General features: G+C 42.2%; 14 protein-coding genes across 25 annotated transcripts; 5 read left to right on the top strand and 9 right to left on the bottom strand.

Moving 5' to 3' along the window:
- Nucleotides 1-111,156: 111,156 nt before the first annotated feature.
- Nucleotides 111,157-125,730, bottom strand: LOC148066780 (uncharacterized). The gene is made up of 11 exons (XM_087807178.1): nt 125,678-125,730; nt 125,113-125,205; nt 124,522-124,660; nt 123,961-124,171; nt 123,698-123,763; nt 123,493-123,558; nt 112,602-114,546; nt 112,343-112,417; nt 111,764-111,835; nt 111,605-111,679; nt 111,157-111,513 (listed from the first exon to the last, which is right to left on the bottom strand). Coding segments are annotated over exons 1-11 (2,976 nt in total). The 5' UTR covers nt 125,679-125,730; the 3' UTR covers nt 111,157-111,280.
- Nucleotides 125,731-126,132: 402 nt separating this feature from the next.
- mrpl22 (mitochondrial ribosomal protein L22) lies at nt 126,133-131,449 on the bottom strand. The gene is made up of 7 exons (XM_087807359.1): nt 131,398-131,449; nt 131,264-131,306; nt 130,227-130,365; nt 130,103-130,168; nt 126,747-126,824; nt 126,618-126,687; nt 126,133-126,386 (listed from the first exon to the last, which is right to left on the bottom strand). Exons 1-7 carry the CDS (start codon nt 131,420-131,422, stop codon nt 126,178-126,180), a joined length of 630 nt encoding a protein of 209 aa, XP_087663485.1. The 5' UTR covers nt 131,423-131,449; the 3' UTR covers nt 126,133-126,177.
- Nucleotides 131,450-131,765: 316 nt separating this feature from the next.
- On the top strand, nt 131,766-138,848 carry gemin5 (gem (nuclear organelle) associated protein 5). The gene is made up of 26 exons (XM_087807642.1): nt 131,766-131,966; nt 132,172-132,326; nt 132,386-132,567; nt 132,733-132,884; nt 132,947-133,036; nt 133,104-133,236; nt 133,302-133,464; nt 133,527-133,739; nt 134,222-134,307; nt 134,384-134,466; nt 134,527-134,654; nt 134,727-134,800; nt 134,959-135,131; nt 135,186-135,325; nt 135,434-135,605; nt 135,685-135,864; nt 135,924-136,049; nt 136,137-136,232; nt 136,291-136,428; nt 136,501-136,768; nt 136,828-137,038; nt 137,263-137,514; nt 137,668-137,830; nt 137,892-138,282; nt 138,446-138,533; nt 138,623-138,848. Exons 1-26 carry the CDS (start codon nt 131,825-131,827, stop codon nt 138,809-138,811), a joined length of 4,188 nt encoding a protein of 1,395 aa, XP_087663768.1. The 5' UTR covers nt 131,766-131,824; the 3' UTR covers nt 138,812-138,848.
- Nucleotides 138,849-139,010: 162 nt separating this feature from the next.
- Nucleotides 139,011-143,051, bottom strand: cnot8 (CCR4-NOT transcription complex, subunit 8). The gene is made up of 7 exons (XM_087807968.1): nt 142,979-143,051; nt 142,218-142,409; nt 141,959-142,152; nt 140,647-140,808; nt 140,331-140,475; nt 140,162-140,272; nt 139,011-139,521 (listed from the first exon to the last, which is right to left on the bottom strand). The coding sequence occupies exons 2-7, from the start codon at nt 142,332-142,334 to the stop codon at nt 139,393-139,395; spliced, it is 858 nt and encodes a 285-aa protein (XP_087664094.1). The 5' UTR covers nt 142,335-142,409; nt 142,979-143,051; the 3' UTR covers nt 139,011-139,392.
- A 2,492-nt stretch (nt 143,052-145,543) lies between these two features.
- fam114a2 (family with sequence similarity 114 member A2) lies at nt 145,544-151,994 on the bottom strand. Of its 4 annotated transcripts, none has more exons than XM_087807822.1 (15): nt 149,873-151,994; nt 149,405-149,472; nt 149,130-149,341; nt 148,494-148,593; nt 148,274-148,381; nt 148,108-148,211; nt 147,884-148,018; nt 147,664-147,822; nt 147,481-147,604; nt 147,335-147,420; nt 146,991-147,065; nt 146,717-146,841; nt 146,584-146,656; nt 146,175-146,228; nt 145,544-146,104 (listed from the first exon to the last, which is right to left on the bottom strand). In XM_087807822.1, exons 3-15 carry the CDS (start codon nt 149,319-149,321, stop codon nt 146,006-146,008), a joined length of 1,434 nt encoding a protein of 477 aa, XP_087663948.1. In that variant the 5' UTR covers nt 149,322-149,341; nt 149,405-149,472; nt 149,873-151,994; the 3' UTR covers nt 145,544-146,005. The 4 variants fall into 4 exon arrangements, with proteins under 4 accessions (XP_087663948.1, XP_087663947.1, XP_087663946.1 ...); XM_087807821.1 differs by having other exon boundaries at nt 149,130-149,338; XM_087807820.1 differs by lacking the exon at nt 149,405-149,472 and having other exon boundaries at nt 149,130-149,338; nt 149,873-151,919.
- Nucleotides 151,995-153,606: 1,612 nt separating this feature from the next.
- On the top strand, nt 153,607-161,829 carry LOC148066775 (14-3-3 protein epsilon-like). The gene is made up of 6 exons (XM_087806712.1): nt 153,607-153,802; nt 158,188-158,381; nt 159,395-159,501; nt 159,581-159,787; nt 159,853-159,989; nt 161,044-161,829. Exons 1-6 carry the CDS (start codon nt 153,730-153,732, stop codon nt 161,079-161,081), a joined length of 756 nt encoding a protein of 251 aa, XP_087662838.1. The 5' UTR covers nt 153,607-153,729; the 3' UTR covers nt 161,082-161,829.
- Nucleotides 161,830-165,159: 3,330 nt separating this feature from the next.
- On the bottom strand, nt 165,160-203,384 carry gria4b (glutamate receptor, ionotropic, AMPA 4b). Of its 4 annotated transcripts, none has more exons than XM_087808206.1 (16): nt 203,013-203,382; nt 201,317-201,475; nt 183,177-183,416; nt 179,453-179,637; nt 179,192-179,245; nt 178,949-179,107; nt 177,819-177,986; nt 177,634-177,738; nt 176,781-176,891; nt 175,805-176,011; nt 174,042-174,415; nt 172,434-172,632; nt 171,002-171,249; nt 167,905-168,019; nt 166,835-166,972; nt 165,160-166,113 (listed from the first exon to the last, which is right to left on the bottom strand). In XM_087808206.1, exons 1-16 carry the CDS (start codon nt 203,101-203,103, stop codon nt 165,949-165,951), a joined length of 2,718 nt encoding a protein of 905 aa, XP_087664332.1. In that variant the 5' UTR covers nt 203,104-203,382; the 3' UTR covers nt 165,160-165,948. The 4 variants fall into 4 exon arrangements, with proteins under 4 accessions (XP_087664332.1, XP_087664329.1, XP_087664330.1 ...); XM_087808203.1 differs by lacking the exon at nt 167,905-168,019 and adding an exon at nt 168,472-168,586 and having other exon boundaries at nt 178,940-179,107; nt 203,013-203,380; XM_087808204.1 differs by lacking the exon at nt 167,905-168,019 and adding an exon at nt 168,472-168,586 and having other exon boundaries at nt 203,013-203,379.
- A 14,384-nt stretch (nt 203,385-217,768) lies between these two features.
- elmod1 (ELMO/CED-12 domain containing 1) lies at nt 217,769-225,198 on the bottom strand. Of its 2 annotated transcripts, none has more exons than XM_087807896.1 (11): nt 225,175-225,198; nt 224,860-224,912; nt 223,817-223,962; nt 223,707-223,735; nt 223,542-223,639; nt 223,339-223,468; nt 219,961-220,094; nt 219,823-219,891; nt 219,509-219,559; nt 219,216-219,349; nt 217,769-219,056 (listed from the first exon to the last, which is right to left on the bottom strand). In XM_087807896.1, the coding sequence occupies exons 2-11, from the start codon at nt 224,874-224,876 to the stop codon at nt 218,881-218,883; spliced, it is 984 nt and encodes a 327-aa protein (XP_087664022.1). In that variant the 5' UTR covers nt 224,877-224,912; nt 225,175-225,198; the 3' UTR covers nt 217,769-218,880. The 2 variants fall into 2 exon arrangements, with proteins under 2 accessions (XP_087664022.1, XP_087664021.1); XM_087807895.1 differs by lacking the exon at nt 225,175-225,198 and adding an exon at nt 225,030-225,146.
- An 859-nt stretch (nt 225,199-226,057) lies between these two features.
- On the bottom strand, nt 226,058-229,995 carry LOC148066772 (queuine/queuosine transporter SLC35F2-like). Of its 2 annotated transcripts, none has more exons than XM_087807287.1 (9): nt 229,862-229,995; nt 228,152-228,254; nt 227,909-228,081; nt 227,710-227,837; nt 227,487-227,646; nt 227,228-227,384; nt 227,110-227,162; nt 226,868-227,022; nt 226,058-226,668 (listed from the first exon to the last, which is right to left on the bottom strand). In XM_087807287.1, the coding sequence occupies exons 2-9, from the start codon at nt 228,241-228,243 to the stop codon at nt 226,471-226,473; spliced, it is 1,116 nt and encodes a 371-aa protein (XP_087663413.1). In that variant the 5' UTR covers nt 228,244-228,254; nt 229,862-229,995; the 3' UTR covers nt 226,058-226,470. The 2 variants fall into 2 exon arrangements, with proteins under 2 accessions (XP_087663413.1, XP_087663412.1); XM_087807286.1 differs by lacking the exon at nt 229,862-229,995 and adding an exon at nt 229,406-229,828.
- Nucleotides 229,996-230,465: 470 nt separating this feature from the next.
- cul5b (cullin 5b) lies at nt 230,466-237,688 on the top strand. Of its 2 annotated transcripts, none has more exons than XM_087807454.1 (19): nt 230,466-230,519; nt 232,132-232,241; nt 232,308-232,407; nt 232,749-232,925; nt 232,987-233,128; nt 233,195-233,340; nt 233,847-233,927; nt 233,989-234,082; nt 234,385-234,515; nt 234,575-234,682; nt 234,743-234,807; nt 234,865-234,997; nt 235,074-235,205; nt 235,271-235,394; nt 235,458-235,633; nt 236,404-236,565; nt 236,631-236,749; nt 236,827-236,950; nt 237,029-237,688. In XM_087807454.1, the coding sequence occupies exons 1-19, from the start codon at nt 230,496-230,498 to the stop codon at nt 237,221-237,223; spliced, it is 2,343 nt and encodes a 780-aa protein (XP_087663580.1). In that variant the 5' UTR covers nt 230,466-230,495; the 3' UTR covers nt 237,224-237,688. The 2 variants fall into 2 exon arrangements, with proteins under 2 accessions (XP_087663580.1, XP_087663579.1); XM_087807453.1 differs by having other exon boundaries at nt 233,989-234,127.
- A 1,252-nt stretch (nt 237,689-238,940) lies between these two features.
- capn5b (calpain 5b) lies at nt 238,941-250,303 on the top strand. The gene is made up of 13 exons (XM_087808173.1): nt 238,941-239,053; nt 240,600-240,765; nt 242,038-242,169; nt 245,491-245,699; nt 245,859-246,051; nt 246,190-246,383; nt 247,390-247,467; nt 247,684-247,879; nt 247,947-248,069; nt 248,130-248,326; nt 248,385-248,506; nt 248,611-248,747; nt 249,381-250,303. The coding sequence occupies exons 2-13, from the start codon at nt 240,601-240,603 to the stop codon at nt 249,561-249,563; spliced, it is 1,929 nt and encodes a 642-aa protein (XP_087664299.1). The 5' UTR covers nt 238,941-239,053; nt 240,600; the 3' UTR covers nt 249,564-250,303.
- ompb (olfactory marker protein b) lies at nt 244,275-245,193 on the bottom strand. Its single transcript, XM_087808174.1, has one exon. It carries the CDS (start codon nt 244,746-244,748, stop codon nt 244,275-244,277), a length of 474 nt encoding a protein of 157 aa, XP_087664300.1. The 5' UTR covers nt 244,749-245,193.
- A 4,433-nt stretch (nt 250,304-254,736) lies between the features above and the next one.
- myo7ab (myosin VIIAb) lies at nt 254,737-271,264 on the top strand. 2 transcript variants are annotated; one of them, XM_087808171.1, is made up of 48 exons: nt 254,737-254,806; nt 254,883-254,996; nt 255,077-255,229; nt 255,395-255,579; nt 255,637-255,758; nt 255,832-255,974; nt 256,062-256,175; nt 256,240-256,393; nt 256,454-256,530; nt 256,656-256,775; nt 256,971-257,113; nt 259,291-259,501; nt 259,560-259,695; nt 260,062-260,168; nt 262,186-262,227; nt 262,455-262,592; nt 262,675-262,833; nt 262,893-262,985; nt 263,059-263,153; nt 263,215-263,299; nt 263,365-263,583; nt 264,189-264,506; nt 264,569-264,772; nt 264,911-265,087; nt 265,157-265,246; nt 265,302-265,426; nt 265,503-265,629; nt 265,829-265,948; nt 266,012-266,185; nt 266,249-266,476; nt 266,558-266,728; nt 266,797-266,914; nt 267,124-267,250; nt 267,443-267,612; nt 267,684-267,874; nt 268,002-268,126; nt 268,189-268,346; nt 268,553-268,706; nt 268,933-269,088; nt 269,147-269,252; nt 269,307-269,420; nt 269,588-269,675; nt 269,735-269,841; nt 269,897-270,082; nt 270,141-270,257; nt 270,319-270,402; nt 270,498-270,617; nt 270,987-271,264. In XM_087808171.1, exons 1-48 carry the CDS (start codon nt 254,789-254,791, stop codon nt 271,077-271,079), a joined length of 6,576 nt encoding a protein of 2,191 aa, XP_087664297.1. In that variant the 5' UTR covers nt 254,737-254,788; the 3' UTR covers nt 271,080-271,264. The 2 variants fall into 2 exon arrangements, with proteins under 2 accessions (XP_087664297.1, XP_087664298.1); XM_087808172.1 differs by lacking the exon at nt 262,186-262,227.
- A 6,393-nt stretch (nt 271,265-277,657) lies between these two features.
- LOC148066767 (neuronal migration protein doublecortin-like) lies at nt 277,658-286,839 on the bottom strand. Of its 2 annotated transcripts, XR_015713341.1 has the most exons (8): nt 286,730-286,839; nt 285,616-286,029; nt 282,803-283,143; nt 279,920-280,022; nt 279,535-279,621; nt 279,040-279,131; nt 277,919-278,974; nt 277,658-277,843 (listed from the first exon to the last, which is right to left on the bottom strand). XR_015713341.1 is itself a non-coding variant. In XM_087807976.1 (7 exons), exons 2-7 carry the CDS (start codon nt 285,974-285,976, stop codon nt 278,918-278,920), a joined length of 1,041 nt encoding a protein of 346 aa, XP_087664102.1. In that variant the 5' UTR covers nt 285,977-286,029; nt 286,730-286,839; the 3' UTR covers nt 277,658-278,917. The 2 variants fall into 2 exon arrangements, 1 of the variants encoding a protein (XP_087664102.1); XM_087807976.1 differs by having other exon boundaries at nt 277,658-278,974.
- Nucleotides 286,840-287,071: the final 232 nt, after the last annotated feature.

Below are 287,071 nucleotides of genomic sequence, written 5' to 3'. Positions count from 1 at the left end.
ATTCTAGATTATGTAGTGCATTTTGAGGCAGTGTGTGCCTCAAGGTAGAAGTGTACAAGAAACCCATGCATAAGGAAAAGAAACAGATATACATGTTCTATTCATCCAGGAAACTAAACAACTGCATCGCAAGCGTATGACACAAAAGAATCCCATTTTCAAGTCAGCACCTGGGCATCCACCTCTATTTCCACCTCTTTTAAGGACACAGTGCACTCTTTTTGAGGACCGCAATGTACAAGTGCTGACTGGAGGGGAAGGGTTGGTTGAAAGGGGAGGTATAAGCCATATTCACCAGGCTGTAGAGGTCTCTTTACAGATGTCCTCAGAAATAACTTCTCAGTCACCTACTATGCAATTATGAGTCTCTTCACAAACTCTCCAAAAATCAATGTGATCTTTACTGATGTCCTGCTGGTCACCTTGCATCATTTCACCCGGCTCAGATGATTCAGAGATCTGCTCTTAGTTTCAACTGTGTGTGTGTGTGTGTGCATGTGTGCGTGTGTGTGTCTGCGGTAACATCTGCTCTTCTCTTCTTCTGCAGAAGCTGCAGGAGACGTTTGATGGAGCAACAAAGTCTCACAGAAATGGATAAACAGCTTTTGTTCTGAAACAAACACAGCAGACACCGCCTCCTCTTCATCATCATCATCATCATCATTCGTCTGTTGTTGTTGTTTTTGTTGGCAATAACTCATTAGACAAATAGAGAGAAAAAAACAAGCTATTGCAGCGTGCATGCGTCTGTGTTTGTGTGTTTGTGAGAGTGTCATACTGAATTCATTTCCATATAAAGAGCTTGGAATTATTTGATGATAAAGATTTCTGTGCCTCTGTTTGTTTTACCAGACGAACTAATAAAGAAACTGATTTTTGTTTTGATTGAGATTTTTGTTTGCACACTTGAACTGGACACTAATATTGAGCTGGAGCAGTTCTGTTTGTGTTTCTCAATATCCTAGTTCACAAATCAAATACATAATTGCTACCTTATTTATTTTAGTGAAAAGAAAACAAGCAGTAAAACAATAAACACATTTGCGAATAAGAAAATGAAGAAATATACATTGAACATGAAGAAGAAAAAAATATTGAACATTAAGAAAAAAATGAAGAAATTTACATTGAATATGAAGGAGAAAAACATATTGAGCATGAAGAAGAAAATGAAGAAATAAACAATGAATGAGAAGAAGAAAATGAAGAAATGTACAATGAATATCAAGAAGAAAATGAAGAAATATACATTTAACATGAAAAAGAAAATGAAGAAATATACATTGAACATGAAGAAAAAAATAAAGAAGTACACATGGAACGAGAAGAAGAAAATGAAGAAATATACATCGAACATGAAGAAGAAAATGAAGAAATTCACATTGAACATGAAAAAGAAAATGAAGAAATATACATGAAACATGAAGAAGAAAATGAAGAAATACAGGTTGAACATGAAGAAGAAAATGAAGAAATATACATTGAACATGAAGAAGAAAAACATATTGAACATGATTAAGAAAATAAAGAAATACACAATGAACAAGACTAATAAAAGGAAGAAATATACATTGAACATGAAGAAGAAAATGAAGAAATATACTAGGAACATGAGGAAGAAAATGAAGAAATACACATTGAACATGAAGAAGAAAAGGAAGAAATATACATTAAACATGAAGAAGAAAATGAAGAAATATACATTGAACATGAAGAACAAAATGAAGAAATATACATCGAACATGAAGAAGAAAATGAAGAAATATACATCGAACATGAAGAAGAAAATGAAGAAATATACATTGAACATGAAGAGGAAAATGAAGAAATATACATTGAACATGAAGAAGAAAATAAAGAAATACACATAGAACATGAAGAAGAAAACATTATGGAACATGAAGAAGAAAATGAAGCAATTCACATTGAACATGAAGAAGAAAATGAAAAAATATACATTGAACATGAAGAAGAAAATGAAGAAATATACATTGAACATGAAGAAGAAAATGACGAAGTAAAAAAAGAGCATGAAGAAGAAAAAAATATTGAACATGAAGAAGAAAATGAAGAAATATACATTGAAGATGAAGAAGAAAAAATATTGAACACTAAGAAGAAAATGAAGAAATATACGTTGAATATGAAGAAGAAAATGAAGAAATATACATTGAACATGAAAAAGAAAAGGATGAAATATACATTGAACATGAAGAAGAAAATGAAGAAATTCACATTGAACACGAAGAAGAAAATGAAGAGATATACATTGAACATGAAGAAGAAAATGAAGAAATATACATTGAACATGAAGAAATATACATTGAACATGAAGAAAGATAATGAAACAATTCACATTGAACACGAAGAAGAAAATGAAGAAATATAAATTGAACATGAAGAAGAAAATGAAGAAATATACATTGAACATGAAGAACAAAATTAAGAAATATACATTGAACATGAAGAAGAAAATGAAGAAGTATACATTGAACATGAAGGAAGAAAATGAAGAAATTCACATTGAACACGAAGAAGAAAATGAAGAAATATAAATTGAACATGAAAAAGAAAATGAAGAAATATACATTGAACATGAAGAAGAAAATGAAGAAATTCACATTGAACACGAAGAACAAAATGAAGAAATATACAATGAACATGAGGAAGAAAATGAAGAAATATACATTGAACATGAAGAAGAATAAAATATTGAACATGAAGAAGAAAATGAAGACCCAATCAACAAGAAGAATAAAAAGAAGAAATATACATTGAACACCAAAAAGAAAATAAAGAAATATACATTGAACATGAAGAAGAAAATGAAGAAATATACATTGAACACGAAGAAAAAAAAAATTAAATATTAAGAAGAAATACACAATGACCAAGAAGAATACAATGAAGAAATATACATTGAAGATGAAGAAGAAAATGAAGAAATATACATTGAAGATGAAGAAGAAAATGAAGAAATATACATTGAACATGGAGAAGAAAATGAAGAAATATACATTGAACATGAAGAAGAAAATGAAGAAGAACAAACATCAACATGAAGAAGAACGTGTCTCACAGACTAAAACACTTGTCCGTTGCTCGACAGATGCAGCAGAAGAAGAAATAATTTAAAGAGAATTATCCTGAAGATGTATCTGAAGATTGCCATCTCCTGGAATGCGACACACAAGGACCTTCACTTATGCTTCTGTGTGAAGAGCTGCAGGCGTCAACAGGATCACTTCTGTCCAGATGTCCATGGAAGTCACGAGGGTCTGAGATGCTCTTAAGGGAGGCTTCAGAAGAACTGCTGAGAATACAGTGAAGGGAACTGTGGTCAGAGACTGTTATGACTCGACCTCTCTATTGTTCTTTTCTTCAGAGCAGAATGCCCCCTAGTGGACGACACAGATTCTACATATCATGGCTCCTGCAGCACTGACTGAAGCAAAAGTGGTTAAAAAATTATATCTTCGTCAACAATGATATTATATATCATGCAGAAAATGGTACATTTATAATCATTTAGAAATTATTAACTTGTTTGCAAGAAGTAACCATACAATGAAAATCAATAGTGATAAATAATCTTCCTTCAGGCTCCAGGTGATATTCATGGCAGGAGACGACCTTCGCAGCTGCTCAACAACAACTTCTGCTGCTCCTGGAGTTCCCTCTCTGGCTCAACTTTAGTCGTCGAGGTTCTGATTGCTGGTTCTGATTAGAAGCGTAATGGGTTCACAGGCCATTATGTCCAATCATCCTGACAGACTTCAATTAGTCGACTCTCTGTTAAGCTACTTCCTTGTGAAGTCGCACAACAAACTTGACTCCCACAAAATCAGTTTGACACAACTTATGTGCTGCGAGTTCAAATCGAATGCACAAATGTTCACGCATGTTCCTGTGTGTGCGTGTGCGTGTGTATGTTTGTGTGTTTGTTTTTCCAAACATGACCAGACAGAGTACCCTATGGTTGACACAGCTGAGCAGGTGAAGAAGGGTCAGACTTGTAGTTTTGTGTTCCTCCGACAGAGGAACCATGTGGAAGGACTTGAACATGTCAGTGGACTCGGTTGTCATCAGGTGACGAAAGTCACTCACACTGACTTCAGACTGGTTTCTCCAGTTTGCATCATCACTTGGTTCAATCTGATTGTTGTTAAGTCCTGCAGCAGTTTTCACATTCTCTACCTCGCTCTGAATTAAAACTGCTCTCTCTGGTACCGACGCAGGTTTGATGGCACGCTGCCACCTCAGGCTTTCAATGTAATAAATCAATCAATCAGAATCTTTGAACATTTGATGATTTTCTTTCATGTTCATTTTGTATTTCATTTCTTCTTCAATCATCATTCATTCCAAAATGCATTTCTGCTTTTATCTTTTATTATTCCACTTTCAATTACTTCCATCTGGACTTTGATTTAATTTAAATATGTTTACAATTTTAATTTCTGTTGACATTAAAATCAAGTTCATGTTGTCTGCACGTGTTCCAGCAAGAGTCCAATTTGACCACATTATGTGACAGATGTCAAGACAGCTCGTCACACCAACTGGAGCAGAAGACACAAACAGAACGATGTCAGTCTTCTTGTGTGGGTTGGTTGACACACTTCGAGTCAACTCAAAGTTTAATAATCATTTATGACGACCCTTGTGTGACCCTGAAATACACCTGAGTGACGTAAGTGACTTGAAAGATTTCCGTGATATTGGTAACTTGATGTCTTTAGATATTTGAATGAGCTAAAGTACTTCTGTAAATTGTGTATATTGAGTGACTTGCGTGACTTGAATGATTTGATCCAGCTCAGTGACTTGAGTGGATTAGCACAGACACTGATGTAGAAGCTGAGTCACGTTAAGATTTGTGATTCTTCACTGTCAAGTCTTCAGGTCAGCAACAACTCACACTGATCCATCCTGTTGACCACTGCTGGAGAACCTTCATCACCTGATCACTGATGATGATGATGGTGATGATGGTGAAGATAGAGACACACAAGAGAGCTACATGAACACAAAATGAAATATGAGCACTACACAAGACTTGAAAACACACGTTGAATACAAAGATGAACACACACTTTAAACAATGTAAAACATACTTGATGAGAAATATTCAAAAGGAGAGAAACAAAGACAGCAAGACTCACACAAATGAAGTTCAATCAAAAAGACTGTCCTCACTCTCACAAAGTCTTCCTCATCATACACTCTTGTTCATCATCATATCAAGGGTGTATTACTCTTCCTTCTCATCCATCACATAATCATCACACGGCTCCTCTTGGAAACCAATCATCACATAGCTGTCAAGTTTAAATCTGTCTCCTCTCCCCTCGGTTCGTCTTACAAGCAAAAATATTCAAAAACGATTCATTCTACTGTAAATGTCTTTTCAAGCCTCATTCATAGGGTCTGGGAGCTAAAATAATATTTAAAACTGTATTCATAATATTAAATCGTTTCTGTAATCCGTGCATCATTTTTGTCATGATGTAATCCTATATATACAGACAGACTCACACAGATGTACACAAAGAAACACACGGTAATTGTGTGAAAATGAGAAAAATTTAAACAATTGAATTACAGACACTTTAAACCACAGTTACACATATACACACAAACGTACTGGCACACATACACACGCATTCTTTTGCTCACTCATGCACCCAGACTCACCCACTCTTACAGATACACACACACACACACACACACACACTCATAACCAACCAGCAGCCCACAAGGCTCTAAATCCGGGTGACTTGCTGGTAACTATGGCAACGATACTTCCTCTGGTCGACTCATCCATTCTGTTTCATTAATTCAATTTCAATTCAATTTTATTTAAAGTGTCATATCATAACAAAGTTATCTCAAGACACTATACAGTTGAAATAAGACTACAGTTGATTAAGGAAAAATAGATCCCAGCAATTCAACAGCAATTCATTAAGCTTTCTGTATATCGCATATGTCAAACCCATGGCCCTGAGGCCAAGACTGGCTTGACGAGTCAATTGCTTTAGAATCCTTGACTAGTTGTTAAAAAGAAACACACAACCATTCGGGTTGAGTGTTCCTCTTGGGTGGGTTGAGTGTCCAGGCGTCAGTGGGTGTTTCGGCCCTTCTATCCCAAGACTAACCTGACCTGGGTTTGTGCGTGTTGTATGTCGCCAATGTGTGGTCATTTGGTAGCATAAGTTGTGTCTCTCTGGTTTACCCACAGCCAGTCTCTGTTCTGCTGCATTGGCAACTACTTTGACTGCCTTCCATTGGGATGGTCCTCCGATCCCTTCCGCCCTCAAGCTTTGACCAGCCGTGTCAACTGGGACTTGGAAGAAGTTGAAGGCTCACGAGGATCTGACTCGAAAGCATACATCAAACACTTTAACAAAGAGCCTACACAGAAGGACGCCCGACGAGCAAGAGGAGGGTTTTATCTTAAAGAAGGTCCAGCAGGTGGAGACGGGCTCAGTGACATCAACGATTCCACACGAATGGAGAGGGATTTTCTCGTTGATCAAATTAATTTTGTCAATGAAAAATCTCTATGCATTGTTGTCACAGAAGACAGGCGTGATTTGAGTAGCAAGAGACACAAGAGAATTTATCGTGTCAAACAACACTGGGTTTATTCTTATTTACTGGCACAAGTACCTGAATGTAATCAGATCTGGCAGTTTCCATCATCTCATTGAATGAGGACATCAGATTCCTGAGCTGAAGTCTGTGCAAGTTTAGTGGACTTCCAGAGAAGTTCAGTCTTTTCACAAAGTCTCTTCAGACCCAGGTGATCTTCATTTTTCCAAGGGCACCTTTTTTTTTAATTGTCAAGTTCGATTTAACAGGTGCCACTTGATCCATTATTTCAACACAATGAGTAGTGAAACAGTGAATCAAATTGCCCACGTTAAGGCAATCATTGAAGAAAAGAGGGTCAAACATAGCAGAAAAGCTGTCTGCAGTATTGGCTGAGATTACAACTTTCAAAGGCTTCAGGGATGAAGTCCAGGTTAAACAAAACAAGAGAATGAATTTTAAGCAGACCATTAGATGTTTTATAGACTTTTCTGATGTTTCACCTCAACAAACTCTGCTTCACTCTGTGCTTAGTTTTGTTTGCTTGTGCGACAACGACCGTGTTGTTGGTGCCGACACTGGACTCACCTCAGCTGACGGATCCTCAAGCCAGAGTGTGGAGACGGACCTGTCAGCTCGAAGACACTCTATCGTGTAGACGACGATCTGCTTCGAGTCAGAGGTCAGCAGGTGATCAGCAAGCAGAGAGAAGACTGACGTGAGATGTTCAGGGACCAGTCGATTTCAGAGCTCATCAGCAGCCATGCTTGTGGTTTATTACACAATATTGTGGTTGATGTCAAAGAGAAGGCATTTATTATTGGCAGTTGGGTCTGTGTGTGTGTTAATGAGAGTGTGCGACAGTGTGTTTATTAATTTCTGTTTATTTGTGATGTGTATGTGTGCAATGAAGAGTGTGTGTCGGTGCGTGTATTAATGAGAGGGTTTCAGTGTGTCTGTGTGTAATGTTGGCAGTGATCAGCTGGTCGTCTGTGAAGACAACTATGGAATTAGTCATTTTCATCAGGTGTCTCTCTGACATCTGGTTGTCAGGTCGGATTAAAAAAATCTACACCAGCTGAGTTGACACACTCGTCTGCAGGTGACAACATGGAGGTGGAAAAGAGGGAGGTTGTCACATCCACCCGTCCGTCTCACTTATCAGACTCATCAAACTGATCCACCAACACAGCTGAGATACTGAATTGAGTCCAGAAGTCCAGAGAGATAATGACGAGAGTCAATTAAGACGAGCAGATCTGCAGGTGTTCAGTCCCATGACCACTCAAACACATTTGCATAGCAGGAGAGGAAGAGCAAACACCCACCACACACACTTCAGCACCCCCCCCACACACACACACACTTTAGCAAACACAGACATTGAGCAAACACACACACTCTTTTGATCTGACAGACACACTTTAGCAAACACACACACTCTGATCGAAGGCACACATCTAGTAATCACACACTCAATCGAACACACACATTTAGCAAACACACACACACACACACACACTTGATTGAACACTCAAAAACACAGTTTCAAGTTAACACTTCGGTGTACATGAACACGCACACACACACACACATACTGTATATATTCACACAAACTTAAACAAACACACTCTTTCGATTGACCACACACAGCTTACAGAGCTTACACCTGAGTGAACAAGAGCATGCAAGAACACACACACACACACACACACACACACACACACACACACACACACACACACACACACACACACACACACACACACACACACACACACACACACACACACACACACACACACACACACACAAACCACCAACACACACACATACTCTATATATACAAATATAGGAGTCAACACACACAAACACAATTGAAAAAAAGGACACACATTTTTTAAGCACACACAATTGAAGACATATAACAACAAAAAAACAAAATCACTGACGTGAAGACATTTTTTTTGATGCCAACAAGAAAAGAAGATGAAGAAAGATGGAGTTGTTTAAACAAAAGTGAACTTCTCACACACAAGCGCAGTCGTGTGTGTTTTGTTGCGTCGACTCAACGGTTCCTCTCGGTGTCAGAGCGGTGAGATAACGAGACGTCATTCTTCTCTCAGGCCTGGACTGCTTCGGGAGGTTCTTCTCTATCCTCGTCTCTTTCTGCTGCTGTTATCAGTTGAGTTCTCCCCCTCATTCATCCTGAACACAGAGAGCAAAACAAAAGCAGGAGCGATCAATATGGAGGACGGATGGTTTGTAGAAGCGAGGAAGAGGAGGAGAGGGAAGAGTTGTTTACAAGACTTCATAAATCTAGAAGACTACAGAAGACACAGAGGAGGAACAAACAGAATCTTAGTGAACGTGTTGTTTCCTGGTGTCGAGGTTTCTCATGTGACACCGCAAAGTCTGTGTACTTTTAGTTAACATTTGCTTCCAGTTTTTGTCTCTTGTTCTGACAATGCTGAGTCAGAATAACATTTATATCTTCATCAAAGATGCTCTTGCTCACCGTGTGCACAATGTAATCAGAAGAAATCATCAGACATCAAACACACCTGATGAGTCGCCGTGAGTGCATGAAGGGCCGGCCACCTGTGAGTCGTTTGAGTCTTTGAGACAATGAAAATGTCAACTGTGCTGAATCCTGACTTCTTCCCCGCCCTTGCACGCCTCACCCCTCTCTCCCATCTCACCCCTTAACAAAACCTTATCTGCATCAGGAGATTTGCGGCCTCCGGGCTGTAGGACGGCATCACACACCTGCTGCCGCAGGAAACCAAGATAAAAGCTCAGAAATGCGTCCATGGCCTTTTATCTGGGCGACAGTCGGAGGTAAACGAGTCGGTGGCGCCGCGGCGCTCGGCTGTGGGACCTCGATAGCAAACCCAAATAAATATTCAGAGGCTCGGGAGCGACCGTGCGTGACTCCCCAGCCAGATAAGAGCGCCTGGACCTGGCCGCTCTGTCTCTTTTTGAGCCGAGTCGGTTCTGGAGTGGGACTGAGACAAACAATGACGTTCCAAAAGACTGAGCACCACAAGACGGTCTGTGAGAGTCGGACCTCAGTTTGTTTTCAAACATGGTGTGTGTGTCCTTAAGGTCCTTAGTGGTTGTGTATGAGTGTGTGTATCGTTACTCTATTTGTTTCTTCCTTGGGCTTCTTTTTTATGTTTCAAGCATCAGTTTTTTACGCATTATGACAGAGGTAAGAGCTGTTACTTCATTCATGTCCCGGCTAGCCAGGGTGCCGCAAAATGCTGATAAGAGAATCACTTTCCACAAAGTTGAATTTAGAAACGACTTGCACAGTAGTCACATCTATCATGTTGACAGGGAATCAGAGCGACACTGATGAAGACCCCTGTGAGGTGAAACCCATGAGTCGCCTTAAACCACTCAAGTGTGACTCATTATTACTCTGCAAAACGGCTCATCTGATAACAGCGGGGACATCATCAGACGCGAAGACGAGGACAAACTTATCAAACTCGTGCAGATAAAGAGGCGAGGAGCGACATCACCTGGAACGTAACACACACCTGGGAGAGTGATTCTTCTGGCAGTAACGAGGTGAGATAAGATGACAGATGAGACAGATTTGACGCTCCCCGAGGAAATCTGTCGCCGCAGCGAGCGGCTGTTGAATGAATATGAAAATACGGAGTGACACAGCGCCACCGTTGCTTGAGGAGGAAACATTCCAGTGTCTGTGCTTCCATCTGGGACTCTTTGGTGGGGGGGGGGCGGTCACTTTGACCACCAACACGAGATGACATCTCAGGCACCATCTTACTGGCCTCGACTTAAGTCCTGCTCTTTTGAATTCGGAAAGACAATGTCTTTGTAATCGCCCTTTGATAACGTTAGCTTTTAGACTCATTTGAAGAATCAAGACTCTTTGAATCTATGATTCATCAACTGCTTCAGTTGATCTGTTTCAAAAAAAGAAGTCGAGAGCAGGATTCTATTTTCAAAAAAATTGTTACTCGTTATTATGCGATTGTGTGTATTATGTTTGTTTGTGTAAGCATGTGTGTATTTGTATTTGAGGCGACGGAGAGGAAGAAAGCAAAGTACAAACAGCTTGTTCAGGACTGCCGGGACAAGGGGTGGACAACATGGTTGGTGACAGTGGAAGTGGGTTGTTCGAGGATTACCAGCCCAATCAGCATGAAATATTCTGACTGGAGTGAGAGGCCACTTGAGGAAATTTTGACTATATCATTTGACTTGGCCAAGCACTGCTGACCTGCCAACTGAAGAGTGTTATTGTTAAGGGCCAAAACACTAAGAAGGTTGGGGACCACCTGATGACTCCTACCCGAGGTCAAGGCGGCATCTATGTAAATGGATTGATAAAAGCATCACTGAACTCCCTCGGAAACCAGTGACCTTCAGGAATGTCTGGATGGCAACCGAGGAAGGTCGGTGATGCTGGAAAGACAGCTGACCTCCAGGAAAGACTGGAAGGGCAACAGGGGCTAGCAACCCCTGTTGTAGCACTTGCAAGATGGATCCAAGCAAGCTACAGACACAACAAAAGAGCAATACCCCCAGTCTTTCCCAAGAGAGGGGAAGAGAGACTCACTAGGATAGATTCAACGGCTAGTACAATGACACAGACACAGAGAAGGCTTAAACAAACCACTATGACCAGCCTTGAGGAAGCAACCAAAATTGGCTCGGACAAAAAGGAAGGAATAACGGAGCTGATGGCCAGCCATCTCGAACAGCTTATCAAAGCAAGAAGGGCTGAGAGATTAAGGCAGAGGCTGAGAAAACAGGAAGCTGCAAAAGCCAAGTTTAAAATACCCTTCCCCTACCGCTTCACCAAAGCACTTTTCGAGCACCATCTGGGATTCTAACAAACTCCAAGGAGGAGATGGAGGAGTTTGTAGAAGAGAAATTTAGTGACCCGTCAAGAAACATCGCCTTAGCAGAAGATCATGGGCTCTGCCCCATCAATCCACCAACAACATCCCTGAGCATAGATTAAGGTAAGGTAAAGTAAAACTTTATTGATCCCTCAGGAGGTCTCCTTTGGGAAATTGTTTAACCATCAACCATTATGCAGAGAGGTTTAAGAGGTTGCTAAGCATGCTTGATCATCTTCTGTTTCAGGTCCCAGCGGTATACCCTACAAAGTATACAAGAAATGCCCCAGGCTCCTCCGAAGGTTAAGAAAGCTTATGCGGGTATCCTCGCAGATCAGCCAGTCTGAACCATTTCCCTGCTCAGTGTGGAGGGAAAATCTTCTTTTCCACGCCTGCCAGAAGATTTAGCACCTACATGACCCACAATAGATACATTAACACCTCTATCCAGAAGGGTGCGATTGAGGGGTTCTCTTGGTGCTTGGAGCACACAGGGGTCATCAGCCAACTTATCCAAGAGGCAAAGGAGAAGAAAGGCAACCTAACGGTAGCCTGGCTCGACTTTGCTAGTGCATACGGGTCTATTGCCCGTAACTTGATCATAGTGGCTATGGACCATGACAGCATCCCACTTCACATCCGGGGTATGATCGCAGACATCAATCTACGATTCCAGTCGGCCATGTTCACAACAAAGTGGCAACCAGTCTATAAGGGAATAGTAACCTGTGCCATGCTGTGTCTCAAATTGCATACTTCTTTTAGTATACTAGAAGTTAGTATGCATCAGGATAGTGTACATACTAACTAGTGCACAAATTCTCAACAGATAGTATGTCTCAAATCAAACACTGACGCTACACACTAACAGGAAAGGACGCGACAGCTTCTTCTTCTACTTCTATTTAACGATGTTGCAACCAGCTGGTTGAACGCTATCGCCGACACCTGCTGGCAGCACGTTTTGCTAGTTTGGAAAAAGAAAAAAAGAAAAAAAGATGAGAATCTAAATATTCGCGAGATATTTAAGCTGGTATCAGCACCGAAGACGTGTCATCCTCCTGCTGCTGAAAATGCACCTGTAAGTATATGAATATATATATGCATATATATGACGTAACTTCTGTTTAAAACGTCACTAAGATGGCAGCTGTTTAGGGTAGATAGTGTCTATCGAACCATACTCAGTTTTGTGGGCGTTTTGTTTCACCAATATGGTGTGCATGGCGCACTAAATTTCGCATACTAAGAATTGAGAAACGCACTAAAAATACTAACTTTGAGTACGCTAGTATGCGATTTGAGACACAGCACCGGTGTTCCATATCTCCCATCTTGTTCGCCATGGGAATGAACATGATCATAGCCGCAACAAATATAAAGTCAAGAGGACCGAGAACTGCAGAAGGGAGTCAACAGCCAGTAATTAGGGCATTCATGGATGACTGTATAGTCATAACACCAACCCATGTGCAGACAATATGGGTCCTGGCAGAGCTGGATCAAATGGTCACAGGGGGCGAAAATGATTTTCAAGCCCAAGAAATCACGATGTCTTGTCATTTAAAAGGGCAAAACAACTGAGAGGTTCAAGCTGCTTGTTCAAGGAGAGGTGATCCCGAAAATCCAGGGGGAACCCTATTAAGTGTCTTGGGAATTGGTATGCTGATTCCCTGAGATACAAAAGCAGCATTTCTAGCACCGAAAAACAAGTTGAAGAATGGTTAAATAGGATTGACAAGTCTGGCCTGCCTGGAAAATACAAGTGCTGGATCTACCAACATGGCCTACTCCAAAGATTTACGTGGCGTCTCACTATCTACGAAGTGCTGTTAACATCAGTTGAAGGGATGGAGAGAAATTTCATCAAGCACCTCAGAAGTTGGTTAGGATTACCCCCAAGCTTTACATCAGTGGGGCTCTATGTAAGGTCGGGCCAACTTCAGCTCCCACTGTCCTCAGTGGTTGAGGAGTTTAAAGTTGCCAAGTGTCAACATTCCCTCACATAGGGACTCCTAAGACCAACTCACCAGGGAAGCAGGAATTAGAACAAGATCGGGCAAGAAGTGGGCCGCCAGCATGGCAGTTAACTAGGCAGAATTTTCTCTGAGGACTAAAGACATCATCGGAAACCCTTGCACTGGAAGGCAGGGTTTAGGGTGTTCCTACTTCCAGCAGTGGAAGTCCACTCCGAGGGAAACGAGTAATTTGATCCAGGAAAAAGTACGAAGACTTGAGTAATAAGGAAGGAGAGCTAAATCCATCAAGACGGAACTAAACGTGCCTGGACAAGGTGGAACCTTCCCAAAAGGAGAATCAGGTGGAGTGAGATGTGGCGGCTGGAGCCGTTCCGTATCTCCTTTATGCTACCAGCAGTGTATGACACGCTACCGACCCCAGCCATTTTGCACGGTTGGGAAATGAGGGAGGAGTCAATGTGCAGGCTGTGTGGCGGTAAAGGAACAATGGCACACATCCTATCAGGGTGTAAAACAGCATTGACCCAGGGTAGGTATAGATGGCGCCATGATAAGGTTTTGGCACAGCTCGCAGATATCCTAGAGCAAGAGAGGAGAAAGAAACGTCCAGCCAAAACAAAGCCAATGTTGAGCACCATCAACATCGTAAGAGAGGGCCAGAGACCAGTCGTCCAGGGCCAAGCATGGCAGAATCTCCTGCAGTCAGCCGACTTGGGGAGGAAACAAACCGCTTGTTCAGGACTGCCGTGACAAGAAGTGGGCAACATGGTTGATGACAGTGGAAGTGGGTTGTCCAGGACTCCCAGCATGGAATTGCAGGAAACACGTAAATTAAAACAGGTTTCTAGACGACTAGAGAAGAAATGGCGTTCATCAAAACATAATGAATTCTACCAGGACTGGCAGGATAAGTTAAAAATATACAAGGCATCTCTTCGGAAAGCCAGAGCCAGCTACTACTCATCACTTATAGAAGCAAATAAGAATAACCCCAAGTTCTTATTCAGTACTGTAGCCAGGCTGACACGGAGCCATCAGTCCATTGAGCAGTCCATCCCTTCTCATCTTAGTAGCAGTGACTTTATGAACTTTTTTAATGAAAAAATTGCAACTATTAGAGGAAAGATTCAAGACCTCCTAGATTCTTCTAATACAACCAGTGCAGCCTAACCGGTCACAGACACTATGACTGATACATACTTTGACTCCTTTCTACCAGTGAGTCCTCGACAGCTGTCCCAGGTTGTTTCCTCCTCAAAGTCCACAACATGTCTTCCCGATCCTATTCCCACATGGCTACTTAAAGAACTGTTCCCCTTACTTGGCACTTTCATACTTGACATTATTAACTTGTCATTAACATCCGGCTATGTGCCTCAGATTTTTAAAGTTGCAGTAATTAAACCTCTGCTTAAAAAACCCACTCTCGATCCAGAGGTCCTCACTAACTATAGGCCTATCTCTAATCTAGTATTCATTTCAAAACTTCTGGAGAAAGTGGTAACGAGTCAGCTCTGTGATTATCTCCAGGGCAATGATCAATTTGAGGTGTTTCAGTCTGGTTGTAGGGAGCACCACAGCACAGAGACCGCCCTGGTAAAAGTAAGTAACGACCTACTGATGGCCTCTGATCAGGGCCATGTTTCAGTTCTTGTTCTTCTAGATCTCAGTGCTGCATTTGACACTGTCGACCACCAAATCCTTCTACAGAGGCTAGAAAACCATTTAGGCATTCGTGGAACTGCTCTTAACTGGTTTAAATCTTACCTGTCGGATAGAACGCACTATGTACATGTCAACCACCTCTCATCGACACACACTAAGGTCAGCTATGGTGTCCCACAAGGTTCTGTTCTTGGTCCAATACTATTCACAATCGATATGCTCCCACTAGGGGACTTGATTAGAAGACACTCTATAAACTTTCACTGTTATGCTGATAACACCCAACTTTACTTGTCCATGAAGCCAGATGAAAGAAATCAGCTAACACAATTACAGTCCTGTATCACAGATATCAAGTCATGGATGACCAAAAACTTCCTCCTACTGAACTCGGAAAAGACTGAGGTTTTACTAGTTGGTCCGCAACATCTCAGACAATCATTAACTAATGATATAGCTTTACAAAATGGACTTGCTCCTGCTACTAGCACCACTGTAAAGAATCTGGGTGTATGCTTTGACAAGGACTTATCATTTAACTCACACATAAAACAAATCTCACGGATTGCTTACTTCCACCTTCGTAACATTTCAAAAATTAGGCACTTCCTTCCTTTAGATGCTGCTGAGAAGCTCATCCATGCTTTTGTTACCTCCAGGCTGGACTATTGTAACTCTCTTCTGTCAGGCTGTTCTAAAAAGTCTCTTAGAACTCTTCAGCTCATTCAGAACTCTGCAGCTCGTGTCCTGACTAAGACTAAGAGGCGCGAACACATTTCCCCTGTACTGTCTTCCCTACATTGGCTTTCTGTAGAATTTAGAATACAATTTAAAATCCTTCTCCTAACCTATAAAGCCTTACATGGTCTAGCACCAACATACATTAAAGATTTAATCCAAACTTACCAACCCTCAAGGACCTTACGATCCTTAAACTCTGATCTATTAGTTATACCACAAATCTCTAAATGTAGATTCGGAGCCAGGGCCTTCAGTTTTCAAGCCCCTCTGCTGTGGAACAAACTACCGGCTTCAGTCCGGAGGGCAGACACCCTCTCTATGTTTAAAAATAATCTTAAAACCTTACTTTTCGATAAAGCCTATAATTAACAAGATTGACTGTTTATCTCTAGCTGTCATAACTAACAAAACTGTTTATCTTATCTGCTATAGGCTGAGAATGCTGTAGGAGTTTTAGTTTTAGACACCGAGCTCTGTATATCCTTCTTTTCTCGCCGGGGCCGTTCTGGCTTGGCCGATTCGGGTGTGAGGGGCCCGGCGGGTGGGGCCTGTGGGGCCTTGGGCCTGGTGGTGGTGACCGCTGGTGCCGCGATGGCCCCGTGTGCCGGCGGGGGGGTGGCCCGTTTCCGGGGGGTCTTTGGTGGTGTGTGGGGGCTGGTGCTGGCGGGGGTGGTTGGGGCGGTGGATGGGGGGTTGCGTTGGGGGCGGTGCTGGGGCTGGGGGGTTGCTGGTCCGGCTGACGGGGTTGGCGGGTGAACCGTTAGGGGTGGGGCTGGGGCTGGCCGGTGTTCTGGATGGCCTTCCGGCCCCGATGGCTTCGCCTGGTCTGTGGTGGGGGGCCTGTCTTGGGGTGGGTGTCTGCTGCAGCGGTGGCTGTGGTCCTCTACCCGCCCTGTGTGGCATGTGCTGTGGTCGGGGAGTTTGTCGCCCTTGACCCTGGGGGTTCGTGGCCGGGTTGGTCAGTCTTTTGGGGGCTTCCCGGGTGGGGGGGGCCACACTGGGCGGGGCCACGTTGGGGGGACGGCGGAGGCATTGGGCGGACCCATGTTACCGTAGAGACCATGTACCGCCCATGCAAGTGATGCTGTCCCCCGGGGTGCTGCATGGTGGGTGGGGGTGGGGGCTGGGGGTCAGTACGTGTGATGGGCGGGGCCTCTGCACCTTAGAGACCGTGGACCGCCCATGAAATACTGCTGGCCCCCCAAACTTCCCTCATGACATGGGGGAGGTGGGCTGTGGCTGTTGGGGATGGTCTACAGTTCAAAGATTGGGGGCCGTTCCCGGACGGCTGCAGCCCCATTACCCCCGCCCTGCCCGCACAACCGTGGCCCCCCTGTGACCCGGGGGACTCTCACCGGGGGACCTGAGCCGGTGCCTGGCCATTGCTCCCCCGGGCTCATGCGGTGGCACTGGACCCGGCTACTGGCCGTGTCCGCAGGGTATTGGGGGGGGCTCCGCCGCCGCTGCTGTGGTGGATCCCTATCTCCTTGACTCGGTCCCCTGCTATGGACTTGGTGGCAGCCTGACGGTCTGGGGGTCTTCCGTGGCCCGGCCTGGCCCCGGGGCTCTATCCCCTGACTGGTTCTTCTGGCTGTCCCTCTGCCTCCGTGCCTGCGCCTGGTGCCTCCCCCTCTCTGCTTCCTCGGTCGTCCTCGCCTGTGCTTGCCCTCTCGCGCCCCCGGTGGTGGTCCGCCTTCTCGCTGGTGTTTGGGGTCGGCTCTGGTGGTTATCTCGCCTGCCGGGTCCTGGTCTCCCGCGGGTTCCTGCCGCGGCTTGGGCCCCTGTGTCTGGATCCTGCTGTGCTAGGTATGTGCCCTCTGGCCTGGCTATTTCAACCCCCCCCCCCCCCTCCCCTCTATATATCTTCACCCGTCACCGGAGTCTGTATACCTGTGTATTGTATACATTTGTCCCAAACCCACACTCTCCTCTTTTCTCTCACTATATCCTCCCTCACTCCTCTCCTTATCCATCTGTCTACCCCCCCATCCTTCCTCCCAGCCGGTCAAAGCGGCAGGCCGTCAACAATGAGTCTGGTTCCGCTCGAGGTTTCTGCCTTCTAAAAGGAAGTTTTGCTCACTGTACAGCTCACTGTACAGTGTTTTGTTTCTTGCTCTTTGTTGAATTGCTGGTATCTATTTTTCCTTAATCAACTGTAGTCTTATTTCAACTGTATAGTGTCTTGAGAGAACTTTGTTATGATAAGACACTTTAAATAAAATTGAATTGAATTGAATTGAATCTGCTGACAAAGATTGTACTGAGAGGCCACCTGAGGAAAACAGCCATTCGTAGGTTGGGACAAGCGGCGGAGAGAGCCTCCTGTTGGCTCTGGCATAAAAGAGAGGACACTAGCTGGAAGCCTGGAGGAGGTGGGCAGTGACTTGGCCAAGCACTGCTGACCCGACAACTGAAGAGTGTTGTGGTTAAGGGTCCAAACACTCTAAGAAGGTTGGGGACCACCTGATGACTCCTACCCCAGGTCAAGGCGGCATCCATGTAAATGGATTGATAAAAGCATCACTGATGTATTATATAACCGCCTGTGTTTCTATGTGTGTGTATGTTTGCCATTGTGTGTGATTTTTGTTTATGTACATAAGTTTGTTTGTGTATATGGGTATGCATGTGTCTTCAGATTTTTGTGTAAGCTTGTGTTGGCATATGCATGTGTGTGTTAGCGTGTGGGTGTGCATACGTGTTTGCACGTGTGTGCATGCATGGGTTAGTGTGCACGTGTGTTCTTTTAACCATGGGTTGGCATGTGTCTTTATTTATGTGTGTATTTGTTTGTTTGATAATGTGTTTGATATATGTGATGTTCAAGCTTGCGTTGGCATCTGAGTATAAGAGTGTGTCCACATGTGTGTGTTTGTATGTGTGTATAAGCCTGTGTTGGTGTATTACTTGTATGTCGGTGTGCACATGTGTGTTTTTCTGGAGTAAACATGCTCTATGCTTGGATGTCTGCGTCAGAGGAAACTAAAGATATCTATGGACTCACGGATGAATCACTTCCCCTGACGAGCTGTCGTGGTTCTGGTACTGATGAGGCCTCTGGGACGAACAGAAGAGAGGAGATGATTTACAGAGACGTGAAGAGCAGCGAAGTCTCACTCCAGCAACAATCCTGAGACTGATGGAGCTTCCATTAACAAGTCTGTCAGAGGAGCTTCCACTACAACTAACCCTGTCAGATGATGTTTGTATGGTCGTTACTTCAGGTGGTAATTTGGACAACAACGAAATAGCACAGACATTTTCAACGTTGTCTGATTTGACTTTACGTGATTTAATTAGTCATTCACACAGCAATTTCCCCACTCTGCCCCCTGCTGGTGACCTTTGTAACCACGACTCTTATTAAACCTCCATTAATTCCTGTGGTGCCATGACACAAACAAACAAACACGTTTGTCTCAGACTGATGTTCAAGCAGCAGCCATCGTTGTGAGGGTCTCCCAGCAGGCCGCCGCCACTCTCAGCTTGCTGCTATCACGTCTCACTTTCGCGGCGTGTTGCTGCCGACGGGCTGGTAAAAGGTCGACTGCTCGGCAGGATCACAGTGAGCTCCACTGATCTCTTCATCATCACACAGATAACGAAAAACAAGCCCTGACCTACATGCTGGCCTCTGACCTCATGGGCTTGCGTGTTTCATGTTTGAAGACGTTGACAGTGGACAAAAAAACATGACATCTGAGCTAAACCTCATGGGGAAAATACCAGATGGAGTTGAACAAAGCACTTTATTTTTTTCATCATAATATTAATAATAACATAATACATTTTTTTTAATTACTAAAGCACAATTTTGAAAAGAGGGGCCAATTTTGCAAAACTCTACGCACAATTAGCAGAACCACTCAGATCATTTGCAAAATGAAACCATCTTGTTAAAATTATACTTTATAAAAATTATATTTTATTACCATATGAAAACACACATGTCTCATGTGACTTATTCTGTCTAAACCAGTTACACATTACTGCACCTAACCTACAAGCAATTCTACTGCTAACTTATTTGAGTAATACAAGTGAAGTACACAGAGAAAGTGCAAATATAAACAAAAAAAAAAACCCTGATTACAAAACAAGACAAACGCTGGGATGAAAATATAATTTATTTGTCCAAATCATTCAATGTCAACAAAATATGCCCATGCTACAGCAGTACTGTGCATAACACACACAAAAATAAAATAAAATAAAGATACTATAAAAAAAAAGGAAAATCCAGGAGGGAATATATTCGGATTATGTCTTTGTGAGCTAGATCAGGCCAGAGAATTTCTATGGCTTCCATTTGGTCACAGGCCTCCACCATGGCCTTAAAACGTTGATTATAGCCCTGTGGCCAATGATGAGTCTTCCTCTCCTTCTTGCTTTACTGAGGTTGAACCCTGCCTCGTCTATGTAGATGAATTCATGCGATAAACAAGATTGTGTAGTTTAGCATGGATCTAATACACAGTACATTTTGCTTGCAGTGTGTAACATCACAGTGCTTAAGTAAACAATACATACCTCCACGTACTCACGCCGCAGCTGTTTGTTCTTCTACGATTTCTGCTCAAAAGGCACTCAATACAGTTGTTAAATCTGATCTTGATGTCTTTTCAGGATGCGTGCCAGTGTTGAGAGGGGGACCTGATAAACATTATTGAAATTGCCATTGCCGCCAATGATGTTGACTTGAATTTCTCTGAGAGTTATTGCATTATTGGCAAAAACAATTTTTATGATTGCTCTTTCTTGTTCTTGTATAAAAATAGGCCCCCTCCCTCCTTGTCACTCTGACCCCTGAATCTGTATATGTAGAAAGAAATACACAGGAACTAGTATCAACAGCGCTGATATGCTACATACTAAGCAGTTGATTACTTTTGTATAAAGATTTGCTTTTACGTGTTTTTTGATCGAAATGCCATGATCACAGATGCCAATGTAAATCTGCTAATTGGATGAACTCTCAGTCTCCCTCAGTGTCAGTCCATGATCAACTAATGATGCCCGAATTTCATTTGATGAATTTGGTCCACTCCTTCTTATGGCATGTATTCCTGCTTCCAGTCTTCATCTTCCTCTGCCTCGTCCCCGTCCTTGTCCTCTACCTCCACCTCCTTCTCCTTCTCTTTGAATTCATCCTCTCATTCTTACTCTTCCTAGCCTTGCTTGTTCCATTGTGGTAGAAGACATGTGATCTGAGTGTTGTGTTTAACTAGATCATGAGCATGGTCATTTGAAAGTCAGTGCTTTGGAATTTGCAAGGAAGTGACAAAATGATATGCAACTAAGGCAGTGCTTCTCAATTATTTGCTGTTAGGCCCCCACTAAGAAGAAGTAAAAATTTCCCCCAAATATACAAATATACGCTGCCACCGGAAATAATATCATTTGTCAATAAAATTGCACCTCTGCATAACATTATATTCTTATTAACATTAAAGAAGACTAAATAAAGAAATATGGATCAATTTAACAAATAATTACTTTATTAACACAGTAGAAAAAACTTAAAGAGCATAAATTTAGTGCAAACATTTTCTGAGCATTGGATACTGAAAGAAAACTTATCAATAAATAATAATTAAATGAAATTGACCAGCAACATTAACTCAGGAGCACAATATATAAAACTATTTGAACCAGCAATATATAAAACACTATGATACTGAATACTTATACATTGTAATTGATCAGCAACATCAACTCAGGAGCATAAAATATTAAACTCTTAAAAACCGAAAATGAATAAGACAATGTGTGCTGATTTGTTTCTTTTATCAAAATGAGGAAGTGAGGAAGCTTAATGGCTACAATGAGCACGTTTTGCAGAGCACAGCTTTTCGAAGCGGGGTGTGAAGCATGACACTGCAACGCTCAGCTCGTGCACAATGTTTAGCTGGGACCTGTACTTGGTCTTCAGTGTAGCAACAGTCTTTGTCCGCTACTCTTTTCCTCCCCGTTAGATACTTATCCATGCTATTCACTGCACTTCCACGGTTCGTTTACTCCACACTCTCCTGCTCTGCTCTGTGCTACGGGCTCTTCTTCGGTGCAAAAAGACCCACTCCCTGCGTACACTGACAACGAGAGCGCCACTGCCACCTACCTTAGTGGATGCGCAATTACACTTTATTCTTATACGACACGTAAAAAAAAAAGCATGTTCCCCAGGGTCACTCGCGCCCCCCCTGGCATCGCTCCGCGCCGCCCCCCTATTTGAGAAACACTGAACTAAGGTAAGGTAAGGTAAGGTAAAACTTTATTGATCCCTCAGGAGGTCTCCTTCGGGAAATTGTTTAATTGTTTAATTGTTTTAGTTTAATTGTTATTAAACTGTGTCTAATAAAGTATGCAAGCGTGTTTAGTGTTTTGCAATTGATTGTGTGCAGTGCTCTTAATGCAGATGTTTACAGCTTACAGTTTACAGCTTTTTTGTTATGGTTAACCAGTTATGGAAATGTATTATGAATCTGGCAAAAAAAATACCATCCCCCAGAGACCTCCTGTCAAAGAGAAATCAGTGGTAATGGGGTGAGGGCCAGCAACAAGCGTTGGGAAAGAGATGCTAAAGTCAACACCAGTCTGGACTCGATATGATCTTAACAAATAGGGAAGGGGAAGAGTAGAGAACGGTAGACTTCCTTTCAAGCTCCATGGCTGATACTGAGCAAAGATGTGCACAGGTAAAAAGGGAGGCTCTAGAGATCACCTTGAGATGTTGGCTTTTTAGAGCTGGGATACATTTCTCCCTAGAAATCTTTGCTCATTTCCAACTCAGGCTCATGAGCTACAGCTATTAAATCTTCCACAGTCCTGGTAAAAAAGGCTAACTGCAGACCAAAATAAAGGGTGTCAAAGCATAGACAGATATGGAGGAGATCAACGTCTACATGACATGGATAACATGTGACCATTTTTGCAAAAAACATGGCATCCCAGAGTTGTTTTTAAGTGATAGTTGTTTCTTTAGTCTTTAGTTTAACAAGTTTGAAACAACATATGGGTTTAAGTATGTTTCAAGCAGCCCCTTGTTTCCCCAAAGTTATGATGAGGCAAAGTGGCAGGTCTAGACTGTCAAGAAGATACTTGTAGGGAACTGATCAATATTAGAGAACAAGACCCTTGGAGACGCTCTGGTCGAGGAGGTGGAGTCGCAGCCATCATCAACTCATGTCTGTCAACCTTTACTAGACCACAATGTGATTTCAACTCTTTTGAAAGTATTATACTTAGCGTATCTAATACAACCTTGAGATCAGGTCAGTCACTTCTCTTTGTTGGAGTCTATCGTCCCCCTGGACCTTATTCTGAATTCTTGTCTGAGTTCCCTGAGTTCTTGACCAGCCTGGTGCTTAAATCAGATAAAGTGATTATTGTTGGTGACTTTAACATCCATGTTGATATGGTCCATGATAGCTTAGCTAACAGGTTTAACTCTATCCTGGAGTCATTTGGTTTCTCTCAGTATGTACATGAACCGACTCACTGCTTTAAGCACACATTAGACCTTGTCCTAGCATACGGACTTGAAATTAAAAATGTTATTGTCTCTCCTCAGAATTCAGTTCTTTTCGACCATTAATTAATAACCTTTGACTTCATTTTAAATGAGCCACGTCTACAGAGCAGGAGCACTCTCAAAAGATGTCTGTCTGAAGTGTCGTTACCAAGTTTATGGAAATAATTCCCTCTGTGCTCAGTAAAACGCCTAGCCTCAGTGTGTCAAGAAACTCTACCCATAGTCACCCAGACATTGATAACTTTGTGGGCAGTTTTACAGACTCGTTGCACAATACGCTTGACTTAATCGCACCACTAACTAAAAAGACTGTTAACAGAATTAGTCTTGCTCCCTGGTATACTCAGGAAACACGTAAATTAAAACAGGTTTCTAGACGACTAGAGAAGAAATGGCGTTCATCAAAACATAATGAATTCTACCAGGACTGGCAGGATAAGTTAAAAATATACAAGGCATCTCTTCGGAAAGCCAGAGCCAGCTACTACTCATCACTTATAGAAGCAAATAAGAATAACCCCAAGTTATTATTCAGTACTGTTGCCAGGCTGACACGGAGCCATCAGTCCATTGAGCAGTCCATCCCTTCTCATCTTAGTAGCAATGACTTTATGAACTTTTTTAATGAAAAAATTGTAACTATTAGAGGAAAGATTCAAGATCTCCTAGATTCGTCTAATACAACCAGTGCAGCCTCACCGGTCACAGACACTATGACTGATACATACTTTGACTCCTTTCTACCAGTGAGTCCTCGACAGCTGTCCCAGGTTGTTTCCTCCTCAAAGTCCACAACATGTCTTCTCAATCCTATTCCCACATGGCTTCTTAAAGAACTGTTCCCCTTACTTAGCACTTTCATATTTGACATTATTAACTTGTCAATAACATCCGGCTATGTGCCTCAGATTTTTAAAGTTGCAGTAATTAAACCTCTGCTTAAAAAACCCACTCTCGATCCAGAGGTCCTCACTAACTACAGGCCTATCTCTAATCTAGTATTCATTTCAAAACTTCTGGAGAAAGTGGTAACGAGTCAGCTCTGTGATTATCTCCAGGACAATGATCAATTTGAGGTGTTTCAGTCTGGTTTTAGGGAACACCACAGCACAGAGACCGCCCTGGTAAAAGTAAGTAACGACCTACTGATGGCCTCTGATCAGGGCCATGTTTCAGTTCTTGTTCTTCAGAAACTCAGTGCTGCATTTGACACTGTCGACCACCAAATCCTTCTACAGAGGCTAGAAAACCATTTAGGCATTCGTGGAACTGCTCTTAACTGGTTTAAATCTTTCCTGTCGGATAGAACGCACTATGTACATGTCAACCACCTCTCATCGACACACACTAAGGTCAGCTATGGTGTCCCACAAGGTTCTGTTCTTGGTCCAATACTATTCACAATCTCTATGCTCCCACTAGGGGACTTGATTAGAAGACACTCTATACATTTTCACTGTTATGCTGATGACACCCAACTTTACTTGTCCATGAAGCCAGATGAAAGAAATCAGCTAACACAATTACAGTCCTGTATCACAGATATCAAGTCATGGATGACCAAAAACTTCCTCCTACTGAACTCGGAAAAGACTGAGGTTTTACTAGTTGGTCCGCAACATCTCAGACAATCATTAACTAATGATCTAGCTTTACAAAATGGACTTGCTCCTGCTACTAGCACCACTGTAAAGAATCTGGGTGTATGCTTTGACGAGGACTTATCATTTAACTCACACATAAAACAAATCTCACGGACTGCTTACTTCCACCTTCGTAACATTTCAAAAATTAGGCACTTCCTTCCTTTAGATGCTGCTGAGAAGCTCATCCATGCTTTTGTTACCTCCAGGCTGGACTATTGTAACTCTCTTCTGTCAGGCTGTTCTAAAAAGTCTCTCAGAACTCTTCAGCTCATTCAGAACTCTGCAGCTCGTGTCCTGACTAAGACTAAGAGGCGCGAACACATTTCCCCTGTACTGTCTTCCCTACATTGGCTTCCTGTAGAATTTAGAATGCAATTTAAAATCCTTCTCCTAACCTATAAAGCCTTACATGGTCTAGCACCAACATACATTAAAGATTTAATCCAAACTTACCAACCCTCAAGGACCTTACGATCCCTAAACTCTGATCTACTAGTTATACCACAAATCCTATAATTAACTTGACTGTTTATCTCTAGCTGTCATAACTAACAAAACTGTTTATCTTAGCTGCTATAGGCTGAGAATGCTGGAGGAGTTTATAGTTTTAGTTTTAGACACCAAGCTCTGTATATCCTTCTTTTCTCGCCGGGGCCGTTCTGGCTTGGCCGATTCGGGTGTGAGGGCCCCGGCGGGTGGGGCCTGTGGGTGCCTTGGGCCTGGTGGTGGTGACCGCTGGTGCCGCGATGGCCCCGTGTGCCGGCGGGGGGGTGGCCCGCTTCCGGGGGGTCTTTGGTGGTGTGTGGGGGCTGGTGCTGGCGGGGGTGGTTGGGGTGGTGGATGGGGGGTTGCGCTGGGGGCGGTGCTGGGGCTGGGGGGTTGCTGGTCCCGCTGATGGGGTTGGCGGGTGAACCGTTAGGGGTGGGGCTGGGGCTGGCCGGGTGTTCTTGATGACCTTCCGGCCCCGATGGCTTCGCCTGGTCTGTGGTGGGGGGCCTGTCTTGGGGTGCGTGTCTGCTGCAGTGGTGGCTGTGGTCCTCTACCCGCCCTGTGTGGCATGTGCTGTGGTCGGGGAGTTTGTCGCCCTTGGTCCTGGGGGTTCGTGGCCGGGTTGGTCGGTCTTTCGGTGGCTTCCCGGGTGGGGGGGGCCACACTGGGCGGGGCCACATTGGGGGGACGGCGGAGGCATTGGGCGGACCCATGTTACCGTAGAGACCATGTACCGCCCATGCAAGTGCTGCTGTCCCCCTGGGTGCTGCATGGTGGGTGGGGGCGGAGGCTGGGGGTCAGTACGTGTGATGGGCGGGGCCTCTGCACCTTAGAGACCGTGGACCGCCCATGGAATACTGCTGGCCCCCCAAACTTCCCTCATGACATGGGGGAGGTGGGCTGCGGCTGTTGGGGACGGTCTACAGTTCAAAGATTGGGGGCCGTTCCCGGACGGCTGCAGCCCCATTGCCCCCGCCCTGCCCGCACAGCCGTGGCCCCCCTGTGACCCGGGGGACCTGGGCCGGTGCCTGGCCATTGCTCCCCCGGGCTCATGCGGTGGCACTCGACCCGGCTACTGGCCGTGTCCGCAGGGTATTGGGGGGGGCTCCGCCGCTGCTGTGGTGGATCCCTATCTCCTTGACTCGGTCCCCTGCTATGGACTTGGTGGCAGCCTGACGGTCTGGGGATCTTCCGTGGCCCGGCCTGGCCCCGGGGCTCTATCCCCTGACTGGTTCTTCTGGCTGCCCCTCTGCCCCGGTGCCTGCGCCTGGTGCCTCCCCCTCTCTGCTTACTTGGTCGTCCTCGCCTGTGCTTGCCCTTTCGCGCCCCCGGTGGTGGTCCGCCTTCTCGCTGGTGTTTGGGGTCGGCTCTGGTGGTTCTCGCCTGCCGGGTCCTGGTCTCCTGCGGGTTCCTGCCGCGGCTTGGGCCCCTGTGTCAGAGCTGCTGCTGATCCAGGGATCCACCTCCAGAGCTGCTGCTGATCCAGGATCTTCACCACGTCATCAGATCCCGAGTTCTCTCCAGCACCCCCATGGACCCTCCTACACTCTCCTCTTTTCTCTCAATATATCCTCCCTCACTCCTCTCCTTATCTATCTGTCTACCCCCCCATCCTTCCTCCCAGCCGGTCAAAGCGGCAGGCCGTCAACAATGAGTCTGGTTCCGCTCGAGGTTTCTGCCTTCTAAAAGGAAGTTTTTCCTCGCCATTGCTCACTGTACAGCTCACTGTACAGTGTTTTGTTTCTTGCTCTTTGTTGAATTGCTGGGATCTATTTTTCCTTAATCAACTGTAGTCTTATTTCAACTGTATAGTGTCTTGAGATAACTTTGTTATGATAAGACACTTTAAATAAAATTTAATTTAATTGAATTGAATTGAGAAGGGGTACAGTCTACTACAAGTTATGGGACGCGGGTTTGGCACTAATGTGCCAGAGCTCCCCTCAAAAGAGAAAGTAAAGATACAAAAGAATATAATTTAATCAGAAGACAATGAGTAAAAGATCTGAGAAAATTGACTCCAGGAGTCGTTGACTGCGGATGCAAAATCTCAATTACATTTTTTGACATTAAATTGAACATCAAGCGTCTATTTGGTCTGGAGGCTTTCAGGAGGTATCAGGAGAAACATACAAACTATTCCTTTGCCAGATCCAACTGAGCCCCAGAGGCTGAACAGCTTAGTCAATTGTTTGCTAGAAATCAAACAATGGCTGAGTGAAAACACTTTACAGCTAAATGTGGAAAAAACTGAAACACTGGTGATTGCTCCTGATGATAAGATTCCAGGGTTGAGTCAGTACTTGGGTGACTTAGGTCAGTCTGTCAAACTGAGCCTGAGAAACCTGGGTGTTGTATTTGATAAAGACATGCCTCTTGTTCGACATTGCAGAAAACTAACAAGAAACTGTTTCTTTCAACTGAGAAAAATCTCTAAACTTAGGAAAATGTTGTCGGAACATGATCTGGAGCTTGTAATCCATGCGTTTGTTTCTTCTCGTCTGGACTATTGTAACAGTTTGTTTTCATGTCTTAGCAAGAAGGAGCTGTCTTGCCTGCAGTTGATTCAGAACTCTGCAGCGAGAATCCTGACCCGCTCAAGTAGAAGAACTCACATCTCTCCGGTCCTTAAAACTCTTCACTGGCTTCCAGTTTCTTTCAGGATCAACTTTAAAATTCTGGTTCTTACTTTCAGAGCTATTCATGGTCAGGCTCCTCCTTACATCACTGATCTGATCCAGCCTTACACCCCAGCTCGGGCTCTGAGGTCTGTGGATCAGAATCTACTTATGGTTCCATGCACACGGCTCAGGACCAGAGGAGAGAAATCTTTTCAGGCTGTTGCTCCTAAGCTTTGGAACGATCTTCCTCTCTCTTTGCGCTTGATGGAGTCTACTGACTCCTTTAAGAAACATCTTAAGACATTTCTATTTGTTCAGGCTTTTCCTTGAATTTATTGAACTCCTGTGTTGTTCTCAGTATTATCTTGATCTTTAAAGTATGTACTTTTTTGAGTATTGTTTTGATTGTTTAAGCGCTTTGTGACCCTGGTCTCGAAAAGCGCTATATAAATAAATATTACTTACTTACTTACAGCTGGTCGCCTGTTTGTTTCGAATCACCCAAAGGGAAACCAAAACTCTGCTCATGTATGTATGCTCGCCCTTTAGAACAAGATTACTGAAAATATCAGACTTTTGGTGTAATAATGGTTATATATGTTTCGTTCCATATCACTTTTATGCAATTTGAGTAATTTAAAATAAACATTTCTTAAAAGAAAGTTGTGGTGTCAAAAGGCTTTTTTTCTGAGGCATAGTGGGACAGGGAGTGGCTAGCTAGCATGGGTTCATCATTAGCATGGTTATTGGAGCGTTACTAAGTTGATAAAGGAAACTGTTTTCGCAAATTGTTTAAATGATCGCAATGGGACAACAGAGAGCAAACCTGACAATAATGTGACAGAGAAAATATGACATAGAAAGAAAATGACAGATACAGTTTCTTTCGTGATGAGTGAAGGAAAAAATGATCACAAAGATCATTAACCTTTAGGAGGAGGATCAATGTCCTGTTGTTCATTTGTGCTAATTAGCCTCACTAACTTTAACACTCTCACACACATTCACACACTACACACACACTGACATTCAAACTCACACTCATACGTTCTCAATCTCACACACAGGAAATTAAACATCATGCCTAATGACAGCAGGAAGGAGATATTTGTGTGGAGATCTTCAGGAGGTGATGGAGCTTCAAGTTCTCATTAACTATGTCATGGATCAACAGGTAGTTCAGCTGCTGACGAAAACTCATCCAGGTTGGCGCATTAAGTTATCAGTGCTGTTTATTACGTTGTTGTAGGTTGACTCAGATCTGTGTGTATTTGTTGTGTCACACTAAGTGGTTTGCTCAGATGGTTTTCTCTCTCCTTCATGTTGTCAACTAAAAGAGTGCAGTTTTGTATTTCTGTAATCCGCCACTAATCCCATAATTATCCAAATGTTGCTTCAAACATGGAGGAAGAATTCACCGAGCAACTCTGCAGGAGGTTTTTGGCTAACAGTCATCGGGTCTCAGCAGCTGCTTTGAATCTTCTGCACAGACATCAGAGCTGCATTTTGTCTGCACGGACGTCACATGAGCGTTTCTGGCAAATATGTTCAGTCACAAGTTTACAACTGAAATATTTAGTTTCACTGCAAAAAAGTACTAGAGGAGGAGTCCAGAGGAAAGCAAAGACAAGTGAAACTCGAGATTCTGAATCTGAAACTAGACTATGTATATGTAACCGTTCCTTAACACAGGCCCGGGGAGGAGCGGTGGACTTCAACTCCCACTAGTGGCCGATGTTAAATGAGATGGATCGGTTTCCAACATCGCCACCTTAGGACTTGCACCTAAAGATTTAATTCCACTACCCTGCGCGTAGAAACCTCCGGCAAATGAAAACAGGCCCACAAAAACAAGTACCAGTAAAATAATATAATTTATTATCAAGACAATACAGTGAATTATTTACAACCGTAGTAGGCTAGGAATAATCATAACTGAAAACGACATAACAAACTAAGGCTTGCACACAAATGAATTAAAGTCAAAGCACACAGTTATTATTATAATTATAATACAGAAAAAAAAGGGAAAACAAAAACACATTAGTAATCTTAACAAAACCACACGTTGACGCGACAGAAATAACGATTATAGGCACAACTTCAATCGAGAACAAAATCGCTGCTGTGGAAAACTGTGATAAAAAAAAAGTGTTAAACATGACCAAAAGAACCACAGGAAATATTAACACAATATTAACACAAGATATAAGTCGCACAACTGTAGCTCACACCTACAAAAGTTGAATAACCAAAACAAAACTACCTAAACAACTTTGTGACGAACAGAATAACGAAGATATAAATTAAGCTGTGAGGTGAACCAAACTAAACATAAAGAGGCAAGGTAAATAAAGAGAAAATTTAAATAAAGAGGCAAGGCAGGGCATCTTTTATGCACATCCCTGAAAAAAAAGAACCAAATCGTGAAGAAAAGAGAAAAAAAAATAAACAACTAATTTAGGTCGCGGAACCTGATTTTATTAGTCAGCGTAAATTACGTCCCGAATACCAGGGAACAGGACCGCGTACTGATCATACCCCATGCATATGTCCCAGAACGCCACGCCACATCTTTGTTTGAAAAGTGAGTTGCTTAATGTTACAGCCGGTAATCATGCAGCCGTCTCCCAGAGGCAAGTGTCTTTAACTGGTAAGGGCCTTCTATGACTGAGACTGGGCTGTTCTGACAAAGAAAGCTGAGCTAAGTAATATAAAGACATATGGAAGCCATTGTACTGTAGCTTAGTTGAGCTTCAACCAAGCAATTCTGTTAAGAATACCCGACATATTGTCACCACTGTTGGTACAGTAAGTAAAGCTTATTTGTAAAGCACTATTCTAGACGAGGGTCACAAAGCGCTTTAACAATCAAAAACAATACACAGTTAAAATATATACTTTAAAAGATCAAGACACATAAGACAAACACAAACAGGAGTACCAGAAAACCAGGGAGAAGCCTGCAAAAATAAGCATGTCTTAAGATGTTTCTTGAAGGAGTCAGTAGACTTCATCAAGTGCAGAGAGAGAGGAAGATCGTTCCAAAGCTTAGGAGCAACAGCCTGGAAGGATTTCTCTCCTCTGGCCCAGAAGCGTGTGCGCGGAACCATCAGTAGATTGACTCAAGGAATGAATAGTTCTGAAAGTAATAACCAGAATTTTATAATGGATCCTGAAAGAAACTGGCAGCCAGTTAAGAGTTTTAAGGATCAGAGAAATGTGAGTTCCTCTACTAGAGCGAGTCAGCAATTCTTGCTGCAGAGTTTAGTATTAACTGCAAGCAAAACAGCTCCTTCTTGTTTAGACACGAAATAAACGGTTACAATAGTCTAAACGAGAAGACACAAACGGATGGATTACAAGCTCCAGATCATGTTGTGACAACATTTTCCTAAGTTTAGAGATTTTTCTCAGTTGAAGGAAACAGTTTCTGGTCAGTTTTCTGCAGTGTTAAACTAGAGACATGTCTTTGTCAAATAGAACACCCAGGTTTCTCAGGCTCACTTTGACAGACTGACCTAAGTCACCCAAGTACTGACTCAAACCTGGAACTTTATCATCAGGAGCAATAACCAGAGTTTCAGTTTTGTCAACATTTAGTGCAAAGTGTTTTCACACAGTCTTGTGAGGTCATCACAGTGACACGATGGTCGCAGTCTTGTGAGGTCATCACAGTGACACAATCATAACAGTCTTGTGAGGTCATCACAGTGGCATGAAGGTCACAGTCTTGTGAGGTCATCACAGTGACACAATCATAACAGTCTTGTGAGGTCATCACAGTGGCATGAAAGTCACAGTATTGTGAGGTCATCACAGTGACATGATCATCACAATATTGTGAGGTCATCACAGTGACACAATCGTCACAGTCTTGTGAGGTTATCACAGTAACATGATAGTCACAGTCTTATTATTAAAGAGCGGCACAATTGTCACCGTCTTGTGGGTCATCAGAGAGTTACATGACCACACTCTTAAATTCAAATACAGTGGTAGTGAGGCATCATTCCTTCTCTCTGGCTGATCGCCGGCTCCAAAGTGCTTTTCTTCATTACTTCAACTAATTTGGATCCACAACGGGCCGGTACCATCAACGTGCCGTGTCATTTAATTATGCTGCTATGAAATGAGAGTTTTCCTGCTTTAATGTTTCCTGGAATTGGTATGAGAGAAGAAGCTCATCACTTGGATCCTCTTGGATAATGGGCCTCATCAGCACCACAGCGCTAATGGCCGTGAGAAGTCATCAGGAGGAGGAGGAAGATCTGGGGAGCAAACCAGAGGAAGAAGTGAGGATATGAGATGTGCATGGCGATTAATACGTGAATGTTGAGGAGCTGTTGCTTGAATCTCTTGGTTGTGAGGAAAACGAACCAAGAACCTTCACAAACATACACATGCACTCACACACACACACACACACAAGGTCTACTCAAACACATGTACAAAGACACACACTCACAGATACATACCCGCATACACACATGTACAATTTACACTCTCACGCACACATACATTAACACATACAATAGCACAAGAAAACAATGTGTGTGTGTGTGCATTTTTGTGGTTGGAGGGGAAACACTTAGCCCTCAACACATCACATGATTGTTTGTTCCCACAAATAATTGAGTCTTTAGCCTTTATTATCTTCATCGTCCTTAGTGCTGAGTCAGGCCATTTAACATGTATTCCTCTTTTTTCCTACTTTCACTTTTAGATTTCTAATAGTTGATTTTCTCTTTAGAAGGAAGCTAAGGTCCTCAAAGTCTGAGACCCCTTTTAATTTTCAAAGTAGAAGATTAATTTTTTTCCAGAGGAGATCAGGTATCTCATGGTTTAATTTGAGAGTGAGGGAAGAATGGAGATGAAAACTCTCAGTGGCTTTCTACCCTCACTGTGGTCAGCAGCAATATCTCTGCACTACAACTGGAGAACCTTTCAAATACAACATATTTGATCAGGATCAACTGTTGAGATGAAACTTGTAGCTGCGGGTGTCACATTGACCTTTGCTGCTTTAGATCGAAACTCATATGGATCTATGTCTCCTGCGGTGAACTCCACAGGACCTCCGGGGGAGAAGGACTGCGAGGTGATGCTGCAGCAGACGTGGAGGTCGACTGGGCTGCCACATCGAGTTGTTCAGCGAGGAAGAGATTCAGGAAAGATGAGCAGCAACACATCAGTCTCACCTCGCCAGAGTGGAAACGACACCTCTGTCATTTATCAAACAGACATCAGCAGGAAGTCTGATTCAGCAGCCAGTCTAGGAGCTTTTGTAGGATTTGAAACAGTCAATGAACTTTCAGGGGAGGTTGAAGAAACTTTGCTTTATGTTCTGAAATGAAACATGTTTTTTTGCTCTGTGGTGATATTAAGTGAAAAGTCAGTTAATAGTTAAAAGTCACTTAGAGCATTTTTTTCCCACACTCTTCCGACGTCTCTCTGCTTCACACTCTACTGTATCCTTTTACTGACTGACTGACTGTGACACTCTTGTATATTTTACTCTTGAAAGTTAGTTGACTAGACTGTCACACCTTTAACTGTCAGACTCTTTCATCAAATTCTATGTTGCACTTTCCTCCGGGCTCCTCAACATCTCCTGTGAGTGTCGGTTTAAATCTTTGTGCTTCCCTCTCTGGTCTCTCGCGTCTTTTTTTCTTCACTGTTGCCCAATGCACCTCTGAACATGTAAACTTCAAGTTCTCACGTTCAACTGTTAAGACTGTCATGTTGTTGAGCATTTAACTTGATGTTTGTAGCTTTCAAGTTGCGTTTAAAGACACTTACCGAGGGAGTAGAATTTTAATTTGAAGGACAGGAGCTGCGACACTTGAGTGGTTGTTCACCGGCGGTAAACGTTGCCTTGACTCTCTTTAACTTGGTTCACACGCAGCGACGCCACATGATGTATCTATGTGTTTTGCTGGAACAATATGAGGTCAGTGAGGGGTTAAGTGGGCGCCTGTGTGCGCACGGACACTGTTTTAAAGGCAACGTGTGATGAATGAGGTCCAGGCAGCTCAGAGGACACAAGCGACATCACAGTTATCACTGGAAACAAACAAATCAAAAAGCTGGTGTTTGAGTGTGTGTTTGTGCGTGTGTGTGTGTATGTGTGTGGGTGCCTGTGTGTGTGTGGGTGAATGTGTGTGAAAGTTATCCTTAAAGTCATCGCAGCTGCAGCTTCCATGAGTAAGCTGTGAATGAGGAACTGAACTGCATGGGTTCATACGCATATGTCCTGCAGCAAAGTGGTCAGTCAGTGCACAAACATGGATGATGACATCACCACATATAATGATGACAAACCCAATGTTTGAGATGAAGTTCAGTAATTCAGAGCCAATTGAGAATCCTGAATCATGGGCTAGTGTTTCTGTTAAACGTTTCTTGTCTGTGGTTGATACACTCTACCAGGTGTAAGATATGTGTGTTGTGATTCCAGGGAAAATGACCCACGGTTGACAGAGTTACTCAATTAAACACAACTTGTGCGAGCCTCGTTCGTTTTTTAAATCTGTTGGGGGTCTTAAGTCGGTGGAAAGTCAAAATGGAGACTTAGAGAGATTAATATAGTCAGCATGATGATTTTAAAAGTGGCCTTATAAAATCTTAAGTCTTAAAATCATCAAGTCAAAGTAATCTATGTTCTACAAAAATCTAAAACTTATTTTTTGTATAAATATGAGGAGAATTCTCTATATGTATAATGTATGTTAAAGTATGTTCATATTAGCCATTATTTCTATACTACAACACAATTCACGCTGTCATTACTTGAGTTTAAGATGAAGACTTGCACTGAATGAAGCATTTAGGTCATTTGGTTTGATGCATACAGAAACTAATCATCATTCTATTAGTTGAATCCAGCTATCTTTGAAACACCAAATCAGCTGTTTCAAAAGACACCTGGCTGATTCAATCTTTTAGCACACCCACTCAATGGGTGGACCTTATGACTAAGACATTGGTTTTTTGGTTAAAGAATAAAACACTAAAGTTAATTTGAGGTGAATTAATGATAATTAAAGCCTCATCTATCTCTGGACAGAGAATCACTTTTATTGGTCTGAGTCCCTCAAAAAAGCCAGAGGTCATCGGACTGACTGCCCAATTTATCAATGAATTGACGGATGGATGATGGGCTGTTAAGTCTATTTTTAATGTCATGAGATCTAACCACTCTATCTTTGCGATTGACTGAAAGCTCACAGTTGACATAAGCACTCCTTGCTTTTACGTGAGAAAGTGTGATTGGTTTATCTACCGCTTATTGCAGCTAAAACGTTCAGTTTTGTCAACTTTCTACTACAAAGGTTCTGTGAAACTTCACTTGAAATACCCCCCCTCCCCCAACATAGTGTAATGCTAGAGTTAACAGAAACCTCTACCTTGGTCATCAGTCATGTTTGCTGTAAACTATCAGTCAAAGTGAAGAACCTGTTCCTTCGGTGATGGAGTCATCACATTTTGTCTCTCTATTATCCCATTATGAGTAATTATTGTTGCTAATTAGGTCAGGAGGAGGCCGCGGCGCTGAGCCGGAGGGAAGTGTCGCCCTGGGCAGCCCTGTGGGAAAACTCATCTTGTTAGTGGCATAAAATTGTCACAATGAAAAAGGTAGCTGATCAACAAGCTGCTGCACTCTGTTGCCTTTCTGACGGTCAGTTGATGAGCAGACATGTCACATGAACACATAAAGCCTAAGATGAAACAGGACACATCAGTCTAACAAGAAGAAAAACTATTTCTGAGCTGACCACAGAACCCATAGGGTCCGGTTTAGACTGATCAATGAGACAGTATGTTGGGTAAAAGAAAGAGAGAGGGTGAGAGGATGAGAATTGGAGAACGACAATGACAGTATCAGTAAGGGTTACAGGAAGAGTGAGTATGAAAGAGGAAGAGAATGGGTGGCTGAGGAAAAGCAAGTCAGGACAATTATCCATCTGCAACTTCTGAAGCTGCATGATTGTTGGTGCTACAGATAAACTCCTCTCACTGTGTTTGTCAGCTCCATCCTACAAAGAGGAACATGGGGGGGGCATTGTCATCTTAATAATTCATGGTTGTCGATGTGACTAGCTCCTTCTGCAGTCACCCTTCTAAGTGCTCTGCGTCTGCCACAACAAAAATGAAGTGATCCACATCCATCGAGATGCATTTTACCGGAAACAAAAAGGTTGAAACTTGGAATTCCATTGACTTCGTTGCAGCACAATGGTTTATCATTCATCCTCCAGTGCACAAGTTCTAGCTGTTGAGTGACCTCCAGTTCATCAGCTTGACAGATAGACGAATCATATGCAGGATTTGAAATTCAACAGCTGATCGCCTCCTCGTTGCCATGGACCAAGCTTGGGACCAAAATAAATCTGAGGGGGAAATGCAAACTGCATCGTCAATCCACTGCTGCATGTTTATCTGGCGTATTCCAAATCTGTTTGAACACTCTTGGAAACAGTTCTTTCTTTCGACCTTCCAATGTTTCAGCAAGGGTTCTGACAATTCAACCGAACTTGGTACAGCCCTCTCTCTCACAGGAATATGGGTGGTGGCCGACTGTAGTGATGGTTAAACAGGAGAGGTTCTACATAAATCCGAAGACATGCCTTTCTGTTTGAAGGAGCTGGAGTTGACAGTTTTATCAAAGGTGTCTAACTCTTCTTGTTGGCAAAAATGTATTCAATTCTTCACTCTAGTTGTGTCAGTGCGTATACATCGGCGCTTTGCCTTGTGAAGATGTGATTGTTCCCTCATGATTCAAACATAGAATGAATGAGGCGGTTTATTACATGTCTGTAGCTGCATATGGACTGGTGTGACTTTTTATGTTTAAATTTGTATCGAGTGTGATTTAATGTCGTGTGCCGTGTTTAATTTAATATTAAGCCTTTATTTAACTGTGCCCTTGGTGTGAGTCTGGGGAGATTCTTTTCACAATATTGCATTGTTTTTCCATTTTCCACCCTGCAATACCTGAGGCTCATGTTGACCAGGTTGTTCAGGACCAGAACTCTAGCACTGTATGACAACTGAGGCAATCCGTTTGAAACAACTAAGCACTGACCTTCTTCTGAACTCCCTTACAGTTTTCCCTTTTAAACCATTTCTGGTCCCACACTGTTGCACAAATGTGCTTAAAGAAATTAATAAACAATAAACATATTATTGCTCTCGTATTTGCTCAGCTGAAGTAGATCTGAGTTAAGATCGTAACTACTGACTTACTTTAAAAAAACATACTTTAAATCTCAATGGTGTCTGTGCCGATGCGCTTGCTACACAGGCAGCAGATCTACCTCTGTCCTGATGTCACCACATGCTAGTCTGTAGCTGAGGCTGACAAGTCTGGCTGCTGTGTGAACCCTTTGTCTGACCCTTACCCACATGAACTGTTTATGTTATTGATTCCTCAAACTGTGAGTCTATCCTTGAGAACAAGCAGATGATATTCTTCAGCTTCAAAGACTTAACAGGAGGAGGTTCAGCATCAAGTCGATGGAGAGGTTGGCCTGTGCAAAGATGATTAAGTCAATTTAGCAAAATAATCAGATTAACTCTGTAAATTATTATTGTCTGTAGCTGCTTTCTCACAAGACCTAAAAGTGCTGAGTTAGCACCTTTAACGGCAGAATCATCGCTCTGCTAATGAGCAGATCATTAAGTCTAGCCCAGATCACTAGAACCCTGTCGGTGACTTTTATCTGTTGAATCTTCATGTGAGCTAGTCACATGGTTCAGTTGGGACAAATCTCACAACAAATCTGTATGTGGTGACTCGTACACAAAGAGTCAGTTGAGCCACTCGTTCCTCTTTGCCAGCTATCTAATACTGTCAGTCTGGTTCGTCATTTGGCACAAGGTAAAGGCAGGACAGCATTGTTGTTCGATTGTTTACAATGATTCAGTGACAGAAGTGTAAAATAAAATGAGTTATTGTTCATGTGAGGCTGAGCATCAACCTCATGACTATTCTTTGCATGGGTCAAACCCAAGTTGACTGTTAAGGGTATTGTGACTGGAGTTGTCTTCTCTGCCTGCTGGACCTGCCATGTCTCACTCAAAGAAACACTTATCATGGCTGTCTGGCCCAGATGTTACAGTGTGACTCAAGTATGATTTTAGTAATTGTAGTAGTGAATGGAGTCATTTTAGTGTGGTTGAAGTAATCGTAGTTGGACTCTAGTGCTGACCTGGGCAAAGTGCAGGCATTTTAAGGATTCTTTCGTCTTTCTTGCTTGACGGCCCATTCACAGAATTTAACGTGGCCCTTGAAGAATTTTAATTGCCCACCCCTGCTCTAGTGCGATTGTAGTGGTTGTAGTTGGACTGTAGGCTGATTGTAGTGATCGTTGTGTGACTGATGTTTTGTTGAAGTAATTGTAATGTGACTGAAGTGTTATTGTAGTAGTTGTAGTGTGAATGTAGTTTTGTTGAAGTGATTGTAGTGTGACTGAAGTATTATTGTAGTAATTGTAGTGTGAATGTAGTTTTGTTTAAGTAATTGCAGTGTGACTGAAGTATTATTGTAGTAATTGTAGTGTGAATGTAGTTTTGTTTAAGTAATTGTAGTGTGACTGAAGTATTGTTGGAGTAATTTTAGTGTAAATGTAGTTTTGTTGAAGTCATTTTAGTGTAACTGAAGTGTGGTTGTAGTATCTGTAGTGTGACTGATGTTTTGTTGTAGTATTTGTAGTGTAACTGAACTGTTATTGTAGTAGTTGTAGTATAACCGAAGTGTAATTGTAGTATCTGTAGTGTGACTGATGTTTTGTTGAAGTAATTGTAGTGTAACTGAACTGTTATTGTAGTAGTTGTAGTGTGACTGAAGTGTTATTGTAGTAATTGTAGTGTGAATGTAGTTTTGTTGAAGTAAATGTAGTGTAACCGAAATGTGATTGTAGTAATAATAGTGTGGTTGAAGAAATTGTTGTGCGACTGATGTTTGATTGTTGTTATCAAAGTGTGGCTGTAGTTGGTCTCCAGCTGGGCCTCCAGCACATTAGTGTGTTACAGAAGTTGCTGTTGTGTTTTGAAGTACAAAAGTGCTGATATCAACAGCTGCGTGCCAGTGTTAGTGGCAAAACTGCTGCTAAATCAAATCCTGCACTCGAACATCTGGATCAGGATCAATATTCCTCACAGCAGCAGTGAGGACACTTGCAGAAGGAACAGCGCTCCAAATAAAGACAACAGATATCCGTCAAACAGCCAAACATAAACTTGCTGAATCTAAAGTTTCCAGGCAGCCACAGTGGGAAATTTCTCCATGAGATGACAGATGGGAGCTCGCCAAGCATACCCGTGTGGCTTTGGTTAATTGTGGCGGTGTGCAAAATATTGCACACATTCCACTCTTCAGCACGAGAGCCGCTGCTCTGTGCGAGCGAGGAAACGCTGAAAGATGCATATGGTCCGATCACAGGGGAGTTGTTCTCTCTCTGGCTGCAATGATGTATGCAGCTACAGAAACACACAACACTAAATATGAGCAGACTAAGGCTGTTCTGGAAATAGTTCAATTAGACTCCAGCAGAGAGTCTCGTCTGAATGTCCCACACAGACACAACTTTACTGAGTTCTATATGTCAAATCACCCATTCCTACATCAGGACTATCAATTGTTGCAGGGTCAACTCTTGGATTGTCATCTGTTGTAGTACCAACTGCTGCAATGTTGCAGTGACGACTGTTTTACTGTTGGACCTTTTAAATGTTGTACAGTCGACGGTTGGACTGGGGGATGACAAAAGAAATGCCACACAGAAAAATGAAGGGGAGATGTGAGGGCAGTGGACAGGAGAGATGAATGGTAAGAGGTGCAGGAATAAGGGAGAAGAGGATGGACCGATGATTGTCATGGGACACGTTGTATCTGTCAGATCCATCATTTCAGTTATGTTGTGACTAAACTGCTGCTGAAGACACACAAATGGCGAGTTCCAGAAGAGACATGCCTGCTGGGAGAACAAGCTGTCACTTATGTCTGCTGTGGGGGGACAAGCAGAAAATGTCAATATGTTTTATTTCCTGATGGATTTTATTTAACGGTACTTTCAGTGCAAAGCTCCTCTGCATATATTTATATTTAATAGACAGAATAGTGGTTTTCAGTTGTCAAGGCATGGGTAGTAAGTAAGACTAGACAGACATAGATGTTGTAATGCACAAATTAAGAATAATTTTATGGAAGATTTTGTCCATGAGTGTGAGTATCTTCAGCTCTTTTGAAGTCTAACCTTGGATTGACTATTGTTGCTCTGAAACAAGCCCAGCTTCTTCTGCCAAGTTTGTTGGAGCTACACTCGAGTGAGAAGCGTTGCTCAGAAATAAATCAGTAGTCCAAAGATACAAAAACATTTTTTTAGTTTGAGAAACACAGACCGAGTGGACCTCTGGTTCTAAGCAGTATCACTGAACTGCTTGATACTGCCTGTTTATTTTCCCATTCTATCTCCTTTGTCCTTATTAAATTAGCCAGAGAGCTGAGGTAATTGTCTTTCCTGTAATGAGGACATACACAGACACACATTAACACTTCTCTCTTGTTTACCTCGTCCATCATCGGGATTCAAATGAGCAGGAACTCTTCAGCTGTGACTGGACCTTCAGCAGCTGTCTTGAAACACAACACTCAAAACAACCTGACGATGACCCCAAGAGTGACCCTCAGATGGCTGAGCTCCTCTGGGAAGTCTGGACCTTGACATGGTTCTGGTCAGCACTTTTTAAGCGGGTCAGAGCCTAGACATGCTTCTTTTGTTCCTGAGGAGTGTTTTCAGTGTTTGATGACCTACATTAAAACCAGGTAATGATTCATCTGTCCTGTGATGTGCTGCTGCTGCTGTGGAAGCACAGCAGTTTCTCAAGTTCTCTGTCAAAGTGATTTACTTGTGAATGTATTCACCGGTTGATATCAAACCCCTCTTCTACTCCTCCTCTCCTTGTCTTCCTCCTTGTCTTCCTCCTGTCACTGGCAGGAAGCAGGTCACCATCTGCGATGGCTCGCCGGCCAACTCGAACATCTCATCAATTAATCACAGCTAATTAACAGACCTCGTCTCTCGGCCAGCTCCAGCAAGTCAACACACATTCACTCGTCGACGGAGCCACGATAATGATGTGATCAACATGATGGAACAGCAAGAGTGATCACTCCACTTCCTCATCATTGTCTGTTTTATTGTTAGCATCAAGCTAATGTCAAGAACTTTGTTGTCTCCACTGATAATGTCCCAACTTACCACGCCAAAGTTTAACAGAATGCAAAGATGGACGAGTCTTGCTGAAGACTTGTGACTTAGTGAGCGAAGACTCCAGAACACAAGACTAAGAGGAGCTGTCCAGACCTGGTCAAATAAAAAATATAATTAATCTTAAATGTGTAAAATTAAACTGACAATGAATAATCAATATAAAGATTTTTTTTACGTCTTTTTTTATGTTTGGTTCATGTTTGTTAGTTTTTTTTAAGAATTGTTTCATCTTCCATGTTTTATTTTGGTGATGTGCTTCTAGTCTTTGTGAGTTCACTCTGTTTGCCTTGTTTGTGTCTTCCTTTAATGTCTTATCGTTGCACCTGCTCATCATATACCCTTCTCAGCCTCTTGTGTTGTTGCAGTGAGTCTTTCATGTCACAACGTTTCGTTCGTTCGTTCGTTCGTTCGTTCGTTCGTTCGTTCGTTCGTTCGTTCGTTCGTTCGTTCCTTCCTTCCTTCCTTCCTTCCTTCCTTCCTTCCTTCCTTCCTTCCTCCATCCATTCCTTTCTTTCTTCTTTTCGTTGATATATCAAGTTCTTTGTTGAACTGCCTTTACTATTTTTGTTTGTTTCGGCTTCCACGTTCCGTGATGGTCTTTTTGTTTTTGCAGAAGACTAAATATTGTGTTGCAGAACTGCAGGAGTATTAAAGATCCTGACAGCAGTGTACAGAAAGGAGCGGTAAAATCCCTGCAGCCATCAGTGCCTTCAGGGTGTCCTGGAGGGGGTGGGACAGGTTCATCATCACGGATGACAGCTTGGCAACCTGTCTCACACCTCCTCTACTGAGTCCAGCCCAGGAGAGAGCTTATCCTCCTCACAGTCTGTCCAGCCTCTTCCTGTCTCTGGCTGCAATGCTCTTTGACTGGCAGACTATTGCATAGAAAAAGGCTGATTCAACCACAGTCATAGAATAGTCTGCTTTGCCCCATCTTAAAGGAAGCATTAATAATGTCAGTCTAGCCTGTCATATAGGTGAAAACCCAGGTACTTTAAGATGTCAGCCACTCAATGTCCGTACCCTGGATGTTCACCGTTGGAGGTGAAGCCCACAACTTTGTTTTACCTGCATTGCTCTGCTCGGTGGTTTGTTGACACCAACCCAAAAAGTCCTTCTTCAGCTCCGTCAACTCACAATAGCAGAGTCATAAGAGAAATTCTGCAAGTACTAAGAGGTGCGTCTATGTAGCAGAGCAGAGTGTGCGACACACAGTCCTGCGTCCTCACCAACTGACTTCTGTTAATGTAGTTTAAGATCCATGTTATTAGATGTCCGTCTACACTGGCACGTCCCAGCTTGTCTCAGAGTGGGCTGGATGAGGTTGAAAACACTGGAGAAATCAAAAAACATGATCTTCACTTTGCTCCTAGTCTTCTCCAGGTGAAAGACGGATGAGTGGAAGATGATGTCCTCGCCAGCCAGGTAGGTGAACTGTAGCAGGATCACGAAGATCTCAGCAGTCCGCACAGAATCTCCCTCAGATGGGAGGTCAGCACCCCCGGTCTGTAAATGTTCAGTTCCCTCAGACGGGTTTTTTTCCGCCACTAAAACCAGGCCCAGCCTTGAGCTCAGGTTAAACATGTGCTGGACAATTCCATACATCTTGTCCCTTCAGAACCTTTTCACTGATGAGTGCTGGACGGTGGTTGTTCAGTGGGAGGGTCTCGGGGCATTGAGTCACTGTCTCGCGAGCATTTAACTGCTCACACCCGTTGAATAAAGTGTGTTCAAGTTGTTCGCCCACCCTACTCAGCCTCCAGTCTGGGTCTGGGTTTTCAGGCCCTTCTAGACCCATCTGGTGTTGTTCTGCTGCAGCTGACTCATCTTTTCCCTGTAGATTCTCTTCCTCTCTCTGATCTTACTCCTCAGTTTTCTCTGAACCTCCTCCAGCTCCTCCTAGTCTCCGACATAAAAAACCCCCCCCTACTTTTCTCCTTTATGCTTTTATGTAATTAGTTATCCAGGATTTGATGTGTGTTTCAATTGATTTCACGGACCGGAATGGACGTAAGTTTGGATGTTTTTATCACATTTTTGAAATGACATTTACTCTAAAGGGAAACTAATGTGTTGATTTAAGTGTCTCTTAAATAGATTTTGGCCCTTCATTGTACTCATCAGTATGTGTCTGTTTGCACAAAACACCCGTTCTTTTTTTTTTAACTTAAATTTGTATACATTTTCAAAATCAAACAACAACACACACAAAGTAAGAGAAAATGCAAACAACAACAACAACAACAAAATCAACATGAATAGAAGTAAGAATAATAAGAAAAAACAAAAGAAAGAATGGGTTGGATTAGTCTTTCCTGCAAAAATATATTCGACACAGTCAAAAATAGTCATTTAGCCTTCTTTTTCACACAAATGTAAATACCTAAAGTAAATACTCCCCACTTCTTATAGAACTTTTCTTCCTCCGTTGTTATCCTGTGGGTAAGTAATTCCATCTTTTTAAGTTGTTGGTAATGGTTTTTTTTCATTCTCTTTTAATATAGCATTGGGACAAAACTCACAAAGATACATACTATTAAAGGTACATTGAAAATTGTTGCCAAGCATTCAAACAGTTTCTGAGTGTACCTCCTCCGAGAATACAGCCAGAAAACATGGGAATGGTCGACATCGCCCCTTGTGCTTCCTTTTATTTTAAATGAGCACATTTTTTTCTCGATAGTAGTCTCGTATCTCTAAATATCTAAAATAATTATCTTTCTTTAAGATTTTTTTTATTAAAGCTTGAAAATCCATGATTGTACCATTCTTTATCATCATTATGTGATACCATCCTGATCCACTGTCTAAATCTAAAATCAAGGTGGTTTGTGGTGAATTGTTTGTCATAAGCTATCCATTTAAACAGGAAGAGTCTTTTCTCAAGTTTACATTTCTTCATGTTTTTAAAACATAATTCTAAAGTGAATTTGGTTATTGTATCCATCTCATTCGATAGTTTTGTTGCTTCTCTACTATTAAACCTTGGATTTCTCTTCCTTTTACATATCCCTCTAAATTTTTCCACTTAGATTCGAAATTTCTATCGCACCAAAATACCATGGGTCTAAGTTGTGCAGCATAATAATAATTTTGGTAGAGTAGTTTGAAAGAGCCATGCTTCCTTGGTCTTTAGGCAGCTGAAGTGTTTCATATTTGTTCCCTGCTTTTTTACGGCTCCATATGAATTTAGAGATAAGTGCATCCCATTTTCTAAATTGCATCTCTAGATTGGTATTGCTTGGAAGGGACAGAGGAGCCTAGGAAGTATATACATTTGGATTGTCTCTAATCTTGCACAGAAATCTAATATATTGACTTTCCATCATTGCGTTTCTCTCCATTCCTCTGTGTGTGTATAGTTGGTGTATATTATTTGTGCAGTCCTTTAGTCAAAGTGACACCAAGGTTTTTATTTTTTATGTTTTCCAGTTGAGATTAAATGTATGACTAATATTTTAAGAGGGTCTATAGTTAGATGCCAATATTTGTGTTTTTGTTAGGTTCAGTATATACCCTGAGTGAGAACAAATGTCTTTAGGAGGTTCAATACTTTTTCAATGTAAATATTAATCACACTTGGGCTTCTGCTTAGAGCTCCATTAATGAAGGCGTGGAAATCTAAATATCCACCCGTTACATCTTTTTAAAAGACACTGGGTTTAAAGCTTGTGGAATAAAAAGTAGCAGTGAAATCTTGGTACTTAGTTAACAATTAAGAGTCTGGCTGGAAACATAAAAGAAACATTTGCTGTGGTCAAATGCTCGGATATATGCAGTCTCTTTGAGGCGATGATACCATAAGCACTGACCTTTCCTTGCACCTGACGCACTGGCATTTACACTGACAGGTGTGATTGTGTTAGGACGCCGGAGACAATCGATGTCACACACAGGAGCAGGTTTCAGTCACACAACTCTCACATCAGGCCCGGCTGGAGCGGAGCGTCTGATGGATGGTGTGGAAGCTCGTCAGGGATAGATGCAGATCATAAAGTAAATGTCGCAGATAAGGTTGTGGCATTGATCCGCGAAGGCATTATCATATTTGATTGATTCTTTGACGTCAGCAGATCTCTAGAGAGTCACAAGCTTCCGAGCATGTCGAAAGAATTCTAGTCTTTCTGCTGCAGGAGGTTAGATCCAGCAGGAGTCACGACACTCTTGACAACACAATCAGTTCACAGACAAAATGATCCTCACTCTGTGTCTCGATGCAACGATACATACATTCATGTGTTGAGGAGTCAGACTTGCTCAACAGATCCAAAGATCAAGGGGACTGGGTTTTCATTGCTGCAAAACTTTTATGTTAGCATTGTCAACATGATTCAATTTTTTAATAACATTGACATTTTTTTTTTACATCCACATATTTTTTAGGGAAATGTATGTCTTCTTGACAGCCTCCTTTTTCAATTGTTTTGTCCACTTTGTCCATTTTTTTCATCCATGTTTTCTATTGATTTTGACATACAAAACTCAACTCCCCCCATCTGCACCCAGTTGATTTTGTACAAATGGTATGTTATTTCAGTGGCAGCTGGTAAAAAATATTCTAGGTGGGGCTCTTTTCTATATGTATCATGTACAAATCAACACTTTAATCCTATCACTTTAACCTAATGATAGATAATAATGTTAATTATGCTCCTTGTTCAGATACAAATGAAAATATATTTTAATTAAATTTTAAAATACATCACACAGAATAAACCAAATTATTAAAAAATAAAGGAAAGCTTTTAACAACCTCAGAGATACTTTCCAACAAATTATCACAAACACACAAATACACCGCAAAGAAAAAATAACAATTAAAAAAATAAGTCGAGAGCAGGAAACAGACCGGCCAAAAAATGTGTATTGCACTACCAATTGAGCTAACCGACTTGACTTGTGAGTGCGAATGTTTACAATGTTTGACGACAATCAGGGTCCCTTTCCCAGAGCCCCTAAATCATAGTCAGAGATGGTGCTTCTCTTTTCTTTAAAAAAAAGCCCAATTTGAGTTTTTTCACAAGATCGTGTTCCGTATTTTCCGGACTATAAGTCTCAGTTTTTTTCATAGTTTGGCCAGGGGTGCGATTTATCCTCTGCAACGACTTATGTGTGAAATTATTAACACATTATTACCGGTATATCATTTCACAGGTTATTTTCACACTAAACCGCAAGAGGACGCTCTACGCCTGTGTTGATAATTTCGACGTAGAAGAGGAGCGCCGTATCTTCTACCTCCGGAGTTAGCGGAGTTGTTTAGTGACACAGAGGATGAAGATTTCATTGGATTTTAGTTATTTGGAGTTACACAGATGGTTTGGTAAACTTCTTAGCATGTTATTTATGCTATAGTCATCTGAATAAATCTTAATATGTTATGTTAACTGACCAGGAACGTCCTCAGTTGTGTCATGCAACGTAAGCATTCTATTTTGATTTTAAATTGCCTTTCAAGATGACATGTCTGTTCTTGGAGTTGGATTTTATCAAATCAATTTCCCCCAGAAATGTGACTTATAGTCCAGTGTGACTTATATATGTTTTTCCTTCTTTATTATGCATTTTATGGCTGGTGCGACTTGTACTCCGGAGCGACTTATAGTCCGGAAAATACGGTATATGGGGCTTAAAAGTCAGGGAGACATGAAGCAAAATGCCAAGATATTTGTATGTGAACCACTTTAAGAGTGGACACTCAGGGGGTGGTTTGAGAATCCTTCTTGTTGTTTGAAAACAACATTAGTTTTGATTTATCAGCGTTAGGGACCAGTTTTAAATGCAGGGGTTCTTCACATATGAACACTACAAGAAGAGGCGAGAGCAGTTGATCGGTCTGGACTTTCAGCAGAACCAAGTAAACTGGTCATCATTTTAAGCGTGTTGTGAATGGAAAATTATACAATCAAAGGAACTATCTCTGCCTCTAGAGAAACCTTGAAGAGAGTTGGGATGGACCTCCTTGAGTAGAATAGGAAAACCCTCTTGGTAGTATTTAATGACTAATCTAGATTCTTTTTGAGATTTTGTTCATGACATCTGAACATGACTTAACTGCTTATTGAAATTATAGCACGATGAGGAACTGAGTGATAAGAGACCAATGTTTAACCGTGATGGATTTAAGAAGCTAAAAAAGGTTTTTCTGTTAATTTTATTCCAACTAATTGTCTTTTGTTACTTATTATTAATGAATGCAATCAGGTGATGGGCATACGGAGCAGCAGAGTTTGCATCTGACGGATGTTTGACGTTGTGGAGCAGATATTCTCTGCTGCCTCATGTGTTGAGGGCATTGAGCAGAAATAACTTTCTCTCCTGGAGCACTCTGCCGCTCCAGGCTGACGAGATGCACCGTACCTGGAGACAGGGTGGGGAGGTACGGGACAAACCCGGCTTCTTCTACTTTCTCACTTGAAAATGTTGTTGTTGTCACTTTCTTAATTATTCATTCTTCAACCCTTAGGTTCATTTTGTGTATTTGTTTAATTGCGTGGTGGAGTTGTTGACAATTCTACAGGTTTATTTTCGATTACATTTAATCCCTTTATTAATGTCCAGCTCAACATTTAAGTCATTTTGTTCATGGGGATTTTTTAACAGAAATAAAGATGTTGAGTGTGACTGACTGATCTGTAGAGCTGCAGAGCTACATTTTTGGGGTCGATTCATATTTATATTAATTTACTTTTTGACTGTTGAAATATTAGCTTTGCTTTCTATTTAGTCCATTTATTTTTCTGTTCTCGTTCTATTTACATTATTATGACATCTTTACCTCCATGCAGGAGGTATTTACGAACTCTGAAACAAATTTACAAAATCAGGGTTTTTAAAACTGTTTTAATAGTTTTTTTGTTTTTGTTTTGTGAGTCTCTAAATTGGTTTCAGAGATTGTTCATTAGTTCCAATTTTTTAAAATGTATTTAAAAAAACTTTGTTTGTAAATGTATATGAACAATTTGTGAATTAAATTTGATATTTTGTATTCTGTTTCAAGAGTTTGTTCATTTGTTTTTTTTACTTCCCAGCCACACTCATTTTTCCAGGCACATGTTCACACTGAAGACCATCGTCAGGTCGACTTATGATTCTTAAGTCTGAAGAAACATGGATGAAAATAAAAATGAGAGGAAATGAAGAGGGGGGAGGAGAGGAAATGAGAACAGATAAGAGATGAAACAACACAACCTTATGTGACGCACAATAACGACACTATCAAAGGGAGGAGGAACCATAAAAAAAGAACCAGCATCGGACAAAACAAATATGTTGATCTGGCATCAACTGAAATAAGCAACGTGTAAAATAATCAATTACATTTAAAGATTAAAAAAGTGTTAAAATACTCCTCATCATCACAACTTCTTATGTTGACGACTCCTCATTATCACAACTTCTTACGTTGATGACTCCTCATCATCACGACTTCTTATGTTGACGACTCCTCATCATCAAGACTTCTTATGTTGACGACTCCTTAACATCACAACTTCTTATGTTGACGACTCCTCATTATCAAGACTTCTATTGTTGACGACTCCTCATCATCACAACTTCTTATGTTGATGACTCCTCATCATCACAACTTCTTATGTTGATGACTCCTCATCATCACGACTTCTTATGTTGACGACTCCTCATCATCACGACTTCTATTGTTGACGACTCCTCATCATCACAACTTCTTATGTTGCTGACTCCTCATCATCACAACTTCTTATGTTGATGACTCCTTATCATCACGACTTCTATTGTTGACGACTCCTCATCATCACGACTTCTTATGTTGACGACTCCTCATCATCACGACTTCTATTGTTGACGACTCCTCATCATCACAACTTCTTATGTTGCTGACTCCTCATCATCACAACTTCTTATGTTGACGACTCCTCATCATCACGACTTCTATTGTTGACGACTCCTCATCATCACAACTTCTTATGTTGCTGACTCCTCATCATCACAACTTCTTATGTTGATGACTCCTCATCATCACAACTTCTTATGTTGACGACTCCTCATCATCACGACTTCTATTGTTGACGATTCCTTATCATCACGACTTCTTATGTTGACGATTCCTTATCATCACGACTTCTTATGTTACCGACTCCTCATCATCACGACTTCTTATGTTGACGACTCCTTAACATCACGACTTCTTATGTTGACGACTCCTTAACATCACAACTTCTTATGTTGATGACTCCTTAACATCACAACTTCTTATGTTGACGACTCCTCATCATCACGACTTCTATTGTTGACGACTCCTTATCATCACGACTTCTTATGTTGACGATTCCTCATCATCACGACTTCTATTGTTGACGACTCCTTATCATCACGAATTCTTATGTTGACGACTCCTTATCATCACGACTTCTTATGTTGACGACTCCTTATCATCACGACTTCTTATGTTGACGATTCCTTATCATCACGACTTCTTATGTTGATGACTCCTCATCATCACGACTTCTTATGTTACCGACTCCTCATCATCACGACTTCTTATGTTGACGACTCCTTAACATCACGACTTCTTATGTTGACGACTCCTTATCATCACGACTTCTTATGTTGACGATTCCTTATCATCACGACTTCTTATGTTGATGACTCCTCATCATCACGACTTCTTATGTTACCGACTCCTCATCATCACAACTTCTTATGTTGACGACTCCTTATCATCACGACTTTTTATGTTGACGACTCCTTATCGTCACGACTTCTTATGTTGACGATTCCTTATCATCACGACTTCTTATGTTGATGACTCCTCATCATCACGACTTCTTATGTTGACGACTCCTTATCATCACGACTTCTTATGTTGACGATTCCTTATCATTACGACTTCTCATGTTGCTGACTCCTCATCGTCACGACTTCTTATGTTGACGACTCCTCATCATCACGACTTCTAATGTTAACGACTCCTTAACATCACGACTTCTTATGTTGACGACTCCTCATCATCACGACTTCTATTGTTGACGACTCCTTATCATCACAACTTCTTATGTTGATGACTCCTTATCATCACGACTTCTCATGTTGATGACTCCTCATCGTCACGACTTCTTATGTTGATGACTCCTTATCATCACGACTTCTTATGTTGAAGACTCCTCATCATCACGACTTCTTATGTTGACGACTCCTTATCATCACGACTTCTCATGTTGATGACTCCTCATCGTCACGACTTCTTATGTTGACGACTCCTTATCATCACGACTTCTCATGTTGATGACTCCTCATCGTCACGACTTCTTATGTTGATGACTCCTCATCATCACGACTTCTTATGTTGACGACTCCTTATCATCACGACTTCTCATGTTGATGACTCCTCATCGTCACGACTTCTTATGTTGACGACTCCTTATCATCACGACTTCTTATGTTGACAACTCCTCATCGTCACGACTTCTTATGTTGACGATTCCTAATCATCACGACTTCTTATGTTGACGATTCCTTATCATCACGACTTCTCATGTTGCTGACTCCTCATCGTCACAACTTCTTATGTTGACGACTCCTCATCATCACGACTTCTAATGTTGACGATTCCTTATCATCACGACTTCTAATGTTGACGATTCCTTATCATCACGACTTCTTATGTTGACGATTCCTTATCATCACGACTTCTAATGTTGACGACTCCTTATCATCACGACTTCTTATGTTGACGACTCCTCATCATCACGACTTCTAATGTTGACGACTCCTTATCATCACGACTTCTTATGTTGATGACTCCTCATCATCACAACTTCTTATGTTGACGACTCCTTAACATCACAACTTCTTATGTTGACGACTCCTTAACATCACGACTTCTCATGTTGATGACTCCTCATCATCACGACTTCTAATGTTGACGACTCCTTAACATCACGACTTCTCATGTTGATGACTCCTCATCATCACGACTTCTAATGTTGACGACTCCTTAACATCACGACTTCTCATGTTGACGACTCCTCATCATCACGACTTCTAATGTTGACGACTCCTTATCATCACGACTTCTTATGTTGACAATTCCTTATCATCACGACTTCTTATGTTGACGATTCCTTATCATCACGACTTCTTATGTTGATGACTCCTCATCATCACAAATTCTTATGTTGACGACTCCTTAACATCACGACTTCTCATGTTGATGACTCCTCATCATCACGACTTCTTATGTTGACGACTCCTCATCATCACGACTTCTTATGTTGACGACTCCTTAACATCACGACTTCTTATGTTGACGATTCCTTATCATCACGACTTCTTATGTTGATGACTCCTCATCGTCACAACTTCTTATGTTGATGACTCCTCATCATCATGACTTCTTATGTTGACGACTCCTCATCATCACAACTTCTTGTGTTGATGACTCCTCATCATCACGACTTCTTAAGTTGATGAATCCTCATCGTCACGACTTCTTATGTTGAAGACTCCTCATCATCACAACTTCTAATGTTGACGACTCCTTAACATCACGACTTCTTATGTTGACGACTCCTCATCATCACAACTTCTAATGTTGACGACTCCTTAACATCACGACTTCTTATGTTGACGACTCCTCATCATCACAACTTCTAATGTTGACGACTCCTTAACATCACGACTTCTTATGTTGACGACTCCTCATCATCACGACTTCTTATGTTGACGACTCCTTAACATCACGACTTCTTATGTTGACGACTCCTCATCATCACGACTTCTTATGTTGACGACTCCTTAACATCACGACTTCTTATGTTGACGACTCCTCATCATCACGACTTCTTATGTTGACGACTCCTTAACATCACGACTTCTTATGTTGACGACTCCTTATCATCACAACTTCTAATGTTGACGACTCCTTAACATCACGACTTCTTATGTTGACGACTCCTCATCATCACAACTTCTAATGTTGACGACTCCTTAACATCATGACTTCTTATGTTGACGACTCCTCATCATCACAACTTCTAATGTTGACGACTCCTTAACATCACGACTTCTTATGTTGACGACTCCTCATCATCACAACTTCTATTGTTGACGACTCCTTATCATCACGACTTCTTATGTTGACGACTCCTTATCATCACGACTTCTCATGTTGATGACTCCTCATCATCACGACTACTTATGTTGACGACTCCTCATCGTCACGACTTCTTATGTTACCGACTCCTCATCATCACGACTTCTTATGTTGACGACTCCTTAACATCACGACTTCTTATGTTGACGATTCCTTATCATCACGACTTCTCATGTTGATGACTCCTCATCATCACAACTTCTTATGTTGATGACTCCTCATCATCATGACTTCTTATGTTGACGACTCCTCATCATCACAACTTCTTATGTTGATGACTCCTCATCATCACGACTTCTTAAGTTGATGAATCCTCATCGTCACGACTTCTAATGTTGACGACTCCTTAACATCACGACTTCTCATGTTGATGACTCCTCATCATCACGACTTCTAATGTTGACGACTCCTTAACATCACGACTTCTCATGTTGACGACTCCTCATCATCACAACTTCTTATGTTGACGACTCCTTAACATCACGACTTCTTATGTTGACGACTCCTTAACATCACGACTTATTATGTTGACGACTCCTCATCATCACGACTTCTAATGTTGACGACTCCTTAACATCACGACTTCTCATGTTGATGACTCCTCATCATCACGACTTCTAATGTTGACGACTCCTTAACATCACGACTTCTCATGTTGACGACTCCTCATCATCACGACTTCTAATGTTGACGACTCCTTATCATCACGACTTCTTATGTTGACAATTCCTTATCATCACGACTTCTTATGTTGACGATTCCTTATCATCACGACTTCTTATGTTGATGACTCCTCATCATCACAAATTCTTATGTTGACGACTCCTTAACATCACGACTTCTCATGTTGATGACTCCTCATCATCACGACTTCTTATGTTGACGACTCCTCATCATCACGACTTCTTATGTTGACGACTCCTTAACATCACGACTTCTTATGTTGACGATTCCTTATCATCACGACTTCTTATGTTGATGACTCCTCATCGTCACAACTTCTTATGTTGATGACTCCTCATCATCATGACTTCTTATGTTGACGACTCCTCATCATCACAACTTCTTGTGTTGATGACTCCTCATCATCACGACTTCTTAAGTTGATGAATCCTCATCGTCACGACTTCTTATGTTGAAGACTCCTCATCATCACAACTTCTAATGTTGACGACTCCTTAACATCACGACTTCTTATGTTGACGACTCCTCATCATCACAACTTCTAATGTTGACGACTCCTTAACATCACGACTTCTTATGTTGACGACTCCTCATCATCACAACTTCTAATGTTGACGACTCCTTAACATCACGACTTCTTATGTTGACGACTCCTCATCATCACGACTTCTTATGTTGACGACTCCTTAACATCACGACTTCTTATGTTGACGACTCCTCATCATCACGACTTCTTATGTTGACGACTCCTTAACATCACGACTTCTTATGTTGACGACTCCTCATCATCACGACTTCTTATGTTGACGACTCCTTAACATCACGACTTCTTATGTTGACGACTCCTTATCATCACAACTTCTAATGTTGACGACTCCTTAACATCACGACTTCTTATGTTGACGACTCCTCATCATCACAACTTCTAATGTTGACGACTCCTTAACATCATGACTTCTTATGTTGACGACTCCTCATCATCACAACTTCTAATGTTGACGACTCCTTAACATCACGACTTCTTATGTTGACGACTCCTCATCATCACAACTTCTATTGTTGACGACTCCTTATCATCACGACTTCTTATGTTGACGACTCCTTATCATCACGACTTCTCATGTTGATGACTCCTCATCATCACGACTACTTATGTTGACGACTCCTCATCGTCACGACTTCTTATGTTACCGACTCCTCATCATCACGACTTCTTATGTTGACGACTCCTTAACATCACGACTTCTTATGTTGACGATTCCTTATCATCACGACTTCTCATGTTGATGACTCCTCATCATCACAACTTCTTATGTTGATGACTCCTCATCATCATGACTTCTTATGTTGACGACTCCTCATCATCACAACTTCTTATGTTGATGACTCCTCATCATCACGACTTCTTAAGTTGATGAATCCTCATCGTCACGACTTCTTATGTTGAAGACTCCTTATCATCACGACTTCTTATGTTGACGACTCCTTAACATCACGACTTATTATGTTGACGACTCCTCATCATCACAACTTCTTATGTTGACGACTCCTCATCATCACAACTTCTTATGTTGACGACTCCTTAACATCACGACTTCTTATGTTGACGACTCCTTAACATCACGACTTATTATGTTGACGACTCCTCATCATCACAACTTCTAATGTTGACGACTCCTTAACATCACGACTTCTAATGTTGACGACTCCTCATCATCACAACTTCTAATGTTGACGACTCCTTAACATCACGACTTCTTATGTTGACGACTCCTCATCATCACGACTTCTTATGTTGACGACTCCTCATCATCACAACTTCTAATGTTGACGACTCCTTATCATCACGACTTCTCATGTTGATGACTCCTCATCATCACGACTACTTATGTTGACGACTCCTCATCATCACAACTTCTAATGTTGACGACTCCTTAACATCACGACTTCTAATGTTGACGACTCCTCATCATCACAACTTCTAATGTTGACGACTCCTTAACATCACGACTTCTTATGTTGACGACTCCTCATCATCACGACTTCTTATGTTGACGACTCCTCATCATCACAACTTCTAATGTTGACGACTCCTTATCATCACGACTTCTCATGTTGATGACTCCTCATCATCACGACTACTTATGTTGACGACTCCTCATCGTCACGACTTCTTATGTTGAAGACTCCTCATCATCATGACTTCTTATGTTGACGATTCATATCATCACCACTTCTTATGTTGACGACTCCTCATCATCACGACTTCTAATGTTGACGATTCCTTATCATCACGACTTCTTACGTTGACGACTCCTTATCATCACAACTTCTTATGTTGACGATTCCTAATCATCACGACTTCTTATGTTGATGACTCCTTATCATCACGACTTCTTATGTTGACGATTCCTTATCATCACGACTTCTAATGTTGATGACTCCTTATCATCACGACTTCTTATGTTGACGATACCTTATCATCACGACTTCTTATGTTGACGTTTCCTTATCATCACGAATTCTTATGTTGATGACTCCTCATCATCACGACTTCTTATGTTGACGACTCCTCATCATCAAGACTTCTAATGTTGACGACTCCTTATCATCACGACTTCTAATGTTGATGACTCCTTATCATCACGAATTCTTATGTTGACGACTCCTTAACATCACGACTTCTTATGTTGACGATTCCTTATCATCACGACTTCTTATGTTGATGACTCCTCATCGTCACGACTTCTTACGTTGAAGACTCCTCATCATCACAACTTCTAATGTTGACGACTCCTTAACATCACGACTTCTTATGTTGACGACTCCTCATCATCACAACTTCTAATGTTGACGACTCCTTAACATCACGACTTCTTATGTTGACGACTCCTCATCATCACGACTTCTTATGTTGACGACTCATCATCATCACAACTTCTTATGTTGACGACTCCTTAACATCACGACTTCTTATGTTGACGACTCCTCATCATCACAACTTCTAATGTTGACGACTCCTTAACATCACGACTTCTTATGTTGACGACTCCTCATCATCACAACTTCTAATGTTGACGACTCCTTAACATCACGACTTCTTATGTTGACGACTCCTCATCATCACGACTTCTTATGTTGACGACTCATCATCATCACAACTTCTTATGTTGACGACTCCTTAACATCACGACTTCTTATGTTGACGACTCCTCATCATCACAACTTCTAATGTTGACGACTCCTTAACATCACGACTTCTTATGTTGACGACTCCTCATCATCACAACTTCTAATGTTGACGACTCCTCATCATCACGACTTCTATTGTTGACGACTCCTTATCATCACGACTTCTTATGTTGACGACTCCTCATCATCACGACTACTTATGTTGACGACTCTTCATCGTCACGACTTCTTATGTTACCGACTCCTCATCATCACGACTTCTTATGTTGACGACTCCTTAACATCACGACTTCTTATGTTGACGATTCCTTATCATCACGACTTCTTATGTTGATGACTCCTCATCATCACAACTTCTAATGTTGACGTCTCCTCATCATCACAACTTCTTATGTTGATGACTCCTCATCATCACGACTTCTTAAGTTGATGAATCCTCATCGTCACGACTTCTTATGTTGAAGACTCCTCATCATCACAACTTCTTATGTTGACGACTCCTTAACATCACGACTTCTTATGTTGACGACTCCTTAACATCACGACTTATTATGTTGACGACTCCTCATCATCACAACTTCTAATGTTGACGACTCCTTAACATCACGACTTCTTATGTTGACGACTCCTCATCATCACAACTTCTAATGTTGACGACTCCTTAACATCACGACTTCTTATGTTGACGACTCCTCATCATCACGACTTCTTATGTTGACGACTCCTCATCATCACGACTTCTTATGTTGACGACTCCTCATCATCACGACTTCTTATGTTGACGACTCCTCATCATCACGACTTCTTATGTTGACGACTCCTCATCATCACAACTTCTAATGTTGACGACTCCTTATCATCACGACTTCTCATGTTGATGACTCCTCATCATCACGACTTCTTAAGTTGATGAATCCTCATCATCACAACTTCTTATGTTGACGACTCCTTAACATCACGACTTCTTATGTTGACGACTCCTTAACATCACGACTTATTATGTTGACGACTCCTCATCATCACAACTTCTAATGTTGACGACTCCTTAACATCACGACTTCTTATGTTGACGACTCCTCATCATCACGACTTCTTATGTTGACGACTCCTCATCATCACAACTTCTAATGTTGATGACTCCTCATCATCACGACTACTTATGTTGACGACTCCTCATCGTCACGACTTCTTATGTTGACGATTCCTTATCATCACCACTTCTTATGTTGACGACTCCTCATCATCACGACTTCTAATGTTGACGATTCCTTATCATCACGACTTCTTATGTTGACGACTCCTTATCATCACAACTTCTTATGTTGACGATTCCTAATCATCACGACTTCTTATGTTGATGACTCCTTATCATCACGACTTCTTATGTTGACGATTCCTTATCATCACGACTTCTAATGTTGACGACTCCTTATCATCACGACTTCTAATGTTGATGACTCCTTATCATCACGACTTCTTATGTTGACGACTCCTCATCGTCACGACTTCTCATGTTGATGACTCCTCATCATCACGACTACTTATGTTGACGACTCCTCATCATCACGACTACTTATGTTGACGACTCCTCATCGTCACGACTTCTTATGTTGACGATTCCTTATCATCACCACTTCTTATGTTGACGACTCCTCATCATCACGACTTCTAATGTTGACGATTCCTTATCATCACGACTTCTTATGTTGACGACTCCTTATCATCACAACTTCTTATGTTGACGATTCCTAATCATCACGACTTCTTATGTTGATGACTCCTTATCATCACGACTTCTTATGTTGACGATTCCTTATCATCACGACTTCTAATGTTGACGACTCCTTATCATCACGACTTCTAATGTTGATGACTCCTTATCATCACGACTTCTTATGTTGACGATACCTTATCATCACGACTTCTTATGTTGACGTTTCCTTATCATCACGAATTCTTATGTTGATGACTCCTCATCATCACGACTTCTTATGTTGACGACTCCTCATCATCAAGACTTCTAATGTTGACGACTCCTTATCATCACGACTTCTAATGTTGATGACTCCTTATCATCACGAATTCTTATGTTGACGACTCCTTAACATCACGACTTCTTATGTTGACGATTCCTTATCATCACGACTTCTTATGTTGATGACTCCTCATCGTCACGACTTCTTATGTTGATGACTCCTCATCATCACGACTTCTTATGTTGACGACTCCTTATCATCACGACTTCTTATGTTGACGACTCATTATCATCACGACTTCTTATGTTGATGACTCCTCATCATCACGACTTCTATTGTTGACGACTCCTTATCATCACGACTTCTTATGTTGACGACTCATTATCATCACGACTTCTTATGTTGATGACTCCTCATCATCACGACTTCTATTGTTGACGACTCCTTATCATCACGACTTCTTATGTTGACGACTCATTATCATCACGACTTCTTATGTTGATGACTCCTCATCATCACGACTTCTTATGTTGATGACTCCTCATCATCACGACTTCTATTGTTGACGACTCCTTATCATCACGACTTCTTATGTTGACGACTCCTCATCATCACGACTTCTAATGTTGACGACTCATTATCATCACGACTTCTTATGTTGATGACTCCTCATCGTCACGACTTCTTATGTTGACGACTCCTTATCATCACGACTTCTTATGTTGACGACTCCTCATCATCACGACTTCTTATGTTGATGACTCCTCATCGTCACGACTTCTTATGTTGATGACTCCTTATCATCACGACTTCTTATGTTGACGATTCCTTGTCATTACGACTTCTCATGTTGCTGACTCCTCATCATCACGACTTCTTATGTTGATGACTCCTCATCATCACGACTTCTTATTTTGATGACTCCTTATCATCACGACTTCTTATGTTGACGATTCCTTATCATTACGACTTCTCATGTTGCTGACTCCTCATCGTCACGACTTCTTATGTTGATGACTCCTCATCATCACAACTTCTAATGTTGACGACTCCTCATCATCACGACTTCTTATGTTGATGACTCCTTAACATCACAACTTCTAATGTTGACGACTCCTTAACATCACAACTTCTTATGTTGATGACTCCTCATCATCACAACTTCTTATGTTGACGACTCCTTATCATCACAACTTCTTATGTTGACGACTCCTCATCATCACGACTTCTATTGTTGATGACTCCTTATCATCACGACTTCTTATGTTGACGACTCCTCATCATCACGACTTCTTATGTTACCGACTCCTCATCATCACGACTTCTTATGTTACCGACTCCTCATCATCACGACTTCTTAAGTTGATGAATCCTCATCGTCACGACTTCTTATGTTGACGACTCCTTAAAATCACGACTTCTTATGTTGACGATTCCTTATCATCACGACTTCTTATGTTGATGACTCCTCATCGTCACGACTTCTTATGTTGACGACTCCTTAAAATCACGACTTCTTATGTTGACGATTCCTCATCATCACGACTTCTTAAGTTGATGAATCCTCATCGTCACGACTTCTTATGTTGATGACTCCTCATCATCACGACTTCTTAAGTTGATGAATCCTCATCGTCACGACTTCTTATGTTGACGAATCCTCATCGTCACGACTTCTTATGTTGACGACTCCTCATCATCACGACTTCTATTGTTGACGACTCCTTATCATCACGACTTCTTATGTTGATGACTCCTCATCGTCACGACTTCTTATGTTGATGACTCCTCATCATCACGACTTCTTATGTTGATGACTCCTCATCATCACGACTTCTTATGTTGACGACTCCTCATCGTCACGACTTCTTATGTTGATGACTCCTCATCATCACGACTTCTTATGTTGACGACTCCTCATCATCACGACTTCTTATGTTGATGACTCCTTATCATCACGACTTCTTATGTTGATGACTCCTCATCATCACGACTTCTTATGTTGACGACTCCTCATCGTCACGACTTCTTATGTTGATGACTCCTCATCATCACGACTTCTTATGTTGACGACTCCTCATCATCACGACTTCTTATGTTGATGACTCCTCATCATCACAACTTCTAATGTTGACGACTCCTTAAAATCACGACTTCTTATGTTGACGACTCCTCATCATCACAACTTCTAATGTTGACGACTCCTTATCATCACGACTTCTTATGTTGATGACTCCTCATCGTCACAATTTCTTATGTTGATGACTCCTCATCATCACGACTTCTTAAGTTAATGAATCCTCATCGTCACGACTTCTTATGTTGAACACTCCTCATCATCACGACTTCTAATGTTGACGACTCCTTAACATCACGACTTCTTATGTTGACGACTCCTCATCATCACGACTTCTATTGTTGACGACTCCTTATCATCACGACTTCTTATGTTGACGACTCCTTATCATCACGACTTCTTATGTTGATGACTCCTCATCATCACGACTTCTTATGTTGACGACTCCTCATCGTCACAACTTCTTATGTTGATGACTCCTCATCATCATGACTTCTTATGTTGATGACTCCTTATCATCACGACTTCTTATGTTGACGACTATCGTCACGACTTCTTATGTTGATGACTCCTCATCATCACGACTTCTTATGTTGACGACTCCTCATCATCACGACTTCTTATGTTGATGACGCCTCATCATCACAACTTCTTATGTTGATGACTCCTCATCATCACGACTTCTTATGTTGACGATTCCTCATCATCACGACTTCTTATGTTGATGACTCCTCATCATCAAGACTTCTTATGTTGACGACTCCTCATCATCACGACTTCTTATGTTGATGACGCCTCATCATCACGACTTCTTATGTTGATGACTCCTTATCATCACGACTTCTTATGTTGACGACTATCGTCACAACTTCTTATGTTGATGACTCCTCATCATCACGACTTCTTATGTTGATGACGCCTCATCATCACAACTTCTTATGTTGACGACTCCTTAACATCACGACTTCTTATGTTGATGACTCCTCATCATCACAACTTCTTATGTTGACGACTCCTCATCGTCACGACTTCTTATGTTGATGACTCCTCATCATCACGACTTCTTATGTTGATGACTCCTCATCATCACAACTTCTAATGTTGACGACTCCTTAAAATCACTACTTCTTATGTTGACGATTCCTTATCATCACGACTTCTTATGTTGACGACTCCTCATCGTCACGACTTCTTATGTTGAACACTCCTCATCATCACGACTTCTTATGTTGACGACTCCTTAACATCACGACTTCTTATGTTGACGACTCCTCATCATCACGACTTCTATTGTTGACGACTCCTTATCATCACGACTTCTTATGTTGACGACTCCTTATCATCACGACTTCTTATGTTGATGACTCCTTATCATCACGACTTCTTATGTTGACGACTCCTTATCATCACGACTTCTTATGTTGACGACTCCTCATCGTCACGACTTCTTATGTTGATGACTCCTCATCATCACGACTTCTATTGTTGACGACTCCTTATCATCACGACTTCTTATGTTGACGACTCCTTATCATCACGACTTCTTATGTTGACGACTCCTCATCATCACGACTTCTATTGTTGACGACTCCTTATCATCACGACTTCTTATGTTGACGACTCCTTATCATCACGACTTCTTATGTTGACGACTCCTCATCGTCACGACTTCTTATGTTGATGACTCCTCATCATCAAGACTTCTTATGTTGATGACTCCTTATCATCACGACTTCTTATGTTGACGACTATCGTCACGACTTCTTATGTTGATGACTCCTCATCATCACGACTTCTTATGTTGATGACTCCTCATCATCACGACTTCTTATGTTGATGACGCCTCATCATCACAACTTCTTATGTTGATGACTCCTCATCATCACAACTTCTTATGTTGACGACTCCTCATCATCACGACTTCTTATGTTGATGACGCCTCATCATCACGACTTCTTATGTTGATGACTCCTTATCATCACGACTTCTTATGTTGACGACTATCGTCACGACTTCTTATGTTGATGACTCCTCATCATCACGACTTCTTATGTTGACGACTCCTCATCATCACGACTTCTTATGTTGATGACTCCTTATCATCACGACTTCTTATGTTGACGACTATCGTCACGACTTCTTATGTTGATGACTCCTCATCATCACGACTTCTTATGTTGACGACTCCTCATCATCACGACTTCTTATGTTGACGACTCCTCATCGTCACGACTTCTTATGTTGATGACTCCTCATCATCACGACTTCTTATGTTGATGACTCCTCATCATCACAACTTCTAATGTTCACGACTCCTTAAAATCACGACTTCTTATGTTGACGATTCCTTATCATCACGACTTCTTATGTTGACGGCTCCTTAACATCACGACTTCTTATGTTGACGACTCCTCATCATCACGACTTCTTATGTTGATGACTCCTCATCATCACGACTTTTTAAGTTGATGAATCCTCATCGTCACGACTTCTTATGTTGAACACTCCTCATCATCACGACTTCTAATGTTGACGACTCCTTAACATCACGACTTCTTATGTTGACGACTCCTCATCATCACGACTTCTATTGTTGACGACTCCTTATCATCACGACTTCTTATGTTGACGACTCCTTATCATCACGACTTCTTATGATGATGACTCCTCACCATCACGACTTCTTATGTTGACGACTCCTCATCGTCACGACTTCTTATGTTGATGACTCCTCATCATCAAGACTTCTTATGTTGATGACTCCTTATCATCACGACTTCTTTTGTTGACGACTATCGTCACGACTTCTTATGTTGATGACTCCTCATCATCACGACTTCTTATGTTGACGACTCCTCATCATCACGACTTCTTATGTTGATGACGCCTCATCATCACAACTTCTTATGTTGATGACTCCTCATCATCACAACTTCTTATGTTGACGACTCCTTATCATCACGACTTCTTATGATGATGACTCCTCATCATCACGACTTCTTATGTTGACGACTCCTCATCATCACGACTTCTTATGTTGATGACTCCTCATCATCACGACTTCTTATGTTGACGACTCCTCATCATCACGACTTCTTATGTTGATGACGCCTCATCATCACGACTTCTTATGTTGATGACTCCTTATCATCACGACTTCTTATGTTGACGACTATCGTCACGACTTCTTATGTTGACGACTATCGTCACGACTTCTTATGTTGATGACTCCTCATCATCACGACTTCTTATGTTGACGACTCCTCATCATCACGACTTCTTATGTTGATGACGCCTCATCATCACAACTTCTTATGTTGACTGCTCCTCATCATTACGACTTCTTATGTTGACGACTCCTCATCATCACGACTTCTTATGTTGATGACGCCTCATGGTCACAACTTCTTATGTTGACGACTCCTCATCATCACGACTTCTTATGTTGACGACTCCTCATCATCAAGACTTCTTATGTTGATGACTTCTCATATAAACACCTTCCAACGTTCTTGCTGTGATGAGACCCGGATGCAAAAGATCTAGTTTTAGGACTGACTGATGGAGTAGTTCTTGAATTGTGAAAGAAGTCAGTGTTGATCTGTTGCCAGACGATCTGAAAGAATTGATATTGTAGACAGGGACATCACATGTGTATGGAAATCAACACCATCCGCCCTTCACTGCTTGGTACTCTGCTGAAACTGTCAGAGAGAATTCACAGGAAGTGAATTGAAGGAAGTACAGATCAGAGGGACAGACCAGCTGCAGGACGTCACTGAATTGAGTCGACCAACAAGAAAGTTCATCTTATGATTGACATAAAAACCTAAATGGATCTGGTTTATGTTCCTCAACATGGAGATTTTCTTCATAGTTCTGTTCTCTTACGGCGATCACCGTCTTCCGTCATATCTATCCATCTCTTCTCCTCACAGAGCTCATGTCTCTCTGATACGAGGAGCCGATGAGGCCTCATATTTCTTTTCCTGCCTCATTTCCTCTCCTCCGCCGAGACGCTTCTTTAAACGACATGAGCAGATGTGGGGGAGACAGAGGAGAGTGAAGAGGGACGGACTTGGGGGGTCCCCCGGGCCTGTGGGGGAGAATGAGAAGAGCCGATGTTGGCGTTAAAAGGGGTATGTTGCACAGATAGCAATCCTGTTGAAGCCAGAGAAGAGTTTGAACGGAAGCTGACAATTTTCCACATGAATTATTTTGGCTCATTGCTGTGTCGAGGGAAATGTGTCACTGATGCAGTGTGTGTTTCTGTGTGTAAGCGTTTGCGTGTCTGTGTATGTTTGTGTGTGCGCGCATGTGTGTAAGTGATGTGATTAACCTTAGCTGTGGTTTCACCAACCTCAAGCTTTTCCAGAGAGAGGACTGATGGTAAGTTGACACACACATTCAATTCAATTCAATTTTCTTTAATTTTATTTAAAGTGTCTTATCATAACAAAGTTATCTCAAGACACTATACAGTTGAAATAAGACTACAGTTGATTAAGGAAAAATAGATCCCAGCAATTCAACAAAGAGCAAGAAACAAAACACTGTACAGTGAGCTGTACAGTGAGCAATGGCGAGGAAAAACTTCCTTTTAGAAGGCAGAAACCTCGAGCGGAACCAGACTCATTGTTGACGGCCTGCCGCTTTGACCGGCTGGGAGGAAGGATGGGGGGGTAGACAGATGGATAAGGAGAGGAGTGAGGGAGGATATAGTGAGAGAAAAGAGGAGAGTGTAGGAGAGTCCATGGGGGTGCTGGAGAGAACTCGGGATCTGATGACGTGGTGAAGATCCTGGATCAGCAGCAGCTCTGGAGGTGGATCCCTGGGGCTCCGGGAGAGAAATAAAAAGGTGTGGGTTTGGGACAAATGTATACAATACACAGGTATACAGACTCCGGTGACGGGTGAAGATATATAGAGGGGAGAGGGGGGGGGGGGGGGTTGAAATAGCCAGGCCAGAGGGCACATACCTAGCACAGCAGGATCCAGACACGGGGGCCCAAGCCGCGGCAGGAACCCGCGGGAGACCAGGACCCTGCAGGCGAGATAACCACCAGAGCCGACCCCAAACACCAGCGAGAAGGCGGACCACCACCGCGAGAGGGCAAGCACAGGCGAGGATGACCGAGGAAGCAGAGAGGGGGAGGCACCAGGCGCAGGCACCGGGGCAGAGGGGCTGCAGCCGTCCGGGAACGGCCCCCAATCTTCGAACTGTAGACCGTCCCCAACAGCCACAGCCCACCTCCCCCATGTCATGAGGGAAGTTTGGGGGGCCAGCAGTATTTCATGGGCGGTCCACGGTCTCTAAGGTGCAGAGGCCCCCCCCATCACACGTACTGACCCCCAGCCCCCGCCCCCACCCACCATGCAGCACCCAGGGGGACAGCATCACTTGCATGGGCGGTACATGGTCTCTACGGTAACATGGGTCCGCCCAATGCCTCCGCCGTCCCCCCAACGTGGCCCCGCCCAGTGTGGCCCCCCCCCACCCGGGAAGCCCCCGAAAGACCGACCAACCCGGCCACGAACCCCCAGGACCAAGGGTGACAAACTCCCCGACCACAGCACATGCCACACAGGGCGGGTAGAGGACCACAGCCACCGCTGCAGCAGACACGCACCCCAAGACAGGCCCCCACAGCCCCCCACCACAGACCAGGTGAAGCCATCGGGGCCGGATGGCCATCCAGAACACCCGGCCAGCCCCAGCCCCACCCCTAACGGTTCACCCGCCAACCCCGTCAGCCGGACCAGCAACCCCCCAGCCCCAGCACCGCCCCCAACGCAACCCCCCATCCACCGCCCCAACCACCCCCGCCAGCACCAGCCCCCACACACCACCAAAGACCCCCCGGAAACGGGCCACCCCCCCGCCGGCACACGGGGCCATCGCGGAACCAGCGGTCACCACCACCAGGCCCAAGGCCCAACAGGCCCCACCCGCCGGGCCCCTCACACCCGAATTGGCCAAGCCAGAACGGCCCCGGCGAGAAAAGAAGGATATACAGAGCTCGGTGTCTAAAACTCCTCCAGCATTCTCAGCCTATAGCAGCTAAGATAAACAGTTTTGTTAGTTATGACAGCTAAAGATAAACAGTCAAGTTAGTTATAGGCTTTATCGAAAAGTAAGGTTTTAAGATTGTTTTTAAACATAGAGAGGGTGTCTGCCCTCCGGACTGAAGGATTTTAAATTGTATTCTAAATTCTACAGGAAGCCAATGTAGGGAAGACAGTACAGGGGAAATGTGTTCGCGCCTCTTAGTCTTAGTCAAGCAAGACGAGCTGCAGAGTTCTGAATGAGCTGAAGAGTTCTGAGAGATTTTTTAGAACATCCTGAGAGAAGAGAGTTACAATAGTCCAGCCTGGAGGTTACAAAAGCATGGATGAGCTTCTCAGCAGCATCTAAAGGAAGGAAGTGCCTAATTTTTGAAATGTTACGAAGGTGGAAGTAAGCAGTCCGTGAGATTTGTTTTATGTGTGAGTTAAATGATAAGTCCTCGTCAAAGCATACACCCAGATTCTTTACAGTGGTGCTAGTAGCAGGAGCAAATCCATTTTGTAAAGCTAGATCATTAGTTAATGATTGTCTGAGATGTTGCGGACCAACTAGTAAAACCTCAGTCTTTTCCGAGTTCAGTAGGAGGAAGTTTTTGGTCATCCATGACTTGATATCTGTAATACAGGACTGTAATTGTGTTAGCTGATTTCTTTCATTTGGCTTCATGGACAAGTAAAGTTGGGTGTCATCAGCATAACAGTGAAAGTTTATAGAGTGTCTTCTAATCAAGTCCCCTAGTGGGAGCATATAGATTGTGAATAGTATTGGACCAAGAACAGAACCTTGTGGGACACCATAGCTGACCTTAGTGTGTGTCGATGAGAGGTGGTTGACATGTACATAGTGCGTTCTATCCGACAGGTAAGATTTAAACCAGTTAAGAGCAGTTCCACGAATGCCTATATGGTTTTCTAGCCTCTGTAGAAGGATTTGGTGGTCGACAGTGTCAAATGCAGCACTGAGATCTAGAAGAACAAGAACTGAAACATGGCCCTGATCAGAGGCCATCAGTAGGTCGTTACTTACTTTTACCAGGGCGGTCTCTGTGCTGTGGTGTTCCCTAAAACCAGACTGAAACACCTCAAATTGATCATTGTCCTGGAGATAATCACAGAGCTGACTCATTACCACTTTCTCCAGAAGTTTTGAAATGAATACTAGATTAGAGATAGGCCTATAGTTAGTGAGGACCTCTGGATCGAGAGTGGGTTTTTTAAGCAGAGGTTTAATTACTGCAACTTTAAAAATCTGAGGCACATAGCCTGATGTTATTGACAAGTTAATAATGTCAAGTATGAAAGTGCTAAGTAAGGGGAACAGTTCTTTAAGTAGCCATGTGGGAATAGGATCGAGAAGACATGTTGTGGACTTTGAGGAGGAAACAACCTGGGACAGCTGTCGACGACTCACTGGTAGAAAGGAGTCAAAATATGTATCAGTCATAGTGTCTGTGACCGGTGAGGCTGCACTGGTTGTATTAGAAGAATCTAGGAGGTCTTGAATCTTTCCTCTAATAGTTACAATTTTTTCATTAAAAAAGTTCATGAAGTCACTGCTACTAAGATGAGAAGGGATGGACTGCTCAATGGACTGATGGCTCAGTGTCAGCCTGGCTACAGTACTGAATAAGAACTTGGGGTTATTCTTATTTGCTTCTATAAGTGATGAGTAGTAGCTGGCTCTGGCTTTCCGAAGAGATGCCTTGTATATTTTTAACTTATCCTGCCAGTCCTGTTAGAATTCATTATGTTTTGATGAACGCCATTTCTTCTCAAGTCGTCTTGTGTGATTGACACATGGTCAATCACACAATTTAACACACGCATACTCATGCACACACATACACACACAATACACAAACTTATACACACACTCATTCAATCAATCACAAAAAGACACAGATACAGACAAAACAAACCTAGGCATACACTCACACACAAACACAGGCACAAAACACTAAAAATAAACACACAAACACATATAAACTAACAAACAGTTACACATAAACACAAAGGATCAGTCATAGACAAAAGCATAAGCTCCTTGGCAGAGGTAACTCCAGAGTAGTTGTAGTAGACAGATACAAAGACCCTGAAATGTTGTTTCACTCTCCTCCTAACACGCCAACTCCTTCCCCTCAGCCAAGACACAAATAGTGCTGGTTTATGGTGAAAGTAAAAATAGTGGTTGCGGTGGAAAACGCAGAGTAATGAGAATGGAAACATCGGAGAGAAATGTGAGAGAAGCAGCAGAGAACTCGAGAGAAACACATGAAACAGCAGGAAACTTTGGAGAAACTTGTGACCAACAAAACCGTGTTCAATGTTTTCGTTGAAGGCTGGAGTTATCAGTTGATTGTCAGCACCAACATATTTTGTTTGATCATCTACATTTCCATCAGTCTTCCTAGCAACTAGCAACTCCTTCACCATCAACATCACCATCTGGTCTGACCTTCATGAACTCCTTCATCTTCATCTTTAGCTGTCATGTCATCCCAGAATTAACTCTTGGATCAGCTCTCTGGTGTTTTTCTAAACCAGCAGCCCAGATCATGTGTAAATGCAGTTGAAGCAGCCGAGCAAATGAAATCTGAAATTTTAAAGATGAAGAGAGGAAATGATTCTCCAGACCGAAATACCCGAGAGTCTAGGAGACTCAATCATCAGCATCTTACAACACACAGACACACACTCACAAACACTCACACACACATACACCTACCTACACATATATCCACTTTAAAATACACACAAACTCACTCTCTTAAACAATCTTACACACAGAGAAATACACACATTCATAAACACTCTAACTCTAACACATACACACACAGTCTCACACACAGAGAGAGACGCTCACACTCACAAAGACTTACGTTCACACACATGAACACAACAGTAGAGACTCAAACACACACTCACTAACATAAATAAAATGTATCATCATAACCTGACCTGCAGGTGGTCATTATTGTGGTGTAGCTCTGTATGAGTCGGTGACGTGCAGACAGTCTCACGATCTCTCACACCAAAACTCAAATTTATGCTGCGCACACACGGAGTTGGCGGCGCGAAGCCTCGGGGGAAATATATGCAGTAAAGTTTCTGTGCAGAAGTAATTTAAACTTTGTGTGTATTAAATGATTGTATCTCCATTTGCGATGTTGAATAATGCAAAATACCTGTGATTAGTCTCAAGCGTACAACGGAAACTTAATTAAGATGCGAGCAGGTCGGAGAGATAACAAGAGCGTGAGAGGATGAAAGAGACTGGTCGACACTGACAGGTGAAGAGCTCCTGCAGAGCCCCTCATCAACACTTCTAGGCCAGGTCGCAGACCAGGTTACAGACCAGGTCCTAGTATTGGTCCTAGTGCAGGTCCTAGTCAAGAGCATAGTTCACATCCTAGTCCAGGTCCTACACCAGCTCTAAGACAAGGTCCAAGTCCCAGTCCTGATCCAGGTCCTATTCCAGGTTCTAGTCCAGATCGTAGACCAGGTCCTAGTTCACGTCGTCGATCCGGTCCTGGACCATGTCCTAGACCAGGCCCCAGACCAGTTCCTGGACCATGTTCCACACCAGCTCCTAGTCAAGGTCCAAATCCTGGTCCTAGTGCAGGTCTTATTCCAGGTTCTAGTACAGGTTGTAGACCAGGTCCTAGTTCAGATCCCAAATCAGGTCGTAGACCAGATCCTAGTTCAGGTCATAGATCAGGTCCTAGACCAGGGGTCGGCAACCTTTACCACTCAAAGAGCCATTTGGACCCATTTCACAGGGAAACGCAAAAACCTTTTTTGAACCTGGTTGTTCATTGGGCTCTGAGTGTCTCTGTGTTTTGAGCTTCTGCAACAGTTCCATAGAATGAGTGTGTGATGGAGAGAGGACCATTCCACAGTCAGTCAATCTCTTCACCGTTCTGATATGTGAGCCAATATCTTTAATGTGAGTCACTTTGCCCAGGATCGGACACCAGTTTTCACTGAGTCATCAGCTGTAAAATGATATTTAGGAGCAACATGGAGACTGGTACAGCCTCCCATAGTTGACATCTTGTCGTCATCAAGGTGTTCTGATCTTGGAAGGTGTTTCCAGTTGTGGGCAGCAGGGGCTCCTCTTGACTCGTGTTCTCTGTCTGATCTGATTAATAATACAGCAAGTCAACCAGTTGAGCGAGTCATTAGTCCAACAGCATCGTGAGCAGCAGCTGTTGCTACAAGCAGCAGATTATTTATCGCCTCCTCTTTTACGTCCGACAGCAGGCGGCTGCTGCTTGCATGAGGTTTAATTGAAAGTCAGACCAAACCTCCAGTGAGACTCCTTCGGAAGATGCTCCCTCATTGTCCAGTTAAGCAGATGTGATGATGAGTCAGTGGTGCTGGTCCTACTGTCTTTGTCGTCACTGTCTTGATGGTGTGTTGCCGTCAGGTTTCTGTGGGTCATCGCTTCAAAAAAATACACCTGAACATAAAAAATATCATTAAATATCACTAGTAAAGAATCACAATGCTGTTTCTGTATCAATAGTTGTATTTTATTTCAATGCTTTTTATTGCTTTTGCTTTCAATCTTATTTTCATCATGGTTTATATTTTAATAAATTATGTATACAATAAATTAATTCGATTTTTGTATTTAAAATTGACATGTAAATATAGTACATATAGTATAGAATGTTTTTTGTGTGTTGTAATTACATTACAGTCTTAACATCCTCCACTGATAAAATACAAATTAAATGAAAGCTGCGGATCGATATCCTGCCGATGACTGAGGATGAGAGGATATAGTCAAACAAACAAAATCATGTCTGTGAATTCTGCAACACCAGAGTCAAGTACTTGGACAATATATATAAACAAATATATCCTATGCTATTACAATACATTGCAATGTATTGTGATACCTATCGCCAGATTCTTGCCAATACACACCCCTACCTGAGCACAATCACAGTAAAGAGACATCACGTCCAGCAACAGGTCCAGTATCAGGACTGGTGTCAGGTCCTGCAACAGGTCCAGTATCAGGACTAGTGTCAGGTCCTGCAACAGGTCCAGTATAAGGACTGGTGTCAGGTCCAGCAGCAGGTCCAGGGTCAGGACTGGTGTCAGGTCCAGCAATAGGTCCAGGGTCAGGACTGGTGTTAGGTCCTTCAGGAGGTCCAGGGTCAGGACTGGTGTAAGGACCTTTAGGAGGTCCAGGGTCAGGACTGGTGTCAGGTCCAGCAATAGGTCCAGCGTCAGGACTGGTGTCAGGACCTTTAGGAGGTCCAGGGTCAGGACTGGTGTCAGGTCCAGCAATAGGTCCAGGGTCAGGACTGCCGTCAGGACCAGCAATACAGCAATAGGTCCAGGGTAAGGACTGGTGTCAGGTCAGGTCACTTTAAGTCTACGTGTGACCGTTCAGTTTTCTGATCAGCAGCAGCAGCACAGACTATGGGTGAGTCCTGACGGAGCCGTTTGCTCCAATTAGAAGTGAAGAATGTGCGAACAGAGGAATCAGACGAATGGGTCGGCGCCGTGGCTATTACCAGCTTTAAAACCACAGAAAGAATCTTTAAATCAATTGTGGCGAGACAGAGAGTCGATGAGACGAGAGGGAAGGTGTGGACCTGCGGGAGCGTGAAACATTTTCTCTTTCATCCCTTCTTGTTTGCTCAAGTCCAGTCACAGGGTCACAGGAGGTTTGGCTCTGATGAAAGTGAGCTCTGTCTGCTGTTGTTCTTTTGACCTGGCCATTCACTGGATCAGGGGTGTCTCAGACTGTCATGTCTTGTTGTTTATAGTCTGTGGTGTTTGTTTGCTGAGATGAGACTAACAACTGATGATCACTGACACAGGAACTAATGAACACTGAGATGTCAGACCTCATCACTGACTTGTTGCCGGTGTCCACGGTAGCAACATTAATATCTAGCTTGTTATGCAGCTGAAGTCAGGTTTAATAAACCTTGACGTGAAAGGCAGCGATCGTGTTTCTGCTACAATAAAGAGAGGAAAGGAATCTGAATAGATTGTTTTTAATGACTCACGTGTATCACAGAATATTCACTCTCTCAGCAGACATTAGAGGAAGCACCACGGAACCACTCGATACCTACCATCACACAAACTGCTCTAACCAGGGACCTTTTAACAGGAAGAAAGAGTAGAGCTACATTTGTGTTTATTGTCTTCAGCATCATGATTTCGGTAAGTTTTCCTGTTTAACTGGAGTCAGGAGTAATTCCTCAGGTGTCTTGATGTTTAACACATGAAGCGTGAGTCTTGAAGTTTTAGTCCTTACATTTGAGTCTTGGTGTTTGACTCATCAGGTTTGAGTGTACATGTTTGAGTCCTTGGTTTCACTTTTATTTTGTGACTAATGCAATTTGAGTCTTCATGTTTCAGGCCTCAGGTAAGAGTCTTGAAGTCCTCACTTGATGTGTGACTCATCCAATTTGAGTCTTCATGTTTGAGTCCTCAGGTTTGAGTCTTTATTTTTGACTCATCCAGCTTGAGTCTTTAGGTGTGAGTCACAGCCTGATCAGAGTAACCTGCAGTAATGACGCCAGAGTCAAACGTTTCAGTGTGAGTCAGAGATGGTTGATGAGTCTCTCAGTGAGCCGGCATGTTGAGATGTTTGTTTTAATCCAGCTTCTAATTCCAAGTTGCAGTCATCACTCGAACTGCAAACTCTCTGTGCTTATGGTGGTGCTGGCGTGTCAGCCCGCCCTGTTCACTACTCATCCTCAGACACAATTAGCCATGACCTACTTCAAGGGAGGCGGGAAACTTGTCTGAAATTGTGGGCGTCCCGGCGAGCGACTCAGCGAAGTAACTTCCTCTTCTGCCTGTCAAGCTGCAGGAAAAGTTAACGATCCGTGTTTGCGAGTGTTATTCGTGGGTTTAATGAATAATTAGCAAGTGTTGGAGGCGAGGAAATGAGGGAGGCGCTGCGGTCGTGTTGGAGTAACGACCGATCAAAGGAAAATGTGAGCTGTTTGTGTGATTCTTCGTGTACAAACACCGTAATGAACTAACAAAGTGACTGACTTGAAAACGACAACATCATCAAGTGAGCGGACTATGTGACTGAAAACAACTGTCTAGGAAAAACCGAGATGAATGAAGCTATGAAGGATTTTCTACCGACAGGATTCATTACAATAGATAAAAATCAACATACGAACAAAAAATATTTTTTTTATATATATTGATAAGCGACTCGTTTGACAAATGGAAATATGACCATTAGTTGTTGGCAGAACAGAAACAGATCGCTTCTTCAAATCAGCTGTTTTTCTTTAAAAATATGATTTCATCCCTTCTTTGTTAGGACCATTAATCTGTTAACACATGGAAACGACTGTCTTCAATCCTTCCCGATCTTGGGTGCGCCCTGTGACCACCACCTCTTTGTCCCTGGAGTTAAGAGTTTGTGTGTGTGTGTATGTGTATGTGTATGTGTGTGTGTGTGTGTGTGTGTGTGTGTGTGTGTGTGTGTGTGTGTGTGTGTGTGTGTGTGTGTGTGAGTGTTTCTGTGTGATAAAGAAAATAAAGTCAAAGTTTCACACAAACAGGAAACGGAGTGGAACCTCTGGCTGGGAGGTGGATTAGAGGCAAATGAATCAATCACAAGTTAATTCGTGGCTGGGCTCACACACACACACACACACACACACATGCGCGCCTGATGCTACAGCTGGATAACCCTGCAGTCGATTGATTCATGAGGTGAATGTCAAGTTCAGAACAAGGACACCTGAGAGTAGTGAGAGCAACAACAACAACACACACACAGTCTCTCTCTCACACACATATACACACACACACACACACACACCCCCCCCCACACACACACACACACACACACACACACACACACACACACACACACACACACACACACACACACAGAGAAAGAGAATGAGAAAAAGGTGAAATGACAAGGATACAAAGCATAGTGTGACATACAAAACGACACTCTGGACTCTTGGTTCTTCTCAGAATCCGCAGACGAGTGAGAAGGAAAGAAAGTCAGGTCAGAAACTTTCCAGCAGTCAAACAGAATATTTGGTGGCAGACATTTGTCATGCTGGGCCCGGCGCTGCTCCTGGAGGGTCGGTTCTGACTGTGCGATTCTGAAGAGCTTCGGGCCGACAACTGTTAATGAAGCATGTCCACTGTGAGAGGGCTAAAGGTCAGAGCGCCTCCTGCTGAAAGGAGCTGCACATTCCGGTGTTTCATGTCCACACGGATCCGTCAGGTCCTCCTGGATGCAGCAGAACCGGGTCTCTGGGTTCAATACCCCGATCTGACTGGCATTCTGATGTTACGATGTGAGCTGGAGAGAAAACTTAGCTGCTGAATACCAGATAAGTCTAGTCACTCAGGAGGAATCCAGCTAATGGTCAGTCGTGTTTATCACCACAAGCGTGCTAATGGCTATGAAATCATCAAGATGAGAAAACCCTTCTCACCTGAACTCTGTCTCGCACCTATAGCCGTCACATAATGTGTTGACATCCAGCTAACCACTAGATGTCGCTGAATTTAAAGTGAACTTCATTAAACATGACTTTCGTGTCTGAGAAAGTTGCAGCATGAAAAAATGATGATTAGGGAAATCCATCTGCCAAACCTCTGTTTGCTTCCTTAACAAACACCCAGATAATAATCAAGAACGTTCCAGCAGCTTCTCCGGGAGTCTCGGCGGATGTCGTCACGACTCGGAGTCTCCGCTGAGGTGGAAGTAGAAGACAGAAAAGAGCCAGGCGTGGAGAGGAGTATTGGACGCGACTGCTGCCATGTTGTATCAAATGAGGCAAATTCTCTTAACGAGTGATATTAGATTAAAGTGCTTCCTGCGTCTGAGTGATTCTGACAGTCTGAAATTAAAGTCAGCATGAGTGTTTAAACTCCAGTCCAGAGGGATGTTGGTTGAGAGCAGTGAGAGATGACTTCACTCCCGAAGATGAGTCCTGTCTGGACCTGCAGACTCAAGTCGAGCGTTGAGCCGGTCTTGTCTTGAGTTTGACTCGCATTCTGTTCGACAAATGATTCAGTGAGACTTTGGGCCACCAGAAGGCAGGACAACGATACAGTGACTCCAGACGGTGAGTTACACGAGAATGGACTGGTTTAAGAATCTGTAGAGTGGTGGCCGTGTTTTATTTGAATCAGAGAGTCAGGAGCTGTAGGACATAAGCTACTAGTGACTCATTGGTTAATGGCTCAAACAGACCAGAGTCTGATGTATGGATAACTGAAGGATCTGATTCAGGTGTTCAGGACCAGGAGAAGCCTCTGACGGAGACTCAGGATCCAGAAGAGACCAGTTCTTGTGACTCCAGCAGTCAAAGATGAAATCATTCTGATTACCGATTGTGGCCTCTTTTGTGTTTTGCTTAGGTGACAGGAAGTGACACCACTGTTTAGTGTGACGACCTTCTTCATGTTCGTCTTCTCGTCGTGCTCATGAGTCGTTTATGTGTGGCTCCTGTCGACCTTCCTAGGTTCTGAACAGTGAGAAGTATCATCAGAGATCACAACAACTTCTGCTGTCTTTGGACTCGTTGGACCGTCAGCTATGTGACTCATGGGTTGATGCACAGAGCAGTTCGATAAGTGAGTCACACTCATCTTGTGAAGTCACTTAAACTTATGATGAAGAACATCTGAGACTTTAAAAGTCTAAATTATGCTGTAATTTGTCCAGAGCTTTTAACCAGCAGAGACGCAGGTTTTCTATCTGGCTCTTTGAGGACCTTAATAGCTGCTCTCTACATTCAAAGAGGCACTGAAGCACTTTGACTTCAAAAGAAACTCAGCAGCTGATGACTGATAAAATGATGAGGTGTAAAAACAGTATTGAGAACGTCTGACACTCTTCTGTGTGTCCTGTTCAGTGTTTGTTTGTTAATGAATGTGTCTGAACATCAGGGTTTTTTTTCAGAACTTCCAGTCCGACTTAAACTTTTCATTACCTTTCAAATAAAACATGCATCTGTTTCAGTTTCTTTCTTAGCTTCATGTTGTTGCTTTTTCTTTGTTTTTTATAATTTAAAAAGCATATTCTTCAGTTTTGACCTCTGGAGACTGTGGTTTCTGACCCTAAGCATCAGTGTGACACCAAAACAACTCACTTCTATACTCACTACTGACTTTGACGCCCTTTTTCCCTGACGGTACTTCAGGAGTCACGCACAACTTTGGGGGCATTCAGGTTTAATGTTGAGACAATGATCCAAGGACACACAGTGACTCAGTGAAACGGCGACATCTTGTTGTCAAATTAAGTGAATTAAAAGTTTACAGCTGCTCTCGGTCTCTTAAGTTGATTAATTCTACAGTTTTTTAACGAGAACTCGTCACTTCTCCTCCGGCGTTCTCGCACTCCTCATCAGGAAGTCCTGATGCAGCTGAACGGCGACAAACACTTGACACAGAAACGCAGATGCAGCAGCAGAAATCGCATTAGTCACTTTTTTTTAAGAGCTAGGTGAAAGCTAGCATTACGAGCTAAAGCTGATTCCCCCCCCCCAAACCCCTTGGCAGCAAGTGAGGAGGACCTTCTAAATCTGTTCCGCTTTGTTACGTGAAGAGATTGGACAAAGGATAAATGTCCTGTCCTTAAGCAAGGCAGAGTGAAGACAAACTTCAGCTGCTGACGGAGTATGTTCATTATTGATGAAGACTGTTCATTATTGATGAAGACTGTTCATTATTGACGAAGCTGACAAATATTCCAGTACTGGGAGCTGTCCTTAGAGGCAGACCAGGCTGGACACAGTCTTCTTGTAACCTCTCTGGTTGTCCTTGAGTGGCAAGATCTGCTGACCAGCTTCATTTGTCCTCCTCCATCTCAAAAACAAACTTTTGGTGCAAAATTCCAAACCAATTACAGAGGAAGCTAATGAAGAGCACCTGCAGCGGCCCAGTGATCGGCGCAGAGCAGCAATCACAAGAATCAGAGAACACTGCGGAGCAATTACTCAGCCGGCGAGGGAGGACGGGTGATAGTTATCGTTAAATTAGAGGAGCGCGATGACCTGCGGCAAAGAGGCTTGAATCCGATAACAGACCAGAAGACTCAGGTCCACCCGGTCACAGTTCGAAGTTGGTCTAAAATGAGGGCAGCAGATCATCTGGACCTTCATCGTCACAACCATCCTTGAATCTGGCTCTGCTCGTCCTGCCTGCAGATGCATCTGATGAGGTCACAGGTCACTGGTAAGTTCTCGTAAGTCAGTCTTACATTCAAACATTACATCTGAGTCACTAGGCCTCCTCCTCAGTGTCTACGAGGCTGAAGAGTTAAGCTCCTAAGAAGAAGTTCATGCAGAGGTCTCATCGTCCTCCTCCTCTTCATCACTGATCTCCTCAACAGAGCAACCCTAAGTCCTGCTTGCAGAATCTCCTCCACTAGTGTCTGTCCAGGTTTAAGAACTTGAAGAACATTCATTAATTTATTTTCTGCTGCTTATACACTTATAGGGGTTATGGGGGGGAATTTTGTGGCTATCTCAGCTCTTTCGGGCGAGAGGCGGTGAACACCCTGGACAGGAGACCAGTCAGGGCACACAAAGATATACAACCAACCCAAGTGCCACAGTCTTGTGAGTCTATTTGAGTCAGAATAATTCTGACTCAGCTCCTGTGACTCAGCAGTTTCTATGAGCGGATGTTGTGTGTCACAAAACAAAAGGTTAGCAGAAGAGACTCGAGTTTGTTTCCTCCAGACTCGTCATCACAGATTCGCTGGTCTGCTTGCATGACTCGACATGCATACAAGAGTCCCCGCGAGTCCCAGTGAGACAGAAACAAGACTCGTTTTCAAGTCTAACCATTAAAAAATAATAATTGATGGAGATTCCGAGTGAAAGCACTTGAGAGACTTGACTCACAATTTACAAATCAATATTTAATTAACTCGACAGGAGAACATCATTCCCGGTTAATGAGGGACAGACACGCATTCACGCACACACACCCTCTCTCTCCCTCACACACACCCTGTCTCTCTCTCACACACACTCTCTATCCCTCTCACACCACACATACACTCCTTTACACGCACAAACACCCCCTCTCTCTTTTATACACATCACACACACTCTCTATCTCTCTCCTACACACACACACTCTGTCACATACTCTCTCTCTCACGCACACTCCTTTACACGCACATACACACACACACACACACATACACACACACCCCCACACACACACACACACACACACACACACACACACACACACACACACACACACACTTGTGGTGTCACAGATATCTGTATAACGGATGGTGTGCGTGTGTGTGCGCGTGTGTACGCGTGTGACAGATTAGACTGTCAGAATAATCCGCACAGGTTCAGGATTAAATTGTCACTGGAGGTTGTTTGATGAACTTTTATTCTGCAGCCGAAATGAAACATCAGAACTCGGAGGGAATTTCAATTTCACTGTAACTGTAGTTGATATTTCTGCTGCAGCATACAGACACATTCTCTCCCACACACATGCACACTAACACACATTCACACGTGCTCACGCCTTCGCTTAGGTGTGCCGACATAAACTCTATTAACTGCAGCTAAGTATAAGACAACAGCGCCATCCAGTGGATTGAGATCATTATTGAGCTAAAGTAATCATTAAACTTCATTTATGATAATACACGGTAAAGAACCAAGTCACTAAAGAAGTGTGTATCACAGTAAGTACTTTGTTGAATACAACAGTGAGTAGTAGAGTTAACTGGACTACCACAGTACAAATTTCATAAGGAATACTTAGTAACGACAAAGGACTTACAAAACTTTTCAAACGTAAATGTATTAATGCACAACACCACTAGTTGTATAATGAGTGCTTCTTTTTCAAGTCCTGCATAAAAAGGGGCAAAGGTTGGTGAGGTTCCTGTTGGTCGGACGTCATAGAACAGGAACCAACGTAGTAGCTGATAGTAGCACTTCTGGACACATGGAGCCCTTTGAATAGCTTGCAGTTGCAAAAAAATGGTGACCTCTGTCATAAGAGGTAAGAAGATGTTTGTGACCAAAAACTAAAGATCCTGACTATTCAGAAAGGTACCCCAACTTCTCCAACTCTGGCTGACCTTGTGGCATTCTGGCAATGAGGAAACAGATCCTGTCTTTTCAGAGCACGAAACAAACGATTCATGTACCGGCGTCTCTGGGGCAAAGCTGCAACTCAACCGGAGGCCAGGCTGCCGTGTTAGCGCCGAGTCATTTCATTTGGGAGCTAACACATTATGTGGCTGTCGCTTCTTGCTCACAGCAGCTCCGAGAAACATGTAGGCGGAAACGTTAAGAGGAAATGAGTCCAGCCCTGAAGCAGCCGCACACCACTGCATCCTATTTGTTTCCTATCCCTGCTCCCGAGGGCCGAGACACCGAGGCCATGTCTGGAGACTTTACAACAACAGCTCATGAATTAAGGAATCAGCAGATGCTAACATTCGACTACAGGCGACAGTGCATCCATTAATCATGTGGTTTGTAAAAGAAAGTTTCATCAGCAGACCAGGAACACAGAAGACCCTGGTGACGAGTGGAGATGAGTTGGGGTCATCCATGTGTAGGTTTGCTTTAGATTTTGTGTTGATTGTCACATTCGTTTTCAGTCAACTCAAGCTTCAACTTTCTACTTGAGCACCCTTGGTTAATTTCACAACTGCAATCAGAGATTCTTGAACTGGACAAAACCTTAGAATACCCTTTGTGTCCAGTTCGTAATCTTAAATGTATACAAATGTGCAGTTCTTAGAACGAACAAAATGTTCCAATTTCATTGCCATTTTTACCAGGACAATTTCTCCATGTACGTTCCACATAGATGTATTACTGAACGTGTTTATTCTAAATTGTGCTTCTTTGACAAATTGTTTTGTAAAATTACACACTTGACACTAAAAATGTATTTTTCCCAAAATAAAAAAATAATCTTTTTCATATATTTTTAATTTATTTACATTACACCTTATTCAGTTACAAAGACAATATATGAACCTTTGAACCAGACGTTTTTTTTAAATTGAAAGTGTTATTTCTCCTACAACCTGTATAAGCAAATTCAATTGTCGTATTTCACTTGGTTGATGATAAGTCAATGGACATAAATGATTGACAGTTTTTTCAACTTTAACTTTATCTAGGCTAGGATCAATTCAACTTCTAGTTGTGTTTGGTTGATGTTTGTTGAGGGACTTCGGCCCAAAGTCAACACCACCAGGTTCTCTGAGCACCAGTACTTACCAACTTGAGTGGTGTGTCTGTATGTACAATTCTTGAGAGATACGATGGCTGTACTAATCTCTGCCTTATTTTGAGTGAATCTGGTGCAGGTGTGTGGTTGAGTATTTAATTGAAATGTTCTTACCAGCGTTCAATTGTGTTCTTCCCCCCCTTTGTCTTGTACTGGTTTGTTCATTTTCCACTTATGAGAGTCTTGAAATTCTGTAAAGGGTTTCATGTCGTGCTTTGACACGGCTTTGTCTGCCTCCATGGCCACGTCTGATATTAATTTCCTTTATCTCTCATGCAGCTCCTCCAGTTTCACAGTATTAGACTTCTGCTTGCTGGTTCTGCGGTTATCTACGTTTATTTTATGTTGTGTCTTTCCTCCACGTTTCTTCAAGTGTCCTTCATCCTCATCCTGTTTTAATTTCCTTACCTTCCTCTTCTTCATCTGAATTGTAGGGTTTATCATCTCGGGATCCCACTTTGTCCTTTACATCCCTAATGAGGATAGTGATGTCGCTCTTCTTATGCTCACGCTATGCCATGGTGTCTTTGAGCTGTTCGTAGAATAGTTTCTGATCTGTGTCTCCTGCATCATTGGTGGGGGCATAAGCCTGTATTGTCATTGTGTCATGACATTGGGATGTGAATCTCGCCATGATGATTCCAATCCAAGATTGGTTGCTATTCCTTTAGACTCCTTGCTCTTGACCTTGACATGATGATTCCTGCTCTTCTCACACGTGTGGGGAATTCCTCTGGGGTGGCCGGAATATATGAAGGTTTCTAAACTCAAAGTTTCACTTTACTTACAATCTCAATCTTCAATCTCCTAATTTTTGCCGCTACTTGGTAAATCTCTCCAGCTTGATCGTCAAACGTACATGTTGCAATTTTAAAACATTTTGGGGACAAAAGCTTCGGTTGATCAGACATCATAGTCTGTCCTGGAAAGCCGGGTTCAGTTTGTAACAGGAAAAAGTGTGACGATCGCAGGCAAAAAATGGGACTACCAAGTATTGTTTTAATTAGAAACTGCAGTTAGACACCAACAATTTTTGGCTCAATCTCATGAACAGGTTAAGCCTCATCTTCAACTAAAGAAAGATTTAATTTCTACTTACACTGACGTTGTTTTTTGTAAGCAGTAATTCTTCTGTACACATAAAATTTCACAATACGCCACTCACGATTTTCCCGGCTCAGCTCATAAACAGTTTTCACATTCCTATTTACCAGGAACAATGCATGATGTAATAAACCTTTGGAGATGTATCTCCACTGCCTCCACCTCAGCTTGCTGCCAAGGCATTTTCTTTTACTTTCATCCATTTTAATATAGAATAATACATAAACAAAACACATTTTAAATTTAACATGAGTACAAACAAACTCTGTTTAACTTAAAGCAAAACTGCGACAGGTTTTTAAACGGATAGACCCTGTAATGTGTTGGTCCTGGAGGATCATGTTTGGAGAAACAACATATTTGCTTCTTACCTCGGTTAATTTCTCATATCAAAAATGGTTTAACCCTTTAAGTAATAAGTATATTGATTTCCAACGTATCCTTCTGACAGATTATTGTTAATTTAATCTATAAGAATAGTGCTATTAGGTTTTCTGAAGAAACACACTTAGAAATAGGATTAATCAATGCGGTCAAGACTAAACTGAGTTTGGAGATGGACTCCATCCCTCTGACAAGCTTGACGATAATATTTTTGGAGCAAGGACATCCAGACCCTCACCCTACAACATGTCAAATGCTTGTTAACAAAGAGGACACCTTTGTCAAGGTCCAATCAGCCAGCTCAAACCCTAGCTGAGTATAAGGTATGTGATGTCGATATTCCACTTGTATATCCTTATGCAAACAACATAAAATATGTATTTCGATCATAAAAAGTGTTCTCAGTCTCTATTAGGCTGAAGGTGTTATTTGAAAAGCAGGTTCAGCTCTGCATATTACATTTAAGGCTCAGTCCTGGTCCTCTGTTATCATGAGTTCCATAAGTTTCCTCGATATAGTGTTGTTTACAAGAGTGTAATCTGTCGAAAGGGTTAGCTCTGATGTTAACTGCTAGCATTTATCAGAAGACAGAATATAGCTGGTTTATTTCCTTAGCTATGTTAATGGACTATCTGTTTGCACAAGTGTTACATCTTCTATCACAGCTGTCTCTCTCCAGCAGCTGCAGAGACTTCATGGTCCTCCAGACCGGCAAAGACCTTCTGAGACGCGACCCACAAATCAAACATGATCCCTGGCAGTTATTTTTAAAAGACTGCTTTGTTGCTCTGTAGTCGGTCTCCATAGTCAGCTGTAAATAAAATAAAAGTGTAAACAGACATTTTGGTGCTCACTCTTTGATCGCTGTTTGTATAATCCTGATTGTAAACAAGTGCACGATGCAAACAAGCTTTGACAGAAGAAAAGATGCACCCTTGTCTTATTTATGTTTTGATGGAAGTTACCTTCTGTCAATAAAGCAATATCCACTCAACTTCATCTTCTTCCTAAAAATCTTCATCCTGCTCCTCCTCTTTTTCTGCACCATTCTGCTCGATAATTTTGCACCATTCTGTAATAATTTTGCACCATTCTGGACCTCAAGAAAATCCATGGACTTCTTAACAAGATCATTGTCATTTTTCATCAAACCTCGTGCCTTCAAAAGTTGGTTCACTTTAACAAATTTCCAAGTCTGATAGCCAGTGACGGGACTGCAAAGGTTTTATTTTTCCGGTCGTATCCACAAGTACTCTTAACAGCTTGCATGGTCTGCAGGTACTCTGTTGGCTTAATAACATCTTCCATCTTTCTAAAAACCTGGGACTTTTCGGGCATGGCGCACCAGCCTCCCGATATCTCTCATTACTTGTCTGACAAATCCTTTGGTATTGGCGGTGATGCCACCCTTTTTTTAAAAGGTGCTGTCCAAGTTAAATAAGAGCTCTTTCCATGTGCCTTTCCATCTTACTTAAAGACCTGTTACAAACAACAAACAAAAGTGTCTCTTGTCATATACCCTTTTTCCCTCCCTCTTCTTCTCATGAACAATTCCGTCTTCAGTTTTGTTTGAACTCGAGTAAGGTCGTTCATCAACGTAACTTTCTGTTTCAGGTGGAGGGCTAAGTTTGTCTGGTCGTAAGGCATCCAAGGTAAACTCACAAGATTCAAAATCTTCCTGTGTCGAATAGTCGCAATGAGAAGCATCTAACATCCAACTCATCCAAAAAAGGTGATTTTGATCCTTTTACCAATGCATCACTGGAGCTCTTTGTCTCACTCCAACTGTCGTTGTCAGAACTAACATTTGGATCGTATTCCTCTTCACTGCTAGATGAAGAATCATACAAATCACTGGCATAGTTAAGTAGTACATCTTGTATCTGCAAAAAAAGAAAACAAGAGTTTGCAGCCTATCTATTGGTGATAACCAGACGTGTGCCAAAAGAGCAATTTGTTTTTCGGAATAATAATTTCGTGCATGATATACATGTTTTTTTTGTCGGGTTCTTTTTTAAATGAAAAGTCTCCTAATTATTGTTTTTTTTTATTTGAACTTTCTTTCAAAAGTCATGTCTAAAATGTATTGTACACTTTTTAGGCAAAAAAGCATTTGATATTCAGCATAGGTACGTCAAAGTGTTTCTGAGGCTTCACATTTTCATTACGGTGCATCCATACAACATAGGGTGATAAAATAGATTACCAAATTGCAGAACTAAATCTGATGCAGCCATCTTTTTAATGTAACTGCACATTGTCCTTTTAAATAAATAAACTAAACTAAATATCGAAAGTAAGCCCACTACCTTTATCTGTTGGTTTATGATTTTACATATATATATTTGGTTTGTCTTTATTTTAATAATTTATTTTATTTGTTCATTGACACATTGACATCTGTATAAGCAGCATGTGTGTGGACAACATTTTTGAGCAGGCAGAAGTCAAGGCATTTTCATTCAATTTAGATTCTCAGTCAAATTGTTGGGTTAATCTATCATTAAATCATTAAATCATGATCATTAAATATTGATTGTCATTGGTTGAATGGAAATTTGGAATGGAAATGGTAATGTATGTTTTTCTATAGTTAAAAGTAGATATTTATTCTTCAAATAGTGATAACATACAACGCATGCTAACAGGTTTGTTTTCATGTAAAGTCTGTCATTGTACTACACTGCACAAGTCTGATGTTGCTTACAGTGGTTGAAGCTCAGGGAAAGGGTGTGTTTGCTTAGTCACATAATAAATAACATTGGACAAGAGTCTAACCTTGGAGGTCAAGTTTGGCCCCCAGCTATCCTTCGACAACCATGTCACCCACAACTGCAAAACCTCCTTCTTCCACCTATGTAACATCTCAAAACACCGCCCCTTCCTCTCCATTCCAGCTGCAGAGAAGCTTGTCCATGCCTTTGTCTCCTCCAGGTTGGATTTCCTGTAACACACTCCTTGTTGGGATCCCTGGCAGGAGCCTTCAAAAGCTCTGGTGTGTTCAGAAAAGCTGTCAGAGTCCTGATGAGGGTGCGGAAGTATGATCATGCCACTCCCTTCACTGGCTCCCCATCTCCGCCTGTATTGAATATAAGGTCCTCCTGCACACCCACCATTGTCTGTACGGTGATGCCCCCACTTACCTCACTGACCTCCTAACACCTCAGCCAGGACCCGGTCACGGCTCAAGACAATGGGGGACAGAGCTTTCCAAGCCGCTGCTCCTCATCTGTGGAATGCCCTTCCTGACCAGCTAAGGGCTCCACAGACAGAGGATGCTTTTGAAAAAGTTCTCAAAACCCACCTTTTTAGAAAGGTTTCTAGCTCATTTTAATGTCTAGCCTTGTACTGCTGTGTTTTTTAATTTCTTGATCTTGTTCTATTGTGTAGAACTTTGAGATTTGGGTGCAAATATAAAGTGCAATATATTGTTTTTTTGGATTGCATAAACACTAAAATCAAAAGGAGATAATCCCTAATATGTTTCCTGCTGGATTTTCTTTTCTTTGTTGTTAGATCCCCCAGTCCCCAAATTTGAAAGAATTAGCCATATGAAATGTGTGTATTTTCATATGGTAACAAAATATCATCATTTTTATAAATAGAGAAAAAGATTTGGTTCCAAATTGTTGAAACTAACCTGTTGTAGTCTTGTGGTGCTTTACATCGAGATAATAATTCATTGGTTCATTCCCAGTTTCCTTCCACATTTAAAAACATGCTGGTGAAATCATAAATGATTATTTTGTGCTTTTGTGAATTAATTATTTTATTCTAAAAATTCTTTATGAATTACTTTTACACTTGACTTGTAGTGCCAACATGGACATGCACCAGTTATGGCGTTGGGTATTTGGACACTCTTAATAATAATAATTCAGTTTATTTCAATCGCTTTAGAAAAGAGGGGCAGGTTTTTCAAAACTCAATGCTAATTTATAAAAATGATATTTTGTTACCATATGAAAATACACACAAAAGCTTTTCTGAACACACCGGAGCTTTTGAAAGCTCCGGCCAGGGATCCCAACAAGGAGTGTGTTACAGGAAATCCAACATGGAGGAGACAAAGGCATGGACAAGCTTCTCTGCAGCTAGAATGGAGAGGAAGGGGCGGTGTTTTGAGATGTTACATAGGTGGAAGAAGGAGGTTTTGCAGTTGTCAGAAGTCGGAGGAGGAGTCCGGCGGTTGGCTCTCCGGACTCGCTCCTTGACCTCCCAAACCAGAGACCCCACGACAAGCCCCTGCTTCAGAATCGGGGCAGGGACAGATTCAGAGTCAGTGGGGTCAAACATGCGCGAAAGGGCGTCCGCTTTACAGTTCTTGCTCCCAGGTCTGTAAGTTACCATGAAGTTGAATCTGGCGAAGAATAACGACCACCGGGACTGGCGTGGATTCAGCCGGCATACAGTTCTCAGATATTCCAAGTTGCGGTGGTCGGTCCAAACCACGAACGGGTTCTCCGCCCCCTCCAGCCAGTGGCGCCACTCCTCCAGAGCCCCCTTGATGGCGAGGAGCTCTCGATCCCCCACATCATTGTTCCGTTCCGCGGTAGTGAGCTTGCGGGAAAAGAAGGCACAGGGGTCAGTCTTGCCATCTGCAGCGCATCTCTGTGACAGGACCGCGCCCAGCCCAGTGCTGGAAGCGTCGACCCTGACCGGTAACTGGAGACGGGATTCAGGTTGCTGGAGGACGGGGGCAGAGGTAAAGCGGCGCTTGAGCTTGGACCACCTGAAGGGCTGTGACTCAGAAGTGAGAAAGTGTAAGGGAAAGTAGACAGTACTGAAATTACGGATGAAACGCCTGTAAAAATTGGCAAACCCGAGAAACCGTTGCAGAGCCTTGCGTGTATCGGGGGCCGGCCAGTCGGAGACCGCCTCTACCTTGGCGGGATCCATAGATATTCTACCAGGGCTAATGATATAACCGAGGAATGAGACGGTCTGGACCTGAAACTCGCACTTCTTTGCTTTGACGGTTGATGCACGAGAAGACGGCTAAGGACGGAGCGTACATGCTGGCGGTGGGACCGTTCGTCCTTCGACAAAATCAGGATATCGTCTAAATAAACTAAAACAAACTGGTTAAGGAACTCCCGTAATACGTCGTTCACCAAGGCTTGAAAAACCGCAGGGGCATTGGTTAAGCCGAACGGCATGACTAAATACTTGTAATGACCAGAAGGAGTATTAAAAGCAGTTCTCCATTCGTCGCCCTGTCGAATGCGAACGAGATGATAGGCGTTGCGCAAGTCTAATTTCATGAACACAGTGGCCCCTTTAAGAGTCTCGAACGCAGATGACATAAGCAGGAGGGGATAGCGGTTCTTAATAGTGGTGTTATTAAGCGAGCGGTAATCAATACATGGTCTGAGGGACCCGTCCTTCACGCCTACAAAGAAAAAGCCCGCGCCAGCCGGGGAAGAAGAGGGACGAATGATGCCTCTCGCCAATGACTCCTTAATATAAATGTTCATGGCCTCAGTCTTAGGGAGAGAGAGGGAGTACAATGGCCCTCGTTGCGGCTCAGCACCGGGTAAGAGTTCAATCGCGCAATCATAGGACCGATGAGGAGGTAGACTTACGGCAAAAGTTGTAGAAAAAACCTCCCTCAGGTCATGGTACTCACGCGGAACGCAGGAGAGATCGGCGACGAGGTTAGACGTGCTGGAAGGAGAGGCGAGCCTACGGGCAGAACACAGAGAAAGAGAGGTGAAACACTGCTGGTCACAACCCAACCCCCACCCGACCACCGAGAGAGGAGACCACTGGATCCGTGGCTGGTGTTGCTGGAGCCAGGGGAGACCCAAGATGAGGGGGTGCGGTGAGCAGTCCAGGACGAGGAGCTGGATCTCCTCGACGTGGCCATCAGCGAAAGAGCGGTAGGGTGCGCTGCTCTACCGTCTCAGGACGTGACTGTCCAGAGCTTGGACCGGGATGGGGCATGGCAGCCGCTGGAGAGGAATGTCGTGTCGACTCACCAGCGCCGCTGAGACAAAGTTGCTGTCCGCTCCTGAATCGATGAACGCGGGTACGGACCAGGTGTGCCTGTACCGGCTCAGAGTCACAGAAATGGCAGCTCCTGGCACGGTGTCCCTCGATGTCCTCAGACTGCACGTGGCAGACGGCGGTGCGGTGCATGGGCGGAGTGGAACCGCTGGATGGCAGAAGGGGTGCCCGACCCCGGGACTCCTCGGCACGTTGACAAATCTCGATGCGGGTGACCAGCTCGATCATCTTGTCCAGGGTCCCTGGCAGCGACAGTGGGATAAGGTGAACCCGGATCCAGGGAGCGAGGGCCTTGATGAAGACCTCAGCGAGCGTGGAGTCGGGCCAGTTGCTCTCCGCTGCCATGATGCGGAACTGGATGGCGAAGTCCAACACATGCGGTGCCCCTTGGCGCAGGCGGAGGAGAGATCGAGCTGACTCTCGACCCAGAGGGCCGCGCTGAAAAATGCGCTCCAGGGCCGTGGTGAACTCCACTAAACGAGTAGGTTTCAAAATAAAAACAGGAAACACCAAGAAGGACACACAAGACATAACACACTCCTCAGTGTTGAGAGCAAGATATTCTTCAGTATCGTTGCCAAACGTATGACGGAGTTCCTCCTGAGAAACAAATACATTGATACCTCTGTGTCCCAAAGGTTCCAGGATGAGTCGAGCATACAGGAGTTGTCACTCAGCTGATCCAGGAGGCACGTGAAGGAAAAGGAAACCTGGCAGTCCTTTGGCTGGATCTAGCGAAAGGCCTATGGGTCTATCCCACACAAACTGGTGGAAACCTCAATACAACGACACCATGTTCCAGGCAAGACCAAGGACCTCCTACTGGACTACTACAGCTGTTTCAGCTTGAGAGTCACCTCTGGAACAGTAACGTCGACATTTCATCGGCTTGAGAAGGGCATTATCACCGGATGCACTATTTCGGTGATATTGTTTGCCTTGGCCATGAATATGGTGGTGAAGAGTGCAGAGGCCCACTCACCAACTCTGTCACGCGGCAGCCCCCCATCAGAGCATTTATGGATGACCTGACAGCGACTACAACATCAGCTGTAGATGGATCCTGCAAGGACTAGAGCGTCTTATTAGCTGGGCACGGATGGACTTCAAGCCAGCCAAGTACAGGTCACTGGTGGTGAAGAGGTGGAAGGTAACAGACAAGTTTCCCTTTACGATAGGAGGTGTCCGGCTCCCGTGAGAGAGAAGCCAGTAAAGAGCCTGGGCAAGATCTACGACTGCACCTTAAAGGACACCGCAGCACTCCGATCAACAACAGAGTAGTTGGGAACCTGGCTCACAGGGGTGGATAAGTCGGGGCTTCCAGGCAAGTTTATAGCCTGGATCTACCAGCACGGCATCGAGTGCTTCCAGAGGAAAGTCAGCCGTTTCCTCGGGAAGTGGTTGGGCCTACCACGAAGCCTCAGCACCATCGCCCTGTACGGGAAAAACAACAAACTAAAACTGCCCTTCAGTAGTCTGACGGAGGTTAAATGGTAAGTATATTTTACTTGAAACTGGTGAGTGAATTATACTTAATATTTCAGCAGTACAATTTACATACTTTGAGTGAGTGCAAACAGTTACGATTTTTTTTTTAAGTAAATCTTATGAGTTTTTATGGGTTGATGCCAAATAAGTGGGCGGGCCTAACGTCTCTCTGAAGCAGTAATTGGTTAGACAAGTGAAACAAACTAAAGCGATCCATGTCGATCTCGAAAATTATCGCTCCTGCAGCAATTAGTCTATAGCATCCACGCTTGCACGAAGAGTGGAAGAATCTTTTCTGAAATCTTAGCAAACCAACTTCACAAGTTGCCAGTGTACATGTGCATGATACGGATTCAAAAACCAGGAGCCTCATGAAAAAATTCCGACATAATCTTCCAGTATTTTATCATTTATCAATTCTTCCCCAAATTTGTGGAGCAGAAGTTATTATTTCCTCTTTTTAAACCTGTGGGAATAACCGGTATGGATCAAAATTAATGCCAGAGAAACAATACATCCCCACTAGAATTTAAGGCACACTATAAACATCACACAACGTGATATAATGCGAGTTCTTATGTTTTATTAGATGAACTTAACAACATATACAAAAAAAAACCAACTATGTATATGGAATACAATGCACAATAGACACATAACGGTAACAAAATATCTTATCAAATTTCGATTCGCATAGTCTGTTTTGGAACAGGTTTTACGTTGGATGCCTTTCCCAAAACAACCCTCTGCATTTATCCGGGCTTGGGACCGGCTTAAGAAGACACTGTCTTGTGACCTCTTAAGGCTGCATTAGACCTGGAGAAAGATGGATGGAGAACAAGTTAGGGAGGATACAGTGAGGCAGAAGAGTCCATGAAGGGTGCTGGAGAGAAATTTGATCCGTTGACATGGTCAAGATCCTGGATCCAGCAGCAGCTCTGTAGTCCTGGAAGAGATAAAAAACAACATGTGTGCCTGAAGGCCCCCCACTCAACTTCTCTGGAGCCTGAAGCCTCACCCCATTTTACGCTGAGCCAAAGGGCAATCGCACCGACTCTGTGGTCCAATAGACTCAGAATACTGAAGTGACCGCGTCTCATTTTTTGTACACTTGGTACTAGTTGCTCGCCATCTTTCTCCAGCCTAAGGGTCCAACCTGTTTGCCTGAAGGTCAGCCATGGCCTGGAAGCCCCCTCGACTGACCTTCGCTGGAGCCTCACTCCATTTTACACAGAGCCAAAGGAGTCCAGTATCTAATTTTTTTGTACACTTGGCACTAGTCGCTCGCCATCTTTCTCCAGCCTCAGGGTCCAACCTGTTTGCCAGAAGGTCAGCCATGGCCTGGAAGCCCCCTTGACTGACCTTCGCTGGAGCCTCACTCCATTTTACACTGAGCCAAAGGAGTCCAGTATCTCATTTTTTGTACACTTGGCACTAGTCGCTCGCCATCTTTCTCCAGCCTCAGGGTCCAACCTGTTTGCCTGAAGGTCAGCCATGGCCTGGAAGCCCCCTCGACTGACCTTCACTGGAGCCTCACTCCATTTTACACTGAGCCAAAGGAGTCCAGAGACGGCCGATCACACCGACTCTGTGGTCCAATAGACTCAGAATACTGAAGTGACCGCATCTCATTTTTTGTACACTTGGTACTAGTCGCTCGCCATCTTTCTCCAGCCTCAGGGTCCAACCTGTATTACGATTCTTTTTTTAATATGAAACACTGTCATCAGGAAACATGTTTATTAGGCTTTTACCATTATATTGTTTTGAGTATACATTTCGAGAATGTATCTTTTATAAAGCCTTTATATATTTCATTCATTCATTCAGTCATTCTTGCTAGTTTGGAATTTAAATGTTTTTATTCAGGTATCAAACTTTTTTGTAACTCAAAATATAATTTATATAATTTTGATTGCCATAAAAAATCATAGACGCTCTAAAATCAAGATGTGTAAATTGTTTGTTTGTGCAGTTTTATTTTCTTTTTTGCATCATTAACCTTTATTTATTTTTTCAAGAGAGACCTGTTTATACATATTGCATACAAGGTGTCAGTGGTTAACTTGGTTTATGACAAAACAACTTTCATGAGGAAACAATTCAATTTCATAACAAAACAAGTACAAACCCACTTTATTTACAAATTCCCCAACAGTTGAACACAAAGACAACTCACCGACTCACAAGCATCTAAAATACATTCAGCACAATCTCTCGGATTGTTTGATGGTGTTTCCATCTGGTTTACCTCTTTATGCTGGAATTTAAAATACTTTTCATTATTATTTTATATATATTCTTTCATTTAAAGAAAACTACAACAAATCAAACCCCTCATCCAAAAGGGTTCAAATAAACGTATACTTATATACTGGCGGTCGGATGTCACAAGTGATGAGCAGGTCAGGACCGCCAGCGGAGCTTGAGAATGTACTGGACGCGGTGAGTGATGCGGTGCCGATGAGCGCGCGACCTGTTCTGAACTCACATCAGCTACGGTTAAATTCTCCAGCACATTCCTCCAGATCTCAGGTTTTGTCAGCTCCGGTGACACTAAGAAGTGCTCGGGGAGCTGGGAAGACTTCCGGGGGGGAAAGGGAACACGCACGACAGGCATCTGAGGTTTCTCACGCGCACTTGCGCGTTTCTCCTACAGAGCCGGATTTTATGTATGAGAGTGGGGGTTCTTGTGAATCCAGCTCGAGTACATGCTCTGTTGATTCAAGAGATGGAGAAGCGTCTTGTGTGATGCCCTTTTCGTCTACGGCCCGATCTGGGACGTTCTCGGGGGCGGGCCGGAGGACAACCCAAAGTTCGTCAGGGCTGCGGTTCTGACAGAACATTATTCGGCTTGGAGTCGCCTGGTTTTACTTCATTCCAGATCTCAGAGGGAAGTAATCAGGCGGGGCTATGCGCTCCAATTTGCCTGTCAACCCCCGCGTTTTTCAGGGATTCTCTGGACACGCGTGGCAGAGCAGGAAAAATACGCCTCCCGGACGTGCGTATCCAGCCCATTCTCCGACTAACAACACAGTTGCTGGAAGCTAGGCGTCATGTGACGACAGCAGGCACTGTTATGTCCCTCCTGGGGCTCATAGCAGCAGAAAACATGGTAGTTCAGCTGCGCTTGCTGCATATGAGGGAGCTTCAGAGATGGTTGGTCGTTCAAGCTAGACCTCAAGCGGGAACATGGTTGAAAGTGCTCCTTCCCGCTTGGGTTTTGCAGGACATCCAGTTTTTGGGACTCTCTAGCCAACCTCAGACAAAGAGTTCCACTGGGTTGCGTCCTTTACACTCAGGTGTTTACGGACGCTTCTCTGACAGGTTGAGGAGGCACCTCGGGTCAGGCCTACGCCAGCGGGGTAGACCAGTGTACAGTCACATAAACTGGCTAGAGCTAAAGGCAGAAGAAGATTGGCTGTGGGCAGACCGTCACTTGCTTTCTCTCAGAGCTCAGCATGTACCGGGCGAGATGAACGCAGTAGCGGACAGACTGTCGGGTGGGGGCCGTCCACGACGAATGTGGTCTGTCCGAGGCAGTGGAGAGCCGAGATATGGTCTTGGTTCGTTCACCCGGTGGCAGACCTCTTCGCCAGCAAGGAGAACTTCAGATGTCCTCTCTGGTTCTCCCTCAGGGCGTCGGATTGCCCCCACTAGGCTCGGACGCTTTAGCCAATTTGAGTTGGCCGCTCGGACTACTGTTCGCCTTCCCTCCTCGGCGACTCCTTCTCCCCTTAGTTCGGAGGACGAGGCGGGAGGCGCTGAGGTTAATACTGGTAGTGCCAGACTCCCTGGTGCGCATGGCGGTCAGGGATCCATGGGCCATCCCTTGGGCCCCCGCTGCCCTGGACCGGCCTCTCAATTGTGGCTCCTGCACGGGACGAGCTGAGCGGGACTTTATGCCTCGAAGTGGGGGATTTTCTCCCGCTGGTGTGCCGACAGGTCCTTGGACCCCAGCTCCTGTTTGGTCTCTGCTGTCCTGTCTTTCCTGCAACTTTTGCTGGATAGAGGATGGACTTTGGTGACACTGAGAGTGTTCGCATCAGCCATAGCAACGAGGCATGTCGAGTTGAGGGTGCTTCGGCTCGCGCCCACCCTCTGGTGGCGCGTTTTTCTTACAGGGTGCATGCAGACTCTCTCACAGGCCCGACCTTCGAGCCTCTTGACCAAGTCCCACTGGATATCTTGTCTTCAAGGTATCGCTCCTTCTGACACTAACAACCACGAAGAGAGCGAGTGAGCTTGTGCTCTCTCCACTAGCCCTGAGTGTCTTTCTTGGCGTCGAGGAGTCTTCAGTGTCTTGTTGCGAGTGGCTGTGTTTAGGCGCTCTGATGCCCTATTCATCTGCCGCAGTAGATGCCGTAGGGGTGAGGCGATCTCCTCCCAGAGGTTTCTCATTGGGTGAGATCGGCCATTATCCGGGCCTACCAAGCAGCGGGTGAATCTGCTCCTAGCGGACTGAGGGCACATTCCAGTCGTGGTGTGGCAGCCTCAGTGGTTTTTTCTTGCTTCTTGGGCGTCCACGTCAACCTTTGCTAACGCCTATCTCCTCGACGTGACGGCGGGATCAGTAGCTCATACGGTTTTGAGCGCTGCTGTGCCCCCCTCGAGGCCCATGGCTCCAGTAGACTTGGATCCTGGGCTAGCGGGGCCCTAGCGATGCTGGTTCAGGAGCGGCGTCCAGCTGGGGGTACATTTATCCCATCAGGCTTCGCCTTGGGTTTAAACCAATAGCGAAGCCGTTAGAGGGCGGAGCACCAATATGAAGTAGAACCCCTGAGTTATCTATCATAACCTCAGGTTCTACGAATTGGTGCGAAGCCCTTTAACCTCGTCGCCCAGCGGCCGCCCTTCTCGCTGAGTTTTCAGTTGGAGGAAGTGCGGCGGGTGTTTCCCGCCTTTATAGGAAGTGAACTGCCCCCTGCTGGGTGGCGAGTTCATTAAGCTTTCTCAGAGACGAGGCGGTGCCTCGGGGTAAACCAATAGCGAAGCCGTTAGAGGGCTTCGCACCAATTCGTAGAACCTGAGGTAATGATAGATAACTCAGGGGTTTTACTTATTATGGTGTGTTAATAAAAAACATTCAGTGTGTACAAGAACACAGTCACATTTGTTTCTATGTCTGCATACAGTAATTGTACTCCAAATTGTTGTCGATTTAAAAATACAGAATATTCCAACTAATTTATTTAGAATAATCGATGTAGTTATACTAAATGGTCACTAGATGATAGTAATGTGTATAATAAAAATGAACTGAATGAATTAACTACGAGCGTTGATAAAACTATTTTGTACATCATCAAATGCAAAGTGACCATGGCTGGGGACCCGTCATTGAGGCCTTAGTTTTCCTTTTTTGGTTAGCCAATGGGACCTTGCCGTGTGGTGGGAAGAGCCTTTGGCATGCACCGAGCCACAGTCCACCGTGCCATACGTAAAACGAGCACGAAGGTCCTCACCCTCCTCTCCAAGGTCGTCTGTCACCCATCAGAAGAGGAACTGCCACTGGTTTTGCCCGTTTGGCTGGGACAGCAGTCTTCCACAACGTTGTTGTCAATGTTGTTGTTGGCCAACATTGATGGCTGCCACATCCGGGTGAAGGCACCCACCTAGGACACAGACTGCTACCTAATGAGAAAATTGTTTTATTCTATTCAGTTTGAAGCTGTGTGTGACCACACAGCTAGATTTATAAACATTTTTGTGGGGTTCCCAGGGTCTGCCCATGATGCGCGGGTGCTGAAGCACAGCCTTCTTTATTATGAACAGAGGTCCCCCCCACCAGGGTACTGCATCATTGGAGACGGTGGCTACCCCTGCCTGCGCCAGCCCATCGCCCTGTTGACGCCATACCGCCAGCCTCTCCACAACCATCTTCAGGCCCTCTACAACGCCCACCTGGCAAAAGCCAGATGTGTTGTGGAGAGAGCCTTTGGCATACTTAAAACAAGGTGGAGGTCCATCTTCATGAAGGCCTTGGAGGTGGAAGTCCGTTATGTCCCGTAGGTGGTCGCCTGCTGCATCATATTGCACAACATCTGCCTCAGCAACGGCGATGAGCTTGAGCCAGAGGATGCTGATGTGGAGGGAGCAGCTGGCGACCACCACCCAGAACCAGCAGCCCCATGGGCCATCTGTGGAGCAGATGACAGGCACAGGATGGCAATGTTGTGTGTTGCGCCTGAGCACGACTACATCTAATAATAAATAATCATGTACATAGCAGTCACGACTCCTTATTATAAAATATTATTATTATTATTATTATTATTATTACATTATAAAATGTGTCACAAATATGTTCTTACACTAGCTTAAATGAACATTTATTTTTTTCTACAAAAAAATACACAAAATAAAAATAAATTATTTTTTTAAAGATGATGACAGAATGTCAAGGAGAAGCTCCTCCCTGGCAGCAGTCTCCTCGTCTCTCCACTCATCCCTCACCCTCACTGCCATCAATATCCTCTCTTCTCTCTCCTTCATCTCCCTCATCATTCGCTCCTCTCTCTCCACGCTCTCCCTGTACCTCCTCTCCTCTTTCTCCGAATCATCTTTTCTCCTCTTCTCTTCTCTCTCCGTATGTTCTCTTGTATTGGTTTGCTGGAGCTCCAAAAATTGTCCATCCTTTTTTCGGAACTCATTCAGCGCATCCACAACATCCACCCGCCGCCTTTTCTGGGTAGATGCTGTGGATGCGCTTTGCTGTGGGGTCTGCACGTAGGGGGGTTAAACCAAAACCGCGTCCTGGGAGGATGAGGCGATGTGGCGATGCGGTGTTATTGAAGGCTTGGCCACAGTCGCCTTGTCCATCAAGGTGTACCACTTCCAGGATGCGACAGTGACTTTTTCGTCCAAAATACACATAAACAAACGTTACTGACGTTTCTATACAACAACACTAGTGCAAAAATATGTAAAGAAAAACTTACATCGGTATAAAGTCGAAAAATTGACCGAGGGAGCGTCGCTCTCAGCGTTTTCTCTTGCCGCCTCCATTTGACTAGAAGTGACGTAACTTCCGTTCACAACGTTAACGTTATTAATATGGCGGCCGTTTAGGGTGGTTAGTGTCCATCGAACCATACTCAGTTTTGTGGGCGTGTTAGTTCGCCAATTTAGTGTGCATGGCGCACTAAATTTCTCATACTAAGAATTGAGATGCACTTACGCACTAAAAATATTAACTTTGAGTACGCTATTATGCGATTTGAGACACAGCATCTGACATATAGAATAGACAACTGTCACCGCCCTAAAACCTTCTCCGTGCCGATTACCTTCCACATCCGGGTTGTCGTGACGCCATTTCCTTCAAGCGTTCGCACATCGTTTTATCAGAACTTTTGTTTTATGTTATGAGTATTTCATTTGGAATGCAAAGAAAGCCAACTAATATATAATAACGTTTTTAACTTGTTTTAGTTAACTCGACTGTTTTTAATGCATCATTTTAACCTTAAAAAAGAAATTAAAAAATATATATTTGTTCGTACTTAAATGAACGAGTTAGGAGAGAATATCCAGTAATTAGGCATGGATTATATTACGATTATTTTTTTAATATGAAACACTGTCATCAGGAAACATGTTTATTAGGCTTTTACCCTTATTTTGTTTTAGTATACATTTCGAGAATGTATCTTTTATTAAGCCTTTATATATTTAATGTCATTCTTGCTAGTTTGGATCTAAAAAATCAGTTCGTTTAAAATTGCAAAATAAGTTTTTAAGTCCCAATGTCTCAATGTGTTATTTTTCTCATTAGGGGTGTTTAGAAGAAGAGAAAATAGAATCGCGTGAACCGGAAATAGTCTCAAAACACCGGTTGACAACCTCGAAACTCTTGCTGTGTCTAAAATCGCATTCTAGCGTACTCAAAGTTAGTATTTTTAGTGCGTTAGTGCGTCTCAATTCTTAGTATACAAAATTTAGTGCGCCATGCACACTAAATTGGCGTACTAACACGCCCACAAAACTGAGCATGGAGCAAAACTCCAACATTAACAAAAAAAAAAAAAAGTTTCTTTTTTTTTTTCCTCTTCAAATCTCCAACATTAAACTTTTTTTTTTTTCTTTTTTTTTACCTCTTCAAAACTTAAACATTAAAATATGAATATTAAATGCATATTAGTCACTCTTCTGTTAAGCATCAACACTGGGCATCAAAGCCTCTCACCCTCGTCTTCTTCATTAAAAATTGGAGGATCCAATGTTGGAAAACATATACAGTTGTTTTTTTTTACAGAATAGAATAGAATATAATAGAAAATGTTTATTCATCCCCAGAGGGGAAACACACTTTTACAACAGCAGCACAATTGAAAGTGCAAGGGAAAAAAAAAGAAATAGTAAAAGAGATAATAAAATAAAATAAAACGATCTTTGAAATATACAAATTATTCACAATATTAGAAAATTAACACTATTAACAAAATAAAATAGAATAAAATAAAAATAAAAATAAAAATAAAAATAAAAATAAAATAAAATAAAAACACACGAGAAGAAAAACACACTACGGATTAGCATCAGGATATTTAAAGTAGAGATTTAAATATCCTGACACCAGTTGGGATGAAGGACCTTCTATAACGCTCCGTCCTACACTGGGGGTGCCTGAGCCTGCCACTGAAGGAGCTGGCCAGCTCCTCCACGGTCAGGTGCAGTGGGTGAAGAGTGTTGTCCAGCCTGTTCAGTCTCTTCCTGTCCCGGTCCGAGCTGCCTGCTCCCCAGCAGACCACAGCGTAGTGGATAGCAGAGGCTACCACGGAGTCATAGAAGGTCCTTAATAGTGGTCTGCACACTCCGAAGGACCTCAGTCTCCCCAGGAGGTGGAGGCGACTTCGGCCCTTCTTATACACGGCGTTGATATGTTTGGACCAGTTCAGTTTATTGTTGAGGTGAACACCCAGGTATTTGAAGCTGTCCACCAGCTCAATGTCCGAGCCCTGGATGCTCACCGGTTGATGTGGTGGGGACTTTTTCTGAAGTCAATCACCATCTCCCTTGTCTTACCGGTGTTTAAGCAAAGGTAGTTGCTCTCGCACCAGTCAACAAAGTCCTTGATGACTAACCTGTACTCCAGCTCGCCCCCCCCAGACACGCAGCCCACAATGGCCGAGTCGTCAGAAAACTTCTGGAGGTGACAGCTGCTGGAGTCATAGGTGAAGTCCGCCGTGTAGAGGGAAAAAAGGAAAGGTGACAGCACTGTCCCTTGGGGCACCCCGGTGCTGCAGATGGTCACCTCAGACCTGCAGTCCTGCAGCCTCACATACTGCGGCCTGTTGGTGAGGTAGTCCATCCTCCATGCTGCCAGCTGTGTCCCAACTCCTGCGTCCTCCTTCTTCTTCCTTAGCAGCGCCGGCTGGATGGTGTTGAAAGCACTTGAGAAGTCAAAAAACATGACTCTCACAGTGCTACCGGCGGCTTCCAGATGAGTCAGTGCCCGGTTCTGCAGGTAGATGACAGCGTCATCTTTGGCCTGTAGGCGAACTGCAGCGGATCCAACGCAGAGCTCACCGTCGTGCGTAGATGGCGGAGTGCCAGCCTCTCCAAGGTCTTCATCAGATGGGAGGTCAGGGCGACTGGTCTGAAGTGGCTTGGCTCCTTCGTTTGCACCGCCTTGGGAACCGGAACCACACAGGAGGTCTTCCACTGGACGGGGACCTTCTCCAGTTTGAAGCTCAGGTTGAAGATGTGTGTGACCAGCTCACAGAGTTGATCAGCAGAGTCCCTGAGCAGTCTGGGGCTGAGTCCATCTGGTCCAGCAGCTTTCCTGATCTTCAGTCGCCTTAATTCTCTCCTCACCTGTTCAGATGTAACGGAGAGAGGTGGCTGTGGGGGGTTGGGCAGCTGAGGCAGTAGGGCATGTTGGGGGGGAGAGAGGTGGCTTGGAGGTGAGAACAGTTGGGGGAGGGGGCTGAAGCAGAGGAAAAGCAGCTTTGTGAAGAGTGGGGGGCAGAGGTGGAGGGGGGAGGGGGGCCCTGATCAAACCGGTTGAAATACTGGTTAAGATCAGTGGCCCATCTTTGGTCTCCCCCTGCTGTGGCTCTGGCTCCACTCTGGCCATAACCTGAGATGTTCTTCAGGCCTTTCCACACATCCCTTGTGTTGCCCTGCGCCAGTTGCTCCTCCAGTTTCCTCTTGTACTCCTCCTTGGCCATCCTGATCACCTTCTTGAGCTCTCGCTGGACCTCTTTAAGCTCCTCTCTGCTCCCTGAAGCAAACACCCTCTTCTTCTTGTTCAGCAGAACTTGAAGTTGAGTGGTCACCCATGGCTTGGTGTTGGCAAAGCACCACACCTTGCGGGTCGGCGCGACGTTGCCCTCACAGAACTTGATGTAATCCGTGGAATGGTCATTGAAGGTGTCGATGTCATCACCATGAGAGAACATGCTCCAGTCTGTAGACTCAAAGCAGTCTCTCAGCCTCTCCTTGGCTTCATCATTCCACATCTTAACAGTTATTTTCTGTGCAGGCTGCCTCCTCACAATGGGAGTGTATTCAGGTCGCAGACGTATCAGGTTGTGATCAGAGCGGCCAAGGGGGGTAGGGGGGTGGAGGTGTAGGCACCTTTTGCATTTGCATACAAAAGGTCCAGAGTCTTGTCCTCCCGGGTGTGGCACTTCACGTATTGTGTGAAGGTGGGAAAAATGGAGGAAAATGAGGCATGGTTAAAATCCCAGTTTATGATTAGGAGAGAGTTCGGGTGTTTGAGCTGCAGGTCAGACACTGAGGCGCTCAGCCTCTCGCTCGCTGCGGCTGCGTCCGCAGAGGGAGGAATGTAAACAGTGAACACAATCACATGTGAGAACTCCCTCGGGATGTAATACGGCGGATGCCCACCGCAACAAACTCTATGTCCTTAGTGCACACTTTTTCTTTAATGGAGACATGCGCGGGATCGCTCCATCTCTCATTAATAAACACAGTCACTCCTCCTCCTCTGCTCTTTCCGTCCATGTCCCGGTCTGCACGCACCATCTTGAACCCCTCCAGGGAAACAATAGAGTCCGGGGTCTTCTCCGTCAGCCAGGTCTCCGTGAAACATAGAAGGCTGCTCTCACGGAAATCTAAGTGGTTTTATTTATTATGGTGGGTTAATAAAAACATTCAGTGTCTACAAGAACACAGTCACATTTATTTCTATGTCTGCATACAGTAATTGTACTCCAAATTGTTGTAGATTTAAAAATACAGAATATTCCAACTAATTTATTTAGAATAATCGATGTAGTTATACTAAATGGTCACTAGATGGGAGTAATGTGTATAATAAAAATGAACTTAAATGAAAATGAATTAACTACGAGCGTTGATAAAACTATTTTGTACATCATCAAATGCTACTTTGAATACTAGTGAAGCTAATTATTGGATCAATTATTTCCAGTTATTTCTAAACAAATACTTGTTTGTATAACACAGTTAGATCAATGTTTGGACAGAGAATAATTGAATCTAAATATAAACTTTGACTACGAACACTACGAAATATTTGTTCGTACTTAAATGAACGAGTTAGGAGAAAATATCCAGTAATTAGGCGTGGATTATATTACGATTATTTTTTTAATATGAAACACTGTCATCAGGAAACATGTTTATTAGGCTTTTACCCTTATTTTGTTTTGAGTATACATTTCGAGAATGTATCTTTTATTAAGCCTTTATATATTTACTGTCATTCTTGCTAGTTTGGAATTTAAATGTTTTTATTCAGGTATCAAACTTTTTTGTAACTCAAAATCTTTAATATAATTTTGATTGCCATAAAAATCATAGATGCTCTAAATTCAAGATGTGTAAATTGTTTGTTTGTGCAGTTTTATTTTCTTTTTTGCATCATTAACCTTTATTTATTTTTTCAAGAGAGACCTGTTTATACATATTGCATACAAGGTGTCAGTTGTTAACTTGGTTTATGACAAAACAACTTTCATGAGGAAACAATTCAATTTCATAACAAAACAAGTACAAACCCACTTTATTTACAAATACAACAGTTGAACACAAAGACAACTCACCGACTCACAAGCTTCTAAAATACATTCAGCACAATCTCTCGGATCTATCCGATCAAGACACTCTCATAAACATTTGCATATCCTCCTTGTTGTCAAAGACAAACATGAAAGGATCCCTGGCCACCAAGTTGTTGTCTTCAACTTCCTCGTTCAACAGACCGTCACAGTGTCTTCCTGCTCTCATTACGCCACGGCACCAAGGAATCCTCACCGACCTGCGGAAAACACCTGGATTATCATCAATTTCTGAGTGATCCTACAGCACAGTAAACACAATCTAATTATCACCCAAAATTAATATATCATAAAATAATAACGTCAGACGTTAATTTTTTTTTTTCCTTTTCAAAACTCCACCACAATTTTTTTTGTACCTCTTCAAAACTCCAACATTAAAGACATTTGTTTGTTATTTGTATCCCCTTCAAAACTCCAACATCATTTTTTTTTTTTTTTTAACTCTTCAAAACTCCAAAAGTAAAAGTTTTTTTGTTTGTTTTTTCCTCCTCAAATCTCCAACATTAGATTTTTTTTTCTTTTTTTTTTCCTCTTCAAAACTTCAACGTCATTTTTTTTTTTACCTCTTCAAAACTCCTGCATTACATTTTCTTTCTTTTTTTAACCTCTTCAAAATGTCAACATTAAAGGTTGTTTTTTTTTACCTCTTCAAAACTACAATATTTTATTTCTTTTTTTTCCTCTGCAAAACTCCAACAAATTTGTTTTTCTTTTTTTTACCTCTTCAAAACTCCAAAATTATTATTATTATTAATTTTTTTTTTTCCTCTTCGAAACTTCAACATAGATATATTTTTTTACCTCTTCAAAACTCCTGCATTACATTTTTTTCTTTTTTTAACCTCTTCAAAATGTCAACGTTAAAAGATTTCTTTTTTGTTTACCTCTTCAAAACTACAACATTAAAACATTTTTTTTCTTTTTGTTTTTTCCTCTTCAAAATGTCAACATTAAAGGTTTTTTTTCCTCTTCAAAACTTCAACATAATTTTTTTTTTTACCTCTTCAAAACTCCTGCATTACATTTTTTTCTTTTTTGAACCTCTTCAAAATGTCAACATTAAAGGTTTTTGTTTTTTTTACCTCTTCAAAACTAAAATATTAAAACATTTTTTTTTATTTTTGTTTTTTCCTCTGCAAAACTCCAACAATTTTTTTTTTATTTTTTTTTTTTACCTCTTCAAAACTCCAACGTTAAAAAATCATTTTTTTATGATTTTTTTACCTCTTCAAAACTCCAACATTAAAATAATTTTTTGTGTGTTTTTTTACTCTTCAAAACTCCAACATTAAAACTTTTTTTTTTACCTCTTCAAAACTCCAACATTAAAAGTTTTTTTTGTTTGTTTTTTCCTCTTCAAAACTCCAACATTAAAAGTTTTTTTTGTTTGTTTTTTCCTCTTCAAAACTCCAACATTCAATTATTTTTTTTTACCTCTTCAAAACTCCAACATTAAAACATACATATATATATATATATATATATATATATATATATATATATATATATTTACCTCTTCAAAACTCCAACATAATTTCTTTTTTTTTACCTCTTCAAAACTCCTGCATTACATTTTTTTCTTTTTTTAACCTCTTCAAAATGTCAACATTAAAGGTTTTTGTTTTTTTTACCTCTTCAAAACTACAATATTAAAACATTTTTTTATTTTTGTTTTTTCCTCTGCAAAACTCCAACAAATTCTTTTTTTCTTTTTTTTTTTACCTCTTCAAAACTCCAACATTAAAAAAACTTTTTTTTATTATTTTTTTACCTCTTCAAAACTCCAACATAATTATTTTTTTCTTTTTTTTTACCTCTTCAAAACTCCAACATTAAAATTACTTTTTGTGTGTTTTTTTACTCTTCAAAACTCCAACATTAAAAGATATATATATATTTTTTACCTCTTCAAAACTCCAACATTAAAACTTTTTTTTTACCTCTTCAAAACTCCAACATTAAAAGGTTTTTTTGTTTGTTTTTTCCTCTTCAAAACTCCAACATTCAATTATTTTTTTTTACCTCTTCAAAACTCCAACATTAAAACATACATATATATATATATATATATATATATATATATATATATATATATATATATATATATATATATATATTTTACCTCTTCAAAACTCCAACATAATTTCTTTTTTTTTACCTCTTCAAAACCCCAAAATTATTATTATTATTAATTATTTTTTTTACCTCTTCGAAACTTCAACATTTATAGATATTTTAGTTTTTTTTTTTTCCTCTTCAAAACTCCAACTTTAAAAGTTTTTTTGTTTGTTTTTCCTCTTCAAAACTCCACCACAATTTTTTTTTTTACCTCTTCAAAACTCCAACATTAAAAGATATATTTTTTTTTACCTCTTCAAAACTTCAACATTTAAAGATATTTTATTTTTATTTTTTTTACCTCTTCAAAACTCCAACATCAAAAGTTTTTTTTTTCTTTTTTTTCCTCTTCAAAACTCCAACATAATTTCTTTTTTTTTACCTCTTCAAAACCCCAAAATTATTATTATTATTAATTATTTTTTTTACCTCTTCGAAACTTCAACATTTAAAGATATTTTAGTTTTTTTTTTTTTCCTCTTCAAAACTCCAACTTTAAAAGTTTTTTTGTTTGTTTTTCCTCTTCAAAACTCCACCACAATTTTTTTTTTTACCTCTTCAAAACTCCAACATTAAAAGATATATTTTTTTTACCTCTTCAAAACTTCAACATTTAAAGATATTTTATTTTTATTTTTTTTACCTCTTCAAAACTCCAACATCAAAAGTTTTTTTTTCTTTTTTTTCCTCTTCAAAACTCCAACATAATTTTTTTTCTTTTTTTTTACCTCTTCAAGACAACAAAATTATTATTATTAATTTATTTTTTTTACCTCTTCGAAACTTCAACATTTAAAGATATTTTAATTTTTTTTTTTTTACCTCTTCAAAACTCCAACATTAAAAGTTTTTTTGGTTTGTTTTTCCTCTTCAAAACTCCAACATAATTTTTTTTTGTTTTTTTTGTTGTACCTCTTCAAAACTCCAACATTAATACATTTTTTTTTTTTTAACCTACAAAACTACAACATTAAACGTTTTTTTTGTTTGTTTTTACCTCTTCAAAACTTCAACATTAAAAGATTTTTTTTTTTTTTTTTTTTTAACCTATTCAAAACTCCAACATCAATACATTTTTTTTTAAAAAAATTTCTACCACTTCAAAACTCCAACGTTAAAAGATTTTTTTTTTTTAACCTACAAAACTACAACATTAAAAGTTTTTTTTGTTTGTTTTTTCCTCTTTAAATCTCCAACATTAGATTTTTTTTTTTTTTTACCTCTTCAAAACTTTAACATATATATATTTTTTTTTCCTGTTCAAAACTCCAACAAAATTTTTTTTTCTTTTTTTTTTACCTCTTCAAAACTCCTGCATTACATTTTTTTCTTTTTTTAACCTCTTCAAAATGTCAACGTTAAAAGATTTATTTTTTTTACCTCTTCAAAACTACAACATTAAAACATTTTTTTTCTTTTTGTTTTTTCCTCTTCAAAACTCCAACATAATTTTTTTTTCTTTTTTTTTTACCTCTTCAAAACTCCAACGTTAAAAGTTTTGTTTGTTTGTTTTTTCCTTTTCAAAACTCCAACATAATTTATTTGTTTACCTCTTCAAAACTCCAACATTAAAACATTTTTTTAAATGTTGTTTACCTCTTCAAAATGTCAACATTAAAAGATTTTTTTGATTTCGTTACCTCTTCAAAACTCCAACATTAATTTTTATTTATTTGTTTACCTCTTAAAACTCCAACATTAAAAGTGTTTGTTTTTTCCTGTTCAAAACTCCAACATAATTTATTTTTCCTTTTTTTTTACCTCTTCAAAATCCAAAATTTAAAAAAAGATTTTTCTTTTTTTTTCACCTCATCAAAACTCCTACATAATTTCTTTTTCTTTTTTTTTTTACCTCTTCAAAATCCAAAATTAAAAAAAAGATTTTTCTTTTTTTTTCACCTTTTCAAAACTCCAACATTAAAAAAATATATTTCTTTCTGTTTTTTTTCCTCTTCAAAACTCCAACATTACATTTTTTTTTTACCTCTTCAAAACTCCTGCATTACATTTTTTTCTTTGTTTAACCTCTTCAAAATGTCAACATTAAAATATATATTTTTTTTTTACCTCTTCAAAACTCCAACATTAAAAGATTTTTTTTTTTTTTTTACCTCTTCAAAACTTTAACATTAAAAGTTTTTTTTTTTTTTTTTTAATTTTTTACCTCTTCAAAATTCCAACATCAATTTTTTTTTTCCTCTTCAAAACTCCAACGTTAAAATAATTTTTTTTTACCTCTTCAAAACTCCAACGTTAAAAGTTTTGTTTGTTGGTTTTATCCTCTTCAAGACTCCAATATAATTTTTTTTCTTTTTTTTTTACCTCTTCAAAACTAAAACATTAGAAGATATTTTTATTTTTTATTTTTTTACCTGTTAAAAACTCCAAAATTAATATATATATATTTTTTACCTCTTCAAAACTCCAACATTAAAATATATATTTTTTTCTCTTTTTTTTTGTACAATCTTTTGTTTGTTATTTCCTCTTCAAAACTCCAACATACATTTTTTTTAATTATTATTATTTACCTCTTCAAAACTCAGACGTTCATTTTTTTTTTTTTACCTCTTCAAAACTACAACATTAAAAGTTTTTCTTGTTTGTTTTTTCCTCTTTGCGCTTGATGGATCTACTGACTCCTTTAAGAAACATGTTAAGATGTTTTTTATTTGTTCAGGCTTTTACTTGATTTTCTGGAACTCCTGTTGTGTTATCAGTTTTATCTTGATTTTTAAAATATATACTTTATTGAATATTGTTTTGATTGTTTAAGCGCTTTGTGACCCTGGTCTAGAAAAGCGCTATACAAATAAAAATTACTTACTTACTTATTTACTCTTCAAAACTCCAACATTAATATATATATATATTTTTTTTAACTCTTCAAAACTCAGACATTAAAATATTATTATTATTTTTTTTTTTTACCTCTTCAAAACTCCAACATTAAAATATATATATTTTTTTTTTTTACCTCTTCAAAACTTTAACATTAAAAGATATTTTGTTTTTTTTTATTTTTCACCTCTTCAAAATTCCAACATCAATTTTTTCTTTTTTTTTCTTTTTCCTCTTCAAAATGTCAACATTAAGAGATTTTTTTTTTTTACCTCTTCAAAACTCCAACGTTAAAAGTTGTTTGTTTTTTCCTTTTCAAAACTCCAACATAAATTTTTTTTTACCTCTTCAAAACTCCAACATTAAAACATTTTTTATTTTTTTGTTTTTTCCTCTGCAAAACTGCAACATTAAAAGTTTTGTTTTTCTTTTTTTACCTCTTCAAAATTCCAACATCAATTTTTTTTTTTTGTTTTTCCTCTTCAAAATGTCAACATTAAGATTTTTTTTTTTTTTACCTCTTCAAAACTCCAACGTTAAAAGTTGTTTGTTTTTTCCTTTTCAAAACTCCAACATAAATTTTTTTTTACCTCTTCAAAACTCCAACATTAAAACATTTTTTATTTTTTTGTTTTTTCCTCTGCAAAACTGCAACATTAAAAGTTTTGTTTTTCTTTTTTTACCTCTTCAAAATTCCAACATCAATTTTTTTTTTTTGTTTTTCCTCTTCAAAATGTCAACATTAAGATTTTTTTTTTTTTTACCTCTTCAAAACTACAACATTAAAACATTGTTTTCTTTTTGTTTTTTCCTCTTCAAAACTCCAACAATAAAAAATGTATATATATATTTTTTTACCTATTCAAAACTCCAACATGAAAACATATATATTAATTTTTTTTACCTCTTCTAAACTTCAACATTAAACATTTTTTTTTACCTCTTCAAAACTCCAACATGAAAACATATATATTATTTTTTTTTACCTCTTCTAAACTTCAACATTAAACTTTTTTTTTTACCTCTTCAAAACTCCAACATGAAAACATATATATTAATTTTTTTTACCTCTTCTAAACTTCAACATTAAAATGTTTTTTTTTTACCTCTTCCAAACTCCAACATTAAAAGTTTTTTGTGTTTGTTTTTACCTCTTCAAAACTCCAACATGAAAACATATATATTAATTTTTTTTACCTCTTCTAAACTTCAACATTAAACATTTTTTTTTACCTCTTCAAAACTCCAACATGAAAACATATATATTATTTTTTTTTACCTCTTCTAAACTTCAACGTTAAACTTTTTTTTTTACCTCTTCAAAACTCCAACATGAAAACATATATATTAATTTTTTTTACCTCTTCTAAACTTCAACATTAAAATGTTTTTTTTTTACCTCTTCCAAACTCCAACATTAAAAGTTTTTTGTGTTTGTTTTTACCTCTTCAAAACTCCAACATTAAAATATATATATATATATATATATATATATATATATATATATATTTACCTCTTCAAAACTTTAACATTAAAAGATATATTGGTTTTTTTTATTTTTTACCTCTTCAAAATTCCAACATCAATTTTTTTTGTTTTTGTTTTTCCTCTTCAAAACTCCAACGTTAAAAGTTTTGTTTGTTGGTTTTTTCCTCTTCAAGACTCCAATATAATTTTTTTTCTTTTTTTTTTTACCTCTTCAAAACTACAATATTAAAAGATATTTTTTTTTTTTTTTTTTTACCTGTTACCTCCAAAATTATTATATATTTTTTTTACCGCTTCAAAACTCCAACATTAAAATATATCTTTTTTTTTGTACATCTTCAAAACTCTAATTTTAAGTTTTTTTTGTTTGTTATTTCCTCTTCAAAACTCCAACATACATTTTTTATTATTATTATTTTTTACCTCTTCTAAACTACAACATTAAAAGTTTTTCTTGTTTGTTTTTCCTCTTTAAAACTCCACCACAATTTTTTTTTTTTTACCTCTTCAAAACTTCAACAATAAAAGATATATTTTTTTTACCTCTTCAAAACTCCCAAGATAATTGTTTTTTTCTTGTTTTGTTCTTTTACCTCTTCGAAACTTCAACATTTAAAGATATTTTAATTTTTTTTTTTTTTTTTACCTCTTCAAAACTCCAACATTAAAAGTTTTTTTGTTTGTTTTTCCTCTTCAAAACTCCACCACATTTTTTTTTTTTTTACCTCTTCAAAACTTCAACAATAAAAGATATATTTTTTTTACCTCTTCAAAACTCCAACATCAAAAGTTTTTTTCTTTGTTTTTTCCTCTTTAAAACTCCACCACAATTATTTCTTTTTACCTCTTCAAGACATCAACATTACATTTTTTTTTTTTACCTCTTCAAGACATCAACATTACATTTTTTTTTTACCTCTTCAAAACTTCAACATTAAAAAAAATTGTTATTTTTTTCCTCTTCAAAACTCCAACATCATTTATTTATTTTATTTTTTTTTACCTCTTCAAAACTCCAACGTTAAAAGTTTTGTTTGTTTGTTTTTTCCTTTTCAAAACTCCAACATAATTTTTTTTTTACCTCTTCAAAACTCCAACATTAAAACATTTTTTTTAATTTTTGTTTGCATAAAAATATATATTTTTTACATCTTCAAAACTCCTGCATTATTTTTTTATTTATTTTGTTTACCTCTTCAAAATTTCAACATTAAAAGATTTTTTTGTTTTTTTTACCTCTTCAAAACTCCAACATTAAAAAAATATATTTCTTTCTTTTTTTTTCCTCTTCAAAACTCCAACATTACATTTTTTTTTTACCTCTTCAAAACTCCAACATTAAAATATATATATATTTTTTTTTTACCTCTTCAAAACTTTAACATTAAAAGATATTTTGTTTTTTTTTATTTTTTACCTCTTCAAAATTCCAACATCAATTTTTCGTTTTTGTTTTTCCTCTTCAAAACTCCAACGTTAAAATATATATATATATATATATATATATATATATATATTTACCTCTTCAAAACTTTAACATTAAAAGATATATTGTTTTTTTTTATTTTTTACCTCTTCAAAATTCCAACATCAATTTTTTTTTGTTTGTTTGTTTTTCCTCTTCAAAACTCCAACGTTAAAAGTTTTGTTTGTTGGTTTTTTCCTCTTCAAGACTCCAATATAATTTTTTTTCTTTTTTTTTTTACCTCTTCAAAACTACAATATTAAAAGATATTTTTTTATTCTTTTTTTTTACCTGTTAACTCCAAAATTATTATATATTTTTTTTACCGCTTCAAAACTCCAACATTAAAATATATCTTTTTTTTTGTACATCTTCAAAACTCTAATTTTAAGTTTTTTTTGTATGTTATTTCCTCTTCAAAACTCCAACATACTTTTTTTTAAATTATTATTATTTACCTCTTCAAAACTCAGACGTTAATTTTTTTTTTTTACCTCTTCAAAACTCCAACATTAAAATATTTCTTTTTTTCTTTTTTTTTTGTACATCTTCAAAACTCTAATTTTAAGTTTTTTTTGTTTGTTATTTCCTCTTCAAAACTCCAACATACATTTTTTTTTATTATTATTTTTTACCTCTTCTAAACTACAACATTAAAAGTTTTTCTTGTTTGTTTTTTCCTCTTTGCGCTTGATGGATCTACTGACTCCTTTAAGAAACATGTTAAGACGTTTTTATTTGTTCAGGCTTTTACTTGATTTTCTGGAACTCCTGTTGTGTTATCAGTTTTATCTTGATTTTTAAAATATACTGTATACTTTATTGAATATTGTTTTGATTGTTTAAGCGCTTTGTGACCCTGGTCTAGAAAAGCGCTATACAAATAAAAATTACTTACTTACTTACTTACTCTTCAAAACTCCAACATTAATATATATATATTTTTTTTACCTCTTCAAAACTACAACGTTAAAATATAAATATTTTTATGTCTTCAAAACTCGGAAGTTAATTTTTAATTTTTTTTACCTCTTCAAAACTTCAACATTAAAAGATATATATATATATATATATATATTTTTTTTTTTTACCTCCTCAAAACTAAAACATTAAAAAAATATTTGTTTGTTTTTTCCTCTTCAAAACTCCAACATTTTTTTTTTTTACCTCTTCAAAACTAAAACATTAAAAAAAATATTTGTTTGTTTTTTCCTCTTCAAAACTCCAACATAAACATTTTTAAATATATATATATATATATATATATATATATATATATATATATATATATATATACTGTATATACCTTAGAAAATAAAGCAATGCAACTCAAATCAATTTCTGGTTGAATTTTTACTTGGCAGAAAATATAACAGATATCACATGTTACAGGATTTACTACAGAAGTCCTAATCCTTTTAATCCATTGATTTTAATGAATGGGAGGATTTTCTTTTCTACAATCACAAGAATATTTACAAACTGCAACAAGTCACATTTTGTTATTACGCTTGAAGGACAGACCCTTATTGCGAACAAAGTCTCGAATATTTTGGCATGTTCTCTCATCCAAAGCTGGATGTTCTGATTTTTTACAGGCATCACATTCACTTTTGGTTGCTCGATTGCCTTTTTCAATGTGACTTTTAAAGTGTCGCATCACAGCACTGATCTCACGAAGGGTCCATGGGCGTCTGACCAATATACGTCGACTTTTGACTGGCTCTAAAAGATATTGAGTTGCATAAATTCACATTTAAATTGATATTTTGGAGGATTACACTGGGTAAATTGTTCCAGATGAAAATAAACGCACCAGGCATTGACACCGTTGAATCAACCACAGATGAGTCCACAGTACATTTGCCCTCTGATGCTTGCCTGTTGGATGCTGCAATGAAAGAATTAAACATTTGATAAGTAAGTTAGCTGATAATCATATGACTAGCAGCTTCCTTTTGCAAGATGATTGTACCGTTTTCTCCAGAGAATACGGCAACTGAGGATATCATTTCAACAGAGTTACAAATTCCATTCGTTGCAACATCTGAAACATATAAAAAAATAGCCAAAATCAGAAAAGCAACTAAAGTGCATCAAGTCCTAAGGAGATGGAAACTTCCGGGATCGATGACGCTGTGTGACAATCCCTGATGCTTGACCAATCACAGCAAAGTGTAGAAAAACAAGTGATTTCAGGGGATGGGGCTTGTGCGCATTTTCTGATGTAAATATTTCAATTAAAATAGATTTTGTACAAATAGACACACACTGACCAGTACAATAGAGACACTTAAACACGTTTTTTTCCATCTAGGTAAAGAATAAACTTTTTTTGAAATCTCAATTACGTTACGCTGAATATCAATGATCAGTTCAAGAATCTTGTCCCAGAAACCTTAAGTTAGTGATTAAGATGAAGCAAGTGAGAACTGTGAACCACAACATTGTATTCTCCAGACAAATAGCCGATTGTCCCAACGGTTATGAGACGGCAGAAAAAGAACACTCATTGGCTAACTTAGCAAACAAGTTAATGGTCCAATGTAAATACCATCAGAAGGATCATCTGCGTCTCCAGAGGTGTCACTTCCAATTGAATCTTCTGCATCACTGTCGTCAGATAAATCTAAGCAAAAAGTAGAACAATTAGTAACATCTCTAGATTCACACCCATCTGACTAATAATCGCTCTGCTGCTTTGAGCTAAACGCGGGGAAAGAACACATTATCAATCCAATGATCAATGTGCAATTATTTGCCGTTCTTATTAGCAAATATTATACATTCCAAGTTACTTATTTTTTCATTACCTTCAATCTCATCCAGGGATTTTCCTTGGAGATCATGGACTCTTCCCTCTTCAAGAGCGAATAGCAACTTTGAGATTTTCACACTCTGAACAGTCGGTTCAGACAGTCTGTAGAATTGTGTGTCCAGAGCTATATCATGCCCTAAGATGTCATTCTTATTCAAGTACATGATTTGGGACGTTGCTGCTATTTCTTTACGAAGTTGAGTAGAACGAAGATAATCCAGCCTCTTTGCTCCACATTCACTTGCAAGATTCCTGAGGGCATGATTGCCCCTGAAATGGGTTTGGCCATGTGGAACAGCAAACAAAAATCCATTGTCCTCCGGGATACCACATGCTTTTCTTTGCTCAACCAGTAGATTCAGATTTGCAACAATTTCTGGAGTTAGTAACACCGCCACCGTACACCCACTTGTTCTTGTCAGTTCAGCAAGCTCAAAGTATCTACACAATTTCTTCTCATACTCAGATAAAGCTTCAAGGCTTTTAGGGGGTCGTCTTGCAGAAAAATCTTTTTTTCTCATCTTTGAAATCTCACCAACACGTCTCCTGTTCAAGAGAACAATCATTGAAAGTGTTGCTTCTGCCAAAGTTGAGTAGTTCTTCTCTGTGGCCTCCTCTTTAAGAGCTGCTGTTGCTGACTGAGAGACACTGTCCAGGTGTGTGTGAAGCCTCACAATGTCATCAGTCAATGGAAGTTTGATTGGTTCATCATAGTTTGACTCACCAATGGTATTTAACGCTTCATGAGAAATGTACTTGGACCACTTAGCGTGATAAAGTTCCTGGAACTCTGCTGTTCTTTTAATCAATGCCTTGTTTTCAGCAATAACAGCACGGCACTGAATGATGTCACACACCTTCAAGAGGGAATGTCCGATCTTAGGTGCAGGACTTGGAAATTGGCAAACTTGTCGATCCAGGTCAAATCCTGCCATCTCTTTCACAACCTTGATTATTTTGAGAAAGTTAGAGGGCTTAATGGCATCCTCCATTGAAAAAATGTCAGTTGTTCTCTGCAGGGTCAGAAGAAACTTTCCAAGTTCTTGAATCTTTTGTCTTAGGTAGTCATGCTTGGAAATATCGTGGCCATGTTTGTTGTGTAAAATCTCAGCAAACCGTATGAGACTGACGTCACAACGAACGACAACGGCAATGTCTTTGTCTTGGATACACCTCAAAATATTTAAAACTCCAATGTAGCCTGGAGAAAACAACTCCATCACAGAGGCAATGCCAAGCACTTGTTGTTTGCAGTTTTTAGTTGTTGTTGGTCTATATTTGCACCTTCTCATGTGTCTCCAAAGATCTGTCTGCACAAACATCCCTTTGCAATACTGACAATATTCAGATCGTTTATTATTGGTGTTTTTTCTCCTAACTTTAAGCGTTCCTCTTCCTTTTTGAAGGACAAAGTTGTTAAATATGAAGTTTCCTCTGTTTCGAAGTTTCTCAAGTAACTTCCGTCTCATTAATGAGCCCACAGGAAAGCTAAAGGCCTTCGCGACATCCTGGTCATCATTTCTGTGAGTTTTCAAGTGCCGAGCTATTTTAGAGTAAGGCTTCTTACAAAAAAAGCAGAAATTCTCTCCCTTTCTTAAAGTAGTACATTTATTGGTATCCGGAGCTTCCAGCTCAATGCAACAGCCATCTAATGCTGAGGATACGCTGCTGGCTAAGTCGTCCGTTCTGCCGGAAGCTACCTTTTCCTTATCATTTGTAGGTACTGCGTCAACTTTGCGGGGAGTTTCCTTCCCCATTACACTGAGAAGTACCTCACCCACGCTGCCAGTGGCTACCTTCCTGTCGCTGGTGGCAAAATTGTGGATGTCAGAGGCTGTCCCACATTTTGGAGACAATGTCAACTCATCTTCTGTGTCATGAACATAGTGCCAAGTCCTTTCAGCGTCAGCATATCCGTGTTCACTGGGAGCTGATCCATTCTGTTGGAAAAGAAACACATGAGGATAATGCAGGGTTTTCCACGATATGGAATCGATTGAGGAGCACCGCCACGGCAAAATGAATGCAGTTGAGCCTAAGCCAGGGATACGAACTTCAGCTCTTTTGTAGCATCGACCAAAATGCTAGACAGGAGAAATAAAGGGTTCCCCAAAATGTTTTGTGGGTTTTTCCATAGATGGGGTTCATGTTCAAAGATATACAAATCACAAGATGGCTGCAACGTTCATCTGCCTGCCAGTAAGAGTTAAGTCATCTGGTAATACATAGATCAGTGTTGCGGGCGAAACAACTGTAGTTCTTAAAACATTGCAATTGAACCCATTTACAGCTCAGCTTTAAGCATGTAGATTAAAAATATAAATTAAGTGCAGTAAAAAATATATATATATATATTATATATATATATATATATATAAAAACTTTTTTTAACAAACTTTAACAAAAGATTTCGCTTTAAAATATATTTTTAGGAATGTTAAAGATAAAGTGTTTAACCAATGAGATGAATTAGATCATTAATTAAATCTATTTTCAAATTGCAAAGGTACAGAATAATTGACCAATCAAAGTGTGTTGACACATTTTCAAATGTGAGTCACTACCAGTGTAGCAGTTCCTCATTGAAATATCATCTGACCGTCATCTTTCTACACCATCTCTCTCGTTGCAGTCTGTGTTGCCGTGTTTCAGTTACCTCTGAACTCAGCGCTTGACTCGTGACAACAGGAGACGAGTTGCTGAAATTTCATCACAGTGAGCTGGGGATGCAGTTATGATATGATTCAAACATCTGAATATTTTGTGCAGCATTTTCTGGATTTGGGTGTACGCCCATTTTAAGTAGGAAATCAATGCAATTCTTAGTTCATGAGGCCCCTGAACTAGGTCTGCAGTGGAGGATGAGATTTTGAAACTACAGGCTTTATTTGACCTCAAAGCTCATGGACACTTTTCGAAGTTACTCTCAGAAGAAAAGTATCCAAATATGAGTCGATACGCTATTTTCTTGACTGCAATATCTGTCTCTACTTATTTATGTAGGTCATTATTCTATAAAGATGATTAAATCCACACATCATGATCAGTCCAGTCATCTGAGAAAAGGATTTTCTTATGTTGAGCAAATTAGATCTTTTTGACTTGATCATTTGAAAAGTAGCTTGTGAACCGAAAAAGTGTGGGCATGTCTATCATCAGTAGAATTATTTTTACATATTGCACCAGTTGAATGTAAAATATAAAGTGTTTGATCTCTAACGAGTCCAGGGTGAAAGTGACATTAAGAGGGAGGCGTTGTACAGGTTTATGGCCATAGCTAGAATTACTTCCTGTGGCTCTTAGTGGTGAATTTATTTTGAGGCAATATACCTGTGGTTATATGTGTTGTTCAGTGTTATAGATTCCAGTGGCTTTAATACAACATTTTCAAATATGTATGGTAATTGGAAAGGTTTTTTCGGGCCAGACGTTAATTAGATTAATTATAAGAAAATGGTATCTATTAATGTTTTTGTCATCTTTACAGAATATTTAAAAATATACAGCTTTGAGTGGAAATTTAGCAAAGCTGAAAAGTAAAACTTAGGATTTGTGCCATGTTAATACAATTTTATTTTTGTTTTAATTGATCTTATACAATTTGTATAGAAAAAAAGCATTGTTCAAGAACTGGTATTGAAGTAGATATAGCTTTTTCAACAACCACTTAACCCTTAATTGTGTTAGCCGGAAAACAAATGTTTGTGGTATCCCTTGTGTTGCTTCTGGGTCAAGGTGAATGACCTGCCCCAATGCATATGCATTTCTGGGTGCCAGGGAGGTTGATAAATAAAGTAAAATAGAAGTGCCTATAATTTTCTTCTCATAGGTTTAAATAATAAAATAAGATAAATTATGAAGCGACGGGCAGAGTTGTAGGAGAGACAATCACTGCCATATAAACATGACAGCGATGTTTTAATGTAGCAGCAAAAAAATGCCCTAAGACTAATTAAATCATCATCATAAAGGTTGACATTAACGGCCAACAAGCTAAATAGCTCACTTCTCATGACAATTAGTCGGCTTTAACTTGTTTGAATCAGGTGAAACACAGTTGTCCTGCTAATGCAGGTTCTGCTCCGGAGATTTTACACTAAACCCTCCACATGCCGGAACTCTGTTGTTTGCTAGCCATTGTAATGTTTTACGTTGATATACCTCAAAATAAAATGCCTTTATGAATAATTGTGGCTGCCCTAATGTCAAACACTCCTGCAAGAGCTTTCCTGCCACAACTTAAAGTTCCTACAAAAGACCGTTAAAGACCGGGTAATTATCCAACCTAACTTATTAATGGTTCACACAGAACTGCAACCTCCCATGATGCATCCCTACCCAATAATGAAAGCTGATTGGTCACTACAATATTGATCAAATATTAATACACGTATATAAGGAATACGATTTGTTTATATAATACAACGAACAAAATGATTGGTGTTTGATCGCTTCAAGTGTAGTCTACTAGAGTCTGTAAATCCATCACGTCAGTCGTATCAAACTGAAGCTGGAGCGAGTGAGGCGCAGCAAAAGCTGGTATACAAATTATATTAATGCACCATGACATGAGTTGTTAACAAAATACTTGTACAATACATGTACAATACATGTTTCAAACAAGCCCATGAATGTTTATTTAAACTAGAAAAGAGTGCATTTACGGACGAAAATGCAATGTGAATGCTGAGCAGCATTCACACAATTGGTAGTACCGGAAGTGGCAGTAGGTGAATTAGTAGTGGAAGTAGTAGTGGAATTGGTAGAATTGGAAGTAGTAGTGGAATTGGTAGAAGTGGAAGTAGTAGTAGTGGAATTAGTAGTAGTAGTGGCAGTAGAAGTGGAATTAGTAGTAGAGGTGGTAGTGGAATTAGTAGTAGAAGTAGTAAGTGACAGTGGAAGGAGTTGAAAGTTGAAGAGTTTCCCCATTGAAATGAACGGGGGAAAAAGGGTAGAAAAAGAGGAATTAAAGAATGGAAGAGATAAAAGAGATCTTTTCTACAGACTATACACAAACCATATCTAAATAAAGAGAGAAACTAAAGTTTTATGTCACCTCCGGGTTTTGAACCCAGGACCTCAGTCACAAAGAGCGAGGTTCATACCACTAGACCATCATTGACATTTCTTTTTTGATATACCTTTACAGTATTAAGCAATGGTTCCTGTTTTTTTTTTAATTTAGTCTTTGAGTTCTTCATAGGTTCTTAAAAGATGTCTTGTTGTCTCAGTGCATCAGTGAATCTGTGATCCATCGCAGGGTCTGGTTGAGGAAGTCATGTGTTCATTTATCCACGATTGCTTTCACCTGATCAATCGTGTCATCTTGTGCTATGTCTCAAATCGCATACTACTCTTAGTATGCTAGAAGTTAGTATGCATCAGTTTAGTGTACATACTAACTAGTATGCAAATTCTCCACAGATAGTATGTCTCAAATCAAACACTGCTGCTACACACTAACCGGAGATCACATGACAGCTTCTTCTTCTACTTCTATTTAACGATGTTTCAACCAGCTGTTTGAACGCTATCGCCGACACCTGCTGGCAGCACGTATTGCAACTTTGGAAAAATAAAGAAAGAAAAAATATGAGAATCTAAATAATCGCGAGATATTTAAGCTTGTATCAGCAGCGAAGACGCGTTTATCCTCCTACTGCTGCGGAAAATGCACCTGTAAGTATATGCATATATATGCATTTATATATGACGTAACTTCCGTTTAAAATGTCACTAAGATGGCGGCTGTTTAGTGTGTTTAGTGTCCATCGAACCATGCTCAGTTTTGTGGGCGTGTTAGTACGCCAATTTAGTGTGCATGGCGCACTAAATTTCGCATATTAAGAACTGAGACGCACTAACGCACTAAAAATACTAACTTTTAGTACGCTAGTATGCGATTTGAGACACAGCATTGGTCTTTGTTCAACAAGTACACCTGGACGCTCTTGTTTTGATTCATCAACTGTTTACTTCTGCTACAGGTTCTTCTAAAAGAAACTTTTTCCTGCTCCAGCCACACTGTACTTTATTATTGATTTGTTTTTACTTTCTCCACTATAGTATTACTTCAACTGTAAAGTGTCTTCAGATAACTTTGTTATGATAACACACTTTAAATTAAATTATTATTATTATGAATTACTCTTAGTAATAGTACTTGTAGTACTACGAGTACTCGTAGTAGTATGAGTACTAGTAGTATGAGTACTCGTAGTACTATTAGTACTCGTACTACAAGTACTCATAGTATTCGTAGCACTCGTCGAAGTAGTACTAGTATTCGTAGTACTCGTAGAAGTACTAGTATTTCTACTACTCATAGTAGTACTAGTACGTGTAGTAGTCATAGTAGTACTAGTACGTGTATAAGTACTCGTAGTAGTATTAGTACTCGTAGTACTAGTACTCATAGTAGTACTAGTATTAATCGTAGTAGTAATTGTATTCGTGGTACTCGTAGTAGTACTAGTATTTGTAGTACTCCTATTAGTACTAGTACATGTAGTACTCGTAGTAGTACTAGTACGTGTATAAGTACTCGTAGTAGTACTAGTACTTAGTACTTAGTACTAGTACTCATAGTAGTACTAGTATTTGTAGTACTCCTAGTAGTACTAGTACGTGTAGTAGTACTACTATTCTTAGTAGTATTAGTATTTGTAGTACTCGTAGTAGTTCTAGTATTTGTAGTAGTACTCGTACATGTAGTTCTACTACGAGTGAAGGAGTAGAGGATTGAAGAAGTGGAGGAGTGAAGGAGTAGAGTATTTAATAAGTAGAGTAGTGAAGGAGTAGAGTAGTGGAGGAGTGAAGGAGTAGAGTAGTAGAGGAGTGAAGGAGTAGAGGATTTAATGAGTAGAGGAGTGAAGGAGTAGAGGATTTAATGAGTAGAGGAGTGAAGGAGTAGAGGATTTAATGAGTAGAGTATTGGAGGAGTGAAGGAGTAGAGTAAAGGAGAAGAGGATTTAATGAGTAGAGTATTGGAGGAGTGGAGGAGTGAAGGAGAGTATAATTATTAGTATAACTATAAGTATAAGTATAACAATAAGTATAAGTTGAACTATAATTATAAGTATAACTATAAGTATAAGTTTAACTATAATTATAAGTATAACTATAAGTATAAGTTTAACTATAATTATAAGTATAACTATAAGTATAACTATAAGTTTAACTATAATTATAACTATTAGTATAAGTTTAACTATAAGTTTAACTATAACTATAACTATTAGAATAAGTTTTACTATAATAAGAAGTATAACTATAAGTTTAACTATAATTATAAGTATAACTATAAGTTTAACTGTAACTATAAGTATAAGTTTTCCTATAATTATAAGTATAAATATAACTATAACTATAAGTTAAACTATAATTATAACTATTAGTATAAGTTTAACTATAAGTTTAACTATAACTATAACTACAGTATAAGTATAATTTTTACTATAATTATAAGTATAACTATAAGTTTAACTATAACTATAAGTATAAGTTTTACTATAATTATAATTATAAATATAAGTACAACTATAAGTTTAACTATAATTATAACTATTAGTATAAGTTTAACTATAAGTTTAACTATAATTATAACTATTAGTATAAGTTTAACTATAAGTTTAACTATAAGTATAATTTTTACTATAATTACAAGTATAACTATAAGTTTAACTATAACTATAAGTATAAGTTTTACTATAATTATAAGTATAAATATAAGTTTAACTATAACTATAACTATAAGTATAAGTTTTACTATAATTCTAAGTATAAATATAAGTATAACTATAAGTTTAACTATAACTATAAGTATAAGTTTTACTATAATTATAAGTATAAATATAAGTATAACTATAAGTTTAACTATAATTATAACTATTACTATAAATTTAACTATAATTATAAGTATAACTATAAGTTTAACTATAAGTATAAGTTTTCCTATAATTATAAGTATAAATATAAGTATAACTATAAGTTTAACTATAACTATAAGTATAATTTTTACTATAATTACAAGTATAACTATAAGTTTAACTATAACTATAAGTATAAGTTTTACTATAATTCTAAGTATAAATATAAGTTTAACTATAACTATAAGTATAAGTTTTACTATAATTCTAAGTATAAATATAAGTATAACTATAAGTTTAACTATAACTATAAGTATAGGTTTTACTATAATTATAAGTATAAATATAAGTATAACTATAAGTTTAACTATAATTATAACTATTACTATACGTTTAACTATAATTATAAGTATAACTATAAGTTTAACTATACAGTAAGTATAAGTTTTCCTATAATTATAAGTATAAATATAAGTATAACTATAAGTTTAACTATAATTATTATAACTATTAGTATAAGTTTAACTATAAGTTTAACTATAACTATAAGTATAATTTTTACTATAATTATAAGTATAACTATAAGTTTAACTATAACTATAACTATAAGTATAAGTTTTACTATAATTATAAGAATAACTATAAGTTTAACTATTGAGTAGTGAAAGAGTGAAAGAGTGAAAGAGTGGAAGAGTGAAGGAGTGGAAGAGTGAAGGAGTGGAAGAGTGGAAGAGTGGAGGAGTGAAGGAGTGGAAGAGTGGAAGAGTGGAAGAGTGAAGGAGTGGAAGAGTGAAGGAGTGGAAGAGTGGAGGAGTGGAGGAGTGAAGGAGTGGAAGAGTGAAGGAGTGGAAGAGTGGAAGAGTCAAAAAGTGGAGGAGTATAAGTACAAGAGAAGTATAAGTATAAGTAAAACTATTAGTATAAATATAAGTATAAGTATACGTATAAGGCAGTAGTAGTGGAATTAGTAGTGGAAAGTATCAGAGATGGAAGTGGAAGGAGTCGAAACATGAGTTGAAGAGTTTCCCCATTGAAATGAATGGGGAAAAAAGGGTAGAAAAAGTGGAATAAAAGAAAGAGGGGAAGAGATAAAAGAGAGGTAGAACATAGCCTGAAAGACGGGTACGAGCTGAATTGATAAAAGTTTGAACGGTTAAAATCGGATTAAATTTGTGGAAGAAGAAGTGGCACAAAGTTTAGGTCAGAAGTAAGAGGAATAATAAAGAGAAACAGGAACTCAATTGTGTGAATGCTTCCCAGCATTCACACAATAAAGCATTTGTTTCAGTTAACCTGTATGTAAAATATAAACATTTACAACGCAGCTCGTCTGCACTAATTAGTGTGTGATTAATTTCAGTTAATCCAGTTCAAAATCAAGTTTTCATTTGTTTTTCAAATCGCGGAGAAGAGAATCACTGGTCCTGGTTTATTTAAATATAATTGACATATTTAAAGCGACCTATGAGTTTTCGCTTTTGGGCAGGGATGCATTATGGGAGGTTGCAGTTTTGTGTGTACCATAAATAAGTTAGGTTAAATAATCATTGCCTTTCCCCAAGTTCTGATGGCAATTTCAAGTTGAAACTGCTGTTCAGCTAAAGGCTGACTACATAGAAGCCTAATTTTGGGGTTGGGGACCGACTCACACATTATGTAAGACTAATGTGCCAAAGACAACAATAATGTATTCATGTAGACCCAGTTCAAATAGGCATTACCATATAACCTACCCTTCAACGGGCTTGGCTATTGGTTAATCCATTGAGGATTACGCATCTAGACCGGCATAAATTGAATTTACTCTCCACCCTACTAGGGGGGAAGGGCCAGCTCCCCTATATAAGCCATCGGCTCCCACCACTTGTCTCCCTTTTGAAACTCGGAGATGGAGAAAAGACTCAGCTGGGCACAGTTAGAGGGCGCTGCATTTACTAACAGAACCAGAGACACTCCTTTCCTGAGAAAAAAAAAACCATCACACCCTACTTCTTTCTGTTGTATATGAGCTTCTGCAAGTCAAAATCTATAAAAAAAAATGTGTGAGACAGAGAACTGGCAGTCATGTCACGTATGTAACAAACTGTGACATGAGTCTTTGTATGACGCCTACCCATCCTGTTCTGCCTGTTGTGTAGACGCGCTCACTGAAGGTCTGAGATGGTGTAAAAACGATCTTTAAAACCACCATCTTCTTTGTTTTTATTACCCCGGCAACCACTTGCAAGCATTCTGGGGAACACCAGCAGCTGTCAAAAAGTTGGCTATGGCTCTGAAAACCTACATCAGAGCTTACCAGGCTGGGTTTCTTTGGACACAGAGTCTTTGTGACGAAATTGGCCGGAACGCTACATCTCTATTATATTTTAATGGCCACATCAACCTCTGAAGCTTTGTTATAAGCCTCAGAAAGGTGACATGCTACACCTGTGCTGGAGGGTCTTGTTTGGCCGCTAAACAGCTTGTCTCTCATTTGTTAAAAACTTACCACATGTTTCTCTTTGTCTGCTTTAGTGCAGTGGTAAAGAAGAGCGTGTAGAGTTAAATTTATTTCCAGTGGCAAGCCATTTATCTCAGGAGACAACCAACTCAGCAGAGGTGATATCAGTATTAGCAATAGCCACTGGGATAGCCTTAACCAGGTGAATACGGCAGTGGAGTATATTACCGTAGTATAACTCAGCGAGGCTCATTGGTAATACACCTCGCAAAGTAATACTACAGAGCTGTCCTACAACTTTTAAAAGCTGAACAAGTGCAATAAAATGTTTTAAAAATGTCGTACTTGTCATAACTTTTAATAATGGTTCATAATAGCTTGCAAGTTGTCGATAAAGTTTTACAGTCTTCCGTATGATTCCTACATCACATGACCAAATCAGCAGTTCTGCGTCATTTGTAGGCATGTATTTCTTTAGTGAGTATGTATACAACCGTGGATCTATGTGCACAGTTATCATTTGTTATCCATGCAATCGTTTAAACGTGTAGACTTTGACCCCCCTAGGACCAACATACCTCTTGAGGAGAAGTGAATGAAACAGTCTGGAGCGGGAATGTGGACTCGGTGGATGCACCAATGCGCTATGAAGAAAGGGGGAAAGAATTATGGATATGTGACACATATACAAAAACACAGGACCTCAGCCTAACATCATGTGAACCAAGACAACATTGAATCCACCAAAACAAGCCAATCCGAGTATATTTAAAAGCGATGTACCTCGTCTTTGGTGGTGGATGAAACAGCCTGGAGCGGGTACGCCGACCCAGTTGATGAACCAATGTGCTATAAAGGAAGAGCAAGAGACATAAGAAAACATGAGCTGGATATCCTGAATTACCTGTTGAGGGAATAAGATGTTAGCCCGGGGTGTTGGGCTGCTTAGTAGGTGGCATCACTATGGAAAATAAATACTGTATGTTCTGTAATCAAATATAATAAAATTCTAAAAACTAATTAATCAATTCTTGAAGAAACACTACCTTAGATGTCCCATCTGAAAGGCTCCCACGCCATGGCAGGTTACCTCCTCCATAGTCATACACGACTTCCTGTCCCTCCAGTATGTCCATAATCGCAAAAAGGCATAGATGGGGAACACCATCAACCACAATTTTCTTCATCTTTGCATTTGGATTTTGATCATCATTCACTAGTCTACCCAGTGAACCATCTTCATTTGAAGCGTCAATACTAGATAGAGGGTAATAAAAGAAATCATTAAAATCATTGCAATATGAACAAACAACTTTTTACTGTTATTTAGCCATCCAAACATGCTTAGTGGTGTGTAATGCAACAATATTCATTGGATTTTCTCGTAATATTAACTGAAGAAATATTTATCTAGTTGTATCCACATCTCTATAATGGCGATTTGACGTGGTGTCCGACAGGACAATATAGTGCAAAGTTAAAATTATGTGAAAAGGCTGTGTTGTATAAGAGGTTTACAAGCACTAAAACAAAACAAAAACATTTTTATCCAGACAAAGTCCGAGGTGTGCTGCTTAAGTGAAAAGAGTTCAACTTGGGGGACCCACCAGTAATAGGCCCCACTGTGCCTGAAGATGTAAGAATACTCAGTTGGTCTGAAGAACTTGCTTTCCTTATGCATGATGCCTCGATACTCAACAATAAATGATCCATTCAGAATGATGTCACAGGCAAAAACACCACGTCCTATTTGTAAACATACAATGAAAACATTTGAATAACAAGTTCTTAAAAACAACGATGATAAACAGAAAATCAGGAAGGTTTTCTCCATGTTTTGCATCGTGGGTCTGAGAGGACTACAATTTCATTTGTGCTGAATTTGAACTTGCTACATACACATTTATTTAAATAATACATGATGACCAGATACGTAACATGCAAAAATGTGTACATTGATGTTATTTTACACTTCAAAACAGTTTTTTCCTTCCAGTTTCCTGTGAATATTTAAATTCTAAATGACAATCAAGTATACCGTCTTGCCGGATTCGTTGTAAAATGTGTTTCATAAATAACAAAAGCCAAAATACTTTAAGATCTTTGGGGGGAAATGTACCTTAAGCGGTATTACTATTATTCATTATTTTAATGAGTCCTTAATAACAAGTCATCAAAAAAAAACTTTTCGTTCTTACCTTTAGTTTGGCTGATTAATCTGCATTCAATGTTGTTTTTGTCTGTCCCCAGACGCACATAATGTTCTGCCTCTTCTTTTGCACGTCTTTTCACTGTTGATCATCGAATACATCAGATTTATCTGTTGACTAGTGGCAGATGGTACATTTATCTGCCAAGAAAGAAACGGTCTCGAAACTAGTGGCCCACACCTAGATAGCTTTAATTTCATCTAGAAATCAACACTTTTACAGCTAACGATGAATAACGGTTAATGTTGGTCCTTTTTTAGATAGAAAGTTCAAACACGTTTAAAATATACTGTGGCATCTGTTGTACAAAATAGACCATAAAACAGATGCATCTACCAACTCTCATCACAAATAAACATAAAGACACTGCAAATGAAAATAATAAAAAAGAAACTCGTTAAATTGTCCGCTGCTAACTGCTAATGCATCGGTGAGTACAGTAATGACTGGTCTACCTTCAGAAACTCGTTTGAGCGAAAACTAGTCAATAATAAGAAAACAGTCGTGTATGTGTTTAAATAAGCATTGCGCTAACTAAAAAGTATTAACTTACTTTTTGCTCCTTGTTATCTTGCATCTGATTTGCCGCGTTATGACCAAAATGAGTCAGTGGCGTGATGACGTCACAGAGTGCGTGACCACTGCTGCTGGCCAACCGTGGAGCTAATGGACATACACGCTGATTTAGGGGGACAGTTAAAACAAATTAAATCTATTGGAAAGTGTTTACAGCAATTCTAGTAAAAGGACCAAAGGCTACTAATATATGGGTTATTAAGTATTACTTTGTTCTATTTTATAATGGTTTCAAAGTGCTTTAGGAGACCACGCAAAACGACCTCATAATTAAAAATGTCTCTTTGAGTACATAACCTGAGAAATTGGTCTTGCAAGACATTTCTCTCAGCACATAGAATTAAGTAGTTATGGTTGGTATTGGCAGTTTTAAGAGGAAGTTCATGAATCTACCACCAGGTGACGCTGTATTAAAGATACACAATGGCCAAAGAGGCTTCTGTAGTTCTTTATTTACAACTGTTACAAACAGGAACACTACAGGCTGTGGATGATGGTGCGGTGCCTCAGACCCTGGACATACGCTTGGGCCTGGTCCAAACTGCTCTTCTCAACCTTTTTGGGCGGTGGACCCTCCACCAGCTTGACAAAGTAGTGACAGTACACTTTGTCCATGATGCCGGACATCCCTCTGCCATGGTAACGGATCCGCTTAAGGTAAATTCCTTTGCCAGAATTGGACTCTTCTGGAAGTGGAAGTAGAAACAGTGAGGTTTCCAAGTTAATATTAGAAAGATAGGAGTATCAATGTAGAGATTAGGTGACTATTTTGTTGAATATTTAGGAACATTTATTGGTCAAAGAAATTATTTGATTGATTTAATGAAAATATATGTTATATTTGACTTTTCACTTTGTACGAAATTCTGCTTTTGTTGAGAGAAGCTGAATGGCTAGAACTGATTATTGCAACTTACCAACATATAGGTTTGATTTGTATTCCACGTTGTGTGACCTCACCGCCATCTCCTGAGCCTCGAGCAGCACCTGGCACAACAGCAGGAAAGTCAGCCTCGCTACAGACACAAAACGAATCAAAGAGTCACCTCTCGCATTATCTTCGCTCCCTTCTTGTCATTGAACTGCAGCTGAGCAATGGCCTCGTCAATGCTTAGCCCACGGATCTGAAGAAAAAGAGAGAAAGCATAATAATTACCATCATTTAATTGCCATTGTTGCTTTTCCTAAAGTGCAGGTGAAGTATTAAATAAACAGTAAATAAATAAAATAAATAAATAAGCAGTATAAATATTTCTTGACATTTTTCCACCCAGGTAATATATTCGTTTTAATTTGCCAAATTCAATAGTTCGCAATAATTAATTAAAATGCTTATATTTACTCATCTAAAGCTGCTCAGTATGCCTTTCAAGCGGATGTTCTGTTTTTTCGGCGGAAAATCCAATAATTTTTACATCCATGGATGAGAAGCTGTGCACTGTTCCAAAATAAATAAAGAATCATCACCATTTTTCAATTACAGAACAGGGGGCTCTCATGAGTTCACATTGCTGGCACTGCCAGCTGTTAAATGGAATCACAATTATGAAATATTCCCATTTAAAAGTTACTTCAACAGAATCTGTAATAAAGACATGTTAAAAATGTAGAGAGACGCTGAGGAGGAATGTATAAGGAAAAGGTAAAAATTAAAAAAAGTAAAAGGACAGCTTTTTCCACCAGGCTGTCAGGAGACTAAACTCCCTCCCATGTCCTACCATCACTCTCACCTCTGCTTTAACTTCCTGTGCATTAACTTTGTTCCTTGTTTTTTTGTTTATATTCTGTCTATTAGTGGATTATTTAAGTTGTTGATTATTTATTTCATTTTGTTGGTTATTTATTTTTATGTCTTAATTAATGTCTGTTTAGGTCTTTAACCGTTTAGTCTTTAATTGTTTTAAGTGTTTAATGTCTTTAATGTTTTGCATCGTGGGTCAGAGAGAACCACAGTTCAATGTATGCTGTATGTCTCAATACATTTGTGTAATACGTGTAATACATTACACAGACAACAAAAGAACTTCACTTGACTATAACAACAGCTCGACCAGAGTGTGAGCTGGTTATTTACTCATTCACTAGATAATTTCAGGATGCCATCATCAGACGACTTTCTTTACTATCGTTTTTTGCAATGACGGATACGTAATAGGCGGTTAATCTCCCTTAAAATAGATTCTGTTTTTCTAATAAACAAATTCATTCATTCATTCATTGTCTACCACTTTATCCCTTACATGGGTGGCGGATAGACTGGAACCTATCCCAGTATAAGGCAGGGGACACCCTGGACAGGAAACCAGTCTGTCACAGGAAACACAAAGACAGACAACCATTCACACACACTATCATACCTATGGACAATTTGCCAAAGTTCTCAATCCACCCTTATTAGCATATACAAATTAAAAACAATAATTAAAAGAACATCATGTTTTACACAAACTAAATAAAATCTATTTAAAGAGACAATGATTTATGATCAGATAATGATTTGTTGAAATGATGTGAACGTAGAAAACAGAACAATATAATATTTTTTAATTTTGTTAGAACAAATACAAACTGGTTCTTTACCAACTTGACACATGATTCTAGTAATATTACACCAGTTTAAAACTTTAAGTCAATTTGCATTAAATCTATATCTATACAAAATAAATCATCAAAGAGTGCAAAAGTGAAGCTTTTAGAGCAGGGGTGCTCACACTATTTAGGTTTGCGAGCTACTTTTAGAATTGTCAAGTTCAAAAGATCTACCTTCATCAAATTTGCTCAACGCAAGTAGGTAGATACTTTACTCAGATGACTAGCACTGAATGAAGTGAATGCACTGATAATCAGTCATGATGGAAGGATGTGTGGATTTAATCATCTTCATAGAAATGCTGACTTACACAAATAACTAGAGTCAGTTAGAGGATATTTCCTCATAAAAAGATACTTTTCCTCTGAGCGTAACTTCCAAAAATGTCCATGAGACCTCTTGAGCTCAGTGTCAGCCTGTGTTAAATCTCATCCTCCACTGCAGACAAGTGTAGGACTCATATGTATTAAGAATTGCATTGATTTCCTACTAAAAATGGTCATTCATTCGAACCCAAATGGTGCACAAAAAATATTCATGTGTAAGAATCTGTGCTTGACACAAATTCAAGCCCTTTTCCTTTGTTCATCAAAATCAACAAAGAATTCAGACGGGTTCATCCCTTTCCATGCCTCCATTTCAATATGTCGATCATATTTAAATGAAGCACAAGACTAAAATTTCTCCTTTCTGTGATCATGAAAAAACAAAAAACAAATGAAAACATGAATTCAAACTAACAGTTTATATTTATTAATTTTAAACATGTCTGATTTGAATCTCACTATTGTAAATGAGTTCAGATGTGCTCCAGTTTAAATGTTTATATTTTACACAAACGGTTATTAACAAGAATAATGAATTTACAGAGGCGACAAGTGGATTATTTCAATTTTAAAACATCTTCAGATGAAGTTTAACGACAATAAAACTGTTAATCATTAACTTCACATCATCATCGCTTCGTCTGATCGTCTCTTGAGCGTCCTTAGAATTTGTGGCTCACCTGAAACTGTTCAACGTGTTTGGGTTTGAGCGTACTCTTATTATATTTGTGAGATAAAGGTAATTTACAAATAGTCATCATGTGATGGTGAATTAATACAAGTGTGTTTTAAGGATGTATCCTCGATCACGTGATCACATTAGGAAAACCAGCATTTGTTGCACTTTCATCGGAATTGACGTGATGTTCGTGTGACTCTCGTAGAGATGACCTGAAGCGATCAAACGTGCATTATTTTGTTCATTATATTATTTTTTAAAAACAAGCTTATAATTCTATATCGTTTTTCTGAATTTCGTCTGCACGTTTTGCTCTTTTTATTCTCGATTCATATGAACTTTGCCGTGCGTTCACTGGAAGAGGCGAGAGCTCAGATTGGCTGCTGTGCATGTCAATCAAATTATCAATCAATCGGCGCAATAACCATTTGATTGACATGCACAGCAGCCAATCTGAGCTCTCTTTACTATTTTCTTATATCATATTTTAATAAATAACTCGCAACAGCTTCATGATCGATCGACGTATTGCCCACCCCAGTTTTAGAGAGTCATTAGTTAAATAATATAAAGTAGTAAAGAAGAAAATAACCACATGTTTAAATAACCTTTAAACAAATGAACTTAGTTTAAGAGTATAAAGAGTAAACGGCATGACAAATGGTGACAGCGAAGCTCTAAGCTCAATTCACTTCCCTTTCTCATGGGATAAGTGCTTCTCAAACATCAGTGTGTTTATGAAGACGAAACCTTTTTTCCCTGCAACCTGTGAGTCAAACATGTCATTCCCACTCCTACAGGTCTCACCATTTTGGCCAGGTACCACATCTTGTCTTTGCTGTACTTGATCTGTCTCCGACAATGGTAAATCTCCTGGAAGCATAAACACATTTAGAGAGATCTTTGACCAGAACTCTAATAAGAAACTGACCGCAGGTCTGCGGGGCTCGTCGGGCAACTGAGGCGGATATACTTTCAGGTTCTTCTTCTCCCACGTCTTTTTATAAAGCAAACACATCCCGGTGTGCAGACATGACAGCTGCTGAGGACCACCGACCAAGAACGGTAACCTGGTAAGACAAAACATAATAGCTATATTAAAATCACAAATGACGACAGCACATTCACCTAGATTAGTTTTAGGGTTCAAACTAGAGGTGGTGGTTTCAGCATTATGGAGCTATATTAACATTTTTGGGTATAAAATAAATGTTTTAATGAACGGTGATGTTGAGGCACTAGGAGAATTCCACCAGGCGGTTCTGTTTCAAGTAGGGTGGCCATACATATGGATTTAGGCCAGATAGTCCAGAATCTAAATGCATTGTCTGACATAGATTCAAGCTGGAACCTCATTTATTCTTTTTTTGAAGTTGAACTTAATTGCAATGCTCAGTAACGTCTAATAGTATAACACCTTTGGTTAAATAAAGTTTTGTTTAAAAAGATTGGCTAGAAGTGGGGTCACTTAAATCTCTGATTTATCATTGGTTGACAATGTAAACAAGAATTCATCTTGCAACTAAATGCCAAAATGACGGACCTCATGAAATGCTGCATGCTGAAAAGAGCACAGAGCAAAACGAAAGGAACCGTATGGAAGTGGAGAGCGCAAAGACAGAGCTCTAAATTTGATTTGTGTAAACATCACCTTTGCCTGCACAAGCATGTACAAAAATATAATTTAAAGCAAAAAAAAACAGAAGATAGAAGTATTACAGATAAAGATTCAAGTATTTAGTGAGTACACGTTTTTGTTAGATACAGAGGACAGAGACTTAAATAAGTTAAAATCTCTTTTCCCTCTTCTATTTCAATAAAACATTTAATTAAACATTATGTTATGGTATGTGTAAATTGTAAATTACAGTCATACATATACAAAGACGCAGTCTTAATAGAAAATGTTCAAAACGGAAAGACGTTTGTCCTTTTAGCATGTTAGCTCCGGTGTTTATTGTTGCTCACCTCGAATTCAGCAGACACGATAGGCGTCCAAACAAGCCAGCTCCTATAAAAGAAAATGATAGACGTGTTTAAAAATGGCTGAACCAGTGAAATACTCTTCGTTTAGAAGCTGTATGTTGAGACTTTTGGCTCACCATGTCCTGTCAAGCGGGCGGCCATGTTTTTTACGAGGTTACTACTCTCGGGTATAGTTATCATCTCCGACTCCTCTGCTGCCATCTGGCGGGACGTGTAGTTCCTGCAGCTGCATCGCTTCTGCCCTCAATTGATATAATTATTTACTTACGATTGTGCACTATAACAGATGCATCAAGTTCATAAACTTTGGTGAAGTTAAACTATCGTTGGGCAACAACGTGTTTTAAAGGTCTGGAATACTAACAATTAACAGATGCAAAATTTCTGTTCAGGAAGAAATTAGCCTTGGCCCGGCTGAGCTTCCGTCAGTATTTACGGCACCATATTGGCTTTACGGCACAACGCTGAACCATACATGTGAGGAGAAAGTTCGTCTTCCTAACGTTTTCTCTTAATGTGGAGAGAAACTTCTTCTCTGGCACCATGCATGAACGGTGTCTCCCACCGTCACCGAACTGGTACTGCTCCCGCTGCAGTGACGTCAGCAGCAGCGGATTGTTTGGTGTTGGAGCCAAAAATGTTGTTTACTTGATGGAAGCTTCTGTCAGCTGCTGTAGAGTCGTGGGTGAGTCTGAAAGCATCGAGGATCCTCTAGTCACAACTGAAGCTGAAAACATGCTCGAGTAGATTAATCTGATACACATTCTGAGCTGCTTTGGTGCCTAAATGGGGAGCAAATGGAAGTTTGTTGTTTGTATTTGAATATATATTTTGTTATTCCTTAGATGAATGCATGTGTGTTCATAATATTCATCAGATGTGTTCCTCAGGTGAACTGGTCGGCCACAAGAACCTGGTGTCCAGCCTCTCCTTCTGTCATCACGACGGTCAGCGTCACATGTGTGTCAGCTCGGCCACTGATGGTACTCTGCTCTACTGGGACACTCGGACCAGGACGCTACTGGAGGAGCATGCGGCTCACAAGGTGAGTGTTCCGATTGCTTCAGTGCACGACCAGGACCTTCACCACCGTTCTGTCTGCAGAACACAGTAGCAGCCGTTCACTGGTCCCCTGTGGACAAGAACCTAGTGGTGTCGGGGGACGAGAAGGGAGTCGTGGTCTGTCACTGGCTCCATACAGGAGACACGGTCTCCTTCTTCCCTGAGCCCAGGACCATCTTCTGCCTCACCTGCTCGCCACACTCATGGAGCTGTGTCGCCATTGGGTATTTGATAAGGCTTCTTGACATGCACAAATACAAAATTATTTCCAGGTCCTCCCAGGATCTTTACAAAACCTGTTTTATTGATGGCTGTAATAAAAGTTTATTTTGGGCCAGAAGGGTGTCTGATCCTTGTGACACTTATTGAACATTGACCATGTGTTCCAGTTATAAAGATGCCATGATCGTATTGGTGGATTTGAGTAAGAAAGGTGAGATCACTCATCGCCTAAGAGGACATGACGATGAGATCCACTCACTCGTCTGGTGTCCACTGGATAACCAGGATGACCTGTTTCCCAACCAAAGCAACGCAGAAGGTAAAGTGTGGGTGTGTTCACTTGTGTGTTTGTGTATGTCTGAAATACAGTTTCTGTTTCAGTACTGGATGGAGGAAAGCAGAGGAGCAGCTATCTGGCCTCTGGCAGCAGAGACCAGACAGTGAGGGTGTGGAGCACCACGAAGGGCAAAGGTCAGATCTGGTATCATTGGCGTTGCGTCCGTGAACAAAATCTTTACTCTGAACTTTTCTCGCTTAGTTGTAACAACTTTGAAAATGCCGTTCCTGAAGAAGCGAGGGTCATCTGTCGACCCGTCCATGAAAGAGAGACTGTGGCTCAATGTTCACTGGTCCAGGAATCAACCCACAAAGCTTGTGTCAAGCTGCTTTGGGTAAACCAAACCCTAGCGGGCAATCGGGTCACACCACGACAACGCTTTCTCATCTCACCCTGCAGGGGCGAGCTAGTGATGTGGGACTTGTCCCAATCGGGAAAGCAGAGGTGGACCCTGTTTGGGACGTCAACTGAGGGTCAGAACCACAGCAGGATTATCTTCAACATCAGCTCTTTCCACCTGCAGGACAAAGATCTGCTCATTAGCACCTCAATGGACCGAGAGGTGAGTCTACTGCAGACCAGAACGAAGGTGTCGGACTGCTGCTTGACTTTTGAATGTTGCAGGTCAAGTGTTGGGACCTCGACAGTCTGGACTGCTGTTGGACGCTTCCCACGCTGGGTGGGTTTGTCTACACACTGACCTTCTCCACCGTGGCTGCTGGCTGCCTGGCACTGGGCGTGGGCGACAACAGCATCCGGGTCTGGAACACAATGGCCTCTCAGAACCAGTACGACACCAGAATCTTCTGGCAGGGACTCAAGTCCAAAGTGACTGCGGTGAGTGAGCCCATGAATCCATGAGGTGGATTTGACTGATCATCATTCTTAATGTATGAAGTGTGTGTAAAAGTCAGACGTAACAATTGGAATTCTTCAAATCAAGATCAAAACAAAAAACTAATTATTGATATCTTTCTTTAACGGTTATTAATATTTCTTTAAACAAACATATTTGGGCTTTTGGTTGTGATTATGACCATTTTTGTCTCAAATCATACCAATCCCATGCACTATGATATAATTTATTGTCGTATATTTAAAACAAAGTTTTTTTTGTTTTTTTTTTAAACTAAATAAAACCATTTATTCTTATTTATCACAATTTCTTGCCTGAAAATCGCAGACCCTAAATGATACTCGGATGTTTCATGTGTGGTGAGAAATTGTATTTAAAAAGTTTTTTAAAAAATGTTGTCAATGTGTCATTCTTTAATGTCATGACACGTGAGCGGCTCCTCAAAGGTTGTGTTTGTTCTCAGCTGTCGTGGCATCCTCAGAAAGAAGGATCCTTGTCATTTGGAACTGACGATGGAAAGGTGGGAATTTACGATGTCTTCTCCACCAAGTAAGTCTTTATCTTTAAAGAGGGTACACATAATGACATATAGTAGTGAACTAAAGGTCTCATGTTGTATCGTCAGACCCCCTCAGGTGTCCAGTTCCTACCACAAGAAGACTGTCTACACTCTGGCATGGGGACCTCCGGTTCCCCCACTGTCTTTTGGTAAGAATCTTGGGATTTATGACTTGATTATCTCCTAACATCAGTGTTGTGTGCTTGCAGGAGGGAAACTGACCTTCAGCCTGTACAGCTGCGGTGGAGAAGGCGTCATCCTGCAACATGATCCCACCAAATTGGGCTCAGATGCAACTGACATCGACAGACTGATCCGAGACACCAACAACATCAAGGTGAGCAGAAACTTCTAGTCAGTCCTGAAGAAGACCTGCTGGAAGATTCATTAAGGTTCTTCTCTTCAATAGCACAAACTCTCCCCTCACACCGACCTCACTTGGAAGCCTGATGGGAAAGTTGTTGCTATCGGCAACGAGGATGGGTGAGAATTTTTTTAATTGATACGCTGAGTAGAAGAAGCGGTGTCTTTATCAAGTTTTACTCGGATGTTACTGAGTTATTATTAGATGTTGCTTAGATGTTCTTAACATATTGGTTAGATGAACTCAGATGTTACTTTGATCTTTTTGGCTGCTGCAGGTCCATAGAGGTCTACCAGAGTCCCACTCTGAAGCTGCTATGCAGCATTCAGCAGCACCACAAGATCATCAACACACTCAGATGGCACCACCAGCATGAACTTCTGCATGGCCTCCTGGCTTCAGGCTCGAGCAATGCTGTTGTCTTCGTGCATGACCTGGGCTCAGTGACAGGTGAGACCTGATGAAGTTTCATGAGTGTTAGACTGAAGTCATGCCTCTCTACAGAGAACCCTCAAGACACTCCAGTGGTGCTGACAGAGCCATACCGTAGGTTAGCAGGTCACACAGCCAAGATTACCAACATGGCCTGGAGTCCTCACCACAGTGCCCGCCTTGCCACGGTGTCGTACGACGGGACAGCTCAGGTAAGACACTACCACAATCATGAAATCAGTGTTGCGCTGGAGAATCAAACTCTCAGCAGGGGGCAGTATCCACCTGAGTCACTGATGCTGGATCATTTCTATGTCCAGGTGTGGGATGTCCTGCAAGAGGCGCCACTCACCAATTACCGTGGTCACATGAGCAGTTTGCTGTGTGTGGACTGGTCGCCTGTGGACCCGGATCTGGTGTGGACAGGAGGGAAAGACTTCACGCTGCAAGAGTGGAAGGTGTCTGGGCAGGAATTCAGCAGACCGCCCAAAGGTGAGAAGCTGCTCTTGAGTCATGTGCTTTCTCTGGTTAATTTTATGTTCCTCACTTGCTGACATGTCCTCTCCCTCAGGTAAGAAGATGGTTGAGCTACAGGAGAAGAACAACAAGAAGAAGAAGAACAAGAAGATGTCAGAAACGGCGCCGGACACAAATGCTGAGTCAAGGCCAGCAATGCTAAAGGAGTGTACAGAAAACAGTTTAACCTGCAGCTCTGATGCAGCCGTGATGTCAGTGAAGAACCAGAAACCAGGTGTGTGCATGTGCTTACAGGTGTATGCTGGTGTGTTCTTAACTTTGTGCTACTTTCAGACCTGAACCAGATGAAGAGGAGGAAGACTCGCTCTCTCCTGCCAGTCACATCATCGATGGACAACCGCCCGAAAGAAGATCTACTGCAGGACTGTATCACTCTGGCTCAGGTTACTCACGGTCCAGGTGAGTGAGACGATGTTGATGACGATACCTGCTCTGAAATTTGTCTTGATTCAAATCGTTTACTCAAGTTACTTGATGTCTCTGTAGTGCCCCCTGCAGGTTGCGTGCCAGGTCAAGGGGACCATATCCACCTGGGTCTGTTCTCGAACCGGTCTGCTCTGATCCGCCTGCTGCAGGAAGAAGGTTTGTCGGTTCCGAATTCTATTGTCAGGTTCAGCTCAACTGCTATTGTTGTCCACAGAAAAGAGTCACTTGGAGGCCGGGCACTTTGACTCTGCAGTCTACGTGCGACTCTGGAGCGGCGACCTGGAGGGGGCACTGCAGCTGGCCACAGAACGAGGAGAGCTCAATGACCACCTGCTCTCCGTCGCCCCCATGGGTAAGTCTGAATAATTGACAAGTCTGGGGAATGTGACTCCCCTGAGCTGACTGATCCCTTCTGACTCGTCAGCTGGATTCAGGACCTGGTCCCGGGCGGTGGACTCGTACGTGCAGCAGCTGTGTTTGCAGGAGCAGTACCTGAAGGCAGCCACGCACCTGCTATCAATTAACCAGCCGCAGAAAGCAGTTCAGCTGCTGCGAGACCAAAAGCTGTACCGGGAGGCCATTGCTCTGGCTAAAGCCCGCCTGCCTGTAGACGACCCGCTTCTGGAGGAGGTCTACTGTCTGTGGGGCTCAGTCCTGGAGAAGTCGGGTCACTTCTCTGCAGCAGCAAAATGGTGCAAGACCTGTGTCTATCCAGTCGCAGCCCGACAACTAACGTGTCCTCTTCTTACAGCTTCATCGCCACCGGCTCAACATTTGATGCCGCCAAAGCACTGGCCCGAAAGAACGACCCATTGTCACTGAGGTCTGCCGCTGCTCTGGCACAGATTTCAGGCGAGACAGTTCTGGCTCGGTCACTGGCACTGAGATGTGCCAAAGACCTGGCAGCAGCTCATGACTGGTTCCAGGCCCAGGAGGTGTTGGACTCACAACCTGACATGCTGGTACCATAAAAAGCTCACGCACGCACACATACATGCTCACCCATGCACAAACAAGAAATGATTTATTATTGAAATCAAATTCAGTAGAAATGGATAACAAATTAATGTCTGAGGTAATGAAAGCAATTTTACAACATGAAGCACAATATGGAAATAAAAACACTGACATTTGATTTGAAACAAAACATCACAAATGGATCCCTGAGGTTCTGCTCCTGTTGTAGGTCCACCGTCTGCACCTGTGTGTGGCAGAGCTGCTCACCATGAAACTGGACTTGCCAATGACCAACCGGGTCTCCGGTCATTGCTGGGCAGCACCCCGTCCTGGTGCCTTCCTGGACAAGGTCATTGATGTGTGGGCTGAGATCTTTAGCGTCACTGCAGTCTCATCTGGACCTGCCGGGGCAGAACTTCTGCTGCAGGGGCTCCAGAGTGTCGAGAGTCCAGAACCTAGCACCAACATGTCCCTTGGACAGGTACAGATACTGTCCACACTCATAGTCATTTTGGCAATTAAACCATCCCTGGATTATTTATTTAATTAATCTTACCTAAATTCATCTGACCCCCCCCCCCCCTTACAAGAACTAGAACCAGTTTGTGTCACTAAAAGTTCTGTGGGTCAACAGGTCCTCCTGCAGGTAGCACTGTACTTGTCCTGCTCTATACTGTCCAGCCTATTGAATGACCCAGGACAGTCGGTAAAGGATATGTGGCTCAGCGTCTCCTGGCTGATGGAATCAGGACACTCGGGTCGCTGCGCTCAGCTCTGTGGGATTCTCTTCCCGGATGGTATTTATTTTATTTTTTTGTGCTGGTTAAGGACAATACGATGACTGTAATGTCATCACAGGAAACACCCAGGTCTGGTCCAGTTCAGAAGTCCTAGATGTCCCAGAAGAAGAAGCAGCTGCAAGGTCCAGCCTTCAGGCTCTCGTCCAGTACCACCGACTGTACCATTTCTGGTGGACAAGTTGCACTGGACCACCCAGGATGCAGAATGGACATGCTGCTTCTGACAAGGACACATGTCCTGAAAACTTGGTCCAAGACAGTGATTCACAAGTGACCCTGGACTTTGACCCGTCTCTGCTTCTTTCGGAGCCTCACGCAGACTGTCAGTCCTGCCTCAAGTCTGTTGCCCAGATCCGGAACCAGTTGAACAGGATGGTTCAGCAGCACAACCCAGTCCAGTCAGAGGGTCTGCAGGACAGCCAGGGCACTCGGGCAGCTACAGGACAGGGGTGAGAATCTAAAGAGTGAATTAATTACATACTTTAAGAGTCAGACCAGAGCTTGCACTGCCGTCACTTGGTCGAATCACATGGTAGTAGCCTCAGCTATGTTGGTTCTGTTTACAATACAACTGCAGTTTCAGAAAATGACCCATCGTTTTCCTGTTTTCAGTGCTGAAGACCCGGAATCGTTTCTGTCACTGTCCCTAAAAATGTCTCAACTCCAAAAGCAGCTGGATACCCAGCCTGAAATTATAAAGGTGCTGACGTGCTCTTTCATTATAGCCCTTTCTGAACCAGGCTAGTCCTGGATAACAACCAGCAATGACTTAACCGTCTTGTGTTGCAGCACTTCTCTCGCCCGGACGTTCTGGAATGTTCCCTGGTCCTGCTGCACCTCAGCAGAACCACCTCCGTGTCCGAGACCCTCCAGACCAGAGCCAAGGACCTGCTACGGCGATACGGCAATGACCCAGCAGTCCTGAAGGCTGCTGAGAGATTCATGCACCAACACTTGAATTGTGCAGATGTTGCTTAAACTGAACTTTTGTTATAAAATAAACACTTACGACCATGTAACTATGATTAAATCAAGTCCAGAGAAAGGAGGGATGAGCTTCAATTCCCTAAATCTTTTAGAGTCCTATCCTATAGATGTTTTAACATCACCACAGCAACATGGAGTAAGTGGTCATACTTAACTTCATTGTAAGCATAAAAGAACAATCAAACTGCAGTGAAAATACAAAAACAATTTAATGTACAGCCATTTAAAACAAGCTCGTGTGTAGAAACAGGCGGAACCAGAACTTGGACTTATTTGTTAAAATTTACTGGTAAAAGTTTCATCGAGCTGGAAAACGCTAAAACATTTTTTTTTATTTCAACAAAATTATACATTTTCATTTACAGGCCCGTCCAGCAGTAAAAAGGAATCCCTGCAACCGAACCGTCATGAGTTCTGGATGTAACACTGCCAACAAAAAAATAGATTTAAAATGTTCCGAATGTAGGAGCGTCGACTAAAAGCCGCTAAAAGGAGAGAGGGTTCTGGTGGAAGTTCTGGTAAGAGTCCTGGGAGTGGGCCGCGATATCCGGAGGTTAAAACAATAGCGGAAGTCAGTGCTTGTTGTTGGTCTCCTCCTGCCCCGAGCTGGAGATGCCATTTTGAGGCTGAGTAGATCCAGAACCAAGCCCATAGAGCCTCCCGCAGTACTTGGCATCATCAATGTTGTCCTCAAAGAAAAGCTGCAAGGTCACACAAGAGCAGCAAGTCACAAGGTGTGTTTCAACCCCACAAGAACACAGACCTGATGTCTGGATTATAGAACCAAACCCCGGATCTGATCCGAAATTAGAGATGGGCAGGACATAACTGCTGCAGCAATGATGAGGACCCGTCTAAAGATCCTCACCATAATTGGTCCCAGGTTCTAGACGGGAACACTAAATACCAACCTTAGACATCAGTCCTGAACGATACTTTTTTCGATACCAACTTAATGAGACAAATTTTATCAAAATAATTAATTACAGATGGTACAACTCGAGTTTCATTTTTTTCAGTACATTTCCACAGGATTAAAAAATAAATAGTTTTTGGTGCAAAAGAACGTATCATCATTGATTGAACGCAATAATCTTGTTAACTCACAGTGCTAAAGGCGGTGCAATCCCAGTGATAAGCATACATTTATTGGTGAACCCGTCTGTTAACCAAGCCAATAGCCCATAGAGACAGCATTATTATGTCTTGAACGCGTGATTAATCTCTGAATAACACAATTTGGCACCGATCGACGAAGCGTGTTTTGATACTCTGTACCACTGTAACATTTCGGTCAGTGCCTTCAAAGAACCGAAGTTCAGTAAACAGAGTTCCACTCACCTCTTTCATCCTAAAAAAGGCCATCCCTGTCAGCAGAGAATCAGAACCGGCCTGATGCTGCCTTCCGATCCTCTTTAGCTCCAGCTGGTCCGCCACCTCCTGCAGTCCGCCCTTAGCACAACACAAGCCGGTAAAAACAGAACCTTCCAGCATCAGACTGGCTCAGTACCTTAAGGTTCTTGCAACTCTTCATCAGATACTTGACGTCGTAAATGGCAGGAAAGAAGAGATTGAGAATCTGAAAGAAGTCATGTTCCTCTTCTGGGAGCCGAGCGTCTGTCAGCAGCTTAACTAGGTAGCCGAAGTCGTAGCCACTGAAACCAGAGGACAGGCAAGTTCAGCTTACAGGAAGGCACTCAGGGGGAACATATGGATCCTTATCAGGGTCAACTCCAGGTTCAGAATGAGCTACTAAATGTTTTGAATGGCATGTGTCAGAACTACACACTTGTCCATGACCCTAGATCCTTCAAATCATGTCTCACCTGTGAAAGGAGAGCCACTTGACGTTCTCACACAAAACCAGACCCGACGTCATGAGCAGCTCAGCAAAGTAAAGAGTGTCGATTCCTTCTTCTTCGTGCTTCTTGAACTGTAGGCCGGAGTTCTGCAACAGGTCTATGGAGTCCTGTGAGTACATGTCTTCTCTGTGAACACAACCAGCCAAGAGTTACAACCTCTTATATACTCATATTTGAAATGACTGAATTTAATCAAGTTTAATGAGAAAACAGTACGCACACATTACAGGCTGTCATTTGAAAAATTGTACGATCAGAATAGGAGACCATACAGTGTTATCTCACCTACTAGAAGATGCCAGAATTATAGTAAAACTACTGCATGTGGCGCATTATCACAAGAGGCATGAAGAATTTTTACAAGAAAAAAAATTACCCAAAATATTAAAAATGAAAATACTTAGGTGACATACTGTGTGGAAAATGTTAACACATTTTAACTTCAATAAATGTTCTCCTACAAAGAATGTTACTTTTATAAAGATGTATAGAGCACATTCTTGTGTCTTATTTAAATTTACTGTATACAAATTAATATAGAAATATGTGCAACACACATTTGGAGCATTAAACTATTTTAATAAAGGTCAACCATCAAAAAGAGAGCATAAATGATTAAGTTCATATTGGTGATATGCTGTAGAACAGCAACAGAAATGTCATTAAAAGTTTGTAGTGGATCATTTGGATACGGGGCACAGTAACCTTCCTTAATTTGACTTTTCATTGACACTCAACAATACTTCATTATAATACGTCTGCAGGTACTACTACATCTAGGATATCAAAAGGTAAATGTACTTGATGTTAAAGCCATTTTATACATGCGTAGTGAGTTAAACAGGGATCAATATGACATTGACCTATTTTTGTGTAGCTTTATTTTATGGGTTGATTTTGTCAGCTAGTTAAACATAAAACACATTAGTTATGTTTATCTTCTCTTCAAGGTAGCCTCCAACTCTATATAATGTCCTCCTCATGTGCCAGCAAGTGTAAAGCTCAAACTTAGCAGCCATGCATCTCTGTGATCAAACATCAACAACTTAGAGTTACAATTTCAAGTGTTAGTGACACCATCAGCCAAGAGCAGTCCTTTTGTGTCCTGAGAAAAAAGACATGTACAATTTTCTAAAGAAACTAATTGGTATTTTCAGCTCCAAAATCTTTTTTTTTTCTGCAAGCATGTACTGGAGCAGTCATATGACGGAGCTGCCTCATAATGACAGCTGACATGTGAACTGGCAAGGACAAGACAGCAAAGAATAGAACCTACGTGAGGTTGAATTTGAAGTTGAACTGCCACGTGGTGGTTCCAGACGGATAGTCTCCGTCCTCATTCATGAACGTGAGGCCGAGTTGGATGATCTTTAGCAAGTCCACGTTACATCGAAGGAGCTGGTACTGATAGTCCACCGTGCTGCGGAATTCGCCGATGGGCCTCACCACAACTCCTGGGAACTCTGTGTCCTGGAGAGAGCGACAAGTTGTCAGTTCAGCACGGCTAAGGAAGCTGAGTTACAGTCAAGTCTCACCATGGCAATAAAGTTGTAGTTTTGAATGATCTGCCGGATTTTTCTCATCTCATCCTCCATGTTGCTGGCCCAGACCTCACAGATTATCTGGCTGGAATCTGTAAGTGCGGCTGGCATGATGGCAGGGATCTAGATGAAACCAGACTGTCCTGAGGTGCTGGAGGAGAGTGGCCGACAGACCAAGAAAACAATCTGGAAAGAAGAGACATTGGTTAAACCTGCGCGGTCACAAAAGAATGAGCGATAGGGATATTAAGTCACTTCCATTGAACACACGCAGAACTTTTGAAATACTAATGTAAAGCAACTGTACTTCCATGTTTCAACTTTGATAAGTGCAACACTAAAAAGGGACCACTTCACCATGAACTACTTTAAATAAACACATGCTTGATGATAGTTGCTCAGGTGCAGGTATTCTGATACAAACAGAGATGTGGTCAAACAATACTACTTCCCTGTTGAGGCTTTAGTAAACATCAGCATGTGCAACACTTTGAATCAACGTCTCATCTGCAATACACTATAAATTGGTTACCACAAGTAACATTACAACAGGGATCATTTTAGGTTGGGAACAAACTCAAGATGCTACGCAGGTCCGCTAGCCGCTGTTAGCAGAAGCTAACGCTTTAGCATCATAAATACTATACCGTCGCACTAAATAATTAAAAGGCCGAGTATGTTGTCATATAAGTAATGAGGAAACAGTAACAGCAGCTGCAACACATTCAGAATATAGACGAAAAAGGCTAGTTCACCTGATATTTGCCTCCGATTCACCTGTCAAGCTAGCTGAGAGCGCGACGCTGCTTCTTCTTCGTAGGTTCGTTCTGCGCGGCTTCTTCTTCGTCTGCTTTGTGTTGGCTCGTGGAAAATAGAGGCGCAACAGCGACACCAACTAGTCTAGCGTGTAGAGCCCGCCGAGATTGTAAACCTTAACTTTCTTTACCTCTTTTGTGAACATTAAACTTTCACTATCACGACCACAAACGATACTCAATGGCCTTTGTTTAATCTGTAGTCTATGTTCTCTCACACTTTACAGTTTGAGTACCTGACAAGATTATGTATTCACATTTTAAGGTAATCGTGAACAACAATCCAGTAGTGAGTATTACATTGATTTTCACATTTTCCTTTTCTTGTTAATGTACACTGTTAAAATCTTAAAATCATGAAGTAAAATGTATTATCTATCTATGGATCGTCTCTCTATGTGTAACCAGATGGTTATTTTGAGTTGGATATAGATTTTTTTTTTAATAATTTGTATTTTTGTGTGTGTGTGTGGTTTTCCGTTTTCCGTTAACATTCAAGCCCCTCCTCATCACAGGTGGCGTCACCTGTTGATGAAGCGGAGAATTTAAATGGATGCGTCCTTCAGTTTTCCCTCTCCTCTGTATCATGACCGTCAGCTGGTGCCGGTGTCGGGCAGACAACGTGGCGTTCTGGGTCGTGTGCACGGGGTACGATCAGGTACGCGGGATCTCAGTTAGATTTAGATTTTTCTTTTCAACACGTTGTATATTCAGTTCAGTAAGCGGTCCTGTGTGTGTTCCCTGGTATTCATGCCGTAATTTACCCTGACTTATTCCAGGGATGGCATAAAAGATGCCCTGCCTTGCCTTCTTTTTTTTTACATTGTCTTTCTTTACCTTGCCTCTTTATGTTTAGTTTGGTTCGCCTCGCAGTTTAATTTATATCTTCGTTATTCTGCTTGCCGCTAAATTGTTCAAGTAGTTTTGTTTTGGTTATTCCGCTTTTGTAGGGGGGAGCTACAGTTGTGCCAATTGGATCTTGTTTTATTCGTTAATATTTCCTGTGGTTCTACTTCATATTGGTGCTCCGCCCTCTAACCGTTTCGCCTCGTCGTAAACCAATAGCGAAGCGGTTAGAGGGCGGAGCACCAATTCGTAGAACCTGAGATCATGATAGATAACTCGGGGGTTCTTTTGGTCGTGTTTAACTTCAATTTGTGGTTTTGTTCTGATTACTCATGTGTTTTTGTTTTCCCTTTTTCTCTCTTACAAGTCTGTGCTTTGACTTTAAGGATTGCACACGAATGAGTTAGTTTGTTAGGTCGTTGTCATTTAGGATTATTTCTAGCCTACTTCTGTCGTAAATAATTCACTTATTTTGATCATACTGTCTTGATAACCCAATAAACATAAATGTATTTTCTTGTTTTAGGTGCCTGTATTCATATCCGGCTGTTCCTACGCTGAGGGTTGTTTAATAAATCTTTACCTGCAAGTCCTAACGTGGCGTTGTTCCACCACGATCCATGTCATTTAAAACGAGTCACTAGTGGGAGTTAAAGTCCACCGTTACTCCCCTGGCAAGTGTTAAGGAAGGGGCATATGAACACTTGTTGTGGCAGCAGGAGACTAGATATGCAGACGTGACCCATTCTTCAACTGCCTTTTGTGAAGCTGGTGGCTTGCTGTCCAGTGAGATCAGCAGGTACTGCTATGTCCCTTCTTTTTTTTTTTTAGCAGCTTACGTGGCAGGGTGGTTGAGCATTCTGCACATTATGGAGCTCTGGAGGTGGTGATGTCATTTCAAGGTAAAACCCAGCGGGACATGGATTGCCAAGTCCGTCTTCCATCTCAGGTGCTGTGGTGACGTCCATTTTTGAGCTTTGAGGCCAACCTCATCCAGACACATCTGACAGGATGGGGAGTCACCTCTGGTCTGGCTGAGTAGGCTGTGCTTGAACAGCTCAGTGTCCCAGCATGTGAACCTATTGAGGTTAAACGCTGTCCCAGCTGGAACAGTCCAATGTCCTAGTCCTGTTGGGCAGCTCCAATTCAAAGTTGTTCACATGCCAGATACCCAGTCCATGATGGAGAGGGACTCTTTAAGTTTGCTGTCCAGGATACTTAAGTACATGTTCAGCTATGCTTCTAAATCATGTCTCCCAATTGTGTATCTTAGTGGAAACAAACCATTTCACTTGTATTAATTTGTATATATTTTAGAGGTTAATATTTCCTTTTAATAGCAGTTACAGTAATACATTCATATCACTACATTCAAAGTAAGTAATTGTAATCTGTAAAGCACCTTTCTACGCCCAAGGTCACAAAGACTTAAAATATATACTTTAGAAGACCAGGCCAAGACAACATGGAGACAAAAATAAACAATGTACTATAATAATAAAGAAAGGTGACTGCAGACCTGAAATACTTTTGAAAAGATCCATTTGAAGTCCTTTTTCAGCAGCTATTATCTGTACAGAATTGGTAGTTTCAGAGGTGTATTTGGACATTCATGACAATCACACATCTATAACCTGTCAAGCCAGAGACGAGATTCAATTTAAGATTTTTTTTTTTGTTTTAATGAAACGGAATTTTACATATTCAACTTCAGTTTAATTATGTTTCACAAAATACTTAGTCAAAAATACTTTCCTAGACAACAGAACTGCATTCTTCATGTCACAAATTGAGCATCAGTGTTCTGCTGTTTTGTTCTGGACCAGGCATAATCGGTCAGAGCACTGTGACAGTTTTGATGGCGCCAGTGAACATCATCAGCTATCCAGAGATTCAACACACTGCTGCTGACAATTACAACCACCTACTTTTGCATCCTTTTCTTCACAATATAGTGTTGGTATTAAAGTTTCTTCTGCGCTTCCAAAAGTGACAATATTTTTAATGGGAAATTAAAACTTTTCAGATCAACTTCCGCTGATGATTTAACTTTCGGGTCATTAGTGGGTGTTTTATTTGTTTATCATTAGACTTGCGTGGCAGGCAACAGTGGATGAGCGCTCAGTCTCTTGATTCTGATCGTCTCTGGATGTGGGAGAATTCCAGAATGGGCTGGAGCAGCTGGAAAGCATCTTGGACGTAGGATACACTGTTGGAGGCCTGCAGGAGGAGAAACACGCATCAATCTGAGCTCACCAACAGATGCAGAAGATAGAGAAAAAAGTTTCACCTCCAGGAAGACTCCAGTAATGAGCGGATTCAGGACATCGCCTGTCTCCTTCGTCTGGAAAAAAAATAAAGCAGAATTTATATTCTTTTAGAAGCCTGCTCATGATTTGGATGTTTCTTTGATGAAGCCTAAATGGTCGGTGACATGATGTTGGAACTAAGGATTCTTAAATTGTCCACAAATCTAGATGCTGAAGTGTAAGTTTACACTGAAATTAATGTTTAAACCGACAAATCTTTGTCATAAAGGCGTGTCTAAGGACACACTGAATTGAATTCACTTTGAATTAGTTTTCATTTAGTTAGCATTCTGATTCAACAAAACCAACTTGGATAATGCAAGTTTATTTCCAACACTGTCATAGACCTTTTATAGACCGCCATTGTCATCTGCTGTGTGCGAGACTTACTGCAGCAGAGGTCAGACTGCAGGTGAACTTCCTGGACAGGAGCGAAACCTCCCGACACAGGATGATGGTCAACCTGAAGACACAGAGCAGCTGTTAGTCTGAGCAAAACTTGTAAGGCTGATGTGGGTCTTACTGGGACAGCATGGTGCCGGACGGGTCAACTGTGGACATCAATATTGCCTCAGCCAGTTTGTGGAAGAGCTCAATAGATCCAGCTGTTAGCTCAGCTAGACTCCTGATGCCGGCAGCATGGATGTCCTTCAAATGAGAGTCGGAGCATATAACACAACTGGAAATAAAAACGGCGGCTGCAGAGGTAAGAATTACAGCTGACGACTAACTTCTGGTTGTCCTTAATTCTATCTGCAAATCTCATACAAGCAGAAAAGAACCTGCTTTATAAGTACCTCCGCCGATGTCTTTGCCTGGTCTTCACCTTCTCCCCTCCAGACCACGACTAGGTTTCGGGCATCTTTAGAAGCCTGTAGAGGACAACCATCATAAGTCATGTAGACATGACTAGTGTATGATCCCAGCTGGTAAGCATGCCCTCTAACTGAAGACTAGTTCTGGTAAAGTGACCGGATGTCTGGCTCGGTACCAGGTTCTGGAATGAAGACCAGAACCGGATGCAATGCCTGTTTTGAGAGCAGGAATGAAGTCAGGACTACACAAGACTATGAAACTAGATCACAGATTTCGGCTTTGTTTCCTGATGCTGACTTGTCCAGAAAGGAGACATGGTTCACACCTTGCACAGTTTTTCTGCAGAGCTTGAGACAGTGAGTCCGTCCACGACCTCTCTCAGCTCGGACTGGAACTCTGACCCATTTTGGTCTAGAAAAAGAAAGAAATAATGAGTTGTGGCTACGGCAAGGATTTGGGTCTTCTGCTCACCAAGCTTCTCATCCAGTTCGTCATCATCAAAGTCCATCATGGAGAAGGAGTCCTTAATGATCTTCAGCTCTTCTTGCAGCGCTTGCTGCTCATCCCCAGTTAGAGTGGTTAGAATGGACTTCACCTGTGGACCACAACATGTAAGAACTCCGGAAACAGAAGATGCCCTGGTTGGAGTCTGACCTTGGACTCGCTGTCACGTGACAGGATCTCCAGAGCCTCAAGGTGGGACAGGCCCTGGAACTGATCGAAGAGGACACCGTAGTGAGCTAGGACCTTCTTCTCCGAGGAGGTCTGGTCCTCTGTCTGCTGCTCCTCCCGCTCTTTCACTTCCCGCAAAACCTGAACATTTATAAGGATGTTTTTAAAGAGAGACGCAGAAAAAAACAAGAATAAACGTGACCTGAGACAACGTAAGGTTCCTGTTCATGAGTCCTTTGGTCTTCTTGAAACCAGGATCTCCCTCTGCGATCACATCCATTGTCTTTTTCCCAATGAACTCCAGAGCATCTAGACCTCCGCTGAGTACCGACTTACCCTGAAAGTAAGGAAAAAATTCAGGGTTCTCCTGAAGACCAGTATGACATTTGACCCCGCCCCCCCCCCCACCCCTGTGCTTTAACTGACAGTAATCTGGACCACACTGGTGAGGGACGTCAGCATTCCCATTGCACTTTCTACTGCACCATCAGCTTCTGTGCGTGCACCTATATCTGCATCAGGACTGGGCTCTGATGAGAGAAACAAGTCAGTGACAAGTGGTCTTCTCCAGTGGGTCATGACGATGTCTCACCCAGCTGTTTCTGCTGCTCCTCCTCCTCCACCTGGGCCACCAGCTCATTGGGACTAGGGATTCCCAGAGAGGTCTCTGCCTTCTCAATTACCTGACTGAGTCCATGACCTGAAAGAGGGAAAATACTCCACATTGCTGAAAAATGAATCAGATTGTTCCTTCTGATCTTGCATCTTTGCCAACTGAATCGACGATCCACCTCGATGTCATCTGAACTCACCAACAGTTGCTACGGTGGCTGTTGCCGTAGACAGTAGGGATTTGCCCCAGCTTCCCCAACTGCCCCAGCCTCCCTGAGCAACGGTAGTCTCCGTTGGCGTCTGGAAGAGTAAAGCGGCAACATTAACAGCAGGAACCCCCATGGAATGTTTCATTTAGATGCTGATAAAAAATGAAGTAAAAGCGATTCTATTCGATTTGAAGTCGACCGAAGCCAGTGGACTAAAGTGGTAGTGTTTAGCCCAACGGGAAAACCACATTTCCCATGAGCACTTGCTAAACGTCGCAAAAGTTGCCATGTCCCTGTTTGCAGCAGTTGGATGAATTTTCTGTTTCCAGACTTCCATTGATGAATGAAGGATGGATACCGATGAGGTAATGAATCAGATTGCGGATAATGAAATATGATATGCGTTATGACTGCTTTGTAAATAACATAACTTTAACTTGGTTTTTGTACCGTAATTAAAAAAATATTAAAAGGTACCTTAACTACCCAGAGCTTTTAAGTTCCCAAACACAAACAGTTTCTGCAACTATGGCTGGTTATGAGAAAGCATAAGGTTATAGTACCACCAGTAGTGCACCAAGACGTTTTCTCTTTCGACACAAAAAAGTGAATTAGGCAAAAACTTGCCTTTGCTGGCTGCTCTGGTTTCCCCTCTTCTGTCTCTGCAGGTTTGGGCTCTGTTCTCCTCCTGGCCCTCCTGGTGGGAGCCACATCTGTAGCAATGTCTGGTGAGGTTGGAGAGCATGAATCAGATGGCAAATGGACATCAGATGCCTCTTCAAAAGCCTCCTCTGTGCTTCCTTCGTCATTGTCTGACATGACTTTTTAGTGCATACCTGCTGAACAAGACACACATATTTACAGTGTAAGTTTCAACTGGACATGCTTGCTTGAGTCTGTACCAGAGTGAACATCTCTTTATCTACTTGATTCTCCTGTAGAGCAGCAGAAACACGTTAAGAGCAAGGGACTGTAAGAGAAAAATAATAGTTCCTAATCCAAGTCGAAATGGGACTACAAGGAACTGCAAAAATACATATATAGATAAACAGTATGCCAGCAGTGTCCCCGGAGGCGCATTATATTACTGTTATATGTGAAGATGTGGTAACTCGGCAAACGCAATATTAATTGACTAACATTTAGTGAAGGAGAACAGAAAAATTAAGTAAAAGCATAAATCGTAGTATAAAAAGATCATGTCGAGAGTGACATAATATAAGTAGTAGTTAAAACGTAACGCAATTAAGTTGGTTAAAAGACAGTTGTCAGATTTTGATGTCAACAATGACGCTGGATTCAACTTGTTGTTGTTAGCATCTGTCAGCTCTCACATGTAAACAAACTATTTAGAGACATTTAAGACTTACCTTATCCGCTGAATTTCTGATGAAGATCGATATGAATTGCCAGGAAACCTTTTCGACCACGCGTTTTTATCAGTTTGGGGTAAAAGATCCGAGCCACGTCGCACTCACGGTAGTAAGCGTGTGTAAAATATTCTTGTTCCTGTTTACCTCTTCAGAATAAAAGCATTAGAATTTAATTCACTTCCTGTTCCGGTTTTTACGGTATACAACCACGCGCATTCGAGTTAGGTTAACATAAACGAAGATGGATGAACTGAAGTCTTCAGTTAAAATTATACTTTTTAAGTAGGCCTGAACCACACTTTTTACAAACCATGATACATTTTAAAAAACGGCCCAATGAAGTCCATCAAAAGAACTGAAAAGAACTTCAAATTGAAAATTCAAATAAAGCAAACTGTATTATCGAGAAGGAAGAAAATAATAAACAATATTCTCCACAGTGTAATTAATGATTTTAGCGAATGGCTGCAATAAAACAAAGAGTGATAAAATCGATATCGTATCATTATGCAACCCAGGCAACAATGTAACCATTACCATTCACATGACATTAGTTCACAGCCCTGTTTTTAAAAACCTTATTTTCTGTTTTATTTATTATATGCATGACAATTCGCTTGATGAGTACAATGGTGTAGCTTGTAGCGTGTAAAAAAAAAAAACATTTTCAGAATATATGATATAAAGACTATAGGATGGCATAAACTGATTAAATTCAACTGCACAACACAAAAACAATAGACTACGAATGCAGACACCGAGGAAAATTGAATCATGCAAAGAAAAAAGCAACAGTGGTTATCTGGCTCATCATTCATACTCTACATAAATCTGCTCGTGGAGTGGCTTCATACTGTCACCATACCTGCAGAGAAACAGTGTTGCGGAAAAATGTATTCTGTTCTATTCTGTTAACTGTTTTTGGTTCTGCTAAGTTTATTTAAGCGTTCTGTTAGAAAAGTGGGTCGAGCTTCTGCTGTGGGAAGGGAATGGAACTGGACAGGACTTCTGTCAGAACTAGAGGATGACTGGTCTAAAGTGTTTTTGGAATATGTGTGATCCAGTTCACCGCCCAGCCACAAGTGTTGCTGTCAGGTTTGTAGGAAGACTCATGTGAGTTTTTACACTTTACAGATATGTGAGCTAAGCAGTGTGAAAGTCATTGACTACTGCTTAGTACTTGTTAAAACGCGTAGCAGAAGATCTTTGCCTTTTTTGTTTTATATATTTATACATTTTGACCATACAAACATAACATTACAAACATAAACTCAGCACAACGAAATACATTACACACTGGGCTGTGATCTAATTCACATCTATATCAGATCATAAATTATTAGCAATAGCATGGACACGGTCCATCTTCCCAGGATTATCCAAAATTAGCCATGAAGCGAAGATAAATGTGCGATCTCAAGGCACTGCTAGTTGATATAAGGCTGTAACCAATCACTGCCTTAGACTGATGTTCAACCCGCCTACTCGATTTGCATACGGACAAAGAAATGACAAAATGTATAAATAAATATCCAAATTTATAAATGACAAAATGTGTATTTATACGTAAAATAGCCTCTTCTCTGAAAAAAATTAAATCAGAAGTCATTTATTTATTTTGACATTTTGATATTTATTTACACATTTAGACATTTATTTAAACATAAGTCATTTATCTTCCTTCATAGTTCTGGTCAGTCTAGTGTCAAATGTTTCTAGATGTCAGTAATTAGGGATGCTCCTTAGGGCATTGTGGTTTCCCCTACCTTCTCTTTGTCTACCCTCAGGTTTAGATCCTTCTCTGTTTCAGATCGGGGATCGGAGTTTGATGCCCTCCTGGCCCTACTTGAGTTCTGCAAGATCCACTACATGGACAGCACCGTGCTCATTCAGCAATCAGCAGCGCCAAACACAGTGACAAGATTGGTGCCTTGCCCATGGCCCAGAAGCCTGAGGGGGTGAGGTCTTACTTATGTTGTTTATCTTGCCCGGCAACAATGAGGAGGACTTTCCCTTCTGTCTGGCGAGTGCTGGAGAAATCAGATAAGCAATGGTGGAATGCTGCTAGCCAGGAGGGCCATGAAGGAATGATACCAACCCAACTCATCCACATTTGCCTTAAAAGGACAGCGTCTCCTCTGGACAACCAGGGCCAGTATGCCCAACCCATGTTCAATGTTCCCTAACCTGCAGAATGGGCCAGTCCAGGACTCATCAATTCAGAAGGGGGTTCCCAAACTAATATAACTATGACTCTTGTGTAGTCTGAAGCAAAAAAGTGAAAAGAAATTGGATTAGATTCGATAAAGTGAATAAAGTGATAAAATAAAAGAATGAAATAAGATCCCGGCTGCATAAAAATTAGAAACACTCTACAAATACAAACTATTATAAGAGTTTAAGCAATTTTATAGGACTGTATGCAATTGAAGTAGAATACAGTTTAATAACAATACAATGGTAATAATAACAATTTATACAGAATATATAATAAATCCTATTTGCATGTCACCCATTAGATCCAAGGGAGTCACAAACTACTAAATGTAAAAACGGAAATTAAAAACATGAGTAAGTCCAGTGTTACAAACTACATTGAAAACAGCATAACACATTATTATGATAAATGTCAGTGCAAAATATAATACAATAAAAAAAATAACTTGCTGTTTTTTTTTGTGCATGGATATTAGTTTGTGCAATGCCTTCATGTTAGTGAGGTAACAGGCATAGCTTTTAATCTAATGTTATTAAAGAAGTAGCATAATGCATTTTTTTGTTCCAGTGTTTGAGCCTTGGTTACTACATTTCAGTTTTGTCCAATCCTTTTTTGTGCATCCATAGTCCAAACACAGTTGAGTCAAAGAACATTATTCTCCTTTCGATATGAACAAGGATGTGACTATACACAATCAGCTTTTTAGTTAAACATGTGTGTCTGACCACACGATGGAAGAGCAGTTGACAATAAATGTGATAGACATATAGTGTCTTCAACTCTTGAAACCTTTTCAGATCATTTATTGTAACTTGAGATAAACCTGTCTTCTTTGACCATGACATATGCGCGTCATAGCTGAAATATTTTGATGAATTTAATAATCAATTTCTATAAAACTTAACATTCAAATTATGAAATGTTATTATTTCATATCAGAAACTTGCCATTTTAGATTATATCAAACCTATTAACTGGGGGACGATATACCAGTAAATCTCAAATCATTTTAAATAATAAAAGCTATGGTAAAAAATATAAATCGCACAAAAAAAGAATAACAAACGTTTAATTTAAACAATACATAGTATGGTCGGCTTTTAATTTGAAACCCTGAAGTCTAATTCATTGTGAATTGAGAATTTTCCATTGTCTGACAGCAGTCCAATGTCGGCGCTATTGTTGGGTTTCGATGACTTGATCTCGGGCTCAGAAGAGCAGCAGTAGTGCTGGGTAGTGGTATAAATAAATAGAAATAATAAATAGTGTAATGAAAGATAGACCCGCCTTTTTTCTTCTCATGATTGGTTAATTTTAGTGGCGATTTCCGTTATTGGCTAGTTTTACGCAAAACGTTTATTATCGTTTAAAAGTAAACATCGAGTATTGAACTGAACTTGAGTATTTACTTCTGTTGTAATAAATTCAGATTTGATTCTTCTCGTCTGTCATCACGCACGGCCCCGCTCACCGAGCATGACGTCACCGTGGGTTTCCCGGATATAGGGCGACGCCATTTTTACGTAAGTGCTACCGGTTGGGCGTGCGAAGCCAGTGACGGATCTGTAGCCGAGACACAACCGAGCAGCCAGGTTTGTCATAGTCTTGTTAACGAGTGCACCAGGAACCATCGAGAATGACGAGCTCCACAGACAGAGACGACCTCGTATTCCAGGCCAAACTCGCCGAACAAGCGGAGCGATATGACGGTAAGCAATCGACCGTCCGTGTCCCTCCGCGGGGGACTCGTAGACAATGTTTTATTTAACGAGCTGTATTTGGATTGTGAGTCGTATCGCGCGTGAGATCGCCGACTTCTCCGTTAACAAGGCGAGTCGCGAGTTAAAAATTGGGTTTAAAATTCCTCCCAGGGCTGATCGAGTTCTTCCAGTTTGTTAGCCTGTTGCTAACTAGCCTCGACACGCGTCAAGCCAAACTCCATTCAACAAAAGAGCCCTATAAACGCGAGTCCACACCCAAGCCTGCCCCTTCCAACCAAGGCTTCTAAATGTTCGCGTTTCACATCAAATACCCAACCCTCGATCAATCGGCTTTATATTCACTATCTCTAAAGATGGTCAGCGGCCATAAAGCCGCCTTTTCCTGGACCGCCCCCACCCCAGCCGACTGCGGGCTTTTCCTGTTTTGTCACAAATGCACCCAATATTGTGTGATCCGCCACTTCACGGATCATTTCGATTTAACACGAGTTTCTCCCTCTTTTACGTATAACCCTGTCGTGTGAGAAATGGTGGGTGTTCGTGGCCGAGCACAGACCGTCCAGGCGGTACCAGTTCGAGCCCAAGACTGTGTAAAGAGGAGCGGCGGAGGAAAGTCGTGTGGCTGATAGAACGTGCTGTGACATGACCGCTCCACTGTGACCCGACATCTCTCAAGTCGCGTCGAGTATTGAGCCACGTTTAACCGTGTGCGCCGTTTCACTATACAACTGGTTAAAGCTGGCCTTCCTTCAAACATCCCATTTTGCTAGTGAGAGCCTTAGTGACAGTTTTTTTCCCCCCAAGAATGTGAGCTGAAGCGCCCTCGAGAGCCATAGTACAGAATGTGTGCGAACCCGTTTCTGCTCAAAGAAAAAAAAGTGCAAACGGAAGTGTATGAATGAATGACTATTGTTCATTTCGGGCTTGAGGTGTTTGTTTTAAACGTTTTTTCTTTAAAAAAATAAATAAAATAATTTCAATTACAAAGCCTATCAGTGAAAGTTGTCCCACAAAAGTATACTATAGTTTTTTGGTTTTTTTTCTGCAAAACTACTACTGGTTTGTTCTTTGTTCATATATTGGCCATAAAATGATGGTTGAGTAATAAGGAAACGGACTATGATTGGCAACATGGTGAGTTTTATGACCAGGCTTGAGCAACTGCCTTAATAAAAACAACTCTTCTAGTCTCTTGAGAAACGACAGGACTTTCACATGAATTGTGAATGACGGCGGAGATGAAAGTCTTTGAGTGCGTTAGTGGGAGCTCCTGTAAAACTGGTGTGTTCTGGGCTGGTTTCCTGGATGCGCTGAGTAACAGTCGAGACTACTTGCACAGACATGTGAGGACTGCTCAGTAGTAGTCCAGCCAGTAAGGCGGAAGTGAAATGACATTTGCAGCCCACAAACATTTTTCTTCCTGCATGCAAAAGTGCAGAGACTACTTCTTTAAATATAATTGGATCTCCAACAACTTTACTAACACATTAGTTTGCACAACCGGACAGTCCGGACTAGCTTTGAATCTGACCCTCAACCCTGTCACAGGTTACTGACCACTGCAGTCATGAGCACCACACAACGGCACAATAAAGAATTTTCAACCTTCATTTATCAAGATGTTTAACTTTTGTCTTTAAAGTCCCCAAGATTGGTCAATGTTCCCTTCGTATTGTTGCATAAATGGTTATAGAACCCCAGTTTCTGCTAATTTAAAGTAGGATACATTTTGGGTGCATGAAAAGTCTCCATAACTGACCCCACTGCCCCTTCCAAACATGCATTGACGGCTGATCCCGTGAATGTAGACAAATGCCCAAAAGAAATGCATACATTTCCTTTATGACGCACGCACCTTCTTTTGCTGGTGTACTCGTTGTGTTCTTTTCCATAGCAACAATGTGAACTGTATGGCGTGAAGGAGACCAGACCCGTTTGACTGGTTTGTGCAACTCAACTGGTTTGAAGACTGGACAAGTCACATAAAAAGTTCCACTCATGAGGCTCATGGGGTTTTGCAGCACGTTCAAATTTTTGGGCCCTGCTACAACGCAACAGTAATGCTGATCTTAATGCTACAGCCTAGAGTCAGTTTGTGTCCTTGTACCAACTAGTTTGTTGACAGGTTGGGTGTTTTTAAGTGGGTGGGGGTGATGACGGTAGGACGACAGGATCAGGTTTCCTGCACAGAAGAACCTGCTCTTTGCTTAAGAAGGCTATTGGCACTTAATCTTCCTCACTGGGAGGAGCCGCTTCAACACAGTACTGTGGAAAGGATTTGCTGCTTTTTTCACATGCATGCCAACCTGCTGACATCACCACTGTGACACACGTGTGGTCGCACCTTTGTCTCAATACATACTTTGTTCCATCTTTTCATTGAAATGTGTCTGTGAACAGAAGCAACTAGCCAGAGAGGACTTCTTTCCCCTCATCAGCTCTGTAACTTTAAAGGGCTTCCACTTTATTTTCGTAGTAACTATAGAAACGGTGGATCAATCTGATTTTTAAAAATGTATATATTTTCCAAAATTTCCACAACAAAGATGGTACTAAGACAAAATGCACTTTTTTTTTCAACTTTCCTGCCCAAGGGCTGCTTCATACAAAGCTTTTTTGAGGGTTTTTTTCAAATTAAAAATTAAAGATAAAATCAAATAAACATTGCACATCTGCTTCTTTTGCAGAGAAGCTGTAGCGCATGTGCGACATTAGGCAGGGATTGTAATTGGGGGTTTTGTATAAATTGTATGCAGCAATGTATTTTCTAAAATACTTGATATTCGACAGCTTTATATATTTTTTTCCATTGTCTTTCAAATTATATATTAACATAATTTTAATGGTTCTTAGTTTGATAATGTGTGTCTAAAATAAAATCTTTAAAAAAAAATAATCCTCAATTTTCTCATGTCTGGGTTTCTATACAAAATGGCCGTTACAAACGAGCAGTTTAGAGGGTTTTTTTAGTGTCTTTTTGGACGGACATAAATTTAGCCCCAGTTGCAACTTCTGCCCGTCACTCCCGAAAGACATGGATTAATCTGAAATGATGAGTAATCTCTGGTGACCTGTTCTCACAGACGGTCCAGAAGACTTGTTTAGGTAGAGTACTGTCTGGACAACTTTGCTCCGGCTGCTCCTCACGTCACTTGACCTTAGATAACAAAGATGGATGGACATTTAGATTAGGAACAACAGGTACACATGACCTTTAGTGTCATGCTGCCACGATTAGTCCAACTGGGCTTGCGTCGACCTCAGCTATGTGCAGCTGTGGCGTTCAGTCTGCCTTGATATCCCTTAAATCGAAACATACAACAGTACAATGGCATGGAATCATTTTACCAACGTAATGACGAAAGTGCTTTGTATAATCTACAGCACAACAATGTATGGACACTTACGTTAAACTTAAGTTGATTCAAATTTGAAATGGAAGAGGAATAGACAAATGGTTAGGTATTACCTGTAAACAGCGGCATTAACTATGAAGATTTAAGTGCATGTTGTGATGCGCCACATTTGATGTGTTAAATTTTTCATAATTTAAACGTGCAAGACAAAAAGATAGTCTTAAGCTTATTGCTGCACCTCTGTCTTGAAGTGTCAATCATTTGCATGATGCTGAACCTAAATTTCCCGAGTGGCTATGAATGATATAACTTGCATACCTTTTTAAACATTCATTAACCAACCAAATTGAACAATTACCATTTATATGAATCTTTCATCAGATAAGCACAATACATAAAACCAAAACTAACATGTTTACACACAGACAATTATTATTATTATTTTTTTTTTTAAAGCAAGGTTCTAAGCATGATACTGCAAGTCTTGGCTCCTTAAGTTTTAGCTTAGACCTGTACTTTGTGTTCGGTGCAGAAGAAGATCGCTGGTTTACTAGACATGCTTTAACAAAGAAGGATGATTGTTGGCGATATAAGCTCTACATACACTTCGTCATACTTCCTTGGCTTTGCTTTTTCTTTATCGCCCTTTCTTCTTTTAATCACTTGTGTAAATACCTTGAATTTTTTTTGTAGGTCTTGTTTACTTAATGGGTTTTATTTTTATTGCCCTGTTTATAAGTCTACTGTAGTGGATGTGCAAGTACAGTTTTCTAGAACAGAAATGATGTTCCTAAGGGTCACTAGCATCTCCTCAGGCGCTCCACTATTTGAGACGGACTGGATTATTCAGGGCTGAATAATTGAAATAATAATTGGTGACTAATCGATTGTCGAAATAATAATACTAATAGTTTGTGGCTGCTCCAGTCAAACTTTTTCTAACCTGTTGCTAGTTTGATGGTTTAACAATTGCGTGTTGGAAGCTAACTTGACACAATGTTAATTATGTTCTCACAGAGATGGTGGAGTCAATGAAGCAGGTGGCCAAGAAGGACAACGACCTGACTGTGGAAGAGCGGAACCTGCTGTCGGTGGCCTACAAGAACGTCATTGGGGCCAGAAGAGCGTCCTGGAGGATCATCAACAGTATAGAGGACAAGGATGGCAACAATGAGCGCAGGGGAAAGATTATCAAAGAGTACAGGAAGAAGGTCAGCTGTGTTTTCTTGCTGATGTCTTGGTAAATTCTAATTACTGATGCTGTTAATGTACTGTCCGTGTCTTCCTTGCGTGTTTTGCAGATTATTTTCTAGTGTCGGCAGTGGTCCTTTGATCGCTTTTGTCTGACTAATGTCATGAAGCTTAACGCTTTGGTCGTCAGTCTTGGTAGAAAACATTTTGTGTGCACAAATGGAACATGTTGCTCCTGTTAAGTTGATGCAGAAAACATCCCCTACTGTTACATCAGTGACCGTTTGCCACAAGTCTCTTCAGATTCAGGACCAACCTTTTTACAGATTGACAGTGATGTCGCTTTGTTCCAGCATTCCCGAGGAGCCACCACACATTATATTTTTAGTGGGATCAGGGGATGTGGCAGGTTTGCTGCAACTTAATCGCATCAAAAATATTACATGAAATAAAATATAATTTAAAACTTGCAGTACATTAACAGCTTAGATCTTAAATTGACATATGCAGAGATAATAAAATGAAACTTATTAAGATGATGGCGAATTCAAAAAGAAGTGCCAAATGAATGGCCTGGAGGCTTAATCCAGCCTGCAAAATCATTTATATAGTTTGGTAAATGTAAAAGTTGATCCAGGTTGTTTGATTTAGTCTGACACCCTGTTCTAGAGGATCTAATGGAGGCTGAGATTAGTCTTTTTTCTCTATTCATCCTTTTGGGGATAAAGCTACAAAACTGCCCCTTCAGATCCGCCATTACAACTCTCCACAGACGTAAGACCTGCCTCTAGCTCACTGACCTACATTTTTGGCTGTGACTTGAGAGATCACTCGGGTCCTATCTATCGGCACTGTTTGTATTATCAAAGCTGAGTTTGCTGTAAACACGGTTGGTCGATATGTTCTTTATTTGAGAGAAAAATTATTCTGGATGATGACATTGTAAAAAGCTATGTCCCCAAAAGGTACTTGTTTGACTCGCTATGAGCCTGTTGATTCAAATGTTGTGTTCAGCATATGTTTTATGGTGCAGGTGGAGGGTGAGCTGAACAAAATCTGCAATGAAATCCTGAAGGTTCTGACGGATGACCTAATCCCAAAAGCCGCACAAGGGGAGTCCAAGGTTTTCTACCACAAAATGTGAGTGAGCTTTTCAGAACCTGGTGTGTTAAGAGCAGTCGACAGTTCTGTACCTCATGAAACTACCTATGCTCCTCAGGAAGGGGGATTACTACCGGTACCTTGCAGAGTTTGCCACAGACGAGGAGAAGAAGGCGGTTGGCCAGGATAGTTTGGTGGCCTACCAAGTGGCCAGTGACATCGCTACAGAGGAACTTCCACCAACACACCCAATCCGCCTCGGACTGGCCCTCAACTTCTCTGTCTTCTACTACGAAATCCTTAGCAGTCCCAGCCAGGCCTGCAAGTAAGTTTCGTTTGTGTCAGAGTATGGCGTGTTGTCGGCTAACAAGTTGTCACTTCTCTGCTCAGACTGGCCAAGACTGCGTTTGACGATGCCATCGCAGAGCTGGACCAGCTGAGCGAGGATAGCTACAAGGATTCAACTCTGATCATGCAGCTGCTGCGTGACAACCTTACACTCTGGACCTCAGACATGCAGGCAGACGGTCAGTCCTGCTGATTCTTGTTCCTGCAGAATAGTTTATTCATCCATGCTTGTCCGCTTCTTTCCATCTCCCTGACTCCTTCCATCTTCTTCCTTCTTTAGATTAAGATCTTCATTTTTTTTTTCCTTCACCCACCATGCAGCAGTTCTCTGTAAGTGTCATCAGCTGCCCCCCGTTACAACCTTCTTCTCAAATTCCTTTTATTTGTGTTTACTTTTGTTTCTTGGCTCTGAGTGTGGTTATGTTCAGATGCACACTGCTGATGGTCCTTCGGCAGTTTTTCTTGAGAAACTGATCCCAGACCAGAATCTGCTGGATGTTCTGTGCCTCGCACTGGGCCGATTGGAATATTTTGTGCTTCACATTAAGTCTTTCAATCATCTGAGAAGTGTCTGCCCTCTTCTCAAAGACATGAGAAGTAAATAAAATGAACTTTTATTTTATCATTAACATAAGTAGTAATAGAATTGTAGTTTGAAGAACAAAATACTCCTGGTAATATAACCGATGACAAGAAGCTTTTTCTTAGTTTATTTATGCATGTATTGTTGAGTAAAATCAAGTCTTTAATCGTAGGCTAAAAAAACCTACTGCATGACTGAAACACTGCAGTCTCACCCACTGGTCAATGACGCCGCCTATACCATGTTCATCACAGAAAAGATGGCATTCATCATATTCTGTCACTGAAGCTCTGGTGTCCAAACAGATTTGACTTGGTTGGCTCATGACGGATGCAATGATGGTCTACTAGTCTGCTTGGGGTCAACTCACTGCATGTGTGTGATCGTGGAACAGTGAACACCAAAGTGAATGGTGCAGCTGGTCGGCTGTCAGCAGCAGACGGTCTGGACACGCCCAAACTTGACTCACCGATCCAAGAGAAACAAAACCACAAACAAAATGAATTTTGACGACAAGGTTGTAACACCCCCTTGCTCATGTTCCTCCTCTTCCTCTCTGCTGAAGCATATGATCTTAAGTTTGGTTCTTTGAGTCTTGTCGTTATTGACGGGTCTGTGGTTCGCACTAACACCAAGGTTTTGTCTTGCAGGTCAGGAGCAGACCCCAGACGCGGGACAAGAGGCCTAGTGAGCCAGAGCCACGTGTGTCCAGTCGGTCCGGGTCCAGCTGTGTCTCTCTCTCCCTCTCTCTCTCTCTCTCTCTCTCTCTGTTAATCTGGATATAAACTGCAGCCCACTGTCTGTTCCCTTCTTTCTTCATCACCTACTGTCCCTCCCACACCCCCTGGGTCCCACCTCCATCACGTAGAGGGACGCCTCCCACCACCTCACCCCCATTCCCCTGCCAGTTCCTGCTTCCAGATCATGTTTTTGTCTGTCGTTGTTACACACGTGTACAAGAAAATATTTAAAAGCTGCACATCTACAAATGAAGCCTCAGTTGGGTTCGGATCAGAACAGTTGGTGTCTTGTGGTGGTGGGTTCTTGGGTGCCCTAAGTGTCCTCTTCACAGTAACCTGTGCGCATGCATCAACATTTACAGACTCATCTGAAGTTCATATCTGCACTCCTCACCCAGAGCCGTCGCACTATTCTAACCTAAGATCACATGCGGCTTCGCAGGTCACTTGGGGGCGTGCTTCTCTTGATTGTACTGTGATGCAGCGATCCATGACACCCTTTTGGAGGAACGGTTTGGGAAACCACTGTACCTTTTGTCTCTGGGCTTTTGGGGTTCTTTGTCGTCTCCTCTCTCCTCCTGGGTCTTCTCTGTATCTCCAGTCTGATTTGTAATCATTGATATTCTGGCCAGAGCCGCCAACATGTGTCTTCTTACTGAAACATGGCATGGAAACAAAATAAAGTTGGATCTGAAACTAGTGTTTTTGCTGTGTCTGCAGTACAAATGTAGTTTTCTCAGGTGGAGATTATGAGCCTCCAGCTGTTTTTAACAGTCCTTTTTACTTTGACTTGTTCACTCGTGTATATGATTCAGTTGGAAGTGACCGACCGTCCACACTGACAATATCAAGTGGTCACACCTGGCCTGGCCAAAAATGGAAAACCGTGAAATGAAGTGTTCAGGTAAATCTTGGTATGTTTTTGTCCAACTGAAGATGTTGATCTAAATTTTTTATTTAATTAAAAGTGAAGGATGTGGAATGGGATTAAAAATATTTAAAAAAATCCTTTATAAAACAATTCTGTAGCGGGATAATTTGGTGCAGAACTTATACGTATTGGGGTCCTGCACATAGTCTGAAACAAAGAGTTGCCCTGTGGGCATCAGTCCATTACGGTAATGCTGTCTCCTGGCCCTTTAATTTATAAGAAGTTATTTACTCCTTCTGAAGAAACCGTTAGCTGTTCATAACGCTAACGGGCATACACTTTTCTCTATATTTGTATTTTAAGGTAAATATAACTTTCTTTACACATTTAAAAAACACTAACTCTTGAGTTGACAGTCATCTGTAGTTTTTCTAGATGAAGGAAGACCACATTTCCCATAAGGACTGAAGTGAAGCTTCTCCCACTTAACTGCAGCTGGACTGCATTTCTGTTTCCAGACTTGGATTGGATTTGTGAATGACTTGAATAGCAGTGAGGTAATACATCTTATTCTAGACAAACGATTTAATGTAACGATTTGAAAATCAGATGCATTTAATTTCAACTTCTCATCACAACTAACTTTAGAGCTTTATAACAGAAACAAAAGGTTATATAGGATAATTTCAAGGTGAACACATGTGGAGATATAGTTCGCTTGAATATCAACCCTGCAAAATTATTATGAATATACATTTTAGTCTCTCAGGTAAAGTAACATGTTTAAACACTTCATATTGTATTTTTCCTCTTTTCATATTGTTCATGGTTGTGGAGAATTGGACCAACAGTTATTACATTATTTACTATATATAATTCTGTTATTGCCACTTTCATTTTTTGTATTCTCTGGTTCTGTTGTTATACTTGCAGGAACCACTAGAGGGAGACAGTCCACCGGTTTTAAAATTGTAAACAATTTTGACACCCTGTGTCTTTTCTTGGTACTTAGAATAACCAAATGATTCATGACAACGGTCGACAGTAAATTTCTTCATCACACCCGAGCTCGTAGCTCTAATATAACAACATGTCCTAGAATGCTTTAGTAAAAAATAAACCTCTCAAACATGCCATTGTGGAGCCTTTACTCAAAAAGCCAGGCTTAGACCCGACTGACCTCAGTCATTTCAGGCCTATTTCTAAGCTTCCATTCTTGTCCAAGATCTTGGAGAAGGTGGTGTCTGAGCAGCTGTCTTTGTTCCTGGATCAGAGCGACATCCATGAGAAGTTTCAGTCTGGCTTCCGTAAACATCACTCTATGGAGACAGCCTTATTGAAAGTGTCCAGTGATGTCATGATGTGCTCTTCAATATTTCTTAAAGACTACTGTGTCTTTGCAACTTGTTTGTCAACTAAGTTGGAGTTGCTTAGACAAACATATTGCCTGCATACATGGAGTAAATCTACACCACTCTGAAACACAGGGCTCTCCAACTTTTTTTGTACCGGAGACTGGTTAAATATCAGGATTATATTCACGGATCAACGTTCAGCTGGAAAAAGAAAATAGACAACAGCATGACATGCAAAAAAACACAATTAAGTGCATGAAAAGAACATTGCACTATAACATTGAAACAGCAAGAGCCCTGGAATTGTTATAACAAGACGTGTATTTGGATATATGTATATTTGATTGTATGCAGACGACACTGTTCTGTATACGTGTGTCTCCTAGCTTTTAGAGAATGTCTGAGCATGTTTGTTTTTAAGAATTATTTGTATGGAATACGTTTTCTGGAGTTTGTGTTTTACTCTTTTCACTAGTCAGGAATGTATGAATCTGTGCGCGACCCGAATTTAGGCACTTTTCCTTCGTACATCCCAACGTAGAATTAATCGCAGACCTATTCGTCCCTTTCCACGCCCTTATTTACATATTTAAATAATATTTAAATTAAGCAGAGTCAATTAATTTTCTCTCCGCGATCAAAACAAACATTTAAACTGGATTAACTGTTTATATTCGTTCTTTTAAACATTTCTGACATGGACCACATACTTACATTTAAATAATGCAGAAATGTTTATATTTTATTTACAGTTATTGACGCGAATACTTTATTTACAGACGATCAGGGGCTTATTTCAAACGTTTCAAAATGAGTTTAACAAGAATACAATTGTAAATAAAGTAACTTAAAGTGCTGAGTATTGATGATGAATATGATCTGATCGTTTCATATAAATGTGTCTTAAATACTATTAAACTTATTAATAATATCCACTCGTGTAACTACAATTAGTGTGTGTTCATTTATGATCAATATCGATTGTTAATATAACTCTGACGTGAACATCTCCACGTGACTACTGAGGCTGGGATGCATCTGAGCAGCTGGTTCGTTCGTACACTACCTCCAGGCGTCCAGGGAATGAAGAACTTTGTACCGCTCTTTTCAGTATTGATACATATGGACTTTGACTTAAAAGGTGGGTAAGCACGTTTTTTTTGTTGCGTAAAACCCCTTAGTAAATGAGGCCCCTTTTGATTTTGTGTAATGGTGAGATTGTGTATTTGTATGCACTAACACTTGTTTCTTGCATGTCTTGCCATTTTATTTTTGTAATCTTTTTGTCTTTACAGACTGAAACAAACTCTTTGCATACTAGTCAATTGATATCTAATCTGTTTATTTGTGTAACCTGTTGTTTAATTATAGTTATTATAGTTGTATAATTATTCCTGCGATACAGTAAAAATATTCTGTGTTAATGCTGTATGTTTGTATTTAATTCAACGCTAAGCACAACTTGTTCTATGAAAACTGCATCTCATCATTCTGGACTTCATCTTATATGTGCAATGACAATGTTGAATTTAATATAATCTATAAAAAGCCTTTGAATTTACAATCAAATAAAAAAACTATATTTTTACAACAGAAAAATATTCAGTGGTTCCGAATAAATATGATTGGAATGGGGTGTATTCTGTTATATAAATGGATCATAACATTGTTATGTCTAGGATTTAAAAAAAATCAGCTTGTACGTATGTCTCTGTTCACACATTATTTTATTTTGTTTCTAAATTCACTTGTTTTGAGCTTTTACTCCTGTGGGTTCTGAAGAGTGAAGAGTGTAGGAGACAAATTGAAGTTGGTTTTATTTGAAAAAGATAGAATAAAGACGTACAAGTTCAGACAGCTTCAGCACAGAGGACGACACATAGCCTGAAATATCCAGTCAGGATCAAGACGTACAAACGCCGCTCCAGTAATTGGCTGGTGTTTGCTGACGATGTAAAATCTCAAATGCCCAGCCCCGCCCACCTCCCCGGCTACATCCCGGGGCATTCACAGTGTTTCAGCATCATTCAGCATCTTGTTTGCCAGAGTGAAGTCTACGACAGTTCAGTAGAAAAAATAGATCAGACAATAGAAAAGAGTTCTACAGCGGCTCTTGCAGCTGCAGATGTCTGGGCAGTGGCTTCTCTTGACTCCAGCCTTGGTGTCGCTATGGCAACAATGTTGTACTTTTAAATAATTATTGCAATGAATAGAATCTTTAAAGATGAGTAGAAACCCGATTTCTACTGGGTCTATGTACATGAGTGGTTCCTATAGTTCTGTGCTGAATATACATTTGTCTTCACAGTGTCCTACATTTGCACGAATGTTCAAGGTTAATAATGTATCCATTTCCGGTCCTGGGCGGCTGTGCCCACCGGTGATATCTCGGGACACACACGTCCTTGATCAACCAGTCAAACCGGACCACAGTGTTCATGTCTTCATGTTACGATATTTTTCTGCTCCTCAGACGGTTCTGTTGATTTCCCTCCATCCTCAAACTCACAAATCCGAACCCGTCCTGACTCGTCGTAAGATCCTGTGGTTCTGCTGTTTGTCGTAAGGCACTTGAGAGGTATTTGGTTTTCATGGGAGTTCTGAGGAGACCAGTGCCAGACCCGAACTCTGCCGGAGAGGTGGTCCGGCATGTACGGCCTTGGGACAGTCGGGCGTCAGAATCCGTCCGTTCTCGCCAACGCTGCCGGTGATGGAGAGTCGAGCTTTGTTCCTCATGGCCTCTGTGAAGGTCAGCTGAGGAGAAACAACACACAACTTGTTGATAACAAACTTTGGAACACTATAATCCAGGAGCCCCCCATTCTTCACTACGTCCGTTGTCATATAAGCTGAGATAGAGAGGATGCCTAGGCTTCAATAATTGTGATCAAAGTTAAACCCTTTTTTCAAGAATTCTGATTAGCAATTAAGGACGAGAAAGTTGAACTTGGATTTGAAATGTTTTAAATTAGGTATTCAGTTGATTGTCAACAACGTATTAAATGGTGAATCAGAAGATGAGCCGATGTCGCAATTGAAGAAAAGAGAAATTGTTGATTTAGAAATATTAGTGTTTAACAGGTGAACCTAAAATCTGAAGGCTTAAAAGAAGTCAGTTATGAAGACACCCTACACCCAACAAACAAGTCACATTTGACGCGTCGATGCTGCTACAGTCTGTTGGTCATGTGGTAAACAAAGTGACAGGGAAGCTAGAAAAGTCGAAAGTGAAAACTTCACAAGTCTGCAGAGCAGATTGTCAAATAAATGTGAAGCGTCTTTTGCGCTGCTGGTCACGACACGTGAACATAAGTTTGCCTAATGGTCTATCATATCATATCATATGATGAGTCGATGCAATTAATGCATCTATGACCAAAACAGTGAGACATTGTCGTCTGTATTCTGGCTCGACTGGCAGTTGGACTCTCGGGGTGATCATGGGGGTGCAGTGTTGGAGGGACTTGATCTCAACCTTCATTCTCTTGGCCTCGTTGCGTGACTTGTAGCAGAACTCGATGAGGGCAACCAGCATGGCCAGACCAAGGCCACCCACCAGGATGTAGAAGACTCCAGCAACGTTGCTCAGACTCAGGGCCTGAGACGACTTGTCCTGTAGGGGGCGACGAGAGACAGTTAGTGAGTTGGGGCTTCTGTGAGGTCGAGACAAACAACACAACACACCACATCGAGACTCTTACAACACACAAACCCAATCCTACATGTGTCATGCATTAGCTCCGCCCACCCCGCTGACAACTGGTACAGTGGTCTTGGAGACCCAGATCCTTGTTCCTGAATGTGTATCTTTTTACGACATTACTGGGAAGAAGAAAAGTCGACTCCGCCCCTCTGACATGTACGTTCAAATCTGACACCCTAGACACCCCTTTAGCTGAGCACGAGGGTATCTGTATTACTGTCATTGGTCTGGACAGTTAGACACAACCCTTCAGTACTGGATCTTAATCAGAGTGCTAGAGACTGATCTCGTGCCAGGGCGATGGGGGTCAAAGGTCAGTGGAGGTCTGGAGGGTTACAATAAAGAATGCAAAGCCTGCAGATCTGGTCCTCAGACCAGTCCAGGATCTCTTTAATACCTGGACGTGTTTGTGACCTGGTGGTTTACGTGTGGGACCTCTCAGAGCTCAGTGGAGGACGTTGGATCGTGGATCCATGTGGTCCTGCACATTAGTTCAGTTCCACAGGATGACCCTTGCATGTAGTGTATGTCAGCGTGACACTGTCGACGACCGGTGACCAACTTTCTGACCGGAAGAGCTGCGACCAGACTGATGACCACAGTTTGATTGTGTGTTTCATGATGTCATTGAACACACGTTGCAAAGGTTCAACGACATCAGAAACAGAAGTTAAACTCTCATGACCGTTGTGATCCTTGCAGTTGCCACGTTGGTGACCTGCTCTACGACCAGTAGTCTCTACTTGATGTCTGCACCAGACGCCCCCTGGTGTGCTAAACAGAAATGTCAGACAAGTGCACAGAGACAGAAGTGAGGAGGTCCTGAACTGCCGGACACTGACCTTACTTCCCGAGTCCTTGGGTCCACACTCCCCTTTATCGCACCACCATTTGTTTGTCAGTTTGTCTAAGACTCCCTCTTCGCTCACTTTCAAAACAGCGAGGTTTACCGGAGTTCTTCGCAGCCGGGGGAGGGGATATAACATAAATAACATCATAGACATGTTATTTTATGTTATTCAGTCAAGAACAGGCGAGCAGCGACGCAGCCGCATGTCGCCTGGGTTGCGTCGCTGCTCTGGTAAGGGAACGTTCTGCCGGGACCTTCGTGATACAACCAGAGAGTTCTGTATCTCTGAAGCATAACTCAGATGTCATCTGATCTTCATACACATCAGCTGGTTGCATCCAGACCAGAGTAGTCCTTTTGGGCCTGTTGTCTTTAACCTGCTAATCTTTAGCAACATCGTGACTTCACAGTGAGGATTAATTGTGAATCACAAGGAGGGCCTTTTCAAGTTGAATTCTGAGGTCCTCTACAGGAACGGTCGCCCCGGCAGGCGTTGCCCCGAAAACATAATGACAAGTGTTGCCCGCGCCACAGGCCACGTGTGCAGAGAGCGGCTAACCTTCTCTCCGCCGCCTCCGCTGCCGCACTCTCCTTTGTCGTACCACCACTTGTTTTTCAGTTTGTCCAGCAGACCCTGCTCGTTGAGCTTGAGCACCGCCAGGTTGACGGCGCTTCTTCAAGACAAAGTGTGAGAGGGTGAGTGTCGAGGGAGGGGAGGGGATAAGATACAAGTTTAAGCTTTATCCACACAACCCGGACACAGACTGAACAACCACAGGATGTTTAACGAGATAGTCTTGTGTGGTTGTGTTTGTATGTTTTTGTGTTATGTTTGTCTGTGTTACTATGTTTGGGTCAATGTGTGGCTGTGTGATTGTGTACATGTTTGTCTTTATCCTGTGTTATTATCTTTTTCTATGTGAATATGTTTGTGTTTTCCCCATGTTATTACTTTTGTCTCTGTTATTTTGTTGATCAGTTTTATTGTGTTAGCTTGTTTAATTATAGTTAATAGTATAATGAATTATTAGTTTGTCGGTGGCCTTGTGCTGGTCTGTATGTTTGTCTCTGTACATGTTGTGGTGGTTGTGTGTTTTTTTTTGTGCGATTTTGTTTGTCAGTGTTATTATGTTTGTCTGAGTGATTGTGTTTGTCTCTGTTATAATATTTGTTTATGTTACAGCGTTTGACTGTTTCGATGTGTTTTCTGGGTTACTATGTATGTCTGTGTTTTATGTTTTTGTGATTGTGTTTGTCCTGGTGTTTCTATTGGTCTGTGTTATTGGTAGTTTGTTTTTTGTATGATGGTTGTTTAAGAATGTCTGTCTGAGTACAAATCAGCATGTATTACAGTGTGTGTGTGTGTGTTTTATATTTGTCTACATGTGTTTTAACTCTCAGTGGTGCTTGAGTGTTGGTCTGCATAAGAGGTGGAACTCATAGATAGAGGTGATGAGATGAGAGTCAGAGACACGATAGTCAGACATTGAGCCACAGACGACACAGCAACAGATTGGTGTAGCCCGTTAGGACGTTTTGGGAACCACTTGGACCAGAGGTCCTGACTGCTCAGTGCTGCTGGTGTGTTTTCCACTCATTTCTGGACGAGCAAATGACAGAAAACGGTAAACCTGGTGACCAAGCCTACTGAGATCTGTCAGAGACTCTACCTGCTGAAAAACTGGCACCAGCTGACTGACTTACTGAAGTAAACAACCTCAAGTTGACATTAAGGCGGAAAATTCATTCAGGTGCTAGGTGATGTTGATAGAGGTCAAACCTCAGTGGGCCCAAGTAAGCAAGCGGTTTTTACCAGTTTGATCCATTTGCCACACTGAAGTTTAACTTGACAGCTGGATGTCACTTACAAGACATCCTGACACAAGTTGACCTTTAACTAGATAACAATTGATTAATTAAAGGCACGTTGGAAGTCACCCGCTTGTCATTGATTATAATACCATCCTGGCGTTATGGCGTCGTCATCGTCCTTATTGCCAACACTCAATATCCATGAAATCAACTGTAGGTTGTTTAAAAAAATCATAAATGTATTGTAAGCTTTTGGCTTTAAAATCATATAAAGTGTAACACTGCCAAATCCCCTACGTGGTTTGATCCTAGCGATTTGTCGTAGTTTGTAAAAAAACTGGTCTCCTGATTGGCTATTGAAGTCCGCCTCTAATCACTGATTGGCCAATTTCTTGAAGCAAAGCTGTAGCCGTACCCGCTAGTGTCCTTTCTGTTCTTCCTGGATGACATCGGTGTTAAAATGATCCTGTATTTCCTTTCCATGAACATATATTAAGTACATCTATCCTCAATGTATCCTGTCAATTTGCAACGTAAAATTTCTTTTCCATTTACGGTTCCACCTTGATCTGATTCAGCCTTACACCCCAGCTCGGGCTCTGACTTCTGTGATCTGAACAATCTTCATACCCCTCTGCGTTAAATGGAGTCTACTGACTCCTTCAAGAAGCATCTTATGACCTTTTTATTTGTGCAGGTTTTTTTCCTCATTTTCTGGGACTCTTATGTGTTTGTCTTATGTCTTGTCCTTTTAGAGTTTTTAAATGTATATTGCTTTTGATTGTTCAGCGCTTTGTGACCATGGTCTAGAAAGGCGCTTTACAAATAACTATAACTTACTTACTTACGGACCCAAACTGAAGCATTTAGCCCAGAAATATTGCACAACAAGAAAACGCTTAGGAACTGATGCGGTTAATGGGAAACATAGCTGTGAGGTGAGAATACTCCTGCCATATTCCGAACTTTTACTGAATGAGGCAGTAACAGTGACGAGTCTTTCATGTATGTGATCATTAGAGCTGAAGTCGTAGAAGCGGACGAGAAAGTGTGATCACGGCGATCACGTGGTAGGTTGGACTTTAGCTCCAAATGCCTCCCAAAACAGCAGTTCAGACTGGGAAGTGCAGAAGCAGATGCGTTCTGATGGTGCCACCAGCTCATGCTCCTGCAGGGGGAAAAGTGTTGACATGCAAAGAAAAGCAGAGAAGGCAGCACACCAGGGAGGGTGGAATACCATAACAACACGTGGCATATTGTTACACTATTCCACCCACCTTAACTGTGAACCCTTCGGTGTGGCGACTCCGTAGCCTTTGGAGTCCAGGTTTCCTCCAACCTTCATGGTGTCGCAGGGCTTGCGCTGTTCCGTGTACTCATTCATGGTGGACTCCAGGAGGAAGGCGTACTTTCCTTTGGACTTACGGACACGGGCAACACCCTCTGCAGTAGTCTTGGTGAAGACGGTGGGCTCAGCAGACTTCATGTAGCCCCACATCTTCTCGTAGACAGCAATCTTGGAGCGCTATGAGGATAAATTACATAAACAGCTATGCACAAGTGTTCCTGGTAGCCTACAACCCTTGTATTCAAGTCGGTCCTCTGGTGGTGCATGTTTTTGATTCAACCAGTCAAGCACACGTGAGTTAAAGGATCAGGTGTCAGCAGAAACAAGAAGCTGAATGATCACATGTGACTGACACTCCACTGATTACATCAAAAACCTCTTCAACTATAAGCATAGCATCCCAAACCGGAATTTCAGACTCCATGAATGAATGAAGAAATAAAGCAACACATATATAGTTATCATTTAAATGATTTAAAACAAAAAATGTGATTTACAATATGGGCTTGAGTGGTTGGATCAAATTTGTACCATCGTGGCCCTTTAAGAACCAAGTTGAATACCCCTGGTCCGGACCTCTCTGGGTTGGTCTTGACTCTTTTCTGAGTATCATCGTCATCACTTGCCTGAGGTCTCTGGAACTTGACTTGGCTCACGGCCACTTACTATAACTCACTTTGACTCACTATGTCTCAGTGGCGGCTCCAGAGATTTTCTGTTGCAGGTGCTGTGGGGATGCTCAACAATTAAGAGAACGTACTTTGAAATTTGGGGCATTTCACTGAGGGTCGCATCGGACCACTCTTGGTACACATACACGCCGACTCATGTCTTGACTATTACCATATTTGTATTCAACACGAAGTCTAAAGTAACAACATACCGTACATTCTAAAAATCGTATTTAACACAAGTCTGTCATAGTCAAGCCCTGATTACAATAAAGTTTAGTTTGGACTTTTTTTTTTAAAGACAAAATATATAAAATTTATATTTTAAATACTGTAATTATATATTTCACAATTTTAAACAATAATTTTTTTTTTAACATTTTCTTTGATGTGCTGGGGAGGTGTTATGGCTATTATAGTGGGAGCTACTGCACCACCTAGGGGGAACCACTGCTATTTCTTACTGTAACTCACTCAGACTCACTTGAGTGGCTATGACCCATATTAGGTTCTTCTGACTGTGTATTGCTTTTGATTGTTCAAACGCTTTGTGACCCTGGTCTAGAAGGTGCTTTACAAATAACTGTTTCTTACTTACTTCGCAAGACTTAACTCTGGAACTGTGATCATGAACTGGTTGTGACACTCTGACCTGAAAGCTGAGGGGTCTTGGTCGGACCGGTGACTCACTCTGAAGAACTCTTTGGTGGATCCAGAGTCCAGGGTACCATAGGCGATGTCAGTCTGCTTGGCCAGGTCCTCGGCACTCTCAATCGGCGACACCATCCTCTCTACTGTGAGGAAGGCTGCCAGGTTAGCCGTATAGGACGAGATGATGATGAGGGTGAAGAACCACCACACTCCCCCAACAATCCGCCCGGACAGGGACCTGAGAGGGAATAGGAGGAGGGAGAGAGGTTGAGGAAGGGAAATATGTGTGCTTTGATTCATTTTTCACTTGGTGGCGCTGTTGCAATGAAGAGATTGAGTAGAACCCATCAGTCAATTTACATCCCTCTTGTTGTTAAGCGGGAGAGAAAAGCCAGGGGGGAGGATGGGGGTAGCTGCTCTTTTGTTTGGCGCTTGGGGAGACGATCAGTGAGAGCTGCTGAAAGTCGTGAGGAGAATCTTAACGTATGAGTGCTGCAGTGAAGAGGACAAACATCTACCCTGCAAATCTGACGATCAGGCCTCACCCTAGGGGAAAAGAGGAAATAAAGGGAGGAGGGAGGGATGAGGGGGGACAAGATAGGAGAGATCAAGAGTGAGTAACAGGAGATAGAGAGATGGAGGATGGAAATGGTGAGAGAGGCGGGGAGAGAGAGAGAGAGAGAGAGAAGGACAGAAGGGAGGGAGAAACAGATGAAGGAAAGAGCAAGAGAGAGAGGGTAGGTGAAAGGATAGAGAGGTTGAACAAGACAGAGAGAGGGGGAAGTTAGGGGAAAGGGGTGGTGAGTGTGAGAGAGAGTGAGGGAGAGAGCAAAATGTACAACATAGGGAAATATATGGAGAATGAGTGAGAAAGAGGGATGGAGGGGAAGGGAAGAAGGGTGAAATATACAACAGAGAGTGGCGTAGACATAGGAGAGAGGGAAAGGAAGAGATCATTGTGAGATATGAGAGTGAAGGGAGAGAGTAGTGGAGATCTGCCCATCAGTAATTCTGATTTAGGGTCTTAGAGATACTGGTCCACAGCAAGATGATTCTCAATAGTTCGTCTTATTGTTAAGAAGCCCTGAACACTGGTCCATTCTCAGGTGCTGATTTGACTCCTTCTACTCCACTGTGGTTGGTTCGCCTGAGATCATGTGACCACAACCAGCTCAGAGAACATTCTATTTACACATGATTTGTTTCTTCCTGCTGATAAATATTGTTGACATCCTTATTTTAATCATCACAATCAACATTGAAAAGTCTGACTCATGACTGATGATCCTGGCTAAGTGCGACATTCCGCATCTCCTCGTGGTCTTGTTCTTCTGGCCTAATTGTTTTTCAAACTGTTGGTCACACTCACGCCCCAGCAGCAGACAAGTGCGGTGCAATGAACTGGATGTGACAGAGGCGGCGGCGAGCACTGACAGGTGGAGCTGCAGACAGCGAGCGAGGAAGTGTTTCTGTGCAGACGCAGTTGTGTGACGCTTGAGTGCTTATCAGTGCTGCACAGACGACCATGGAGCCAGGAGAACAGAATAGAGTTCTTAAACGAGCCACTCGGTTACAGTCAGAAACGCAAATGTGCTCGCTGTCGTCTATCTTCTAGAGATAGGGTGTGTGTGGAAGGGGGGCTCTTACCTGGGCGAGATGTCGCAGCCCTGCTGCATGAAGGCGCCGAGAGAGAACCAGAGAGAATTGAAGATGCCAAACTCATTGGGGGGCTGGTCGCTGGGCGGACCGTCGGTGCCCTCCTCAGGCTCCTCGGTGTGCCACTCGTACGGGCTGAAGCGGCTGACCAGGAAAAGCACCACGCTCACGCCGATATAGGCGAACACGATGCACATCCAGATCTCGTAGGCCAGCGGGTCCAGGAAGGAGAAGACCCCGGGTTTGGACTTTTGGGGTTTCTTGATCATAATAGAGATGCCCAGAGACATGAAGGGCTTTGAGAAGTCAATCACCTCCTCCCGGACCAGCGTAATTGTCAAAGGGGCCACTGCGATTTCCGCTTTCTGTTGAGCAAAAGAAGGATGAGAAAAAGGAGGAAGATGTTGAGAACGAGGAAGAGTTGTAGAGGAGAAATAGTGTGGGGAGTAGGAGTGTAGGAAGACAAGAAGGAGGAATATGAAGAATGGGGGTAGAAAGAGGAATGGAAAGATAAAAAATGAGTATCAAAAAGGGTAGGAGTATAAAGAGAAGTAGGAGCATGAAGAGAAGTTAGAGTAGAAAGAGGGTGAGGATGGAGGTGGAGTCATCAGAAAAGTGTAGAAAAAACTGAGATACTGTAAGCTGTATGTTCAGTATGTATCAATTTGCTTCGGGAAACATTTCATTTGTTGTGATTTCAATCTAGTGTGATTTGTTAGTTTGTTGTGATCTTGGTAAGTTGTTGAATGTGTTGTTGTATTGAGATTTTTGTTGTGTTGTAATATTGAGATTTTTGATGTGCTGTTTTATTGAGACTTTTGTTTTGTTGTATAAAGACCATTTTTGTGTTGCTGAATGGAGATTTTTGTAAGTAATTAAGTAATATTTGTAGAGCGCTTTTTTAGACCAGGGTCACAAAGCGCTTAAACAATCAAAACAATACCCAATTAAATACATACTTAAAATGTCAAGATAACACCAACCGTTTTATTGAGACATGTGTTTTGCTATATTGTGACCTTTGTGGTGTTGTTGTGTTGAAGATTGTTGTGTTGTAGTATTGTAGAATGCGGTTGTATTGAGACTGTTGTTGTGTTGACACTGTTGTTGTATTGAGACTGTTGGTGTGTTGGCACTTTTGTTGTGTTGTTGTAAAGAGACTATTATTGTGTTGAATCTGTTATTGAATTGGGACCGTTGTTGCATTTCATTGCTGTTGTGTTGTTGTATTAAGGCTGTTGTTTTGTTGACATTGTTGTTGTATTGAGACTGTTGTTGTGTTGGCACTTTTGTTGTGTTGTTGTAAAGAGACTATTATTGTGTTGATTCTGTTATTGTATTGGGACCGTTGTTGCATTTAATTGCTGTTGGGTTGTTGTATTAAGACCTTTGTTTTGTTGACACTGTTGTTGTATTGAGACTATTGTAGTGCTCTTATATTGAGACTGTTGTTGTATTAAGAATGTTGTTGTTTTGTTTTATTGATGCTGTTGTTGTGATGTAAATGTTGTTGCATTGTGTGCAATTGTATTGGTGCTGTTGTGTTGTTGTATTAAGACTGTTGTTTTGTTGACATTGTTGTTGTATTGAGATTGTTGTTGTTCATTTTTATTGCGAGTGTTGTACTGTTGTTTTGTTGTTACTGTAGTGGTATGTTGAACGTGTTGTTGCGATGATTGTGGTGCGTTCAGGAAATATCATTGTGTTAAGTGAGTTGTGTTGGTGAATGTGTGTGTTAATTGAAGGTCACCCACCCCGTACACCAGCTCCCCGACCATGCCGTTCCAAATCTTGGTCTCAGGATCTCGGGCGCCGTACTTGCCGTCAGGCACGATGGAGATCTTGTACTTGATGCCGATGTGTTTGGCGATCTCAGAGGCCAAATCAACGCAGTATCCTTCGTACTGGTCATTCCCCTCATACATCTCCCAGTTCTTCTTCAGCATCACGTACGGACCTTCCTGCACATACAAGTCACAGCTGATGGTTCAATTCCTGCAAGACTCAAGAGTTGGTAGTCAGAGTCATCAGAACAACAGCACACATGATGCTGTCAGCCGAATGTCTCTCCGTAGTATCCAGGAACAAGAACTGACAGTCGGTCAGTCCAGACTCTGACCTGGAGGAGAAGTGGTGTCACTCCCACAGTCAGAACCGGACTGGATGGCTGTGGTTCTGCTTTGACAGAAGAGTAGATTCTGACTCAGATGACTGCACAAGGTTCTGAACAAGACTCAGACTCGTTGATGAAAGTGTTGTTAGTTCTGTCGTCTTTCATCTCCTCACAAGTGGGTCAGTGCAGAGCGGCAGAAGAAACAAACAATGAATTATGAAAGTAACCACCAGTCCAGAGAACCTCATTTACACATTAAAGGAGGTAAACAACAACAACTGCAGCCTGATACAAACTGTACTTGAACAGACTTTAGAGTCTGATTCAATATATGAGTCACTTAAGGAATCACTCATCAAGGAACAAATCTTTTTTTTTGCATTTCCCAGTCTCAGCTCAAGGAGTGACATGACACTGACATGAGTGCTAGACTCAATCTTCATGCAACAGTCTTGACTGTGAGTCTTTTGTGTGAATTAATTTAAATGGTACTTTGTGAAAGGGTTTATAAAGAAACGTCTGATGACGATCAGAGCGTCACATGTCTCTTCTCACACTTTCACTGTGTGTGTGTGTAGTTGTGTGTGCGTGGGTATGTGTTTATGTGTGTGTCCTACCATTATGGTGGTCACTACAACTGTACGGTTCTCCATCCCAGTGGTGTCGTTGGGAAGAAGAGGAGAGTCCTGGATCAAAACCAGCTTATCCGCATCGTTCCAGTAACCGATCTGCACACGGAGAGACAAGGGCCCATGAGTGGGAGTGGGGAGGCAACGGGGAGATAAGAAGACTCTGTATGAAGTAACAAGAAGTTAACCAGTGGCTGCATGAAGTTAACAAGAGTCAATAACAAGTTAGCAAGGGTCTACTGTATATGAAGTTAAAGAGGGACTATAAAAGGTTAACAAGGATCTTAATGAAGATAATGAGGGACTAGAAGTTTTTTACGGGTCTACATGACGTTAATGATGGACTATAAGAATGAAGTTATACTGGGGATAGTAAACATTTAACAAGGGTTTTTATGAAGTAAACGGACTATAAGAGGTTAAATGAAGTTAATGGAAGTTAACATAACAAGTAACAAATATAAAGTAAATGAGGGACTATGAGCTGTTCACAAAATTTAACAATTGTCCTTATGGTGTAAACAAGGGTATATATAAAGTTATAGGAAGTTAAGAAGGGTCATTATGGAGTTGAAGTTGTTGTTATGCTGTTTGTTGTTAATGGGGATAGTAAGGAGTTACAGATGGTGTATAAGAGTTAACAGAAGTCAATCAAAGTAAACGAGGACTGATCTGGGATTAAAGTTTCTTCAGGTGTCTTCAGAGAACATCCTAGTCCCCTCAGCTTCTGTGCCTGTCAACAGGAACTTCTGTGAATGGCTGCTGCGACACCAGATGACGGAGTAACGTGACGCGATAGAGCATCATGGATTCAAGGGGGGGCACTAGTTAATGGTCTTACCCGCCGAGGTCCGTTGTTCTTCAGCTCGAACACATCCATGGTGTAGTTAACTCTGCGGCCATACTGGTCGAATTGGACATTACCTGTCAGTCCCTGCATCCGCACCTACACACACACAAAAACAGACATGAACACACGTGAACAAGTCATTCTAAACTGGATCAAAGGTTGTTCTGGTTCCTCGCCTGCTTAAGGGTCCTCTCCATATCGACACCCTGGTTCCATGGAGCTGCAGGGTTGGCCAGACAGTCCCCAGCGTTGCCTCTCCTGGAGATGTCAACCTTCAGGCGTCGCAGGTTCCTGAAGGCCTCGGCCATCACCATCACGCCGTCGTATGTCAGTGCCGACGTGTACTGAGGCAGAGAGAAGAGTTAGTGCAGGTGAGCTGCTGCTTTTCTCACCCGGCTACTGTTATGATGTCATTGTTGTACTGTCACTTATTGACGATGTCACTGTCATACATGTCATGGCTGTACTGTCGCTCTTTGGTTATGTGTCACTGTCATGCACTGACTAATGATGTCACTATTATACTATCACTCTTTGATGATGACGTGTTGGACTAACACTTTTACATTATCTCATCGTTTGACTGTCACTCTTTGATGATGTCACTGTTGTACTGTTATTCTCTCACGATGTCACAGTCATACCATCACTCTTTGATGTAACTGTTGGATTGTAACTCTTGGATGATGTCACTGTTGTACTGATACTCCTGAAGATGTCACTGTCATTCTGTCACTCTTCGATGATGTCACTGTCCTACTAACACTCTTTCATGATGTCAAAGTCATACCGTCAGTCCTTATCATGTCGATGTCATTTTGTCACAGTTTTACTGTCACGCTTTGATGAAGCGTAAGGTAACGTAAGGTAAGTAGTATTGGCTTTCTGTGTGTTTGTGTGTTCATCAAAAGCTAACTTCTCTACCTGTCGTTCTGCTTGTAACGTAAACATAAGAAAACAACATCACTGCGACACAGACGTACAAGACCTCATTCAAATGACAACTACAGCATACTTAAGTTTCACTGGTCTGACAGAGACATATGTGTTTGTGTGACTTCCTGGCTGTCTGCAGTGTGTCTGTTTTAGAGAAACATTTCAAATTTGTTGGTCTGCAAATATGAGCTCTGTTTGGAAGGTTAAGTGTGTGTACAGTGAGCCTCCACCAGGGGAAGCCACTGCTGCGACCCTCAGATTTGAACATCAGCAGAAGAAGAAGACTCTCTGGCCTCCATGTCTCCGTCAAGACTCGGTGAGGTGATGTGGTGGTCCAGGAGGCAGCGACGAGGAGTCTTACAGCAGGTACCTTGGGAGGAGTGTCGGACCCCGGGTACTCCCTCTGGTCCAGCTTGTTCCAGCGCTGCATGAGTTTGATGACCATCGGGTTGCTGAAGTCAACCACTTGGAAGCCTGTCACGTTAGCTCCGCCGTGCATGAAGCGCTCCAGGTTGATGTCCTTAAAGCCCTGAGGAGATACAGAGAGAATCATCAATTTTTGTTTACAAATGTACGTCTGAACTCATAGACAAACAAACATGCAGCTGCTCACCAGGTTGGCCATGATGTAGTGATAACCCTTCACATGTTTGCCCACACTGACGATCTGTGACAGAACAGCTTGTTAACCACAGAAAGAGTGAGAAAGAGAATGTGTGTTTTTATGTAAGAGGCAGTGTTTGTTTCAGTTAGGGTGTGTGTGTTTAAGTCAGTTTGTGCTTGTGTGTGTGTAATCAGTGGAGAAGATCCTCCAGCCCTGTTTTATGGAGCTTATTCTGTTGGGACCAGTGACATGTTTGATGAGTGAAGACACCTGCTCCAGCATGTTCTGCAGCCGTTCAGCCTCAAGGTCGATGACAAACTTCTTCTCCTGCCGACGGTCCAGATCCTCCAGCAGGCGTCGATAGTTGGCATCGTTGAAGTTCTCCACACAGATGGCGCTCACCTGCCAGTTGTTCTGCCCTGCCTTCTCCATGATGGCCTGCAGGATGGCATAACCTGGTAACACACACACAAACACGCACAAGTGTCTATTTACTCATTCACAGGTTTTGTTAGTTGTCATGATGACATCTTACTCCTGAAAAACTTTTATCTTCTTTCAGCCTGACCCTGGTTCTGGTCCAAGGACACAAGTGTGAGTGTGTGATGGTTGTGAGTAGTGTGTGTGTGTGTGTGTGTCCTCCAGCTGGAACAGATGTCTCCTTAAACGGCTCCTCCTGGTGGCCGTCACAATCTGGCACAGAATGTCCCTTCGCTCCCAATTAGTGGATTAACCTGTGATCGCGGGACCATCAGAGGGACGTCCACAAGGGGAGTATGGGACAGACGGTCTGGCACGACTCCACCCGAGGTTCTAGTTTGTTTTCTTAATGCTCAGCAGTCTCCAAGTCCTCCCAGGGACAACAAACGGGACAAGAACGGAGACAGCGGCAGAGCAGGTTGATAAAACTTAGTTTCCCATCTTCCACCTGGGCGTCACTTTGGAGCAGCTGACCAGAGAGTGTGTATGTGTGGTCTGATGGGTCACTATGTTTATATTGTGATATGTGACTCAATTTAACACACATCAACGCACATACAGCCACACAAGCACACCCACAAGCATTCACACAAACATGCCTGGATACCTGCAAGCACACACACATGCACACACAAACACTGGAAATTAATGTGTGTGTTTTTGCGTTTTTTACAAGGAAGTCAATAAACAACAATTGTTTCAAAGCACTGTGCAGTTATGTCTCTGTGAATTACACACACACCAGTGACGTGCGGTGAGGTTCATTGTTGGTGAGGCACTGACTCCCTTAGTGTCGGTTTATAAGTATATAAACCCAAAAGGGTAATTTATTATATTGGCAACTGGTTGCACACATGCACACACACACACACATATATGCATGGTCTTGGGTGAAATCTTTATTAGACGATTGAAATGATTTAATTAGACTGATGTCCTCACCTCCAGGCCAGTTATATCTGTCATCCTTGACAATATCATATGAAGATGGTTAAAAGAAAAAAAAAAAGATAATTTCCCCAAAAGTCTAAATTGAGGGTTTGAGATGTTTTGTGAGATTGGTCTACATCCCACAGATCTTTGGCAGTATTCGATTTTGGATAAATTATTATTATCATAAATCTTTGACATTGAAATAAGAGTCATAGCTGAAATGACTAATGTTTTTATTATCAATTTATGAAAAAAGTCATTTTCAAAATCTTTATCCTCCCATATTAAATGATCTAAGAGCTTTCAATTGGCTGAAAATCTAAATCTAAATTCGTTTTAAACAATCAATAGATATAGAAAAAAAATGAATGAACTAATAAATTTTAAAAAAAAAGGATTAGCAAACTTGGATTCAAACAGTATATAGTATGACCGTGATAATAAACGGTTACGCAGCTGATCAATGCTCTTAATTTGAAAGCCGAACGTTATCTCCTCCTACTGAGGGGAATTTACCGTAAAGTTTAGCAAGAACTCTCCAGATAAAAATTAGTTTGGCTCAAGGGTGTAGAATTCCAAACAACGGTTATCTTAACAGGTGTATGATGTCAGCGCTGTATTTGTATTAAAATGTTAAATAAAGGTGACTTGACCACACGAAAGACGAGCGTGGTGCCTTCTGTGATTGGCTAGAATTACGTAAAAATGAAAAATGTTTATTATCATGAAAATATAAACATTAAATGAACCAATATAAGCATGAGGAAAACAAAGAATATTTTATTTAAGGCAAAAATGTAGTTTTAAATATTCTGTTGTATTTTTCTTAGCCTTACCTGTTTTTTATACGATTGAAATAAAAAAGATTCTGGTCTTAACCTTATCTGTAAATAAAGTCCATGCAAGTTTTCTTCGCCACACAAACCTCAGTTACTTTGTTGTAAAAGTCCACATTATATCCTTTAGTTTAAAAAGTCTCTCCGCCTCAATGGAGATGTTACATAGTTTGTGGAGGCTTATTAGCATCTGCCTCAAGCTTTGCCTTTTCTCTGCGGTAGTATTTCCGGTCAGCAAAACTTAATAAGACTCTTACAAACATTAAACTTTGAAAGTCAAAGACATCAGCCAGACTGTGGAAAATCAAGGGAAATAAACTTAAGGCAACCTGCATGCGTCAATTGCATGTATCAACGCAGTTTGTGTTGGATTGCGCATTGAGAGGTGAGGCACTGCCTCACCTGCCTCCCCTGACTTTTCACACACACAGTTGTTCTGCAAAACTGACACGCTAGTCAGCTGATAACATTGAACTCCCACTATAGCCTCAAAATACATACACAGTGTCCAACAAATAACAAAATAACGCAATATTGAACTTTCGTCATCTAAAAGGCCTGTTCTAACTTTCATACCGTCTTCGTAAGCCTTATAAACATATTATAATGTCTTATGAATTTGTTTGTAATTATTAACAAAATCTTTAAAGCAAATTTTACAATGTTTCATAACATCATCAGCTTAAAGTGCAGGTGAAGTGGTATATACAGCTTGTTTTTTTGTTTTGTTTTTTTCTACTCTGATTAGACAAATATCTGACTCCAATTTCTGAACTTATTTTATATTAACTGTGACTTCATATATCTTATTTAGTTTGCAGAATGTGTTAAACACAATAGATGATCATTATTTAAAGAGAGCTCCATTTCTCTTTCTATTACAGTGAATATCATGCATTTGTTAACAACATAGATTTACATAGAGTCGTCTGTGTATAATTGAAATCAATGGAATGCAAACAAAAAGTTTCATTAGCTTTAAATCATACAAATGGAAATATTGTGCAGATCCACCCTTTTTTTCTTCTTTATTATTATTGTCTATTAGCTGTTGCTGGAATTTTCATTAGTCACACATAGCCCCGCCCACCTTATTGACGCGAAGGCTATGAACACAATTGAAAGAAATATCTTAAATATAGAATAATAAAAATGTGTGCTCAATTTGCCCAAATCATCCTAAAATTATTTTGTACTAAAGTTATACAATTGAAAAGAAAAAAAAAACACTTTTTGCTGCAATTTGCTTCATGAGCATTATATGCTTCACTAGCATCATTAGCTCGCTTGCTTTATTAGCAAAATGCTTTAGCAACATTTTAAGTTTTACTTGCTTGCTTTATTAGCAAAATGCTTTAGCAACATTTTTAGTTTTACTTGCAAAATCAGTGTTAGTAGAATTTTTAGTTTCCAAATTAAATTCAGAAGCACATTTAGCTTTACTAGCATTAGCTTCAGCAGTCTTTTTAGCATGTGCAGCAACATTAGCTTAGGCAGTCTTTTTAGCATGAGCAACAACATTAGCTTTAGCAGTCTTTTTAGCTGAAGTAGCAACATTTGCTTCTTTCAGAACATTAGCTTCTTAAGTATCATCAGCTTTATTATTATTCGTTTTAATTGCAACAATCAGCTGCAACATTAGACTTCATATGTTTTAGCTTCTCTTACAAAAAAAGCATAAGCAGTATGTCTAGCACCATTAGCATTGCTAGCTTCAGCAGCACTTGACTGACAGATTTACTCACCTCGGTCGGTGTCATAGAGGAAGACAAACTTGTTCCAGTCGTAGTGGTCCAGTAGGGACAACAGCGCCCCCCTGATGGAGGGTCGGAGCTGCAGCGTGAACTGGCTCTCGCCCTCGGTGGGGAAGCTGGGCGTGATGAGGGAGATGTGCAGGGCGCTGCAGAAGGACGTCAATGTGTGCACTGAGCGCTTGTCGTACAGGCCGAAGATGGCGAAGACCCCACGGGAGTACTGGGAGCAGACTGAGGAGGACACAGAGTTATGACAACATGAGTTAATGTCCATTAGTCTGCTTCGACCTTTTCCCTAAGTCATTCTCCTGACCTCACTGTGACCTTCTGACCTCAGTGTCATCTTCAGCTTGACCTTCTCCATTCATTCAGGTTCTGACTTCAAGTCATCCTGGCTCACTTGTTTTGACTTTTAGGAGTGTGCGTTTCGAAAAGGTGAATTTAGTAGAAGCAAAATATGAGCAAATAATGCGCCAAGTAACACGCGTGTTGTTTTAAAAACAAACAACCCAACTCCGGACTCGAGTCTGTTCCTCTTTGATTGAAACAAAAACACAGACAGACTCTTGTCTGTAAACCACAGACAAGATAACAAGCAACTTCCTCATTGTGCGCTGCTGCTGTTAACACTGAGATGAAAACAACATCAGTGCTGCTGTGTTGACAAACAAACTGAGTCTAACAGCTGGTCTTTAGTCAGTCGTACCACATCTGGCCTAAAGGTGTTAGCAGAGGGTCAAGAAAGTTCCAGTCTCTCCAGCAACAACATGGCCATCTGTTACAACTTAATATCATTTTTATTTTTTCCTACATAAACAGTAACGTTTCTTGAGGTATCTTTTTTATGATTTGACACTTTAAATACAATTTAATTTAATGTATTGAGTGAGTGAGCGAGCAAGTGATGGAGTGAGTGAGTGAGTGAGTAAGTGAGTGAGTGAGTGAGTGAGTGAGCGAGCAAGTGAGCAAGTTATTGATGAGTGAGTGAGTGAGTGAGTGAGTGAGTGAGTGAGTGAGTGAGTGAGTGAGTGAGTGAGTGAGTGAGTGAGTGAGTGAGTGAGTGAGTGAGTGAGTGAGTGAGTGAGTGAGTGATGGAGTGAGTGAATGAGCAAGTTATTGATGGAGTGAGTGAGTGATTGAGTGAGTGAGTGATGGAGTGAGTGAGTGAGCAAGTTATTGATGAGTGAGTGAGTGAGTGAGTGAGTGAGTGAGTGAGTGAGTGATTGAGTGAGTGAGTGAGTGAGTGAGTGAGTGAGTGAGTGAGTGAGTGAGTGAGTGAGTGAGTGAGTGAGTGAGTGAGTGAGTGAGTGAGTGAGTGAGTGAGTGAGTGAGTGATGGAGTGATGGAGTGAGTGAGTGAGCAAGTTATTGATGGATTGAGTGAGTGAGTGAGTGAGTGAGTGAGTGAGTGAGTGAGTGAGTGAGTGAGTGAGTGAGTGAGTGAGTGAGTGAGTGAGTGAGTGAGTGAGTGATGAGTAAAGAGTGAGTGAGTGAGTGAGTGAGTAAGTGAGCGAGCGAGTGATGAGTGAGTGAGTGAGTGAGTGAGTGAGTGAGTGAGTGAGCGAGTGAGCGAGTGATGAGTGTCACAACCCTGAGGAGAACAACAGTCACAGGGGAGACAAGCTCCACTGAAGCAAGAAAGAAGTCCAGAGGTTTAGGATCCTCACAGTCCATTGATGTTCCCTCCAGGAGCAGCACACACAAATACTCAAAATTCTGCACATACGTACTCACCAACATGCACATACTGACACACACTCACACTCACACACAAGGATATCTGCACTGACTACTGTCCACTGCCGCCTCTGTGTGCAGCAAGAGTCCCGCCTCCTGGACCGGTCCATTTAGTCAGACCAGCACTGACCCTGAAACAGTGTCCGCCAGCCTCACACTCCAGTGCACAAGCGGGTCAGAACACACACAATGATCAATGTGTGTGACACACTAAGAGCCGCCATCATGATGTCCGTCCACATCAACAGAAGCTTCTCACTCTGAGGTGACAGTGGGAGGAAACGTTGTGCTGCTCGTGAGTCGACCTGCAGGCTGAAGCGACGACATGAACACATCGTCAAGTCTCCTGACACGAACCAACAAGTGTCAACAAAACACACTTGAACTCTGCGCCCAGTCCATCACCTGAAGCAGACTCCACAAAAGTGCACGGTCATGAGAGCTTTGACGCTCTTTCACAGCCGTCAGGATCCGCCCACAGTGCTGACCTACAACCTCTGACCCGTCAATATATCGAGTAGAACCACACAGACCGACATCAGCCGCTGGTGTGAACTCACATCAGGTCTCTCAGATGGTTTGAGTCACTCCGTTGAAGACCTGCCTACTTTGGACAGCTAAGGAGAGCCACAAGCCCGGATGAGGATCAGCTTCTCCAAGCCTGTGATGTAACCACATGTCCGGTCTTCCAACTGTGGTCTTCACATTCGGTCCAGATGTTGACGCCTCCCTGCTGGTGTGTGTCAGCATGCATCAGTCATCTTCATGTTCTTGTGTTCAGTCGAGTGCAGGTTGCATGTGTGTTCACATTTGAACAAATGACTTCTGCCTCACAGCAACACTCAGAAACAGAAGAAGAGAAGAAAAAGGGGGAAGGAGGTCCCACTGCGCTCTCTCTTTCCCTCTCCTTCTCTCAAGCAGTGTAGAGGTCGTCACCTAAGAACTAAACCGCAACACCACACAATTAAGTTTTCTTCAACGGCTCTTTGTTTCTGACCAACCCTCTCTGGTCTGCTATAAACTCCGGGTTGGTCCCTGGTGGACCGTCGTGACCCTGGTATGTGTCAGAGCTGCAGCTACGCCCGGAGGACGTTCATGTCTCGTCCTGCCCTGCTCAATCAGGTGGCTGCTGGTCCTGCTCCGAGCGGCACTGGGAGGTCCAACTGTCAGCCCACACAAGAATACAAGTACTAATTCTTCCTGTTTTAGGTCACAGGGTAGTGCACGCGCACCACAACACACATACACACTCCCTGAGTCATCATGGGATATGGGTTCAGAGAGAGGAAGCACTCTGGTTGAGGAAACACGATGCTTCACTGATTTTCCAGACAGCGTGTCCACCCACACACTCAAACACACACACACTCTTATACACAGATTCAAAAGGACAAACACACACGTGACGTGCACGCAGCTACACACGGGATCGCGGGTCTGAGGACAACAGTTCTTTTTCGGCTGATGCTGTCATATCTGCTCAGTCTCAGAGAAACTGGAGGGCAGTGAACACACACGTACACGCACACACACTGGTCCACGCACACAGACACATTAACACACTGAACAGGATTGAGGCGAACGAGCAGATGAATATTGATGGCATGTGGAGGCTTTGGACAGTTAGAGGGTGAGACAAAACAGGGTCAGATAGTCAAAGGGTGAGAAAGAGAAGGAAGGAGAGACGGTCGGAGTGTGTGACAGTGAAAGAGTGAGATGAAAGAGAAGAGGAGTGGGTGAGACAGTGGGAAACAGACCTTTTCTCACATTAGAATTGACCATGATCTCCGGGCTGAACCAGCTGACTCACAAGAACTAGCAGCACCAACAAGTGCGCAGACCATAATGCCGCTGGTCATAATGTTTAGGCGTATTGTGTTTGTCTGGACGTTAATGCTTGTGATCCAGAAAATCACTTTATTGAGCAGCTGACCTTTGTTAGACCCAGACTTTGCTCAAGCACGACATCCAGGCAGCTTCAACACTACAGCTAACGGCCACAACAACAACAACACAAACAAGTCCTCGGCCATGAGTCCAGCCCGCAGCTGCTCCTCTGGTCTGACCCGTGTGCTCTACTCAAGACAGACGCTGATTCTGGCTCCCTGGACGCTGGTCAAGTCCTCCCACATCCACATGAGGCTATATTTAGAAGCACAAACACACACAAAAAGACACATCACGGCGTATCTGCAGAGTGAGGAGGATGGGGGCTGACGAGGGAACTATTTTTCAGGGGTGCAGACGTAGCATCTACAGGGGCCGCCTCACACACAACAGTTTGTTTATGAATAAGGCAGGCCCTCAATGTGGGAAGAAGAAGGTTTATCATCCTTATATAGTCGCTTCTGCTGCACGCCACAATATTCAAGTCCAACTGTGTTACTACCACTTATCGACTAAATCATTACGATCCGCTGTTGTCCTGTGCAGATGACTGGATTGTCTATTCTTGCTTACACGGTCGAGGACCTCAGGTTTCCCTATGCTTTGTGCAGTGGCCTCTGTTTCTTGTAACCTCTCGTGTTGCAAGTTGGTTCCTCGTGGTCTGGCTCTTGAACCTACTTCAGCGAACAAACCGACCTTTACTTATTTTGAGCACCTGTCAAAAAGGCATGAAACAAAGAGATACTTGTTCAAACTAACTTGGAAAGTTTCCAATTTTTCATGCTTTAAGTTCTGGTCATTTGACCAAACTCTGGAAGACAATCCGTGTTTCAAAATGTGTCTGTGAACTAGACTGTGCCATCTGATCCTTCCGTGTTAGTCACACACCAGATTAATTTCCAGACTTGTGATCTCTTGAACTGAGGAAATGTTTTAGTTTTTAGTTAGTTATGCCAACTCACTCTAAGTCTGGATCTGCAACCTACTCCCAGACAACCAAGCGCATCCTGCATAAATATCACTGATTGATGCTTATTATTATGATATATGAGTGATTTAGCTCTTATACATGTACTTTCCCAAAAGTACTTTTACACCTCTGGACCGTAACCCAAATTAAATCATTGCCACAGGTTATTTACCTCATCCTCTGTTTGGTAAACCATGAAGAAACTCTCTGATCCTAACACAGAATATTCTTCTGTATTTTTTACTTATGCTCTTTTCTTTCATATTTTTAAGAGCCTTTGATCAGTAAATAACATTTAATCATGATAACATACAGTAACTTCAGATAAGGGAGATTGATAGATCCTTGTTTTTATGATTAGTTCATTATTAATAAACTGACGTTGTGCTTCATTTGTCAGAGAATATTCTTATCTAATGAGCTGTAATATTCATTGTCACCACAGCGTTCTGTGATAATTAATCACAACATAACTTCTCTGACCAAACTCTGAGCAATGGCGCCGGACTTGGTTTGGTTGTTAATGCTTCGTCCATAAACCGAGTCCTGCACAAGTTGTCTCAGGGTCTCACATTTCCAGACAGTCCTCAGCCAAAGTGAGGCACTTACACGTGAATCAGTATCTTCAGTAGCCTCCTTCATTACTCACTCCAAAGATGCCGTGGTGCCAAATTACAGGATGGGTCAAACGTGAGCTCAATGATGAAGAACAAAACAGGTGGAGGAAGAGGAGAAGGTGGAGAGGAGGAGAGGAGGATGAGGAGGAGGAAAGGGGAGTAGGATGGCAGAGAAGATCAAGTGGGTGAGGAGAAATAGGGAGAAAGTGTGAGTGAGTATGTGTGAGTTGTAGGCAAGCACCAGCTGAAAAGAATGTGTTGTGCATTGATGTCCTCAGTGTTTTAGGAACGAAGGTCCCTTAGCGACGTGACTTAATGAGGGGGGCCACAGACGCTTGTCCGCACACAGCTGCAGTGCATATCAGGCTAAACATGTTGATTTATTGACGACAGCCTGGTGAATAATCCAGAGCTGCTGTTGCCCTCCAACCACTCACCACAAACTCCTGATGAATCAGTACACATCACTAACATGTCACACGTGACACTCCAAGTCTGAGGTCCAGACTTCCCCTGAAATGACTCCCATTTTTCTCTGCCCGTGTTCATGTGTGTATATCTATATGTGTGTGCATGTATGTGTTTATGTCTGTATAGGTGTATATCTCCATGTGTGTATATATCTTATTTGTGTTTTTTATGTATGTATGTGCATGTGTGTGTGTTAGTGCGTGAGTGTGTTTGTGTATATTCGCTCGTGTATGCCCATTTTTGTATTTATACTATTATACTTTATACTCCGCCTTCATTTGTGGTGGATGTTTGAGTGTACCTGTTTGGATCCATGTGTGTACTGTGTATGTTGGTATATCTTTATGTGATTATTTGTTTGTGTCTTAATGTGTGTATGTATTCGTGTGTGTCGGCGTTCATGTGTGTGTCTAAGCGTTTATTTGTGTGTTTTGAGTAATTATCTGCTCTTATATTCGTTTATGTTTATATTTTCATGTGTGTATGTTTTCGTGTGTGTGTATCTATATGGTAATTTATGTATATGTATATGTGTAGGTGTGATCATGTATATTTGTGTTCATGTGTATATGTGTGCATATGTATGTTGGTATATGTTAAGGTGTTCATGTTTATGTCTGTGTGTGCATGGGTTCATGTGAGTTTGTGTATCTGTATGTCTGCATTTTTATGTCCATGTGTTAGTGTGTTCATGTGTGTGTATATTTACATGTTCATGCCTGTATGTTTTCGTGTGTGTACGTATTCATGGGTTTTGAATGTGTGTGTGTACAGAGCCTCTCCACTGCCAAGATGTCATACATGCCTCCCTGTGGTACACATGATAACACAATGATGGATGAACTGAGGATAAGTTGTCCAGGACTTCAGTCCCCAGGCAGACGTTGTTTGTTAAGAAAATCACCCAGCTGAAAAGGCGGAAGGAGGCAACTCCAGTGAGACGTGGGTTAGTTTGGGGGTCCACCTGGCAGGAGCGAAGGTGGTAGGAGTAATAGATGCGCCATCCACCCTTACCTATCTATAAGCTTTTTGCTCACCCCTTTTCCCTCCTCACCCTCGTCCCCTCATGAAAGCCCCTGTTACTATGTGGAACAGCCGTGGGTACAGACCAAGGATGACTAGAAGTACCTGACCAAACAATGCACACAGGCGGCAGTGGAGAAAAAGTATTTTGGACTGACTGGTCTATGTAATTCATAGTGGTTCCTCAGTGTCACTCAAGGAAGCAACGTAATGACTGGTGTGACTCTAACTACGTTTTTGCTTCTATGTTGTGTTGGCAATAAAAGTTTCTGATTCTGATTCTGATACACCCTGGAACCCCACTTGAGCCACAGCATATTGCAACAAACATCAAGCAAACCAAGAACTGCGATGCAATAGACGCACTTAGAGGCACCAGCTTGCGGCTGAGAGCCTCTTGGCATCTGGTTTCCCCTGTGCCTCACAAATCTGGCTCTATGCCCATGTAAGGTTGAAACTACAACGTTGATGTATGTGTGTGCGTGTGTTCATGTGTATGTGTTTATGTGTGTGCATGTACGCACTGGAATTCCAATCTCGACTAGTAGAGATTGGAATTCTTCTAGTGAATCACTGATGTCAGCAACCTCGAGGAGGTGACCCTTATCAAGGCCACACGGAAGTACTCAGGATGGCAAGCCAGTGCTGCAAATGGACATTCTGCTTGTTCCTGCAAAGGAAGCTGCTTTTCCAACAAATGCAGGTGCAAAAAAGCTGGACTGTCATACTCAACAAAGGGTCACACCTCTAATGTTGGAGTATGCCAGAATTTATCATAAATACATAAAATACATAAAAGTTGCGGACTTTAAAACTTGGCATGCTTACTATAGGTATTAGCAGTATACTGACACTACAGTAAAATATCTCTTCTTTAACTTCTGTTGAATCTGTTTACTCACAATATGGTTATTATTTGTGTAGGGTTATGTATGTAGGTGTAGATGTTTGTGTAGGGTAACTAGAGCTACAATTGTTGAGTAAAAATAGTGAGTAGTATATAGCATATGTTTGACATCTAAGTGCAAGAAAAACGATAACCTCTGTATTGTCTGTTGTATTACTTGTTTAAAAGTTTGATGTTAGTTATAGACTGAGGTTACTAGCGAGTAGTATGCAACAAATTGAATTGTTAGAAAAATGATAATTCTTAATTGTATTGTTTGAGATTTTGAAGCTTATCTATAAAAGTACAGATTCCAAGTCTGCATGTGTAGATTCTGAATTAAATCATGGCTTGTAAGAATATTGTTGTTCCCTTTACTTTAACACCATATCATGAAAATAAACTTGAGTCATGGGACAATCCGCAATGGTCCAAATGAATAAGGTCTATGACCTGGACCAGACCTCTGTCCACATGGTTACAATGTGGTTTAACAGTGGGGTAATCAGATATCTAAAACATGAAGTAATTCACCTAAAATAGTAATGGTGAATGTAGGATTACCTACGCTGTCTATTTTCCAAAACATTTTGATAAAATATGAATTTCTCCTACTAGACTTGGAGATTGTCCTCTTAGAATTCCAATCTCTCCTAGTAGAGTTCTGGACTCTACTGGATTCCAGTCTCTACTGTGACATATGTGAATATATATATATATATATATATATATATATATTTTTTTTATATATATATATATATATATATATATATACAAATATATATGTGTGTGTGTATATGTGTATATATGTGGGTTTTTTCTTGTTGTGTGTATATGTGTGTTAATGTAGATACATCTTCTTGTGTGTTGTTACGCAATAATGTGTGTAAGTAAGTAAGTAAGTAATTTATATTTATAGAGCGCTTTTCCCGGCCAGGGTTGTGTGTTCATCTGTGCGTGTGTTCACATGCATGTGTTTGTGGGTGTTTTAGAGAGGAGTTCCGGTATACCCTAAGGTGTCTTCCAGGTGAGCTGAATTTAACAGAGGCTGTTGAATCTTTCCAGGCCTAACCAGCAGATGCATGAGTGTTGTTGTGAGCGACCACAGTTGTGTGAGCAAGTGTGTGAACAATTGTGCAAACGTCACCTCGAGTGTCTCCCGTCTTGACCGCCACACTCAGCGGGGTCGCAGCAGATCTATGGTGACGGTGGTGAAGCGCGGACGAGCCAGCTGGACCTCTTCACTCCGTAAATCTCCATCGCAGCGGCAGCCCTGACCTCATTACTACCGCTAACAGGTCCGGTCAGCACCGCCAAGCTCAGAGTTATGTGCTCACTGACTATAGCCCCTTCTGTTGCAGGTCTCCTGACACAAACTCTTCTACTGTGACTCACATGAACGAGTCACCACCATGATCAATTCAACAGCATCAGTGATGAATAATGCAGTGAATAATAACACACTTGGAACTCCACCCTTCGGCTATGGTTAGTCTTTAGCGGACCAACAGAAGCTCAAGAGGTCCACAAAGACACAAGAGGTTGTGCATGAACCTTCAACAGAACCTTGTCACTGCAGTCATTTGCATTTTTTTTTATAAGAGAGAACAGCAAAACTCTACTTCTCCTTATCCTTCATCCCCCTATTCTTAACCTCCTTCTCCTGCTGCACAAAACACTCTTCGCTCAGGGGAGCATTAATGTGCATCAAAATGCAGCAAAATCCCAGTGGATCAGAAGTCAGCGGACTGTAAGTATAGTTGGAGGAGAAGGGGGGGGTCATTATCACCAATCCTCATCCTCATCCTCATCCTCATCCTCATCCTCATCCTCATCCTCATCCTCATCCTCATCCTCATCCTCATCCTCATCCTCATCATAAACAATTATAAACCATTATTTTTTTAACAAAGTATTTTTATTGATTTTTTTCAAAGGATAACAAAATTGGAGATGCAAAGCACAATATAAACACTGGACAAGTTCAGCATGTTCAGACATAGTCAGCCTTGCAAATAAAAAAAATAGATATAGACAAAACATATATCCAAAAGAAAGTAGAAAATAAAATAAAATAAAATAATAATAATAACAAAGCAATAAAGTTACAAGACCCAAACAATAAAAAACAAAAATAAAATTTACAAAACAAAACCCACTTATAAAACCAGTACCGCCCACCCTCTCTCAGGCCAACAGTCCACACTATGCTGTAACACAGTCAAAAGAACATTGGAGCTCTACAAAGTCTGTGTATCATGAGCTGGTCAGGCTTCACACGACAATGCACATAAACACAGAGGAAAGAGAAGAGCAGAAACAGAAACAGACACACAGCCATGTTGTTCATCGACAGGTCGAAAAAAGGTCCTGAAGTATTCAAAGAGACTTTAAGGAGTGAAAGAATGAAATGAAAGGTTCCCAGACATTAATGAACTTTGTTTTTGAAAAGACTGACATACAATTTTTTTCAATACTCAAACATGACATCACATCATTCAACCATTGAGACATGGTGGGGGGGCAGCATCCTTCCATCTCAACAGGATAGCACGGCGAGCAAGAAGGAGAGTAAAGGAGAAAGTCCTACTCTTGGCTGAGTTAAGATTTTCACAATCTTCACCAGTGGTACCAAAGAGAGCTAAGAGAGGGTTAGGCTCAATGTTCCTCTTCGTCACTGTAGATAAAGTTTGAAACACACTCCTCCAAAATACCTCCAGATGTGGGCATGACCAGAACATGTGGATGAGAGTGCCCTCTGCCCCTCCACACCTGTTACACAGTGGGCTTAAGCTTGGATAAATTTGGGAGAGCCTGGCTTTGGACATGTGGACTCTATGCACGACCTTAAACTGTAACAGACAATGACGAGCGCAGAAGGACGTCTTATTGACAAGTAACAGAATGTTCCTCCATTTTTCGTCTTTCGGGTAGAGAGATGTTTAGGTCCTGTTCCCAGGCATGCTTAATTTTTTCAATTGGAGCCTGTCTCGTGGCCAACAGTTTGTCATAAATTACAGATGTAAGATGTTTAGATGAGGGTTGAAGGTCCAATACCTCATCCATCAAATTAATTTCCGGTTTACTTGGAAAGTTTGGAATTGCTGATTTCAGAAAATGTCTAATTTGGAAGTATCGAAAGAGATGTGATTTGGGAAGGTTATATTTTTTAGATAGTTGCTCAAAGGTGCTGAAAGTGTTGTCGATGAAAAGATTCTTGAATTTATGAAGGCCCTTTCTATTCCATTCTTGATAAGCCTTATCCAAGATGGAGGGCTGAAAGTTATGGTTATTTGTAATTGTGCCAGATAGGGAAAAGCTGTGTAATTGAAAGAATTTCCTGAATTGACGCCATATTCTTACCGTGTGACAGACGGTTGTATTGTCAGATATTTTGCTCGGAGGGAACGGGAGAGCTGATGTCAGTAAGGCGGGTAAGGAAATATCTTTGGCAGAGTTTATCTCCATTTGAACCCACATGGGGCTGTTTGTTTTGTACCTATAGTGTAATAGATGTGTTATACAACGAAGATTAGCAGCCCAATAGTAGAACAGAAAATTTGGTAACCCCATGCCCCCATTATGTTTGGATTTCTGAAGGTGGACTTTGCCTATTCTTGGTGGTTTACCCTTCCATATGTATGATGAGATGACAGAATCTAACATGTTAAAGAAGTGTTTTGGTATAAATACTGGCAAGGCTTGGAAAAGATAAAGGAACTTGGGGAGAATATTCATTTTTTATAAACCATTATTATCATCATCATTAACAATTATAAACCATTATTATCATCAACACCACATCAGCTTAATCATCAGCATTGTCATCATCATCAGCAATATCATCAATATCATCATGATCATCATAATCATCATCAGGTCAGTGTCGTCTCAGTGACTCTGCTTCGTCTCTTCGAGGTACACACACTCACACAGTCAAGCAAACTTCACACCAACAAACACACATACACACTCACACTGCCAAAAACACTGACCATCAAAAAGACACACAATCAGGCACTACAAAGTCACACACACAAACACTGAAACACACACCACACTCAATGTCAAAGACACACACACACTGACACTGTCAAACACACACACTCACGATTTCAAACAGTCACTAAGACACACAAAAGCAAAAAACACTTCACAAACTCACATTGAAAAACACACTCACACTTGTAAATACATACGATCACTGTCAGAAAAACCCACACACTTTCATGCTGTCATATACTGTACACACACAATCAAAGACATACACTCTCATTGTCAAATACACTCACAACAAACTGAAAATCAAAGACCCACCATCTCACACTGTCAAACTCATAATCATGCAGTCAAACATAAACTCAACACACACACACATTCATGCTGTCAAATGCACACACACACACATTGATAAAAACACACAGTCAAACACAAAACACACAAACTTACCATCAGAATCACAATACACTTTCAAACATACACACAAGCAGCAAACACACTGTCAATGACAAACAATTTCACACTGTCAAACACATAGACTCACATTGCCAAACCAACACCACACACTCCAAGTCAAAAACACACACTGCCAAGTATACACACAGTAAATTATAAACACCAAAACAGGCTCAAAACAGTGTAAAACATACACTTACACTGTCAAACACACACTTACACTATCAAATACACACACTCTCATTAAAAAAATACACTTTTAAATAAACACAAACTGGCACTGTCACTCTATCTAATTCACACACACTAAAACTGTTATACACACGCTCACTGTCAAACACACACACATACTGACTATCAAACACACTTTAGACTTTCAAACAAACACACTGACTCTGTCAAACACAAACAAAACACTGATAGTCAAATAACCACACAAACACAGTCATACACACACTGTCAAACATACAAAAACACACACAGTCATACATACACACAACATGGTCACCGTAAAAAACAAAAAAAACACTCACTTTCAAACACATACACACTGTCCAAAAAAACACACACACTCACATGGACAAACACACTCACACACACAAACCACACTTACCATCAAAAACACACTCAAGCACACATACAAAGATGGGGGGGAGGTGGGAGGCAGAAGCAGTAGAGCAGAAATCTCATTGAAGAAAAGAAAATATTGTTCCGGACGTAATTTATCAGCTGAAATAAAAGAGTGTGCGATTTAATTAAGACTCGTTAGCCTGAAAGGATCGTCAGTGATTATCTCGCTGCAACAAAATTTACATAATTCACATCTACTCCTCAGCCTCACCCTCTGATTGGCCGAAGACAAACTGTTCAGACCTCAAAGACGTTCTTGGCTGCCGTCACACACTGTAGCCCAAACCTGCAACACTCAATGTCCTCAAATAGGAGGTCATATAATTTGACAGGACAGTCTTTGTTAAGAGATTCCTGTTCTCACGTGACTGACGTGCTGACTATTCCGACCTGCACCACAGTTATACTGACGCACTTCACATTCACCTATGAAACCAGACTGAGGTCAGAGGTCTGACCCCAAAGGACGAGACTGTGGTTATAACTGCTTGTGTTGATATTGCTAACCACGTTGGACTATCATGTTGATTGACTGTGCAGCCAACTGTAGTGACTGATGTAGTGACTGTCTTAACTGGCGAAGTAACTTTGTTAACTGACATTCCTACTTTCTGATTGAAGTTTTGAGTAATGAAGTACTGACTCAACACTGGAACCTCATAAATGTGCAATAACCTGAGTTGCAATTTTGTCCACGTTTAGCTGCAAAGTATTTTCACTTGGCAATTGTTTGATCTCTAGCAAGCAATTGACAACGTTTAGCCTCTGGGGCTCAGTTGAATTAAGTCAACAGTAATGGTGGATGTCATCGGCAAAAATGTGGTAGGAAACATCAGGAAATCTCTGAATGATTTAACCGAGGGAAAGTACAGCAAAAATAATAAAGGACCCAAATCAGGACCTTGAGGGACTCCACACAACAGATCTGCTAATTCAGACCTTATTTGATTGGCTGACACAATGTGCCTAGAAAGGTATGAGAAGAACCACTGTTACACGGACCCTGACAGTCCCACTTCATCCTCCAGTCTTCTCAGTAGGATTTGGTGATCAAAAGGCTGTCTTGACTTTTATTGTGACTAACAAAGTTACTGTCTTGACTGATGTTGTGACTTTGGTGTCTGACATTTTGACTGTTGCGACTTTTTTATGACTAACAAAGTGAATGTCTTGACTGATGTTGTGACTTTTGTGACTTAAATTTTGACTGTTGTGACTTTTATTGTGACTGATATTTTGACTGTCGTGACTTTTATTGTGACTTTTATTGTGACTGTCTTGACTGATGTTGTGACTTTTGTGACTTAAATTTTGACTGTTGTGACTTTTATTGTGACTGATATTTTGACTGTCGTGACTTTTATTGTGACTTTTATTGTGACTGTCTTGACTGATGTTCTGACTTTAATGACTGACATTTTGACTGTTGTGGCTTTTAATGTGATTGACATTTTGACTGACGTGACCTTTATAGAAACTGACGTAGTGACTCGACTGATGTTGCGACCTTTATAGAAACTGACGTAGTGTCTTGACTGATGTTGCGACTTTGATGACTTGAATTTTGACTGTCGTGACTTTTATTGTGACTTTTATTGTGACCGTCTTGACTTTTATTGTGACTGACGTAGTGACTGTCTTGACTGATGTTGTGACTTTGGTGACTGACATTTTGACTGTCGTGACTTTTATTGTGACTGGCATAGTGACTGTCTTGTTTGATGTTGTGACTTTGCTTACTGACATATTGTTTGTCGTGATTTTTATTGTAACTGACATTTTGACTGTCGTGACTTTTATTGTGACTGACATAATGACTGTCATGACTTTTATTGTGACTGACGTAGTGACTGTCTTGACTGATGTCGTGACTTTGGTGACCGATATATTGTTTGTAGTGATTTTTATTGTAACTGACATTTTGACTGTCGTGACTTTTATTGTGACTAAGTAGTGACCGTCTTGACTGATGTTGTCACTTTGATGACTGACATTTTGACTGTCTTTACTTTTATTAAATGAACTTTTTGACTCTCCTGACCTTTTTTTTGACTGAAGTAGTGACTGTCTTGACTGATGTCGTGACTTTGGTGACTGACATTCTGACTGTCGTGACTTTTATTGTGACTGACATTTTCACTGATATGTTCACTGTCATGACTTTTATTGTGACTGACATAGTGACTGTCTTGACTGATATCGTGACCTTCAATGTGACTGAAGTAAGTAAGTAAGTAAGTAATTTATATTTGTAGAGCGCTTTTCCAGACCAGGGTCACAAAGCGCTTAAACAATCAAAACAATACACAATAAAATATATACTTAAACGGTCAAGATAACATCGAAAACAACACATGAGTCTCAGAAAATCAGGGGAAAGCCTGCACGAATAAAAAAGGGTTTGAGATGTTTCTTGAAAGAGTCAGTAGCAACAGCCTGGATGGATTTCTCTCCTCTGGTCCTGAACCATGTGCGAGCAACCATCAGCAGATTCTGATACACAGACCTCAGAGCCCGAGCTGGGTTGTAAGGCTGGATCAGATCACAGATGTTAGGAGGAGCCTGACCATGAATAGCTCTGAAAGTAAGGACCAGAATTTTAAAGTTGACCCTGAAAGAAACTGGCCAGTGAAGAGTTTTAAGGATCGGAAAAAAGGGAGTTCTTCTGCTAGATCAGCTCATAATTCTCGCTTCTTAGTTTTGTATTAACTGCAGGCGAGACAGCTCCTTCTTGTTAAGACATGAAAACAAACAGTTGCAATAGTCCAGGCGAGAAGACACAAACACATGGATTACAAGCTCCAGATCATTTTCTGACAACATTTTCCTAAATTAAGAGATTTTTCTCAGTTGAAAGAAACAGTTTCTGGTTAGTTTTCTGCAGTGTTGAACTAGAGACATGTCTGTCAAATACAACATCCAGGTTTCTCAGGCTCAGTTTGACAGACTGGCTTAAGTCACCCAAGTACTGGCTCAACCCTGGAATCTTATCATCAGGTTCAATAACCAAAGTTTAATTTTTGTCCACTGTCTTGACGGATGTTGTGACTTTTAATGACCGTAAACGTTAATGACCTTTTTACTGTTGTGACTTTTATTATAACTGACATGAAAATCTAAACACAACAGAGAATCTCCAAACACAACAGTGAATCTCTAAACACAACAAGTAATCTCTAAATACAAACGTAAATAATTAACAGTGAATCGTTATCAGTTAAATAAGTATCTTGACTGATGTTTTGACTTTGGTTACTGACATTTTGACTGTTGTGACTTTCATTGTGATTGACATTTTGAGTGTCGTGACTTTTATTGTGACTGACATTTTGACTGTTGTGACGTTTATTGTGACTGACATTTTGACTTTCGTGACTTTTATTGTATGAAATTTTGACTGTCTTGACTTTTATTGTGACTATCATAGTGACTGTATATATGTATGAGGATCACGTCGAGACTCAGATGCAGTTCAACGTATCAAATGTACAATCTGTCTTTTCAGGGAAATGTGAGCGACGTCATTGTGCCCCAGCTTCACCTTCCTTCGAGCTGCTGCATCCGCTCTTTTAAATCCCATCTCCCCCTTTTTTCCGCATCTCTATCTTACTTCCCGCTTCACCACATTAGTCTCATATTATGCCCCCCTCCCCCACTCCTTTCTCCCCTTCCTTTCTTCCTGCCAATACCAGCCATTACTGGTCCAAGTCTGGCCCTGAGGCCTCTCCTCCTTTTCCTCGGCCGTCGGAGCTGCAGCAGCATTTAGCGCTGCAGAGATAAAGACGTGAAGAGCAGCTGCAAGCTGCAGCAGCGATTATTGGCGTGTGAGTTGATGGAGGAAGATCAGCAGCTGATGTTGACTTCTAGTGTGTTTGAGGAGGAAGTAATCCTCTCTTTGATCACCTGTCTTTGCTTTGACCCCTGACCTCAGGTATACCAGTCAAATCAGAGATGGTTTCAATCTAAAGGAGCGTCCTGAAGCAGAGAGGAAACCAGAGCCCAGAGACCATCAATGAGAGAAAGTTCTGGTTCTGAAGGTCAGTTGGAAAGCTGATTCACTCTCCTGGGACACGCTTGAGGTGACTGACTCATCACACTGACCCTTCTAACTCACCTCACCCTCTACCTCACCCTGCCTCTGTTCACAGAAGTAACAAAGATGGATGACAAATGTGAGAGTGGGGGAGAGAACTGTGACTGGGTCGATCACCCTCTCTCCATTCACACTAGCCCACCCCCGAGTCACACTCATTGATTGGTTCATGTAATTCTTCTTTGGCTCGGCCAATCAATGAGCTGCAAACTCACTTCCTGTGCAGCCATTAGCAGCAGCACCAAGCGCTCACATGGTTCCTGATCCTGGACAAGAACCACCCTCAGTCAGGCCTGATCTGCAGAGCCAAAACCTGTTTTAACCCCTACAAAGGTGATGTCACTATCAAGAACAGGAAGTCAGACTTTTTACTCAGATTAATTTAAACATTCCGATTTTAGGCTAAAGTTTCAATGGTGATCAGATCATGTCAGCACTTTAATTGACGAAGCTATTTGTAATTTGTAATCCAGAAAGATATTTGTAATCTTGTGTCTTTGTCATGTTGATGATTCAATAAATAAAAATAATCAGACATAACCGGATAGAAATGCCAGAGTGGGAGCGTTTGTAAACCAACATGACTGGTGAGGACCAGAGATGAGGCACTGAGGTCTGAGGACAACACAGCTTAACCCTAATTCAGCAACGATGAAGGATGATAGTCTGTCTGCCATGATTGCTTCATTAACCGCATTATTGTCAACAACCAAAAAAATAAACATGATGATTAGCAATAATCTGACCACAAATGACATCTGGACTCAACGGATAAAGAGATTACCATGCTGATATTGTTGAGGCGTCATGAGATTATGTTGACTCAGCAGAAATGCATTGATGTCTCGTTACTTTGTTTCTTATCGTGAGGCAGAATCTCATGAACTGAGCTGGTTCTGCTGTAGGTAAACTTCAGACCTGATTCAGAACTGCTGACGTGAAGTCACCTCAAATTAGGATCAGGAGCCAGATGCATAACATCTGACTGCTCAAAATTGGACTGCAGCACATTGATCAAAACCGGAAACAAGGAAACAATTTCTCATGTGACCTTTGACCTCTGCAGCAGCATCAAGATGACGACAGAAAGCTCTTTAATGTCAAGATTCAATCCGCGATAGACTCCTCCTATACTCAGCACCAGATCAAGTTGACCTTCTACACAGATTAATATTCTGGCGTCGATCGTGTGAGCCGTTATGTCTCAAGGGAGGAAACCAGCATTAAAGTAAAACTGGAAATGTGTGTGTTTTATTTCTACTCCTCGCTCCTTCAACTCGCTGACTAAAAACCTTGGTCCAGACCTCCCTGACCTGTCACATGACACCCATCTGAGAAAAAGCACAGCAATAGGTGAACTCACAGGCGTTGGTCACGGCAAAGCTGTTGGCGGTCTCAATGTTGTCCACGTGAGGCACCAGGTTGAACGGAGCTTCTGAAGCGTTTGGACTCGTGTTGTGCAGGAATATGGCCAACCGAAACGCCGTGTACTCCTGGTCCGTGTTCCTGATGAACAGGCCACCTGCACAGGGAGAGAGGGGAGCTGTGAGGACACACTCGCAGTGAGATGGATAAACATGTGGACGTGATAGAGCATGAGGATGCAGATGTGCACGAGGAGGGTCACGAGAAGGTGCACAGATATGTGAAAGGGCACCAGAATGAGTCAGAGGACGTGCACCGTGGCGTGCACTAAAACGTGAACACTGCAGGCGAGGGCTTAGTCCGGTGGTCGTAATGTTTTGGCATTGATGAGGTTGAAGGTCATAGGTCAGCAGAATGTCAAGCTAACTCAGTTGCTGACTCGAGGGTTCTGGCCTGAGACATACACCACATACGAAGACAGATATCTTGGATCCTGACGTGCTCAACAAACATTCAGGTTGAATTCAGTTAGATCGTCGGCCCTCAAAAAACACGTTGTTTTCTGTTTTCTCACTCATAATGGTGAGAAAAAGTTTTTGATGAGGAAACATTGGTAGTCAAGTGGACTTGGAGCAGGAGGAGGGTTCTGACCCAGTCCGGTGAGGATGGAGACAGATGTGGAGACTTTGAAGTTCAGTAAATACCATCTGGTGGTGGTCCAGATGTGCAAACCAGGCAAGAACATGGAGGAGAGTTGAAGGTTCCACCCACGAATTTGCTGAAGGTCCAACTGGACTCAACAGAAAAAAGGAGCTGAGAAGCCTTCAAGGAGGAGGTCATGAGTCGTCTGCTGACTGGGAGAAGATCATCAGCTCATTCTGGGTCTCTCGTTGGTCAGCCATGTTCTTAACCATTGCAGGTGCTGTCATGGCGAACACATCTGAGTTCTGGACATGCACTTGTGTCTAGTCTTCATCATTGACCTTTAAGGTCCAGAACCGGGGTTGGACATCAACAGCAGTTCTGACCGTGGTCATAGCCTCAGTGTTCTCAATGTTTAACATTCAACTTCTCAGATGAAGCCACATCAGAGTCACAAGCAAACAGACTCACAAGTGTGTTCACCTCTTCACACGGTGAGAGGGTGAAGCTCTGTGTGTCTCAGCTCATAAGGTTGTGAGGTTTGTTCCTCAGCAGCAAGCAGGAGTCAGCGGGACGTAGAGCCCTGACAGGACAGTGCTGGATTTGAACCAGCAGCCTCTGAGCTGACAGGCAGAAGGCTTGAATGTTAGTTTGTGACTGGAGCCGCAGAGGAGATTCTACTGCTGTGACGTCACCCTACCCCCCACACGCACACTGACCTCTCACCTCCCTAAGGGGAATGGGGGGTGGTGGGGTTAAAGAAGACAAGTCCATTCGCCCAGGTCTCAAGCTTCCAGAGAAAAGGGATCCTGAATGAGTCCTGGCCATCTTCACCATCATCACCATCATCACCTGCAGGTCACTGAAGGATTCAGGCTCGAGCATCAACCCGGACCACAGTGGCTGCTCCATCACCGACAGAGGTCCCGGGTCCGCGAGCGTGCGAGACACACGCACACACGTCTGCTGCAGTGGTGCGCTACACACTCGTGCAGCAGCAAAGCGTGTGTGTGCGCGCGCGCGTGTGTGTGTCCAACTGCAGCTTCACTTACCGATCTGGACGCTGCTGGGAAAAGCTCCCATGACGGGACCCAGCAAGCCGCAGAGTACCAACAAAACCGGGTCCGGAGCAGAGAGCCTCATCTTGTCTGGGGTTAGGAACTGATGACAGACATCGAGCAGGTGGATCAGAACCGCCGGGGAAGGAGCATTATAGCAGGAAGAGAGGGTGAAAAGAAGAAGAAAAGCAGAGAAAGAAAATCTCTCGCTCAAGTATCCATGTCCGTTTCAGATCCCGGTTCCGTCACTGGCTTGTCCTCCCGCTAGTTTGAACCGTCAAACTGCGTCCGTCCGGCGGCTGGAGGTTTGCGCACAACAGCAGAGGAGGAGGAGGAGGAAGAGGAGGAGCAGCAGGGTGGAGGGAGCATCAGCATCAGCGGCGGTCAGCGGCTCAGTCACACATGCGCCCTGCTCTCCGCAGAGACCCGGGCATCCAGCAGGACTGCGGCCACTTCTAGCCCGATCATCTCGAGATGTGACGAAATGCGCTCCTGCTCCAGAAGTGAAGATCCAGAGTGATGTCAGGACAAAATAAGTGTTTTTTTAGTGATGAAGAACTGAGAACCTAAAACCCGAACAACCACCAAGACCACAAAAGCTGAGGGAAAAGGATTGATGGAGTTAGTGATAAAGGAATAATAGTTGATTGATGAAAGATGAATGAAGACGCGAGGAACTGATGAGTGTGATGAATGAGTGATGACAGAGTAAGATCAAGGACTATAGGACTGGTGAAGGAGAAACAGACTAATGAAGGGGTAAAGGACAGATGAAGAAATGATGGACTGATGGGTGAGTGGAGCAAGTAAGAAGTGGCTTACAACAACAGGGTGCAAGAGTGTCGGAGTTCCGGGCATCCCGCCTGTCTCAGTTGATCAGGTCTAGCTGAGTCTCAGAACAATGCCGCAATTAAAGGTTGTGCATCCATCACTGGAAACTTTAAAAGGTTTTTTTTTGGAGGTTCTGATGCTTTTATGTCTGGACCTCTGGACACATGCTCCAGGTCTGCAGTGGTCATATCAGACAAAGTGAGTTCTAAATCATCTAGACCTGTATCACTCTTGATAGTGTGTGTGTCTGTGTTTGTTCCTCTGCGTGTGAAGGGAGCAGCAGCATCAGCGGCGATCAGCTGCTCCATAACACATGTTCCCTGCTCTCCAAAGACATTCAGGATCAAAGCTGGACTGCAGAGTGATGAAGGAATCAAAGACTCATGGAAGAAAGCAGGACTAATGAATGAGTGAAGGATTCATGGAAGAGTGAAGAACTGATGAAGGAGTGAAGATCCGATGAAGAAGTGAAGGACTAATGGAAGAGTAAATGAAGAAGTGAAGGAGTCATGGAAGAGTGAAGAATTGATGAAGGAGTGAAGGACTCATTGAAGAGGGAAGAACTGATGAAGGAGTGAAGAAACCGATGAAGGAGACTGATGAAGGAGTAGAGGACTCATGGAAGAGTGAATGACTGATCAATGAATGAAGGACTGATGAAAGAGTGAAGGACTCATGGAAGAGTGAAGAACCGATAAAGTAGTGAAGGACTCATGGAAGAGTGAAGAACCAATGAAGGAGTGAAGGACTCATGGAAGAGTGAAGAACCGATGAAAGAGTGAATGACTCATGGAAGATCGAGAATTGATGAAGGAGTGAAGGGCTCATGGAAGAGTGAAGAACTGATGAAGGAGTGAAGAAACCGATGAAGGAGACTGATAAAGTAGTGAAGGACTCATGGAAGAGTGAAGAACTGATGAAGGAGTGAAGAAACCGATGAAGGAGACTGATGAAGGGGTGAAGGACTCATGGAAGAGTGAAGAACTGATGAAGGAGTGAAGAAACCAATGAAGGAGACTGATGGAGGAGTGAAGGACTCATGGAAGAGTGAAGAACCAATGAAGAAGTGAAGGACTCATGGAAGAGTGAATGAAGGAGTGAAGGACTCATGGAAGAGTGAAGAACTGATGAAGGAGTGAAGAAACCAATGAAGGAGACTGATGGAGGAGTGAAGGACTCATGGAAGAGTGAAGAACCAATGAAGAAGTGAAGGACTCATGGAAGAGTGAATGAAGGAGTGAAGAACCAATGAAGAAGTGAAGGACTCATGGAATAGTGAATGAAAGAGTAAAGGACTCATGGAAGAGTGAAGAACCAATGAAGAAGTGAAGGACTCATGGAAGAGTGAATGAAGGAGTTAAGGACTCATGGAAGAGTGAAGAACTGATGAAGAAGTGAAGGACTCATGGAAGAGTGAATGAAAGAGTGAAGGACTCATGGAAGAGTGGATGACTGATGGAGGAGTGAATGACTCATGGAAGAGTGAATGAAAGAGTGAAGGACTCATGGAAGAGTGGATGACTGATGGGGGAGTGAATGACTGATTGAGGAGTGAATGAAGTGAAGGACTCATGGAAAAGTGAAGAACCAATGAAGAAGTGAAGGACTCATGGAAGAGTGAATGAAGGAGTGAAGGACTCATGGAAGAGTGGATGAAGGAGTGAAGGAGTCATGGAAGAGTGGATGACTGATGGAGGAGTGGATGACTGATGGAGGAGTGAATGAAGTGAAGGAATCATGGAAGAGCAAAATAAATGTGTGTGTGTGTAAGAGAGCAGTTGGGGAAGGAAGTGAAATGAAATCTCAGTAAGATGTTCTTCGCTCAGAATTAGATTCAAGGAAGCGTTTTATTGATTCGACAGACTTTTCATCCGTAGTTACCCTCTGGCTTGTATGAAGGGGGGAGAATATGTTGGCGGGTGGGGATTGGTGATTGAGGGCGACGTGGACAGGTTGAGGTCCTGGAAAAGAATCCAACTTGCTTTTATGTTTTGAATCTAAGTACTTGTTCCTCTTTGATAGCCCTTCCTCAACTCATGGGGATGAGATGTTCTTTGGCCAACCTCTGAACCGAGTCACAATACAGAACCAAAGCAGAAGAATTAGAGAGAACAGAGACCATTGAGGACACGGACACAGCTCCACTTGATGTGCATCATCTTCACAAGTCTTATCTGCTCTGTTACATCACTCCCTCACATCCACCAAAGTCGAGTCCCATATGAGACTCCCTGACCCGACCAATGACCTCCGACCTCCAAATGATGTTTGTTTCTGCTTCGCTGACAAAAGAGACACCACAGTCACTGATGTTGCAGGACATTAGTCTCCATCAGTGGACGAGGATGAACCGAGAAGTCTATGAGTCGTTTAGTCAGTATCCTAAAGTCAATGTCTTTAAGTCAGTATCTTTAAGTCAGTGTCTTTTAGTCAGTATCCATGAGTCAATGTCTTTGAGTCAGTATCTTTAAGTCAGTGTCTTTTAGTCAGTATCCACGAGTCAATGTCTTTGAGTCAGTATCTTTAAGTCGGTGTCTTTTAGTCAGTATCCACGAGTCAATGTCTTTGAGTCAGTATCTTTAAGTCGGTGTCTTTTAGTCAGTATCCACGAGTCAATGTCTTTGAGTCAGTATCTTTAAGTCGGTGTCTTTTAGTCAGTATCCACGAGTCAATGTGTTTGAGTCAGTATCTTTAAGTCGGTGTCTTTTAGTCAGTATCCACGAGTCAATGTCTTTGAGTCAGTATTTTTAAGTCGGTGTCTTTTAGTCAGTATCCACGAGTCAATGTCTTTGAGTCAGTATTTTTAAGTCGGTGTCTTTTAGTCAGTATCCACGAGTCAATGTCTTTGAGTCAGCATCTTTGGGTCAGTGTCCTTGAGTCAGTGTCTTTAAATCAGTGTTAATAAGTAAGTTCACTTTAATAATCAAAAAACAAGTGTCTTTTATTCAGTGTTCTGTATTCAGTGTCAGTGTCTCTGAATCAGTGTCTTGAAATCAGTCTCTTTGAGTCAATTTCAGTCTCTTTGAGTCACTGTCTTTGAGTCACTGTCTTTGAGTCAGTGTCTGTGAGTCAGTGTCCTCGAGACAGTCTTTGTGTCTGTGTCTTTTATACAGTGTTTTCAAGTCAGTGTTAGTGTCTTGAAATCAGTCTCTTTGAGTCAATTTCAGTCTCTTTGAGTCACTGTCTTTGAGTCACTGTCTTTGAGTCACTGTCTTTGAGTCAGTGTCTTTGAGTCAGTGTCTTTGAGTCAGTGTCTTTGAGTCAGTGTCTTGAGTCAGTGTCTTTGAGTCAGTGTTTGGAGTCAGTGTCTTTGAGTCAGTGTCTTGAGTCAGTGTCTTTGAGTCAGTGTCTTGAGTCAGTCTCTTTGAGTCAGTTTCATTGAGTCCGCTTAGTTGAGTTAGTTTCCTCAAGTCATTGTCTTTGAATCAGTGTCCTAGGATCTGTGTCTTTGAGTCAGTTTCTTGAAGTCAGTGTCTTAGAGTGTCTGTGATTCAAAGTTCTTAAGTTGGTGTCCTCAAGTCGGATCTTTAAGTCTTTGACTCATCGCTCTCCAAAGTTGAACTAGTAAAGTTTGTCAGTTTCATAGAAAACTTTGTCTTTCAGTCACATGTGAATACATGAATGAACAACGGTCCGGCCTACAGGTAGCTACTGAACACCAAATGATTGGACAACTTGTCTACGTTCTTGCTAGGGTCCCAGAAGAGTCGAGTCATTATCTGAGTCATCAGCAGGTTCAGATGATTCATCCAATTAAAACTCTGAGCAGCTCATCGTCATTATCTAAATTGCAAATGGCCTACAGATTCTGTCATGTGACCAGTCAAGCAGGAAATTAGTCACACAACCAGAAACAGGGTCTCAGCGCAGACTCGTCACTCGCCACTGATGCAGACCTGCAGGCCAGACGACACATTCGTACTTACATAAGTTCTTCTCATGTGGGGGGCATACAGAGATGTGTGTGTATAAGCCCTCTGGACCTTTGCTCTTGCCTGCTCAGCCTTTCATCCATTCATCAAAGTTGAGACGTGCCTGAGGGTTGCTGGTTCAAGTCCAGGTTAAGCAGCAAAGATGTGCAAACTGTGAAAATGTATTTATTTTGAACAACTCTAGTTTTGTGTATGTGTGTGTATTTGTGTGTTTGTGTGTGTGTGTATGGGGGGGTGTATGTGTGTGTATATTGGTGTGTGTGAACTCTGTATGTGTGTGTGTGTGAATATGTGTGTGATAGTTTCCTAGTGTAATTCTCCGTTTCTCTGTGTGTGTGTGTGTGTGCGTGTGTGTGTGTGTGTGTGTGTGTGTGTGTGTGTGTGTGTGTGTGTGTGTGTGTGTGTGTGTGGGGGTGTGTGTGTGTGTGTGTGTGTGTGTGTGTGTGTGTGTGTGTGTGTGTGTGTGTGTGTGTGTGTGTGTGTGTGTGTGTGTGTGTGTGTGTGTGTGTGTGTGTGTGTGTGTGTGTGTGTGTGTGTGTGTGTGTGTGTGTAAGAGGAATCTGTGAGCTACTTCAGTGGAGTATTTGTTATCTTGGTTCGTGCTTCAGGCAGATCTGTATTGTAAGTGAAAATGGTCCCGAGTACACACACACATACCCAACGCACACAAATATACGCACACTTTCAAGCATGGACAGACACACATCCTTACAAATGTACATTAGTGTGTTTATGTGACTGTTTGGATGTGTCTATATGGTTCTTTTTTGTTTGTTAACTGGCCTGAATCTTTGGGTATAATTGTATATATAGGTCTGCATTATGGTCTATATTTTTCATCTATTTATGTTTGTTTTTCTGTGTGCTTCCAGTATGTGAGGATCTTGTTTTGAGGTGATGGGGACAGCAGCAGTTGAGGAAGAACGGATATCCCCTGTTATTTTACTAACTCTGCGTGGGGATGGTCATGCGATTCATGAACAACTCGTGAATAAACCAGTTTATTAGTTGTATCAATTAAAGAGGGGGCGGACTAATGAGGTTTTTAATAATGCATCGTGGCCACATGAAATATTAATCAGCATTTTATTAGGATCTTATTTATTTAGCCACACAAACAGGTGACTCTTTAAAGTCGCTGCAGGCGAGATTCTTCATTTAACTCTCACAAGTTTTGACTTATTCAGATGTTTCCAATACTTTTTGGTTTTCTTTGTTTGTGTTTTTGGAGACAACTTTAAGTGTTTTGTTGGTAAATGGCTTGTTGCAGGAATGTTAAGTTCTTAGATTCATCATTCTGCCTGAGAGGACTCTCGGCGGCGGCTCAGCTGAAGACTCATCTTTCATGATAACATTTCAGCAGCCACCCTGTTATCCAGGTGCCTCCAGAGACTTGAGCGAGCCTCTACCTCAGAGCTCCTCACATTGTGTCCAAGTCCAGCGCACAGGGTGTTCAGGGACACAGTTGCTGGACCGGGTCAGAGCTTCAATGATGGGGAGAAAGGTCATCAGAGAGGACGACAAATGCTGCTTTTCTCAACCCAGTCCTTCAAGGCTCCAGAAATAGACACACCCCATGAGGCGCCCCATCCTCGACAGACGAGGCTTCTAATCCCACAGCAGCAGAGCAGCATTGTTGGGAGATGCGGCCTGACAGCGTGTCCTCGCAAGAGCCAATCCAGTGTCTCCGCCGCGCTGGTGTCGTCCAATATCCTGTGACTTTGTGTGAGGCGAGGCAATGCTGTCAGAATGTGTGTATGTTCACAATTAGCAGCACCGTTGAACGTTTATCGCTGCTTGTCACTCTGATGCAGGTCAATTTGTGTCAATGTCCGAAATGTAAACAAAAGCAGATGTAACACGCGACGAAACAGTGTCTTTGAGCGAGCTGTGAGGGTGGTCAGGCTCAGGGGGGAACTTGACACCTGGACCTGGTCAGATAGGTAAACGGAATTAGTGCTATGATACATTTGTAATATGCATGTCAACACTTCAGTTGTTCAAAGAGTTAAATTTGCACAAATCTACAGGTTTCTTACCTTGTCTTCCTCAATGTGTTCTGGGAGTACTTTGTTATTGACAATTATACATGGAACTTTGAACTAGGACACAGAGAACAGGACAAACATGGTAAGAACTTTCTCTACAATTGTAAAAAGTTGGAAAGCTCACGAGACACTAACGTCCATACAAACAGTGTCTTCAGAAATCATTCAAGGAGCTGTCCATCAGCACCGCGCAGATATGAGAAAAGACGAGTGAGCTTCTGTGACAGGCAAAAAGATTAATACATTATGAACCTTCAACCTGGCAGAGATGCATTCTCATAACAATTTGACATCCAATATTGGATCCAAACAAATTTAAATGAGCATAAGAAGTCTATTAAACAGATAAAAGATACAAATAAACATTCACAGGTGATCTAGATCCTTTTATCTCCAGCAGACAGAAGGAACACACATGGACACACACATATTTGTGGTTAGACACACACATGCACATGTATTTGTCCATCCACATATATGGATACACACACACACACACACACACACACACACACACACACACCCCCACACATACACACACACACACACACACACACACACACACACACACAAACACACAGACACATGTATATGGACACAAACATATATGATCACACACATATATTTATACACACATACACAGGCACACACATAAATGGTAACACACACACATGGATACACACGTATATGGACAAAGATATCTTTGGACACACACACACATGGACACAAATATATATGCTCACACACATATATGGATACAAACGGACACACACATGGACACAAATGTGTCCATGTGTGTGTGAAAAAGGAAATCAAGGAAAATGTTGTCGGAACATGATCTGGAGCTTGTAATCCATGTGTTTGTTTCTTCTCGTCTGGACTATTGTAACAGTTTGTTTTCATGTCTTAACAAGAAGGAGCTGTCTCGCCTTCAGTTGATTCAGAACTCTGCAGCGAGAATTCTGACCCGCTCAAGTAGAAGAACTCTCATTTCTCCGATCCTTAAAACTCTTCACTGGCTTCCAGTTTCTTTCAGGATCAACTTTAAAATTCTGGTTCTTACTTTCAGAGCTATTCATGGTCAGGCTCCTCCTTACATCACTGATCTGATCCAGCCTTACACCCCACACGGCTCAGGACCAGAGGAGAGAAATCTTTTCAGGCTGTTGCTCCTAAGCTTTGGAACGATCTTCCTCTCTCTTTGCGCTTGATGGAGTCTACTGACTCCTTTAAGAAACATCTTAAGACGTTTCTATTTGTTCAGGCTTTTCCTTGAATTTCTCGAACTCCTGTGTTGTTCTCAGTATTATCTTGATCTTTAAAGTATGTACTTTTTTGAGTATTGTTTTGATTGTCTAAGCGCTTTGTGACCCTGGTCTCGAAAAGCGCTATATAAATAAATATTACTTACTTACTTACTTACTTACAAACATCTATGCTCACACACATATATGGATACAAACACACACAGACACACACATATATGGATACATATACACACACACAGACACACACATATATGGACACACACACACACATGGATACAAATATATATGTACACTATCACTACTGGATACTGTCTCCAGAAGACAGGTGGACTCACCTGCTGCCTTTTTATAGTGTCTGAACCTTATTGGTGTGTCTAGAATTAAGCAATCATGTGTTGGTGCATCTGACTGTTGTGTTTACAGGGTTTCTTTGGATTTAATAAACACTTTAAATCAAAAGTCTAAAAACCTTACACTCAAGGAGCAAAACTTTGGCCCAGATTAAGACAACTATAAACACAATGTCAGCTTCACACTTCTTGCAAATGACTGTATAAAGTAAATTGCAAAACACTAAACACACTTTTACACATTAGACACAGTTACATATCATAATGTAATTGGTTAAACACAACTCCCATGTGCACTATCACATGATTGATTAATTCACACAACAATCAGGTTCATGCACTACAGAAAGGCAGCAGGTCTTCTGGAGACAGTGTTCATATAGTGATGGTGTCCATATACTGTATGTTTGTGTCCATGTGTGTGTTATGCACAGTACTGTTTTAGCATGGACATCTTTTGTTGAAATGTTGACTGGTTTAGATAAATAATCTATATTTTAATCACAGTGCGTATATTTGCACTTTCTGTGTTTACTTCCCATACATTACTCAAATAGCAGTAGAAATGCTAAAAGCTAAAACTAATCTGGGCCGAAGGTTTGTATAATTGTGTACGACTTTTGATTTTGGTGTTTATGCAATCCAAAAAAACTGTAATGTATTTGTATGTAGTTTAATGTAGTTGTGTTATGTTAAATGTATTTGTGTATAGTTGAACGTTTTTTTTATGTATAGTTGAGAGTAGTTATGTATAGTTCAATGCATTTCTGTATAGTTGAATGTAGTTGTGTATAGTTTCATGTATTTGTGTATAGTTGAATGTACTTGTGTATAGTTGAGTGTAGTTGTGTATTGTTTAATGTAGTAGTGTATAGTTCAATGCATTTGTGTATAGTTGAATGTAGTTGTGTATAATTTAATGCATTTGTGTATAGTTGAATGTAGTTGTGTATAATTTAATGCATTTGTGTATACTGTAGTTTAATGTAGTAGTGTATAGGTTAATGTAGTTGTGTATAGTTAAATGATGCTGTGTTTAGTTTAATGTAGTTGTGTATAGTTAAATGTGTTTGGGTGTAGTTCAATTTAGTTGTGTATAGTTGAATGTATTTGGGTGTAGTTTGATGTATTTGTGTATAGTTTAATGCATATGTGTATACTTTAATATATTAGTGTATAGTTTAATGTAGTTGTGCAGAGTTGAATGTAGTAGTGTATAGTTAAATGTAGTTGTGTATAGTTTATGTAACTAAATATAGTTTATAAAGTTGAGTCCTGTCTATTATGCTTCCTTTACTTTGCAAGATTGAAGATTTTCAGTCTGAACTGCAAAATGAGACTATGTGACAATCCTGAAGCATGGCTAAAACAGCTTTGAACTATCAACCTCTACATGACTCTCTCACTCACACACACAATCAACCTAAACTCAACTCACATCTCAGCTCAACAGAAACTCACAATGGACTCACTTCCTTGGTTTTCTTCTTCCATTATTATATTATTGAATGTTTCACTGACAATTATTGTGTGCTCTGAACCGTCATCTCACCACAGCATTCTTTAAGAAACTTCAGTTCCTAATAAGATTAGCTTGCTGCGTCTTTAATTAAAACATTTTGTTTAAAACACGGCCGCTTTTGTGAAAAACGCATCATTTCAAGAGTGATTGATAGGGGTCACATGCTCCAGCAGGAGAGAAACCGCTGACTCACTGTGACCCGCTAACATGTTGGAGCGTCATGGTAAAGTGATGATTCGTGCAAGTGCGAACGTTTGTCACTCCGCAGCCACTTCACTTTAGCGGCACGGCGACTCGTAATGCGGTGGTCATTTTGACAGCCGACACCCTCGCGGGTCTCACCCGAACTCAACGGTGTCACAGCGATTCCGTCACGGACTCCTCTGGTCCAGCTGGAGATCAGGTCAGCTCAGGAATTGCATGCGAAGTGGTGACGTTTGCTGACGCCTGAGTGACACCGTAGCAGAAATAAATTCAACAAACAGACTAGAAGATATATGGTATTGCTACTGCTAGCATGTATGCACTAAGACTTCTGTTTCGCTTGTAGAACCTTTGATGCAAAGGATGTTTGGACAAGAAGACTTTAAGTATCTTTTGGATCCAGCAGGGCCAGTGCCAGACGGGTCCTGCACTTAGTTGCGCTACTGGTGACAAACGCAGAAGCATGTCTCCAGAGACTGCTAACCTGTCAATGATGCCTTTGGCAATCCCACTTTTATTTTTTAATCTCAAGATGAGGACTAAATCAATTTGTTTCCTGATTCTTAAACTAAACTCTGCTGCACACTAACGTCAGAAAGGGAGTCAGAACAGCCACAGAGAATAAAAAAAAACATGGTTGCTGTGCAAGAGTAGGTGACAGTAGTGCTAGAGATGTCACGGGCACTGAAAGTGAACACCTGGCCAGAGTCTAAATGCTTACCAAAAACATAGATACTACCATAAAAAACACGGCTCACAGGCGTCTCTGTGTCCTTCGTGTGTTTCAGGAAGTGATGAAGATCTGTTCACCAACAGCTTTGATCCTTCCTCACGCCAGCCGACAAGTTTACCCTCAACGTCGACTTCTGACTGACTTTGCAGCACTTGTTATCAGAGAGGAAGTGCTGAAGCCTGCATTTTCACTTTAAAGCACATCTGCTGGCTGCTGAGACAGAAAAACACCACAGATAGGAGCGTTTTTCTGTCTCCTCTCAGTCAGACGACTTCCCGAGTCCAGGTCTGAACCATCTGATTCATTCATGACGACCCACTTCACTGTCATCCGCCACAGGCACTTTGGCGCCACTTGAAGGCTCAGATTTTCCCCCTTATGGACGTCTCCAAAGACAAACGCTTTTCATTTTCTTTGCTCTGTTTGCACTCCCACAGCTCCCCTGGACTCATTAGAAAGTGTTCAGAGACAACACTGGTAATCGTTCATTCGCTGCTGCCACCTCACACACTTCAACATTGTCCTCTGAGGTTCTCCATCTGTTTACGAATTCAATCCTCACTCATGTCTGTCCTCAAGAAAATCTCTAGTCTAACTCTTCGGACAGTCTTTTTGGCTCTGCTCCTGATCAGTTCTAGTCAGACTCTCTTGCTGGAAACTTTGGACTTTCCAGTGAGAAGACCCGATGACGTCCGGAGCACCGTGCTGCAGTAACCAGCAGGGGGGTCGCCTTATGGACAAGCATCTTCAAGTGTGCACTCTTGTGAAATGAAACGCTGCTGCGTCATCAGTCCGAGGAACTGTGATGTTGTCTCAGCACGCCACTGCTGCAGTGAACATGGCCGGAGTAGGGGAGCACATGCACCATGCGGGAGCATAATTAGTTCCACAGGAGTCGAGTGTTTGCTGACGATAAGAGCAGCAGCGTGGAGACGAGTCAGCAGACGAGAGCAGCTGCTCACTATCTGGGCGCCGCAGACACAAAACAGAAGCGTGATGGTTCTGGTGAGACTGCCAGAGAGGACTTCTATGCGAACATTGCCGTTTCTCGGGATCGTAACCTTTGTAGTGACCCGGGACCCTTTACAGTCATTACTGACACCTTCAACCTTTCGTCTGTGTTGTCATGGCAACGATATCCCAGAGAAAGCCTGTCACAAGCGTAATTTGAAGCGACCGGCGTGGTCGGACGGGAATCACTTTATTAAAATCAATTAATAAACAATCATCCTCAAATGACTGATCAATACTTAGACTCATTCTTATTTCATATCTTTGTCTGTCAATCAAGCAAGAGTTTCAGTTTCTGCTCGTCACACAGATTAAACAGAAAATATTTACTCTATGTACAAAAAAACAAGTTGAGAACCAGGGATAAGTTGCGTTCCTCTTCTTCTTTTCACATCGGTCTTTCAGGGTTAACCCTTGCCTCGTGGTCACATGGTCAACATATAACTGATTTTAAATGAATTTGTTTGGCACATTCTCATAAAGATTTCCGTGTGGACGAGCGACTCAGAGGGCACTCGAGTCAATGGACCAAGGGTAGACAAGATGTGGACCTCAGTGCCGTGCACCAGGATGCTCATGCATCCGCCCCCCCTGGTGACGGTACTGTTCGTTCTGAGCTGTGACTCACCACGCTCCCCCGATGCTGCTTATCTGGGACCCATTAATTAAGTCTCGTGCTAAATGAAACGTTCAAACGTGCAGCTCTGCATCTCACTGCGGCAGTGCTGCTCAGACACACAGCCGTCATACGACTTACATGAGTTGCTTCAGCCAATCGTGGTTCTCTTCTCTGACTCTCTGACCACATGACCCTCTGACCACATGACTCTCTGACTACATGACCCTCCTTCTGGGCATCACACGTAGGATGTCACTTAAAGTAGTGGGAATGTTCCTTAAGGTGTTGGTCATGATGACCTAACTTAAGGAGATGGTCAAGGTTCAGTAGTCCTCGGATCAAACATTGGTTTAACGACTCCGCAGGTTTGTCTCTGGATGTAACAACAACAACCACACGTAAACAAACACCATCTGATCGGAGGATTCATCTGGAATGAGAGAACTTAGATGTGTGTCTCCTCCTCATCTGCTTCCTTTTTTATTTTTTTCTACATCTTTTTCATCTTCATCTTCTCCTCAACAGCTTCTTCACCTTCATCTCCCTTTCATCATCTACTTCATCTCCTCCTCATCTTTTTATCTCCTCCCTCTGGGCAGTGTGTCATTCTCATTTATGTGAGATGAGCTTCTGATTCATTTGGAATGTTAATGCAACTTCTTTACCCCTCATGGTCGCTCTCTCTCTCTCTCTCGCTCTCTCTCTCTCTCTCTCTGTCACACGTGCTCAAACACACACGCTGTGGGTGATGTACCTAAAGGCAGCTTCTGACGTCGGTGGCAGGTCAAAGGTTACAAGTGTTTTGATTTGAATCAGCATCTGTGAGCTCAGAGTGACCGACTCATCATCAGGAAGAAGGAAACCCCCATTTTCTGGAGAGTCCATGTTAGTTCCCTCTTAGCTGGCAAGGACTGGAGGGTTGTTCCAGAAGAGGGATTCCTGCACCCCTCAATCCAGCAACCACTGCGTCAGAGCCTGGACCAATCACGGAGGCGCGAGAAGAGGAGGATTAACGAACGCTAACCGGGCGCTGCGTCCAGTACGAGAGCCAGATCCGGCGGCGGGATTATGCTAATAAATGAATTGAAGACTACGGCAGTTTCCCAGCTAGACGACTTCAAAGCTCTGAGACCGGCGATGGAATTAGCACATCCCATAATCCTACGAGGGGGGGTATTAATGTGGGGGATTTATGAGGGAGCAGAAAGGTGTGAGCGAGCTATTGAATAACCTCGTGTCTGGGTTCTTCATCTGGTTCAGGGTCCAGGGCTGGAAATTGGATCTGATCTGGTTGAACTTCATGACGTCACTATGCTCATTCACCAACTTCTTAAACTCCTGCAAAGGAAAACGAGATATGTAAACTTAGCGAGCCTGTGACGTCATGTGACTGCACCTGACCAAATTTTCGTTTGTGGTGTTATCGCGACCTCCTCAAAGACGACAGATCAAAAATGAACGATAAATAAAAATTGTCAGGTGGTCCTTCCTTTATAGTTGTAGCCAGCGCCCCCTGCTGATAATAGAACGTTCCTGCACCGCCAATTAAACTGAACTGGGACTGCTAAAGCATATTATTCCAGGGTAAATAAACTAGAAATATACAATAAAGCAAGAATGTTACAGTTTATCATACAAGCCGTGTATTTATTTATTTTATTTTTATTTCTGCGCATTATTTATTATTTTCTACATCGCTTAAAATAATATATATATATTGACTTCAAAATCGCGTTTGTATATTTTCCAGCGTGTATAACTGATTATAATATGCTTTTAAGTCATTATTTATTGTCATGTGAGTTATACGATCACTAGATCATTGTATGTGCCATTTGTGTTCATTTACAGGTGTTATGTGGGCAGTAAATGTCCAATGTTTTATTTAAAAGTATAGATACTTTACCATAAAGTAATCTATATTTTTAAAATCAAAAAGTATTCTCGACTTTCTTGTGTCAAATAGTTTTTAAATTCCTTCACACAGTTGTTAGAGATTAAAAAGCAACTGTTTTATGTACAACGATGTTGCCTTTTTAACGAGAAGAAGCTTTTTCGCTCACTTGAAGCCTGAGAAGTAGAATAAAGCATTCGCACCCAAACCTTTTTGCTTAACCAGGACCATGGAAAATACCTGCTGTATTGTCGCCATCTTTCTTTGAACTGCTGGGTATTTCTGAACTTTCACATCGAGATTCTGGTATGTTCTCTCAACAACACTCCGCTGAATACTTTTGAAGTGATACGTCAAGTCTTTATTGTGTCTCCATTGTTTACACAAATTAAATTCACAGTTTCATATTCCAGCAACACAAACGTTAAAGCCTACAATCAAAGGCATGCAGCTCATAGCTAATGTACAGCAGCAGAGCTTCACGTAACTACAGTGATCACTAAAACATTATTGTGCAGCAAAACAAGAGAAAGTAACAGCTGTGATGAAACACCGCGATAATATCGAAGACATTCAAATGACGGTTTGCTGAAGTGACATCAAGTGAGGAGACTAAAAACGTCTTCGGCATGTTTGTTGTTACGATTAAAAGAGCACAACAATTTATCACAAATAGCTATTTTCTCATTTGATACGACACGTTTGTTAACAAACTTTTGTTCTGATAGTGCAGCGATAAACACAATATTGTTTCTATTCAAAATGGCAGACGATCTCGGAGGGTGTGTGAAAAAGCTGAACAGGCACCACGGCGAACATGAGGACTTATCCGCGCCAACGTCACATTTTGTAGGGTAGACAATCGAGAGAAACATTCGTAAATGAAAGTCAACAAAAAGGCGTAAATGTCACATCAGATAAAAAAAAAGCTGGTTAAACATTTAATAATGAATGACTTTTTCCCAAGTGATTTTTCTAGCGATTCTCTCCTCAGCCAGCTTTCACTGGCCTGTGTTTTAGTCGTCAGAATTTTTTTTCTTTCCAACCCAACATTCATCGATGTGAAGTTCAACAATCAATAATTACTATTTTTGGCTCCACAGGACAAAGGCAATCAACTGGTTGATCAGATCCAAAAAAACATGAGTTTTGGGATTCTACTACTTTAACGACTCATTCATGAGTCGGACAGAAGTTTGGCGAGATCAGGAGGATCTTTATTCCTCAAATAAACAATCGTATGATTTACAATCAATGATTTGTTAAAGCAACAATGAAAACACCGCAGCAGCTTTTTCACACACGTCATTTGGTTATGTGTGGGTTTCAGTGAGAGTTTAGTTTGGAGTGTTTGTGTGTCTGTTTAAGAGTGTGTATGTGTGTGGTGGCAGTGGTGCAACACTTGGTGAGGGAGGCCAAGTAGATCTTGTGGGAAGGTCAAAGGTTAAGATCAGATATCAACCAAGTGAAGGTTGGAGGCAGAGAAGTGTGGGCACAGAGCCATGTCATGGTTCTTCAGCTGCTTCAGGATCCTGCAGTGGAACTTGGATCTGATCCGGTTGAACTCCATGATGTCACTGGGGTCTTCCTCTAACCAGAACTTCTGGAACTCCTGCATTAAGAAACCTGTAGAGACATGTGACCTTAGTTGTCTGGTTGGTACTTATTTAGCAGTACCTTTATCCTGAATGTGTTACATATGGTTATCCTGTCGCAACAAAATAACTTTTTTTTTCATTTGTTTCTGTGTGTTCTAATTGTGTTCTAAAGTGTTTGTTGTCTCACAGAAGGTCTGCTGGAAGTGCTCCAGCGTTGGTAGTTCTGGTGCTACATTGTACAGGTGCGTTTTCAGGGCACCACTGACAAGCAGCGAGTACGTCAGGTCGGTCAGGTTGATGCCCACGATGGCGAAGGAGTATCTGTAACAGTCATTATGACAATATGAGGGCAGACAAACTACAGGCTCCTTGTCAATTTGTCTGTGGCTCATTATGAGATCACACTGAATGATAATGTGACTAATAGAAAGAGTGAGTTCAGAAGCATCATGAGATTTTGGGTCGACAATAAATGCTCACCCAATGGCCTTGTCCAGGTTCTTCTGCTCCCAGTCTGGCAGGTTGGAGTCACTGAAAAAGGGCGACACGCATTATTTTCAATCACATCAAAGACAAGGGAGCACAGAGTGAGATAGGTGAGAGTGACTGAAGTACCTGGAACTTCTACTGGTACTCCTAATGTGCATGAGAAAGAGAGGGATGCAGTGGTGGTGAGGTGAGAGAAAAAAGTGAAAAGACAGAGGAGCAGCAGATACACAGAATTGGGATGAAGATGAAAACCTGTCAATCAAATTGATGGTGTGTGTGTGTGTGTCTCTGTGAGTGTATCGTACTTGTGTTTGGGCTGGAGAGAGTCATTTAACATCTGCAGAGCGGTTGACTTTTCATGTTCAGCAAAGTACCTGGAAAACCAGAGGAGAGGAAGTGAATAAGAGCTTCAGCGGCTGATGTTAGATCTAGACTTGACTCACAGCAGGTTGTGGAGGCCCAGAAGGCCCATTCCTCTGAAATCTGTCTTCGGGTCGCTGCCCTGGAAGCCAATCTCACACCACTGCTTAGAGATCCTGCTTCTGAGTGGAGAGTCTGGACACAGCTCTTTCCATAGCTGCACACACAGACACACACGTGTGTGAATGTATATGTATACTATACATATACTATACAACAGTAAGTCTGTCTACATCTGTGTGTATGTGTCTGTCTTGCCTGATCTTGATGTCTTATACACTCTAAAGCTGCTGAATAAATGTATTTAAAATAATGCATGTAGACTACTGGCCTATCAGGAAAGGTTTTATGAGAGTGGGCAGGTTGACAAGGTCCAGTACAGGAGGGCAAAAGGGGGCAGAAGTCCAACATCAGAATTTTCAAATGTCCAATTAAAAAAAAAAGTTAACCATAGATATAACATAATACATGACAGATTTTCGGAACCTTTTGCTAATATTAAGGGTGTTATAGGGGGCAGGCGTCCAATTTCAATTAGATTGATACCATATTTCATTCACACATGGACGGCTTTCATGATTTCACCTTTTTTCAGCAATTGTAAGATCTATATACCGCCTGAAAGTACTCGCTACTCTCCCTCTCTCCCTCGTTTTTTTTAGAATGTCAGGTAATGTCAGGTATTTCAGCTAGTATATACACTACTAAAAAAAAGGGGAACACCAAAACAATACAATGTAAATTCAAGCGTATCAAACTGTCCTGTTAGGAAGCGACACCGATTGTGAATCAATTTCAACTGCTGAAGTTCACATAGTACATGCGAAAGGTGAGAATGAAAGGAAATTAGCAACATAACCACTATGAAGAAGTGCTTTAACAGTTTGGTTGACATACTTCTTTTTCTCTTATCATTTCTGCCTGATGTTTTGTTAGTGCTCATTCCTGGAGGTACCACACGTTGAATTTACTCAGGTGGTGTTGCTCATCCAAAATGGCACATCAATGCGAGCTGTGGCAAAAAAGTTTTCAGTGTACCCCAGCACAGTGACCAGAGCATGGAGGAGATACCAGCAGATAGGCCAGCACATCCAGTAACATGAAGAGGGCCGTAAGAGAGTAACAACCCAGCAGCAGGATCAGCAGAGGTTCACGTTGAGCTCATGTGTCCTAAGAGTTTGGAGATGCCATGGAGAATTTAAGGCTGCCTGCAACATCATTAAGCATGACTTGTTTAGCGGTGGGTCAGTTATGGTTTGGGGAGGCACTTTTTGGAAGGCTGCACTTCTTCACACAGCTCTTCTTGTGCTAGCCAGAGGTACTTTGGCAGGTATAAGGTACAAGGAGGAGATTCAGACCCATGGTGAGACCATATGCTGGTTGGTCCCGATGCATGATGCCCAATGCCAGACCTTATGTGGCTGAAATGTGTAAGCATTTCCTGTATGAAGAAGGCATTGATACTATGGAATGGTCTGCCCGTTCCCGAGACCTGAATCCAAGGTCCCAGGCTTTGAGAGAAGGCCACACAAACTATGGGCCTCACCTTGACTTGTACTGTGAAATTTTCACTGAAGAAGGATCAGCCTTTATTTTCTTCCTCTTTTATTTTACCAAGAGGGTAAACGTTCTATTCATTTATAGTTTTATTTATAAGGATTTTAAACAGATACATTTCCTTCATTGATATGTACGATGTGTTATTTTAGTGTTCCCTTTCAGTTATTTTAGCATTATATATACAGTGGTATGAAAAAGTTTGGGCACCCCTGTACATTTTCATGATCTTCCTTTATAAATCATTGGTTGTTTGGATAAAAAATGCCAGTTAAATATATCTTATAGGAGACAAACACGGTGATATTTGAGAAGTGAAATAAAGTTTATATGATTTACAGTGTGCAAGAATTATTTAAACAAAATTAAGTATGTGCATAAATGTAGGCATCACAAAAGAAAAATTACTCAATATTTTGTGAATCCTCCTTCTTCAGAAATAACAGCCTCTAAACGCTTCCTATAGTTTCCAATTAGGTTCTGGATTCTGGTGGAAGGCATTTTGGACCATTCTTCTTTACAGATCCTCTCCAGTTCAGTCAGGTTTGATGGTTTCTGAGCATGGACGGCCCGCATTAAATCACACCATAAATTTTCAATAATATTCATGTCTGGGGACTGAGATGGCCATTCCAGAAGGTTATACTTGTTCCTCTGCATGAACGCCTTAGTATATTTTGAGCAGAGTTCAGGATCATTGCATCCAGCCCCCCCCTTCAACTGTGACTGATTCCTGGACATTGTTCTCCAGAATCTGCTGATATTGAGAGGAATCCATGCGCCCCTCAACTTTAACAAGATTCCCCATCCCTGCACTGGCCACACAGCCCCAAAGCATAATGGAACCACCACCAAATTTTACTGTAGGCAGCAAGTTCTTTTCTTGGAGTGCTGTGTTCTTTTTCCGCCATGCATAACGCCCCTGGTTTTCCCCAAATAACTCTATTTTAGTTTCATCAGTCCACAGCACCTTATTCCAAAATGAAGCTGGCTTGTCCAAATGTGCTTTAGCATACCTCAAGCGACCCCATATGTGGCGTGTGCAGAGAAAAGGCTTTTTCCGCATAACTCTTCCATAAAGCATCTCCTTGTGTAAAGTGCACTGAATAGTTGAACGATGCACAGTGACACCATCTGCAGCAAGTTGATGTTACAGGTCTTTGGAGCTGGTCTGTGGGTCGACTGTGACTGTTCTCACCATCCTGCGCCTCTGTTTATCTGAGATTTTCCTTGGTCTGCCACTCCGGGCCTTAACTAGAACTGTGCCTGTGGTCTTCCATTTCCTCACAATGTTCCTCACAGTTGAAACTGAGAGCTTACATCTCTGAGATGGCTTTCTATACCCTTCCCCTAAATCATGATGTTGAACAATCATTGTTTTCAGGTCATTTGAGAGTTGTTTTGAGGCTCCATGTTGCCACTCTTCAGAGAAGATGCAAAGAGGTGAAACACTTACAATTGGCCTCCTTAAATACCCTTTCTCATGATTGGACTCACCTGTGTATGGAGGTCAAGGGTCACTGAGGTTACCAAACCAATTTTGAGTTCCAATAATTAGTGCTAAAGGTATTAAAATCAATAAGATATAGGGGGGCCTAAATTTATGCACATGCCTAATTTTGTTTAAATAATTCTTGCACACATTCTGTAAATCATATAAACTTTATTTCACTTCTCAAATATCACTGTGTTTGTCTCCTATAAGATACATTTAACTGGATTTTTTTATCCAAACAACCAATGATTTATGGAACGTCATCAAAATGTACAGGGGTGCCCAAACTTTTTCATACCACTGTATGTTACGGTTATGTTGCCACAGAAATGTGGTGTGTTGGTCTCACCTTCAGCAGCATGTTTTCGTGTTCCTGGTTTTCTGAGTCGTACGTTTCCCGACGCAGCTTCTCCACCTCACCCACCAAACTCCTGTAGCCCACGATTTGCAGGAGACTGGCCTGCAGGGACACGCCGAGCCTGCAATCAAACACACAAGCTCAGACACGTGGTTCAGAACTAAGCACACACAGGTCCAGCCTTTGAGACTCACTGAGGGTTGGTGTCATGAATGATCTTCTTCAGGGTCATGATGTCGTTTATCATCTTCTCCACCTTGTCAGGATGGACACTGAGAGCAGACTGAAGCATCTGGACATACACACACACAACCAGTGAATACAGAAAGGTACTAGACAATACTGCAGGACAGCTGTACCTCATTCTTGGAGAACCTCAAAGACGATTCTAGAGGAAATACAAAAAGCAGGATTGTCATTAAGAAGTGATCAGTCCTGGATCAAAACCTTGGTTATCTCTTGGACTTACCAATCTTGAGGGTACGGCGGGCTCCAGGTTTGACCTTGTAGCAGATCCTCTGCAACTCACAGCGGCCGGTCAGCTGTCGTACCACAAACTTGAGGGTTCTCCACAGACACTTGCAGTAGAGGAACAAGAAGAACTGGGAAACCACCCTGCAGGACAAGACAGAATGAAGAGACTCCTTCCTGTAGAACACCTGAATCCAAATAGGACAATTACTTTCATCTTTACAACACTGGCCATAAAGGTTTCTGATTCTGATTCTGATTACCTGTCACTTATAAGACATTCAGATAATGTAAGACACAAATGACCAGCATAAATAAGTTCCACCGTATATCAATATATTTATATTATGAGCTAGTGTCATGTTTTATCTATTTATTCATCTTCACCAGCATGTCAGAGAAACTACCCATTTGAGAAATACATTTATTTCACAAGTCTCTTGTCATGACAATTGTATATATTTTTTTAACATATATATATATAGAGAGAAATTTACATTCCCAAAATAAACAAAGATATGTGTCACAGGCTGGTAGATTCCAGCCAAATAAACTGCAGCTAGCACTGCCAGCCACTAGATAAGATAGCGAGTGTCCTTCACTTTACACAACAGTTAAAAATAAAACATCATTGTAAACCGGTTTCTATCTATCAGGTGTATCAGAGAAGAGGTTAGGTTCAGGACTAAATATCAAAATACATTTGATCAGAATGTAATACTGCAGGACTGAATGAATATGTTCTGTGATGGTTCAACGTAGGACTTTCACAGAGATCTTATTCTTGTAGAAAACGTTTTTTTTAGTTACATTGAAACATTACGTAACAACACTTCAGTAAACCTATTACATTTTGAGAGTAGTGAAATAGACCAGACACATACGATAACTGTTTCGCAGAACGACCGAGATAGATTTGGACCAAAGGATGTTTATATGACCGTGAGTGTCCAAATACTAAAAGTACTAACAGTCCTTTTAGTACTGAGAAGTGTTATGACTCCTGTCCATCACTGCGGGTGTTTGAAAAAAGAACGTTACCTGAGGAAGTGCTTCATGGCGGCGGTGGATACCTCAGGTGTCTCAGCAGTAGCCTGGAAGAAGAACCATAGTGGGTCAGGACGGACAAATAAGCCTGGGGTCTACGATCGGCAGAGCGGAGCTGTCCGCGGTACTGAACAACCACGAACGGGAAAATCCCCCAAACGCACCCGTGAGCTGCGGTGTCGTTCAACGTTCCACACGACCGGGGAGATCCAGCAGGACAATCCAGACCAGCAGAAACGGGGACGTCGAGGACGACGGATAGTCAATTGGTCCGCGCAGGCGCAGTCGATTCGCAGAGAGACCGCTCACCCGGTTCTGAAGGACGCAACGAAGGACGGGACAGCGGTGTCTTCCATGAAACGAAGCTGAATGAAGACGTCAAATCTGCGTCGAGCGAAACCTCACGATCTGCTGGAGGCCTACCAGCACCCTTCCAGAAGAAGCCCAGTCTTGACTTTAAAGCCCGGTTCAGGTCCACTTTAGAGGAAGGAGAGGCGTGTCAGTTTAGACTCGGTCTTAATGTACGCTCAGTGTTCGCTGAGAGGTAGAAAAACATTTGAATATATCCAAGCTAACATGCTAACTGATAAGGCTTATTTATTTATTTATCTATTATCATGCGTCTTGATTTTATTTATTTAATCTTTTCTCCCCTTTTCCACTCCCGTGCACCAGGTTCAAAACATTTCCAAGCATGTCAGCTGAATTGATCAAATGCAAATAAAATAAAATAAACTCTACCCCGAGTCTTAGCAAATATCTTAAACAATCATTGTTAGCAGCTTGAGCTATGATTTCAGTTCATACCGCACCTGCCACTGTTAATTCAGTTGCAAATATGACATCAAGACAAACCCTTGTCTGTCAGCTGAAGGTTTATATGCTGGATAACTCTGGCAGGTCACCCTACAGCGCCCCCGTGTGGCCAAACAGCTGAAGCTCGTTGAAGTATGTAATGGTTTCATTTAAGCAGTTGTCGCGATGATGAAATCTAGGAGACGCTGACGTAACACAGACAACATAGACGTCAAAACTGAAAGACCAACAGGTCAGTTGAAACAACAGTACTGCGACATGTGGCGTCCCACCTCCAGACCTGAAAAAACAAAACAATCATCATCCATAGTTATACGTCACTATACGGTTGCTCTTGCAAAAAGGTAACAAAACCTCCATCATCCACTCAGACACGTCAGTTTTACTCGTTTATTGGTAAACAAGGTATTTCAGATATAAAAAAGGCTATAAAAAATGTATTCATCTATACGACTTATCCCCTTATCAGGGTTGGAGTGGGCTGAGCCTCTGCCAGCAACCTGGGTCTAGAAGGAAAGGGACACCCTGAACAGCTTGCTGCAGAGGTGACATTCCCTCTCACTTCATCCAAGGATGTAAACAAAGAGGCCATACATTACATTCAATCAAGCGACACAAACGTGAGATCATGTGACTTTTTCTAGTCCTTGAGCTCAGCAGCTCAACAGTAACAAAGTGGTCATGTTAAAGACATTTTTGTTGAGTGACAACGCTGTCAACTTTCTCAACGGACGTTGAAGGCACTTCCGTTTCAGCAGGTTTCGCTTCTTCTGTGCACCCCCGTCCGGGTCAGAGAGCAGTGACCGCCGTGTGGGTCGCAGTCCTCACATGGTCGGCTGGAAGCAGGTGGTCAGAAGAGCTCACGGTCAACTCCGCGGCGAACCGATCGGCGTCTTCGGCAGGCAGCGCCGAGTACGTGGGAACAACGTTGAACATGATGAAGCCGATGATGATGATGACAAAGGAGAAGATGTAGAGAGGCGAGAACTGCAGACAGAGGTCAGAAGGTCATGACATACGTACAAGTGGTCAGTCTTTAGCACGTTAGCCGTTACTGTGGCTTGAGGCTTGCAAGTTGCTGATTCAGATCACAATGAAGAAACAGTCTGACGTACTACTAACTAGATCGTCTCATTCACACGTCAACATTCACTGTCCTGTCACTTGATGTCACTGTGAAACTCACGGTATAGTGGAAGAGGAAGATTCCACAGAAGAGGCTGAAGAGGTCGGCAGTGAGGAGAGACAGGTTGACCACAGTGGCGCTGGTGAGCCTCATCACCACAGGCATGAAGCTGTACAGTAGGAACATGCACAGAGCGTAGACCGCGAACATCACCACTGCGAAACACAGACAGGAGTCGCCAGTTAGTTCACAGTGTCAACACAGACGCATACGTGCAGTGGCTCACACGTTAATACACTCACATGTGAACGTGTTCCACTCAATCCGTGACACCGCAGAAGTTTCAATGAGTGCTCTGCAAACACAAAGACAGAAGTTAACAGGTTGGTCGGGAGAGCAGTAAAGGCAGCGCAGACGTACAGCTGCAGACCACTGATGATGGTGCCGAAGAACCCCATCATGCCCAGATACTCCATTCTGCTTAACTGCTTCACTGTGAACTCCTGACCCACGTTGGACACGCCGTACAGCACAGCGCTGATCAGAACCAGACCGTCACCGAGAGCCACGTCTTTGGCTGAGAGGGTGGAAGGATGAGACACAGTTATCATGGAGTGGTGACCGGAATAGGTCACATGATTAGTCCTTATCAAGCTTAGACAGTGAACTGGTCTCTCACCAGATCCTTGTTCTCGTCCGGACAGCAGGTCGGCTCCGACCATGGCCCCGACACCAAGCAGACACACACTCACTGCAGCAAAGTGCACTGGCCTGTAGCGGGTCTTCAGGAAGATCCAGGACAGAATCATCAGAACTGGAATCACAGAGCAGTCCAGCAGCTAGAGACAAACACATATGTGTGTAAATGTGTGAAAGACTACACGCATAACTGCAATAGTCACCTGTATGCTGGTCAGCGTGGTGAACTGGTAGGCCTTCACTACAGTGTAATTGGCTTCCACATCAGCTAGAGCCATCAGCAGGTATCGCCACCACTTCTTCTTTAGGATCTGCAGGATGTTGGCGTCGCCTGCAAGACGGGAACAAAAACTTTGGTCGTCGAGTGTTACGAAATAGTCTGGACTCTCACAAGACGCAAACCTTTGCGAAAGCACAAGGTGCTGGTGTAGACCAGCAGCAGCAGAGTGTAGTTGAGGAAGCTCTGCAACACCGGAGTCTGCACCTCAGCCTCTGCCAGATACTGACAGCTGACGGCTGTACCACAGATGAGCAGGGACAGTACCTGACCCATCAGGGCGGTCTTCAGCAAACGCCTGCAGTTGAGGACAACTGGTCAGCAACATAATCCCAGCATGGTCTACATCCTTGTGGACATTCACCTACCATGTGAAGGCCTCCCTGCAGAGGTAACATTTGAGGCTGCAGCTCGTCCTCAGCTTGCTGCACAGTCTGTCCTCACGACTGTCCACTTCCATCCCTGCTGGCCCTGAAAACACGTCAACTACAGTCAGGTCCAGAGAGCCTGCACTCTCCTGTCCTCTTCAGTCTATCTGAGCTGAACACGGGACCAGATCTTTACTAGCATGTGACTCAACTCATGATTCTAAATCCAATTACAGAAGGACCTTTTTTTTCTTTTTTCCTTTTAAGAGGACAAGTATTTAATGTCCAAGTAGCTGCCGAGTTAGGATATGACCTCTAAACGAATGGGAGGAGGGGGCATCTCAAACAGAACTAAACTTTGTCAGCATAAAACGATTTTTTAATTCAGTGACAATTTTATCTGAACTACTTTATCTCTTCAAAGCAAGTCCATCACCTTTATTATCATCTACTCCAGTGTCTGGCTTTTGGAACCATCATCTCCAGTAATGACAAGGCACATCCCAAACAAAGAGAAATGAGAATTAAAATTCATGGGAGGGGGGGAAACTGACGAACCTCATATATAACACATATAAACTTACGAGTTAGTGATAGGAAATAAGAAAAAATATCATGACTTGGATTGGTACACAGGTTAAAGGCTGATAGATGAAGAGACTTCCAGGTCAGACCTGGACTACTGCAACAGTTTATTTTCATGTCTTAACGAGAAGGAGCTGTCTCGCATGCAGTTGATTCAGAACTCAGCAGCGAGAATTCTGACCCACTCTAGTAGAAGAACTCACATTTCGCCGATCCTTAAAACTCTTCACTGGCTTCCAGTTTCTTTCAGGATCAACTTTAAAATTCTGGTTCTTACTTTCAGATCTATTCATGGTCATGCTCCTCTTTACATCAGTGATCCAGCCTTACACCCCAGCTCGGGCTCTGAGGTCTGTGGATCAGAATCTACTGATGGTTCTTCGCACACAGTTCAGGACCAGAGGAGAGAAATCCTTCCAGACTGTTGCTCCTAAGCTTTGGAACGATCTTCCTCTCTCTTTGCGCTTGATGGAGTCTACTGACTCCTTCAAGAAACATCTTAAGACGTTTTTATTTGTTCAGGCTTTTCCTTGATTTTCTGAAACTCCTGTTGTGTTATCAGTTTGATTTTTACCTTTAAAGTATATACTTTATTGAATATTGTTTTGATTGTTTAAGCGTTTTGTGACCCTGGTCTGGAAAAGCGCTATATAAATATAAATTACTTACTTGCATGCACAGGATGAAGCATATAATTTATCCTAGGCAAAAGACCACAAGTCTACTCTGACCTTTAGGTCCTCATCACATTTTTGTCTTCCACTTTCTCGTCACCAACAGTATTTGTCCATCAACGTATATTCTCTCCACTTGTCAAAACTGTCCTCACTAGGTTTGTCTCCAAACTTCTCGACATATTGATCTGATAGACCAACTTAAGGGACTGGACCGGTAATGAAATAAGAACCTCTGTCGATCCTTACTTTGCTAACAAACACTAATAACGCTCATAACTTCATTCATGGACCAGCAAGATCTCACTTTGTTCCTTAAGTCTCAGAGAACATCATCTTCTCCTTAGGTAAACACGCTCTGTGACGTTTCCACGCTGCCGTCACATGTCCCCCTGGTTAAAACGTGTGACAGATGTGTAGTTACGTTCCATCCGCACACACATGGACTCACCTGTGCCCACCACCGTGTCCGTTCACGCCCTCGAAACTCCTTCACACACGAGCACGGACATTCGGCCGGCCGCGATCCGGCTCTTTAAACGCCTGAGAAGAACCTCACATGGACACACACTTCAGAGTTGCCGCATCCTGGTAAGACAACCTAATACGGCAGGGTGGGCCCGCCCCTCAGGGCCCGCCCCTCAGCCCTGATTGGCTGGATGACGCCTACACGGCGCAGCCAAACTTGCTGCGGTTTCACCGTGTTCAGAATCAGAAACTTTGATAGTGTTGTAAAGTCAACATAGGATTTTAATGTTGTAGCAGAGCAGAATAAAATAATAAAATAACATAATAGGTCTTAAAAGAGAGTCTCTGCAGTGGTGCTATCGTTTATATATCAACATTATTACAACGATAATTACTATCATAGTAATAATAAATACAATGACTGATAATAATAATTAAAAATAACTGGTAATTATTATTATAATTATGTATGATTAAATAATACTATACAGAATTTGTTTTTATAAGTATATAATACATATTATTATTATTATTATCATTATTAACCGTCAGTTGCTAACGTGAGACTACGCCTTCAAGCTAACGCGAGAATTGGCGAGAAGATAAGTTGAGGGAACATGGCGACGTCTCATCTGCTCAAGGTAAGAGCTCTTCACTCCATAGATCCCTGTTTCTCGTTTTCTGGGCTCCGTGTCATTTATATGTAGTGTGTCTTTCCTCCGTCACGGGACTGCCATTGCGGTCCTACCTGTGACTGTGAACGGCGACTTTTTTCCGGGCGCAGGGAAGTTGTTCGAGCTACCATTAGCTGCAGATCAGAGATTTAGCAGCTACATGAAGAAGAGACAACGGATGAATAAACGCTTCAGTCGGACTCGGACCAGAACGTGTGCCGGTCGCCGTGCTGCCCCTCTGGAGCTAAAATTAAAGCACCATTTGTGGGTCGCTGTAAATCCCACCTGTCAATTGGGGGAGTGAGCTTGTGGCCAGTTTGAGACAAAGTGGCGCATTAGTTTGTGGGCAAATATGATCGTTAACCTCATGCTGATTATTTTTAGCAGCACCGAGTAATACCAGGACCAACACTGAAGGCTCGCATGTCCCAGTGCGCTTTCGTCCTTTTTCCCACTGGTTTCACTGCATTAGTCTGGTGTGGATCTGGAGTCAGTAAAGCTAAATGGATCACGGACACACCTGAGTGTTCGAACACATCTGCAGAAGGTCTTTTCAAGTTGTCATCGTAGTGAAGACATGAGCCACAGTTTAGCGACAAGACACACATGTAGCAGGATTTAAAATGGAAAAGGATCCATTTTCTCTGTTGTTGTTTATGCTGCTGAAGCTGGTTTTGTGAAGTGTTCAGTGTTGCCCCTCATCACTAGAAACTTGTCTGTTCCTCTGTTGTCAATGGAAAACCGCTGCTAGATAACAGTTCAACGTACTGTACTCATTGACTTGTTCACTATTGGGGTAGAAATGCATCCTCTTAAATACATTGATGCAGATGGAAGCTCCTGTGTGGACTTTGTTATCTCTGGTTTCCTACTATTTGTGGGATGGACTGGTGATCTGTCTACTGGTCCCCTTCCTCGTGCCCCATTATGAGTGGCTGGGATAATGTTTGATTACCAAAAATGGTAATAAAATAATAATTCAATAAAAATGATCATAAACTGATTATAAAACATAACGAGAAGATGTGCAACAAGGTACAGAAGTGAGTGAGTGAGTAAAACACTGGGCTGTTGTAGTGGCAGGAAGTAGTGGACCTGCAGCTAGCTGGGGATGCAGTTGTTCTCTTACGACACTTCCTCACACTGGAAAACTTTTCTGTTTGATTCTTAGTAACTGTTCTCTTTATTTTGTCATTAATGCACTCTGGCAGAGGGTAAATAAAATGATTAATAGAGAATCTCACCATGACTTTACATGGGTAACGGTTCATTTTGTTTACCATACACCTCGACTCAAAAATTAGTCTTTTTGTCCAAACAACAGATTGCATTTTCACGACTCGAAACCATCGCCACAAACAACTTATATTATTTGGTTAATTAATAAGTCTATTATTCTATATGTCTTTGTGTTTTTACTTTCATGTTTTTAAGAGAACAGTTGTATGTGTATATCGCACCCATTAGTACCAAAAGATTTTTTTTTTTTTTTTTTTTTTACACGTTCATATCAGTTCATTATACAACCCCACATTCCTTATCACAGCATCATGTCACTGACATGTGTCTGCCTCCTCAGAACAAGGGCTCGCTCCAGTTCGAGGACAAATGGGACCTGATGCGTCCCATCGTGCTAAAGCTGCTACGGCAAGAGTCCGTCACCAAGCAGCAGTGGTTCGACCTCTTCTCGTGAGTCGTTTGCCGTTATGTTGGTCTCCTCTGCACATATATTTGACTTGCCTTATCTGTCGACAGAGACGTCCATGCCGTTTGCCTCTGGGATGACAAAGGTCCAGCCAAGATCCATCAAGCCCTTAAAGAAGACATCTTAGACTTCATCAAACAAGCACAAGCGGTAAGACTGAAGCTGCAACATCTTTGACTGGACTCCTTATAACACAAGTTTAGTAACTGCTCATGTCTGTCATCAGTTATAACTGTAGCCATTAGCGTGGCAGTGTATCTAAATGCCAGCTGTTGCTAACCTCCAGATGTAGATGACTGGCCTAACCTCACAAGTATCCTTCAAGTCCCATCATGGTCACATGCGATAAGATGAAGCTTTGAGCCAAGACAGGGTGCTTATTCTGTTATATTGTTCCAGAAAACACACCTACTGATGGTCTTAATCGATCCAGGTCTTGTAGATCATGTTCTTGTCCCCTGCCCAGACGGTGTGTCTTGTTTGTCCCCTAGCGGGTACTGAGTCACCAGGACGACACGGCGCTGCTGAAGGCCTACATTGTGGAGTGGAGGAAGTTCTTCACTCAGTGTGACATCCTGCCCAAGCCCTTCTGCCAGCTGGAGATCACTCTGATGGGCAAACAAGGCAGCAACAAGAAGTCTAACGTGGAGGACAGCATCGTCCGCAAGGTGAGTCTAGAGTTGACCGCTGACAACATGGAGGTCTGACCGTGTTCTTTTACCGTCGCAGCTAATGCTAGACACCTGGAATGAGTCCATCTTCTCCAACATCAAGAGCCGCCTACAGGACAGCGCCATGAAGCTGGTGCACGCCGAGAGGTTAGGGGAAGCCTTTGACTCCCAGCTGGTAATTGGAGTTAGAGAATCGTATGGTAAGACACTCGAGCACTCAACACACACACATGTCCACGTTTTTTACGCTTCTCATTTCTGAGCAGTGAACTTGTGCTCCAATCCTGAAGACAAGTTACAAATCTACAGAGATAACTTCGAGAAGGCATACATGGATTCCACAGAGAGGTTCTACAGGACGCAGGCGCCTGCGTACTTGCAACAGAATGGCGTGCAAAACTACATGAAATATGTAAGTCCAGGAGCTTGTATCCCGGTTCTTGACATCACCCAAACGTTTGGACTGAAAAGGTCACATCTACAATTTCTACTTTTATTTATTGCATACTTGTATATGACACCTCATTGTGCCATATCCTCCTGCGCATCTCCTGTCAAACATTTCTTTCTTCTCCGATACCCCGACTTCAGTCGACGAATCATTTGCGACTCTCCTGCTGAGAGTCAGCATGGGGCATCGGGTCTTCTCTGACCTTGTGTTCTTAGAACCCAGGCAGATCTGTTTTTTTTTGGTGAAATACTAGAACCACTGCTTTCCTCCCCCGAGATCCCCTCATGCTGACATGACTCTGGGAATGAGTCGTATAGACTTGAACCTGTGGAGTGGTCAGGTGAGCCAGACGGACGTCTCCTGTTACTGTGACGTCCAGCTGGTCATAAGAGAAGGTCCGGTCACCTCGGAACCCTCCAGGCAGCAACAGATTAATTTTTTTTCTTCTCTGACATGCTTCTCCTCAGGCTGACTCCAAGTTACGGGAAGAAGAGAAACGTGCCCTGAGATACCTGGAGACTCGGCGTGACTGTAATTCTGTACAAGCGGTGAGTTAAAGAACATCCCTCCCTCCTCGACAGCGTGAGAACATGTGTGATGTGTCCTCAGCTGATGGAGTGCTGTGTCAACGCGCTGGTCACATCCTTCAAAGAGACAATCCTGGCAGAGTGTCCCGGCATGATCAAGAGGAATGAAACCGAGAGTGAGTACGGCAGGACTGCGCACGCCAAAGGCTCTGCTAGCTCAGGTTTGCACCAGGATATTCAGTCCAGAACAGAATCGCCACCCTTCCATCGCAGTGTAGCCATTATGTTGTGGGTGTTGAAATCGAGTCCTGTCATCGTCATGTCATCATGTCAGCTGAACTCCTCCAAAACAATTGAAATCGTACAGAGGAAAAGGCTAATATGCTGCCATTACTCTGTTCTTGCCTGGTCCTCTCCTCGACCAATCCCCTGATTAGTTGGTGTCTCTTCTGACTGCTCTGCGTCTCTCCTGCGTTAGAGCTCCACCTCATGTTCTCACTGATGGACAAAGTTCCGAGCGGCATCGAGCCAATGCTGAAGGACCTGGAGGAACACATCATGAGCGCAGGACTGGCCGACATGGTGGCTTCTGCGGAGACCATCACTTCAGTGAGTCTCACACACACTGACGTGGACACAGTTGTGTGTCTGACTGTTGATGTGTGCAGGACTCTGAGAAGTACGTAGAGCAGCTGCTGACTTTATTCAACCGCTTCAGTCGACTGGTAAAGGAAGCCTTCCAGGATGATCCGCGCTTCCTGACTGCACGAGACAAGGTAGGAATACCATTATCCGCACCTCTGTGACCCAAACTCACTCTTCTGCTTGTTCTGCAGGCCTACAAGGCCGTGGTCAACGATGCCACCATCTTCAAGCTTGAGCTGCCACTGAAGCAGAAAGGGTGAGAGCTCAGTTGTTCAGACTGTGAAGCTCTGTGTGACTGATCTGTCCTCTACAGGGTTGGCCTGAAAACCCAACCGGAGTCCAAATGTCCCGAGCTGCTGGCTAACTACTGCGACATGCTGCTGAGGAAAACACCGCTCAGCAAGAAGCTGACGTCCGAGGAGATTGAGGCAAAACTCAAGGAAGTGGTGGGTGCAACAACTGAACCATATACACCTGTGTATCTGCTGCCTCAAGTGTGTGTCTAACTCTGTGTGTGTGAAGTTGCTGGTTCTAAAGTACGTCCAGAACAAGGATGTGTTCATGCGGTACCACAAGGCTCATTTGACGCGACGCCTCATCCTGGACATCTCCGCAGACAGTGAGATTGAGGAGAACATGGTGGAGTGGCTGCGGGTGAGACTTTGATTCGTTTCCGAGTCCAGACATTCTCAGACATGCGTGTTCGTGTATCCCTATAGGAAGTAGGGATGCCAGCAGACTACGTCAACAAGTTGGCACGGATGTTCCAAGACATCAAAGTGTCGGAGGACTTGAACCAGTCCTTTAAAGAGATGCATAAACACAACAAGCTGGCTCTTCCAGGTCAGTCTTGGTCTGTGAACGTTCTCGATCACATGACCTTCTCAACACTGTCTTGTTCTGCAGCGGACTCGGTCAACATCAAGATCCTGAATGCTGGTGCCTGGTCCAGGAGCAGCGAGAAGGTCTTTGTGTCTTTGCCCACTGAGCTAGAGGACCTTATCCCAGAGGTGGAGGACTTCTACAAGAAGAATCACAGTGGCAGGAAACTGCATTGGCACCACCTCATGTCCAATGGCATTGTGAGCCCAGCATACACCTGCACTTTTCCTCTTAGACAGTGCTTGTATACACACACAATCGTGCGCACACACACACACACCTGTACATATACAAGTGTTGTAGTGAATTTTGATACTTATTCTTCATACTAATACTATATAAGCATTAAAAAAGAACTCCTTAATATCTGAAAAGGGGCCTTTTTGTTCTCCAAGGTTTCGGCTTTTGAAACGCTTATTGCAACAAAACGTAGCAGGTTAAAAATGGGTATTAAAACTGCATGACAAAGTCTTTATAGAATGAAATTATGAAATCATGCTTTTAAATGAAAAGGCACAGAGGTTTGTCTACTTACTCATGTATAACAAATGGCCAAATATATCCCTATTTTATATATATATATATATATATATATATATATATAAATAAATGGACCTACTAAAAAGTCAGTCATTATGAATAAATGTAAATGCTGTTTTTGGAAATGGTGCCTCAGAGATTTAAAAGCATGGCAGCTAAACTTTTTCTGAATCAAAGGGTTGCCAAAATACCTTTAACCCTACGAATTGTCCCTTTAAGAGTTATGCAAATATGTTGTTTGTAGGATCAACGGTATGCTATTGCTCCTTTGAAAGAGTTGTGAAGTTTGTGCTATCAGCTCTTAGTGTGATGCATTTAATATATTTATTTTAAATATTTATAATAATTATTTTCTTTGAGAATCACAACAAGTGTGTCAATGTCAAACTGAGCTGGAGTCTGATGGTCACTGATCATGTGTCTGTCCCAGATCACCTTCAAAAATGAGGTGGGTCAGTATGACCTGGAGGTCACCACCTTCCAGCTGGCGGTTCTGTTTGCCTGGAACCAGCGACCGAGAGAGCGCATCAGCTTTGAGAACCTGAAGTTGGCCACTGAGCTGCCGGACGCCGAGCTGCGACGCACACTCTGGGTATGCACGCGTGGAGGACCGGGCCTCATCCAACCCACTCTGACTTCTTTCTTTCTGTCATGCAGTCTCTGGTGGCATTCCCGAAACTCAAGCGGCAGGTTCTGTCCTATGACCCGGTCGTGTCGTCACCCAAAGACTTTGCTGAGGGAACGTTGTTCTTCGTCAACCAAGAGTTTTCGCTCATGTAAGAACGTCTTTTTCACTGTGACTGCAACCAGGGGCGCTCTGGGGTAAGTGTTGTTTTTTTCCGCTCCCTCTTAGAAAAAACTCTAAGGTCCAGAAGCGAGGAAAGATCAACCTGATTGGGCGTCTGCAACTGACCACAGAGAGGATGAGGGAGGAGGAGAATGAGGGGATTGTCCAACTGCGGATACTTCGCACACAGGTGCTCTGAACTACCTGTTACTCCCTCTGAAACATGTTGTCGCCTGACAACTGACATGTTTGTGTGTACCGCCCCCAGGAGGCCATCATACAGATCATGAAGATGAGGAAGCGCATCAACAACGCGCAGCTGCAGACGGAGCTGGTGGAGATCCTGAAGAACATGTTCCTGCCACAGAAGAAAATGATCAAGGAGCAGATCGAGTGGCTGATCGACCATAAGTATATCAAGAGGGACGAGAGTGACCTCAACACCTTTATCTACATGGCGTAGCACCCCCCGCCCTCGGACTGGCACTTGCCACTTTTGGGCTTTGTCCTTCTATTTAAACTCAATCCCGTCTGTGCAGACGGCACGCAGATGTCAGACTTATTTAAGAGAAACTTCCTGCCTTCAAATTGTATAAATGAAAACCTTGTGGTTGTTGCCGTTTTTAGTCGCAGGGAGTTTACTCGCCGTCCGGACTTCATCTGTTTTCACACCGGCGCCGCTGCTCATGCAGGACAGCTTGCAGAACTTTGGACCTCACAGTTCTGCATCTCCCTGGTCCCAGGATAGAGCGGCCCTTGAGGTCAAACATTGTGTTGGATTGAGAAGCCGCCAGGCCACCAGACTCTGACCAGCCTTCAGGTTTGAGGTGGTCTGAGTTGAGTGCAGGAGGTCAGGGGTCAGTATTAACCCGCACGAATCGTCAGATGTGAAAATGAAACGTGACAATAAAACGGCACCTTATTCTAACGACTCCTCGTCTCTGTCCAACACTTGCGTAGACGGAGTACCTGGAAAGGAGCTTTGAATCATGCCAAGTGTATATTTACCCGACTGAATAATTATTTGCGATTCATAAATTTGCCCTGTTGTTTCTGTAACTGGCTTATTGGTGCCCATATTGAATCATCTTCTTGTTACTGAACATCAAAGGTTTTATTCTCGGCAGATTGACGTGAGATTCGCTCATGATTTTGGTCGTTGCTGTCACAGTGTTGTCCAGTGGGTGGCGCTGATCGACATTTGTTCATCCGAGTTCACTCCTGCTTTATCAGCTGCAAACGAGGAAGGTTCGGTTCTGTGGACAATAAAGTATGGCCTCACTGAGGTCGATGTTCCTTATATTATGATTTCACTAATAATTAGTTTTATTTAAATTACCATCACGAGATTACGGTAGGCCTGTCTGTACTGCGCGTGCGTTCGGACGCAATCGGTACTTCCTGTTTGCTTTCAAAATAAAACGTGTCACCTGCCAACTTTACATGTTGATAAGGTCTGATAATGAGTGGGAGTCTGATGGTCTTCAGTCCGTCACAGGTGGTCTCTCAACTCGCATTCCCTTAACATGGTACTAGAGGGACATTTGGACAGACTTCTTGTGTTCTTCGGACATGAAGATTAGACCCTCCAAGTGTGGACAATGAAGTGGTGTTATTGTATGGTCTGACTCGCTGCGTCGATGCTTGCAGTTTTGTTGAGGTTTTGCTGATCTTTAAGTGGGAGAGTTACTGAGATATATAGTTACTGAGAGTCAAAAGCTCAGTCGCCCAGCAGAGACTCGGAGCAGAGGTGATGATCTTCCCATCTGAACTCTGGCTAGAGAACGTCTGGTAGAAGTGAAGTAAGCCCTGAGATCATCCTGAAACGTAACATTATTACTTATGGACGACAAACAAATGTATCTTCTTAGCTAGTTTGACACAAACGTACTTCTCAACAGGAACATCTACATATTTTTCTTCAGTATACTAGATCATATTTGACATTATTTAGGGTGTATGTTTCCATTCCATTATTTAACTGCGATGATCTTTGACTGAAGATCTGGTGTGTGTCTGAGCGATTCGTTGAGCGGATGACGGATGTTTACATCCGAGGAGAACCAGATGTGGAGCGCCTTCGTGTTCCGTCCTCGTCCGGTCCTCTCATCCTCTCCACCGCAGCTTCCGGTCGCCGGTGTCCGCGGCAGCTTGACGCTGCTCGGGTGAGGTGAGGAGAGAGAGCCCGGCGAGGGACCCGAGCCGCCCCAGAGGAAAGAGACCTGGACCGAGTGGACCCCCCGGAAAAGATCCCGAACGAAAGCGCGTTCCCACGGGAGAGGCGTCCGATCAGGTAATTCGAGCCGCGGATGAGAGAGTCTCGGGCGGGCAGGTGCGGGGAGGCTGCGGGGATGGAGAGACGGCGGTCTCAGCAGAACCAAATACAGTACCATCGTATCCTGTAATTAATTACCGACGGTACCGACGGCCTGTCGGTCCCGATCCCGTCCGTTCGAATCACTGTCTTCGCTGAGATGCACGCGCTGGATGTTGATGCTCGACGCTCGTGAAGACGCGGACGAGCCTGACGGACGTTCACGAGGAGAGCCGTCGTGTCCTCCAGCTGCAGAACCTCCGTGGAACCGGCCCGGCTCCTCCAAGAGACCAGGCCTCGATGAGGATCCACCATCGAGTCCCCCCGGCTCCGAGAGATGAACCAATCACGAGAAAGTTTTCAACCCAAACCATCTGAAGGGTCCAGAAGACTGGTCGTGGACTGGACCAGGGCTCGGACGTGCACATCTGAAGACAGACACAAGTGCTGACTTGCAGGATGTTAAAGTGATTTTAATGACAGGATTCTCCCAACAAGAGTTTTCTCTGTAGGCCTGAGTCAGTAGCTCAGTCATCCTCCCGAGACTTGGAATAGCACTGCTGCGTAAACATAGAGCTGAGCGCCACACTTTGGCTCAGGAACGTCTCGGATCCTTCACCAGAGTCTAGGGGAATGACATGACACATCTGCATTACCATGCGTGTTCATCTGATGGTGTCAGGTGTGTTGCTCAGACACACACTGTAGATATACTGTTTACTGTATAAGTTACTCCTGGAAGACTCCTTAGCTTTTGGTCATGTGGCTCAGATTGAAACCGGGCCCAGAGAAGGTTCTGGTGTCATCTGTCGTCCTGACGAGTCAGCAGGAGCAGATGCTGCAGGGGGAGGTCACCAGGATGCAGGAGGGGGCCGTGGTTCCCTGCTGCAGCCAGTAGAGGGAGGGGGAGGGAGGGAGGGAGGAAGGGAGTTCCCCCCTGTTCCTTCTGCGTGGAGAGTCCTGAGTGGGAGGTAGATGGGGGATATCTAGTAGGAGGAGGGAAATCCCTTTGAAAGGAAGGAGACGATGTCATTGTGACTGTAACTCTTAAATAGAAACTAATGTGAAAAAAACAACCTCTCCTGACTCGCATGTTTCAAATGTTGAAGTCTTCCTCTCCAAGATGCAGTACGTCTCTCATCATGACCATGTTTTGAAAATATTCCATTTAAAAAGTTCTCGCCTGTTAGAAATCTCCTCCAGCTGTAATCCCGGCCCGCTTTGTTTATACAAAGAGTCCCTTTGAGTTGGAGACTTTCGGGATTGATGACGCTGCATTACAAACCTTGACGTTTGACCAATCATAGCGTAGTGGGCGGAGTTATGGTAAACAACAATTAAATGAGACTTTAGTAAAAACAGACACACACTTGAGGTCCAACATCAAGGTTCTTAAATCAACACAAGAGTTTATCTTTTATCTTCACCATTATGTCTGATTCCTGCCATCTCTGCAATCTTGGCGGATCACTCGAGGAATCAGTTTTCTGATTTCAGGCTCTAATGTGTGCTTGAATCTCTGCAGGATGTTCACCTCTGTGAAGGCGTTTGAGGGGCAGCAGTATTCCACCCTGAAGAGACAGTGTCTGCAGAGCGGCCTGCTCTTTGAGGACCCACGCTTCCCTGCCTATGACGACTCGCTCTTCTACCAGGGCAACAGAATCGGGCGAGTTGTCTGGAAGAGGCCGCGGGTAAGGCTCGAGTTCATGTGCTTGGAGAGATAGAGCTGGAAAGGGAACCTACCAAATAACTGTGACATCTGATGACATCAACATATGTTTCTAAATATTCATTGTTGCGACTAAGGCACAACAAGATGTCCCATCTGAACTGCACAGTTATCCAAAACAAGCAACATTTACAACTGTTAGCGTTTCTGGTAAAGTTAGCCACAACATAAGCGAGGATCATGTCAACAAAAGTATCGTCAATGTAACAATATTATTAGGAACGTTAAAACAACATTTATGATATCATTATAAACATCATACACAACAACAATAGCAGCAATTCTATCAACAATAGGACTTAAAGTCTTAAGTCACTAGTGAGGATCATAACAAAAATAATTTCTGAAATGTTAGCAACGTTAATGAAGGAATTAAACAACATTATCACCATCATAAACGACAACACTAGCAGATATGTTAACAACAATAGCAAGGTCTAAAGCAATTATAATAGCCAGGATCATGACAAAAATAATTGCAGCAATATTAAAACATTAGTAAGGACATTCAAATAAACATATACATGAACATAATAAACATATATATGATATAATTAAATACAACATTATCAACATCATAAACGACAACAATGGCAGCAATGTTATTAACATTAAGCAATAATATTAGCACCAACATAAACAGCACTATACAACATTAACCACACGAGCAACAACGTTCATGAAAACATCAGCACTAGCGTGCCCGTCATCGCCCTCAGATGACATCAGATCCTGTTTTCATACTTTCATTCCTCAGAGGAGTAAGCATATGGAACCGGCTCCACTCCTCTCCCTCCCCTCTGGTTCTGAACGTAGTAACCTCCTTCTGCCGCTGCATCACCGTGGAAACTGGGTCACAGACGACATGTTGTGGTGTGTAGTGATATAAATCGTGCAGACGATGGAGAAGGATGAGGTACTCTCCTGAATCCATGTTGAGGGTCTGTACTTGGAACCTGTCATGGACCTAGTTCTGGTCTAACCACAGAGTTGATAAAACAAACATTCTCATATACACGTTAATGTCAAAACGCTTAGTGTTGATTCCCATATTAGAGACCTGTGCTGCTCCTGGACCTCCACTGTCCAGGTGTACACACACACACACAACACATAAACAACATAAAACAATTAATTACAACTTCGCGTGTGAACTTGAATTTGAATAGATGGGTGTGTATCAGTGTGTTTGTGAGTGTGTGATTGATATCCGTCATGTGATCTTTGTGACCAGGATCTCTGTGAAGACCCTCACCTGTTCGTGGACGGCATCAGTGCTCACGATCTCCACCAGGGTCAGCTGGGGAACTGCTGGTTCGTGGCGGCATGTTCCAGTCTGGCATCTCGGGAGTCACTGTGGCAGAAGGTTTGTCAAGTCCTGTGGTCTTTTCCTGTTCCTTCAGCGTATCTCCTTACTTAAAGTGAGCAAGGTCATAGGTCCATTAGTCCACCTATTGATGTTTTCTGATACAGCTGGACATTGATTCTATGCCAAAACATCATAACGGTGCGACTGTCCAGCCTTGACTTTTGTTGGAGAAGTCAGAACCAGAAACGTTTATTGCTAGGACAACTACTTTAAAAACACATGCAATCAACTTGAATATTTATCTTTTCCTTTTTTCCATCATTTCGAACGTATGTTCCATTCATTGTCAAAATCAAGCATTTGCAAATATATTTCTATCCTGACATACAAACAAATGAGGTCTGGATATATTTGATTGGATCAATATCATCTGGGGTGACCATCAACCAAACTATGGGAACTTTTATATGGAAAAAAATGGAAAAAAAAAGGATGGGATATTGCAGCAGCCAGACGCATGCAAGGAACCCGTGGAACCAACTAGAAGGTAATTAAGTCTCTCTTATACATTGAAAAAATATCAGTTTTCCAAGAGCGGTTTAGTTGTAGTCACTTTCAGTTGTCATATGGGAAGACTCCCTTGTAATGTATTTTTATTTGAATCTATCTTTTGATGATACTTTCGATTGTGACAGTTGTGACAAGAAGTTGCTAGTTTGGTTTCTGTGGCTAGCAGTTAGCCTGAGTGTTTTACATGATAGATATATGTCCTGTATTTGTAGTTTTTATACATTAATGTTATATACATTAATTCTATACTTTAAGTTCATTGTCAAAACATAACTATTTGAACATTTTATCTTATATATATATATATATATATATATATATATATATTCTTTAATTCAGTCTTTTTCAATTTCTGTTTAGAAATACAATAATAATTGCTATTTACAAATGTATGGGAGAAATGAAAAAATACTGTATATCATGACAATCTTTTAATGTCACCATACATGTATTTTATTTTTAAACAAGTTTAACCTATTAAACCTATTTTCTAGATGGCATCGTTTACAGGCAAACAGACAGCGGGTCAACTCGACCCTGCAGCAAGAGAAGAATATCTTGCCAGGGAAAAAGAAAGGTAAATAAAGGTGAGCTAGAGTCACTAAAACAACATAATGAGAATTCATGGTGAATGAAATATATAGTTGAGACTATTTCAGGAGCCATTTTACTTGGTCACCTTTATGTCAGAGCTCCATGTACGCTACAACAGTGATATGACAAATAACCACCATCTTTCTTGCAGGTACTTGAGAGGACGCCATGTCTGTCATGTCACCAAGTCCCTGAGCCGAAAGCCAAGGAACATGGACCATGTTCATGCATTGACTTTGCAAATGTTCTCCTCCTGAGCTGCTGGCCATGATAGTGGATAGAGATGGTTCATGGGTAAATGGTAAAATGGTTCTAGGCAACTTGGAGGCTGTGAAGTCCATCTTAAAAAGCTTTACGGATCACTCATAGGCCATTACCACTCTTCTGCAAAAAGTAAGATGATGTGATGTGTTGCACTTCTAGTTATGATCTTCTGAATTGTGATATCTGCCTGTTGAAATGTCTATTAAATAACAAGTCTATTGCGAACATTTTTAAATTGAAATGTTTTGTTATCATTTGGGGCAACTATATGTCATGAGTAGTAACAAACAAATGTCAATCACTCAAAGTTTATGACAAAACATCCATCAGTTTTTCAAATATTAATTATACTATTTTTATTTGGGTAATATCTGTATAAATGCTAATTCAGTTGAATAGGTTTCAGGTTAAAAATGGGTATTGAAAGTACGAGGGAAATTAATTACAGTGGAGACATCGCCAACAGTTACTTACTGATATGTGTTCTACTATTTTAATGTTACATTAATATATACATTTTAATTTAAATTACATTCACTCCAGATAACTTTTTTAAGATGTATATTTCTTTTTTTTTTAAAGTCAGTTTTTAAGGCAAAATTTTTAACAAATGGCTCACCGACATGTCATCAACAAACAAAGACAGGGTAGTTTAATTGTAAAAAATTTATTTAAACTGACAGAGAAACGACACCACAAACGAAGACAGAGCTGTGAGAAACAGAATTTGTGGTTCATCTTTCGGGTTTGAAGGTGATGGAGCAATCCACAGTCTCAGGGCTGCAACTTTCAGCGAACGCAAACAAGAAGTACATCACCTTCCGGACTTTGGCGAGCTCGGCGATTCTCTCACCAAACTCGTGCGCGTCCGCCTCGTAGCACTGGGCCGGAGCGTCGGTGCCAGTCGTCCTCCAGAACACGCCGGCTGGCTCCAGTAGCTGCCGGGTCATAAGATGGGTGAGGTCTGGCGTCCAGAGCTGAGATGTGGCGGTGATGGTGAGACGCCCCCTGCCGGCCAGCCGGACGTTCCAGTGGGAAAAGACCAGCGACTGCTTTGAGAAGTCAAGTCGGTACACAGCTTCGTGCGGTTGCAGCAACCGCTCTCCATCCTGACGCTTGTGGCCACGCTGCTGCAGCGACTGCACGCGCAGCCGCATCACCTCGGTCAACTGACAATCGGGCCGGAACGGCAGCACCAACTGGGCCATGAGCGCAGAACCTGTGGCGTCCTACTCCTTCACCTGTCTTTCTCCAACTGATTTGCGCGTCGCTGCCGCACCCCATCTCTCGCTTACCTGCTCTTAGCAACCAGCTCCCTCAAGACCCTTGTTTGTCTCAGAGATCACATGGAACTCCAGAGACCCGATTCTGGTCCACCATTGAAACAGTTCTTCTGTGTGATGTGTTGGGAAAAAGTCATCTTATTTTCCCCTCTTCCTAATCACACCTACCATATCCTCTGTGTTTCTATCTTCCCTCTAACATCCCTTACTCCTCTCAACCTCCTCTTCTTTCCGTTATTATTTTCTTCCTTGTCTTGCTTGCCCTTTCCTCCTTCTCCTCCACTATCTATCTCTCTATTGTTCCTCCCACATCCCTCTTAACTTTACTCCTCTCCCCTTCTGCTTCTCCCCCTCACATATTCCTCCTTGTTTCTTTTCCCCTTTCCTTCTTCTCAACCCCTTCCCAGTGCTTCTCTAACATTCCTCCCACATCCCTCATCTTCGATCTCCTCCTCTTCCTAATGACACCTTTCTTATCCTATGTGTTTCATCTCCTCTTTAACAACCCCTTTCTCTCTCAATTTCATCCTCACCCCCTCACATCTTCCACCTTGTTTCCTCTTCCTCCTTCTCACTTCCTCCCCCGTCTAATCTTTTCCCCCCCATGTGTCTCTCTATGTTTCCTACCACCTCCATCATCTTCACTTTCCTTCTCCTCCTCCTGCAGGTGATCCCAGACTGGAAGGAGCAGGAGTGGGACACAGAGAAGCCAGACTCATACGCCGGAATCTTCCACTTCCGGTTTTGGCGTTTTGGCGAGTGGGTGGACGTGGTGATCGACGACCGACTACCGACGCTGGACAACCAACTTGTCTACTGTCACTCCAACGACAGCAATGAGTTCTGGAGCGCTCTGGTGGAGAAGGCCTACGCTAAGTAAGTCGTCATCATTGCAACTCTGCTCACGACTGTCCTGACCGATGAAGATTGTGGATCTTGGACCCCGGTATTCAAGCTGACTATTGTTCAGACCTACAAGCTCATTGAGTTACCAGTTTCAGGACCAGACTCTCATTGGGTGGTTCTGGTCTTCAGGGTGTATGGTTGCTACGAGGCTCTGGATGGAGGGAACACGGCTGATGCTCTGGTAGACTTCACTGGTGGTGTCTCAGAGCCTGTGGACCTGCTGGAGGGTCAGATGGCGACAGATGAGGTGGCCAGGAACCAGCTATTTGAGAGAGTTCTGAAGGTCCATAACAGGGACGGACTAATCAGCTGCTCCATCAGGGTGAGCTTTAGTGTAAATTCATTTCTGTTAGATGTCTGAATCATATGACCACCTGTGTAGACCAACATGAACATGGTGATAATTTCATTGCTGAGTCATGTAGTCCAGATGAATGCTTACATTAGTGCTGATGTCCAGGCGACCACAGTGGAGGACATGGAAGCACGGTTGGACTGCGGTTTAGTCAAAGGCCACGCCTACGCTGTCACAGATGTGCGGAAAGTTCGGCTAGGTCACGGACTGCTGGCCTTCTTCAAGTCTGAGAAGCTGCAGATGATCCGCATGAGGAACCCATGGGGGGAGAAGGAGTGGAGCGGCCCCTGGAGTGACAGGTGGGTGATAGAAAACAGAGTCAGTAGGTTCGTCCAGTTACAGTTTGTTGAACTATTGCACTGTTTCGTTTTGAATCACATACATGATGTTTACTAAGACAAGTCAGTTCAAATGAGTGATTTCAAAGCTTTTTCAAATCTGGTGTGTATGTTTTCGACTGACAAGGACCTACCACTTCCTGCTTGGTCATCTGGGTAACTGTGATGTCCAACTACAATTTCAGTAAGAGTAGAGGGTCCTCTGGTGGACACATCATGACCCCCATTTATGCGGCTGCTGCTGCTCATGATAAGATAAATCCAGGACCTGCAGGATAAAAACAGATCTGGCCCTCATGTTTTGATATAGAGAGCCAAGACTCACAGGTTAATGAGCGTGTGACCAGACAGAAGCAACTAAAAGCAGAACTCTGGCAGACTCGGTGAAGGTTCTGGATCGTTAATAGAAGCGAAACGAGTCAGACTGTTGTCGAAAGGGTTCCAGTGATGGATCTAGTGAAGGTGCAGCTTCCCCTGAGCACCACAACAGTTTGTGATTGACGAGCAGATGGTCGTTAGCAGAAATGCGCCCGCGAGAGAGCTCACATCAATTATTGATGCTTGTTTGTTTATCCTGCTCTGATTGTTGGCTGCCCAAGAACAATGCTGACTCCCCGGATAACTCTGACTCATTATGACAACTATGACTCTTCAGGACAAATCTTAACCATCAGGACGCCTCTGACTCTTCAGGACATATCTAAACCATTTGGGGCAAGTCTGACTCTTCCGGACAACTCTGACCAATCAGGGTTGAATCTGGCTCCTCAGGACAACTCTGACCCAACAGGATAACTCTCACTCTTCAGGCAAATCTGAGACTTTGACTCTTTAAGACAACTCTTACTAATCTGTAGGCCTGTGAATTCAGGTTGACCCGCCCATCAGGACGCCCCTGACTCTTCAGGTTGACAATGTTTTTTGAGATGGAGTGAAGATTTCTAATGGTGTCCTCACTGTTCTGCAGCTCAGAAGAGTGGAACAAAGTCAGCAAGAGTGAGAGGGAGAAGCTCGGAGTCACAGTGCAGGACGATGGAGAGTTCTGGTGAGACTTCTCTTGTGTTGGGCTGAAAACTCACTCGCTCACTCAGCAGAATGTCATCCACCATAGAGCAGGTCAACTGATTTTGCGCCTTCTCTTCTTTTCTTGCTCTCCTCCTCCTCCCTTCTCTTCTTCTACCCCTTTACTCCTCATTTTCCTTCTTTCTTTCCTCCTGATTTCCAACTTCTCCATATCTCCTGCTCATCTGCTCCTCCTCAGGATGACTTTCGACGACTTCTGTCAGTACTTCACGGACCTGATCTTGTGCCGCCTCATCAACACATCCTACCTGAGCATCCATAAGACGTGGGAGGAGGAGGTGATGAGAGGCTCATGGACTCAGCGACAGGACCCACTTCGTAACCGCTCAGGAGGCTGCATCAACCACAAGAACACCTTCCTGCAGAATCCTCAGGTGTGTGTGTGCTGAGAGCCTATGTGTGTGTGTGTGCGTACCCGGCTAACGTTTTACCGGTTCACAGTACGTGTTCGATGTGAAGAAGTCAGAGGACGAGGTTCTGATCTGCCTGCAGCAGAAGGAAAAGAGGACGACTCCCAAAGAGGGCAAAACGGACAACTTGGCCATCGGCTTCGACATCCACCGGGTACCGAAGACGACTCCTGACTGTGACCATGAGTCCCACTGATGCTCGGCTCTGCTGCAGGTGGAGCTCAACAGGAAGTACCGCATGCACATGGCTCAGCAGAAGGTCGCCGGCTCCATCTACATTAACTCACGCTGCGTCTTCCTGAGGAGGGAGCTGAAGGAGGGTCGTTATGTCATCATCCCTACCACCTTTGACCCCGGCCAGATGGGAGACTTCCTTCTTCGGGTCTTCACTGACGTGCCTTCAGACTGCAAGTGAGTTCCCGTCATGGCCTGGTCCATCTTCTTTCATTCTCAATATATCCATCTGCAGGGAACTGTCCCTGGACGAGCCCCCTCAGACCTGCTGGACCGGGATGTGCGGGTACCCCCAGCTGGTCACTCAAGTACACGTCCTCAACGCTGAGGGTCTGCAGGGTCAGGACACTAACGGAGGTTAGTCTTAGAGGGTTCAGAGGTCAGACTCATCCTTGATGGTTTCTCACTTCCTTACATTTACCCAAAAGTGTAAGATGTCACAATGTTGTCCTACTCCTCAGCCGTGGACTCGTACGTCATCATCACGTGTGAGGGAGAGAAGGTTCGTTCTCCAGTCCTGAAGGACTCTCGCTGCCCCAACTTTGACATCAAAGGACTGTTCTACCGAAAGAAGCCCAAAGAAGGGTTCCACATTGAGGTGACACACACACACACACACACACACACACAGACGCACACACACCCCCACACACACATGCACACACATACACATACACACACACACACACACGCACACACACACACACACGCACACATACACACAAACATACAAGCACGCACGCACGCACGCACACATACATACTATACATGGACACACAAACAAACACCCGCTCACAGACATACACTTATACACAAACACACACACTTAATTCCCATTATACAAAAACATTTCAATGCGCACATATGCATTTACACACACAGACTAACGCACAAATACACACACATATCTTGACGCACCTACATACATATACACACACTCACTTCTTGCTATGACATCATCTTTGATCACCTATCTAGAGTCCTCAACCTGACGTTCCTCTGCCTCCTAACCAAAACTCTCTCTTTTTCCTCCCCCTCTCTCTTATTCTCTCTTTCCCGATCTCTTACCTTCTCCCTCTCTTACTCTCTCCCTTTCACCATCTCACTTACGTGTTCCCTCTCCTTCTTTTCCTCTCCAAAACTCTCTCTTTATCCCCCTTTTCTTTCTTTTGTCCTGTTCCTACTCTTATTGTCACCCTTTCTTCCTTGCTTCTCTCCTCTTCTTTCTCAGATCTACAACAAGAACATGATCGTGGACTCCTTCCTTGGCCAGGTGACTTTGTTCAGCGACCCGAATGAGCGCCAGGAGCAGCACACGCTCCACCTGCGGGACAAAGGCAGTCGTCAGGACGATGACCTGCCGGGGACACTAACGGTCCGCCTAATCACATCCACCACGCTGACCCACATCTGACCGTCCCTTGAACTTCAGCCATCCATCATCCTTTCCGTCGAACAGGAAGTGTTAATCAACAATTCAGTTATCGGGCAAACGTGTTTCCTGTCATCAGAAAGTCATCTTCTTCTGTCGTCAGTGTTCACGTGCACACTCGTTCTGCACGCATGCATGTGCCAACATCTATAAGGGCTACGCGTCGCCTCACGTGGACCCTTGTCAGTGTTAAGCTGCCAGGATCGCTCCTTCACTAGTCCTCAACTGCTGGCTGCTCTGGACGACCTTTGACCTGCAGGACTGTGCTGCAACTACAGTCGTAGCTTAGCAACCCAGCCGCCTCCTTGCCCTCGACCTCCCTCACCCACCTGCCTGGTGGACTATCATGTGACTTATTCAAGTGCTTTATGGGACCAAAGACGACCCAGGTGCTGGTCCTGGTTCTGGCATTGATCCACCGCCCCCTGTGCCACACCGTCTCTTAAATGGCGACACCACTGCCTGACGCTCATTGGACCGAACCAGCTCGTTTTGGGCCAAAAAACCTGTGCTAGAAAAGACGCCTGGCCGGGAAAGGTCCTGTGTGTGTGTGCTCGTTTGCATGTGTGCGAGGGTCTTTGTGTGAGTAGGGTTGGGCGATATGGCAAAAAAATCCAGAAAAAACACTACTTAAGTTTCATAGCAAATGCTCTCGAATATTTTAGCTTCGAAAGGTTTTAGATGAATGTGTTTTAATGCCAATTTTAAAACGTTTAAAAACGGAAAAATAATCAAATACTCATTAAGAAGTTTGGAGTCAATGGTTTTTTAAGGGCCCACTGAGGTACAAAAGTTACTTGTTTACTGTTTTTCAAAAACACTATTGGCTGATATTATTTTCCCTGCTGACACAACTACAACATCAATAACAAATTAAACCCACCCAAACAACTATAGCACCATGAAACAACAACAAAACTAAAACACAAATAATTAAGTTGAACTTAACAACTAAATTATGAACAATCAACTTAATCATCAACAAACAACTTAAACATTAACAAAAAAATAAAACATCAACAAACAATTAAAACATCAACAAACAACAAAACATCAACTGAAACAACGACGATCAACTGAAACATTAACAAACTTGTTGATGAATTTAATGCAGGTTTCCATCTATTTTGATGTATCTTCTGTGATCAAGAAACAGAATGATCACCTAAAATAAATTGATTGAACTAATAAAGGGATCATCTAATCGCCCAGCCCGATAGTGAGTGTACGTATTGGTGCGTGCTCGGGTGAATGTATCAGTGGAATCAGGTCCAGTGGGCATGTGTGACCCAGACTCACAGGAAACATCTTGCACTTTATCAGAGGCCTCGAGAGGGCGAGCTGCCAAACGTTTGGTGCCATCATTTTGTCTCTCGTCGCTGCAGCGTCGGGTCGACAGTTGTATGTGTTTTCTGTTCTGACAGAGCAGCAGTGCCTAGCTGTTCTGAATCAGCACCTCCATGAGTTTGATCATCTCATGGACCTGAAACATGATCATGTCAGTGACTGGAGTCATGAGAGTGAGTCGACTTGAGTTCTCTGCTGATGTGGAATCTGAGTGTCGTGTCCGTCTGAAAGCCTCTGGACTTTGAATGTAGGACTCAACTGTGTCTTCGTCTTTAGCGCCTTTTGGACTTCGAACCGTCACTTAGACTTGTTCGAGTCTTCATCATTTTTTCAACGTGTCTTTTGCATGCGTTTGTCTCCAGACCGCGGTCCTCGTCTTTTACTGCATCTAGTCACTCATGTACTCTTCACGTCTGAGCATGTGACCCTTCAGTCAAGTTCTGACTCGGTCTTGCGCCTCAGAGTTTGGTGTAACTGCTCGATTAGCTCTATAATGACTTCCATTGAGCAAGACGCCTAACAGCCCAGACTGGCTGGGAGAGATCAGTCAGTGGTCAGAGTTGGGGTTGATGCTGGTTTGACAGACTCGAGTCACCCCAGATGATGTGTCTGAGAATTGTCCAAACTTCAAACTTCCAAGCTGAGTCGATTCCACTGTGATCACAGAAATCTGTCTACATTTGCAGAAGCTGTCACACAGTTAACTGAACATCACAAGTCACAACATGGACAGACTTCTGTCACAAAGTCAGCGTTTTTTGGACTTTAAATATAAATTAAAGAATGTTTATTTGTAGGGAACAAAAGCAGACCAACAAGTTATTACAGCCCAAACAGAGGTTTTCTTTTTCAGTTGTGGAATCATGACATTCATTCACCCACGACATTTGGGCGGTGCCAGGCTGTCCGAGGTCAAGGTTTGTCTCACAAGTGTCCCTGTGTCCCGCCAAGTCGCATGCTGTGATGTCACCTGTCTTTGTCAAGCATGGGCCATGCGATTTCGAAGCGTCGTCAACTGCAACAGCAGCTTGTTTTCTGTCTAAGACCGAGTCTGTCACAGCGTCTTGCTCACTCTACTCATGGACGTCAGATCATAGACTCAGAGAGCACATCCACATAGACGGCGGTTAGATCATGACATCATCACCGTCACATTGTGAGGCTTTTTGGTTTGTGCGTTCTCTTCCAGCGCGTCATGCCAAAGCAATTTTTACGAACTTTGAGGAGTCGAAGTGACTGACTTTTCTACGATTGGGTGCATGTAGCAGCTTCTGGCCACCGTGGCTGTGTCCTGCTCGTCAACAGCCACACGTGAATCACTTTTCTAATACTTTTAATCCTTGTAAACAAAGGTAGCATCCAAGTCGTTTCTGGAAAAACTTTTGTACCACTGACAGAGCAGTTTCACGTAGCACACACTAGCGTACGTGCGACTTTCTGCATGACGGTGTCCCAAAGCATAGTGGATGACCCCGACCTTTGACCCCTGAATGAGCTTGTGTGTGGTCTCGTGGTGAGGGACTGCTGCATGTGACTTAATAACTTTCTCAGTATTTTCTAGTGGCGCTGGTTTTCTAAAGCGCCGCGAGTGTGATGGGCGCCGACACACCTGTGTGCTGTATGTTCTGTGTCGTGTCTGTGTGTTCTGTTGAGCTTCTGTAATGTTCTCCGGTGGCGTATCTGGACTGCTGGGCGACACTGTGTTCTTTTCTAGCTGCGACCCTAAAATTTTATTTTCTATGGATGTCAACTTGTGGCATGATTTCAAATAAAAGGCCAAACCAGTCAACGTGTGACTGAGCATCTGAACACACACTTATACATCACATCACATTCATAATCATGGAAACACACTTACACCGGTTACACAAGTACACACACACAATCATACTCATAATCAAGCACAGGCACACAAACATGTACACATATCTTTACACAAGTACACATTCACACACTCATAACATACGTAAACATGCATAGATCCACACATGCAGTACATATGCTCACACACACATCACACTCTTTATCATGAAAACTCACAAGTAAACATGCTAACTAACACACATGTTCCAAAACACACACGCATACACATGCTAACACACTTACAATCATGAACAAAGTCACTCACATGCAAAAATTCACACACTCGTGAACAGACACACACAGCTGACGTGTCTAGGTGAGCCAAAGTGCTGCCGGGTCCGTGTAAGACTTGAGGAGGATAAGATTAAGATGGTCACATGACCTTGATGAACTAAAGTTGTGTGATCTGAGCATGTGCTAGAGAACCCCCCCTCCTACCCGCTCCTGTTGCTAATCAGGATCAGCAGCCATGAATGAAGCTCCAACACTCTGCAGAGGCCCTTCACCGACCCGGACCAACAGACGGAACCAGAAGAACCTGCAGGTGCCACAATAACCCGTACAATTCTTGTCGTGGGCTGGTACCTTCAGGTCTTTAGGACTGAACCAACAGCCTTGCATCCTTGGATCTTAAAACCACCTGACCAGATAGGAAGCAGGACAGACCAGCTAATGTAGAGGTGAGTGAGACGGTTCAAGTTTGGTCCAGTTTGCTGATTTAGGCCTGATGCTGCCCAGCCTCGGGCTGGTGTTTCAGCTTTGGTCAAAAGCCTCTTACAGATCCAGAACTTAAAGGGACTGCGTGGCTACTAATTAGAACCTTGAGGCCAGCCCGGTTTAGAGTCCAGTTGGTCTAGACTTCATAACCGTCGGAGAAATGTAAGGTTTTTATGCATTGACAGACGACAGTCCAGTTCTCTACACAACACAGAATCGGGTTCTGTTGGCTTATACTCAAAAGAAGATGAACAGGAAGTCCAACAAAACCACTTGCTTGACAGCTCAAATTCGATTAAAAACATTGACCAACACATGTCGACCAGATTAATCCAGATTACTGCTACTAGCCTACACCGCCAGTGGAAGAATTTCCCTGTCCACTTTCACTCCAGCCAGACCCTGATAAGGCAACCTGGAGGAACACCGACCAGTGAGTTTGATGATGGACAAATGGACACATGGAATGTGTTTCTTTTGGAGCTTTTTTGTTTCTTGTAATCGTTGTTCTGTGTGTTTAATCACATAGTAGTTGAACCTTTTATTATGTATCAGCAGTCTCTTTCGTCACTTCACTGTGAACTACAAACATGGCACATCAGGAAGCAAATGTGACTCGCCTGTTTCTGAAGTCACATGATCATCTTTGTTATAAAAACCTGAATGTAGCCATTAGTAACATTGATAGATCAACGGCTCTCAAGGTAAAACAACATCGCTATCTGGACTGACCGACAACTCTGTCTTCAAGTCCCATCGTGGTCATGTGACCATGTTGACTTTCATCAGCGTGCGTTTGGACGACGGCGTAATCTTCTTATTGTCCCACTTACGGGGCATTAAAGCCCTCTGCTGCCCTGTATGACTCCATCAGTACACCGAGTTCACCTGCAACTCACATGTGACGTCACCTGGATTATATTTGCCTCAAGATATTTACCAAAATAGTAAGTCATGATTTTACCATCAAACAAAAAAGTCCGGAATCAATTCCACATACATCATTTACAAGAAATCTTTTCTGTCACTCTTACTCGTTGTCAGAGCGGAACCAGGAGAAGGAAAATGATTCAGCAGCTTCATGTTAATTACACATGAGATTATCCTTAGGAATGTTGCTAAGCCTTTAATAACACACACACATGTACACACACTGACACACAATCAAACAGAAACATATAGTCAATCTCATACACCTGCGTTTGCAGCACGTTCACTCCGTGTGACTGTTTCAGAACCACTGGTGGACCTCTGATGTGGAGTCTTGCCGAGCCTGAAACATGGTCATTCTACAGCAGGTGAGTCCAGAAGAGGGGGTGGGGGGGCATCTGTGCGAAACTGAGACTAGAGCGTAACAAAGTCACTTTTCCTCAGGGGGACCATGTGTGGCTGGACCTCAAGACAGGTCGAGAGTTTGATGTCCCGGTGGGAGCCGTGGTCAAGCTGTGCGAGTCCGGACAGATCCAGGTCCTGGACGATGAAGGAACAGTGAGTGTGTTGTTTTTGACATGGTGTGTGATCCATAATTGATGACATCATTAATGAGACAATGATGTCCACACTCACAGGAAAATTGGATCTCACCTCAGAATGCCACAAATATCAAGCCCATGCACCCCACATCTATCCATGGTGTGGAGGACATGATCCGCCTAGGAGACCTGAATGAAGCTGGGATTCTCAGAAACCTACTTATTCGATACAATGAGCGGGTCATCTATGTAAGTATGAGCACACCACTGCTCAGAGGGTCCGGCTCAAACGGGGGACAGGTCAGAGGTCGCATAGGTCACGCGCAGTGAGATGGATCAATTTGTGCTGTAGAACTGTCAGAACAGTCCTAGGACTTCCTATTTTCTGACCCACGGCTCTCTGTGGTCCCACAGACATACACCGGATCCATTCTGGTGGCTGTTAACCCATACCAGCTGCTGCCCATCTACACGGCGGACGAGATCCACCACTACACCAACAAGAAGATCGGAGAGATGCCACCGCACATCTTCGCCATCGCTGACAACTGCTACTTCAACATGCAGCGAAACAACAAGGACCAGTGCTGCATCATCAGGTACGAGTGTGTGTACATGTGTGTGTGTGTCTGTTGTCAACTGTGTGTGTTATTCAGCGGAGAGTCTGGTGCTGGTAAGACTGAGAGCACCAAGTTGATCCTTCAGTTCCTGGCAGCCATCAGTGGTCAACACTCATGGATCGAGCAACAGGTTTTGGAGGCTACGCCCATCCTGGAGGGTCAGTGTCCTCCTGGAAGTTTTGATGTTACAAGGGTATAATAGGAACTCACCATGTGACTCTTCTGTCCCAGCATTTGGGAACGCTAAGACCATCAGGAATGACAACTCCAGTCGCTTCGGAAAATACATTGACATCCACTTCAACAAGCGTGGTGCCATTGAGGGCGCCAAGATCGAGCAGTACCTGCTGGAGAAGTCCCGTGTCTGCCGACAGGTGAGCCGTGAGGGTCTTGCTGATTTTCAGGAAGTCCACCTTCTCTGTGCTATGATTGGCTGCAGCATCATTTGCCTTCTTTCTCAGGCTCCAGACGAGAGGAACTATCATATTTTCTACTGCATGCTGCGGGGCATGGTCCCCGAGATGAAGTCGAAACTGGGCCTGGGCCTGGCACAAGACTACACCTATCTGAACATGGTCAGTCCACCCACGAGTGGTCACACAACCGTCAGCACCAGTCGCTCACATGTGTGTTCTGCAGGGGAACTGCACGGAGTGTGACGGACGTGACGACCTGCGCGACTATTCCAGCATTTTGTCAGCCATGAAGGTCCTGATGTTCACCGAGACCGAGAACTGGGAGATCTCCAAGCTGCTTGCCGCTATTCTGCACATGGGCAACCTGCGCTACGAGGGTGAGCCACCACAAGAGACCTAGTCGCAAACTCGGTCTAATTGAATAACATGATTTTTAGCTAGAACTTACGACAATCTGGACGCGTGTGTGGTTGTGAAGTCACCGGACCTGCTGACCGCCGCGTCGCTCATGGAGGTGTGTGTGTCTATTTACTGAGGTCTCTGTTGGAGGTGTGTGTGAGAGTGTGTGTGTTTGTCTGAGTGTACGTGAAGGTGTTGCCACCATTACTGACCTCACGGTGTTTATGTGGCTGTGTGCAGGTGGAGTCCAAAGACGTATGCGTGTGTCTGACCACAAGAACTCTGATTACCCGAGGTGAGAGTGTTGTAACCCCCCTCAGTGTGGAACAAGGTCTGGATGTCAGGGATGCTTTCGTCAAGGTAACACGACTTCACTGAAGCACACACAAACTGATTCAGCATCATAAGAACAACAAAAGGCCTACTGTCATGACCACCTTTGGATGCTCACACTGCGTTGTAGATCTCATGTTCTCAGTGTGTTCGTACAATGGGGCACCGACCTCTCTTAGGTGTGGGTTTAACTCTGGTCTGACTTCAGTTCTGATCCTGAAGGGAATCTATGGTCGGCTTTTTGTCTGGATCGTGGACAAGATCAACGCCGCCATATATCGGCCGCAGAGCTGCGAGAGCAGCATCATCCGTCGGTCGATTGGTCTGCTCGACATCTTCGGCTTCGAGAACTTCATTGTGAACAGGTTCGATTCAGTCTATAGTGTGACGAGGAAGATGATGACGATAAGTGTGATTATGATGGCATTATGATAATGGTTTGTATGATCATTTTATTGTTTATGATCGTGATGATGACGGAGTTGGTAATGTTGATAATGATGATAAAAATGTTTATCATGAAGCCAATTGTGATGATGTTAATGATGATGATGATGATGGTTATAGTTGTCGTAATGTTGATTATGATGGTAGTGTTAATGATGGTGATGATGATGATGATAATGTTGATGATGATGATGATTATAGTTGTGAAAATGTTGTTGATGATCATGATGATTATAGTTGTGAAAATGGTGATGATGATAATGATGATTATGATTATAGTTGTGAAAATGTTGTTGATGATGATGATGATGATTATAGTTTTGAAAATGGTGATGATGATGATGATTATGATTATAGTTGTGAAAATGGTGATGATGATGATCGTGATGGTGATGATGATGATTATAGTTGTAAAATGGTGATGATGATGATAATGTTGATGATGATGATTATAGTTGTGAAAATGATGATGATGATGATTAAAGTTTTGAAAATGTTGATGATGATGATGATTATAGTTGTGAAAATGATGATGATGATGATGATGATTATTATAGTTGTGAAAATGGTGATGGTGATGATGATGATTATAGTTGTAAAATGGTGATGATGATGATGGTGATTATAGTTGTAAAATGGTGATGATGATGATGATAATGTTGATGATGATGATGATTATAGTTGTGAAAATGATGATGATGATGATTATAGTTTTGAAAATGGTGATGATGATGATGATAATGTTGATGATGATGATGATTATAGTTGTGAAAATGATGATGATGATGATTATAGTTGTGAAAATGTTGTTGATGATCATGATGATTCTAGTTGTGAAAATGGTGGTGATGATGATGATGATTATAGTCGTGAAAGTGTTGATGATGAGGATGATGATTATTATAGTTGTGAAAATGGTGATGGTGATGATGATGATTATAGTTGTAAAATGGTGATGATGATGATGATGGTGATGATGATTATAGTTGTAAAATGGTGATGACAATGTTAGTGGTGATGATTATAGTTGTGAAAATGTTGTCGATGATGATGATTATAGTTGTGAAAATGTTGTTTATTATGATGATGATTATAGTTTTGAAAAAGGTGATGATTATGATGATGATTATGATTATAGTTGTGGAAATAGTGATGATGATGATGACGGTGATGGTGATGATTATTATAGTTGTAAAATGGTTATGATGATGATGATGATGATTATAGTTGCGAAAATGGTGATGATGATTATAGTTGTGAAAATGTTGATGAGGATGATGATGATGATGATGATGATTATAGTTGTGGAAATGGTGGTGATGATGAAGATTATAGTTGTGAAAATGGGGATAATGATAGTGTTAATGATGACAATGATGATGATCATGATGATGATTATAGTTGTGAAAATGTTTATGATGATGATGATTATAGTTGTGAAAATAGTGATGATGATGATGGTGATGATGATGACTATAGTTGTAAAAAGGGTGATGATCATGAAAGTGGTAATTATGATGATTGTGGTAATGATAATTATAGTTGTTATTATTGGTATAAGTGGTGGTAATGATTTTTGTTCTAATGATGATTAAAGTTGTGATAATGATGAAGATAATGGTGATGATTACGATGGTAATGATGTTTATAGTTGTGGTAATGGCGATGATGATGATGATAGTGGTTATGATGATTAAAGTTGTGATAATGATGATTCTGATAGTGATGATGCTGATTATAGTTGTGATAAAGGTGATGAAAATGTTGCTGATTATATTTGTGATGATGAAGATTATGATAGTTATAGTTGATAGTAATATAGCAGTGATAATTGTGGTAATTGTGATAGTGGTGAGATGATGATGTTGATAATGATAATTATAGTTGTGATAATGATGATAATGGTTATGATGATGAAGAGTATGACAACAATGATGATGATAAGGATGATGATGAAGATAGTGGAGATGATGACAATAATGATATTGTTGGGATGATGAAGATAATAATGATGACAATCATGGTAAAGACTGTGATAGGCTAAAGCGTATTGGCTGATGAATACAATGGAGGTTTGTGTTTCTGGTGTCGGCAGCTTCGAGCAGCTCTGCATCAACTTTGCCAACGAGCACCTGCAGCAGTTCTTTGTGCGTCACGTCTTCAAGCTGGAGCAGGAGGAGTACAACCTGGAGGACATCAGCTGGCAGCACATCGAGTTCACCGACAACCAGGACGCTCTGGACATGATCGCTAACAAACCAATGAACATCATATCGCTCATCGACGAAGAGAGCAAGTTCCCCAAGGTGGAGTCGCACCCACAACCCCTGTGAGGCGCCGAACTGATGCTGACTTTCTCTGCAGGGCACAGACAGCACCATGTTGAACAAGCTCAACTCGCAGCACAAGCTCAACTCCAACTACGTCCCCCCCAAGAACAGCTACCAGACCCAGTTCGGGATCCAGCACTTTGCCGGCGTGGTCCACTATGAGACCAGAGGTGGGTTCTAACCAGAATCAATCTGGGTCCTGCATCTCAGTCAAAAGTGTACAGAGCAGTCCCATACCTCCTGAAGAAGTGAAGGTGCATTCAGGTTCTGTTGGAACTGTAGATTTTGATCATGAAGAAGTTATATAACAAATTAAACATAAATCTAAATTAGTGGTCAAAATGTCCAACAGAACCCTGAAAACATAATCACTGTCTCCAATTGTGGAAGTGTCTCCTGGAGTCTCTAGGTCTGCAGCTGACGTGAAATTGTAGATAAATCTTTATGCAGAGTTGTGTTGTGGACAAGTTCGTCAAAGTTATGTTTAATTTGTGACAAGTTATGTGTCAAAGTTAAGTCTTATGCTTCTTGTGCAGGATTCCTGGAGAAGAACCGAGACAGTCTTCACAGTGACATCATCCAGCTTGTCCACTCGTCCAAGAACAAGTTCATCAAGCAGATCTTCCAGGCAGATGTGGCCATGGTGAGTCCTCTTCTTCTGCTGTTGACCCCAGCAGTTTAGAGTTTTATCTCATTTTCAGGAGAGACTTGTCTGGGGGTCCAGGCCATCAGACTTTGATGTTTATAGCTTGGTTGTAATGGTAACAGTGCCAGATCTCCAGCCTCCTTCTTTTCTGGTCACATGATCCAAATAAAGGTACACAGGCCAGTGTTAGAACCTGATCCTGGATTATCATTTCAGTCCTATTTAAACGATTGACGTCTGCTGCTCACTAACAACTGCAACTTGTTTAAGAGCAACGTTTTCAAGGGGGGGAGGCGGCGGGCACCAAAGGACTCCAGCCTAAAACAGACTTTTACCGCATTATAAAACACATTTTCCGGTTTCATGATTTCACAAACAGTGCTAATAGTATGGGGCAATTATTTTCTTCATACATTTACATATTATTAGACAAATATGCGCACAGTTTTTTTTAAGTGGATGTTTCTACCAGTAGTCTACTCTATCAGAGGCTATTAGTCTGTCCATATTTTACACAGTCTATGGCAGGGGTGGGAAATTACGGTACTCAAGGGTCGCAGTGGGTGCAGTTTTTTTTGTTTCAACCAACCGCCCACTAGAGCGGTGTGAATACAGGCCGGCATCTTGGTACAGATCTCGCTCCTACAGTGCCTTACTTCTATAGAGGAATGCAGTGTTTACACTATAAAAGTGATCATGAATCGCTCATTTGTCAAGTTTTTTTTTTCACTGGGTTTGTTTTTCAAACTTCAGACCAGATAGACAGATATTATTAGAAGGAATATTTTAGATAAAAATCTATAAAAAAAAACATTTTGAAGTTATAGATGAAACAAATATTAAAGGTATGCTGAGGATAATGTCACAATATAACATAATGTTTTAAAATGAAATATTCTTTTGAGAAAACGTTGGATAAAATTATGGATCACTGCAATGTAATAAGAAGTGCAGCTTACAAATGACAGTTCATTGTTGATACTACCTCAGTAATCGATTTTTAAATAAAACCCTTTAAGATATTAAACTAATTTGACAGAATTTACCCCTTCTGTTGCAACTGAACTTGGGACAATAGATTTACAAAAACAATTTATTACAAAAGACCTAAACATTAGTTAAAAGATTACACTAGATCACACAAATTCCCAGATTGCATGTCAAGGATTCAATAATAACTATTTGTATTATTATTTGTAATTGTACTAAACTAAAACCCCTTAAAGATCCCACGAGATCGCGTTAGTATATTCCGCTCATTAGAGCATCCGAAGGCGGCACAGAAGTCCGACATTACTAGTAAAACCAGTATTTTTTAAATATTCAAGCACCCTGTATCAACAGTTTAAAAATCTGTCCTGAATTCAGCGAATAATTGTATTTTAAGATTGAGAAGTACCTCCTTCCCTGCAGTTGATAATGTGCCGCTGTCTCTAATGACATTGTACCAAGATGGCAGCGCTTTATACACATCTGTCTACAGTCTATGCGGCATCTTTGTATATATGTCTATGGTTTTAGCTGAAACCTGGTTAAACTGTGCATGCTCAATCGGTTTGAACAAAAACCTGCACCTACTGCGGCCCTAGAGGACTGGATTGCCATCCCCTGGTCTATAGGCACCCAAAAAAATAAACCTGAAAAAAAGTGTATCTGGTTAGCTAACTAGGTATATAAGAGCAGCAAACTTGATCAATTTATGTCTCTATAGGTGAAATAAAGAAATGACCTATTTGGAGAAAATACCTAAGCACATACATGAATAAAGATTATTCTAAAATAATAATACAAAGAAGAAAAGTGCTTTTTTGAGTTCTGTTAGGAGAGTCTGAAGACTAATAAGGTTACAGGTGATTCAGTGGGTTAGAGAGACATAAGGAGAATTGAGGGGAAGACTTTTGTTAGGTTCAGGTAGAGTATCAGGAGAAGATGTTTCCTCACTAACGCTAATGTTTCCCACACTGACTCTTTTTTCTCCTTTGCTTCTTTTCCGCTCTTGACCTTTTGACCTCAGTTTCTGTGCGGCTATCAGCAGACCAGCACTATGGCACCCAAGGTAATCTCGTCCGTCTACATTCTGCTTCTCTCTCCACTAGAACCCTGTCCTCCTCCAGGACATGCTCCAGATGGACTTATCTGACGTAGTTACACTCCAGGTCCCTGTGTTAAGGTCTCTCAGCTCTAATAGTCCCGATGGACCTCCATGACCACCAAACTCTCCCCAACATCCTGACAGATCTGTTGCTTATGTGTGTGTGCATGTGTGTGTTTGTGTGTGTTTAGGGAGTAGAGACGAGGAAACGATCTCCAACTCTAAGCAGTCAGTTCAAACGTTCTTTGGAGATGTTGATGAGAACTTTGAGTGTGTGCCAGCCGTTCTTTGTGCGCTGCATCAAACCCAATGAGTTCAAGAGACCTATGGTAAGTGTGTGTAAATGATTGTAATGCAGCCTCCAACTATGATTCTAACTTGTGTGTGTTGTTGTATGTGCGTGCGTGAAAGTTGTTCGACAGAGAATTGTGTGTCCGGCAGCTCCGGTACTCTGGCATGATGGAAACCATCCGGATCAGACGTGCTGGGTACCCAATTCGCTACACTTTTGCTGAGTTTGTTGAGCGGTACCGGGTCTTGTTCCCGGGAGTCAAACCAGCACATGTTCAGGTTAGTCCTAGGCGGCTCGACGTGGTGAAGAATTTATTGATCAAGTGTCCATGCTTCAGGAAAACCTAAGGGGGACGTGTGAGCAGATTGTCCATGCCAGAATGGGTCAGCAAGACGACTGGAAGATCGGAAAGACGAAGATCTTCCTGAAGGTTGAACCAGTGTGCTTATGATCTGGTCCCGTTTCAACCAAGGTGCTCAGTTTATATTGCTGTCATTCTACAGGACCATCACGATATGCAGCTGGAGATTGCAAGGGACAAGTCGATCACTGACAAGGTTATTCTCATTCAGAAGGCAGTCCGGGGGCGCAGGGAGAGGTACGACCTGGGGGAAAATATCACATTTATACGGACAGTCAGCTAAGCTTTCTCTCCTCAGATCAAACTTCTTAAAACTACGCAGCTCTGTGACCTTCATCCAGAAGTGGTGGCGGGGTTACCTCTGCCGGAGGAACTACCAGACAGTTAGTTTTCTGGTCTCATTCTGATAAGGGAAGTCTCCTCTTAACTCGGCCTTTTTGTCTTTCAGATGGTTTCCGGTTTTGTACGCCTGCAGGCCGTCTACAGGTCCAGGAAGTTCTACCGAAGCTACCGGACCACTCGCCTGCATGTGACTATGATCCAGGCCCGGTGCCGAGGGTTCTTGGTCAGGCAGATGTTCTGGAAGCGTCTTCATGCTGTGTTGACCCTGCAGGCATTCACCAGAGGGATGATTGCACGGCGCTTCTGCCAGCGGCTGCGCTCTGAGGTAAAGGCTCCCTATGTTTACTTCTGCTTCATGACCTTGGTTGTGGTCCCTAAACGGCTGGAGTACTGGTGCTGAAGCAAGGTCATTTTCTAGAAGAGAAAACACCGATCTTCTTTTTGATCCGGCTGTGTCAACAGGCTAACACTAGCATTTTAGAGTGTCACTAACACTTGCCTAAAGAAATGCTAATGGTGCTAAAACTGTTAAGGATAACTTATGTAACTAAATGTGCCAACATGGTCCTACATTCTATCATTTTTGCCAGCAGTGATCATACTAATGTTCCTAATGGTGCCAACTATGTTTAAATTGTGATAAACACCAAATAAATTAAAACACATAACAAAACTTTAAATCTCTGCGTGTTATTTGGCAAGCTGAGAGTAAAAAGTTTAGATAGCATGGTAGAGGAATTAGCAGTGTAAGTATTTACCTTGACACAGTAGCTATCATGGAAGACTAAGTAGCATCGGTAGGGTAGCTAGCATGAGTCAGGTAGCTATCTTAGCAGAGAAGCTAGCAAAGCAGATTAGTTAGCGCAGCAGAATAGTTAATTGCATGATGAGTATTTCTCTACTGCTGATGACCTTCTCTCTGTCCCGCAGCTGGAGCATCAGCGGGAGGCGGAGCACCAACGTCTGGCTGAAGAGGAGCTGCTGCGAAACCAAATGACGGCCCGACGAGCAAAAACAGAGGCAGACAGGAAGCACCAGGAGCGCCTTGTCCGACTGGCCCAGCAAAAAGACGAGCGGGAGCGAGAAGAAAAGGAGGAAGCCCGCAGGAAGAAAGAGTTGGTGGAGCAAATGGAGCGTGAGAAGGAGCAGCCAGTGGACCACTCAGACATGGTAGACCGCATGTTTGGGTTCCTAGGGAACTCAGGATTGCTGCCCAACCAAGACGGACAAGGACCCAAAGGATTTGAGGTTTTTTGATGTGAAAGTCTGCACAGCCAGTATAGAGGTTCACATTTGGTTCCTCCTCTCAGGACCTGGAAAATGTATCCCAGGCTGACAAGGAGGAAGAAATGAGCGAGGCGCCGCCACTTCCAGATGATGAGGACGAGGACCTGTCAGACTACAAATACTCCAAGTTTGCGGCTGCATACTTCCAGGGGGTTTCTACACACACATACATCCGACGAGCACTGAAGCAACCACTTTTGTTCCATGAGGATGAAGGAGACCAGCTGGTGAGTGTCTATGGATTTCTTTGGTGCATGACCAACCGAATGGCCCTGGATTAGCTTGATCTTTGGTCTTGGGCCTCGTTTTCACAACAGTCCAATCTTCTAGATCATGGTGAAGTTCTCACTGTGTCTGTCCTGCAGGCCGCGCTAGCAGTCTGGATCACCATCCTGAGGTTCATGGGTGATCTGCCCGAGCCCAAGTGTGCATTGCTCATTAGTGACGGCAGTGAAAAGATTCCAGTGATGACCAAAATCTATGAGACACTCGGGAAGAGGAGCTACAGGAGGGAGCTGCAGGAGCTGCAGGGAGAGGAGGAGGTGAGGGGTGTTCTGTCCAAGTCTTCCAAACATACCTGTGGGTATCATGTCATCCATGGTTCTCCACAGATCAGTTCCACAGAGAATCAGAAAAGGAACAGTGTCAGACACAAGCTGGTGTCTCTGACCCTGAAGAGGAAATCCAAGATCACAGAGGAGGTAAGTTTCGAACCAGTCGTTGGGGAGCAGCATGGACTAATGATGTCATAACCAGGTGACCCGCCGACTGACAGAGGGTGACTACAGTCAGGGCAACAGCATGCTAGAGGACCGACCCACCTCCAACCTGGAAAAGCTGCACTTCATCATTGGGAATGGGATCTTGAGACCTGCGCTCAGGTAACCGAGGGAGTGTTAACCTCATCAGGTCTCACTGAGACAAGGATTTTGACTTTGCTGATTATGTCCACTTCAGGGATGAAGTCTACTGTCAAATCTGCAAGCAGCTGACCCAGAACCCTTCCAAGAGCAGCCATGCTAGGGGCTGGATTCTGCTGTCACTTTGCGTCGGCTGCTTCGCTCCTTCAGAGAAGTTTGTCAAAGTAAGTCCTTCAGATGCAGACTGAATCTTCCAGTTTTCTGACTCACTCATGCTGCTCTGCCTTTCTGACAAAGCTATGACTATTGACTTGTTTGTAGCTGAGACATGTGACTAACTCCAGTCACATGTCGAGTCACGAGTCAGCTTACTACATTATAGTTCATGAGTTGAGCAGGTCATAACGACTACATCTCTCACAGTATCTGCGCACATTCCTAGTCAACGGGCCCCCGGGCTATGCTCCGTACTGCGAGGAGCGACTCAGACGCACTTTTGTCAACCGCACAAGGACTCAGCCGCCATCGTGGCTTGAGCTGCAGGTACTACACATCAGATCAAATCTTCCCACTTCGTAGATTCTGAGGAAATCTTTTTGCTTTCAGGCAACCAAGTCCAAAAAGCCAATCATGTTGCCAGTGACATTCATGGACGGAACCACTAAAACCCTCCTGGCAGACTCTGCAACAACCTCCAGTGAACTCTGCAACGCTCTAGCTGACAAGATCAACCTTCGGGACCGCTTTGGTTTCTCCCTCTACATCGCACTGTTTGACAAGGTCTTCATCATCTTCATCCTGATCATTATTGTGTTCGCCGACTCATGTGACGTCTCTGGTCAGGTGTCGTCTCTGGGAAGTGGAAGCGACCATGTGATGGATGCCATCTCACAATGCGAGCAGTATGCCAAAGAGCAGGGCGCTCAGGAGCGCAATGCCCCATGGAGGTTGTTCTTTAGGAAAGAGATCTTCACGCCGTGGCACTGCTCCGCTGACGACCATGTGTCCACCAACCTCATCTACCAACAGGTGGTCAGAGGAGTCAAGTTCGGGGAGTACCGATGTGAGAAGGTGAGACCATGTTATAGAACCAGATACTTGATCAACAGTCGTCCAGCGTCTCTGGTCTAATCCAGTCTGCCGGTACAACAGGAGGAGGACCTGGCAGAACTGGCCTCACAGCAGTACTATGTAGACTACGGTGCTGAGATCCTGCAGGATCGTCTGCTCAATCTAATATCCTCCTACATCCCTGACCGGGAGATCAGCGCCACCAAAACTCCAGAAAAGTGGGTCCAGCTAATCACCAGTGTCAACAAGAAGGTCCATACAACACCAAAATCTTTAGAGTGGAAATGGGCTCACCAATGACCCAGCTTTGGTGTTTTCAGGCACTCCACTTGAATAGGAGATCCAATGTGCAGAAGGTGAAGGAGGACGTGGTTGCCTTTGCTCGCCTCAAATGGCCGCTCCTTTTCTCACGCTTCTATGAGGCCTTCAAATTTTCTGGTCAGTTCGATAATGTGCTTAGGAGTTAAACAGGGGATGTAAGGTTAAAAAAAAAAAACTGGATGGAGAAGAAAAACGAGGTAGAGAAGGGGAGGTTGAGAAGGAGAAAGGAGGAGGGACATGGTCTAATGTGAGGAAAGGGGGTGTAAAATGCTGTGCAGTGTTGATAGAGTAGGTCCATCTAAAAACAACACGACTTATCTTGGCAGGTCCAAGTCTCCCCAAGAATGATGTGATTGTGGCGGTGAACTGGACCGGTGTGTACTTCGTGGACGAGCAGGAACAGGTTCTACTGGAGCTCTCATTCCCTGAGATTATCGCTGTGTCTAGCAGCAGGTAAGCGACCTCATGTTGTTGTGGTTTTTCATCAACCAGACTATTTAAAACTGTAGTCCGCCTCCGACCTGACATTGACTGAAACCACCGAAACCTGTATCAACACAGTGTTACGTTCATCCCTGAAGGTGGACATAACTTTCTGTACCAAGTGTAAGACTTTTCCTTATATCTTATGCCTGGTGGGTACAGAGGAGGAAAACTTCAAGGACAGAGTTTCACGCTGGCAACCATCAAAGGAGATGAGTACACATTCACATCGAACAATGCAGAGGACATCCGTGATTTGGTCGTCTCCTTCCTGGAGGGCCTAAGAAAGAGGTCAAAATATGTGGTAGGACTGCTGGACTGTCCGAACCCTGGTAAGATCGACATTACGTTTCGCATGTAACGGGGTTTAGTCAGTCTGCTGACCAGCACCTTTAATCTGCAGTTGGTGCCGCATCTAATTTCCTGAGCTTCTGTAAGGGAGACCTGATTATCCTGGACGAACACAGTGGGGAGCATGTCTTGACCTCTGGCTGGGCCCACGGGATCAACGACCGAACCAAGCAACGAGGAGACTTTCCCGCTGACTGTGTCTATGTGCTGCCCTCAGTCAGCCGTCCACCGTACGACATTGTGGTAAGACCAGAACCAAAGTCCAGTTGGTTTTTAGAGGTTGATAAGACCAGGGCAAGCTGACCGGACTATCGCCAGAGACTGTATTAACACTTTGTTCTTGTCTACCTTATTTTCTCTCCTGGGTCAGGCACTGGTGACCATGACCCCGGACCAGAGGAGGGAGTCCATTGGTCCTACACAAATGAACCTCAGTGAGCAGGAGGACCGGGCCAAGGCCTACACACTGGAGGATTTCTCTTACGACTACTTCAGGTTCTGATCTTTCAAGTAAGAGTGTGTTTTCATGGCTGACCGGCAAGGTGCTTCTTCTGCAGACCTCCTCCCAAGAGCACCCTTAGCCGGGTAATGATTTCCAAGGCCCGCGGGAAGGAAAATCTGTGGAGCTGCAGCCGAGAGCCACTCAAGCAGCCGCTGCTGAAGAAGGTTCTGGCTCATGAAGAACTGGCCCAGGAGGCCTGCGTGGCCTTCATGGATATCCTTTAAGAAGAGAGCCGGTTGACTGGACTAGGACCATATCATTGAGACAGGAAGAACGTGAAGTCTATATTGTGTAAATGCAGGGTTCTGCTGATTCTGCTGTTGGTCAACTTGGATCACATCCAAAACCTCGTCCATGAAAATAGCAGAAACAGAACTCAGTCTGAGGTTGATCTGGTTTGATTCCTTAACTTCTGTCACCAGTGATGAAGTACATGGGTGACTACCCATCCAAGAGGACCCGCTCAGTCAACGAGCTGACGGACCATATTTTTGAGGGTGCATTGAAGGCCGAACCTCTGAAGGACGAAATCTACTGTCAGATCCTCAAACAGCTGACAGACAATCATATCAAGTTAGTCACACACTGGGGAACACTGATGCCCAGAAATGGACCTATTGGGATGACTTTAGTTCCCAAATAGCATGCCTTAAAACCTCTTAATTCGCCTTTTTTAACAACACACTCACAAGTTTACGCATACGCACACATAGAGACATACATTTGGATGAAGTCACCACACAATCTAACATTTTATCATCCCTGTGTGTATGTATTTAAATGTTGTTGTTTTTTTCAGGTCCAGTGAGGAGAAGGGATGGGAGCTACTTTGGCTCTGCACTGGTCTCTTTCCTCCAAGCAATGTTTTGCTGCCTCATGTGCAGAAATTTCTTCAGGTCAAGAAGTTGTTCCCTCTTGCTGCTGACTGTATGCAGAGACTGCAGAAAAGCCTCAGGTGAGTCCCACTCACACTCTGTGTTACACACACACTAACTGGCTCTGGTTCTGAGTAGAAATGGGTCCAGGAAGTACCCCCCACACCTGGTTGAGGTGGAGGCCATCCAGCATAAGACTACTCAAATCTTCCACAAAGTTTATTTCCCAGACGACTCAGACGAGGTCAGTGTTTCTCCTGTTGTGGCGACAATCATGCTTTGACCTGATGTCTCTCAGGTCTTCGAGGTAGAATCCGGTACAAAAGCCAAAGACTTCTGCCAAAACATCTCCGGCCGCCTGATGCTGAAGTCATCCGAGGGCTTCAGCCTCTTCGTCAAGATCACAGACAAAGTAGCTGGTGGTCTGGTGTTAGCATGATAACAGACGGCACTCTAGCAGTTAGCACCACAGCTGTTAGCCCTCTAACTGTTTCATGCTAGCTGTTCGTACGCTAGCTATTAGCATTTTAGTGGGTAGCACACCAGCTGTTACCTAATGTGTCGCATTTATGTTTAAAGGTCATCAGCGTCCCAGACGGGGACTTCTTCTTCGACTTTGTGCGTCACCTTACAGACTGGATCAAGAAAGCTCGCCAGGTCAAAGATGGTAAGAGTTAGTTTTTAGCCTAATTTGGTACCACCACTGACATTCTGCATCTACTACAGGTGTGCAGCCATCACTCACATATCAGGTATTCTTCATGAAAAAGCTCTGGACCAACACAGCACCCGGGAAGGACACAATGGCTGACTCCATTTTCCACTACTATCAGGTGAGTGGGTTGGATCGGAAATCTCATGGGACCAGCTGACAACTTCTTTGTGCAGGAACTTCCAAAATATCTGCGTGGGTACCACAAGTGCAGCAGAGAGGAGGTTTACCAGCTGGGAGCGCTCATCTACCGTGTTAAATATGAGGAAGACAAGTCAAACTTTCAGAACATTCCCAAGATCCTAAAGGACCTGGTACCTCAGGACCAGATGAGACTGCTGTCACTCGACGACTGGAAGAGGGTGAGTATACTCTTTCCTTTGTGTAAGTCTGAGGTTTTGACCAGAGTATGTTCTGCAGTCCATCATGTCTCTATACAACAAGCATGCTGGGAAGAACCGCGAAGACGCCAAATTGTCCTTCTTGAAGATCATTTACAAGTGGCCCACGTTTGGATCCGCCTTCTTTGAGGTCAAGGTAATTATCCTGGGCTTGTCTACCTCAGAACTGGACCTGATCCAAGCTGATCTGTCCACAGCAAACCACTGACCCAAACTACCCAGAGACACTGCTGATTGCCATCAACAAGCTAGGAGTGAGTCTAATTGAACCGAAGACCAAGGTGAGCACTCTGAGCTCGGTCTCTGTCTAGCGTCTTTTAATATGGACCAGAGTTTGGGAAAAGGGGTCTCACTCCAACCTGTCTTGTTCCTGCAGGAGATTCTCATCACGCACCCTTTCACCAAGATCTCTAACTGGAGCAGTGGGAACTCATACTTCCACATTACCATCGGGAACTTGGTCCGAGGGTGCAAGCTGCTGTGTGAAACCTCACTGGTAAGTCTCTTTCCAGAACAAGTAACCAGACCTGAGCCACGTCAGTGTGACCTGAACCCCAAGATCTTGACTGCAGGACATCAAGACTTGACGTGTTGTCTCCTGTGTCCTTGATTATCTATCTCTATCACTTAACATTTGTACTGATACTGTTTGACCCTGAGCAAGACCTGGGTCAGTATCTGGTGAAGCAGAAGATGTCAAAATCAGAGATAACACAAGACCGCAAGCCTTGAGATCTGCAGGGTCCTGCAGGAGTCAAAGAAAAACCAAAGAAGCTCCAAACAAACTACACCTTAAATGACTCCAGGCTCTCTTGACGTTAAGACTTGATTTTGTGGTGCCACTCAGATCCGTCTCTCTCTTCAGGGCTACAAGATGGACGACCTGCTAACATCCTACATCAGCCAGATGTTAACCACAATGACAAAACAGCGAGCGTCACGTGGTAGCAGCAAGTGACGAGCGCTTGATCTCACCTGGTGCCTTCTCTGACTCTTTTTCTACATTTATTATAGCAACACAAACTTGATTATTGTCAAGTTATCAGGTAAAAGGAAAAACTGAACACAGAAGGATGCTGCAGATGACCTGTAATGATAGTCTCTAGAGGGCAGTAATGAGGGTCCAGTGATGTCAGTTCGACTGACTGAAGAGTGTCTGTCCGTTTAAATGTTTAAACGAGTAAACAAAAAAAAGTGATGACTTGTTGACTCGTTAGGCAGAACCACCACCAGATGGCACAAATTAACTTCCTGTCTTCATGTCCCAGTGCCCTTAGTAGTGGGCAAATGTTTTAGATATTGTTGTGTTGTTAATGAAATGAAACAAACCTACGATGTAAGAGGTGAACCTGTTCTAGAGCGTCCTTCACAGCATGGTACTCTAGCTCCAAATCTCAGAGTTACTCTGAGGTTCTATGGGGGTCACTGAGGTCACAGAATTCACTGGCTTAATCCCAAATGAAGCACTTGAGTGCAGATAGTCTCTATCAACGTGCCCATGACAACTTAATTAACATCACTCATGTGACTGATTTAGTCCGCAAGGCTGCAAGGGCTTGAGAATGTATCCTTAGAAATAAAACAACACCACCTCAATACTGATAAGGACCTGTAGAAAAAAATGTATGTAAAATGTATAAACAGATACATGGATATCAAGTGTCTGTCTGTCTGTGTGTGTCTGCTGATCCTACTTACTTAGAGACTCCCAAACTATTTAAAAAAAAATCTTATCGAAGGTGTCAGGGGGAGGGCAACTTGATCAGGTCAACAGAAAGGCTGTAATAGACCATCTGAAAATGTGTCTATTTATTTTTATTAAATTTAAAACACAAGTATTACATCATTAGTAAATTCCATCATTTCTGGTGGTTTTCGACAACACAAAGGCCCACAGTCCAACTGAAATTACTCTCTTCTCTCCTCTCCCCCTTTTAGGTTATTTGTTTTTCAAATGTATTTTTAAATAGAATAGAATGCCATCATTTGTCAATATACTTCTGTATAACGAAATTAGAGCCCCCCCCCCTTCAGTGCAAAACAAGCAATACATTAAAATTAAAATGTGTTTTTTACGTTGTATTTTTATTGTATAAATTACATTTTATTCTTTTAATAATATTAATTAGATATATAAAAAAACAATTTAACCAGAATTGAGGTAGAACAGGGTGTGTGCGTCAGTCCATGTTTGAGTGACAATGGCTTTGGGAAAGAAACTGTTCTTGAATCTGTTTGTTTTTGATTTGATGCACCTGTAACGCCTTCCTGAGGGCAACAGGTCAAACAGAGTTGAGCCAGGGCGGGGATTATCTCGGTGATATTTTTTGCTCTGGTGAGGCAGTGGCAGGTGAAAAGGTCAATCAGGGAGGGGAGGGGATGGCCAATGATTTTCTGGGCTGCCTTTATGATTTTCTGAAGCCTCTGCCTGTCTGCCATGGTGCAGCTACTGTACCAGACTGTGACTTCCAGGCAGTCTCTGTGAAGCAGTCCTGCAGCCTTTGGAGTGCATCTTCAGGCCAGGTTGTAATGGTCTTTGTGGTGGGCCTGGCACTCGGTCTGAGGGGCTTGTAGGCTGGGGAGAGCAGAAGGGACAGATGGTCAGACTGCCCAAGATGAGGGAGGAGTATGGCTCTGTATGCGTGTTTTATGTTGGAATAGACATGATCCAGGGTGTTTTCCCCCCTGGTTGAGTACAGTCTTCGAGTTAACCTTGTTAAAGTCTCCTGGTTATGTTTAGCAGGAGGGAGAGCGCAGTTTTTACATGGACGTGGGGTGGAATATACACGGCTGTGATGGTCTCTACTCTAGGTAGAAACTGGCAACGCTGGGTAATTCTGCTAGTATATAGCAGAATTTTTCATACTGTATATGAATCTATAATTATGTATTTAAATGTTAAATGCACATTTTTTGTATTAATACAATACAACAAATATAAATACACAGAAAATATCGAAGATATCCTCAAAACAAAAAATGGTTAGGAAAGTTTTGTCGACCAAAAGAAAAGTTTTCCTTTTTTCACTAAACTCTCTTTTTATGTCATGTGATGTCATGTGAGTCTTTGCAGGGTTCTCAGTCAGACAGTTTTGGTCTGGTAGGATTATCAAATGTCTTCCAAGAAATTAATTTTGTTGATTTGTTGTTGTTGAATGTTTATGTGCCTGAGAGCAAGAGTGCGTTTGTGTGTTCAAATGTTGTACTGTATGTTTGTGTGTCTGTATGTTGTTGTTGTTCAAGTTGTACTCCTCTCACCTCTGTCAATTTCTCTAGACTCAGGTCTAGACCATCTGTAGGTTCAAGGGTTATTTTATTTTTGTGCCACTCAATAGGAATAGAGCGGAATTTGGTTCCTGTGTTCAGGATGTTGTCTTGCTCTCATAGAGGTCTCCGCCCTTCAGGAGGACAATTCTACGGCAACTCGTAGTTCCTTTTTGCACAGCAGAAAACTGACCAGAAACTGTTTTCTTCAACTGGGAAAAATCTCTAGACTTGGGGAAATGATGTCACAACACGATCTGGAGCTTGCAATCCATGCGTTTGTGTCTTCTCGTTCAGACTATCGTAATAGTTTATTTTCGTGTCCAAACAAGAAGGAGCTGTCTCGCCTGCAGTTACAGTACCAGTGACTACAACATACACAAAAAAACATTTAAAAGTGCCAGTCCCCCCACAAAAATCCTACAGCCGCCAAACCTAGCAGCAAGAGTATGGCAGGTGGAAACTACCCAAGTGAAGCAGTCAACTGCTGTATTTTAACCGGAGCAGAGTACCAGCATGTTGATTAAAGTGGTTAGCAGGTAGAATTTCAACCCAAAACATTTAGTTGTATACGTTCGCCAAAGCAGTAAGTTATTTCTTTCTTACTTACTTACTTACTTAAAGACTCATCAAAGCAGCTAGTTGTAGAGGTTAGCCCAAAGTAGCTAGCGGCGCACTTTAGCAAAGTTGGTGATAGACAGCAGTTTTGTCAAGGAAGGAAACTTCCTTTAATTTACCCATCCCTAACTTGACTTACTTCAGTCATGCCATGCAGGGTGGGACACTCCCCTGCATCAACAGGCGACTGTCACTCTTGCTTTCTGGACCCAAGAGGCATTTGCGCCTGAAGAATGTAGAAAAGGTTGAGTGACTGCTGGTTCTCCTCTGGAAGCAGCAGAGAACTGACAGTCTGATGCAAATGCAAATCTGGTAGAGATATTCTTCTTTAGCACCCAAGGCTTATGATTGGGGTAAAGTAATCAGTTTTTAATGGAAATTACAAGTCCACACATAAAGTGATGGATGATGAAATAGTGTTTAAGAGTTCATCTACCTCATCCTAACCCCATTAACCATCCCAGTCTGTGCAATCAAAGCATGCCTGCGGGGAGGAGATGTTTTTGCTCTGACCAGACTTTCAGTGTTGTCTCCTCCTGCTCCAGATGTCTAAAAGCTAGCTTGTGTACATGAGATAAACACTGCTGTAATAAAACAAATGGAGGTAAGGCTGGGATTTGTAAGCCCCACTAACAAATCCATAACAGAGATCGATTATGGTGTTCCGCTGTGTGGTGGGACAAGTCACATACTGATCATATGTCCTCAAAGTTATTCTTAATTTACAATGATTAAAATCTCCTAAGACAGACTCTTGTGCGTCATGGCAGATAGAGACACGCTTGTGTGTGATGTCACTGATCAGACGGGAAACAGCTGAAGTGTTGGCTCACCATGCAGAACCAGAAAATGACATTCTTGGCTCCAGGTAAAGAGAACGACAACAGGAAAGCACAGCAAACACTCAGTCACTCTCTGTTCTAGGCATGCCTAAGAGGCTTTGCCTGTCAGTGTTCTTTTTGTTGAGGAGACTTATTTGGAGAGATCTAATTCCATGTGGAGATGAAGGGATCTCACCAATTTTAATCGACACACCCATAGATCAAAACAAATGCAAAAATAACTGCTTGATCAAGTGACGCTACACGACCCTGTGGATGAACTGTACGGCGGTACTATTGCTCTGCATGAAGCCATTGTTAAAATATGAATTTTCTTTAATTTCTTCATCCATCATCAGATCAACTGCTCACAAATTTGCTGGCTGCGCTAATCACTGTTTAAGCATTAAGCCAACAAGTCTCACGTGTCAAAAGTCACGTAACCTGAGTCGCTCAAGTCAATCAAATCACACATAGGCTTAGACTTCAGGAACTCGGGATTCTGGCTCGATTGGTATGCTGCTGCTGGTCCTCACCACCAGACTTTTCATCTACGTAAGCATGTTGATGAGACGACCTGGAAGACGACCTGCAGCTGGGTGTTTGCTGCTCAAGTGTCAGAGAGGAATACAATCTTTGGCATCAATTAAACTGTCATCATGTGAGTCCAGGCAGCTCATCCTAGAAAACAGTGAGGATAATAATAATTTGGCAAACTGTTTTAATTCATATTTATCTGGATTTAAAAGGTCTGATTTCATGAATAAGACCTAAACCTTGCAGAGATGTCTGTCTCCGCAGAATGATATTGAACGTCTTGCTTCTCAGTTTGATCTGCCTGATCAGATTTCATTGCTGCTCTTAAATTTTTAACTGACAGAAGTTTGTGACTAGTGATATGTCTACTGTCATCACTTCTTAGCCACTCCACAGGGCTGTGTCCTTTCTCCTTCACTGTTTATAATGCTTCACGACAGCTTCTCAAGTGGACAGCCATCTTGTAAAATGTTCTGATGACACATCCCTACATTCAGTCCTCCAAGGGGCTCAATAAGATCATGGCTGTGCACTATCTTCGTTTTTGGAATGTTGTGATGAGAACTACCTGAGCTTGAACATGTAAAAAATCAAGAAGTTAATAATTGACTTTAGGACGAGCCATACTGATCCTGAGGTGAAATGTTGAAGTCTTTCTCACCAAGATGCAGTAAGTTCCTCATCATCATGATTCTCCGGTTTGAATGGGCTTCGCTCCTCCTGCAGCAGCGCCCTGCTTCTTTCTTTACGCATACTGATGATTATCATTCTTTTATTGAAAGTCTGCCGAGGTTCTCTTTTATTTCTTGGTTTTATGTTCTTATCATCCTATTATCCTCATTCAGGAATTCTGTTTCATGCCCTCATGGGTGCGTTACATTGCACCCCAGAGGAAGACAAACAGGCTTCTGTATTTTTATATTTTTCTTATTTATTCATGACTTGTTTCTTGTTGCTTTCTCTTCTATCTCCAATTACCCATGCCAACCTGTGGTGCTGAAAGTTTTGATGCTGTATGTGTTTTTGTTGTCTATGTTTTATGGGCCTGATGCTGTAAACTGTATTGCCCTGCAGAGATAAATAAACTTGTTGGAATTGGATTGAAATTTATTGGGTAGCTCTGTTATTGCAACCTTGCTCGGTAGGACATACATTGAGACACATATAAGCCAAGGACTACATTTCAAATATATATAAATAGAAAAGCTATACTAATTACAAGAAGTGTGTAATGTGCTGAAGTACAACAAGAAAAAAAGCATGAGTCTCTAACATGTTTTAAAACGATAATTCTTACAGATGGATGCCTTCTACAACAAGCATTTCCCATAGTTCAGCAGGTTAAGATCTAGTTGCAGGATGGAAAGAACAGCTATAAACAGTAGGTGGCACTGTGGCACCTAGATAAATAAAACACAGTTTAGGTGGGTCTACAGGCACAAATGAGGGGTGCCAATGATGATTGTGACGACCTTACAACAAACTGTACAAGATTAACCTTTCCTTACAACGACGTGCAGTGAGGTCCATGGCTGGTGAGGTACTGACTTCTCTGGGATCATTACTTGTATAGTCCATATTGGTGATATGCTGAGGAACAGCAACAGACACATGTCACGTGACCCAGTTTGAATTGGATCACATTCACAAGTGATCCATGGCTCAAAGTTTTCAGTGGGCAGGGGCTTGAGATCATTTTCTAATGTAAATATTTATTTAAGAGAGAGTTTTGTACAAACAGACACATACTGATGAGTACTATAGAGGTCCAAGATAAATTTAAGAGACACTTAAACATCTGTATGAGCTCGCTCACCTGCAGCTGATGACGTCACACGATGAGCCGACCATACTCGATGTACGTGCCCTCCACTCTCCAGGTGCCCTCCGTTCGACGTCATAGGAAGGGTTTAGGCCAGCAGGAGGCGACAAGCCCGTGCTCTTGATTTTAAAGCCTTTTGTGAGAGAGTAGTCATGCAAATGTATTGAAAATCAATCTATAAAATCGAGAGTCATATTTAAATTATGTAATTATTAGTAATGTTTCAAACAAGCGAGTATTAAGTAATAGTTATTTGTAAAGCGCCGTTCTAGACCAGGATCACAAAGCGCTTGAACAATCAAAAGCAATACACAGTTAACTTAAAAAACTCTAAAAGGCCAAGACAGCATAAGACAAACACAGAAATCCCCCCAAAACATGGGACAAAGCCTGCACACATGAAAAGGTCTTAAGATGTTACTTGAAGGCATTCGCAAAATATTCCGACAGTTCAGGCTGAGAGAGGCACAACAGTGAGAGGTGGAATCAGAAGTTTTATTTGCAAAAGCAGGTGATACGACAGTGAAAACAGTTTTCAGAAAAAAGGCCAAACACGGAATCACATTGTTTGCTAAAAAAGAAAAAAGGCACCGACTGCTGCCCCCTGCTGGTGGAGGAGTCTCTGCTTGTGCAGCAGCGCCCCGCAGACGGATCGAGGCTCTGCAGTACGAGAGAAAAAACGCTGTCTTTTGTCATCTTGCGCGCGAATTGTGCCTTGCTCAGAGGTAAACCCACCTGCCTGAAATTGAACTGGTGAGAGTTCATGTACACGGCTGTGGCTGCATGACTTCAACACTGCCCTTGCTCAAGGACGCCATCAGCCAGAGACAAGAGGCGTCAGCGTGAGGAACATATTGTGTGGTCAGCAACACAATAGAAAAGACTGGATCCAGCATGAACCCTCAGAACTAGACCGTTGTCTGGCCTTGCTCATGGATTCATTAAAACACTTCTGGGAATTTAATCAGCAACCTCTAAACACCCCTGTACCCTCGACCACTGAGCAAGATGTGAACTCTTCACATACAAACTTCAGATTTGACTGCTATAGTTTCTCAAACTTGCTGTCGAAGAAAGATTGTAAATGTTTCTGATCAGACATATTCAGTAAATAAGTGGTCATGAATTGACTGATCAAATGACCGTATGGCCTTTACAGGCAACAAACATCAACATGAGAGAATGAATGATATCGTTTGTACATAGACACTAACAGATCAGGATCGTTGCTTGTAAAAATGTAAAGACTGATTGGAGTATTTATCATGGTGAGCTTTCACTGTCCAACAAACATGCAGTACCAAGAACACACAGCAGGGGTTCACTAAGCATTGATGGGGCAAATGTAGAAGCAAGAAAAGAGTTTGACGGAACTTCACGTTGATTTTTTTTACTTGTTGCAATCTTTTAAAGCAAAGATTGCGTTTTGCTTTTTTGGCTTCTGTGTTTCAAATTACATAATGACATACAGAATATTTACAGTTAAAAATATCCCCTACAACTTTTGCAGACGTCCTGCGACAACTTTGAGTAAAGAAGAAAAGTCATATTAAAAAAGTTCTGATTTGTTTTGCTGCTTAGATTATGATCGACTAATGACTGACAAAAGTGTCTATTGGAAAACCGGAGTTACAATAGTAGAGTCTTTGTTTATTGTTTAAAAAAGTGTGTTTGTCAAGCAGCAGACTTTTTTTGCGACAGGAAATGGATAAGTGAAAGTGAAGCGTACAGCCCTCACATGGACTCGCCTTGAGAGTCGTCATCTTCCAGAGAGAGTGGCAGGTACATGTCCTAAGGAGATAAACATCTTTAGACAATCCACTTGGCGATTTTTGTAAACATTTTGGTTGTGGTACCTTCTGCTTGGATCCAGGGCTGGGCGGGTTGGAGGTGGGGGAATGTTTGGAAACTGGGGTGGACAGCTGGCTGCTGGAGCCTGTCCCATTGGCTGAGTGGAGAGAACAGTGTTAAGTCTGAAGGTATAACTGACTGAAGGCTAAGAAGACACAAAGAGGAGAGTTCGTACAAACAAGCCATTTCAAATCAGCTGGAAATCCGAGCGAGTCTGGACTGTCATGAATCTACTGGTACGACTCAGAGTATTAGTATGATATGTTTGGCAGAGTTGTGGACATCTGTCTAACAGGACCTGAAAAAAAATCTAGACCAGAAGTGGAAACTACCGTGACCCTTGACTCAATATTATCTCTACACCCCCCTAGATCCTACACACTTAGCTCATCCCTGACAGTACCAACCCAGACTAAAATCAATGACCTCCTGACACACTGGTCAGTTCCACAACAGGGTCTGGTTTTCCCAGACTAGAAAATGAGACCTGCAGAACTTACTAGATTCAGCTGGAGACAGGCAGCGTCGAATGTGACTCGGAGTCTTGATGCCTCGAGGAGTCTTGCTCCCTTTCATCACTCGGCACTCTGGACATATCAGCAGATCAGTGCTAGCTAAAATCAGTTGGCTACATACTAACATGCACACAATATCACACACAGAGTTATGAAAAGGTAGATGGTGATAGCCTTCAGCAGTGGATGTGTAGAAGAGTTGACTTTTAAACGCAAGCATGGAACTAAAGGACCTTGCACCACAATCCTCCCGACTGTGGTGCAAGGTCCGGATTTTATAAAATCAGCCACAAGCTGGAGGTTAGCTTAATCCTGCCGGATCGCGTTAGTCTCCAGTCCGGACTTCCACACTGACCACCAAGTCACTGACCGTTCTCGTCCAGAGAGAAGTCGTCCTGAGCATAGCGGAACTTCTCCGGTCCACAAGCAATGAAGACGTCGTCCTCACCAAAGAAGTCCTGCAGACAGGTCACCTGCCAAAGCGTAGGAACAAGTTAGACATATTTAGTTCTTGTCGTTGATATCATGACACATAATTTTTTTATTTTACAAACAAAGGTACGTGAACCATAGACCCGCTCTGGTGACAGAACAGATTATGAACAAAATGTTAACAAGTAAACCTTGCTATTTTGCTTGTGATTATGCACCTGTCCAGTGGTCTCTGGGTTCATGTCAGGTGGACTTCCGTGTTGCTCAAATTATCACGTTAGGTGTCCTTTACTCGGACTGCACCAACATTCGTGAATGAGGAGGGGAACCAGTATGGGCCACCCGCCAGAACCTCTCGCCTCTGCGATCCAAACTGAGAGCAGAGAATGTGGGTCGGGCCCAGCAGCTGCCACGCTGGATCTCTCCACCACTTGATGTGCTACAAGTGTTCTGGTGACGCGCTGGCGAAGAATCCAACAGCTGGCCCCTCCGAATTCCCGGCAGCTAAGGATCTGAGCCGAGCTGGAAGAGCCACTCTGGCAGTCCAAACTAATCAGGTTTTTCAGCAACCCTGGGGTTAAAGACCCTTCCGTTTCCTCAAGCGGGCCCTTGGAGGATGGTTCTGATCCGGTCCGTTCTAATAGCCTAATCAGCACAGCAGCTAAAGAAGATAAAGAGATAATCCCACAGAGGGACGTAGTAATCCCAGATTTTTCCTGCAGAGTAAGGGAAGGCTTGTGGTGAGTTAGCAATTGCTGATGTCTTGTATTTTTCTCTGAAACATAATGCTAATTGAACTGATTGATGGCAATCGAAAGAAGACTTTAGCTAGAATGCTAACAAAGGTTGAGAACTGGTAAAATGCCCATTGGCCAGGCAGTAATGAGGTAATGGCATCACAGCAGGGGGTGCTGCTAAGCTCGGTATTGACTGGAATGAAAAAAGTGCTTCTAGTTCAAAAGGTCACAGAGTTTTTGCAGGTGCTGCCATGGAAACAGAGAGGTCTTACGTACTCGGCGTCAACCCTGTTGAGAATACATGTGGAATAACCCGTGATCAATGAGACGGATCTTTACCCCCCTTTCAGTAAAACCATTATCACCTCTGCGCCTCATCAATTGTCAGATCACATGACCTGAGGGAATCCAGGAGTCCACTTTTACAGTCACTTCCTCATCATCATCTTTATCATCGTGACCCTTTACTGATGAGTACCAGACTCAACCTGCAGGTCGAGTTCTTTCAGGGTTCCAGTCTGCAACCTGGTTTTCAGGAATTTTCTGACTGTAGAACAGAATCTGATCATGAGTCCGTTTCCACGGGAACAAGGTTTCAGAAGGTGGTTTGTCAGCCGAAGGCAGAACTCCCACTCACAAAATCTCATCGATTGTTCATGTTTTCTCCCACACCAGTAGTCAAAGCCAGCTAGTGTCATAGCTTTTTGTGATTATTAGTGTGCATGTGTGTTTTATGTGTGTCTGCAAGTGTGTGTGTAAATGAGTGTGTGTGTGTGCAGCTTGTCATCCTTCACCTGATCACAATTCTGCAGACTAGAGCAGTGACGGATCTGAACTGACGCATTGACCACACCCACGTCTGTGTGTGTGTGTGTAAAGTGCAGACTCAGCACCACATGCTATTGTCATTTCGAGTAGCTTATCGCCATGACAACACATCTACAGCACTTTCTTTGTCACGCAGCCTCAGTACGTGGAAACGCTAAAGCAAGATCACTGTGGTGGACTAGGTCTTCTCGCGACACAAAGAGCTGCATCCGTTTCCTCCTTGTGTCGAGTAATTACAGGAAATAAGCGATGAATGTGGGGGGGAGGGGTGCAGTCAGTGACTGTCCAGAACCAGGTCTGACTGATGAAGATGCTGAAGTCCAGACAAGGGTCTGAGATCCCTGGAAGGATACGAAAAGAACGGTATTCACAGTCTCTGTGCTAGGAGGAGGTTGCTTGGCAACCAGTCGGAGCAGCGAGGGGAGGGGCAGGTGCTGCATTAGCACGTGGTGAAACAAAGAGAGATGGAAAGCCTGCTGGGTCAGAGGTCACGTCCCATTAGAGGCTAAAACGACACAGTTTACCTCAAATTAAGCTCCAGCCTGATCTAGCAGGTCACACACCAAAAGAAAAGAGTCAAAACTGTATAACAGGAAATGGTTCTAAGTCATTTTATTTCAAGCAAGTCTGCTCCGAAAACACTGCTACAGCAGGAGGCCCATATTATGTTCTTCTGGGTCAGTCCGAGACTGCTGCTTCTAACAGAAAATATTAGGTCAATGACTTCAGTTTGTGTGTTCAGGTGTGCGTTTGTCAATGGGTGTGTGTTCTTCTTTATGCGGACTGAGGTCTGGGTTACAAGAATGGGCTGGACCTAGGTACACAGACAGGTCAGACCAAAGTTGGTGCGGGTCAGTGATGACTTTGATCTACCGGGTCATTCTCACAGACGTGACTCCACAGAAGCAGGGAGTCGCAGTGGTTTTGGAGGTTAAAAGCAAAGAAAGGAACAACGGGACGGATAAAAACCAGAGCGGTTTGCTTTGACTCTGGTGGACCGGACCTGCCCAGTCCAGCCCAGCCCAGGCAAGCCCAGCGCGGTGCGTTTGATCAGAACAAACCAAAGATGCTGAACAATTAAGTCAAGCTTAAAATGTTTGCCTTTGATGTGCTGATGACTGTTGGGACACACCTTTGTGGTCAACAGGACCTTCTTTTGATCTTGGTCACATCTTTGATCCGACTCAAATTTGTCATCACAGAAAACAACCTGGTCAGGTTCTTGTTGTGAATTCAGGTGGATGAATGTAACATACCTGTTTCCCATCCAGTGTGTAGATGCGCTTGACCACACCACTCTCCAACTTGATAGCCTCTGTAATGTCGGTCAGAACCTGCTCAAAGGAGTGTGCCGTCTTCTTGTTGAGCAGAACCCGCACAGCCTTTCGCGGCTTCACGCCGCTGCGCATCACCGTCACTAGCTTGGGTCGAACGAAGTCCTTGGTCTCCTTGGACTCCATTGCTGCTCTGGCTGCAAACGATTGCAGATTCTTCTGGTTGGCAGATGCCTTGACATTGACCGACCAGTTAGGGTTGACATTCTTGGTATAGTCCATCTTCTTGTAGATGTTCTCAGACGCACACACGTAGCTCTCTCCTGCGGGGCCAAGAACCTGGTTAGCTTGGAGAACATAGTTAAGAAACACATTGCCTGAAGAGACCTGGAACAGTTTCTCGATGATGCTGACTGCAGGAGGTGCTTTCAAGATGATGTTTGTTCATCATATAGTCTCATCTTCATCTTCCTCAAGTCACATCTTCATCACAATCTAGTCTAACCGTCATCTTTCTCCCATCACACATTAATCTTCATCATCCTCTAGTCTCACCTTCATCGTCCTCTAGTCTCACCTTCATCGTCCTCGAGTCTTACCTTCATTGTCCTCTAGTCTTACCTTCACCATCCTCTAGTCTCACCTTCACCATCCTCTAGTCTCACCTTCATTCTAATCTAGTCTCACCTTCATTCTAATCTAGCCCCACCTTCATCTTCACCTTCCTCTAGTCTCACCTTCATTCTAATCTAGTCTCACCTTAATCTTCCTCTAGTCTCACCTTCATTCTAATCTAGTCTCACCTAATCTTCCTCTAGTCTCACCTTCATTGTCCTCTAATCTTACCTTCATCTTCCTCTAGCTTTACCTTCATTCTAATCTAGTCTCACCTTCATCTTCCTCTAGTCTCACCTTCATTGTCCTCTAGTCTTACCTTCATCTTCCTCTAGTTTTACCTTCATCTTCCTCTAGTTTTACTTTCATTCTAATCTAGTCTCACCTTCATCGTCAGCGTCCTCTAGTCTCACCTTCAATCGAATCTAGTCTCACCTTCATCTTCACCATCCTCTAGTTTTACCTTCATTATAACCTAGTCTCACATTCATCATCCTCTAGTCTCACCTTCATCTTCATCGTCCTCTAGTCTCACCTTCATCTTCCTCTAGTCTCACCCCCATCTTCATCATCCTCTAGTTTTACCTTCATTATAACCTAGTCTCACATTCATCATCCACTAGTCTCACCTTCATCTTCCTCTAGTCTCACCTTCATTATAATCTAGTCTCACATTCATCATCCTCTAGTCTCACCTTCATCTTCCTCTAGTCTCACCTTCATCTCCTTCATTCCAGAGTCTCACCTTAATCATGCTCTAGCCTCACCTACATCTTCTTCATCCTCTAGTCTCACCTTCATCTTCGTCTAGTCTCACATTCATCATCCTCTAGTCTAACCTTCATCTTCTTTATCCTCTAGTCTCACCTTCATCTTCCTCTAGTCTCACCTTCATCTTCCTCTAGTCTCACCTTCATCTTCCTCTAATCTCACCTTCATCTTCTTTATCCTCTAGTCTCACCTTCATCTTCTTCTAGTCTCACCTTCATCTTCCTCCAATCTCACCCTCATCTTAATCATCCTCTAGTCTCACCTTCATCTTCCTCCAATCTCACCCTCATCTTAATCATCCTCTAGTCTCACTTTCATCTTCCTCTAGTCTCACCTTCATCATCCTCTAATCTCACCTTCATCTTCTTTATCCTCTAGTCTCACCTTCATCTTCCTCCAATCTCACCCTCATCTTAATCATCCTCTAATCTCACCTTCATCTTCCTCTATTCTCAAATCCCACCTTCATCCTCTAGTCTCACCTTCATCTTCCTCTAGTCTCACCTTCATCATCCTCTAATCTCACCTTCATCTTCTTTATCCTCTAGTCTCACCTTCATCTTCTTCTAGTCTCACCTTCATCTTCCTCCAATCTCACCCTCATCTTAATCATCCTCTAATCTCACCTTCATCTTCCTCTATTCTCAAGTCCCACCTTCATCCTCTAGTCTCATCTTCAGCTTTATTTTACTCTAGTCTCACCTTCATCATCTTCTAATCTCACCTTCATCTTCCTCTAGTCTCACCTTCATCCTCTAGTCTCATCTTCAGCTTCATTTTACTCTAGTCTCACCTTCATCATCCTCCATTCTCACCCTCATCTTCTTCATCCCCAAGTCTCACCTTAATCATCCTCTAATCTCACCGTCATCATACTCTAGTCCGACCTTCATATTCTTCATCCTCTAGTCCCTCCAGGCCTAATGTTGTACACTGGTGTGGGTTTGAAAACTTTGGTGAACCGTAGCAATCTCACCAGCGCCTCATCAGCACCTGCACTGACCAGTTACACAGAACCATCTCTGCAGGTGAGCAGACCCATCACACACGCCAAATCAAAGGTCACCAGAAATCTAGACATTTGATTCAATCAGAGATTATCAGTCTAGACTAAGATGATCAAACCTAATCTGAGTCTTGAGAATGTAATCTTATTTTCACCCTTGAATCCAGACATTACCAAACTTCTGGTCCTTGTTCTGACACTGGCAAAGTCCTGGACCTCGGAGGAAGTCAACTAAAACAGTTCCGATCAAATGAAGAGTCATTTTAAACACGTTTTAAAATGAAACCTGCGCCATGTTTTTTAACATCACAGTCTGTAACATGTTAAAGGTGTAAAAGTGATGGCACTGTCAGACAGGAAACAGTGGTCACATGACGATAGTTGCCACAGGAAGTGGACTAACCTTCCTCAAACTCATCCATGGTTGACATCTTGCGCAAGCCGTCAATGGAGAAGATGAAGCGGACACCCTGTGGCAGGTTTATGTGGTCGGCCAGCGAGCGGGTCAGATCGGCCAGCAGAGCGTCAAAGGTGCGAAAGCGGTCGTTGGCGACGGCGTACACGATGCCCTTGAAGTAGCGATCTCCGTTGCGGTAGAAGCGGACCTTCTTGGCCTTCTTCTCGTTGGTGAGCGCCTGCAGGGTGCGCGTGCGGTAGAAGCTGCAGTGTGCACTGTGCGTGGGGCTGGGCAGGCCGTTCATGCGTCCGGCACGAGGGCCGCGGGTCTTGTCCCGCTCGTCAAAGTGTCCGAAGTCCAGCTCCATGATGGTGGCTATGGTGATGTGAGAAGGTGAGGAGGTGGTGACCAGCACCGAGTCTGTTGTGAGAGAGAACAACAGGTGAGCCATTGTGTTTGAGAAAGAAAAAGTATCTTAATGAATAGCAACTGGAACACCAACCAATGAACATCAAAGACCCCTCTGAAATCCTAATACACACATGCTTCTGAACACACACATTTTTGAAAACACTAATACACAACACCACGTCTAAACATGATAATGCAGAACATTACACACAAACTCACTCTCAGACCACAGTCACATTCGGACACTAAACCGGCAGACCTTCTTTGTGCTGTGAGCTGAGCTAGGAGGGGTACTGGGGCGGGACCACCACACCAAAGTGGCTCCTTGGCTGACAAAGACCAGGTCTGATTCATCATCCTCTCTAGTGGTCAGCTTCAAGCAGTAAGTGGGACAGGGAGACGCTATATCCCACTGTGACGTCACCACGTGGACTCACACTCACACCTACAAACTCAAGGTGAAACTGCAGACCCCCAAAAATCTCTCACAAAGACCCACCATGCTGCTGCCTAAGACGCACGCGTACGTGAAGGGCGTAGACGTCACTGAAACGATGCGAGTTAAGGAGAAAAAACCGGACCCACCCACGCCCACCTGCCCACACAAAACCGGTACCTGATGAGGTCTATAAGCCCTGACAGGAACGCAGTACTGACAGGAGGGGAGACAGGTGAGACGAGAGGGAGACATGGGGGAGACGAGACTCACCTGTGTCGCTGCAGCGGTGAAGGCGTGTTTGGTGAGAAGCTGCTGCAGAGCTCACCGTCTTTGTCTGGTCCGCTCTGCTGCGTGGAGCCACTGGGTCCTAAAGACACAAGTGGACCCGCCCACAGAGGAGGGACCGACCCGGACCTCCGTCCCACACCCCCCTCGCAGGGGCGTCCAGTTTATGAGAAAATAAAATATACATTGATCGGTTTGATCCTGACAGGTCCAGTTGAACCACAGGTGAGGCGCTAAAAAAAAAGTGACAACTTTCTTCCTCGACTGGACCTGGTGAAGCAGTACCTGCTACTCCAGCACACTGACCCACTTCTCTTACTCCCGTCC

Source organism: Callionymus lyra, chromosome 14, assembly GCF_982586985.1.
Source record: "Callionymus lyra chromosome 14, fCalLyr1.hap1.1, whole genome shotgun sequence".
NCBI classification, from domain to species: domain Eukaryota; kingdom Metazoa; phylum Chordata; class Actinopteri; order Syngnathiformes; family Callionymidae; genus Callionymus; species Callionymus lyra.
This window is presented reverse-complemented; position numbering and strand designations above follow the sequence as displayed.

Excerpts from the sequence above, each read along its gene's own strand:
- fam114a2 (XM_087807822.1), bottom strand. The coding sequence starts at position 149,321 with ATGTCAGACAATGACGAAGGAAGCACAGAGGAGGCTTTTGAAGAGGCA. Across the intron at positions 148,594-149,129 it reads AACCAGAGCAGCCAGCAAAG|ACGCCAACGGAGACTACCGT; the intron begins GCAAGTTTTTGC and ends TTACTCTTCCAG. Across the intron at positions 148,019-148,107 it reads CCAGTGTGGTCCAGATTACT|GGTAAGTCGGTACTCAGCGG; the intron begins GTCAGTTAAAGC and ends CCTTACTTTCAG.
- mrpl22 (XM_087807359.1), bottom strand. The coding sequence starts at position 131,422 with ATGGCCGCCCGCTTGACAGGACATG. Across the intron at positions 130,169-130,226 it reads ACGAGCCCCGCAGACCTGCG|GAGATTTACCATTGTCGGAG; the intron begins GTCAGTTTCTTA and ends TTATGCTTCCAG. Across the intron at positions 126,387-126,617 it reads CAAATCAAACCTATATGTTG|AAGAGTCCAATTCTGGCAAA; the intron begins GTAAGTTGCAAT and ends TTCCACTTCCAG.
- gemin5 (XM_087807642.1), top strand. The coding sequence starts at position 131,825 with ATGCATGAACGGTGTCTCCCACCGTCACCGAACTGGTACTGCTCCCGC. Across the intron at positions 134,467-134,526 it reads GGTTCCCCCACTGTCTTTTG|GAGGGAAACTGACCTTCAGC; the intron begins GTAAGAATCTTG and ends GTGTGCTTGCAG. Across the intron at positions 134,655-134,726 it reads GAGACACCAACAACATCAAG|CACAAACTCTCCCCTCACAC; the intron begins GTGAGCAGAAAC and ends TCTCTTCAATAG.
- cnot8 (XM_087807968.1), bottom strand. The coding sequence starts at position 142,334 with ATGCCAGCCGCACTTACAGATTCCAGCCAGATAATCTGTGAGGTCTGG. Across the intron at positions 142,153-142,217 it reads ACTACAACTTTATTGCCATG|GACACAGAGTTCCCAGGAGT; the intron begins GTGAGACTTGAC and ends CGCTCTCTCCAG. Across the intron at positions 139,522-140,161 it reads CCTTTTTTAGGATGAAAGAG|CTTTTCTTTGAGGACAACAT; the intron begins GTGAGTGGAACT and ends GTGACCTTGCAG.
- elmod1 (XM_087807896.1), bottom strand. Across the intron at positions 220,095-223,338 it reads ACGAAAACATGCTGCTGAAG|CTATGGAAAGAGCTGTGTCC; the intron begins GTGAGACCAACA and ends CTGTGTGTGCAG. Across the intron at positions 219,560-219,822 it reads TCTCTCCAGCCCAAACACAA|TGACTCCAACCTGCCAGACT; the intron begins GTACGATACACT and ends GCCCTTTTTCAG.
- LOC148066767 (XM_087807976.1), bottom strand. The coding sequence starts at position 285,976 with ATGGAGCTGGACTTCGGACACTTTGACGAGCGGGACAAGACCCGCGGC. Across the intron at positions 279,622-279,919 it reads CTTCTCTCTGGACGAGAACG|AGTGCCGAGTGATGAAAGGG; the intron begins GTCAGTGACTTG and ends TGATATGTCCAG. Across the intron at positions 279,132-279,534 it reads CCTGTCTCCAGCTGAATCTA|CCAATGGGACAGGCTCCAGC; the intron begins GTAAGTTCTGCA and ends CTCTCCACTCAG.
- capn5b (XM_087808173.1), top strand. The coding sequence starts at position 240,601 with ATGTTCACCTCTGTGAAGGCGTTTGAGGGGCAGCAGTATTCCACCCTG. Across the intron at positions 246,052-246,189 it reads TAATCAGCTGCTCCATCAGG|GCGACCACAGTGGAGGACAT; the intron begins GTGAGCTTTAGT and ends GCTGATGTCCAG. Across the intron at positions 246,384-247,389 it reads AGCGGCCCCTGGAGTGACAG|CTCAGAAGAGTGGAACAAAG; the intron begins GTGGGTGATAGA and ends ACTGTTCTGCAG.
- myo7ab (XM_087808171.1), top strand. Across the intron at positions 265,088-265,156 it reads AGCTGCAGGGAGAGGAGGAG|ATCAGTTCCACAGAGAATCA; the intron begins GTGAGGGGTGTT and ends GGTTCTCCACAG. Across the intron at positions 265,630-265,828 it reads CTTCAGAGAAGTTTGTCAAA|TATCTGCGCACATTCCTAGT; the intron begins GTAAGTCCTTCA and ends CATCTCTCACAG.
- cul5b (XM_087807453.1), top strand. The coding sequence starts at position 230,496 with ATGGCGACGTCTCATCTGCTCAAG. Across the intron at positions 230,520-232,131 it reads CGACGTCTCATCTGCTCAAG|AACAAGGGCTCGCTCCAGTT; the intron begins GTAAGAGCTCTT and ends CTGCCTCCTCAG. Across the intron at positions 233,129-233,194 it reads TGGAGTTAGAGAATCGTATG|TGAACTTGTGCTCCAATCCT; the intron begins GTAAGACACTCG and ends ATTTCTGAGCAG.
- LOC148066780 (XM_087807178.1), bottom strand. Across the intron at positions 111,836-112,342 it reads CGCAGATGATCCTTCTGATG|ATGTTGCAACGAATGGAATT; the intron begins GTATTTACATTG and ends TATATGTTTCAG. Across the intron at positions 111,514-111,604 it reads TTCAACGGTGTCAATGCCTG|AGCCAGTCAAAAGTCGACGT; the intron begins GTGCGTTTATTT and ends AATATCTTTTAG.
- LOC148066772 (XM_087807286.1), bottom strand. The coding sequence starts at position 229,427 with ATGCTTCATCCTGTGCATGCAA. Across the intron at positions 228,255-229,405 it reads GCTTCATCCTGTGCATGCAA|GGCCAGCAGGGATGGAAGTG; the intron begins GTAAGTAATTTA and ends ACGTGTTTTCAG. Across the intron at positions 226,669-226,867 it reads TCTTCCTCTTCCACTATACC|TTCTCGCCTCTCTACATCTT; the intron begins GTGAGTTTCACA and ends CTCTGTCTGCAG.
- LOC148066775 (XM_087806712.1), top strand. The coding sequence starts at position 153,730 with ATGACGAGCTCCACAGACAGAGACGACCTCGTATTCCAGGCCAAACTC. Across the intron at positions 158,382-159,394 it reads TCAAAGAGTACAGGAAGAAG|GTGGAGGGTGAGCTGAACAA; the intron begins GTCAGCTGTGTT and ends TTTATGGTGCAG. Across the intron at positions 159,502-159,580 it reads AAGGTTTTCTACCACAAAAT|GAAGGGGGATTACTACCGGT; the intron begins GTGAGTGAGCTT and ends TATGCTCCTCAG.
- ompb (XM_087808174.1), bottom strand. The coding sequence starts at position 244,748 with ATGGCCCAGTTGGTGCTGCCGTTCCGGCCCGATTGTCAGTTGACCGAG.
- gria4b (XM_087808203.1), bottom strand. The coding sequence starts at position 203,103 with ATGAGGCTCTCTGCTCCGGACCCGGTTTTGTTGGTACTCTGCGGCTTG. Across the intron at positions 201,476-203,012 it reads TCCCAGCAGCGTCCAGATCG|GTGGCCTGTTCATCAGGAAC; the intron begins GTAAGTGAAGCT and ends CTCCCTGTGCAG. Across the intron at positions 168,587-171,001 it reads CCGAAGGGTTCACAGTTAAG|AAGCGCCGTCAACCTGGCGG; the intron begins GTGGGTGGAATA and ends TTTGTCTTGAAG.